Source organism: Microchirus variegatus, assembly GCF_963457635.1.
Source record: "Microchirus variegatus genome assembly, chromosome: 9".
In the NCBI taxonomy this organism is placed as follows: Eukaryota; Metazoa; Chordata; class Actinopteri; order Pleuronectiformes; family Soleidae; genus Microchirus; species Microchirus variegatus.
In genome coordinates, this window is record NC_139810.1 from 22,223,871 (window position 1) to 22,428,510 (window position 204,640).

The 204,640-nt window shown below is 40.6% G+C and overlaps 7 protein-coding genes and 1 long non-coding RNA gene across 9 annotated transcripts; 7 read left to right on the forward strand and 1 right to left on the reverse strand.

The window, feature by feature from the left end:
- Positions 1–3,878: 3,878 nt before the first annotated feature.
- On the forward strand, positions 3,879–5,582 carry arf3a (ADP-ribosylation factor 3a; the record flags this gene model as incomplete). 2 transcript variants are annotated; one of them, XM_083895057.1, is made up of 4 exons in its annotated part: positions 3,879–4,026; positions 4,122–4,232; positions 5,202–5,326; positions 5,421–5,582. In XM_083895057.1, the coding sequence occupies 4 exons, from the start codon at positions 3,879–3,881 to the stop codon at positions 5,580–5,582; spliced, it is 546 nt and encodes a 181-aa protein (XP_083751183.1). The 2 variants fall into 2 exon arrangements, with proteins under 2 accessions (XP_083751183.1, XP_083751184.1); XM_083895058.1 differs by lacking the exon at positions 4,122–4,232.
- Positions 5,583–10,742: 5,160 nt separating this feature from the next.
- On the forward strand, positions 10,743–27,558 carry LOC310931366 (receptor tyrosine-protein kinase erbB-3-like; the record flags this gene model as incomplete). Its single annotated transcript, XM_083894495.1, has 28 exons — positions 10,743–10,880; positions 14,154–14,308; positions 14,399–14,585; positions 16,247–16,372; positions 16,480–16,542; positions 17,427–17,545; positions 18,156–18,297; positions 18,427–18,540; positions 18,635–18,752; positions 18,864–18,937; positions 19,195–19,285; positions 20,203–20,405; positions 20,705–20,837; positions 20,939–21,032; positions 22,227–22,384; positions 22,524–22,580; positions 23,160–23,301; positions 23,404–23,523; positions 23,632–23,730; positions 23,864–24,049; positions 24,136–24,291; positions 24,420–24,495; positions 24,626–24,772; positions 24,853–24,950; positions 25,605–25,778; positions 25,875–25,946; positions 26,250–26,541; positions 26,681–27,558. Exons 1-28 carry the CDS (start codon positions 10,802–10,804, stop codon positions 27,556–27,558), a joined length of 4,353 nt encoding a protein of 1,450 aa, XP_083750621.1. The 5' UTR covers positions 10,743–10,801.
- Positions 27,559–29,537: 1,979 nt separating this feature from the next.
- On the forward strand, positions 29,538–34,811 carry LOC310931371 (proliferation-associated protein 2G4-like). The gene is made up of 13 exons (XM_083894500.1): positions 29,538–29,743; positions 30,952–31,080; positions 31,158–31,263; positions 31,369–31,438; positions 31,563–31,655; positions 31,746–31,809; positions 31,896–31,974; positions 32,067–32,145; positions 32,239–32,372; positions 32,753–32,847; positions 33,476–33,603; positions 33,706–33,759; positions 33,852–34,811. Exons 1-13 carry the CDS (start codon positions 29,656–29,658, stop codon positions 33,909–33,911), a joined length of 1,179 nt encoding a protein of 392 aa, XP_083750626.1. The 5' UTR covers positions 29,538–29,655; the 3' UTR covers positions 33,912–34,811.
- A 1,389-nt stretch (positions 34,812–36,200) lies between these two features.
- LOC310932000 lies at positions 36,201–37,417 on the forward strand. The gene is made up of 3 exons (XR_014592932.1): positions 36,201–36,364; positions 36,589–36,611; positions 37,095–37,417. It is a non-coding gene; the product is annotated as an uncharacterized lncRNA (long non-coding RNA).
- Positions 37,418–40,995: 3,578 nt separating this feature from the next.
- esyt1a (extended synaptotagmin-like protein 1a) lies at positions 40,996–58,056 on the forward strand. The gene is made up of 31 exons (XM_083894486.1): positions 40,996–41,487; positions 42,273–42,314; positions 44,481–44,615; positions 44,719–44,792; positions 44,892–44,964; positions 45,044–45,133; positions 45,221–45,276; positions 46,148–46,268; positions 46,380–46,556; positions 47,062–47,144; positions 47,297–47,345; positions 47,570–47,659; positions 49,321–49,416; positions 49,509–49,580; positions 49,662–49,748; positions 51,013–51,162; positions 52,035–52,217; positions 52,295–52,471; positions 52,564–52,646; positions 52,767–52,815; positions 52,908–52,997; positions 53,657–53,752; positions 53,858–53,929; positions 54,019–54,105; positions 54,755–54,901; positions 55,025–55,155; positions 56,185–56,274; positions 56,378–56,509; positions 56,609–56,714; positions 56,814–56,863; positions 56,960–58,056. Exons 1-31 carry the CDS (start codon positions 41,158–41,160, stop codon positions 56,985–56,987), a joined length of 3,246 nt encoding a protein of 1,081 aa, XP_083750612.1. The 5' UTR covers positions 40,996–41,157; the 3' UTR covers positions 56,988–58,056.
- A 1,401-nt stretch (positions 58,057–59,457) lies between these two features.
- On the forward strand, positions 59,458–108,408 carry fmnl3 (formin-like 3). Its single transcript, XM_083894791.1, has 26 exons — positions 59,458–59,899; positions 77,118–77,201; positions 77,321–77,401; positions 77,877–77,953; positions 80,128–80,211; positions 80,652–80,798; positions 81,698–81,806; positions 81,948–82,024; positions 82,367–82,460; positions 97,109–97,183; positions 97,294–97,404; positions 97,482–97,631; positions 98,232–98,333; positions 98,498–98,900; positions 99,361–99,444; positions 99,536–99,660; positions 100,425–100,627; positions 100,715–101,018; positions 101,100–101,180; positions 101,287–101,416; positions 101,503–101,663; positions 101,845–101,946; positions 102,604–102,696; positions 102,790–102,913; positions 104,302–104,413; positions 107,045–108,408. Exons 1-25 carry the CDS (start codon positions 59,786–59,788, stop codon positions 104,391–104,393), a joined length of 3,207 nt encoding a protein of 1,068 aa, XP_083750917.1. The 5' UTR covers positions 59,458–59,785; the 3' UTR covers positions 104,394–104,413; positions 107,045–108,408.
- Positions 108,409–109,747: 1,339 nt separating this feature from the next.
- LOC310931815 (low-density lipoprotein receptor-related protein 1-like) lies at positions 109,748–197,182 on the reverse strand (the record flags this gene model as incomplete). Its single annotated transcript, XM_083895044.1, has 89 exons — positions 109,748–110,594; positions 112,488–112,632; positions 113,795–113,888; positions 113,981–114,054; positions 114,150–114,251; positions 114,398–114,569; positions 115,077–115,238; positions 115,701–115,874; positions 115,996–116,136; positions 116,247–116,423; positions 116,532–116,651; positions 116,764–116,870; positions 117,091–117,269; positions 117,355–117,641; positions 117,734–117,853; positions 118,511–118,648; positions 118,744–118,881; positions 118,975–119,097; positions 119,199–119,321; positions 119,706–119,832; positions 119,950–120,056; positions 120,624–120,740; positions 120,827–120,952; positions 122,163–122,285; positions 122,389–122,508; positions 122,606–122,722; positions 122,835–122,928; positions 123,096–123,244; positions 123,354–123,542; positions 125,815–126,020; positions 126,115–126,302; positions 126,750–126,869; positions 126,980–127,065; positions 127,154–127,337; positions 128,244–128,431; positions 128,544–128,684; positions 128,836–128,964; positions 129,089–129,217; positions 129,341–129,457; positions 129,639–129,761; positions 129,850–129,999; positions 130,088–130,201; positions 130,450–130,569; positions 130,817–130,945; positions 131,050–131,175; positions 132,174–132,366; positions 132,461–132,665; positions 132,843–133,032; positions 137,755–138,129; positions 138,341–138,465; positions 138,591–138,742; positions 139,035–139,161; positions 139,274–139,403; positions 139,500–139,634; positions 139,754–139,885; positions 139,980–140,108; positions 140,666–140,806; positions 140,918–141,067; positions 141,188–141,282; positions 141,422–141,596; positions 141,716–141,943; positions 142,673–142,804; positions 144,162–144,406; positions 144,618–144,782; positions 144,907–145,111; positions 146,090–146,287; positions 146,558–146,803; positions 146,936–147,133; positions 147,521–147,703; positions 149,138–149,305; positions 149,422–149,502; positions 150,611–150,727; positions 151,510–151,635; positions 152,002–152,142; positions 152,395–152,517; positions 153,118–153,307; positions 153,410–153,632; positions 153,980–154,160; positions 154,272–154,508; positions 154,621–154,764; positions 155,370–155,559; positions 156,333–156,555; positions 156,963–157,125; positions 164,811–165,071; positions 165,365–165,493; positions 165,762–165,881; positions 172,898–173,035; positions 185,748–185,888; positions 197,107–197,182. 89 exons carry the CDS (start codon positions 197,180–197,182, stop codon positions 110,457–110,459), a joined length of 13,659 nt encoding a protein of 4,552 aa, XP_083751170.1. The 3' UTR covers positions 109,748–110,456.
- Positions 135,639–136,676, forward strand: LOC310931709 (galanin receptor type 1; the record flags this gene model as incomplete). Its single annotated transcript, XM_083894940.1, has 1 exon — positions 135,639–136,676. The coding sequence occupies one exon, from the start codon at positions 135,639–135,641 to the stop codon at positions 136,674–136,676; it is 1,038 nt and encodes a 345-aa protein (XP_083751066.1).
- Positions 197,183–204,640: the final 7,458 nt, after the last annotated feature.

The window sequence follows — 204,640 nt, forward strand, 5'->3', positions numbered from 1 at the left end:
GCCAGTGGCTGAATCAACTGTTCTGTCTGTTTGGCATTTAGTAAGGGGGAATAAAAAAGGAGACAGTGACTCGTGGGGAATGATAAAGGACTAGATTTCTGGTTTGCATTTCTTTATTCCTTTATCATTTCGCCCTGGGGCTGCTGCGAAAGAGAATTTCCTGTCACTGTGTGACATATGTGAGACAGAGGCTGGTGGACAGGCTGGGATAGCTTTCTCTGCACTCTTGTACTTTTTTTTTTTTCCTCATTCTCCCCCTCATCGCAGTGCAGACATAGACGCATGCATAGCAACACATTGACTGCCCTTCGAGTAATGGCAACCAGACTGGGCTGAAAATTAAAGAGAGGCAGGCAGAGAGAGGAAGTGAGGAGAGATAAAAGTTACCCACTGTGATTGACAGCATGATTATATGTATAAAGTAAGGCGATTTAGTGTGTTTAGTCGGATATAAAGATAGATAGATCTCTCGCTGGTACATACAGCGGGGATGCAGACGCAATGGACAACTGGTGTATGGAGGAGGGGAGGTGAATAAAGTGTACTCTGTATAAATACATGCCTCAAAAACATCTGCTTCTCAACTCCCCTTTCATTTTTGATGTGGGACAGGCAGAGAAGGAGAGCGGGAGAGAAAACACAAGGAGCCAGCTACCCAGAACATCAAAGCCCCTGCCCTCAACGCGCAGGCCCTCATTAGTTCAGCTAGCAGAACCAACGAGACTTGTGATTGTGTTTGCTGGGGTGCACGTTGGCAGACACTTCAGAGAAAAGGCTCCTTAAAGTCATAACTCCCCACCCCAGCTCTCCTGCCACCACCCGAGCCTGCTGTAACCCTCTCAAAACTCCCCGTGCACACAAGCTCGACAGGCTCCCCCACCATCCACTCCACCCCGTAATCTGGTCTGCAGCTGCAAACATCTGCTCCCTTCCTTATCCCTCTGCCTTCGCCCCTGAATTGACAAAAAAAAAATCATATATTACCAGACCACAAACTGACATGTCATGGACGAGGGAGACAAATGTTGGATTCACCTGTGTCACTTACATTTGTTCCCAGATTTTTTTCGATTTGAGATGGGTAAAAGTTCAATTGCTTCCTAATTGATTTTTTTTAAATGGCAACCTGTAAAATCAAATGAATTAAAATGTCACTTCTTGAAAAATCAGTTTAATAACATGAAACCTGCTTGAATATTGATGCAGCCTGTGTTTTTGTTGCCTCCTGTCACCTCGTTGTGACACACTGAAGGTCTGGTGCCGTGCAGGAAGTATCACTTGGCGTCTTATTACAACTAGCCTCTTACTTATTCATTTAGATAATTCCTGTATTAATTATTCAAGCAGGTTTGCCTGAAGGCTCCCGCTTACATCTCGTACTGGTTTAGCTGCTGGGCCTCTGTGTGCTGCGGTTGGCTGCATAACTGTATAACAACATCACACAAAATGCAGCTGATGTTAAATATAATATTTATTATTATTAAAGAAATTTAAATTGACAGAAACCTATCACAAATCAGATGTTTTTTGATATTCCATTACCATGGACTCACTTTCCTTTAATATTATTACAGAGGATGCATCAGGATCATCAGTATAAAGACCTCAATGTCTATAAAGGTATAGCATTACATTACGGTAATAGTATAGTAAAAGTTTGCCATAGAAAGGAAGTATCATGGTAAATTTTATTTCCAGAGTAATGTACAGGTGTAATAGCTATATAGGCTATAGTCAGTGTAAAATCATCACCCATGAAAACGTTTGTGAATTTAAATGGATAATAACCATATTGTTGAATTATCCCACTCACAATTTCCATTGTTGTTACCAATATATTATCTAGATTACTAGAAAATAAAAAATAAGATAAGATAAGATAGTCCTTTATTCGTCCCGCAGTGGGGAAAGATGTACATTACAGTAATAGTATAGTAAATGTTTATCATAGGAAGGTAATATTATGGTAAAACCAGTAATATAATAAACATAGTATAATATGATAATAATAATAATATTATTTTCCAAATTAATATAGTACAGGGAATAGTCAGTGTAAAATCTTTAATCAAGGAAAATCGCCATGCTATTATCATGTTATTATAATGAAATGTTATAAAGAATGGAAATCTTCTTTGTTTGCATGTTTAATTTAATTTGTTCCACATAATTTCCATGTTTTATGTATAATTTAAGAGACCTTCCTCCTCCTCCTGGGCAGCAGCAGCAGCAGCAGCAGCAGCAGCAGCAGCAGCAGCAGCCTGGGAACGTGTGTATGTGTGTGTGTGTGTGTGAGAGAGAGCGCTGCTCTTGTCAATCCAAATACCGCGAGAGTACGCGGACAACAGCGCAGACGCGCTCTTCATCGCGAGACCACCATCCTGTCCTTTGCCTGCTGACTCCAGCTGCTAACACCTCCCGCCGCCGACGGGTAAGTGTGAATGAGATGCAAACGGCGAAAAAATAAATGCTCGAAAGCGACGTAACCGAGGTTTAAACGGTGAATGAAGCGTCGCTGCTGTTTTTTGAAAACCTCGTGACGCTTCTCGTTAAGTTAAATGAAATTAAATGAAATTGACCGCGACTCGACGACGTCAGGCCGCTTGTCGTGACTCTTCGGCAGGATTACAGCACACAAATTGACCCCGAGATTTTTTTTTATTTCCAACGCCGAAGACATCAGTTAATGTACTCGCTGCCTAATTATGCACTCACAACCGCCTCGTTAAGCGGTAAATACGCAATTTCGCTGTTAAACTCGTCGCCTGTTTGTACTGCAGCATCAGCATCAGCAGCATCAGCAGCAGCGTTATGACAGATGTACATGGATGTTCATCCACTGCAGCTTTAACAGGCGATGTTAGCCGCTGTAGCGTCATGATCTATGAAGTGGTCGCTTATTAGCGAGACATTAGCTTCCCACAATAAAAAAAAAAAAAAAAAAAACCTTGACAATAAAATGAAATGCTCCCCAGGTGTGAAGTTGACTGCTGCTGCAGCTGTGGCCTGTTAAACCACGAACGACCACAGATAGAGCTTCAGTGGTAAAAGGCTTGTGTGCACAAGTCATCCGCAAAATGCCGGGTTGTTATGTGTCAATAAGGCTGCAACCGGTAATTAACCACAAAGATAAAGAGAAGATGTGCATCACACAGCCGCTCAAATTAGGAGAATTAGAGTGAGTTATTTTTGTACACACAACAATTAGTGATAGTGAATTTGACCTCTACATTTAACCCCTCCTTTTTCTTTTTTTTACACATCAGTAGTGATCCCAATGAGGGAGTTGGTGCCTTGCTCAGGGGCACCACTGCCCTGGGCCCTCCCCAGGATTTGAACCACCACCTTTCCAGTTACAAGCGCAGTTCCTTTCCACTTGGCCATGGACTGACATGAGAGAAACATAAGATTAATATTATTAAGCAGGATTAAGATGATAGATAATACAGTTGTGTGAGTAGAGTTTTTGTAAATAAAAACAAGGGTTAGATCCGCAAATGTGAATATGTTCTTTTAAATAAAAAAAAACTAATCGAGGAAATACGCTCTCAATTTGCCATTTATTGCATCTTTAATATCATAAGTATTTATTGTTCAGTTGTTGTTTCCTCAAACAGCGTTCGAGTTGGTTACTCTGCACCACTTGAAAGCTGATCCACATAGCAGAGATCCAGCTTGGCGTTTAGTTTCCTAGTTACCTTCGCTGGCTGCTCCTTTTGAGGTGGTTTAAAGCCACAATCAGGTGGTAATGGTGAGGACTGCAGCAGCGTCTCACTGTGTGCTTGCTGCTTTGTGTTGCTGTGTATGGGAAGTAAACCTTTTACCTTGCTTTTACCTTGACAGATCTGTTGTAGTCTGGCTGAGAGCCACCACTCATCATGGGGAATATCTTTGGGAATCTAATGAAGAGCCTGATAGGCAAGAAAGAGATGAGGATCCTCATGGTAGGACTGGACGCAGCTGGTAAAACCACCATCCTCTACAAGCTGAAGTTGGGGGAGATCGTCACCACCATCCCCACAATCGGTGCGTGAGGAGTTCACTGCTGATAGCCCGGGATCAAACGTCGGCCTCTGATTTTATCCACTTAACCAATTCTGAGATGATCTCTATTCATTCAGGTTTCAACGTAGAGACAGTGGAGTACAAGAACATCAGCTTCACCGTGTGGGACGTGGGTGGTCAGGACAAGATCCGTCCCCTGTGGAGGCACTACTTTCAGAACACCCAGGGTGAGATCCCCAGTAGCCATGAATGTGACGATGCACTGCTCGGCCATGTTAACGTGCCTCTCCAGTCCTGTGGCAGACTCTGCTGCACACGCTCGCCCCCCCAGCACCTGAGAGCACATCTGACTCATGCCTGAGATGAGGTCATATGCATACAGCCTCCAACTGAACAGTTAAAACGCTTACATGACATCAAAATATTGCGTTAGTCCGACTAAAACCATGTTAACATCCCAGGTAATGCGGTTGGGAGTCAAAATGCTTTTGCATGTACATGTACAATCGGACCCAAACTGTTGCCATTCTCTTCTCAAAGCCGTGTTTCCGTCATGGTGTAGTTCGGCCGGGCTTGTGTTTAGAGTGAGAATAATACCTTTACTTGGTAGGTGGCTGTTGGGCTGTGCCCGTCGGCTGCATCAGCGAGATACGTAGCATGGCGTTGACGATGAAACGACATAGAACGCGACACAACAATAAGGACAACAGTGGAGAACATCAAGCAGTTTTTTTCCTGTTCGGTTTTGCATGAGAATAGAGGTATAAGAAACACGGGGAGTGACAATTTTGTGTCACCCAGTCAGCTGACCTGTCGTCGGTCTAGCTCCACACGTACAGTACCGTACCACTACTCTGGTACCCTAAGAGAAGGGTACAGAAAAATAGAACGGTTGGGGCTGGTTCTTTTGGTACTTATAATAATAACAATACATACCACACTGAACCGTTCCACTCGGTGGAAAAGAAATACACAATGCTATGAGCTTTATGGAGGAAATAGTTTTCAAGTTCATGGATTCAAGGAAAGTCTCAGAGTGACACTTGTTTTGGTCTGTAAACAATAGGTCAACCAGAAAATGCCGAACAATAACAAACAAGTGCACTTCGCCACCTAGTGTTGTGGAGGTTAAAGGTGTCATGAAATTGGTTCTGACATAGTCATGTTTTAAAAAAGATTCTCTTCTTTCCCCAAAGGGTTGATCTTTGTGGTTGACAGCAACGACCGTGAGCGAGTGAATGAAGCTCGGGAGGAGCTGATGCGAATGCTGGCTGAGGACGAGCTGCGTGACGCTGTTCTCCTCGTCTTTGCTAACAAACAGGTATAGGCTTTGCATAACTGTCTCTCAGCTTATCACCGGTGTTCCTCTCTCCAATTGAAATCCAAGTGTGACTGACAGGTGTTTGTGTGTTCAGGACCTCCCCAATGCCATGAACGCGGCTGAGATCACAGACAAGCTGGGCCTGCACTCCCTGCGCCACCGTTACTGGTACATTCAGGCCACCTGTGCCACCAGCGGTGACGGCCTGTACGAGGGCCTGGACTGGCTGGCCAATCAGCTGAAGAACAAAAAGTGAGGGGGTTGCGGTCAGTAGAGCGGGGAAGAGCCTGGGTATCAACTCCAGGTAGTGGTTATAGTGGATCCATTGTGTTTACATGGAGAGACAGTGCTGAAAAGCTCACAGGGGGTGAGTCTCAATGGCTTTGTCCCCCCGACAAATATTCCTCTTTCCTGTCATTATATAATTTGTTATATAATTATTTAGAAACCAATGTTGTTGATGTAAACAACTTAAATTATATAAGCTAATGTTGGGACGTAAAAACAAACTCTCTGTGAAGGCATCATGTATTTCCCCCAAACATTTTTTTTGCCTTTGACCTCATTTGAATTTGAATTCGCTTGGAAGAATGTGATGAATCTTGACTTACAGCAGCACAGCGGCCATCCCTCTGATATTTAGGATTGTCATAATAGTATTGTTATTATTTATTATTATCAGAACACTGTCTTAAAACATCAATCTCATACAAGAGAAATACAGTATTGAATGATCATTTCCCGTCCATTCAGATGTTTTAACGACATCAAATCATGCACTTCAGAGCTTTTTAATTTATTTTATTTTTCTGCTGACACTGCAGTTTTTTTGTATTATTTGTTAACATCTATTTATTTATTTATTTATTTATTTATTCACACTTTTGCGGTGTAATTTTTCCTCTCCCTTTATTGCAACGTGCGTATACTGCTAAGGCAGCTGGTGAAAACTAAAGCCTCCTTAATTAATGTATCATACCGCTTCCCAATTTGCATGGAGAAATACCCGTCAACCCCCCACACCCCCCCCCACTACTGGCTCGTGGGCTTGCAGGCAGCTGCTGTAAATAAACATTTGTTCTAAGTAGACTCGCTGGGCTCGGTGAAGAGTTAAAAAGAGTGAGTCTGCCATCAGCTGCGTGTGATATCTGGACTGATACAATTGACAGAAGAGGCTCACTGTGCCAGCTCTGTGGCTTAGGGGAGAAAAATGCTGCTATTGGCCTGCGGGTGATTGGCAGACTGACGGAGCAGAGCATGTGATCAACAATATTTCAGCGCTTACTTGGTTTTTGAATATTAAATTTATTTTTTGCAAGCAGCTACACAATAACCGTGGAAAGAACTTCCATTCATCCCTGACATTATCTGTGTTTCTCGATGCATTATTGCTGTACAAAAATGTAATGTCTTGATTCTTTTTTTGCTCCCTGTGTTTATGGAAGGGGTGTTTATTTATTTATTTTGAAACAAAAGCCGGGTGTTTTTTTTATCTTTTTCTCAATTTGCTAAGTAGATCGGGCAGTTGTCTCTTTGAGTGTTCATAAATCACACAATTTAAAGACTATAGGCGAGAGGATGATAGTTATACTGCATCATAAGGCATGTTAATACCTGTTAATACAAGATCTGTAATAAAAGTGAATAATAATGGCCTGTTTCCTCAGACTATATTTGTTAGTCGAAAAATGAACTGCTGCTGGTTGGAACAGTGCTGTACTGATAAATGTGATGGGGTTTTCGTGTAAAGTTTACTGAACAACCTTCTAATATATGCAAAAGCATGCTTTTTCTATGTCGGCGCAAATGTATATATGTTTATGTAACAACAAAAAAGAAGTATATCATGGTATTTGCGGTCAAAAATGAAAGTACTGTTGATACACCTGTAGATATTGGGTTCAGTGTGTTGGCAGATGTGTGTAACTGACAGCAGCTTGTGTGTATGTGTGTGTGTGTGAGTTTGTGTGTGTGTGTGTGACGTGCCCTCTATTACTAGTTTGGTGTGGAACTTGTTTTTGTGGCCTTATATTGCTGGTGGTTCATTTCTCTTTGATAACAGGTTTTGTTTGTAGGAATGTCCAACATTCAAAGTATCTATTGACTATTGGCTGATTTTAACTCGGGGGGGGGTGAAGAAAAACAAGACTGCACATCATTCCAGCTGAAAATGTATTTAATATTTAATATCAAAACAACTCAAACTGGTGCAAAAGGTCTTGAATTATTTGAAGATTTTTGGCACTTCAGCGAAAAATCAATAAAAAAAACAAACAAAAAAAACCACTTGCTTTGCTTTATTGTTTTTGTTTCCCCAATATCATTGACTACTAACACACATTAGTTTATTTATGACTCACTGGAGATGGTACATCTAAAGATTGTTGCCATTTATCTGTGTTTTTATTTTATTTTCCCTCATCCCTTTGTCATAGTTCCTAAATCATGCATAAATATATATATATGCGTGATCACTTACACAGATATCATGACGTTATATGATTGTCTTGCAATATATCGATTATCACCGAATCGCAATACTATTGGTATCGTAGACCGTGTATTGTATATAATCAGAGGTGGAAAGAATGCTGAAATATTCTACACTTTTGATAAGATAATATTTTACTTAAGTTAAAGTAAAAGTACTTGTCTAAAAATGTACTCAAGTTAAAGTAAAAAAAAAGAAGCTTGTGTAAAAGTTGCTTAGTTACTATTTTAACAAGGTTTTTTTATTGTGTCGTGCATAAAAAACAAGGGGACACAAATCTCGCAGTAATTGTTTTTAATTAAAGGCAAACCTTTACAAGTGCTGTCAAAATAAAATGATGTAAACAAAACGGGTCAAAGGTCACAAATGCTTCAACTTTCTCACTCACAACTTAATTAGCACCAGTTCACCTGTCCTCATCATTCACTGCCAAAGTTTCCGGTTAATTATTTTCTATTAATTTAGGCCAACATGTTTTTTACTCGTAGAGAAGTACAGTACTTCCAAAACAAACATACTTAAGTAAAAGTAAAAATAACTAATTTTAGTAAATGTAATTCATTACTTTCCACCTCTGCGTATCATGAGGTACCCTGTGATTCCCACCCCTATTTTCCAAGACATTCACCCTCAAAAAAGGGACATGCTTTAATTTTAAGGGACTTCCTTGGTAAAATAAAGGTCTAATAAAAAATGTTTATTCTTCCTTGTGCCATAAATACTCCTCCATTCAAATACGTTGTTAAGGTTTTAAGTTATGCAGCTCTCAGACACATTTGTTGGTAGATGTAATACAATCCCGACAATCTTTTTTCAGTGGTGGCTGGTGTAAATTATTAATTTTAACTCACCAACATAGTTATACAGTATGTCTTGGTGGACATGGGCAGGGAAAAATTCAAATACAGTAGAAGGAAACAATCTAAATGGATGTCGCTTTTCTCTTTTGGCCTTTAGCTGCTGTCATCGAGAGAAGTTTGGCACAATCAGGTAGTTTCCCTCTCGAATAGCTGCACTTCACAGAGAGTCATTTTATCTGAGCCAATCACAGGTCCATAATGGGCAGAGTGCTGCTGTGTCTCCAGGGGTGTGACAGCAGTATGTGGGTCAGAGCTGCTCCCGGGGCCACCAGCCCCCAGGGCCCCCTGCAGGCCGGCCACAATAGCAGCCCCAGGAAGGATGCCATAGTTAGGATTCCCACCCGTAACCGGGACGCCTTCGCCCAGGGCACAGACACACTGGCAGCAGCCCCACAGCAACTTCATCAATCTCGGAGCGGAGTGGCAACTGCAAAAGGCCACATCAGTCACCCCCACTGCTCGTCTCAGAGGGGACAGGGCCACCAGTGCTGACAATGAGGCCAGCACCATGGTGGCGCTATCAAAGTGTCAAATGCTTTAGAGAACCACAAAACCATCAAGCCTCTGTAAAAGTCACGTTGTTGTTGTGTTTTTGACCTGGTGACAGGTCAGCAAACATTTGTTTGATATCGGGTGTAGTTTCATTTGCATGATATTTTAATTAGACATTTTTTAGTTGATTGAATTCTCCAAAGTTGTCGCTACTTGGCACCCGATTGTCTTATTTACAGACTACACACTGCACCTGAACGCACAATCACCATTCAAACGATAATAAAAAATGTTTTTATTTTTTTTATTAAAATGAACTGAAAGAAGACGTGACAGTGCAGACTGTGGCTTGGGGTCCACTTTTTTTTCTTTCTTTTTTGTACAGGCCCTGCAGCGTCTCTGTCAGCAAATCACCATCACTCAGACTCTGTCTCCTCCTGCTGGACAGAGGACTGCTGATGGAGGACAGTGGACAGTTATCAGAAGCAATAATGAACCATTCATTTGTAGGTGAATCACATTATGATTAAAATGTAAAATGTAATGTATTTTTTTTTTTGTATTTTCCACATCTATAATGTTGTTGTTAATGTTGTTAATGACTACATCAGATACATATAATAATATGTTACTTTGATTTGTGCATAAGACAAACTGTCCATGTGTCTCACTCTCATCCAAACATCATATTTACAGTAACACATGTCCATCCACCCACGAGTGAGTCGTCTGCTCTTTTGCTCACATGCAGCTTCGTGTCCAGGATGCTGCTCCACTGCTCAGAGCCCATTTTTCCCTCAAATTAAGCATTTTCTTGTGTCGGGGTTCAGAAGTCACTTGACCGCCTGACAATGCGGCCCTTGTGGCAGGCTGCTACATGCGCATCAAAGAGGTGATTAACCAGTTGACAGGGCAGCGTGGACAATACTGCTCTTTACAGGGGGAAACAGTGCGGCCACTCACATCAGTGCGAGCTGCAGTGCTGCTTCCACACACACACACACACACACTGCAGCTGACAGCATTAAACCCAAATAACTGCACATAAAAACACACACAACACACACATGCATGTTGTTCACACTGCTGCACGTGCAACAGGTTTGGAACACAAATATAACACAGGCTTCATTCATGAAAATGTTTCATCGAGTTTGTCTGTTGGTACAAATTAAAAAAACCACACCATCATTATAATTATTATTATCATTATTATTATGAATATGTCACATTATAGTTGAAGAGCATTGTCTTGTAAGGCTGAAACCCGTAAAAAGACGGACCTGCCTCTGATTGGTGAATAATTTGGGCCCCTGTCCAATCACATGCTCCTCTCTGGGAGGAGAAACCCAACATCAAAATAAACTGCCACTTGTTCGCCCTTTTCACTTTTACACTTGGGGCTTTCTCCTTCACTTTGACGTCACGTCATTTGATCATTTTTCCCTCTCTCTCTCTCTGTCTCTCATCTTTCAGAGACAGGACATTGAATCTTTTTTAGTTTTGTCTATATATATACATATATATGTCTCCTTTTTGTTTATTTTGATGCACTTCAGCTGTTCAGAGGAGGACCACTCAGTGCTGGATGATATGAGAACATCTCCGTAAACAAACAGACAGGTCGTCAACATGAAGCAGTGGAGAGTGGTTTTGCTGTGTCTGACGATGTGGTGGAGGCTGCAGACAGCATTGACCCAAACCCATGAAGGTAAGATGATTTCACAGTCTGTGCGGCACGTCATCTTCTCTCTGGTATGAATGTATACTGTAGAATAGAATAGAATAGAACAGAATAGAATAGAACAGAACCTGTTCACCCTCAGCTCTTGTTTCCTGAGTTACAGATCACACCTGTTTCTCTTTTTCTTTTAAATATAGGGCTGAAACTATTACTGAAGTCGTCGTATAACTATTTTGATGTATAAGGTATAACTATATTTATCGATGAATCGGTTTGAGATGTTTTTTTAAAAAGAATTAAATCAAGATCTCTGACTTTTCGGCTTCTTAAATGTGAATATGCTCTGGTTTCTTTGCTCTATATGACAAAGAAATGATTAAATGACGATGATGATAAACACCGATTCTGGAAAAAAGAATTGATTAAACTAAGGTCTTATATACAGCAATATATTGCATAACTACTTTATAGACTAATCAGAATGAGAATGTTTTTAAATTATTTTTATTACATAGAAGCAGCTGTATCTTATGAGTAGCTGAAATATAAGGTGTCTTGCCAGAGCTAATAAGAAGTCCCTGATTAACCTTTCAAAAAGAGAATGAAAACACATTACTGCAAATGATCGAGCATTCTAAGCATAAGAGTCTAACAATAACACAGATATTGATTACAAGGATCATCACAGTAAACATGTATTTATGAATACAAATGACAGTTATAACAGGTACAATACGCTGCTTATTAGTGTTAAAAGATGTACCTGTGCAAATGCTTTGTGCAACCATGTGTGTTTTAAATCTTTTACAGCTATTTATACATCAATAATGATGTGGTTTATGCTACTGATAAGTCTAATAAGAGCTAATCGACCCCCCCGCTGAAACATTCTGGGTTTACATGCGTCCACATATTCGGGACTGAAGACGCGTTTGTGTTTACAGCTGCAGGTTTTGTTGCACATAAAGGGACAGCACTGCTAGTATCTGTTGGTCAGTGTGAGAGTATACGCGTTCACGTCTCCTCTCCGTCCACGATGTTTCCCGTCCCTCTGCTCCAGAGTCCATCTCACACATGTCCCATTGTCTGTTGGTATGATCTCAGCAGCACAGAGCCATCAGACACACACACACACACGCACACAGAATCACTGTCTGTCACTGCAGCGCTCTTCACTCCCTGGGAGAGGACACACTGACCACATTTATAACTTAATCACAATGAGCCACTTTGTCTGTGAGAAGCCCTGTTCCCTTGACCTCTGTCCGGTTCTCCGTCAGCCCCAGGCCTTGTGCTGCTACATGTAGCCGTGTTTCGGCCTGATTATTTTACTCTGCTTCACATCAAACTTCTGCAGCCAACACAGCAGCATCAGCACACACACACACACACACACACAGCAGGAAGACTCACCAAAGACGTTAATACCAGAGAGACAATGCAACCTTATCTCACTGACATTCTTCATTTGTTCAGCACTGGGATAGTAGCAGAGTACACCAGCCATCGTTTAATGTCATCATTAAAATATACATAATACAGTTTGAATGTGTATGTGTGTGTGTGTCAGCGCTGTTAGTTCAAATTCAAGTCTGTCATTTGGACTAAAACCAAGTGGTAACTGCTCATGACGTCACCTAAAACCTAAAACTCCAGCCTCCAGATTGACCATGTTGAGGCTTTGCAAATGCATATTTGCATATTTTTTATTTTAGTTCTGTGTTTAAAGTCAATGTGTTAGACACGTAGAAAACACTTCATTCCAAAACCACCCAAAGTCATTAGCTGTAGGCAGCTTCCATATAAGAGCTTGACTTGTAGGTTACTGTTTCAAATCCTCAATCACCAATGAAAGGAAGAGTCATGTGAAGGGTTTGCACATTTACTTCCATTTACCGCACATCCAGGTTACCTTTCCATCCACATGTATCCAAGCTTCTCTCGGATCAACAACACATATGAAATATTCCCTTGATGTTCCAGGTTGTGAACGACGATCTATAGATTTAACAGTAACAAAACGGTCAAAAAACCTTTTTACACCAAACCTAGCACAGCTTCTAACGGACACGTCCACCAACGCAAAAATGAGTACATATCTACCTGTCCCTCTAGATAGCTGTCAAAGGTATCAAAGGGTCCATGGTACCCTTTATCTACTTCAACTAACTGCTAAACTAAATTGACTCAATACTGGCTCCTATAATCATAGAGAAGGTAGACGTGTTCTGACCCATCCTGATTTATCCTCCACATGAGGGTCGCTGGTGCCAATCCCAGCTGGCATAGGACTAAAGGTGGTGGACAGGTCACCAGTCCATCACAGGACCACATAGAGACAAACAACCATTTTTACACTCACACTCACACCTACGGTCAATTTAGAGCTGGGGTCTCAAACTCAAATGACCCGGGGGCCACTGAGCAATGAGTGTGGTCAGTTTCCCAAATGTACAATGTCAAACATTTTGCAATAACAATATTTTTGATTTCACATGGAACAATATATAACTGAAAATGTATTTATGATGTAAAATGAATTTTTGCCTTACAAAAACATGCAGAAATAGATACAAATGATAACATGGTATGAGGTAATCAACTGGAGGGCCACATGTGGCCCACGTGCCGCAAGTTTGAGACCCTTGATTTAAAGTGTTTAATTCAGTGTTTCCCAACCCTGGTCCTTAGGGAACACTGCCCTGCATGTTTCACATGTCGCCCCTGCTCCAACACACCTGATTCAGATGAACAGCTTGTTATCAGGCTTCTGCAGAGCTTGATGACGAGATTACCGTTTGAATCAGGTGAGTTGGAGCAGGGCGACATCTAAGGACCCTGAGGACCAGGGTTGGGAAAATCTGTATGTTTTTGGACTGTGGGAGGAAGCCGGAGAACCCAGAACATGCAAACTCCATGCAGAAAGAACCTTGTTCCAGCCGAATCGTGAACCTGGGTCTTCCTAGTGCAAAGGCAAGAGGGCTAACTTCTTAACAATCCAAATAAGGGAGGGTCTCGTTGTTAATTCAAACATTCATCATAGTTTTTCTTTCCACAGTCACAATATCAGTGAGCACATGAACGAGTTTGTTGCTGTTGTTCTAACTAACTTCATAACTTCAGGTTAAGCAAAGAAGAAAAAGTCAGCAAAGTTGCCCTGAAGCCATCATGAAGCATGAGTGGTCCAGCTGTGTTGCCATCCCTCTGATAAAAATGACATTGTGCGGTCATTTGAATGCTGTTTTTATCACAGACTTGTGTTAATATAACAGGTGTCTGTCCTCTCTGTGTGTGTGTTAGTGGTTTGTCCTGGTACACAGAACGGAATGAGCTCCACTGGCTCTCAGGAGAATCAGTATAACCTGATTAAGGAGCGCTACGACGGCTGTGAGATTATCATGGGAAACCTGGAGATCACTCAGATTGAGAGTAACTGGGATTTCTCCTTCCTCAAAGTAAACACCCTTCTTCCTTTGACTGTACAAGGTATTGAAGCTCGCTTTGGTTTGCTTTTATTTCATGATAACGATCTTCTTCCAATCCAGACTATCCGCGAGGTGACCGGCTACGTCCTCATTGTCATGAACCACTTTCAGGAGATTCCTTTGGGGCAGCTGCGGATCATCAGAGGAAACAGTCTCTATGAAAGACGCTTTGCCCTCTCTGTCTTCTTCAACTACCCCAAAGACGGCTCCAACGGCCTGAGGCAGCTCGGGCTCGGGAATCTGACAGGTGAAGATTTTAAAAAAGCGGAAACAGGATAATATTATACCACTGTAATACACATGCAAGCTCCAGAACATGAAAACTACAATGTTCAACAGGGTCTGTGGGATTAAACGTATCCCAGTGAGCTGCAGCTTCTTAGAAAAGTAAAAAAAAAAAAAGATAAATGAAATGTTATTACTGATTAGATTACAGTGTAATTGTACAGTATTATTATAATAATAATAATAATAATAGTATTAATAAAACATATTCCGGCCATTATAACTTTTATACTTTTAAATGATTGACCTAGTTTGAAATTACAGGTTACAATAAATTGTTCTCGGGCAACAAAGATGGGAAAATCTGTAGAAGGAATAAGTTTTGGACGACACATTGTACAAAAAGTTATTAAACAGAGTTATTATCTGTGGTCCCTGGGGAACAAAACATACGGTGGCCCTGCTTTTGTGATTGCGTTGTGAGTTAATGTTTTCGTGTTTTCTGCTTTTGTGTTTGCGTTGTGAGTTAATGTTTTCTTGTTTTCTGCTTTTGTGTTTGTGTTGTGTGATTTGTGTTTCCGTTTGGAGTTAATGTTTTTGTGTTTTTGATTTGCGTTTGTGTTTTTTGATTTGCGTTTGTGTTTTTGATTTGCGTTTGTGTTTTTGATTTGCGTTTGTGTTTTTGATTTGTGATGTGTTTTGCACCTCAGGGCCACCGTAAAAACATGAGGCGAAAGCCAGAGAACAAAGGTGTCGACGCTGTAACATAGACATGTTTACACGTGATATGCTGTTGGAGAATAGTGCAGTTTTGGCATCAAATGTAAAATATTCACAATTTGAAAAAGGTGATAGTGTATATAAAGGGAAACGGAATATATTATCCATGCATGTTTGTGTAAATGTATAAGTGCTTTAAAATAGAAATTATTTCCGTGGCCTTAGAATTAGCCTTTCACGTGTGCTGTATGGAAGGCCCTTGCTTCATGGAAGCAGACATGCTTGCATTTTAGGTTTTGAAGCGAAAGTTAGTGGAAAGTTACGGCACGGTTATTTTGCTTTTCCATTAGCAATAGTACCTGGTACTTTATTTTAGTATCGGCTCGGGTGAGCCAAATTGTAGATGAGTTAAAAAAGACTTGAAAAAACGTGGGTTAATCTCCAACATTTAGCAAGGAAATGTCTAAAATCTCATCACTTAACAAAGGAGTCTGGTTTATTTTAGCAATCGTGAGCAGTGACTCAGTGAGCGGCATCAGAAACACCGCCGCTGTATTTCAGTTCAGCGATTGTGTCAGACGGAGTGTCTGTGTTTTATAATTAACTGATTCTAATGATTCAGTACAACAACTGCTTTACAAGTCACTAGTTTGCTTGTGTAGAATGTGTAAAATGAAGTCACGGCAGTCTCATGCAGCCGTGCAGTGATGACTCCGCCCACGTTGAGGAGGAACTACTGTATAATCTAATGGAAAACCAACCAAACTGTGTAGAGTTGAGCCAAGGTGAGGCGAGACGGTACTATGTAGTGGAAAAACGCCAAAATAATCAATATATATATATATATATCTATGAATAACTCATTTACTTATATCTACTTATTGCAACTTTTCATACACCTGCATATCTTGCAGGCTTGTAGAAGCGTTAATGTGATGTGTGCTTTGCCTTATTTCTTCACAGAGATTCTGGAGGGAGGAGTTCAGATTATCAACAACAAGTACCTGAGCTACGGCCCCTGGATCTTCTGGCAGGACATCATCAGGGACAGCAGCGCTCACATCGACATCCGGTTCAACGGCGAGAGAGGTCCTCGTCGTACTAAAGTTATATTATTTATAACAAGTCACCTTCAAAATTGTCTCTTGTAGTTACTCTTTTTCCTTTCTGTCTATTCCTCTTTTTCTCTCTCTTAGGCCCCTGCCACAAATCCTGCGGAGATTACTGCTGGGGGCCGAATGGGGACCAGTGTCAGATCCGTGAGTGCTCGATTGTTCTGTATCATTCTACTTGGTTCGCTCAGTTCTTCACTGAGTCTTGTAATGTAACGAAGTACAAATACTTTGTTACTGTGCTTAAATAGTAATTTTATCTATCTTTTAATTTCTAGGAACTTTTACTTACATTTTACTTTACTCTTACACATTTCCTCTAACTGTCTTTGTTACTCGTTTCTACCAAATAAAATCAGAAGAAGAGTTGGTACACTCTTGGAAATAAAAGTGCTAAGTAGAACCATATAAGGTTCTTCGGCTTGTCCTCATAGGAGAACCCTTAAAAAGGTTCTGCTTGGAACCCTTTTGGAGGGTTCCACCAAGAACCCTTTTAAAACGCTTTATTCAGGAAAGGGGTTTTAAAGGGTTCTCCGGATCAAAATGGTTCTTACTGGATCCATTAGTGTTACCAAGAACCCTTGAAAAACCCTTTCTTCGGGAAATGGTTCCAGGTAGAACCTCAGCCCTTGTAGAAGGACCCTTATTTCCAAGAGTGTAATGGTAGAGCTTTTCTACTCTTGAGGAGCTGCTTTACACTACAGTTTTGCCAGTCATCCATTCACACACTTCAACATGGGGTTAAGTGTCTTGCTCAAGGATACATATAGACTAGCAGAGCCAGGAATTGAACCCACAACCTTCCAGTTGAAAGACAACTCACCTTACCACTGATCTACCATGGCTTTAATACATTTACTTTTAAAACTTAAGCACATTTTATATCAGAACATTACTTTTGATACTTAAGTACAGTACAGTACTACTACTATGATACTTGTACTTTTACTCGAGTATCCCTTTAAGGTTGTTTAAAGACTGTTGTTGACCTCTTTGATTCCTTCCCTTCGTTTGTCGTTTGTGTGTCTCAGTGACTAAGACGGTGTGCGCTCCACAGTGTAACGGCCGCTGTTTTGGGACCAGCCCCAGAGACTGCTGTCACATAGAGTGTGCAGCAGGATGTAAAGGACCTCGAGACGTGGACTGCTTTGTGAGTGCTCTTGTCTTCACCTCTTGCCTTTGCAGCCAAGTCTAATTTCAAGAAGGGTTTCATTCCAAACGGCTTTGTCACTTGCTTTTTTAATTCCAATTCTGTTTCCAATCACGTTTGACTCCTTTGTAAGGCACATATTTTTAAACTGGTGGATGGATTTTCACCCATATTTTATCAATTACAAACCACAAACTGGATTTTTTTTTTTCCCTCGTCTTCCAGGCAGCTGTTTGTATTCGTTACACTAATATTGCACATTAGTGTCATGTGGAAATCCCCTTGCAGACACTTGATGCTTGCTCACTACGATACTCAAAGTCTCACCAGCAGCATCGAAATCGAAACTATTCTCTCTGAGACATGGGGTTATTTTCGTCTTCTGGTGTTTGTTGTTTGCCAAAGCTTGTGAACGGTTGAGGGCTTCATAATCATGGGTAGCTCTAAATTGAAACCGTAAAATATCAGCCGATCACCCAAATCTCTGAGATGCATCCTCTGGAAGCCATAAGTAGTCATCCTAGCCGCCGATCATTGATAGTAGCGGTCTGGCAGACTTTAGGCACTACCCCAGTAGTTTAACAGCCTGCATCTGTGTGTGTTTGCACAGGCATGCCGTCATTTCAACGACTCTGGAGCCTGTGTGCCTCAGTGTCCCCAGACTCTCATCTACAACAAACAGACGTTTCAAATGGAGACGAATCCTAACGCAAAATATCAGTACGGCTCCATCTGCGTCTCTCAGTGTCCCAGTGAGTATAGACACCATGTGTTTGCTCGAAAAAAAAATACTTCACAAAAAGTGCAAAAGTGGAGGCTGACATGTTTCCTCTCTCCGTCTGAAGTTCATCTCCAGTGTTTGTTTTCTTTTACCCTCGCAGCCCATTTTTTGGTGGACGGTAGCTCCTGCGTGAGCGTTTGCCCTCCAGACAGGATGGAGGTGGAGAGAGAAGGCCAGAAGCAGTGCGAGCTCTGCAGTGGACTCTGCCCCAAAGGTCAAACACGTACTGAATACACAACACTCACAACTTCCTCTGAGATCATTTGTCGTCCATCAGAGACAATCGAGTTGTCGTGTCACCCCTGCAGTGTGTGAGGGAACAGGTGCTGAGAACAGAGAGACGGTGGACGCCAGCAACATTGACAGCTTCGTCAACTGCACCAAGATCCAGGGCAGTCTGCACTTCCTGGTCACAGGGATTCTTGGGTAATTGTTTGGGCTTTTATAGAATAAGTCACTTTTTTTTGTGTGTATGTTTTATCTGATTCCATCAACCTGAAACCAAGTTAAAAGGAATATTTCCATCTTTCTTCATAGAGATGACTTTAAAAACATCCCTCCTTTGGATGTCAAAAAGCTGGAAGTGTTCCGCACAGTCAGAGAAATAACAGGTTTGTTGATGTTGATTAACAATAAATCATGTTCTATGCATCACTGTAGGGTTAAGATGCAATTTATTTATATTTTAGTTCATTTCACTGTAATGTCAGACCTTAAAAGATGCAGTTACATTATTTACGCACAGATTATAAATAAGAAAAACAAGTCCTGCATGCATTAATCCATTCAGTGATCCACTGTAGACTTTGAAAAGTTTGTTTGTTACTGTGTATGCTATGTTTTCATCGTGTTACTCTTTCGTTTTCAGATATTTTAAACATCCAGTCGTGGCCCAACGAGCTGACTGACCTGTCCGTTTTTTCGAGTCTCACTACAATTAAAGGGAGGTCGCTCTACAAGTAAGTACTGCTGACACTGCACGTTTGTAAATGATTGAATATGATATTTTTGCATTTATATGGGTGTATGTATAGTAAGTTCCCACTTCAGATACTAAAATACAATCTGTTCAGGCTGTCGTAGAAATGTGGTGGCATATAAAGGCAATAAAGATGGCAGCCTCTATAAAGCAAGCCCATAATAATAATAATTACATATAAAAGGCTTATTTTAAAGCTTTGCGAAGACACGCACGTATACACACATACTGTATATATATATGTATATACACATAAGTAGTACAGCACGCGTCATAAAGCCCTGGTGAATGTCGCGTACTGCATCTTTAAAATTCATAAATTCAATGAAATACAGGAAATTTACCAGATAAAACAAACAAACAAAAATGAAATGACTGTATTACACGGCCTCCTGTCTCTTGGCACAGTTTTTCACGCTCCATGTTCACACCTCATGATGGAGCCTCGAGTCTATTTGTGTCTCGCTGTGAAGATGTAGGGATTGTGTGTGTGTGTGTGTGTTTGTATTTGTCACCTCTTCAGGTATTTTTCTGCCATAATCACTGACCTTGTCAGGACCAAATCATAGTCCTAATGATGCAGAACATCATTTCTGAGGAACTGTTTAAGATTTGAATTATGGTTTATTTAAGATTAGGTTTAGGGATTAACTGATTATTACTGCCTATGGGTCCTCAAATGGGTCGCTGTGCGAACCTGTGTGTGTTTGTGCAGCACTCCACTTGACTTTAAAATAAATACATAATCCACAGAAACAGATGAGAGTTATTATTATTTTGACATTTGTTTCACATCTTTTTTGTTCTGGCGTGAACGTTCTTTCTTTTTCTCTTTTTTTTCTGCCCTGTTTTTTTTTTTGCTGTTTTCGTCTGTGTCCTCCTTCCCTTGAACCACAGACGTTTTTCTCTGATGGTGATGCATATCCCCACTCTGACCTCACTGGGTCTGCGCTCCCTCCGGGAGATCAGTGATGGCAGCGTGTACATCAGTCAGAACGCCAACCTCTGTTACCACCACACTGTAAACTGGACACAGCTGTTCGGAGGACGCAGAGTTCGAGTCAACAACCTTAACAACAACAGGCCGCTGGCACAATGTGGTGAGGCGAACTCAGAGTCTGGCAGGAATAAAAAACTCTTCTATTTCCAAGTGAAATGTTGAATTTGTTATGATTTGGAAACCTTGAAACTGATCAAACTTTTTTTTTTTTTTGTTATCCATGTACGTCATGAAAATCAAAACTTTCTCTATATCATATAATGTTGTGGTAAAATTAACTTCCTCGTTGTCTTCTTGTGTCTCGCACTTGAATTAGTGAGTGAAATGTGAGAGCTATTGTTTGACCGCTGCTGCAGGCGGCACATTCTGTCTGTGTTCTCACACTGTGGTGTGTTGCAGTCGCAGAAGGCTATGTGTGCGACCCACTGTGCTCAGACTCAGGCTGCTGGGGCCCGGGGCCCGACCAGTGTCTCTCCTGTAGGAACTACAGCCGAAATGACACGTGTGTGGACAGCTGTCATTTTCACACCAGGTCTGTAGATGGGAGCTGACATTCTTTTGATTCTTCATATTTCTGCGCTGAATGTGTTCCTCTTGTCTAACTGTATATTGTTGAATATTGTGCCCGTATAGAGCTCCAAGGGAATTTGCAGGGCCCGATGGGGAATGTGTTGCCTGTCATCCAGAGTGTAAACCTCAGCATGGGAAAGTGAGCTGCACAGGACCGGTAATAACCTTCTTTTGTAATAAATACAGTGTTATCTAAGGCCTTCATATGAACTCTGTGGATAATTACTCACGTCATACAGTAGAGTGTGTATGTTTGATCATATAGACACTGCACAGACATGAGTTGTTTGCCCAAAATGAGTGAAAAAAATAGAGTTAGATTCTTAAAGAAAGTTCATTTGATAATCAGATCAAGTGGGCCACACGGTGGAGAACGTGGCTCGCACTGTTGCCTCACAGCAAGAAAATTGTCAGTTTTCTTCGATTTTGGCCTTTCTGTGTGGAGTTTGCATGTTCTCCCTGTGTGTTAAGTGCTAAGTAGAACCATATAAGGTTCTTCAGCTTGTCGTCATAGGAGAACCCTTTTTGGTTCCACCTGGAACCTTTCTGGAGGTTCCTACCAAGATCCCTTTTAAAACCCTTTATTCAGGAAAGGGGTTTTAAAGGGTTCTGTGGATCAAAATGGTTCTTACTGGAACCATTGGTGTTACTAAGAACCCTTGAAAAACCCTTTCTTCAGGAAAGGGTTTTGCAGAAGCAAATGGTTCCAGGTTAGAACCTCAGCCCTTGTAAAAAGACCCTTTTGGAACCCTTATTTCTGAGTGTACAGAGGAAAGTTTACAACATGACTCATATCCATTTCTCTTAGTTTCACAAATGTATTGTTTGGCCATTGAATTGTTGGAGTTTTGTTAGAATGTTTGTCCATTCTCGCGGTTTACATGACTTGAGCAGCTCAGTACTCTATGATTATCGCATTCTCCTTTATATTTTTGAGGTATCATATACACCTAATAATATATATTTTTTTTTTACTGAAATATGTTCCCCAAATTCCATTATAAGCCACAGCATCAATGTGACCTTCACATATAAGCAGATCACCAACTCCATCCCACACCATCACAGTAGAATCCAATGTCCATTTTTCCCAATAACAAGCTGAAACATGGACTCGTCTGATGATGTATGTAACTGATGTTGGCTTCCTCTTTGCATGAGAAATGTTCTTTTTAAATTCTCCCATTGGCACCAAATGTTGAACCAAGGTGCATGCACATGTATTTGTAAAGACTGAGCCTTTAGTGGTTGCTCCCGTTATACACAACCTGTTTGTAAGTAACATTTTAACTGTGTGTACAATGAGTGAACAGCACAAAGATGTTTTTTTCTTCCTCTCTTGATTTCTTAGGGTGCAGATGAGTGCGTGCAATGCGCCAACCTTCGAGATGGTCCTTACTGCATGTCCTCCTGTCCCACTGGTGTGAATGATGGACAGAAGGGACTAATCTTCAAATATCCCACCAGGGACGGTCACTGTGAATCATGTCACCACAACTGCACACAGGGGTGAGGAGGACAGATATGTGTGTGTGTGTGTGTGTGTGTGTGTGTGTGTGTGTGTGTCTGCGTGTGTGTGTGTTTCATCCATGTCATGCAGTTATGGCTCGATGGATGTTGACAACAATGAACTGTTCATCTGTTTCAGATGTTCAGGCCCAGGATTGAATGACTGTTTACGGACAAGCAGACTGTCGGTTAGCAGGTGAGTGTTGCCCCCTGCTGGTAAAAAAAATTAAAATAAAGCACTACACTACTATCCTGTTCATGTTTCTCATTTAAGTGCAACCAGTTAGTGTGCCTTTCAGGTTTTTTTGCCCCACAAAGTGTACTCCAAGACACTTTACATGGCACAGACAAAACAAACAAAAAAACAGCAAGATATAAGCATATATATAAGTGAGGGAGAGTTTCAGAGCTGTTGCTGGGTGAGTGTCTTTGTGGGAGCGGACAGTGATGTGAGGGTGAGAGGTGTTTTCTTAAAATATTATTTTAGAGTTAATTTAACAGGGAAAGATTATAATTACATTGGGAACAACACAGTAACTATGACATGTAATGTGTCACAGGATTAGCTATAGCAATAGCTATTGTTGATTCCCAGTGGCCGTCCTGAGTTGGGCCTTTTAAAATAACAAATGTAAAACATAATCACAAAACAGAAAACACAATCACCTGTAGGTTTGAACCTGTAGGTCAGCTGAATGCGCAACCCCGACAGTATAGATATCAGTTCTGTTTTGAGTCCAGTTGTTTCTGACCTTCTCCCTGCTCCTGTCTGCAGCGGTCAGATCACAGGTATAGCTCTGGGTGTTCCGGCCGGCTTGATTTTCTGCCTGGCGTTGTTCTTCCTGGGAGTGCTGTACCACCGAGGCCTGGCAATCCGCCGCAAGAGAGCCATGCGGAGATACCTGGAGAGTGGAGAGGTGAGATTCTTGACACCATGCTGCGTTTGACTTGACAGGTACACGGAGAGAAGGAATAGAGTCATGTGGAAATAACTGTTGGGATTGGGTTTTTTTTGGCAGAGCTTTGAGCCGCTGGGTCCTGGAGAGAAAGGCACCAAGGTTCACGCTCGCATTTTGAGGCCCTCAGAGCTGAAGAAACTCAAAGCTCTAGGCTCGGGAGTTTTTGGAACAGTGCACAAGGTATTATTTCAACTCTTTTTGTCATTTTTCAAACACTTATGCACAAGTTTGTGTGGTAAATGAAGAGAAGCGGTATGACCGCAGCTGCACATTTAATGTATGTTTAAGGGATTCTGGACTCCAGAGGGAGAGACTGTGAAGATCCCTGTGGCCATCAAGACCATCCAGGATAGCTCAGGTCGACAGACCTTCACTGAAATCACTGATGTGAGCATCATAAACTCTTAACTTTACACACGGTGTCAGACTATGATGAGAAACTTGTTTTTGCATATAAAAAAAATATACAATTCAAGTATCACAATCAGTCCATTGATGTTTTGCCATCTTCTCTGTGCAGCACATGCTGTCCATGGGCAGCCTGGACCATCCTTACATCGTGAGGCTGCTGGGCATCTGTCCAGGTCCCAGTCTGCAACTGGTGACACAGATCATTTTGCAGGGTTCCTTACTGGAGCACATCAGGCATCACAAGAACAGCCTGGGCCCCCAGCGCCTGCTCAACTGGTGTGTGCAGATCGCTAAAGTGAGTGTAGTTATGGACTAAAAAAAAACATCTATTATGAATAAGATGTCAGATTATATTTAAAGTACATAATGTTTCTGTCTTAGGGTATGTACTACCTGGAGGAGCACTGCGTCGTCCACAGGAACCTGGCGGCCCGTAACATCCTGCTGAAGAATGATTACCAGGTCCAGATCTCTGACTACGGCGTGGCTGACCTCCTTTATCCTGACGACAAGAAATATGTCTACACTGACACCAAGGTTGGTTAGACTCACTCATTTTGAGACGCACCTGGGAAATGTTCAGTCACAGTTAGTGGTTTTCAATGTCTCTCCCAGTAATAAAGTCAGACAGTGACGTGTGTCTGTGATTTGTCTTCTTCATACAGACTCCTATAAAATGGATGGCACTCGAAAGTATCTTGTTTCGCAGATACACTCATCAAAGTGATGTTTGGAGTTATGGTAAGTGGCTGCAGGGCCTTGTGGAGCACTATAAACTATCCACTGATGAATAAACGCTCCTCTAAATGGATGCCGTCTGTGAATTTTGGCAGGGTGGATTTAAAAATGTGTCATCTGTCTTCCCGGACAGGGGTGACGGTGTGGGAGATGATGTCGTTTGGAGCAGAGCCGTATGCGTCCGTGCATCCTCAGGAAGTGCCAAGTCTGCTGGAGAAGGGCGAGCGCCTTTCACAGCCACACATCTGCACCATAGATGTCTACATGGTCATGGTTAAATGTGAGATTGATAAAGCACCGCACAATAACGCGCACACGGAAGCGTAAATGTGATCTGGATAATTTTTTTTCTCTCTTTAGGTTGGATGATTGATGAAAACATAAGACCAACTTTCAAAGAGCTGGTCAGTGATTTTACTCGCATGGCAAGAGATCCACCAAGATACCTCGTTATCAAGGTGACGTATACCCGACGTTATTATTACGATACGAAACTTTATTGTCATGGTTTTTTACTGAAATTCATTTTCCAGTTCACGGGAGGCTTCGTTACAAAAAAAACAACAACAAACACACAATTTGAATCGTCTCAGTTAAATTTCAGGAACGATCATTTTTTGCATTTCAACACCAGTGGTAAAAGGATGTTTGTCAGCTGTCATGTGTCCAACCATTGTACAGAAATGTGCAGCTCCTTTTATTTGGATATTGCACTTGGCCATATTTTGATTTGATCATATTATATTCATATTGGAATCAAATTGTTCAGTGCCAAAATGTGAGATTATAACCAGGGAAATAAGAGCTGTCTGTGCTTCCACACTTGCACTTGCCATTATGACCAGCAGAGGCCGCCAGATGCTTGTTGCGTGGATGGGGTGAAGCCTGCCATCTCTGATTGCCTTGTTTTCTCAATTAATCAGTAAATAAATAGACAAATAGTTTAAATGTGTGTGTCTCTTTGACCAAAAGTCAAACTTTAATCAAAATACTCCTAATAATTATTATTTCTTTTTTTTTAAATTGTACTAAAGTGCATTAAATGAATAAATGTAGGGTGACGAGTTGTCTTTAAACTTCTGAGACGTTAAGTCTACCATTTTGTTCTGCAGCTGGAAGGAGAAGCAGCCTCAGAAGAAACCAATCGAAGAGGATCCGAGCGAGGACTTCTGGATGCAGATTTAGAAGACCCAGATGAAGCCGGATTGGAGGACGGTTTGACGACTCCTCCCCTTCAACACTCTCCGTCTTGGAGTCTGTCCCGTTCTCGTATTAATTCTTACCGGGTAATAAATTATTCTTTGTATGTCGTTGACTGTTTGAGGGCCATCGTCAATGAAAAAATTAGCTCATTAATCTTTTTTTTCTCCTCTGATTTGAAGAGCGGCACCTCTCAGTCTGGACCTATTGGATACCTGCCAATGACCCCAAGTCCTCTTGACAGCATCCGCCAGGTGTGGCACGTTCACATATTCATCCACATTCACACCTGCACTAATGTTTCCTGGTGCTTGTATTGCACAATTCAGCTAATGCTGATGTTCCACAGCCTAACTTTAATCACAACAGTCACGACACTTTGCCAATAAGAATATGAAAATAAGTATTAACACACAATGTTGCCAGTATTATCTCAGGAAGCGAGAGCCAATAAAATGAGTTATTCACGTCCAGCTGGTTTTTGTTATTTTGCTAATAAGAATGATTGATTTCTCTGAGCTGCTGCATCAGTCTAAGTATTTGCTTGCATGTCTCAGCTGTGGTTCCAGAGATCTCGGCTGAGCTCGGTGCGGACGCTGCCTGACAGGTCAGAGGTCAGGGGGAGTGGCAGAGAGGCGGAATGGCATGAGGAGGTTCTGCAGAGTGCGAGTCTTTACAGGGGCAGATTTGGCTCGGAGAGAGGTAACCCTCGTACGGCCATCGGCCGACACAGGAAACTTTCGACAGCGTCGACCCCGTCCTCATACAAGGCGTGGAAAGCAGAGGAAGAGGATGAGGTGGACCGTGACGGCTATGTCCTGCCCGTGTCTCCTGTCTCTCCAGAGAGAGGTAAATGATCAGTGCTACAGTGAGGTCTTTCAAGCACGTCTTGTTGTACTGCATTTTGAACAAACTGTATATTATTATTATTATTGCAACAATATGTAATCAAAGATTCTCTTCTATTAATTTTTTTCACTATTCACAGTATCTCGAGTCTCTCATTCTGGCCGAAGAAACCCAAGACTGAAGCCTAATCTGGCTCTGGTGGTGAAAAATCCTTCCCAGGAATATGAAATCATGAGCAAAGAGTCTCCTCCTGGCTCAGGCAGCAGTTTCTTATCTCACACAGTTGCCACTTCTGTGGCCCTTTTCAGTAGGACCTCACCTTTACCCTCTCCAACCTTCACCGTTTCCTTACCCGTCCAAACCACAGCAGACGTGGAGACAACATCAACCTTAACCGCCAAGAGCAAACGAGAGGATGAAGATTGTGAGGAGCAAAAAGACTCCAGGGAGAAAAATCAGCAACCTGAGCACGCTGAGGAAGACCAAGAAGAGGCGGTACACGGGATGGGCAGGTATGAATACATGGACATCAGGCGCACTGACTCCTCAGAAGGAGAGGATTCGGCGTGGGAGAGACAAATATCTGCAAAAATTGCAGCAGAGACACAGGAAACAGAGCAAACCGTGGATATGCTGGAAAAAGAGCACCAGGATGAAGAGGAGAGGTGCCACCGAAACACTAATAAGCAACCCACACATCCAGAGAATCTGAGTGGCCTGGTCATGCCCACGCCAGCTGTGCTCACATCTGGGGAAGAGATGGTGGAGGAGTATGAGGAGATGACCAGAATTGGAATGGTGCCCAGTGAGTGGAATCAGGCAGACTACCAGAATGTTCCAGTGAAGGGAAGAGCTGTTTCTGTTTCTGATGAGGTGGGCGGGGGCAAGTGTGTGGGGATCAGGGGATACATCAAGGTGTGTGCAGGCATGGGGGAACCTGGCAGCAACACATCATTTGACAACCCGGACTACTGGCACAGCAGACTGTTCCTCAAGCCAGATGCTGTACGCACCTAATAATGTGGAGTGGGACAGACATAACTTTGGCTCCGGTCATAAATCTGCATAGATTTGTAATATTTAAATGTCCTACAGGCTTTTAAAGATTAAAAAAAAAAAAATTCTAATGTGTATTAAAAACAATACACAATTGAATGTGATTTTACTGCTTTATGATGCAGTAAATAAATGTTTATGAACCGTGAATTTGCCTGTCATATCAAAGTACCGTTACAGCAGTAATTTGTAGTAGGGATGGGACAATACCACTTTTTTGTGTCCGATACCGATATCACAAACCCAAGTATTTACCGATACCAATATTTTTGCAGATTTTTATCTACATGTTTATAGTCTGTCCATAGGGAAGCATGCACAGACATCCTATATGATTATAGGATTTTTGGATTGTATCTGAATTTATATTATATTTTTATCTGTCTGATATCCGATCCAGTGATTTTGCCCAGTATCAGACCGATACTAATACTGACCGATACTGATTTCCATCCCTATATGAGATGTTTAAGTCCCATTTCTATATCACAGTCTTACAATATGCTGAATACAATTATTTTACAATTCTCCAGTTATTTGTGTTAGTGATTTGTATGGCTGTCTTTTATTTGACACTATTTTATGCAGTGTGTTTCAAAGAAATCAAACAATACATTTTGAATTGTCTTAAATGTTCTTATTGGTCTATAGCATATTTTAAGTGTTGAGTGGGCCCTCGATGTGTCTCGTATTTGCATCTGTTTTTAGATGCCAAACAATGTTTGTATACATATACTTTTGGTTTGTTATGGGTGTAATTCTGCAATGTGGCTCGAGACTTGACTAGTTCTGAATTATTGACATGCTGGTGTATTTACACCTGTGCTAGAGCATATACAATATGTATGTATATATATATATATATGTGTGTGTGTATGAATGTAAAAGAAAAAATAAAATACAATTCTTCTCTGCACCCAAAAGAGTTGTTTCTTTTATTTTTCTTTCCCCACAAATTTCTTAGATATCAGTATTATCAAGACTGGTAAGCCCTCACCATTGCAAAGAAAATCAATTCACCAATATTGCAAAGGTACTGTTTTGGAGTGATGTGTATCAGATACCATGGAAGATATTGAAAACATGCAATATTGTATAATATATTCATATAAATAAAAATACATCCTGTCTTCTGTGTTTATGGTAGTATTGTAGTGTTGTTTGGTCACATGACAAAAAAGGACTATATAGTAGTATATATATATATATATATATATATATATATATATATATATATGTATATATATATATATATATCCATATATATATAGTAATAGAAGTACAAAAATCCAAAACAAAAACATGTTTCTCATCTCTCTGTTTATTGTAGTAATGATATTTGGCATTGGTTTAGAGACATGGCATGGAACTATAAAAAAATAAATACAGATATTTGTTTAATATCTACACTCATGTAAAGAAGAATATCAAATATTCATTTCAAAAAATAAACAAATAAAAGGAACTAAAATGAAATTGAAGTGGGACTGTTTGTTTTGAATATTTTTGAATATATGTATATAACTAAAATATAATATGTACTAAAATATGAATAATATATGTTTTATAAATATAATAAGCATTAAAGTCCATTACAAAACACAATCATTTTCATTTCGGATAGTAATACATTTTGGGTTTGTTGGGTCACATGACAAAATTGGTATATTTGAATAGTTTTAATATCAATTTTAAAAAAGACAATATAAAGGCAACAAAGTAAAATATTAAATAATAGAAGTACTAAAATCCAGTATAAGGAGGTGTATCTTGTACAATCTGGCATTTGTTTTATTTCCTTACTGGTTGTTATTTATGCAAATTCCAACAAATCTCTCTCGGCTGGTGTACGACCACCACGACGAACGCGAACGAAAGCAGTAAGACTAGGCCGTGAACTATCTTGACTTGTCATCGGGTCTTTGACAGCAGGCGGGATTTGGTGATAGCAGGCTGCCGGTAGGAGTCGGGCGGGCCGGTGTGCGGAGAGCAGCGTGGTCCATCCTGTGACTGACTTGACACCCGCCGGGGAAAAAGTTTCGCGGACTCACTGCCAACATGTCTGGAGACGACGACACTCAGGAGCTGACCATCGCCGATGACTTGGTGGTCACCAAGTACAAGATGGGGGCTGAGATCGCGAATCGTAAGTGGAAAGTAGCCGTTAATCGTCCACGAAATACGAAGATCCTTCTGCGTTAGCTACTGTAGCAGCGTCAGCTAATCACACTAGGCAGCAGCAACTGTGCCATGTGCCGCAGCTGCGTTAGCGGCCACGGGTCACAGCCGAGAGCGGGTCTTTGTTCAATTCAATTCACACCGGGGTGTTTTAAATATTGTTAGGAATTGCTTTAACTTCGAGTGAGTTGTGTTGGTTTATCGTTTTGCAGCTGTCACATTAGCCTAGTGAGCTAGCCTAGTGGCTTAGCTACTGCACACTAGCAAGCGCTAGCTAGCACTAACGGCTAATGGGTAGAGATAACAATGACAAGTACAAAATGGATAGTTAACATGTGGCGGCGCAGATTCAGTTATACACCCATATCTAATTCACATGGCAGCTGTTGTAACAGACGTGAATGAAGCCGTTTGTAATTTGGGGTATTTATCAGAACGAGCACAACTCACACAGTGCAATGCTATGTTAGACTGCCGTCGAAAAAAATAACTGAATTATGCCATTTTAAATGTTTAAATAAACCCACACATGCCTTAACGTCAACAACATAACATATGCTGTTATTACTTGGAATTTAATCCAATATATCTTATAGTATATCATTTACAAGGCCACATGCCTTCAGTGTCTTTGATATATTTAATATATTGTACATTTATTTCAGTGTTGGAGCATATTTAGTCCGTACTTAATATTACAACAAAACTTAAGCAACTCCAGTTGGCTATGTCTACCCACTTGTGGGTACAATGACCTTGTTGACTCTGAACCTCTACAGACATTTCAGACCTCTAATTTATGACCAGGATTAGGCTATTTAAAGCTGATGGACAGCTGCCAGTCTGACCAATGTTTGTTTTTTAGCTAAAGTGATATCAGTTGAATTAAAATCAAATGAGTCATTTGCTGTCGGCTGTAAATAAGGATGGAGCTAGGTCTATAAACTCACGCATATGTCTATATATATATATATATATTACCTTCTGTAATACTCCATCTCCAAAGACATGGCCCCAGTCTATACTGTAGTCAAAATGTAGGAATAACAAGTAACCACATGTACTGCTGTCTAGATATGAGTTGACCTATATCAGGGTGCGAGCCATATCTACCGCACCTTTTGTAAAATTCATCATGGCTCCTTTTTTTTTTTTTTTTTAATCTCCATCCTACAGTGGCTCTGAAGACGGTGGTAACGGCAGCTATGGCTGGAGTCTCTGTGCTCAGCCTGTGTGAAAAGGGTGATGCTTATATCATGACGGAGACTGGGAAAATCTTCAGGAAGGAAAAGGACATGAAGAAAGGTAAGCCTTTTGTTGCATTGATTGGTCAAACATCTCTGACCCAGGACTCGCTCATTCACTCTCTTTCTTTTCCACAGGTATTGCTTTTCCTACATGTGTGTCAGTTAACAGCTGTGTTTGCCATTGCTCTCCTCTGAAGAGCGATCCTGATATCATATTGAAGGACGGGGACCTTGTCAAGATGTAAGTGGCTGATATCGGTCGTCCTGTAGTCCTGGGCAAATTGTACTGTAGTGTGTATTTTATTTGCATTACACACTCATGTTTTTCTGTTGTGTTGGCGTGCAGTGATCTGGGGGTACATGTCGATGGCTTCATCTCAAATGTGGCTCACAGCTTTGTTGTTGGAGTGACCAAGGTATGTCGTCACTCGCTCTTGGATTAAATCCCACACAATTTTCAGTTAAGGCAAGAATTGTGATTTAATTGGCACTCACCATTAGCCAATCATAATAATTGACCTGCTGCCTGTGTTACATCAGGACAACCCACTAACAGGGAGGAAGGCTGACGTTGTCAAAGCAGCTCACCTCTGTGCTGAGGCTGCCCTGCGTCTTGTCAAGCCAGGAAACCAGGTAAACCTCCACCGTGATCACCAATGTGATTGACAACACTGTTCTTATGTCTTTAAACAATTACGTATGTCTCTTGTTATGTTCTATTAGAACTCACAGGTCACAGACGCCTGGAACAAGATTGCAAAGTCATTCAAGTGCTCTCCTATTGAGGGTGGGTATTGTTTATGCTGTGATTATAATTACATACATTTGCTCAGTGTGTCATATTGACAAAGTTTATTTCTTCATTATTTGTAGGCATGTTGTCCCATCAGCTCAAACAGCATGTCATTGATGGGGAGAAAACGATCATCCAAAACCCAACGGACCAGCAGAAGTCAGTCACCCAGAAGTTACATATAGCAAGTCTTTATCATTACTGACCCGATGAGTGTTTACTCTAACCTGTGGGTAAACTTGTTTTTGTAGAAAGGACCATGAGAAGGCTGAGTTTGAGGTGCATGAGGTCTATGCAGTGGATGTGCTTGTCAGCACTGGAGAGGGAAAGGTAAGAGATGAATTTCATTTTTTTCCCCTACTCAACATAGAAAATTATGTGATGTCTGGGATTCAAATTTCTATGTCCTGTTTTTCAATTAAGGCCAAGGATGGAGGTCAGAGGACCACCGTTTACAAACGAGACCCCAACAAGGTTTACGGCTTGAAGATGAAGACATCTCGGATGTTCTTCAGTGATGTGGATAAACGATTTGATACAATGCCTTTCACTCTGAGGTAGTATCTTTCATCTTCGCCTTGAATATTTGTAGTGACGTACATCTTTCACCTGCATTTCTTATCCCTGTACGTGAACTAAGTAACTTTGGCTTGGTTGGTAAAGTATGTTAGGGATTGACTGTCACCTTAAATGGCAAGTATCAAGTTAAAGAACAATGCCAAACTGTAGGTCAGTTTAAAGATTAACAAGTGTTTTGAAAACACAATTTTTCTCAGATATTCAACAAGGAATCTTTTAAAATTAAAACATAATGTGATCTAATAAACAGCAAAGAGTGAAATGTTGGTGCTTTTATTTACACGTTTGTAAATACACTTTTCATAATGTCCTCTCCAGAGTTCCACACTCATTTCTCTTTTCTCATTTGTCTCCTCAGAGCATTTGAAGACGAAAGCAAGGCTAGGTTGGGCGTGGTGGAGTGTGCCAAACATGAGCTGCTGCAGCCATTCAACGTGCTGCATGAGAAAGAGGGTGAGTGGTTTCAAGCCCTTGGAGACTTTAAAATTCTTTGCGTTTTTTCTCATGAACAAAATTAAGTGAAACCTCAAAACTTGCTCACAGTTGCTGCAGAATATCATTCAAAAATGATACAGCACAGGTGTCAGTGTAAAATTCATTTTTTTCATATACTTATTACATGATATTTAATGTCCCTTGTGCACATTAATAAGAATACAATATATAAAAATATACTCCTTATAGCCACCTTGATGGAAACAATTTTTAACTTAGCAAATCAAACCAGCTAACTGACAGACAACACAAATAATATAACAAAAACAACTTGGTTAGTAAGTGTTACATTACATTATCATATTTGATGGAAATGGTAACACTGTGATATCAAATACATGCAAGGCTGCATTATTGACCGTAGACTAAACCGTAAGCCCCAAATTCTAGCACCTGACTGCTTTCTGCACTCACGCACAGTGTCTAAAGAGACACACTTTGACTGTCACTGATGTGTGTTCCTGCATTTGTTCGTTTATTGTCTCGCTCTCACCATGTGTTTTAATTATTTACTGAATGGCACCATTTGACATATAAATTGTGCACCCAAGTTGACCTGCACCTTTTCAATCTTATCTGTGTTCAGGTGAATTTGTTGCCCAGTTCAAGTTCACTGTGCTGCTTATGGCCAATGGACCACTGCGAATCACCAACAGCCTCTTTGAGCCAGAACTGTACAAGTCTGAGCACGAGGTTGAGGACCCAGAACTGAAGGTAAAGTGTTGTGATAAATGTAGCCTCTAAAGAGAACCTGAAGAGTAAAAGATTGGACTGATGAAGGACCTCATTCCGTTTTGTCTTTTTTTTTTTTTAAAGGCTCTAATTCAGAGTTCAACCAGCCGCAAGGCCCAAAAGAAGAAGAAAAAGAAGGTGCGTTGTGATGCGGTGCACTGAATTAAATGCATAAGAATTTGGGCTCCAAATGTTTCCACTAACATTACTTTTCTTTTCTTTTTTTAAAGGCCACAAAGACCGTTGAGAGTGCAACAGGACAGGCAATGGAGACTGAAGCTGCAGAATAGATTCTCTCTGCAAGAAATTCTGACAGACCTCTGATGACCCAAAGAACAGACATCATGAATCCTTCTGTCCCAGCTGTCTGAGGCACGTGCTGGTGTAGCCGGTGTGAATACCTCTGAACCTAACCGATGTCAGTCTGGGATGATGCTGCTCCTAAATTCTGTCACTCCACCTAAAACACACACACTCACATGTCCCCAGTAAATGTCATTGTCCTTGAGGTAGCCGTTCCTCTTAACAGTCGGCACAGTTCAGCTGCAAGAGTGGAAATTTGGTGCAAGGGCATTTCCTCATTGGATCATTAAACCCTTTGATCAAGAGCTGGGTTTTTTTCCATCGTAATTGTTGATAAAGTTAGAGAGCATCAAATGAGTTTGACAGAGCAACCATGGATGATGAATTCACCAGACTGTATCGGTGTAATTATGAGGCATTAAAATAACTTTCTTGAGGTCACAAGCCTGAAGCCTTTTGAAATGAGTGTTAACATGGGCAGAAAAGTAATGGCCGTCTTGAACCTTGACATTCTATGTCCTACACAGCATTTGTAATCATTATTCAACATTACCGTTAACCTCAGCAAAACTACTGCATTTGTACTGCTCTTGCTTAAGCCTACTAACCATTTTAGTCATCTGTTGTACTTCGCCCGGTTTATAATTTCTAAAAACTGACGTTTTCAAATCCTGATTTATAAAAAGATTTAGATAAAATAAGAATCTTCCATCCTCGGTTGTGGACGGTCTAACTTCTGCCAAGGGTTCAGCATTCAGTCTTCTGGTGCCACCACTGAGTCTGTTTACATAAGAATTCCATACCTGTTAGATATATGGATACTTTTGTAAAACCAATCCTGCTTTCAGAGACTATTTTTGGAAACATTAAAAAACCACCTGACATCATTTGTGTGCTTCTGTTTTGCTTCTGAACGGTTTGTATTTGTGTTATGAACCAATTGGGTTATGGACTTTTGAGGATACCAGGCACTGACCTGTGTGGAGAGCCAGCTTTACTGTGATGCAAATTTAGGTCAGTAGACTGGATTTTAGAAGTCCTGAGGTCATGTCATCGACCCTATGGTTAGTGGCCACGGCTGATTGAATAATTACTTAAAGGATGAAGTGCAGCTATAACGTATGTTTTCTTGATGAAATGGAATTGGAACTATGAAGAAGGCCAAACACCTGCTGACTACTTTATGTTCAACTGCTTGACATGAGCAGTTGTACTAATCAGCCAATCTCATGGCCCCAACTTAACCACAACGGAAATGGTCGACGTGGCCATTGGAGCATGGTGGGCTGATCCGAGTGTTTTAGATTAGAAACTGTTGATCTAAAAAAAATGACCAAGTGTGCAGCAGTTCTCTGGGCAAAGGCCGTGGTGAGGTCAGAGGATTACGATTAAACTGATTAAAAATTGCAAAAAGGCAACATTAACTCAAATGTTACCGTGGTACACAGGAAACCATGTCTGAACACATTAAACATGTCCTGTCCAGCACTTCCGTTGGCAGTCTCGTTGACTGGATGCGGGGATCGGCAAGTAAATGTGGTCGAGGGACAATTTTATTGTAAGCAATTGTATATTGGGCCAAAGCAGCATATCTTCATCAGGCAAAGTGCCTTCAAACGTCTTCAGTCACAAACAAAACCCCACGTTTGCTGCCTTAAGCTAACAAGAATGTGGATGTTGTCTTTAATCAGCAGCTTGTTATGAAGACAAATGTGTGTGAGATATGTGCTTATACTGTTTATATTTATTGTGCATCATTTCAATTGAGAATGACTTCTTTGACCCCAAATGCAAGTGTAGTAATTTTACCAAGTTTGAACTCTCCAAACTTGGCTGTCTCCATGACAGCAGCTGTGTTTTTAATTCTGTTTTTCAAACCAATCATTTAGTTTAAGTTAATTGTCAATTCTAGTTCATATTTTTTTTTCAGAATAAAAGCTCTGAACTCGATAGTATTATTTTTTTGTGAAAATAAGCAAGTTTGCTATATACAGGCGGAAGTCAAAACAACACTTTCCAAGATTAGTGACAAAAACAAACAAACAAACAAACAAACACAAAATACCCGCCGAGAGGGCAGAAAAACAAACGTAATATATTGAAGCAGGTGAACTATAGTAATAGTAGTAGTAGTAGTTTAAAATGTACATTTTGTAACTTTTATATTTTACGTTAACTTAAAAGTCAATTATGGCACAAATAACGTATTTTCAGTCAGCCGTTTATTTTCTGTAAAAATCGTGACGTAACACTGCCTATAAAAACGGCGTCGCCGAGCTATGACGTTCTTCGGGTACACGGTTCTCTAGCGGGTCGTTAAGTACTAGCTCGTTGTCCGCATCAGAATCCAAGTCAATCTTCCTGTTTTAAAACCCATCGGTCTAATATACGACATTGTCTCCTCTGTTCACAGCCTTCCCTGTCCGACATGAGAGCCAAGGTTTGTGTTTCATGTCCGTGTCATCCGCAAAGTTAATTTCGAGTAGTGCTAACGTTTGTTAGCTCGTTAGCAAGTCGACGGGCCGAAACGGCACGCCGGTTATTTCCTGTTAGACTGTGTTTTTCCCAGATGTGTAATATCATAACAAACCCTGTGTATGTTTGAATGCCATATATTCGCGTTTATAATGAAGCAATTTAACGTTGTTTTTTTGTCTTCCGCAGTGGAGGAAGAAGCGCATGCGCAGGTAAGATCGAGCATGGCCTTCAGTCAGTAACTCTAAATTTCAATAATGCACTGAACGGATTCTATAACATGCATCAGCTTTATACTAATTTATAAATGTGTAATTTAAGTCAGTTGTGATATACACGTTTCAAATTAATCTACATGGCAATAAAACAATGATTTCTATATTTTCAATATCAGTTTGTCATGTGTTCATACTTTGAGATTTGAGAGTGCATGTAGTTGCTGTTTAACCTCGGATGTGCTAAATTTAAACATGTTAATTGATTTCTTGAGCGTTAAAATCGTGTTCTGCTCATAAATCTGATTTTGATAATGCATCATGTCGCTTAGTGAAATCCTTCTGATATTATTTTATTGGTTATTTCTTTTGCATACCGCTTTGATACGTTTATAAACTTGGCGTAACGTCATTTTATTCAATCATTTCATTTCTGTAATTTAAAGTCTCACTGCCTTTTTTTTTGTTTGTCATTTTTAGGCTGAAGCGCAAAAGGCGAAAGATGAGGCAGAGGTCCAAGTAAACTGCGTCTCTGTCTCTGCTGTGACGTCATACATTGCCATCAACCTGGCTGATGAGTGAGCACAGCTGGAGAACCAGGACCCTCCCAGCGTGGAGTCTGAGGCCAGTGGCGTCCAAATCGACCTGATGCAGCTGTTTGACATCAACGAGCTGATCCAAGAACCGCAGGGTGTCAGACTTTTTCTCTGGGACATTCTGGACTCTTTGTTCCTCAACTTTTATCATTTGTCTTTTTGTTTATACTCTGATTAAAGGTTTTGGTTTAAAAAAAAAAAAAAGAACTTCGGTCTAGTTGCTTTGATTTCAGGGTCTCCGAGTGTTGGGACACTCTCCTTGTTGCTGATCTGATAGTTTCAAACCGTACAGTCAAACAGAACCTGCATGGGTTGCAGTCTAGTCCTTAGCAATCATACTTATGACAACTAACGTGTTCATACAGTATTCCCTTTATATAATCTACATTTCTTGTCAATTGCACCCCGAGGGTGAGGGGGGGGAAATGTGACTAGGTATTTAATGTTAATACCTCGGAACAGGAACAAGGAAACAAAATATATCATCATGGTTACTGTTATTTCTGTGTCCATACACAGAAGTGTCACGTGTGTGTGTGGGACAAAACTGACAAAAGGCTGGAGGTATGAGCTTGAATTTCACACAAACTAAGCAGCACTTGCATTAATTCATTTTCCGTAATGGAAGACGATGTCATTTGTGTAAACACTCCCAGTAGGTGGTGCCGTTCTCACAGTTATGAAAATATCCAAAAATGGCTGTTAAACACTTAAAATGACCTTGTTGAATCTGCAAAGGGTCTTCCTTTTCAAATCTTGTATTTGTAGAATAGTTATTCAAAAAATATATTCCTTAAGAAATTATATATAAAATATTATTTTCTTGTTGACTTAATATTTTCTTTATTGATCCTAAATCCAAGTAAATAAACATTAGTTGCAAAGTCAAACTGACATCTGACTGACATGAGGTGAAGTTTACACTTCCAGTGTTCCTGCTTCATCACTTTTCCCATGTCACAGATGAGAGTAATTTTGTGATCACTTCTGCTCTTCTCGACTAAACTTCTGTTTTCCCAAGTTAAGTTATTTTTATTTTTAATAGACCTCACAGTCTATTAAACACAGTGTGTATCTGAGGCACAGCTGCCAGCGATAGAATATGTTTTTTATAACGGTAATAATAAGACATTTGGTCATAATTATCCCATTATTAAATGTATCATATACAACATTCAACACAGTATAAATATGCTTCATAGGGCCTGTCATAGGACAGAATGGCTGTGACCGAAACGGCTCCTGGTACAAATTTTAATTACAGTTGTCCACACAATTATTTATGTAATTTAAAATAAATGTCAAACAATCATTCATTTTGCATCATAAATAGTATTATTAAGTATACGTGTGCTATCATGCAATATTGTGAATACTTTTTGTTCCCTAGGCCGGCCCCCTCTTGACCACAGTAGATGCGCATTGGCCCCCAGGTCATTTGAGTTTGAGACCCCTGGTCTATAACATGTGGGGTCTAATATAACATAGACCTCACATGTTAAAATGTAGTAGTAGAGAAAATGGTGAAAGCATGGATGAAACAACGGATGTTTCAAGTGTGGGCCAATATATGAATTTACTGCATTTGGTTTATTTGCATGTTAGTCTTCACCATAGTAGGATCTGGTTGTTGTTGCTTGACTGTGTGCATATTTTTCATCTCTCTGTTTACATAAAGGATGATTAAACTGTGTGAGCAAACAGGCCCACGGCTAACTGTCTGTAGCCTGGTAACCGTGGAACAGTTTTTACTGTCAGTGAAAAACCGCCCGAGTGACAAACTCTCCTTTGTGAGGTTGAAAGTGTTTTAGTACTTGAAGTGGAACACAAACCGTGTGGTTGTTGCAACATAATGTAGTGGTGTCACGACTCAGGTGCTCTCTGGTGAAAAGTAAACACCAGCTGGCACTCGTGCATATGGAAGCTGCTTTACCCTGGTGTGAATAAAAACATTCACTCTTAAGTCGTATGTATGACATCAAAGGTCATAACTATGAGAGGCAAAGCTGAAATGATGAAATAAATTCATAGTTGTGAGAAAAAGGTCATGTTTTATAAGACGTGCAGTGTAAAAAAGAAAACTCAAAATTTCAAGGGAACTTGCTGCAATCAATTTTTGAGTTTACAGCCAGAGTTGTGCCAACTCAAAAGTCAAAATTTTATTTTTTTTAAATATTTTTTTTACATTTTCTGAACAAGATTAATTTGTAAAGACTGTCTGAAAAGAGAATTGAATTTTGAGTTGGCACAGCTCTAACTTACAAGTTTGTCTAACAAAATAATTTTAGTTGATGGAACTTTTTAAAAACTCACAATCTTTTGTTGGACTGTAAACTTAAAAATTGGGTGCATCAAGTTGCCTTGACATTTTGAGTTTTCTCTACTTTTTTTTTTTTACAGTGTACATCCAAATTATACATTCTCACAATTACAGCATTTTACTTTTTTTCTCCGAGTTATGGCTTTGATATCATTTGTATGTATGGTCATGAACTGTCCAGGGTGTACCCCGCCTATCGCCCAATGTCTGCTGAGATTGGCACAGCACCCCCCGTGACCCTCTGGTGGAGGAAAAGCGGTAGATAATGGATGGATGGATGGATGTATGGTCATGCTTTTTGTCCCATAATTATGACTTTTTTTTTTAATGTCACAGTTACTAACGTAACTAAACCTCAGTTACGACTTTTTAAATTTCACAGTTATGGGTTTTTATCTCATAATCACAACATTTATCTCAATCTTTATTGTTCTTTATATGTCACAAATGTATGTGACTTGTTTATGCCACACTTGTGTCATAAATTAGGACTTTTATACTCACAATTATGGATTAATTTCTCATAATGGCAGCATGTTATCTTATGTATGTCTTTAGATCTCACAATCAATGACTTTTTGAAATTATTATTTTTTTTTTTTAACTTTTTTTCCTCACAGTTATGGCTTTGATATCATAATTATGACTTTGTATCTCATGGTCTTGTCTTTTTAAATCTCCCAATTATGACTTTATCTCATGTGTCATGTGACTTTTATGACACAGTTGTGCCATAATTCTGACTTTATTCTAACAATTAGGGACTTATTTCTCATAATTATGTCATCTTAGCTCATAATCATATAAATATGTACCTTTTTATCTTACAGTTATCAAAATGTATGTATGTATCTCATGGTTATGTCTCTTTATCCCATAATTATATATATATATGTATATATATATACACATATGTACATATGTACATACATATATATATATATATATATATATATGTATATATTAATGTCACAATTTTGACTATTTTGGTGTGTTTTTTAACGATCCTTTTTTTTTATCTTCTGTTATTGACATGGCCTTCCACACGTGACACCTGCCTGGTGGCGCTTTCACAGTCTCCGCAGTGGTCATTGGCGCTTGCGCACACAGAACGATTAAAGATAACGGCTTGAGCAGAGTCCGTGCCTTATTTTATTCACGGTTATTTTGGCGCATTAGAGGTTGCACAATTTTCCGTGATGGTGACATATTAGAACGTGGCCTCTGGACATACATACATTGGGCTCGGTGGAACACGCTCAGCCCGAGTCTGTGCAAGACGCCACAAGTTAGTGATGTTTCTGTTTCTGCAGGATTTCATGTGAAGGAGGGTTTTCCAGCAGAGCCCCGCCCCCCCCCCGCCCCCCCTTGCTCTCCGTCTCTGCGTGTCTCCTGCGAGAGAAGAAGCTTCTCATGAAGAACGGATTAGTCCCTTGTGGGTTGAGGAGGACGGCGAAGACAGCCCGCGAGATCATGATTTAATCGATCGAAAGTTTATCGGCGATGGTGTCCTCCGTGAATCGGTGGTGAGTCGTGAGAGGCGCTCACTCCGCCACAGAAGCAGAGAGAGGGGGAAACAGAAGAAGGAGGCCAGGTCGAACTCGGTGATATCAAGCGGATATTTGCGATGTCAACCGCGGCTGCACAGCGAGGCATGAGCGCGGGCACAGCGGTGGCACCCCCGGCCTCAGGGGACCACCAGCTCCCCGGTGAACGCGCTGTCAACGTGCTGTGGTCGTTTGGAAAATGCCTGGGCGCGCTCCTGCCCGTCTACCTGGCCGGGTACTATGGCTTCAGCATCAGCGTGGTCCTGTTGGCCCTGATGATCTACATGGGCTGGACACACAGTCGACTGGAGAAAATGGCCAGGCTCAAATCTGCCATGTATCTCCTGGAGAACGAGAAGGAGTTCACCACGGAGAAGGTTTTCAGGGCGAAGAGGGATCTGCCTCCCTGGGTAAGGACCTGCAGCATGACCACACTGACACTGAGCACTCTGCAGTATGTGGACAGTCACCATGTCACACCTGTCACATCTGTCACAGCTGTCAGGTTTTCTCTTTAAAGCTGCATCTCAAACTGCTTTTTCATGACGGCGGCGTGTTATTTACTGTTAGGGCTGTTTGCTCACATAGCGTGAATACACTGGCACACAAAGAAAAGAATACATGAAATGGATGTGTGCATGATGCATGCAGGTCTCTGTCTCTCAGTCTCAGTGACTGTGTATTCACGTGAAGGGTGAGCTCTTCACGGTGTGTGGATGAGACTGTTATACTGTACGCAGAAAAATAAATGCTGAAATGACAGTTTATCTAAGAACAGGAGCGATTCTCTGTGTTGGTTTCCCTTCTCCTTTTTCATTACACTGCCGGTTTTGGTCCTAGAACCCGATGACTCATGAACATCCTTCAGAGCAGAGGCAATGCCACCATATCTGGAGAGAGAGAGCTAAAGAGAATGTAGAAAGAATGTGTGCTTTTAGAAGATTGACCTCGTACCAAGTCTTAAGGTCTTGTGCTTGTTGGTGCCCTGAAGTTACCAAATCAATCTGACTAGAAAAGTACGTGTAGTATATTCTCCTGTTTGAAACCAAAGTATACGTCCACACTGCTGTGTATTCCACACGCCCATGAAAACACACTAAAGTATTTTACTTACTCTTGTCATGGTTGGACGCGATTTTACATGACCGTGTGTCATATTTGTGTTCATGCCTTTACCCGTGTGACTCGTCCGCAGGTCAACTTTCCTGACGTGGAAAAGGTCGAGTGGGTGAATAAGGTACGTGTGTGCACTGTCTGCAGCTGTATGTTTGTAACTTAGATTTCTGTTTGACGCGGCTTACAGTTAAAGGTCCAGTGTGCAGCTGGATCTATCTATCTATCTATCTATCTATCTATCTATCTATCTATCTATCTATCTATCTATCTATCTATCTATCTATCTATGAATGCGCCAACAGAATCTTACACGCTGGATCTTTAAAGAGTCAAGAGTGCTCTACTTTATATGGCTGAACCTTGTAAAAACAACAAAACAAGCAGTAAGATGTACAGATGATTTGAAATTAAGATGTTGGAGTTGCTCCCAACAGTCGTGTAGTGGCTCACATTTAAATACGAAGATGAAATACACTTGTGTGTGAGCTTGAAGTGACCCCACCTATACCTCTGCAGCCTCTCCATCACATCAGATAATCTACCAGTGTAATTACGACGAGAGAAAGAGAGAGAGAGAGAGAGAGAGCGGCTCATATCATACTATCATCTCTTTGGCGGAACAATAACCTCACATTCACATGAGAGACGCGTGGATGTGAATACTAATGATGCAAAATGCCCTTCTGGACAAAAAAACTGTTATGAACTCGATGACAGACGCCCATATTGTGGGATTGCAATTTGCTGGGCTTATTCCTCTGCTGTAGGTTTTTCCTGACATGTGACTCAGCTGCTCAGCCTCTTTTACTTTCAGCCTTATTATCAGTCTTAAAAAAATGTCTTCAACCACAGAAGTGAGAAGCTGCAGAGAAATAAAGCTGATAACAGCAGGAATTAATGGATGTTAGAACCTGCACTTAACTTGTGCATGTCCATAACTGTGTCATAAATAATGTGCAGGAGCCCAAATAGATGTAGATGGAGTTAATGAGCTCGCTCAGTCTCATGACTGCTGGAGGTGGAGGTGGAGGTGGAGGTGGAGGTCAGGGGACTGTCTGGATTGTTTACGAATCCAGACATTGGTAAACAATGTCTGGATTGCTTGCCTCAACTCTTAAACCTCACACTGAGATGCTGAAGCTAACACAGGTGTGACGCTGCGTGGAGAAAAATAACACTTACATACAGACTCAGTTCACCTGAACCATTGTAAAATAATGAGGCTCAGTATCACTTCTTTGTGTCTGATATCTGTACGGATATCACAGCTTTGAGTATGACAAAATATTTACTAAATTACACTTGTTTTGCTTTTCCCCCCTGATTATTTGTGCTTTGTGCTTAATTACATAGCTGTTTTTTTAAATATCTTATACAGAATGTTGTTATCTTGTACCTAAAAGGGAAAGTTGAGTAAAAGTATCCAGAAAATGACTTTAGTCGTAGTAGCAGTGGTAACTTTTTAATATTTAATATTACTTAAGTAAAGACATTTACTGTACTTAAGTATCAAGACTAATTTTCTGACATAAAATGTACTTAAGTTTTAGAAGTAAAAGTATATATATATTAAAAAAAAGGAGTTAGGATTGAGCCATGGTTGTCTTTCAGCTGGAAGGTTGTGGGTTCAATTCCCGACTCTGCTAGTCTATGTGTCCTTGAGTAAGTATGTGAATGGGCATCAAATATTGAAAGGTGTGTGAATCACTCTTCTTCTTCTGATTTTACTTGGTAGTAACGAGTAACAAAGTCAGAGGAAATGTAGTGGATTAAAAGTAAAAGTTTATATAAATAAAGTACAGATATGTTATGTTTGTACTTTGTTACATCACAACACTGCTTTTACTCACATTTGACACAGTGACTTTTTGCCATAGATGCTGAATATCATATTGGAAAGACAGTAAAAGATTTATTCACTTGATTGAGCTGTTGTTGTTCTTTCTCTTTCTTTCTTTTTTGGTTGTATACAAATACATACTCAAACAAATTCAAATCTTCTATCAGATGTTTTTCTCAAACCGTCCAGGAAACACGTGTCAGCCACAAGGCTCTCTGTGGTGAGGCTTTGATAAAGCTCATGCAATTTCCCTCTCTGTCAATTCTTATTTTGTTGTCTTGTGTTCAGTGTTCTGCTTTTTCATCTTTTTTTTTTTTTTTTTGAAGAAAAAACATTTGCGAACAGCTTCTGTACAAATGATAGTGAAGTGTTTTCTACCATTTCATGTCTATTGTTTCATGTAGCCTCAGTGTAAGGTAAACAGTGGTGATGTATCCTGTCATGTAGATCCTGCAGCAGGCTTGGCCCTTCATCGGTCAGTATCTGGAGAAGCTGCTGGTGGGAACGATAGCTCCTGCCATCCGTGCGTCCAGTATCCATTTGCAGACACTCAGCTTCACCAAGGTCAACATAGGAGACAAGGTATGATGATGGTCTGCCCTAAAAGCGGCAATCTATTCTGTAAATGTCCCACGATCGAGGCCGTGTTTGCTTTGTTTTAAAAAAGCAGCTGCTGTGTTCACAGGCTTTGAAGGTGGTTGGTGTAAAGGCTCACACTGAACACGACAACAGACAAGTGATGTTGGATTTATACCTGAGGTAAAGCATCGTGACTAAGTTATGACACAGAAATCACAAGTTTCACTGGGTTAAACGACACGTCTATCTCCTGACTTTGTCGCTGCTCTTCTCTTGCAGCTATGCCGGCGATGTCGAGATCAATGTTGAAATCAAGAAGTACTTCTGCAAAGCGGGAGTGAAAGGAATCCAAGTATAAGAAATGTGTTGTTGTTGTTGTTGTTGTTGCTGGTCTGAAATCAGAATCTTAATGTTGAACTTTGTCTTCGTAGCTCCACGGGAAGCTGCGCGTGATCCTCGAGCCTCTGATCGGAGATGTGCCTCTTGTCGGAGCCATCACTATGTTCTTCATTCGCAGGCCTGTGAGTTTTTCTCTATTATTTTTTATTCTTTAAGCTGCATTTATGTCTAAAGGAAATTATTCATTATTGTATGTTCCACACGTGTAGAAACTGGACATCAACTGGACTGGGCTGACCAACCTGCTGGATATTCCTGGGCTGAAGTGAGTTGATGTGATAGAGCACAATCACAGGTTTATCCTCCATTTCTGCTTTTTTTAATTTACCAGCCTGGAGTAGTTGATTCCTGACCACCATAGTCAAAGCCATTAAACACAGCAGAGAGTCTCACTTCTGCTGATGCACCTTCATTACCACCAACATTTAAAGTTAATCCTGCATGAACTGTCCTCATGCACTAAATACTTAACCCTTACAACACAGAGCATTTTTTCCCATTACCATGTTAAAACGTATATACAGAGGCTATACAAATGTGCAATATGGAGTGACTTATATCCTTTATTTCAGCACAACCTAGGCAATCTGATGACATTATTATATATGTTTTTCCAATTTCACCAACTATATAAACACATCTGAGCAAAAAGTACTTAAAATGTAAACTTGGAAAATTAAAAATACGTCACAGTTCAAAGATCACTTGGTTGGTTTTTTTTATTCAACAATAGAAAGGAGAAATGAATCATTACTTTGACTCAATCACACATAAGAAGACAAAAATGCAACAACATACCAAGAGAACACCTGCGGTCCAAATCCATGCCGCGTGAGCGCTAAGGGTTAATAGAAGTCCAGCATTTCTGGCTCTTTTAGAAAAGACATTTTGAAAAAAGCCTGGGGCTTTTTAATGTCCTTTCAAAAATATCACACAGAGGTGAAGTTGACACCTCACTTATCTCTGGTAACACTTTGAGCGACACTTTATTTCTCAGAGAAATGTCTTATCTTTATCCCCTATAGGTGCTTCCTGTTGTTTCTGTTCCTATGACCCTAAATATACTATTTGCACATTAGTATGTAGCAGTAGTCTTTTTTTTTTTCTGCAAACATCAATCTCACATTCATTTGCAGTGCCATGTCGGACACTATGATAATGGACGCCATAGCCTCTCACCTGGTGCTCCCCAATCGCCTCACTATTCCCCTGGTGACTGACCTACACGTGGCGCAGCTCCGCTCTCCTCTCCCAAGGGTAACAAACAGTCAAACAGCAAAATTCACACTGTGTTAAAAAAAAACAAAAAAAACAAAACACGATTTGACATTTTCAGTTTGTCTGTGTGTTTTTCTGTGCACATGCTAGGGAGTCGTGCGTATCCATCTGCTGGAGGCTGAGGACCTGACTGCTAAGGACACAGTCATCAAAGGCTTAATTGACGGGAAATCGGATCCGTACGCCGTTTTGCGCGTAGGAACCCAGATCTTCACGTCTCATCACGTAGACAGCAACCTGAACCCCCAGTGGAGGGAGATGTACGAGGTGAGAGGGGACCTGGGGTTGAGACGAGCGTGGAGCTGAAGCCGAGGTTAAAAACAGACAAACAGAGTTATCGTATTGGAGCTTTTTACTGAATTTAAAGAGCTGCACTTCCCCCACCAGTGTGTGTGCACAAAGTTATAGCTTTGGTATTGGTGTCTTTGCTTCCACGGGAAGTGCGCTGTGTCATTAGAAGTAAATATTTCACTTGGCAATTTGAGATAAACAGTTTTTGTGGGCGCAGATTTTATCTGCGTGTCTGCTGACAGGAAGCTACTGTCTCTGAGATAAGCAGTTCTTGCGAAAACTGTTTTCTCAAGGTCACATTTGTCTTCTTAGTGAATGTACTTTATAGAAAAGTTTTTTAAATTGTCTGAGCACACAAGTAAAAAGTTCTTGTCCTTGTGGTTCTGTATGCATGCCATTGTGTTCTTGTGTTGTGTGTCTGTGTGTGTGTGTATCTATATTTGTACATTTGTTGTATGTATTGTGTATTTGTGTGTGTCAGGTGATTGTCCATGAAGTACCTGGTCAGGAGTTGGAAGTGGAAGTATTTGACAAAGACCCAGACCAGGATGACTTCCTGGGGAGGTAGCTTATTCATTCTCATTTACCTGGTCTCTGTGTGCTTTTCATGTCACTTTCATTTCTGCTCTTGACGCACTGGGAGCCATGATTATTTTTTTTCTTTATTTTGATTCTCTGGTCTCTTTGATTTATGGCTCTCTCTGCCTCTCTTTCAGGGTAAAGGTGGATTTCGACATTGTGAAAAAGGCCCGGGTTGTAGATGATGTAAGTGGCACTAGTTATGCTCAATAAAAATCGTGTTAAGTGTTATTATTGTCCAGGATAATGTAAAATATTAAAGTCAGACTGCAGTTTCCCTGGTAGCATGTGACTCCACAGATCCCTAGTGCCTCCTCGTGATCCCACGTCTGTAATCCTGGCATCCTGTCCGGGCTCAGAGAAAATAAAAAAAAATGTGTGTTTGACACGCCTCCCGTTTTTCTACACAGTGGTTCACTCTGAAGGACGTCCCATCTGGCAGCGTGCACCTCCGACTGGAATGGCTCTCTCTGCTGTCCTCTGCTGACAGACTGAGTGAGGTTAGTCTGCTGCTAATACGTAGTAACTCAGGAGATCTGTGGTGCGGTGGCAGTTTTGACGAGATGACGCAACAATTTCGTCTTTGTGTAGACTTTAATTAAAGCATCTGCAGATGATTTTACAAGCACAGTCGGGCAGCAGAGAAGCGTCAGTGGGCAAATAGGCAAAGAAGAAAGAGAGAGATCTGTGATATTTTATGTGGTGCTCGGGATGGATTGATGTGGGCACTTGTGGTAAGTTATGATCTGTTGTTCTGGAAGAGGGGAGTTTGTGTTTGTCCTGAGGAGTACAAGGTGAAGAGACACAAAGAGTGGGAGAGTCCATCCCGGAGGAGACATCGTAAACTTAGGTGTGAAGAAGCAAGGAAGGGAGTAGTGATTAACTGGAGGAGGAGGGATCATAGAAGGTTACTTTGATTGTAACAGAATTACATCAGCTCTTGTTTTATCAGGGAATTAATTTATTTGTACACTGTAACGCCATGTTATCTTTTCAATAATTATTACTTATGTGGTATTTTTGTCTTTGTCATATTAAAACACCAGACAGACAGGAAACAGCAATATACGCCTTTATTTTCTGTAGGCACCATAAGCCTATTTCATATATTTGCAATGATATTGACTTCATGATTTGTTGACTGGGAAGAATTTTGATGTTTTGAGTAATTATTTGCATTATTATTAGTAGTAGTAATTTCATAATTTGTGTTAGTTACACTTCCTGATTCATGTTTACTGATAGGTGTGTGATATTCTGCAGTGACATTGCATTGTATCATTAGTATTTGCCTGCGCTTTTAAAACTCATTCACTGCCAGCCATTTTGACCAGTGGTCGAATTGACTGCAAATCAAGTCACTGGCAGCCAATGAGTTTTTAAGGCACACAGTAGTCGACGTGAGACACTAGAGGTGAGGAGACTCACGGTTTTCGGATTGTCAGGTGGAAGACAGTAATATTAGATGGAAAATACATTAGTGTCATTTCTATTTCAACGTTTCAGTTGGATTTATTTGTGTTTTGTTTCACTGTAAAAAAGAAAAAGTTGAGAAAATTTCAAGGTTTTCAGCCCAATAAAAGATCTCAAGTTTTTTAAAAGTTCCATCAAACAGTTTGGTGAACTAATCTTTTTCAGATAATTTAAAAATTAAATAAAAATAAATCTAATTTTGAATTTTGAGTTCGCACAACTCAAACTTACACGTTTGTCTAACAAAATAATATTAGTTGATGAAACTTTTTAAGAACTCGAGATCTTTTGTCCTGTGCTTTTAACTCAAAAATTGATTGCAGTAAGTTACCTTGAAATGTTGAGATTTCTCAACTTTTTCTTTTTTACAGTGTTGTTAATTTTTAAAATAAATCTTAAATTTCATTTAAATTTCACAACAGTCAAATTTTTTTTTTTTTTTTTCCGTTATTTATTGTTGTTTTATTCAATCAGAAAAACCTTACGATTGAAAATCACAAAAGTGATAATCACCAGAGAGGCACAGACTGACAACATAAAATAACACAAACGCATCATAAAATATAACACAAAATCTGTCACACAGATGGAATGAAACACATTTTGACCCAATAAACGATTACAAGTAATTGAAATAGTTAGGTTGTCAGTGGGTACTGTTTTGAGTTTTTGCCTCCATCTGTTTCAGGTGATTCAGAAGAACCAGAACCTGACCAGTAAGACAGCGGATCCTCCATCTGCTGCCATCTTAGTCATCTATCTCGACCAAGCACACAGTCTTCCTGTAAGAGAACAGCTGTTTGACCTGCTGTGATGTGGTGTAATCTTACTTTTTTTGGATTTGTTAACCACATTGATGCGTTTCATGTGCTGTAGATGAGAAAAGGTAACAAGGACCCCAGTCCAATAGTGCAAATTTCCATTCAGGATACGACTAAAGAGAGCAAGGTAAGAATTCAACCAAATTCTTTATTATTTGTGTTTCAAATCAAAGCAAACATGATCAACATGTTTCCCTTTCGTCTGCAGACTTGTTATGGGACCAACAGTCCTGTGTGGGAGGAAGCGTTTACCTTCTTCATTCAAGATCCTCGCAAACAAGACATTGAAGTTCAAGTAAGTAATGAGACAAACAAGGATATTTGTTGTATATTAAACTGTGGTGTTCCCCCAAGGTTCGATTTTAGGTCCCAGTCTTTTTAACATCTACATGTTACCTCTCGGTAAAGTCATCGGGAGGCATGGCGTACGTCTCCTGGGGACCAATTGATGTCCTTTTTTAACTGCATTTTAGACATAAAACTATAGATGGGGGAACTAGTTGTAAAGTTAAGTCACTAGCACTAAATCTAGCCAAACAAGTCATTTAAGATTCAGATTTTGAAGCACACTATATATACATATATATATATATATTATTTATAGAAACATTTTTTAACCACAGCTGCTTTTTATCATCTGAAAAACATTGCCAAAGTGAGACAGTTTCTCTCTCTCTCTCTGGCCAACACAGAGGCACTAATCCATGCTTTTAGACTGGATTACTGTAATGCTCTTAGAAGAACAAAGCTCAGCTACAGCTACTTCAAACCTCAGCTGCATGTTCGCTGACCAGGACCAGAAAGAGAATGTTACATTTTAAAGACATTAAAACTGTTTTCCTGTTTCTTTTAGAATAGATTTCAAGATTATTTTTATTTGTTTTTAAAGCTCTTCAGGTAGCCAGTCTTTTAATTACACCCAAAGTAAGAACAAAAACGTTCTGTTATCATGGTCCTTGTCTTTGGAACGGCCTCCCTGAAGACCTGAGGGCAGCGGAGAATGTAATATTTAAATAAATAAATAAATAGATAAATTAAGACCCACCTTTTTAACTATCCATCCATCCATTATCTACTGCTTTATCCTCCACCAGAGGGTCGCGGGGGTGATGTGCCTATTTCAGCTGACATAGGGCGATAGGTGGGGTCACACCCTGGACAGTTCACCTTTTTAACCTTATATTTAATTTTATGCTGCTCTGCTTATCTCATTTATTTTTAGCTACTGATTCACTTATCCAAATCGTTACATTTAATCTGTCACTACTAAAATACTACTACTTTTTAATTTCTCTTTTACCTTCTTTTATCTCCTGTGTATATCATCCATTAGTATTTAGTCTCCCATGTTTGATTTCACGGTAAAGCTTTAAAATACATTTTTTTTTCTTCTTAATGAAATAAGTCCCTGTTATTTCTCTGTAAATCACAGTTTTGTTTTGTACGTTCCTCTTTTTTTCTTTGTTTTTTTTTTAACTCAATTTGTCGTCCTTTCCATTCATGAGTTTTACCTTTTTTTCGCTGGTTTTCATTGTAACTCAATTTGAATTTTCAATCAGGTCAAAGACGATGATCGTACTCTGTCCCTGGGAAATCTGACCATCCCTCTGACCCGCATTCTGGCTACTCCCGATCTCACAATGGACCAGTGGTTCCAGCTGGAGAATGCTGGATTAGGCAGCCGCATCTACATCAAAGTTGTGCTGAGGGTCGGTATTTAACAGGTCGACCTCCGTGTCGGCCGTGTAGACAGTAATTAAGCCCAGCTGAAGTCTGTGTGTGTGTGTCATCGACGAGTCTTTCTGGTTCTTTTCAGAACATTTGGTAACACTTTAGATTAGGGAACACAGGTGCTTACTAACATATTTAAGTAGCATGCTAGCCCTTTATTAGTATCAATATTAATATGTGCTTAATCAATAAGCACATATTAACACCTTATTCTACCTCTATTATGACATTAATTAAGATTTTTCCTACATGACGTGTTTAAAGGTGCATTATGTAATAAATCTAAAGCAACTGGCCATAACATCCTCCTAATATGTCACAGAGTCTCAGGAATAATATTCATATAACAAACTGAACTCACCAACAACAACAGTACAGACAAAATATTTGCATTAAAAAAAATATTTTGCAGACTGCAAATCATGTTTATGTTTTGAAATCATGTTTTGGCATGTGGCGCCACCTACCGCCGTCTACCAGTCATTGCAGTCAGTAGAGTCTCAGCTGTGAGCAACCACGGGTTGCCAGTTACATCAGAAAACGATACCTAAAAGACATCGGTATTTTGAATTTGAATGTAGTAACCGTTTTTGGCCACATTCTTACATATGGCACCTTTAATATTTACTAATAAAGGGCTAGCATGCTACTTATATGCACGTTAGTAAGCACCTAGTTTACTACCCTAATCTTAAGTGTTACCCAAAATTCTAACAGAGAAACCTGAACTTTCTCTTCTCTGTTTATCCTGAAATAAAAATGATTCTTAGTACCAGAAACAAACTGAATGTTATCCGCTCTCTCCATGAAACTGGTCGAAATCTTAGCTCTTTTTTTTGCCTCCCACTAGGTTTTGTGGCTAAGTGACGATGCCACGCCCACAACTCCGTCTCCTCGGCCCTCTTCCTCTGGATCTGGATTGGGTCAGGGTGGAATTACATCAGAACTGAACCCCATGGGACCCGGTGGGTTAGGCAAACCTCAACCAGCACGACCACAGCACACTACGCCTGACCCAGAGTTTGCAACTGAGGTAACGAATACTTACCGTGGCGGTCAGCACTCAGCCTCTAAAAACATGCACCCGTGTAACGTTCCTCATCCTCTCAGGGAGTGCTGCGCATTCATTTGGTCGAGGCCCAAAACCTGATCGCCAAGGACAACTTCATGGGCGGCATGGTGAAGGGAAAGAGTGACCCCTATGTCAAGATCCGTGTGGCAGGGATCACGTTCCGCAGCCACACCATCAAAGAGAACCTCAATCCCATCTGGAACGAGCTCTACGAGGTAATAAGTTGTTTGTTTTTGCTGTTATCTGATGTAAATGATCAGGTCTTGGATTTGATGTAATCTGTCATTTTTCCTTTGTTATGATTTAGGTGATTTTGACACAGCTTCCTGGTCAGGAGATCCAGTTTGAGTTGTTTGACAAGGACATTGATCAAGATGACTTCCTCGGACGGTTTGTGACAGCATTAAAAACACAATTTTCACAGCTGCCATCTACATGTTTTTTTTATATATATATATTGCAAACTAAATAAGAATATGAGTTATTAGTTCATGAGTTATGTCTTTACAGGTTTAAGCTGAGCCTGCGAGATATCATCAGTGCACAATTCATCGATACGGTGTGTGTGACACATCATTGAAATAATCTCAGCATATAATTAAATGATTAAGTCTAATCATACTTAAACACATTAACATTGCTGTGTTTCAGTGGTACACATTAAATGATGTGAAGTCGGGCCGAGTTCACCTGCTGCTGGAGTGGCTGCCCAGAGTCTCTGACCTACCCAGACTGGAGCAGGTTGGATATTTTATCAGACATTTCCAGAAAATACAGATAATCTGTGATTTCTACCAGGCGCGCATTTTTGCTAAAGTCCTTCCTGAAGGGATTTTTAAAATGGCATAAACCAGAATATGAGATGGTTGGTAGGATTGAATGTGACGTGTCTTTTTAAGGGGAGAAGAATGAAGAAGTTCTCGTACTCTTGAGAGATGTGTTTTTATTGTAAGTGTAGTTATTTGGAGGTTTTGGTGGACTGAGTTCACCAAAATAACTACTTGTGCTCGGATGGACTTTCCTCCGTGAGCGTATACTTTCCCTATGGAGGTTTGTGGCGGGGACACATCAGTAGTAATAAGACACCCGCTCGGTTTGTCTAACCTCATATTAACGTCAGCAGAACTTCAGCATTTTTGCACAGAAGGAGTATTGTATATGTTATGTGATGATGGGCTGCCGCGAGGCCAGCAGAGAGGAGAGGAGAGTAGGAATGATTACAGCAGGATTAAAACCTTACAAACAGTGCTCACCCTTGTTTACTTGCAATGTTGAAAAGGAAAGAGCCACCACTTATGCAGCGAGGGTTGTGAAAGTGATTCACGCTCATAAAGCAACACGTGCAGATGCTTTTTGTCGATGTTTTCCGTCTGTGTTGCATCATTTCCTGTTTCCTACAGATCTTGCAGTACCAGTCACAGCAGTCGTACCAGAACAAGGTTGTGCCGTCAGCAGCTGTGCTGTTCGTGTATGTGGAGCGTGCCCACGGTCTGCCGGTGAGCTCACATCTATGAGTCCCTGGGCTTTTATTTCTTGTTCGCAGTGATTGTTTTTGTAGGACGTTGTCGATTTCATTGTTTTTTCATTGTGTGCTATAACAGTTGAAGAAAAGTGGGAAGGAGCCAAAAGCTGGGGCTGAGATTATCCTCAAAGGTGTTTCACATAAAACCAAGGTAGGATCATTCACAGCGTTCACACTGAGCTCGTGAATGCAGCAAAAACACGGGAACATTGTTTGTGTCGGCTCTTTTTTTTTTGTAAGGTTTGCGAGCGATCCACTTCTCCTCGATGGGATGAAGCCTTCCATTTTTTGGTTCGTGATCCCAGAGATGAAACACTGGTTGTTAAGGTGAGAGTGGGCTTTCCCGTGCCCCAAAATGTAAAATGTACATCTGAAAGTGGTTTGGGGGAATGTGCGTCGAAAATTGGAAGTGGAAGGGGCTAAAAGGTGACCCCAAAAACTTCAAAATCAGGTCATCTGGTGCCAAGTTTAACGTACATGAACGAAACTTGTGTGTGTGTGTGTGTGTAAACTTGTGTAATAGGGAAGTGATATTATGGTAATGCCATACTACTTCTGTGTGGGACATAAGGTAGGATTCATTTTAACTAATAACATGGTAATGCTCTAACATTTTGAGTAACATGGTGTTATTCTAATATCATCTCCTTATTACCACACTGTTACCACTGTGATAGACCTAAGATTTAATATATATATATATATGTATATGTATCTATATATATGTATCTATACATATATATGTATTAACAGAAAAAAAAACCATAACATTCATAAAAATGTTATCTGAAAGAAAGATAAAGTATCAAAACATACACCATAAAAGCAAGTGGATGTGTGGAAGTGAGGCAGGTAAAAAAAGATGTGAAAAATGTTTACTCGCTTATTTACTCGCTTATCATTTTAAGACAGGAGTCTTATACAGTATGTGTGTGTGTGTGTGTGTGTGTGTGTGTGTGTGTGTGTGTGTGTCTAGCTCTCCCACAGCTGGGGCCAGAGCCTCGGCTCCCTGACTCTTCCTCTCAGAGCGGTTCTGGCTGAGCCGGGCTTGGTGCTGGACCGCTGGCTCAGTTTAGATGGAGTTCTCCCCGAGAGTCAGATCCTGCTGAAGGTCACATTCAAGGTGCTGACGATGAGTTGATTTTCAAGCATGATAAAATAAACTGTCTAGATTATATTTAATGTTTAGCTGGAGTTGGAGTAAACACACCAGATTATAGCCAACGGCTTGGGCAATGATTTCCAGGTCCTGGACACTCAGCTGGCGGTGTGTCGCAGGGATCCAGGTGATGCGGGTGTTGATGGTGGCGGAGAGGAAATCATCCCCAGATGGGTTCCTTCCCATCTTGACCTCAGACACAGAAGCGGCTTCGCCATGTGAGTCACACACGCGCACACACACACGCGCACACACACACACACACACACACACACATTCTTGTACTTGCTGCATACTGAGGACCGGGTAAAAGAGCTGACAAAGTGAGGACCAGCATTTTCACTTTATAAATCAACACAATTACAAATATCTACTTATAATATAAGTAGACCCAAAATGTTTGGTCCAAAATTTGAAAAAAAATTTGACCCAAAATTTGACAAAAACGTCATACTATACTGTCATCCAAAATTTGAAAAAAAAAATTGACCCAAAATTTTTGGTCCAAAATTTGAAAAAAAAAATTATGCAAAATTTTTGGTCCAAAATTTGAAAAAAAAAAATTGGACCCAAAATGTTTGGTCGAAAATTTGAAAAAAAAATGGACCCAAAATGTTTGGTCCAAAATTTGAAAAAAAAATGTATGCAAAATTTTTGGTCCAAAATTTGAAAAAAAAAATTGTGGACCCAAAATGTTTGGTCGAAAATTTGAAAAAAAAATTGATGCAAAAATTTTGGTCCAAAATTTGAAGAAAAAAAATTGGACCCAAAATGTTTGGTCCAAAATTTGAAAAAAATATGACGCAAAATGTTTGGTCCAAAATTTGACAAAAAAAGTTATACTATATACTATGTCGTCCAAAATTAGAATTTTTTTTTTTTTTGGACAGAGTATAGCATGTTATAGCAACCTAAGGAAGTGATTTCAATGAAAACAAAGTGAGGACCGACCAAAATGTCCTCACTCCGTAAAAATGTCCTCACTTTGTTGGTTAAAAACCCTCACTGGTCCTCAGTATGGCGCAAGTACAAGAACACACACACACACACACACACAGGACCGATGACCCGTTGTGTAGTCGCTGCCTCTTCTGTAAAGAAATGATGGTTTCTTTCCTTTTTCTTTAGTATATTTCCTTCTTCAAAACAGATTTTGTAATGTTTTTTTTCCTTGGCCTGTTGTTGTTGTTGTGTTGCTTATGTATGCAAATCAAAAATAATATGCTCTTTTGTGTGTTTAGGGCCAGTGAAAATGTCAACTCTGCAGGCCAGGTGAAGCTCACCTTGGGCTACTCCACAGAGGAGAGCAGGCTTTTCATCACTGTTTACTCCTGCAGGTCTCCTCATGATATTACTGTAGTTTTAGCATCACATTTTATTTTTATTTATGTTTTTTACCTTGAGCAGCCTTCATGTGTTAATATGATTATGTGCTCACAGATCCCTGACTTCCTGCTCCAAGGATGGTGCAGACCCTTATGTTTCCTTCGTCCTGCTTCCTGACAAAAAAGGCACAACCAAGAGGAGAACTGCCACTAAGAAGAGAGACCTCAACCCAGAGTTCAACGAAAGGCAAGACAAACACACAAGACACTTGTGGTGATGGAGAGACAATGGAAGGATACTGATTAACCTTTCCCCATTTTGTTTTTATCTCCCTGTTTTCCGTAGGTTTGACTTTGATATGTCTCTTGAGGAGTCCACACAGAAAAGACTGGACCTCTCTGTGAAGAACAGTGTCTCGTTCATGAGCAGAGAGAGGGAGCTTATTGGCAAGGTTCATATCATCATCATTCACCCTTTAAAATACACAATTGCACACATTAAAGTCTTGCTTTTTAATCAGTTACTGTCTTTGTCTTCTTGTTATTCTCAGTTTCAGCTGGACTTGGACCAAATAGACCTTAAGACGGGTGTCACACAATGGTAATAGTTCAACCTGGCAACATTATATGTTCAAATACTGTTCTACACGATCATATTTATTTAATAACAACTAACTGTGTCATTTCTGTTGTTTAGGTACGACTTGGTAGCAGAGACCAACTAGAAGAATCAACGCCTGATAAGATATATATATATATAGCAATTAGTGTTGCTTCTGTGATTAGTGACTTGTGTGTTTGTATATTCAGCTTAAGTGAAAACTTCCATCATCACTGAAGAAGAAGAAGAAGAAGAAGAAGAAAAAAAGATGACTTATGTGCTTCACAGAAACACAGTCCACCACTATTTACATTTCGCGTATCACCCATGAAGTGTTAACTGTGCTACATGTATGCACTGTCTCTGACAGATTCTTCACTAGAGTATTTTGGCTGAATAGATATTTGATAATGAAGCAACTGTGTTGCACAACCTACCAAGTTTATATATGTTGACAAGCATGAACAAGTCACCTTTGAATTTTATTTATAAAAGGGCTCATGCTGTGGTTGAACACCCTGAGCTATGACAAGGTTTTAAAGATTCGCAGCGTCCGACACAACTGAAAGAAATTCTTTTAAATTTTATTTTGTAAACTCTTCAAAAGAAAAAAAAAAATGTCCCAAGATTACTTTAATAATATATGTTTTTATCATTGCCTTAAGTATTACAGAACTGTGCTGTTTGTCAGTGTTTATGAATTATGTTCGAAATGAAGTTTTGTATGTTTCAACCAGAGCTTTATGAAAGTTACTTTTATAAATCAAAGTATTATTGACAAACCTTAGACCCTCACATAACCACTGGAAACAGAGGTCTGTAAGCCGAGTCTTTATCACTGTGCTTTTATGAAGAGAAACACCTTTGTAGATTCTAAAAAACACATCGCTGGTGCTTCTTTGTGTTTGTACGTGTTTGTGGGCAGTTGTAGTTTCTATGTGCAACAGGCTGATGTTAGTATTTTACTTTTTGAGCTAAATTCTTGTGAGAAGAGAGAAAAATACTGCAGCAGCAGCAGTGAAACGGCACCCGTGTACCACCACTGTTGTGTTGCCACAAAGGTTCAGACGCTGATTTGTGGCAAACGACACGGAAAATATTGTTTTAAGATATCAGAGGGGCAGAAAACGACTGCTGTGCTTTGACATAATTTCGACGGATCTTCTTGTAGCTTCTGGAAATATAGATTAAAGTTTGCACTCTCATGGATCCAACGGATGTGTGGCTTCATTTTGTGTAAAATAACAAAAAAACAGGACCATAGTAACACATTACATATCTGTCTGGTACTGTATACAATCTTAGAAATAAGGGTTCCAAACGTGTTCTTCTCCAAGGGCTGAAGTTCTACCTGGAACCATTAACTTCTGAAATCCCTTTCCCTGAAAAAAGTGTTTTTCAAGGGTTCTTGGTAACACTAATGGTTCCAGTAAGAACCATTTTGACCCAGAGAACCCTTTAAAGCCCCTTTCCTAAATAGAGGCTTTTAAAGGGGTTCTTGGTAACCTTGGTAATAATGGTTCCAGGTGAAACCTTTTTTAAAGGTTCTACCTGCAACCATAAAGGATTCTCCTATGAGGACAAGCCGAAGAACCTTATATGGTTCTACTTAGCCCTTTTATTTCTAAGAGTGTCATGGCCAATAGGAAGACACTGCTGAATATAATAATGATGATAATAAATATTATTATTTATTAGACAGACTCTTTACATTCTATACTGTATATTAGAATACTTCATTTACTCTATAGTGGAACGAACAGTGTTGTAATGTAACAAAGTACAAATACTTTACTACTGTCGGCGACCTTGAGTGTCTTGAAAGGCGCCTTCAAATATAATGCATTATTATTATTATTATTATTATTATTATTACTGTACTTAAGTACAACATTCACATATTTGTACTTTGTTAAGTATGTTTCTAGGAACGTACTTTTAAACTATCTTTGTTACTACCAAATAGAGTCAGTAGAAGAAGAGTTGGTAATGGTCAACACTGAGCTACCATTGCTATATCCTTACTCCTCACTTTAAAAAAAAAAAAATTGTACTGTAAATACTTTTGATACTTAAGTACAGTAAATGATGACTTTCACTAAAGTATTATTATTTTTGAAAAGTGACTTCAACTTCTACCAAAGTCATTTTCTGGTAAGATGCTTGTACTTTTACGTCAGTATCCAGTATTTTAGGTACTTTCTATAAGACTGGGAAGTATCTTTTAAACTTCTTCTCATTATTATCATTATTATAAATATTTCCACCAGGTGGCGATAGAGCGCTGACAGAGCCTTACTTTCCCGTCCAGCTGGCCGGGGGTTCACTGCCTACAGATGTGAAGGGCGGGGGACGGGAGTCCTTGATTGACAGGTATCTGAGCCAACAGCGTTGACGCGTCTGGGCAGTGGGCGTGGCCAGGAGGGGGGGGGGGAGGTTCCCTCTGAGAGGAGCAACAGCGCAAAGAGCTTTAATCAGGATCACACAACAATAATGAATGGAAACACGTCGTGGCCAAGAAAGTGGAGCAGCAGCTGAGAGTCAGTGGGACTGGAAGTTATCTGAGGCAGGGACATGGACATGGATCGGCATGAAACATCTGAAAATACTCGTCGGAGGAGAAAGCAGCTGAACTTCCATCACTTTTAAAATCAAGGTTTTTGAAGGCAGGACGGGTGGAATTACACTGTAAATGGCACTTTTGGGGGGCAGTAATAGGAGACGACTGCGCTGTCAGCTTTTTATCTCTGCGAGGAGACGTGGATTACGACTCGCGTTCATCCGTTGATGACATTGTTGGAATACTTTGTTGTTGTTGTTTTTTTTTAATTTTGTTTTTATGTTGTTGCTCGTCGGGCTTATCCTTGTTATCGTTGAAGTGAGTTTGAAGTTAGAGGGAGAGTCCGTAGAGCTGGGGAGAAAATGGGGAATATGGAGAGTGTGGATGGACAGTCGGAGATGAAGCATCACATCATGCCTCTGAAGGTGCCCATGCCTGAGCCCACCGAGCTGGAGGAGAAGTTTGCCATTGTTTTGGTGAGTCTCTACTTATGTTTGTATCATCCACACTTTGTTTATTTATTTATTCAGAATTGTGCTGACACTCAAACATCCACCTTGTGTGTGTGTGCGCGCGTGTTTTCAGCTAAAAGTGCGTGTGTTGACACTTTAATGTCCATAATGAGCTGCTGCTTTAAATGAAGCTGTGCCGCCTATGTCTCTCTCTCTCTCTCTCTCTCTCTCTCTCTCTCTCTCTCTCTCTGTCTCTCTCCTGCGGTTCTTTTGTCTCCTCTTAAGTCAGAGAAGAAGTCAACACTAAGCACGACATGCTGTGTGTAGACTGTACCTGTGCGTGTGTGATGTTGTGAGGACACATTTTGGCCTCAAAAAATACAAAAAACAACCCTTCTTGTGAGGACATCATTTTAATATTTGAATGCCCCCCCCCCCCCACATACTTGGGATACTTGAGTAAAAGTACCAGAAAATGACTTTGGTAGAAGTTGAAGTCACTTTTTGTTTGTTATAATATTACTTAAGTAAAAATCTTATTCTTAATCTCAATCTTCGTATATGCCAATTTACTGCACTTAAGTATCAAAAGTCATTTTCTGATATAAAATGTACTTAAAGGTGCATCATGTAATAAATCTAAAGCAACTGGCCATAAAAATCCTCCTAATATGTCACAGAGACTCAGGAATAATGTTCATATCACAAACTGAACTCACCAACAACAACAGTACAGACAAAATATTTGCATTAAAAAAATATTTTTCTGCAAATCATGTTGATGTTTTGAAATCATGTTTTGGCATGTGGCGCCACCTACCACCGTCTACCAATCATTGCAGTCAGTAGAGTCTCAGCTGCCGAGCAACCGGGTTATCAGTTACGTCAGAAAACGAAACCTAAAAGACCTCGGTATTTTGAATTTGAATGTAGTAGCACATTCTTACATATGGCACCTTTAAGTTTTAGAAGTTAAGCAAAGTGTTGTCTTTCGGTTGCAAGGCTGTGGGTTCACTTCCTAGCTCTGCTCGTCTATATCACTGTCCTTGAGCAAGGCACTCGTTGCAGCGAGTGAATGAGTACGAAAGATGTGTGAATGTGCAAAAACTATATCATAAAGCAGCTCATCAAGACTAGAAAAGCTCTATATAAATACAGGCCATTATCAACTCTTCTTCTTCTTCTGGTTTTATTCGGCAGTAACGAGCAACAAAGATAGTTGGAGAAAATGTAGTGGAGTAAAAAGTTGTCAGAAATGCAAATAACAAAGTAGTCGAACTTTCTAGTGGGTATGGAGCATGTGTGATGCGTCATCTAAGCAGTTGATCTTGTATATTGCTAATCTTTTATTTTCCTGTTTTCATCACCATTCATTCAAATCTGGACCAAAGTAATGTACAGATATGTGAATTTTTGTACATAAACGTATCATTTGTACTTTGTCGCTTTACAACACTGGGTTAGAGCTTAAGTTAAGGGGCTTGTGAATCTATTACGTCTATAAGTATCCTTACAGTTAGTTCTACACAGACAGAAGGGAAAGGCGACACTGTCGCTCCGCCAGTTACTCACATCACTGACTCTGTCTGGCATTGTTTTGTTTTTGGTGTTTTTTCAATGTGGCTGTAGGCTGAAAACCATCTGAAAACAACATTTTCTGAATTCCCCCAAATACTCCCACACCCAAAGAAAGAGAGAGAGAGATGGAGAAAGAGAGAGAAAGAGGGAAAGAGAGTGCCCCCCCCCTCTTCTTCTTAAACACCCACCTCTTCCTGCCATCACACACACACACACACACACACACACACACACACACACACACACACACACACACACACACACACACACACACACACACACACACACACACACAGTATCAGGCTGGAGTTGAGCTGTCTGAGCACTTAGTAATAGTAAGTAGACACAGTCAACACCCACTTTCACTGTCCATCAACACAGTGAGGAGACTCTGTCATGCTACGTCAAAGGGACGCTTCATTTGTTCACCACGAGATGGGATTTTTTTTTTTTTTTTTACAAATGTTTTACAGAAAATGTGAGGCTCCACTTGAAATAAAGCTCAACTCCATTCACGGTGGCTGCTTCAGTCTGTCATCTCAAAGGAAGCAGGAATTCCAGTGAATGTGAATAATACCTGGATATAACTCACAGTTACTGAGATATTGAGGTGTGCTCAACCATAACTGCTCATTACTTCTGAACGTTCCAAACTCACTTTTCCAGGCATCATTTTCAGTCATAAATAGTATTAAATAATGTGGATTTTACCCGGTGGAGGTGTGAAATCTTGTGTCTTAAAAGGAAACTTTTTCCTTGTTTTGTGCGGATGAAGAGATCAGTAAGCCAGTTAAATGTCAGAAGCTAATTCTCACCTGCTCAAAAACTTGTTTTTCTTGTTTAGTCTAAACAAATCTAAAGTATTTAAAGCAATAGTTGTGGTTTAACAGAGTCACTGTCATCACGCGAGGTTTTGCACTGAACCCATTTAACGACATTTAAATGGCACACTTTTAATCTTCTTATAAATGTGATCATTTGGAATATTTGCGTGTGCTACACTGAATTCATTGTGGGTCCTCACCTTAACCCACAATCTACATTTAAATAGATGATTAGCTATATGTATATTTATTGAAATGGTTTTATTTATTCATTGCTTTATGTAAATGGTAAAAATATCATTGCGTGTTCAGACAGAAAGCTCAGTAACATTTGCTCTATAATATAATATAAACCAGACTTTTTATTAAAACAACAGATGACTCGTCTCTTTATTTATTTAATTTTTTTGGTTAAACAGTAGTGCGCGGGTGCCGTCTCACAGGTGCTTATTTTGTTGCTCCTGACTCCACATTTCCACATAACCACACCCGGCCTTGATCTTCAGCTGTTTAAGGCCTTAATTACAGTATCAGACATTAAAGAGATGAGATCTTTGCAGCCGTGCTCGGGTCTCATTCTTCCGTCATTTGTTGGACCTTCAGTGTTTCTGTAATAAAGCCATTATTTTGCTTGCCAGAAGTATCAGCATCATATGAAGAGACCAGCACAGCAAGAAGCCTTTCATCGCCTGCCTGCTCACTGCTGTGCTAACTCTCAGCCATTTACAACAATTACACACTGTACTTTATTATGTATATTAACAGGCGTTGTGACAGCTCAAGTCTCTTTTACTCACATGTGTCTCCCTGCTGCTGGATAAAAATAAGGAAGTTTATGTTAAATGTAAGGTTTTTTCCACGTGACGACAGCAGCCATCATGTTCTCCTCAAAGAAAGACTGAGAATAATTTTTTACGTCAACACTCGCCGCTCCTGGAGACTGCAGCAGTCTGCATTTGTTTGCCCTTCAACATAACATCAATCCCTGTTATTATGCTCGGCCATGCACAGCAGATGATTCCTATGCAAAAGGCAGCAGACTCGACATGTCAGTCGAAAGCCCGACTGGGAAAAAATTTTTCAGTCTCGCTCTAACTCTAGCTCCAGATTTCCTTTACTCTGTGGGAAAGAAAAACACACTCGTATTTTTTTTTTTTTTTATCAAGCGTTGGTCCTCATGTCTGCCCTGCTCGGCCCTTGTTGTGAGATAACGGTACATGAGAAGCCTCTGTCTTTGTGGTTGGATCTGTCCAGGAAGACACGGCTTTGGTGTCTGGCAGTGGCTATACATCTGTCCACGCTATCCTACAGGACCAAAATAGTCTGACTTTACTCTGCATCCTCTCACGCTGCTAAACGTCTGGATTCGTAAGCGGTGAATCCAGACGATCTTGTCCAATCCAGACAATCTTGTCCAATAAAACACTCTCTATAAGTGGATATTTGTTATGGGACATTTTCCACCTCTGGATCGATGTGTTTCCTACTTCATGATGAGAAACTGAATGAAAAGATGGTGATATTTCATTCACGGTGTGATAACGGTGCCAATTATTTCAAGCACGTTCAAGGTTGTATTTAAGCCTTGGACAGACGGCTCGTTGGCACCAGGCGTTCAAACATCTGAGTCTGTCCCCCTCCTTTCACTCACTCACCAGACAAAAGAAAGCTGTTTACTATGTATGAACTGAGTTTTTCTTAAAATAGACTCTTTGGTGGAGGAGCAGTCGCAGAATAGTAATATTCATCATTCTTGCCAATACACAACCCTAATCTCTGTCTGTCTGTCTCGCTCTCTTTCTCTCAGACATTGCTTACAGACGTCCCACTGGAATTACAGCAGCCCGTGATGATGTCATAGGTGCTGCAGCCTTCACCATGCAGTGTAGCCATAGCTGCGGCGTAATGACTTAAACAGGACCGCTCTACTGTAGACGGCTGAAGGCCGTCGAAGTCTTACTTCATGCGGTCTGCTAATAAAACGCTCGGGGTCATCGCGAACCGGCGGCATGTGCTTAAGTCGTTGCGTCGCTCCTTCTCGTCTTTTTTTTTTTCATCGTCCACCATTGTCAGAGGCAGCCTCAGCTCTGTCTTTTGTGGTTGGAAAACAGTTGCCTGGCAGTTTCCTCTCTTCGTTTTTTTACAGAGGAAATTACATCGAAGCCATTGGTCGCTGTGGTTGGTTTGCGCTACAAGAAGAACTGTGTTCATGCACGCTGTTATATACCGATGCACAGCAAAGAGTCACATCTACCTAGACCTCACAGGTAGACAAAAGGAAATGCACAACATAGGAGTCTATTAAACGGCGTCTTGGTTGCTGGTTGCATTCTCCTGACGTCAGCCTAATTGTTGTTCACTGGCTTTGTGATTCCCATTCAAAGTATCTCCCACCTTTCCATTTCTCGTGGGTCCGGCCTATAAAATAATCCTCTCCTTATTACTGTGTCCTGATGAAAATGATGTGAGATTTGTGTGTGTGAGAGAGGCTTTTTTTCAAAGGTGTACGTCTAGACTGGGATCTTCTTTCAAAGAAGCCATGCACCAATCCACTACTGGATTCCTGCGGTCTCGTCTAAGGCTGAGGCCACAGGAGAACACAGAGAGGGAAAATTCCCTTTCACCTGGCAGCGTGCCACTGTTCATGGTTGTAATGACTTTACCAGCGTTTTTAAGCAGCGCGCACATATTTTAAGAGCTGTTACGAGGAGTCGCATGGGCTCATTCTCACCACTTTGATTGCACCTCCTGACTTTGTCTGAGTTTGACTCACCACATCTTGTTGGGTTGCATCCTGTGTAGATGCACCAGTGCATCTTTTAAATTCAAATCGAAAAGCCTCGCCATTAAGTCGGAGCAAATGTTGGGAGAACTACAGCGTTGCAGTCGGTGTTGATGAAATCAGACGTGCTGACGACGTGACTCCAAGTGTCTGACATCACTGACGTCTGAAGGAAAGCTGCTGTGTCTGAGCGTTGCCAATCAAGTGGAACTAATGGAGTCAAGATGTGCAATGTGTTTATTAGACATGTAATCTAAATCATTTTAATTTGCTTAATGGTGGTTTATTTATGTGCGTCGTACTATGTCTCATATAACTCCCTTTCCCACATATCATTGTTGCCATTCCTCGTTTCTATAAAGAGAAGATGTGTCTGGTGCGTCACTTACTGTTGGAGGAGTCGTGCTTCTCTGGCTCAACCACCCACTACCGTGGCCCAGGAAAAGGGGGTGAGGGAGGGGCAGATTATGGGAGCTGAGTGCACACAGTTAACTTGATTTTAAAGTAGCAGAACCTGCTGGAGGGGAGGAGGGGAGGGGAGGGGGGGTTCAGCACAAGGCTGTCCACCTGGCTCCCTCCGCCCTCAGGCTACAATTCCCCCAATCTGGCCTGGGCTTTATGGAGAGTTTTACTGCTTCTTTTTTTGTAACTTAAAGAGGTCAAGTTAAGTTAAGGACCGTGACTGAGCAGATATAATTCAGTTCACATTCAACATGAATCGTGTCTGAGATGTTTTATTGTGCTTGTTGTTTTCTGTTCAAAATGATAAAGATAAATGATAGACTCATCTACTTATAAAAATGACATTTTAGCCAGCAGCTGAACAGCTTAGCGCAGCAATAATTCTGGATAGTGATGGAAACAGCTGGCTATGTACAATCCTAGTGCTAAAGGTAATGATTATCACGCATGCTTTTCTCTGCCATCTCCATCTCCAATAGCGTTATTTAGCCAAGCACATTTCTAAAAATGTCAAACCATGCCAGTAAGAAAAGTAAGATGTGTGTTTACAATGTGTGAATGCGTTCATCCTATGTTTGACATTTATATGCATATGTCAGCTGTTTTGTTTTTTCTTTGGTATGTGCATGTGTGTGTGTGTGCACTTGAGCGTGACAGTGGGACTTTTGCATGCATGCTGCTCTTACGCAGCCCCAACATGGCTGAAGGATGGAGAAGTGGTTTCCTCCTCAGTACAATGGGGACTCTGTCAGTCGGTGTTGTTTTAGAAGGGGGCCTCCTTATCCCCTGGTGCCTTTTGTGGCCTTTTCCCCTCTTTCTCTATGGATACTCAGAGGACCTGCTGTAAGCTGGTGTAAGCCAATGTGTCACACTGCCACATTTAGATGCTACTTCTGCTATTTTTTGCCCTTTATACCCTGACCTCCCACATACGGCATACAGTAGTTTTATTTTTTACCTTCTTCTGCATTTTCACTGTGACTTTTCAACTGAATTACATTATTGGGAAACTGAGGGGATTTCTTTAAGACATGGGACTGGTGTCATGATTCATGTGAGTTCTACAAGTGTTGATTTCCTTTTGGTTTTGGTTTTAGTTCCTCGTTATGTGAATATCACTCTTTTCCCACCACATCACAAGCCTCCCGCGAGGAGATAAATCCTTCCGGAAGTTCATTTAATTCTCTACTTTTATTTCAGCGCAACTCAGATTTGTTGCCCGTTTCTCTTCGGCTGACCTTCATCCTTTTAACTGTGTCGGAAAGGCCTGGTTGGCATGAGTTACTGAGGCTTTCATGCACCTGCATTCCTGACATTCCCTGTGCATATCATCAGTTGGCCGGGTCTTCGCTGGACCTTGCATGGAGGCCCCGCAGGAGAACAAACAGGATGTTTGCTATACAGGAACGAGCAAAGATCTCCACGTCATGACCAATTGTCATATTTATTAATAACTTAGTCATAACATCCCTTATATCTTTGTGTCCACGTATCCTAGAAACACAAACAAATGCATGAACTGAACAACAGTAGTTTTAATTTGCTGTTGTTTTGCAATGAGATGTGAAAGACAAGGTCCAGTAAACACATTTGCATTTTGAAATCGCTCACTTTTGATGTTTGAGGAACATCTGGCTTTGGAAAGACTTTGAGCTATAAAGACATTTTCATCTTTATCTCAGGCTGTGGTTGTTAGTTCGGCTTCAAAGAACTCTGTGATGATAATGGTCTCTAGTTTGAACCCAGCTATCACTGCTGTCAATCACGGCTCCATCACTGGGTAAATAAATATATGACCAAATTGGGTTTCTTCATTTTTCAACTGAAAATGGTATTTCCCCCCCAACTTCCTGATGCTTTGACTGGTTTTGGAAACTCTATTTAGTTGTGTGTTGTCTAAAGACGGAGCGGAGGGAAAGTTATTTCTCTCCACAGAGTGACTCAGAGGTCACAGACCAGCAGACGTGGGTTCATGGGAGAAGGTAGTGGATTAACGTGAGGGCAGGAGTCTGGAAACCACAGCTGCAAACTGTGTTTCCCTTAACTCCCGATTCAATGGGGATTTAGACCTCCATGATTTGAGTTTTAACACCGCTTAGAGAAAGCATTGGATTTTGGCCCTTATCTGTGATTTCACCTTTTTTAGGGATTCAAAATTAAATAAACAAATAGCAATTCTGACCAGTGATTGTCATTTATCAAGCAAAACCAGCTAAAATCCATTAGGCTTCAACTCCTGTGCTTGGATTTTGGAAAAATGTGATTTCCATTTCCTCAGTTTTCTGACATTTCTGTCGTATTAATGGTCCTTGTCAGATTCATCGATACATCGTTCTAATCGTTGCCCTTATGTAGTGAAATTAAACGAGATTAAGATGAGATTGTGTACAATATACACACTTCTTCATCTTTGCGTTGTGACAGTTGATAACCGTTGTTTTTCATTTAAGCATTTTGTGGTGTTTTTAGGTACAACATGGCCCAAATGTGTGGTTTACCTGTCGACACTGCATTTGCATGTAAATGAGGTGCATGGTCTTACCTGTTATGTTAAAATCCCAATAAACAAGCGATTATCTCTGCTTGTTTGCTTTGTAAACAAGGGCCTGCATTAAAGAGGAGCTGATAAAAAAAAGACGCGTCACTGAAAACATAGTCCCCTCCCATTCTTTTAGTCTCAGTCTCTGGTAGGGCGAGTTTAGGGCGAGTTTAGCGTCTACCTCCTGCTTCTCCAGCATCTTTGTGCAGGACTCATGCTTTGTTGTGATCGCCTGGTTCGTGTTACCTCACAAAAGAGCGTTCGGGTGATCAGATGTCTGCTCAGAGAAAGGGGGCAATGCTTTCTCACACTTTGCTCCGTTGCTTTCGTTTCAGGGTGGTTTACCTTGGAGCTGGGGAAAAACACACACACATAGACGCACTGTGAGAGTGGACGTGCAAAACACACATATTTGTACCGCTATCTTCGGACACATTGTTTTGGGTCCCGAACCAAATTTGGAACCGTCTGGTGTTTCCACAAGGAAAATGAACCCGAAAAGTTCAGAAAATAGCACTTTCTCCCCTCACCATCTGTTATGTCATCAGTGGGCATGGACAGACAAACATCCCAATGTTTTATGATGGTTTGGGGCGTCCCCTGAATTCCAGCTTGCACAAGGTCAATGCGATCAGCCATGTTGCTACTGTCGTGTTTACTTCCACTCATGTTCTGCCTCAGCAGCCGTCATTGATGACATATAGGGTGGTTGAACTTTGCTGCTGCATAATAGTGTGATTTACCCTTATCTGAACCATCTAAAACAACTAAATGCCTAACCTTAACCTTTAACTGCTAACCCTAAAACCAGGTCTATAAACATCCCCTTTAAGGGGTAACATGAAGAATGGCCAAAACATCGTCATTTGCCAGTCTTGTATAAAGTACCTAAAAGGAGTAAAAGTACAAGTATCTTACAAAGTCTTAAAGTATGTGACATTTACTGTACTTAATGTAATTTTCTGATATAAAATGTACTTAAGTTTTGGAAGTAAAAGTTAGGATTGAGCCATGGTAGCTCAGTGGTAGGGTGTGTTGTGTTTCAACTAGAAGTCTGTGGGTTCAATGCCTGACTCTGCCCATCTGTATGTTTTATTTGGTAGTAACGAGTGGATAGATAGATAGATAGATAGATAGATAGATAGATAGATAGATAGATAGATAGATAGATAGATAGATAGATAGATAGATAGATAGATAGATAGATAGATAGATAGATAGATAGATAGATAGATAGATAGATAGATAGATAGAGGAAATGTAGTGGAGTAAAAGTAAAAGTTGCTAGGAATCTAAATAACAAAGTAATAGTCTAGATGTGTGAATTTTGTACTTAAGTAATGAAGTATTTACACTAATGTTTTTTGGTCCTTGTAAATGTATATAAGTACAAGTACACACACAGACTCATATTACATATTTCAGCTCCAGAACAAGCCTTACATCACTCATGGCAGCGTCTGATTTCCTGAAGCGCCGGGGAAGTCTCTAAAGCTCTGTGACAACAACAATGGAGCCTCTCATCCTGTCTCCTCTCATTGTGTTTTAAATATCAAGGAAAAGGAGGAATCCTATAACTTCGCCACTGCGCACCACGTTCGTGAATTAAAAGCTAGTATGACGTGTTATTACAGATGCTGTCATTGTGAGTGTGATTCACACTGAATGATATCACCCCCATCAGGTCATCGGACGTGATGAGCCACACCTCACACCGCGTGACATGTAGAGAACGACACACAGACGCACAGAAGTCACTCACCTTTCCTGTCCTGCATTTTTTTAGACCGTAGCAGTTAATTATTATGTATTTTCTTTCTTTTTTTTCCCCCCTGAGGGAGACATTTATTTTGAACTCTATCCAGACACCTCTGGCATTGTGGGTACTTGTGCATTACTTTGACTTCTAAAATATGTTCGGTTAATTTGCTTAAAGAAAACATATAATCATGCCAGGACCCATATTCAGTGTGTTTTCTTAGTCTCCTTGTTGGCTCCACTTCCTGACAGGGATCAGTTCTCTCTGGCTTTTTTTTCTCTACCCTTTTCACAAAGTAAAACCCTCTGTCAAAGAAAGAGCCACACGCTGTTTCAGTATTTTCCTTTTGTTACCATATCAATGAAATAATCTCTTAAATGTTATTTTTCATACATAGCTGAATACGGCATGTTGTGTTGAGTCAATATTTACAAAAGGACGATCCAAAGAAATTTAGGTTTCAAATATTATGTTGCCAGTTTGGCAGATATAGGATCATTGTCCCAGATTCACATCAGTCATATAAAGTTATTGTGTATTACATCTTTGAACCTTTTATCCCTTGAGTTGGGATTTATGTTCAGACTGAGTGTGAAAAAGCTGATCACTGCTTTTAGTTATTTATTTATTTTCATGCCTTTTTTCAGTTCTCCAGATTTGGAATTAATGAATCAATCATTTTACCTGTCTACATATCTGTTTATTTATTAAACCTTTTGAATTGGCATTTATAGTTTTTAAATTATAGTTATTGAAAATATACTTATTCACCTTCTTCCAGTTACAGTACATGTGTTTTCTAGGGCTGATTTCACCACTGATTTCCAGCATAACTTCAATTCCAAATGACAAAGATTGGTATTTGCCCCAATTTCCAGTTGGACTTCATTAAAACTGTAGAGCATAATAACTTTTAAATGTAAACAAATGTTTGTTTTATTCAAAAAAAAATGAGTTCACACAATGTTTATGAAGCCTATCAGCTCCGCACAACTTTACTACTGTTTCTCAGTATAGTGGTGTTTAGATCTCGTGTCGTTACAGAGCCGCACACAGGAAGTGATTTGTTTAATGTTAAGTCAGATGGAGGCAACAGCGACATCGACTGAAAACACCAAAAAAAGTGTCGACAAAAAAGTCTGAGAAGTGAATTCTACTGCTCAAAGAAATGTGGATGCTTCTTACCCACGTCCTCCCCTGTGCTGCCACTGTATGCACACAAATACTCCCTCAGTCAGGTCTGATAGTGTTGCTTGACAGAGCCATTTTCCAAGTGCAGAGAGGGTGTTTTGGTACAAAGCCAATACATTAATCATATCTTCAGAACACCATATACGACAATTATGAATTTTAATTCTGAATCACTATGCAGCCCATATGGGACATGACCAATGAAAACACACAAGAAATCATACATGTCATTTGTCTGTGTTTGGCAAATAAATAAAATGGGAAATGACCAAGAGTATATCTGTGATGCTATTTCAGACGTCTGCACGCAGGTCTGCAATTATTAGTCATCCCAGTGAAAGATTTGTGTGGGTCTAGTGTGTCATGGAGAGCCTCAGGATACTTTTATTTGAATGTCATGCATGTAGAGTAAATCATATTTTGTGCATCCACTGAATTGCATGATAACTTCAATGATTTTTGTTTTGGATCAGACATCTCTGCAGTGAAATCCCAGTAAACGCTCCCGGAGATTCCCACAGTATTTCACCTGCATTCTGCGCTGCTTACAAATGGGCGTGTGTGTGTGTTTGTCCAACTCTTTACTTTCCTCATAGCTCTTAAATCCAGAAACAACCAGACATCTGCCTTTTGCGCTTGGCGGATGCTTCAATGGAGCAGTTCTCTGTTATGTCTCTCATCTAGTTTAAGATCTCAGTGCATGAGAAAGCCTGGCCATGCAAGACTAACTGGATTAGTGCTTCATGCATTTATGGCCTGTAAAATTGATATATTGAAAGGTGGATTTCTGGGTTTTATGAATCTTGTCTGTACATTAAATATGACCTTTGAGCACGACAGAAGACAAATACATCTCCCAACAAAAATGTCCATCTATTCCTTTGATATTCACAGTTTTGAATTTTATTGTCGACTTTTGCGATCATGTATTGGCCGGCTATGAACATAGCAAGACGCTTGACTCCAACATGAACTGACAATGCTTTTGTTTTAAAGTGTGCACTGTTGTGTTCAGCTGTGACCCTTGATTATGTTTTCCTTCTTCCTGGACTCCACCCTGATGAGCAGACGGTCAGACTTGGGGGGGGGGGGTGAAGAGAGTTGTGTTGCATGGGCCTCTGTGTCTGAACTGCCACAGGCTCTGTCCAGCTTGATTTTCTCTTTACACCCACTCCTTTCCCTCCGAGCTGATGACAACTACAGTCTGGCCTGTGAAAACCTATCCAAGTATAGACTCTGCCTTTCCAACCCACTGATACAGGACCAAATGAGGGAATCACATACTGTATAATAACTTAGCTTTTTAGGGTATTTTAGTCTCAAAAATTAGATTTAGATGAAGAGGATTATTTCATCCCATGTCAGCTGAGACTGGCACAGCGCCACACGCGACCCTCCAGTGGAGGATAAAGAAGTAGATAATGGATGGAAGGATTATGTCAGGGATACAAGAATATATAAATTTAGATTAAAATGCTATAAAATATAGATCTTATCAATAGATAAGATGTTAATGATTTTCTCTTTTTCAGTATTGCGTTCCCTAGTCACACATGTCAAATAGTTTCCTTTTCAACAACTTTTGCTACAAAGTCAGCAAACGTCACTGACATCTGAATGAACCCACTCGCTCGAATTCTTCAAGAAATTAGATTAGACGAGATTATACGTGATTGATCCCACACCCAAGAAAGTGGAACCCTCTTAAATCAGAGCAGTGCCATGCCGTTGCGGCAGAAGGCACGCAAATTGAACGTCTGCGGCTCATGGAGTAGATTTGGGAAATGCAGTGTCCTCGTAAAAAAAACACAAATTGGCTGAGTGAGTTCTGAGTGTGGAGGGTGTTTGTGTCTCATCCTGACTGTGAAGCTGTGAGAAAGATCAAGGAGGAAACGTCTTGTCACTGTGTTCCATTTGTCTGTCTGTGGACACTCAGGACACAGTCCAGTGAAGAGTAGATGCAGTTGCGCTGTTGACTCTGGAGTCACTGACCATGGGCTTTCTAGCACTTCCCCCCCTCAGTTGTAAGGGACTGTGCGTGACACAAGCGCTCTGCTGAGTCCCCTGTTACTCTTCTGGACTCTCCATGCCTCCTTAACCAGCAACCTGACCCCATCGACTGCTTTAAAACAACTCCTTGAAACCTCAGGCTTCCTTTGTCAATGGCTCAAATGTCAAAAATCTGTTTTTTGAGTTTATCCCCTCTTGTTTGGCCTGAGCTGCTCTACATCATCGCTCCCCCCGTTAATGCTTGTCCTACTTTATCGCTCTATAGTCTGTTTGTGCACAATACCTTCTCCTTTTTCAGGTTAATTACCTGATACTATTGTATGACCACAGCCAATGACAATGTTCAGTTTATCTGGTTAATCTTTTGCATCCTAAAAACAGAAATCAATAGTAAGAATTGTGTTGTTAGAGCCATAACATCTTTAAATTGTTTAAACAAACAACAACAACAACATTAAATTGACATCAATATAAAATGCTGTTTCAGTGACTTTTTTAGTATCAGAGTTAAATACTTTGGAATATTCTACCTGTCTCCTTTGGCTCAGTTTGGTAACTCACTCTCTAGTCCTGGCTTACAATGAGGGGGGGTCTACTGAGAGATATAGTGGTGATAATAGAACCAGTTCATCTGGTTGAGCAGTGCACTGGTGTTGTTTTTTTCACTGGATCTTGCTCCACACGGCACCAGGGGGCATATACTGACCCTGCCCACCAGCCATTGTGAGCAATTCTCTACGAATAATAAAAAAAAAAAAAAAGTATCTCAAATGTCAAAGGATGGGAATGGCACAGTACCAAAACAAAACAAAGCTCCACATTGAATCCTTTGTCAAACCAGTCCCAGGTCAAACAAGAAAGGCCTAGCTGGAAGAGAGCGTATGTGGGCAGCATGGCAACATAACAGGCAACAAATATATTTGGCATCTCTGTCGTATTTCATCCCCAATATGGGCCGGTGGCTGTGGAACTAAAAGCAGCCGCAGCTCCGTCCATTAAACTACTGCTTTTAGCCTCTCGTAAAAACAGGAAGTGCGAGATTGTATCACTGTGGGAGAAAGTGAAATGAAATTAGCTAAATTGGGTTACTTGGCTCAAATTACCCAAATCTAGCGAGAAAGGAAACGTTCCCCTCTGCTTTCTTCCTTTGCCGCAGAAGAAAACTCTGCTCTTTGCTCACATTCACCTGGAACAATATATTTTTGCACCTGTATTTTTTGAAAAGTTGTTGCCTCACACCCATTTGCACACAGTCCCACTTATATTTGTTTACATTACCTGAGGCTGTAACTGACACATTTAAACATTAGTGGCTTCAGTGTGTGTTCAAAGCTGCAGCTCTCATGAATATTAACTGGGTTTATTTGGGTTTTCTGTGTGAAATGTCTATGGAACATACTTCTACAGTGTATTAAGTATCTACTTAGTGCAGTTGATGCGTTTAGGTCACAACATTATGAATATAACCACTTAAACTATTCATGAATCAGTGATAAATTATAGCAAAACAATGTTGAAAATGAACGATACGTTGCATTCCAGAACTCTTGGATTCAAAAGTCTTGTTTCGCTGAAGCAGCATTCCAGAAATATTATTGCCAAGACTTTTGCTCTTTGCAGTAATGTACAGTATATATACATTTATAAATACACTATAACAACAATCAGAAATAATCAATATTTAACTCATTGTTTAGGTACTACTGGAAATCCAAATTTCTTTACTGTTTGTAGTGAAATTTTATCTGTTATTATCTATTTATTTTATGTGGTCAATAGCTGTTTTTTAAAACTTTATATGATATTTATATATATATATATATATATACAGTATATATATATATATACAGTATATATATATATATATATATAATGAAATTGCGGCAGTCCTCGAAGACAGACAGAGGAGAAGCATAAAGCAGCTCAGAGGTCAGACAAGAGAAACGTTACTACTTCTAAACTACTTCTATAAACAGGACACATTCCTCCTGTAATTCTGAACATCTGGTATGCATGTTGTGTCTCCCGCCTCTCCTGTATAGGATTTATAAAGAAAGTTGATCCAAAGCCCTTATATGCACAGTTACATCCTGTATTACAGTTATTACTGTAAATGAACTGCCTGGTATTTTATTTCTTTAAAAAAAAAAAAAAAATTAAAAATAGTTTTTTTAATGAGTTTTGGGCAGTTTTTTTTTTATTAGGTCTATGTCATGAGAAATGAGTTAGCTTCATAATCTCCAGGCGTCACGCCTTTACTGTACCTCCATCCCAACATGATTCATGGTCGTGGTGAGTGAGCAGTGTTGAGCTGATGTGGAAAAAGTAATGTAAAATACTTGCATGTGTTATTCCACCACTGCACACGTGTTAGTTATAGGAACAAGTGTGTGTGTGTGTGTGTCATTTTCCATACATCCAAATAACAGTGTGAACATCATGGCGTGGCCTGCGATGGGTTAACAGGGCTGGGTGGTGTGTGTGTGTGTGTGTGTGTGTGTGTGTGTGTGTGTGTGTGTGTGTGTGTGTGTGTGTGTGTGTGTGTGTGTGTGTGTGTGTGTGTGTGTGTGTGTGTGTGTGTGTGTGTGTTCTTGTACTTGCGGCATACTGAGGACCAGTGAGGGTTTTTAACCAACAAAGTGAGGTCATTTTTACAGAGTGAGGACATTTTGGCCGGTCCTGTTTTTGTAAAATTTTGGACCAAAAATTTTGGGTCAAATTTTGTTTTCAAATTTTGGATGACATAGTATAGTGTGACTTTTTTGTCAAATTTTAGACCAAAAATTTTTGGTCATTCTTTTTTTTTCAAATTTTCGACCAATGTAATTTTTTTTTTCAAATTTTAGACCTAATTTCTTTTTTTCTAACTTTCGACCAATTTTTTTTTTTCAAATTTTAGACCAACATTTTTTTTCAAATTTTAGACCAAATTTTTTTTTCAAATTTTAGACCAAAATTTATTTTAAAATTTTAGACCACCATGTTTTTTTCAAATTTGTATTTCAACTTTTGGATGACATAGTATAGTATGATGTTTTTCTCAAATTTTGGACCAAAAATTTTGGGTCAGTTTTTTTTTTCAAATTTTGGACCAACATTTTTTTTTTCAAATTTTGGACCAAATTTTTTTTTTCTAATTTTGGACCAACATTTTTTTTTCTAATTTTGGACCAAATCATTTTTTACAAATTTTTTTTCGACTTTTGAATGACAGTATAGTATGAAGTTTTTGTCAAATTTTGGACCAAAAAAAATCATGAAGTGTCAGTAGATATTAGTAATTGTGTTGATTTATAAAGTGGAAATGCTGGTCCTCACTTTGTCAGCAACCCAGTCCTCAGTATGCAGCAAGTACAAGAATGTGTGTGTGTATGTGTGTTAGACGGCAGCCTGAGTTATAGCAACAGGTTAAAAGTCAAGCTGACTGCTCGTTTGTGGCCCAGGCTTATGAGGTACTGTTGATACTGGGGCAAATGAGGGTTCCCAAACAATCACTCATGTCTCTTCAAAGAGAAACGCTGAGGCAATCAGTTTTCCGGGGGCTGGCAAACTCTCTCATATTGTTGTGCTTCCTCATTTTTTCAAGCTTTTTGGCTCCTTCAAGGAAGCAATTAGTCAAAAGCTTCTGTCATTTAGCTTGTGTTTTTTTTTTCGTTTTTTTTTCTAACCATGGTCTTAAGGACATAAAACACTGCAGATGATTTAAACAAAATGCAAAGCATGTGGGATTTAATTTGAGCCACACTAAACGTGCTGCCATGTTCTGAGATAAAGTATTCAACAGGCCTGTTGACAGGCCCGTGCTGTGACGGTTGTCATTAAGAGCAAAAAATACTGCCTGAACAATACTGAAACTCAGGAGGAGTGCAGAGTTGTAGGATGCTGAATGTCAACACAGGAAGTGAGGTCATGTGTAAGTCCCCAAAACTTCGTCCTGTGCTCTGCCTTTGGCGCCAGAAGTCTCTAAAATCCCAGTGACACACACCACCGTAAACACACACCACACAACTTTGAATCATCAAGCAGACACAGAAAAAAGGGGGAAATGCAAAGTTTGGTTATAAAAGAAACTAATGCTTGTGTTTCATGCTTTTCAGAGTTCTATGAACCTGCCTCCAGACAAAGCCCGGCTCCTCAGGCAGTATGACAACGAGAAGAAATGGGACCTGATCTGCGACCAGGTGCTTAAAAATACATTTTAAAAACCACACATCAAGCCTGTACTTAAAAGAAAACACACACACACACACCTTCAGCAAACACACATTATAATCTGTTTTTGTTTGTTGTGTGTCTTCAGGAGAGGTTTCAAGTGAAGAATCCTCCTCACACCTACATCCAGAAGCTGCGAGGATACCTCGACCCTCGAGCCACTCGCAAGGTGGGGTGATACAAATGACCTTTGTGTATATAGGTTCAGCCAAAGACTGTTTACATGAACCTATTCAAAGGTCCAGTGTTTATTGTCAGAAATTATGTTAAATATGTTTGTATAAGTGCTTTAAAGGAAGAAAAATAATGACGTTTTGTCACCTAAGAGTAATCCTTTGATATTTACTTCCAATTTATATGTTGGACGCCATATTTCTACATTAGCCTAAACAGATGAATCAGACACTATTGTTGCATAGAGAGACTGTGCCAGTGGAAGACTGGAGAGAGTTTCATAAGACTTTTTATGTGAAGGCCAATGTAGTTCCCTGACATACTTGGAAAATGAAGGAGTTTCTCATACACTGGTCCCGCAGTCTCGCCATTAGATGTTAGTAATTCTTTCACACTGGACCTTTAATAACCCGCGGACAATGATGAATCTGCAGCACAACTGATTCTCTGCTTTTAATTCTGTCCCACAGAAGTTTCGGAGGCGGGTGCAGGAATCCACAAAAGTCTTAAGGGAGCTCGAGATATCACTGAGGACAAATCACATTGGGTAAAAAAAACTAAATTCTACCCCGTTTTCTTTTTTCAAAATAATGAAATCCATTTATTGGTGCACAAAGCTCATGAGGAAACCACATTATTGTTTTCATTTGTAAAGAGAAGTGATCTTCCTGCTGCACAGACTCACAACAGTCTCTCTCTCTGGTGCCCTGATCTCCTCCATTGTTTCTAACTTGCCAAGCTCTGCAGCTCCACTTCATAGCGCTGGTCCTCATAATGCCCAGATGGTAGCCATTGTGCTGCCTCGTCCACTCCCCCGTGGTGTTGAGCAGGAAGCTTTGTTGTGTGTGCCAGAGGGACAGGAAGCCTGGCTGACCAATGCTGAAAAGCACAAACACACACACATGCACACACACAAAATGCTTTTAAATATATGTTTGTCATATCCTAAAGCAAACAATGCGTTGTATTACTTTGCCACACTTTCTAGCCTTTGGCCTCACTCACGGTGAGTGAGGTGAGATACCTTCTCCTCAGACTAAAACTGGGCCTTTGACTTCCCACTGCATTCACAGAGCGCCACCGATAACTCCTATTCTGTATTTGACATATTCAATCTATTTCCCTGAAAAGGCTCAAAGGCAAGTTTAAAAAGGGAGTGCTATTTTCAGAGGAAAAAAAACTTCTGTGGGTGGGATTAAGCGCAGCAGATGCTGGTTTACTGTGTGTCTGGTCCTGGGCCCTTTGTAATGTGTTATTCCTGAGATTGCCAAGAAAATCTGAAATAGCATCTAGCGGGAGAAAAGTCGGAGGAGGGAGCGGAAAGGAAGCAGGACGGGAAGGAGTGGGGGGGTCAGAGCCAAGGAGGGAGAGAGGGGAGAATGGAGAGGTGGGGTGTTAGACAGGAAACTGATGATCAATCCCACCTCCTTGAACCCCCCCCTCCCTCCCAGCACCTATGTTACTGCTTTGTTTGCTTTCTTCTGTTCCTCTACTCACCTCGGTTCCCGTTTCACCTCTCTCCTTCCCTCCACTACTTTGAGATTCCTGATTGCTTTCCTGCCATTGGCTGACCAGCAGTTTCAAGACTATTTTAAGAACCTTTCACCCTAATTCTACCCCCCCCGAACCCCTTACCCGTCCTCAGACAGGCCCACTGTATGAAGGAGGAAAAGGGGGGAACGGGGTCTGTGTGGGAGGCAGACTTATTATACTGTTGGCTGTCACAGATTCAAAGTGAGCCCAGCTCCTTGAGCCTCATGCCCTCCGCATTCCTTCTCTCATCGCAGTGGGACTTTGTTTGGAGTCGTTTCTCGCTCCAGAAAACTGGAGTTAAATGGGGTTTGTGGGGGGGGGTGTGGGTCCCCCTTTAATTTTCTTTCCATTGCACTTTTGCCATATATCTGTCAGTCATGGAAGCGACGCCCGCTTTCCTCAAAGAGGGAGAAATAGTCTAATGCAGTGTAGTAGGACTGCAATTGTCCCATCATCAAATAATCTGCCAGTTTGTTTGCTTAAAGGTGCATTATGTAATAAATCTAAAGCAACTGGCCATAAAATCCCCTAATATGTCACAGAGACTCAGGAATAATGTTCATATAACAAACTCACCAACAACAACAGTACAGACAAAATATTTGCATGAAAAAAATATTTATTTATGTTTTGAAATCATGTTTTTGCATGTGGCGCCACCTACCGCCGTCTACCAATCATTGCAGTCGGTAGAGTCTCAGCTGCCGAGCAACCACGGGTTGCCAGTTACGTCAGAAAACGAAACCTAAAAGACCTCGGTATTTTGAATTTGAATGTAGTAATCGTTTTTGGCCACATTCTTACATATGGCACTTATTAGTCGATCAATTATTTGTTCTGTAAAACATCACAAATCAAGTGTATGTAGGCTAAATTGTACAGTCATCCATTGCCTCAAAGGTTTCACTCCATATAACAGATTCTCTAATATTCTTCTTTAAAATATTCTTCAATATTCGCCCAGTATGTTAGGACATTTCTCCTAACAAAATAAACGCTACTATTGTCTTCTTTAATTAATGAAAATTAGTGGATTGACTATGACCTGAGTTTTTAATAAATAATATCATTGCCAGTGTTCATATCGCTCTCCTTTTCTCCACTAACGGGTATCACCCAGTCTGAAAGGATAAGGGTGTGTTGTGGATCTGGTGCCCTCCTGACCCTCTTGATTCTTGTGCGTCACAGGTGGGTCAGGGAGTTCCTCAATGATGAGAACAGAGGTCTTGACATCCTGGTGGAGTATCTGTCTTTCGCCCAGTGTGCCGTCATGTGAGTATTTTTTGCGCTAGTTACACTTCGTACACTCTGACACAAACACACGCCTCTTTGACCGTGGTCCAAAAACCTTTTCAAAGGAACTGGGTTGGGCAGTGAATCCAGCTGCTGGGTTAACTCACTGTGTACTGTAATGAACTGCTTGTTGCGTCTATGATGAACCCTTTGCACATTGCTTTGTTTGTATACCTTGTTGCATACTTGGCAAACTCAGTCTGTTTCTGGACAGAGGCTATGTGGTGTAGTCTTGAGCTATACTTAACCTGAATGGGTTAAAATCTGTGTGCTGGGCTTTATTGTGCAGCTTGATGACACCTCTTGTGATCACCCCTGGCTCTCTACCAGTCTGCCCCACTAACCTAAGCTCCCCCCTGCCTCTAATGTACACCCTCTGCCTCTGTGTCGGCTTGTTTGTCTGTCTGTATGTGGCCCAGGTTGGATTTTGAGGGGCTGGAGAATGGGGAGGAAGGCTTCTTGGACAAGGCTAAATCTTGGAGCAGGTCTATAGAGGATCTGCACCATACAGGCACCCAACCCTTCTGTAACACACTGGTGCGCTCTGCCCGCCAGTCTGTTCTCCGGTATGTATTTCCAAGCCAGCTTCCCCCGCTATTACCTGTCCCTGTTGCCTTGCTCTGCTAACCTTGAATGCTGTAAACATATATTGGCATGTCAACCAGTTGTCTTGGTGCTGATTTTGGCAAGATGCCTGAATGGTTGATACGTTCATGGTCGGATGACCTCCTCCCTCTTGACCTTAAGACTCTGCCCTTCAAACTCAATCTCAATCAGACGATGTGGCCATTTGGGAGATCGAAAGCGGACGTTTCTACCCTTTTGCACTGTGCCTCACTTTGTTCATATTCCTCCCACATCTGTCCACATGTGTGTCTTCAGATGAGAGCCAGCTGTGAGCAGCACCTCATACTGCTGACAGCTGTGAATCCTTTCTTTGTCACTAAGCTGTACACAAACAGCAGACAAGTGAGATGGGATTTAGAGATATCAGGGTTTATGAAAAGAAAAGGACTTAAAGAATATTTTTAGATTCACAAAAAAAGATATCCAAGATAGGTGTTCAAAATATATTTAAATGCATATTATTCAAAACTGCTGAACCATGAAATTATGTGAAAGCCAGTTTTACACTATATTACAAGTAATATAGGCACACAATGACTGTGCAATACAGTTGCATAACAGCAGTTTTGGTCTGTGTGCTGTTGACTTCAGCGACGAAACGAGGCTCCCATAATGCATCTGTGACCTCAAAAGCCATCTAAGTTTTTCCTGTCAGACCTCACTCTCTGTAATTTTCTCTCTCTGTTTCTCTCCATGCGACACACTTCAAATAAGAGTCGTAAACTTAAAACACAAACTACAGAAACCAGCCATTATTAATAACACATCTAACGTAAGCCCTTAGAGGAGTTTGATCACTGAATCGCTACCAGATATTAACTTGTGCCATCTGTTGCAGCTATGGCTCAGTCTCGAATACCAAAACCATCAAAAACTCCCGCCTTGTGAGCCAAAAGGATGATGTGCATGTGTGCATCATGTGCTTGAGAGCAATCATGAACTATCAGGTAACAAACCACAACGCTCGCAGACACACACAGACATAGATAATGTCAGATTACTGTAAATGTGAGGATTGTGCTGCATATACACCCAGATATTCATGACCCAACCTTGTTCTCCTCTTTCCTTGTGTCTTCCTCATGCAGTATGGTTTCAATATGGTCATGTCCCACGCACACGCGGTCAATGAAATTGCTCTCAGTATGAACAATAAGAACTCACGGTAAGAACTGAGGCCCCCGTCTCCATAGGGCTGGGCCAAACAAAGGGGGAAACCCTGCAGCCAGTTCATATGATATGCTTCTTATTCTCCATGGGGCTCGGCTTATCTCTGAACGCTATATACAGACTGTTTAAGGAATGTTTACTAAAGGGAGATTAGTGGTTAACCACTGGGGTTGATCAATTCATAATAAAGTTGCGAAGGATAAACTCTTAAAAAGCAATTAAGACATGAGTATGAATTATAAATGTAAGCCTATTTCTGATGTATTTGCACATGTTTTGATGATGAATTGGAATGTATCCAGGTATGTTGTCTAATAAACACTTCTTGTAATTCTAGGACAAAAGCCTTAGTTCTTGAGCTGCTTGCTGCTGTCTGTCTAGTCCGTGGAGGTCATGAGATCATCCTTTCAGCATTTGACAACTTCAAAGAGGTGCCCAAAGCGACATTTAAATGAATTCTGTTTCCATTACCATCTAAAACTGTTGACAGGTTAATGGTATTATATTGCTAATCCTGTGAGGATGAAACATTGAAAAAAAAAAATGAAAAGATGACATTCTATATATCCAATTCCATTAATTCAGTGATGTGGCACTTTACAAATGCTGCAAGTGTAAGCTTGGCCTGTGGTGGTGGGCCTGTCTGAGGTTATTAGTCACAAAACAACACCAGATTTACATCAAACCTGAACATTCATAAGGCTCAACCCCCTGATGGGAACCAGTGGACCACAAAGGTTTGCTTATCCTAAGTTTCGGTATGTCGTCCAAAATTTGACCAAAAATTCTCACTTTAGCAATGTCGTCCAAAATTTGACCTAAAAGTCTTACTATAGTTTGTCATCCAAAATTTGACGAAAAAGTCATACTATAGCAGGTCGTCCAAAATGTGACCAAAAAGTCATACTATAGCATGTTGTCCAAAATCTGAAAATTTTAAAAAAATATATATATTTTGGTCCAAAATGTAACAAAAACGTCATACTATACTATGTCTTCAAAAATCGGGAATTTTTATTGACTTTTTTTTTTTTCCCCAAAATGTGACCAACACGTCATGTCGTCGACCTCGATGTCATACCACACTATTTCGTCCAAAATCTGACCAATTTTTTGAAAAAGAATTTTGGTCCAAAATTTGACAAAAACGTCATACTATACTATGTCGTCCAAAATCTGACGAATTTTCTGAAAAAAAAATGTTGGTCCAAAATTTGACAAAAACGTCATACTATACTAGTTCGTCCAAAATCAGAATTTTTTTTAGAAATTTTATTTTTAGCCCAAAATGTGACCAAAACGTCATACTATACTATGTCGTCGACTTCAATGTCATACTACACTATTTCATCCAAAATCTGACCAATTTTTTGAAAAAGAATTTTGGTCCAAAATTTGACAAAAACGTCATACTATACTATGTCGTTCAAAATCAGGATTTTTTTTTTAAATGTAATTTTTAGCCCAAAATGTGACCAAAACGTCATACTAAACTATGTCGTCAACCTCAATCTCATACTACACTGTTATGTCCAAAATCTGACAATTTTTTGAAAAAAAAAGTTTGGGTCCAAAATTTAACAAAAACGTCATACTATACTATGTCGTCCAAAATCTGATTTTTTTTTTTTTAGCCCAAAATGTGACCAAAACATCATACTATACCATATCGTCGACCTCAATGTCATACTACACAACTTCGTCCAAAATCTGACCAGTTTTTTTGAAAAAAAAATGTTGGTCCAAAATTTGACAAAAACGTCATACTACACTATTTCGTCCAAAATCTGACAATTTTTAGAAAAAAAAATTTTGGTCCACAATTTGACAAAAATGTCATACTATACTATGTCTTTCAAAATCAGAATTTTTTTTTTTAATTTAATTTTTAGCCCAAAATGTGACCAAAACGTCACACTTAACTATATCGTCGACCTCAATCTCATACTACACTATTATGTCTAAAATCGGACCATTTTTTTGAGAAAAAATGTGGGTCCAAAATTGAACAAAAACGTCATACCTGTCGTCCAAAATCTGTTTTTTTTTTTTTTAGCCCAAAATGTGACCAAAACGTCATACTATACCATGTCGTCGACCTCAATGTCATATTACACTATTTCGTCCAAAATCTGACCATTTTATTGAAATAAAAAGTTTTCGTCCAAAATTTGACAAAAACGTCATACTATACTATGTCGTCGACTTCAATGTCATACTACACTATTTTGTCCAAAATCTGACCATTTAAAAAAAAAAAAAATTGGGTCCAAAATTTGACAAAAACGTCATACTATACTATGTCGTCCAAAATCAGAATTAATTTTTTTTTAAATTTTATTTCTAGCCCAAAATGTGACCAAAACGTCATATTAAACTATGTCGTCGACCTCAATCTCATACGACACTATTATGTCCAAAATCTGACAATTTTTTTGAAAAACAAATTTTGGTCCAAAATTAAACAAAACGTCATACTATACTATGTCGTCCAAAATTGAACAATGTTTTTTTGGGGCGTTTTTGCCTTGTTAACGGATAGTATAGTAGAGAGAGGAGGGGAATGACATGAAGGAAAAACCGCTGGGTGTAGGATTTGAACCAGGGTTGTCTATAGCAAGAACTATAGCCTCAACACATGGGGCAGGTTGGGTGCTCTACCATCTGAGCTAAACACAACGTCTTATCATACTATGTCGTCGATCTAAATCTCATACTACACTATTTCGTCCAAAATCTGACCAATTTTTTGAAAAAGAATTTTGGTCCAAAATTTGACAAAAACGTCATACTATACTATGTCGTCCAAAATCAGATTTTTTTTTTTGAAATTTTATTTTTACCCCAAAATGTGACCAAAACGTCATACTAAACTATGTCGTCGACCTCAATCTCATACTACACTATTATGTCCAAAATCTGACGATTTTTTGAAAAAAGAATTTTGGTCCAAAATTTGACAAAAACGTCATACTATATACTATGTCGTCCAAAATCAGACATTTTTTTAGAAATTTTATTTTTAGCCCAAAATGTGACCAAAAAGTCATACTAAACTATGTCGTCAACCTCAATCTCATACTACACTATTATGTCCAAAATCTGACTATTTTTTTGAAAGAAAAATGTTGGTCCAAAATTTGACAAAAACGTCATACTATACTATGTCGTCCAAAATCAGAATTTTTTTTAGAAATTTTATTTTTAGCCCAAAATGTGACCAAAACGTCATACTATACTATGTCGTCGACTTCAATGTCATACTACACTATTTCATCCAAAATCTGACAATTTTTTGAAAAAAAACATTTGGGTCCAAAATTTGACTAAAACGTCATACTATACTATGTCGTTCAAAATCAGGATTTTTTTTTGAAATGTTATTTTTAGCCCAAAATGTGACCAAAACGTCATACTAAACTATGTCGTCAACCTCAGTCTCATACTACACTGTTATGTCCAAAATCTGACCATTTTTTTGAAAAAAAGTATTTTGGTCCAAAATTTAACAAAAACGTCATACTATACTATGTCGTCCAAAATCTGAATTTTTTTTTTTTAGCCCAAAATGTGACCAAAACGTCATACTATACCATGTCGTCGACCTCAATGTCATACTACACTACTTCGTCCAAAATCTGACCAGTTTTTTTGAAAAAAAAATGTTGGTCCAAAATTTGACAAAAACGTCATACTACACTATTTCGTCCAAAATCTGACAATTTTTTGAAAAAAAAGGTTTTGGTCCACAATTTGACAAAAATGTCATACTATACTATGTCTTTCAAAATCAGATATTTTTCTTTTAAATTTAATTTTTAGCCCAAAATGTGACCAAAACGTCACACTTAACTATATCGTCGACCTCAATCTCATACTACACTATTATGTCTAAAATCGGACAATTTTTTTGAGAAAAAAATTTGGGTCCAAAATTGAACAAAAACGTCATACCTATGTCGTCCAAAATCTGATTTTTTTTTTTTAGCCCAAAATGTGACCAAAACGTCATACTATACCATGTCGTCGACCTCAATGTCATACTACACTATTTCGTCCAAAATCTGACCATTTTATTGAAAAAAAAAGTTTTCGTCCAAAATTTGACAAAAACGTCATACTATACTATGTCGTCGACTTCAATGTCATACTACACTATTTTGTCCAAAATCTGACCATTTAAAAAAAAAAAAAATTTGGGTCCAAAATTTGACAAAAACGTCATACTATACTATGTCGTCCAAAATCAGAATTAATTTTTTTTGAAATTTTATTTCTAGCCCAAAATGTGACCAAAACGTCATATTAAACTATGTCGTCGACCTCAATCTCATACGACACTATTATGTCCAAAATCTGACAATTTTTTTGAAAAACAAATTTTGGTCCAAAATTTAACAAAACGTCATACTATACTATGTCGTCCAAAATTGAACAACGTTTTTTTGGGGCGTTTTTGCCTTTTTAACGGATAGTATAGTAGAGAGAGGAGGGGAATGACATGAAGGAAAAACCGCTGGGTGTGGGATTTGAACCAGGGTTGTCTATAGCAAGAACTATAGCCTCAACACATGGGGCAGGTTGGGTGCTCTACCATCTGAGCTAAACACAACGTCTTATCATACTATGTCGTCGATCTAAATCTCATACTACACTATTTCGTCCAAAATCTGACCAATTTTTTGAAAAATAATTTTGGTCCAAAATTTGACAAAAACGTCATACTATACTATGTCGTCCAAAATCAGATTTTTTTTTTTGAAATTTTATTTTTACCCCAAAATGTGACCAAAACGTCATACTAAACTATGTCGTCGACCTCAATCTCATACTACACTATTATGTCCAAAATCTGACCATTTTTTGAAAAAAGAATTTTGGTCCAAAATTTGACAAAAACGTCATACTATATACTATGTCGTCCAAAATCAGACATTTTTTTAGAAATTTTATTTTTAGCCCAAAATGTGACCAAAACGTCATACTCAACTATGTCGTCGACCTCAATCTCATACTACACTATTATGTCCAAAATCTGACTATTTTATTGAAAGAAAAATGTTGGTCCAAAATTTGACAAAAACGTCATACTATACTATGTCGTCCAAAATCAGAATTTTTTTTAGAAATTTTATTTTTAGCCCAAAATGTGACCAAAACGTCATACTATACTATGTCGTCGACTTCAATGTCATACTACACTATTTTATCCAAAATCTGACAATTTTTTGAAAAAAAACATTTGGGTCCAAAATTTGACTAAAACGTCATACTATACTATGTCGTTCAAAATCAGGATTTTTTTTTGAAATGTTATTTTTAGCCCAAAATGTGACCAAAACGTCATACTAAACTATGTCGTCAACCTCAGTCTCATACTACACTGTTATGTCCAAAATCTGACCATTTTTTTGAAAAAAAGTATTTTGGTCCAAAATTTAACAAAAACGTCATACTATACTATGTCGTCCAAAATCTGAATTTTTTTTTTTAGCCCAAAATGTGACCAAAACGTCATACTATACCATGTCGTCGACCTCAATGTCATACTACACTACTTCGTCCAAAATCTGACCAGTTTTTTTGAAAAAAAAATGTTGGTCCAAAATTTGACAAAAACGTCATACTACACTATTTCGTCCAAAATCTGACAATTTTTTGAAAAAAAAGGTTTTGGTCCACAATTTGACAAAAATGTCATACTATACTATGTCTTTCAAAATCAGATATTTTTTTTTTAAATTTAATTTTTAGCCCAAAATGTGACCAAAACGTCACACTTAACTATATCGTCGACCTCAATCTCATACTACACTATTATGTCTAAAATCGGACCATTTTTTTGAGAAAAAAATTTGGGTTCAAAATTGAACAAAAACGTCATACCTATGTCGTCCAAAATCTGATTTTTTTTTTTTTAGCCCAAAATGTGACCAAAACGTCATACTATACCATGTCGTCGACCTCAATGTCATACTACACTATTTCGTCCAAAATCTGACCATTTTATTGAAAAAAAAAGTTTTCGTCCAAAATTTGACAAAAACGTCATACTATACTATGTCGTCGACTTCAATGTCATACTACACTATTTTGTCCAAAATCTGACCATTTAAAAAAAAAAAAAATTTGGGTCCAAAATTTGACAAAAACGTCATACTATACTATGTCGTCCAAAATCAGAATTAATTTTTTTTGAAATTTTATTTCTAGCCCAAAATGTGACCAAAACGTCATATTAAACTATGTCGTCGACCTCAATCTCATACGACACTATTATGTCCAAAATCTGACAATTTTTTTGAAAAACAAATTTTGGTCCAAAATTTAACAAAACGTAATACTATACTATGTCGTCCAAAATTGAACAACGTTTTTTTGGGGCGTTTTTGCCTTTTTAACGGATAGTATAGTAGAGAGAGGAGGGGAATGACATGAAGGAAAAACCGCTGGGTGTGGGATTTGAACCAGGGTTGTCTATAGCAAGAACTATAGCCTCAACACATGGGGCAGGTTGGGTGCTCTACCATCTGAGCTAAACACAACGTCTTATCATACTATGTCGTCGATCTAAATCTCATACTACACTATTTCGTCCAAAATCTGACCAATTTTTTGAAAAATAATTTTGGTCCAAAATTTGACAAAAACGTCATACTATACTATGTCGTCCAAAATCAGATTTTTTTTTTTGAAATTTTATTTTTACCCCAAAATGTGACCAAAACGTCATAATAAACTATGTCGTCGACCTCAATCTCATACTACACTATTATGTCCAAAATCTGACCATTTTTTGAAAAAAGAATTTTGGTCCAAAATTTGACAAAAACGTCATACTATATACTATGTCGTCCAAAATCAGACATTTTTTTAGAAATTTTATTTTTAGCCCAAAATGTGACCAAAACGTCATACTCAACTATGTCGTCGACCTCAATCTCATACTACACAATTATGTCCAAAATCTGACTATTTTATTGAAAGAAAAATGTTGGTCCAAAATTTGACAAAAACGTCATACTATACTATGTCGTCCAAAATCAGAATTTTTTTTAGAAATTTTATTTTTAGCCCAAAATGTGACCAAAACGTCATACTATACTATGTTGTCGACTTCAATGTCATACTACACTATTTCATCCAAAATCTGTCAATTTTTTGAAAAAAAAAATTGGGTCCAAAATTTGACAAAAACGTCATACTATACTATGTCGTTCAAAATCAGGTCTTTTTTTGAAATGTTATTTTTAGCCCAAAATGTGACCAAAACGTCATACTAAACGATGTCGTCAACCTCAGTCTCATACTACACTGTTATGTCCAAAATCTGACCATTTTTTTGAAAAAAAGTATTTTGGTCCAAAATGTAACAAAAACGTCATACTATACTATGTCGTCCAAAATCTGATTTTTTTTTTTTTAGCCCAAAATGTGACCAAAACGTCATACTATACCATGTCGTCGACCTCAATGTCATACTACACTACTTCGTCCAAAATCTGACCAGTTTTTTTGAAAAAGAAATGTTGGTCCAAAATTTGACAAAAACGTCATACTACACTATTTCGTCCAAAATCTGAAAATTTTTTGAAAAAAAAGGTTTTGGTCCACAATTTGACAAAAATGTCATACTATACTATGTCTTTCAAAATCAGATTTTTTTTTTTAAATTTAATTTTTAGCCCAAAATGTGACCAAAACGTCACACTTAACTATATCGTCGACCTCAATCTCATACTACACTATTATGTCTAAAATCGGACCATTTTTTTGAGAAAAAAATTTGGGTCCAAAATTGAACAAAAACGTCATACCTATGTCGTCCAAAATCTGATTTTTTTTTTTTTAGCCCAAAATGTGACCAAAACGTCATACTATACCATGTCGTCGACCTCAATGTCATACTACACTATTTCGTCCAAAATCTGACCATTTTATTGAAAAAAAAAGTTTTCGTCCAAAATTGGACAAAAACGTCATACTATACTATGTCGTCGACTTCAATGTCATACTACACTATTTTGTCCAAAATCTGACCATTTAAAAAAAAAAAAATTTGGGTCCAAAATTGGACAAAAACGTCATACTATACTATGTCGTCGACTTCAATGTCATACTACACTATTTTGTCCAAAATCTGACCATTTAAAAAAAAAAAAATTTGGGTCCAAAATTTGACAAAAACGTCATACTATACTATGTCGTCCAAAATCAGAATTAATTTTTTTTTAAATTTTATTTCTAGCCCAAAATGTGACCAAAACGTCATATTAAACTATGTCGTCGACCTCAATCTCATACGACACTATTATGTCCAAAATCTGACAATTTTTTTGAAAAACAAATTTTGTTCCAAAATTTAACAAAAACGTCATACTATACTATGTCGTCTAAATTTGAACAACGTTTTTTTGGGGCGTTTTTGCCTTTTTAACGGATAGTATAGTAGAAAGAGGAGGGAGAGAGGTGGGGAATGACATGAAGGAAAAACCGCTGGGTGTGGGATTTGAACCAGGATTGTCTATAGCAAGGACTATAGCCTCAACACATGGAGCAGGTTGGGTGCTCTACCATCTGAGCTTAACACAATGTCTTATCACACTATTGTCGTCGACCTAAATCTCATACTACACTATTTCGTCCAAAATCTGACCAATTTTTTGAAAAAGAATTTTGGTCCAAAATTTGACAAAAACGTCATACTATACTATGTCGTCCAAAATCAGATTTTTTTTTTTGAAATTTTATTTTTACCCCAAAATGTGACCAAAACGTCATACTAAACTATGTCGTCGACCTCAATCTCATACTACACTATTATGTCCAAAATCTGACCATTTTTTGAAAAAAGAATTTTGGTCCAAAATTTGACAAAAACGTCATACTATATACTATGTCGTCCAAAATCAGACATTTTTTTAGAAATTTTATTTTTAGCCCAAAATGTGACCAAAACGTCATACTAAACTATGTCATCGACCTCAATCTCATACTACACTATTATGTCCAAAATCTGACTATTTTTTTGAAAAAAAAATGTTGGTCCAAAATTTAACAAAAACGTTATACTATACTATGTTGTCCAAAATCAGAAATTTTTATTGACATTTTTTTTTTTTACATAAATGTGACCAAAACGTCATACTATACTATGTCGTCGACCTCAGTGTCATACTACATTATTTCGTCCAAAATCTGACGAATTTTTTGAAAAAAAAATGTTGGTCCAAAATTTGACAAAAACGTCATACTATACTATGTCGTCCAAAATCAGAATTTTTTTTAAGAGATTTTATTTTTAACCCAAAATGTGACCAAAACGTCATACTATACTATGTCGTCGACTTCAATGTCATACTACACTATTTCATCCAAAATCTGACGATTAAAAAAAAAAAAAAAAATTGGGTCCAAAATTTGACAAAAACGTCATACTATACTATGTCGTCCAAAATCTGAATTTTTTTTTTTAGCCCAAAATGTGACCAAAACGTCATACTATACCATGTCGTCGACCTCAATGTCATACTACACTACTTCGTCCAAAATCTGACCAGTTTTTTTGAAAAATAAGATTTTGGTCCTCAATTTGACAAAAACGTCATACTATACTATGTCTTTCAAAATCAGAATTTTTTTTTTAAATTTAATTTTTAGCCCAAAATGTGACCAAAACGTCACACTTAACTATATCGTCGACCTCAATCTTATACTACACTATTATGTCTAAAATCGGACCATTTTTTTGAGAAAAAAATTTGGGTCCAAAATTGAACAAAAACGTCATACCTATGTCGTTCAAAATCGGATTTTTTTTTTTTTGCCCAAAATGTGACCAAAACGTCATACTATACCATGTCGTCGACCTCAATGTCATACTACACTATTTTGTCCAAAATCTGACCATTTTATTGAAAAAAAAAGTTTTCGTCCAAAATTTGACAAAAACGTCATACTATACTATGTCGTCGACTTCAATGTCATACTACACTATTTTGTCCAAAATCTGACCATTTAAAAAAAAAAAAAATTTGGGTCCAAAATTTGACCAAAACGTCATACTATACTATGTCGTCCAAAATCAGAATTATTTTTTTTTGAAATTTTATTTCTACCCCAAAATGTGACCAAAACGTCATACTAAACTATGTCGTGGACCTCAATCTCATACTACACTATTATGTCCAAAATCTGACCATTTTTTGAAAAAAGAATTTTGGTCCAAAATTTGACAAAAACGTCATACTATATACTATGTCGTCCAAAATCAGACATTTTTTTTTAATTTTATTTTTAGCCCAAAATGTGACCAAAACGTCATACTATACTATGTCGTCGACCTCAGTGTCATACTACATTATTTCGTCCAAAATCTGAAGAATTTATTGAAATAAAAAGTTTTCGTCCAAAATTTGACAAAAACGTCATACTATACTATGTCGTCGACCTCAATCTCATACTACACTATTATGTCCAAAATCTGACTATTTTTTTGAAAAAAAAATGTTGGTCCAAAATTTAACAAAAACGTTATACTATACTATGTTGTCCAAAATCAGAAATTTTTATTGACATTTTTTTTTTTTACATAAATGTGACCAAAACGTCATACTATACTATGTCGTCGACCTCAGTGTCATACTACATTATTTCGTCCAAAATCTGAAGAATTTATTGAAATAAAAAGTTTTCGTCCAAAATTTGACAAAAACGTCATACTATACTATGTCGTCGACCTCAATCTCATACTACACTATTATGTCCAAAATCTGACTATTTTTTTGAAAAAAAAATGTTGGTCCAAAATTTAACAAAAACGTCATACTATACTATGTCGTCCTAAATCAGATTTTTTTTTAGAAATTTTATTTTTAGCCCAAAATGTGAACAAAACGTCATACTATACTATGTTGTCGACTTCAATGTCATACTACACTATTTCATCCAAAATCTGACAATTTTTTGAAAAAAAAATTTGGGTCCAAAATTTGACAAAAACGTCATACTATACTATGTCGTTCAAAATCAGGATTTTTTTTTTAAATGTTATTTTTAGCCCAAAATGTGACCAAAACGTCATACTAAACTATGTCGTCAACCTCAATCTCATACTACACTGTTATGTCCAAAATCTGACCATTTTTTTGAAAAAAAGAATTTTGGTCCAAAATTTAACAAAAACGTCATACCTATGTCGTTCAAAATCTGAATTTTTTTTTTTTAGCCCAAAATGTGACCAAAACGTCATCCTATACCATGTCGTCGACCTCAATGTCATACTACACTACTTCGTCCAAAATCTGACCAGTTTTTTTGAAAAAAAAATGTTGGTCCAAAATTTGACAAAAACGTCATACTACACTATTTCGTCCAAAATCTGACAATTTTTTGAAAAAAAAGATTTTGGTCCTCAATTTGACAAAAATGTCATACTATACTATGTCTTTCAAAATCAGAATTTTTTTTTTAAATTTAATTTTTAGCCCAAAATGTGACCAAAACGTCACACTTAACTATATCGTCGACCTCAATCTTATACTACACTATTATGTCTAAAATCGGACCATTTTTTTGAGAAAAAAATTTGGGTCCAAAATTGAACAAAAACGTCATACCTATGTCGTCCAAAATCTGATTTTTTTTTTTTTAGCCCAAAATGTGACCAAAACGTCATACTATACCATGTCGTCGACCTCAATGTCATACTACACTATTTCGTCCAAAATCTGACCATTTTATTGAAAAAAAAAGTTTTCGTCCAAAATTTGACAAAAACGTCATACTATACTATGTCGTCGACTTCAATGTCATACTACACTATTTTGTCCAAAATCTGACCATTTAAAAAAAAAAAAATTTGGGTCCAAAATTTGACAAAAACGTCATACTATACTATGTCGTCCAAAATCAGAATTAATTTTTTTTGAAATTTTATTTCTAGCCCAAAATGTGACCAAAACGTCATATTAAACTATGTCGTCGACCTCAATCTCATACGACACTATTATGTCCAAAATCTGACAATTTTTTTGAAAAACAAATTTTGTTCCAAAATTTAACAAAAACGTCATACTATACTATGTCTTCTAAATTTGAACAACGTTTTTTTGGGGCGTTTTTGCCTTTTTAACGGATAGTATAGTAGAAAGAGGAGGGAGAGAGGTGGGGAATGACATGAAGGAAAAACCGCTGGGTGTGGGATTTGAACCAGGATTGTCTATAGCAAGGACTATAGCCTCAACACATGGAGCAGGTTGGGTGCTCTACCATCTGAGCTTAACACAATGTCTTATCACACTATTGTCGTCGACCTAAATCTCATACTACACTATTTCGTCCAAAATCTGACCAATTTTTTGAAAAAGAATTTTGGTCCAAAATTTGACAAAAACGTCATACTATACTATGTCGTCCAAAATCAGATTTTTTTTTTTGAAATTTTATTTTTACCCCAAAATGTGACCAAAACGTCATACTAAACTATGTCGTCGACCTCAATCTCATACTACACTATTATGTCCAAAATCTGACCATTTTTTGAAAAAAGAATTTTGGTCCAAAATTTGACAAAAACGTCATACTATATACTATGTCGTCCAAAATCAGACATTTTTTTAGAAATTTTATTTTTAGCCCAAAATGTGACCAAAACGTCATACTAAACTATGTCATCGACCTCAATCTCATACTACACTATTATGTCCAAAATCTGACTATTTTTTTGAAAAAAAAATGTTGGTCCAAAATTTAACAAAAACGTTATACTATACTATGTTGTCCAAAATCAGAAATTTTTATTGACATTTTTTTTTTTTACATAAATGTGACCAAAACGTCATACTATACTATGTCGTCGACCTCAGTGTCATACTACATTATTTCGTCCAAAATCTGACGAATTTTTTGAAAAAAAAATGTTGGTCCAAAATTTGACAAAAACGTCATACTATACTATGTCGTCCAAAATCAGAATTTTTTTTAAGAGATTTTATTTTTAGCCCAAAATGTGACCAAAACGTCATACTATACTATGTCGTCGACTTCAATGTCATACTACACTATTTCATCCAAAATCTGACAATTAAAAAAAAAAAAAAAAATTGGGTCCAAAATTTGACAAAAACGTCATACTATACTATGTCGTCCAAAATCTGAATTTTTTTTTTTTAGCCCAAAATGTGACCAAAACGTCATACTATACCATGTCGTCGACCTCAATGTCATACTACACTACTTCGTCCAAAATCTGACCAGTTTTTTTGAAAAATAAGATTTTGGTCCTCAATTTGACAAAAACGTCATACTATACTATGTCTTTCAAAATCAGAATTTTTTTTTTAAATTTAATTTTTAGCCCAAAATGTGACCAAAACGTCACACTTAACTATATCGTCGACCTCAATCTTATACTACACTATTATGTCTAAAATCGGACCATTTTTTTGAGAAAAAAATTTGGGTCCAAAATTGAACAAAAACGTCATACCTATGTCGTTCAAAATCTGATTTTTTTTTTTTTGCCCAAAATGTGACCAAAACGTCATACTATACCATGTCATCGACCTCAATGTCATACTACACTATTTTGTCCAAAATCTGACCATTTTATTGAAAAAAAAAGTTTTCGTCCAAATTTGACAAAAACGTCATACTATACTATGTCGTCGACTTCAATGTCATACTACACTATTTTGTCCAAAATCTGACCATTTAAAAAAAAAAAAATTTGGGTCCAAAATTTGACCAAAACGTCATACTATACTATGTCGTCCAAAATCAGAATTATTTTTTTTTGAAATTTTATTTCTACCCCAAAATGTGACCAAAACGTCATACTAAACTATGTCGTCGACCTCAATCTCATACTACACTATTATGTCCAAAATCTGACCATTTTTTGAAAAAAGAATTTTGGTCCAAAATTTGACAAAAACGTCATACTATATACTATGTCGTCCAAAATCAGACATTTTTTTTGAAATTTTATTTTTAGCCCAAAATGTGACCAAAACGTCATACTAAACTATGTCGTCGACCTCAATCTCATACTACACTATTATGTCCAAAATCTGACTATTTTTTTGAAAAAAAAATGTTGGTCCAAAATTTAACAAAAACGTCATACTATACCATGTTGTCCAAAATCAGAAATTTTTATTGACATTTTTTTTTTTACATAAATGTGACCAAAACGTCATACTATACTATGTCGTCGACCTCAGTGTCATACTACATTATTTCGTCCAAAATCTGAAGAATTTTTTGAAAAATAAATGTTGGTCCAAAATGTGACCAAAACGTCATACTAAACTATGTCGTCGACCTCAATCTCATACTACACTATTATGTCCAAAATCTGACTATTTTTTTGAAAAAAAAATGTTGGTCCAAAATTTAACAAAAACGTCATACTATACTATGTCGTCCTAAATCATATTTTTTTTTAGAAATTTTATTTTTAGCCCAAAATGTGACCAAAACGTCATACTATACTATGTCGTCGACTTCAATGTCATACTACACTATTTCATCCAAAATCTGACAATTTTTTGAAAAAAAAATTTGGGTCCAAAATTTGACAAAAACGTCATACTACACTATTTCGTCCAAAATCTGACAATTTTTTGAAAAAAAAAATTTAGTCCAAAACTTGACAAAAACATCATACTATACTATGTCGTCCAAAATCTGAAATTTTTGTTGAAAACATGTTGTTCAAAATTTGACCAAAAAGTCATAGGTTAGTATGTCGTTTAAAATTTGACCAAAAAGTCATTGGTTAGTATGTCGTCCAAATTTTTACTAAAAAGTCATATTTTAGTTTGTCGTTCCAAAATTTGACCAAAAGTTCATAGGTTAGTATGTCGTCCCAGATTTGACAAAAAAAATCATATTTATTTAAAAATAAAGCAAAACAACAACAACAATCAAACAGAAGCTTGTGGATGGTTTGTCATCACTAGCGTCGCTTCTCATACAGAATATATAAATGAGCTTGTTGTAAAAATAGTAGACTGCGTACAACTGAAATTTTGGGATACAAAAGTAAAAACCTCTGTATTGCTGTATCTATCAGGTGTGTAAAGAGAAGCATCGCTTTGAGAGGCTGATGGATTACTTCCGCAGTGAGGAGGGAAACATCGACTTCATGGTGAGGCAAGCTTATGTCTGTTAGACATAATATATTATTTCTGTTTCGGGTTTACACATGTCTATTCATCAAAAACATTTGGATCTAAATCTGGCGCTTCATTGGTCCAGGTTGCTTGCATGCAGTTCATCAACATTGTTGTCCATTCAGTTGAGGACATGAACTTCAGAGTCCATCTGCAGTATGAATTCACCAAGCTGGGCCTGGATGAGTACCTGGAGGTAAAGAGAAAAGATGCTGCTGGTCAAACCTGACTGTTTCATATGACTGATTCTGATTCACTTTCTCCACATGTCAGAAATGTAAACACACGGAGAGTGACAAGCTGTCGGTGCAGATCCAGGCCTACCTGGATAACGTGTTTGACGTGGGTGGTCTGCTGGAAGATGCAGAGACCAAGAATGCAGCACTGGAGAAGGTGGACGAGCTGGAGGAGCACCTGTCTCATGTAAGTGCACTGCCTGGTTTGGACCACCAACACTGCTCTCTGGTCCCATTTATGGGATTGTTGTGGTTCAGCAGCTATGTAGTTAAACGTGGCTGTTTCTACGTGGTAATTAGAAATCTACTCTGTGTTTGCGTTTCGCGAGTGGTTCACTTTAATGACGGGGTGCAGCGCGTTGGAAAATGTTGTGCATAAAACAATCTCAATATTGTTCTTTCTGTTGGCTGGTTCTTTCTGTGCAGTTGCCTTTGTATCCCACGCTGCTTTGCAAGGGCCTTCTTCGCATGGAAAGGTCGTAGGCAGCCCTGACATCACTTGAGGAATTTCATAACAAACTCTGTTCTCAGTAGTCATGAATGCTGGGGGAGGATTAGGGTGAACATTACCCATGAATTCCTACAAAACACGTGTAATCTGGTCCAAATCGAAATGTTATATCATCCTCTTGCTGTGTCATGCTGCTGCATATATCTTATTTCTTATTGATGATGCCCAGTGTGTATAGAGCGCGTCAGAGGGAATGGATCTGGAAGAGGCGTCTGGGCTGTCGATCAGTTCACAAGCCTCTCATCTCTCTGTCGCTTTCATCGTTGTCTTTTCCAGGTGACGGAAAAGCTGCTGGAGGTTGAGAATGAAACAATGATGAAGGTAGCCGATCTGGAGAAAGTGCTCCTTCAGAAGGACAAGGACCTGCATGCAATACGGGTAATCTGCCGCATGCTGTTTTCATAGCAAAGATCCATTTCATGATCCATTTCATATGCCTGTAGTTGCTGTGATAGCAAATTAGGTGGGCAGGTAACAGGATGTTTCTTTGGGCCGTGCAGTCATTGTGTTGTGCTCTTTATCGCCCTCTGGTGACTCCTTAGGAGACGTACGAGTCAACCAACACGCAGGTCAACACCCTCAGGAGGGTGATCAAGGAGAAGGATGCTGCCTTCCAGAGGCACTTCAACATCGAGAGGAGGCTGCTGGAGCTTGAGCAGCAAGGCACCATTCGTTTGCACAAGAAACCTGATGGGGACATTGCAATTGAGCCTCTTGGTGTGGGTGGTGGAGGAGGAGGAGGAGGTGGAGGTGGTGGTGGTGGCGTTGGTGGTGGCAGCCTTGGGATCCCCCTGGGTGACATTGGGCAGCTGTCTCTGGGTCCAACAACAGCGTCGACAGAACTTGGAGGACCAGACACCAGTTTACCACCAGCCAGTGAAGCTCCTCCTCCCCCTCCCCCACCACCACCACCACCTCCTCCTCCTCCCCTGCCCTTTGCCACAGGTGAGAGATCATGAGTAACAATGACTATGTCTGGTGACACATACATATGAAAGTTGACTCACTTAGAGCACAGCGTCTCAGCGGAGATCTATTTTAATTTGCATGTTAATTCGTGCCAAATCAGGTGATGGGTCACAGCTGTGCTCTTCTAACCCAGACAGGAAGAGGAAACAAAGGCTTGTTTCCTGCGTGCATGTGTGCATGCAGTTCATGTCAGTCTTTTGCAGTAGCTGTCTTTATAAGAACTTTTATTAAAATAGCAAATACTTTAAAAAATTGTATATGGAAGATGATACACAAGAAAGTTTCTGAAAATAAAACATAGGGTTTACAAAGTGTATAATATTATAGATATAGAAAATAGAATGTAGGATTTAAAAAAAGTACATGTAAATGTATTTTATATAAATTAAAATGATGTAAATATTTATTTTAATATTGTCCTTTACATTAATTCCAGGCATGGGTGCACATATTCCACCACCACCGCCTCCACCTCTGCCAGATGCTTGTCCCTCTGTTATCCTTAGTTTGGGTCTATCAGGTGAGAGTCACACCTTGACACTGGAACAGTTGGACTTTCTAGCCTGCTAAAGGGAGTGCAGCAAAAATGATAACATGTATGTATTTTGCAGCTATCAGAATCAAGAGGCCCATCAAGACTAAGTTCCGCTTGCCTGTGTTTAACTGGACGGCCCTGAAGCCCAATCAGATCAACGGCACAGTCTTCAATGAGATCGATGATGAACGCGTGCTAGAGGTAAATCAGTGTTATTTATGAAGTTTAAAGCTCAGGCGTGGTGCTCCATCAGGTCTGTGTGGGCGTGGTTTGGTCATATTGGATTGACAGCGTTGGTTGGCAACATGAGCTACAAACTCACCAGCTGTCATGTCATATTGTGTCAAGATAATATTTCTGAATCCTGCTCTGCATTTGCGCTTTTCCTACTGAGCCCTTACCCACATAAGATCAATGAGAAGAGCCCAGAGAAACAAATGACATAGAAATACTTGTGAAAACTGCTCCAAAAAAATCAAGTCAGTGTGCAGTTTCCCTCTAAAAAGAATGTAGTTGTGACTGTTGCAGACCAGGTACTAAATAAGGTGAATAAAATAATAAATTTGACTTAAGTGAAGATAATGAAGATGATGATGATGATGATGATGATGATGATGATGATGATGATACATACAATAAAGAGAGTTCAGGTGACTTTTAATGATACATTCAGAATATTGCTCTCATGATCCTAAGATGGATAAGTGCTCGTCATATGTTTGTCACCAGTAATATTCCCACTTTTCATGCTGTGTTGAAGAGTTGTACATATACATGTATGAGTTGATCCAGCAAATTTAGTCATAATCACCTTAATGGAACATCGACACAGATGCCTGTATATGCTGTCATCTTTCTAGTCTTTTACTTTCACAGGAGCCATGTGTCTGAAAAAAAAAAAAAAAAGAATGAAATTACTGTCAGTAAGAAGTAGAATAATAAGTTGACTGTCCCCTTTCCTGCAGGAACTTGATGTAGAGCGGTTTGAGGAGCTCTTTAAGACCAGAGCCCAGGGTCCTATTGTGGATCTGGCCTGCACAAAGAGCAAAGTTGCCCAAAAGACAGTAAACAAAGTCACCCTCCTGGATGCCAACCGCTCCAAAAACTTAGCCATCACACTGCGAAAGGCCAACAAGTCCACAGAGGAAATCTGCAAAGCAATCGAGAAGTATATGCTTTAATCATTAACGTGTTTGTTGTGTTTTAAACACAGACAGGATAGAGCAAGCGACTGATATTCATTGTGTTTTCTCAGGTTTGACCTCAAGACTTTACCTGTTGACTTTGTGGAGTGCCTGATGCGCTTCCTGCCCACAGAGGCCGAGGTCAAGGTGCTGCGCCAGTACGAGCGCGAGCGGCGTCCACTGGACCAGCTCGCCGAGGAGGATCGCTTCATGTTGTTTTTCAGTAAGATTGAGAGACTCACGCAGAGGATGAACATCATCACCTTTGTCGGCAACTTTGCGGACAACGTCAACATGCTCACGCCGCAGCTCAACGCTATCATTGCTGCGTCAGGATCAGTTAAATCTTCTCCAAAGATGAAGAGAATGCTTGAGGTAAGAGGTGTTGATTTGTGGTACTTTTATACAAGTGAAATTTGAGTTGCACATTTATTCTTCTGTCTGGTTTACTCATAGATCATCTTAGCTCTGGGCAATTACATGAATAGCAGCAAGCGAGGCTGCGTTTATGGCTTCAAATTACAAAGTCTTGATCTGGTGAGTAAAACCTCCGAGAGAATTTGATTGCAGATCTTCATTAGCGACTCACTGTTTTATTGCAACACTTCTTTTTGATGATAATGCCATTTATTTTGCCACACAGCTGCTGGACACTAAGTCTACAGACAGAAAAATGACGTTGCTCCACTACATTGCCCTAATTGTGAAGGAGAAATACCCTGAACTGGCCAACTTCTACAATGAATTGCACTTTGTGGATAAAGCCGGTGCAGGTGAGTTCACAACAAATTATTTCAGTAACAATGTCTGGTATTTTTACTTCACAATAAACTGTTTTCTGTGTTGACTGTGTGTGAAGTATCTTTGGAAAACGTGCTGCTGGATGTTCGAGAACTGGGCAAAGGCATGGACCTGATCCGGAGAGAGTGCAGTCTCCATGACCACTCGGTGCTCAAAGGCTTTGTCCAGGCCAGCGATACACAGCTGGACAAGTTGCAGAAGGACGCGAAGACGGCAGAGGTATCATCTAAACCTCAAAGTATTCAAAGCATTCTCTGGGGAAAAACTGAAAATAGACACAAAGCAGAACGTCTAACCACCCTGCAGCTCACTCACTCACCTCTAACACACAGAATGAAATCATAAATTCTTACTCCACAGTGTTTACAAACATTACTCCCACTGTCCTTCCCAATTCTAGGAAGCCTTCAACAATGTGGTGAACTACTTTGGAGAGAGTGCCAAGACGACTCCGCCCTCAGTGTTTTTCCCTGTGTTCGTGCGCTTCATCAAAGCCTACAAGGTGAGGACACCGAGCAGAGGTAAAGTCTTGTATCTCTTCTCACTTCTTTTTTTTACTGACACGGCGCAGCTTTCTCTTGTGCTGCTCAGTTGGGAAGGTCCTCGGTTTGTCTTACAGAGGCAGCATGGCAGACCTTTGGCTGCCTATGTGCCACAGGACGTGGCGCATACTGCGAGGCCAAATAACAGGAAAGGCCAGCTGGGTCTGACTCTAGAGCTGCAGCTGTGGTGTTTAGACTGGATCTCCCCCCCCCTTCTTCCCTCCTCCCTTCTTACTCCGGGACAGCCTCGCCCTGCCCCACCACACTGCACATTTCCTGAGATTGTTCTCGGTTTGGATTTATGGGACCTGCTCAAGGAAACGTGCAGCACAAGGCTTTTTGTGTGCATCCGAGTGCTTATGTGTGCGTCTATAAAAGAAACTGTTAATAGTGAGATAAATCAACACTGATTGTGTACTTGAACATGAAGCTGAAATCAGTGGTTTTGCATATGGGAAACAACTGGTTGTAGCATTCACTGTAGCTTTAAATCTAGCGTGGGTGTGTTTGTTCGTGTTTGAAATGAGGAAGCGCTTGTTTGGAATGTTTGGCTTCATTAATCAAAGTGTGGATTTATTTCTTGTCAAAGACCGGTCGCCTTTATCTCTGCTCAACAGGACGCAGTGGGAGACAACGAACAGAGGAAGAAGCAGGAGGAAGCGATGAGAGAAAAGTTAATGGCTCAGGAGGCTAAACAGCATGACCCTAAGGTACAGTCCAAGTCCAGTCCCTATCAAATGTTTACTCGCTGCTAAATAAAGTTTTGTGCCGTGGTTACAAATATTCTTTTTCCGCTGCTTTAGGTCCAGGCCCAGAAGAAGAGACAGCAGCAGCACGAGCTGATCGCAGAGCTGCGTAAGAGGCAAGCCAAAGACCACCGGCCGGTGTACGAGGGCAAGGATGGCACTATTGAGGACATCATCACAGGTGGGACAGACAGCACCCATGTGGGTGCCAGCAGCCCCGGTCGCCCCAGGCCGAGGATGACTGTGGTCATTCACTGCTCAGCTCCTTTGAACTGCACCTTATGCTACGTTGTCCAGACACAAGCACACGCTGAGGGCAGCACGTAGCGGTTCAGCAGCCGCGAGCTATTCCACAATGCACAAATCCACAATGTCTCGTTAGTTCTGAAATACAAAACGACATAAAGCTGAGACGCACAGATAGTTCGGAGCAAATTCCAATTCCTATCTTAACCCTCAATCTCAACCCTTAATCTTAACTGGCCCTCAAAACCAAGTGTTGAGGGTTATTTTGTCACTTAGAAATGGGACACCCCTTAAATGCAGATACATCTTCAGACTGTAGGGGGCAGAATAACGCGAAAGCTGCGTCCAGTCTGTCAACTCCAAATAAGAAGAAGAAGAACACATTTACGTCATCCGTACTTGTCGCTTGTCCGCAGCGGCCGGCTATTGACAAAAGATAGGAAAATAAAAAATAAATGTTACGCAACAATGACGTAAGTAATTCATAAAATGGGCCTAAACTAAGATAATACAATGGTTTTCATAATTTTTATATTTCTATTAATAAAGAAAATACTTATTTGTAGAGTACTCGTTTTGCGGCTTTCGGCGCCATCTTTGTTCTGTCAAAACACGCAATGCATTCTGGGTAGCCCTTGCTCCCAAGGGTTTTCTTGGAAAATCTCAATATTGAGGGCGACACAGCCCTTAAACTTGCCCCTCAACTTAATTTCTCTGAGACTCGGGACAGCACTTTTGAGATTGAGGGTTAAGCAAGGAATTGGAATTCACCCCAAGATTCTAGTTGTACAAGAAATTCTCTATTGAGTTTGTTAATAGCATCTTTCTTTTGTGATTCTAGTGTTTTTTTTAATTTATAAGGAAAAATAAATGATGATGAAACTAATTGGGGACTAAATAAGTAGGAGTTGCCATTTTAAAATCCTACACACATATTCACTTTAATGAAACAGTATCTACAGCCTCAGGAAAACAACAGTGATCAATTCTTGTTTGTCAATACTATAAATGTTGAATCAATGTCATTTAAGTGATGTTAATAATGCTTCTATGACACTACTCTCACAGCTGTAACAGCTTATTATGCAGCTGATGCTTTTCCAAGCGTCAAACTCAGTGTGTCCTAATCCCATTAAACCCCCCCGAGGCTTGTGCAAAGGTCTGTGTTATGAGAAGCACAGCTCCACTCCACACTCATTGTCGTCTCCTGAATGAAATATGACGGTGGTCCAGTGTCCCTGACCCCCCCGCCCCCCCTCACCTCACCCAGGAGGCAGTGACTCAGATGTGACATGTTTTTTCTTCCTCCCCCACCTCCCCCAGTATTGAAGAGCGTGCCCTTCACAGCCCGCACTGCTAAACGCGGCTCACGGTTCTTCTGTGAAGCCAACCTTTGTGACGACGCCAACTGCTAGCCCTCCCCCCTAACGCCAAGGTTGTCCAGGTGTCTCTCGTGCGCCTCTTGACCACTGTGCATGCAGCATGCCCCCCCCCCCCCCCCCAAACCCAACCCTTACCATTACAAATATTGTGAACTAACATGGGCCATTATTGGTTTGTTTATGTGTTCTACTACTAGAAGACTCCTATCAGGCGTTTGGTGATAGGAGTCAGCCAAACCTCTTTGCCTGCCTGAAAAAGAAGTTGTTCTGAGTGTCGGCATATTTTCTGCGTGAAAAGTAATGTTGATACACAAAGTGCAATCATATGCGACTGTCATTAAATGATCAAGTCAGAGCATCATGCATGATACTTTAAAAAAAAGAAAAAGAAAAAAAAAAAGGCTGTGCATTATTATTTCTTTGAAGAAGCTGAAGTCAACGATAAAGAGGTTTGGCTCATTTACTGGTTTCATCAGCGATGCTTTGTCCCATGACACTAACATGTTTGGTGTTGGTTTCTTTCCGGCTAACATGTGACTCTTCTTTCCTCCACCACCACTCTTCATTCTACCCTTTCAGCCGAAAAGAAGATTAATGACAGTATTTCCCACTCCTAACAGAGGGTAAGGAAGGTAGACTGGCTGAACGCCGGCCCGCTTGGCCTTCCAGCTCCTGTGTGCTGCTACAGTGATGTCAGCTGCTTCAGCTATAGCGCTTTGGTTGTAAACAGAGAAGGATGCTTTTACATCAGTGAAATTTGCTTCATCTGACAAAAAAAAAAATCATGAAAATAATGAGAAGTAAATACGAAGCGAGCTGCAGTATGTTCAAACGAGATCAATTCAGCATTGAAATGCAATTAAAACACAATAATCAGTCATCTAATTTGCAACTCGGTCATGATCCCCCTGCAGTATTTTCAAGACATAATTTTTCAACTGTCATCATCATCATCATCATCATCACCATCCTCACACCCTCCTATTACATGTTGCATGTTGTCCAGTGTTGATTCACTTGTCACCTGTCAACGACGTCCGTCATGTGTTTTGTCTCTGCTAACTGTCAAACACAGTGAACAGTTGTTTGGTCAACAGGCTCTCAATCACACACACACACACACACACACACACACACACACACACACACACACACACACACACACACACACACACACACATTCTTGTACTTGCTGCATACTGAGGACTGGGTTGCTGACAAAGTGAGGACCAGCATTTTCACTTTATAAATCAACACAATTACAAATATCTACTTCATGAATGACATCTATAAAGAACTACTGGTTGCAGTACCATAAAATGTCTGCAGGTGGAGCCCCAGAGTAAAAAGGGCTGGAAAACATTTTTTTTAATTATTATTATAATTTTTTGGTCCAAAGTTTTACAAAAATATGTCAACCAAAATTAAAAAAAAAAAATTTACCGAAAGATTTTGGTCCAAAATTTGACCAAAAGATTTTGGTCCAAAATTTGACCAAAAGTTTTTGGTCCAAAATTTGACAAAAACATCTTACTTATACTATGTTGAGCAAAATTTTAACAAATCTTTGACAAAAAAATGTTGGTCCAAAATTTGACAAAAAAAACATTGGTCCAAAATTTGACAAAAAAAAATTGGTCCAAAATTTGGTCCAAAATTTGACAATAAAAAAATTGGTCCAAAATTTGACAAAAAAAATTTGGTCCAAAATTTAACAAAAAAAAAAAATTGGTCCAAAATTTGACCAAAAACATTTTGATCCAAAATTTGACCCAAAAATATTTTGGTCCAAAATTTGACAAAAACGTCATACTATTGCGTCCAAAATGTGGGAAAAAAATTTGGACAAATTGAGTATAGCATGTTATAGCAACCTAGGGAAGTGATTTCAATGAAAACAAAGTGAGGACCAGCCAAAATGTCCTCACTCCGTAAAAATGACCTCACTTTGTTGTTCACTCAAGAACGCACACACACACACACACACACACACACACACACACACACGCACACGCACACGCACACACACACACACACACACACACACACACACACACACACACATCTCCACGATTGCTTCAGACACTCGAAGAAGAGCTTGTTGACCATCGTATTGCAACTACAATAATGTTACGTCATGTTCTGTTTTGTTCTGCTGCATTATTAGCGCTAAAAGTTGCCATAAATGCATTTCCAAAGCTTTTAATTTCACTGTTTTGTGCGTCACTGCCATCAGCTGAAATACAAGGTTCTGGAAGTGCGTCATTCAATGTTTAGTCTGCATTGTTTATGCTGTTTTTTTTGTTGTTTTTTTGTCTAATACACAGTTGCCAAACCTTAACTGCAGAAGTTATTGCAGAATTGTTTACTGTAATGTAGTACAACTTACACTCATGTGGCAGTTTATTAGGTACACCTAGTTTTTAGGTGTTAGTATTTGACTTTACAGTCGTAGAATTTGGTCGTACGTACTAAATTATACAAAGACGTGTATAAACATGTAGAATCGAGGTTTAGCACGTGTACCTGGTGAACTGGCAGCCGAGTGTATGTTCACTTCATTTATAGCTGTACAACAGTTTAAGACATTTTAAACTCTGGTGACCTCTGGGTCCTCTAACATGTGTGCCCCCCCCCCCCTCCACCCCCTTGTCTCTCACCCCTTTCTCCATACCTACTCACAGATCTTCGAAACCAGCCCTTCCTGCGAGCTGATGCATTGATCCGGAGTGGTTGGAAGAGACCCTAAACCACTTATTCTTCACTTATACCCTCTCCCCATTATAACCCTCCTCCCTGTGTCCTGATGGTTCATCTCAACCCTGAGGCTGCAGGTTACAAAGACTCTAAAGGGAGGACAGGACAGAGCCCTTGTTTTAGCTGGTGTAATTTATTTATTTATGGAGGCCCTGAACCGCCACTTTAAGTGAGCAGGCACCAGTGTCGAAAAAGCACAGAGGGCCCACTCCTCTCCCGCTGCAAGTATAAGACTTTCCCCTTCTTTCTGTTGGTAGTGAAAGTGAAATCAGATGGAGCACGACTGCAAACATACAGGTGAGGCGACTTCACTGGCAAACGGCAAAGCAGGAGAAACGGTGCTTTCACACCAAAAAAAAAAAAAGAAAGAAAAAGAAAGGGTGGATGTGTGGATGTTATTCCCAAGACCATTAATTTCCTCAGCTTATGCAGTCATAGCAGGACTTAGACTGGGAGGCAGCCAAGGGAAGATGCCAACAATGCTGCTGGGATATTTTCCTCCAAACGGCGGAGAAATCTTCTTCGCACGTTCAATCAAGACTTATCACAGACGATGGTTTAATTAATATGAGTTCAATCATGTAATCTCAGAGGAAACTGGTTCCTCTGCGACAAAGCTAGCCAAACCAAACCTTATTGAATGTCTCATGTTTTGCTTCGCAAAGTGCCTTTTTCTGTGTTAACAGTGTTCTCATTGGTCAGCCATACGTTTCTTTTTTTTTTAAAGATTGTATTTTTATTGCCTCGTACGTCTTAACAGTAGCCTTATAATACTGACAATAACGTGAAATAAAAGTGACATTTTCCAGATTCAAAAGGCACACAGCAACGGAAGGTTAAGGGGAATAATGATTTTACGACTGCTCGATTATTAACTAATCTGTATCTTCCTTCATTACATCTGACATGAGTGACTGACATGTTTCGGTGCCTTGGTTCAAATACTTGCTTTGACGACACTTTGTGTCACACCTGAAGTGACATTTGCAAAGTGACAAATGTATGGAGAGGACTCCACGTGGACTGCTGTCGAAAAAGGGCTCAGATGAACATTAACCTGCTATAGATGATGTGGTGATAGATGAAGGATGTTTCTGTATTTTCTATTTCAGAGAACTGCAGCCTGTGTTTTAATGCAACAATGGCACAAAGGGAGCGATACTCTGTACACTACTTTAATTTGGCTTATGCTGTTTAAGACACTATTCTTTAAGTGGACATTTACATTTATGTATATTGAAATAAAAATAAAAAACCTTTAGAGGAAATGATCCGTGATCTATTGACTGAAAGATGACACTTTCGTCTTAATAAATAAGTTGAGTTATCTAACTATATAAAAATAAAAGACTGTTTTTACAGTACATGAGTTTTTAAAAGCAAAAGCCTGGTGGTCTTTCTTGATCAAGCAACATTCACACAACTGTTTTGCTACATGTTTTATTTTTAAAGCCTTTTTAGGATAGCCGATGTTAAAAAATCTGATTAACTCCAGCAAGAAATAATAAACAACTGCGTTTCCTTTCCATCTCTCCAAAATGACAGACCGAGCCACTGTATATTTCTACTATAAAAAATCCATTTAATTTCTTATATCAAAAAAGAAATAAAATTATAACAAAAACAATCAGAACCACAAGTATCCATGTGGGTTTAGCCACTAAAAAAAATCTCCAACTGAAAAAAAAAAGATTGTTTTAATTTACATGGAGAGGTGAAATTCTAATAGATCAGGATGTTTTAAAAAAAAAATGTCATCAATACTGTCATTAAGTGTATGTAAAAGACTTGTTTCCTTTAGGAAGGATGAGTGAGAGCACCATGCAGTGATATGGCAGGTATGGCTGAGAAGAAGCTCAGTTAAAAGCAGTTTGGTGAGCGGTGAGACACAGAGCAACACTGTGAGGACTTCAAACCAGGCTGACAGACAGACGGGTGGTTAGCGTTAGCAGCAAGGCAATGGAATTAACAAAGGAATGCTTATCAGGAAGATAATCGGTCTCCTTACTGGGAATGCACTTAACAATGAGCATTAACCTAAATTACATGTTCATGTAATTACATACAAAGCAAAACAAAAAAACAACAAAAAAGAAAAACAAACCTCCCACAGAAATACGTACCATTGAACGTGTTCCCTGGCTTTCTTGAAAGTACATTTACAATGAAAAGACAAGGACCAAAAAGCTCAATGTTACCATTCTCAGTTAATTATTCATTGCAGATTGTTGTTTTTTTTCAGTGATGACTGGAAATTCACAGAAGCTTGTCGTCACTCCCCCCAAAAAAGAGAACTTTCTACAACAGTTTCAGAGCAAAATCTGGCTTCTGTCCAGAGTGTCCTGCAGTAGAGGCTAAACCAAGGCCACAGATATCCATCCCAGACTATTTCATCCAGGAACGTGGACTTTATTACAATCATCTTCATCCAGCAGCACACTCCCACACTGCCATAATCCACTCATTCATTTCTGACACGTAGTAAGTCAATAAAAATAATAATAATTAAAAAAAAAAAAAAAAAAAAAAGAAATGTTAAAAAGTACAGACTGCTATTTGTTACTGATGTTTGTATTCCTGGGTATATTTTCAAGACACTTTGTTAATAGGTTTATATAAATGCAAATATATTTATATATATATATAACTTTAGTCTGTGCAAGGAGGTAAAAGACAATCGCTCGAATGTGTTTTTTTTTTTAAGACAACAGAGCAAACACTGTGATGCCGAGTCCTCCATGTGTACATGTGCAGTTAAACAACTTCTTATTTCTCCCTTTAAAACCTCCAGCAGCAAACTTACATATACACATAGTGTGAAAGACCGAGCCAAAAACCAGCATCCAGGAAGCATTTCATAGTGACGCCGACTCTTCTCCCTTTCGTGAACAACAAAAGACTTGGCAACAATTTTCTACGATGGAACAATATTTCTTTTTTTCCCTATACAATTCATACAAAAATAAAAAATTAAATTTGTTCCACGGCCGCCGCTCTATCTATCTTTTACATTTGCACAGAGGTAGTGGCTATATGCGTGAGATTGTGAGGAGGTGAGCAAAATTTAAAAAGAACTGAAAAAAAAAAATGTCTATAAAATGGTTCCTTTTTCATCACCAGAGGATTTTTTTTTTTGTCAAAGAACAAAATATAATACTGCAATTACTTAAAAAAGTAGTCCTTCATTTTATACATTTTATACAGTGTTCTTGCTTTTTTTGTTGTTGTTGTTGCTTTTCTTTTCAGTTTCAGTTGGTCAAGGCATAAGACGAGGGAGCTTGTCGGCTCAGCACTGGGTTGGGCAGGGCAATGTTGGCAGAATTCAATTCATGCCGAGCTCTATGCTAGTGGGTCACTCAGGTCCTCGTCGCCCTGAGAGAGAAGCTCCTTCTTTTCATCTGTGCTGGCCAGAGAGTTGCGGCTGTTGTGGGCGCCCATGTATAGGGTGGCGTACACTGGGTTGGTGAAGTTGGTTGGCTGTGGAGCACAGAAAATGACACAGTGACTCCAAGGACACAAGAGATTCAGATTCAAACTTTCAAATATTATCCAATGTGTTGGACAAAGCTTAGACATCACACTTTCATGATATGTGAACTCAAATGTCCCTCAGCATACTTGCTCCTGGTTTTGCATTGGCTGGCCACATATATTTATGGAAGTTTGTGCCAGAGTAACATTAACAATGCATCCTGCATTTGCCACTAGAATACTTGCAAATGATTTATGGTAATAAGGTTAGGAGCAGGAGAGCTAAATAAATTAAATAATAACTAATTACCTAATTAAAATCAACACATTTGAGCAATATATACTTTTATAGAGATTAGGCTTCACGGAATCCATATTTTAAAGAAGCCAATTTTTTTCTCCAATTGCCAGGTTAGGCGAAATAACCTCGCTAGCTTGCAGTTTGTATGGTAATGAAACACTAGAAAATACTGATCAAATGATCAGGACAATCTAACTCAGAGCTAGATAGTTTGCTAATGCAAGCTAGCTCGCGATTAGCAGTCATGGGCTTTGTTTATAAAGTTCATGAGTTCAAAAGCTAACTAGCTGGTGAACAGTCAGCATAGGCATTTGGTCAATATTTTGTTTTCAGATTTTATCATTGAATAATACTTCCATTATACAGCCATTTCCTCACCATCAGAATAATGTAGTTCCTCCTCTTCCCTTGTGGGTATATGAAATTCTCCAATTATACTTAATAGCACTTGTTCTGCAGTATACATTCCTCTTTGCCTCTGCTGCGCCAGTTTTCTGCATTGAAGGGTACCAGTGCAGTCCTTTTGTGCGCCAAGCTCAGTGCACTTACGCCTATTTCGCTCCAAACTCAATTGATGGTTTTCACTTTTTTGTTTTCAGCCTTTATTTTAAAAAGTAACTATAATTGGGACCATAGAGCTCATCAAGACCTTTACATTTTTTTATAAAACTTATTTTCGCCCAGGATGTCACTTTGGCTTCTTTGTCTCCAAACCCTCGGTATATTTGATGTCCTGGTTCAGAGTCCAACAATTTGTAACTGCATTTCCTTTCAGATCTCGGTGTGACCAATAAGGAGACTGTAATCTTCTTGAAATGAATATGATAAATAAAGGTGATGCATGAAAGCTCTCATTTCCACTGTCTGGGTTTTGACTCACATCATCTTTTTACACTTTTCTTCATATTCGGTGGTTTAACCCTTAGAACACAAAGCATTTATATATTTGTATATACAGAGGCAATAAAAATATGCAGTATAGTGTGTCTTATGTCCTTATTTACAGGACAGCATATAGGCAAACTAATGACATGTTTTTTTCCCCCCATTTTCACCAAAAATATAAACACACCTGAGCAAAACACAAATTTGTGAAATTTGGAAATAATTTCACAGTTCGCTTGGCTTGTTTTTATGAACAAAAATTAAATAAAAACAGTCTATTTTCTGACTTCTGCACAATTATCATTACTGTTATGTTGTTTTTTTTAAACAAATGCAATATAAAATTTATCATAACTATGACTCAACAACACATGAGATGGAAACAACACATTTTGTAAAGCCTGAAGATGTGACCTATAAACACACACCCCCAGGATGTCCATATAAGGAGTTGCATGCTATACCTGCTGCAATTTACCCAGGGTGCACCTGTGGCACGGAAAGCTTTTAACATACCTTACTTAAGGATAGCAACACAAGATATTTATCACAACAAACTAACAAAAATGGTAGTGGATGGAAATTAACATTTTGGAAATGTAGTAAAATGTGTACATGACACAGGATCTAAACTGGTATTATAACTCTCCAGCTCTCTGCATAGATGACACTAGATGACTCCTTAATCCTAATTGTGATCTAAAGTGTGATACCTTGTCCGGGTCCAAAGCAAAATCTGAATCCAGGAGCTCCCCCGCGTCGTCATCAGGGTCTCCTTCATATATCTTATATGCTGGGTTCCCAATCTCAACATTCATGGCTCCGTTTGTCATCCGGTGATGCTGGAAGCCCTTGGCACTGCAGTCAGACAAAGATCAACAAAGTCAATAACCATTAAAGTAACAAAGTTAGACCCTCATTTAAAAAAACAAAAAAAAACAAAAAAACAATGGTAACACTTTAGATTAGGCAACATAATATTCAGCAATAACAAGGTACTTACTAACATGCATACAAGTAGCATACTAGTCATTTATTAGTAAATATTAAGCACATTATAAAACATTATTAAACACCTTATGTAATTCATGTCGTAATAGAGGTAGAATAAGGTTATGTAGCATAAAGGGTTAATACGTGCTTAATATTTACTATTAAAGGGCTAGTATGCTACTCATATATGTTAGTAAGCACCTAGTTAATGGTGAATATGTGCTAATATAAAGTGTTACCAAAACGATTGCTATTTCTGGGAGAAACACAAAATAGCAATGAGAGTATCTTAACTTAGAATTAACAAGGTACTGCCTCAACACCAGCTACACACAATCCACAAAACCAAGACAACATTTATTAAAAAGGTTGTCAAATGAGCTTTTTTTGTGTGTCAAAAGACCATTTGATGAAACCAAGAAAATATACTGCAGCATGTCTATTGTGGAGAATGCTGGATTTTCACATTGTAAATAATCAGCTGTTTGCAAGCATTATTTTTTTTATAATAGTCATAGACGCACACATTTACAATGCAAGCGCACGGCGTCAGCCCAACATTTACACACGTATACAAGGGAAGGTATGGAGATGCACGTAGAACAAAACAGTTCAGTCGTTTGTGCATCACCAGCAAAATTATGTCAGATTAAAGAGTCAACAAGGTTCCTGTTTTCCTGGAGCTGGAACCCCCACAGAGGAACACAGGAGATGACAGGCAAAGACAAACAGACATATTCTCTACACTGATCAACAGAAGGGACAACATAAAACATGGCCAATCCAGCTGGATTAAGGAATGAAGGGGACAGGATTTGTGGGTCAACATCTTAATTATGTAATCCTATAAAGTTACCGCGAGCACTGAGAATGAGATTTGCCCGGCCATAGAGACCTGGGAGACAGGAAATAGATGGTTATAGATAGGGAAGGAAGAAAGAGAAAATAGACAGGCTTAGGTGTGAGGAACAGATGAAAAAGTGAGGGGAGTTTGAATTCAACAAGACTCTCAGAGCCAGGAACCTACCCTCGCATTCTCCGCTTGTACCACAAGATGGCACCAACCACCAGCAGAGCCAGTAACAGCAGCAGAAGCACTGGGATGGCGATCGAGGCAGTACCTTTAAGAGAGAGAGAGAGAGAGAGAGCAAATAATGTGAACAAACAGGACCAAAGTGCAAGGTTCTCAGCAGTCGGATGCCGTGTGACGTACTTCCACTGGAAGAGGGAGAATCTATAGGTGCAGCTGCAACTTCACATCTGTATCCTCTCCATCCAGCAGGACACCTGCACGCACAATGAGATACAAAGTGTGTTACGTGGTTTTTTAAAGGACATAGACTGTTTACACAGACTGGGGTGAGTGTCATGTCACGTCTTACTTGCACTGAGGAAGCAGCGTGCGAGTGTCGACTGAACATTGTCCATTTGCACAGTAGTTCAGACAGGAATAGCAGCTGGTGTGGGTCTGACCATTGGGACAACTACACACACACACAGATAAAAACGCAACAGATTTAAAGATTTATGCAACATGCGAGGAGAGTCTGAATTTTTTTCATGTGTCACTGAGCCATACAAAATGACATTGAACCAAATATTTACTAAACTAAGTCCACAGGGCACCCACCTGCAGGACACCTCCCCCGAGGAGGACGTCAAACATTTGCCCGCTCCACAGAATTGACATTTGTCCAGGTCGCACTGGTGTCCGATGAACTGGGTGGGGCACAGACACAGTTTGGTGCCGTTGGAGGTTTCGAGGCAGGTTCCACCGTTCAGACAGAACCCTTCACATTTACCTGCACATGCAGGAAGAAGAGGTTGTGAGAGGTTTGCACATGGCATTGTAGTAAATCAGAAGGCATTTATCCAAGATGCATAATTTAGGAGCACCTAGAGTGTGTACTTATCACAATATAAAGAGTTTTTATTGTCTGTGTGTTCTGTATTTCTTAAAAAAAAATAAGAAGGTATATATGAAGGATGGAAAGAATGACAGCGTATGTGAATCATAAGAGGGATCTGTTTATTTCGTGCTGGAAGAAATAGATGGACTATATAAAGCCATGCACGGATTTTGATTTTTTTAGCTTTGGATAGTGGCAACAACCTCGTCTCACTCCCTATGTGTTTTAATGTTATTGTTATTTTTTATTTTGTTGTTTTCCTTTGTATTTACAAAAAAAAAAAAAAGAAGACATACAGGTTGAAAAATGGTTTGTCTCAGGGGGTGTATCCTACTAATGCAAAAACTACAAACAAACAAACAAATAAAATCTACAAATTAAAACAATAATGCCACTTACTGTACTGGCACTTGTCTCCCTGATACTCTGGGGGGCAGCTACAGGTCGGCTGGTTGCCCGCGTTGACTGAGCAGTTGCCTCGGTTCAGGCAGTAGTCCTGACAAGTGTGGCGGTTGCAGGTGGGCCCCGTGAAACCCTTTGGGCATCTGCAGGTCGGGGCGCCTACAGTTCAGGTAACAGATTAATTACAAGTTTAGAGAAATCCGAGACAAAAATAGCAGTAAAACTGGTGAGTCAAAGCTTGGGGCCTAGACACTGTGTGCTTCTTCAAGTTAATGTTCCTACAACATTTCCAAGTAGTCATACAGATATTTCACCACTTAAGAGAAAAGATTGACTCGCCGGAGTCAGACATCTTGCAAATTTAACACCTGAATTTTATCTAAATGACAAGTTTCAGTAGTTGTTGTAATTTTCTGTGTAGAAAATCTAAAACTGGACACTTGAAAAATGTTTGATGGACTGCCACGAGATATTTCTGTCCAGACCAAAGTGGTAGACTGACCAACCGACAGACAGAGAAACTGACTCATGCCACGGGCCTGGAAAAAACATTAGGAACATTCTGAGCAGATGAATTATTCACATTATAACTGATTACATATGACTGTGTTATGAATATACCTGTAGGAGAAGCAGTGCAGGTGCCGCCATTCTTGCAGTAGTCCCTGCACTGGTTGATCTCACATCTCTCTCCGGTGTAGCTGGGCTGACAGCGACACTTGGCCACCTGACGAGCGTTGAGGAAGCAGCTTCCACCGTTCTGACACTGAATATCGCAGGGCACTGAGGGGGGAGCTGCACAAGGGGGAATTCCATGAGCCGCCAAAATATTGTGCGAAGACTCTGATTTTAAAAACACTCATGTGCTAAAATATGTTAAAGCAGGGATTCTGTCATTTCTCGTGTGCAGACTTACAGAGTGGCGACTGCGTAGGTGTTGGTCTCTCCACACATGTGCCATTGTTGGCCACATAGTTATTAGGACAGGTACACACAGGTCCACTGGGGCTGAGCAGACACAGCCACTCACACTTTTTCCTGTCACATGGATTAGTCACTAATACAGAAAGGGGGGAAAAATAAAGGACACATGAGCATTTCGGGAAACACTGGGCGTATGACGTGTGAATTTTAAGTATTTACATCAACATCTGTTTTTACACTCACTCTCTGGCTGCTTGTAACGGTGATACAGCACAATGTCAGTAGCGTGGTTGATGCCCGTGGTGAGATTTTCCATGCGGCCTTTGCCAAACTTGTTGACCCGGAAGACGACGTTATTGATATACGTGACCCCATATATGTAATCCTCAAAGATATCTATGCTGAACGGATGAAGCAGGTCTGGAAATGAAAAAAAACAGGACAAGGCAATAAATATTTCTGCGACATGTCATCACTGGGGTTTTTTTGTTTTATACTGTGTGTGTGAGTGTGTGCAAAGTACTCAACTGTTTTTGAGGCCAGAAACAGCAATGACCGGATCAGAGCCGTCCAGGCGAACACTACCGATAACGGAGAGTTTAGCATCGGCCCAGTAAAGACGCTCATTGAAGAAGTCCACAGCCAAACCTGTAGAGGCAGAATCAAAGAGCGTATGGACAAAAACATTAGAATGAACATCTATGGATCAGATTGTTTGAATTATGATATGCAAACCCTATAAATATAAACCATCACTGACCGGTGGGCCACTGGATGTTCTCATGGACCAGAGTCTGCCTCAGAGTGCCGTCCATGGCAGCCGTCTCAATTTTCGGGTGGTTACCCCAGTCTGCCCAGTACATGGTGCTGAGGAGAAAACACAGAAAACAGGACTGAAAAATGATACATTATATAATATATTTCACCAATGTCACTTAATCAATAGCAATTGGATTTGTAGACTTTTAACATTTTTTATGAGAAACCTTCAAGTCCAGAACTACAACATGGATGAATGAGAATCAACAGAAATATTCTAAGATTATGTGATTTTGAATGAAGACACCATCAGTCAGCTGTCTGTTACCCTCTCTGTGGATCCACAACAATGGCATAAGGCTCGTCTATCATGCCAGAGACGAGAGTTTTGCAGTGTTGGCCTGACATCTGTGCCACTTCGATGACATCCCGACCTGAGTCAGTCCAGTACAGATTACCAGCCACCCAGTCCACTGCTATACCCCGAGGCATCTTCAGCTCTTTGATCTGGAAAAAAGGCAGAATGGTGTTTACTGTACAGTCATAATATATTTCAATGTATTAAAGTTGCCTGACATTTGACCAGCGTTACCTGCAGGTTGGTGATCCTGCCCTCGCTCTGCCGCCGGTGGCGGTGAGCGTTGGCGGAGGACGGCGGCGATGTGGACTGTCCTGGGAGTTCATAGGAGGAGATGCGGCCAGTGTGCCAGTTGGTCCAGAAAATGCGATTGGTCTTGACGTGCAGGTCCATGGCATCGATACGAACGCTGGCGTCGCCCTGAAAGGTCTGCTCATAGCGCCAGTTGGGCATGCCGGGGTCAAGGCTGCGGATTTCATTGTCATCGGCTATGTACAGAATCTGTCGGCTGCTGTTCATGCCTGCGAGCAAAGTAGGGAAAAACACTTTCAAAAATGAACAAATATCATGAAAAAGATTTTAAAATAACAGCCTCCAAGAAGGAAAAACTCACTGTCAGCTTTGCAAGTGTCATTGATCCTGGTGAAATATTTGTGGCAGCTGCATTTGAAGGAGCCTTTGGTGTTGTTACAAACGTGGGAACAGATTCCAAACTGCAGACACTCATTCTTATCTGAAAAATGGAGAATAAAAAAACATTAGAAGAATAGAAGTCTATGGGAACATGACTCTACTTAACGTTAGAAAACATTTGAATGAGAAGTTTATGAACTAAAGGTCAACTTTAAAGGTACAGTGTGTGACATTTAACAACATTTATTGGCGAATTTGCATGTTGCAGCTGAATTAACTGAACCTGAGCTGAACCTATTTAGCCTCCAATTAGCACCAAAACTCAAAATATATATATATATATATATATATATATATATATGTATATATATATATGTATATATATATATGTATATATATATATGTATATATATATATATATATATATATATATATATATATATATATATATATATATATGTATATATATATGTATATATATATATATATATGTATATATATATATGTATATATATATATATATATATATATATATATGTATATATATATATATATATATATATATATATATATATATATATGTATATATATATATATGTATATATATATATATATATATATATACATATATATATACATATATGTGTATATACACATATATATATAAACTTTGTGTTCCAAAATGGTGGCCTCCATAGAGCGGACTGGCTCCACAACAACATTACAGCTCCTAGCTCCTAGTTTCCTGCATGTGTACCTCCACAGGTGCGGTGTCCTATCTTCTGGAAGCCCGGTTTGCAGGAGCAGAAGGAGTCGGTGCCATTGGTGACACAGTGGGCTTCATCTCCATCACCACACTGAGTCCTGTTACTCCTGCAGTCATTTAGCTTGGTATCTGAAAAAAACAACCCGAAAAACAAACAAACGAGTCAGAGCTGAGTCATTGAGCATTTCATTTCTCAACCTTTGAGTCATCAGGCCTGTGAGCACCTGTCTTGCAGTTGATCTCATCGGAGCCGTAGTCTTCACAGTCGTTAAAGAAGTTACAGCGCAGTGTGGAGCTGATGCATCTGCTGTTTGTGCACAAGAACTCGTCCTTCTCACATGTGGGAACAGCTGGAGGGGCCCCTGTGAACACATGACACCGCATGCACAAGTCAGCAAGAATAAAATGGGGAAAAAAAAGAAGGGTTTTTTATTTGCAATGTGTCCACAACTCACGGCAGTTGAGTTCATCAGAGTTGTCGCCACAGTTATTGACACCATCACATCTCTTGGAGACCTGCAGACATACACGGTCGTTTTGGCAGCGGAACGCCCTGGTGGGAGGACACTGGAACCTCACTGGGAGGCAGAAAAAGATGAAAATGCAGTGAGTAAAAAAAAAAAAAAAGGTAAACAACAAAATAGATCAATACGCGTGTGATTCACAAGACCGCACTCACTGCACTCCTCGGGATTCTCGTCAGAGTTGTCCCCGCAGTCGTCCTCCCCGTCACACTTCCAGCCGAGCGGTTTGCACAAAGTGTTGTTACACTGGAACTCATCCAGAGGGCAGTGGCGTCCGGCTGAGAAATTAGCATATTGTATGAAAATTCAGTTCACACTAGGGATCCACCGATTATTTGCCGGGCCGATTATCGGCATTTTGACGAATATGAGCCTTTTTTTTTTTTTTATCCAAAGGCCGATAAGAGATCAATTTATTTATTTATTTAAATGTCAGTTAACTTTACAAGAGATGCTGCTGACCCTGGGAACTCCCTGCACTTTTTGTGTTTGTTTGCTTAAAGGCATTTAACGAAGTTAAGTGTTGGTGTTTGTATTATTCAAGATTTTGACACTAATATTTTCACATTTACTGCAAATGAATATCTGCTCCCACTATCGGTCATCGGCCTCCTTGTCTACTAATCATAGGCCCTGAAAAAAACATAAACACTTACCAGCACTGCCACAATTCTCCTCATCACTTCCATCCATGCAGTCAGGATCAGCATCACACCGCCAGCGGATGGGAATACAGTGTCCATTCTTACACTGGTACTGGTCGTTGTCACACTTCAGATCACAGCCATGCTGCAAACACATCCAAGCACGCAGGTAAGTGAGAGTCAGCGTTTATACAAACTTAGATAATATTAAATATATTATACCAAGGTCACCTAAACAAACATAAGACAAACATTTCTGCACCTCATCAGACCCGTCGGCACAGTCGTGGTCACCGTCACACTTCCACCTCCCGGCAATACAGCGACCGTTTGTGCATGCGAACTCGCTTTCTGAACATTGTCGAGGCACTGGAGAAGAAAAGAGACGAGGTTAACGTTGACGACGGCGCGTACAGCAGCACAGACGAGCTGAAACAAGCACACGAAACTGAAGGGGGTTTATTTGTTACAAGCCACTGAGAATGTTGTGCAGTGGCATCTAGTAGCAAAGCAAAAACAGCACAACAATTAAAAAAAATAAAGATTATCATTCAGAGCTGAGCCTCCAGACTCACAGGTGGGTGGGGGATCACAGCGAGAACAGACATAATGAAAAGTAATAGACACGGCGAAGAAGAGGTGACACTGAATATGGAAGTAGTTCATATGAAGATGGAGTCGCTTACCTCTGGCTCACGCCAACAGGACAGTATGAAATGAAACACATATCAGATGAGGTAAGATGCACCAGAAATGACAGGGAATAGATGTTAGTGCTGAATGTGCACACAGTCAACAAGATCAATGTGCAAAGTCAGCATGTCATTAGTGGTCAAGGCAATGACGGGCGTGAGTGTAACCGACACTGGGCACAGTGAGGTAACGAGCATTTAGTATTTTAGAAGATGTCATTTCAAAGCTGACGGCGAGACGTACTGCAGTTGTCTTCGTCAGAGTTGTCCCCGCAGTCGTTGTCATAGTCGCACTGCCAGCGGCCCGGCACGCAGCGGTTGTTCTTGCACCGGAACTGGTACGGCTCACATGTCCTCTCAGCTACACAGAGCACAGGGAAATTAGTTATGATCAAAGAAACAAATGAACTAAATCTAACTAAAAGTTGAAGGAGAGGAGATTCTTACCACACTCTTCTTTTGGTTCATCTGAAGCGTCGCCGCAGTCGTCCTCGCCATCGCACTTCCAACGAGCAGGGATGCAGCGTCCAGAGTCTTTACATCTGAACTCATCCACACCACAGGTCATCTGAGCTGAAGAGGGAAATTGTAACGACAATTAACTAATGACTCCAAAACAATGTAGTAGAAAATACATACATGTTTAGGCAAATACTGCAAGTGCAGTACTCGCTTCTGACTTTCTGAAGCGGCTCTTTTGCTGTATTTCTGTCACATTTTTTACTGATAGGATATGAATCCTTGCATTTCTTATCCAAACTAAGTCAAAGTTTGAAGCCTGTCAAGCGAACCATTTGATAGATGCAAAAACATTTTATCTGGCTGGTTTGTTTGTCTGGGATGCTGTGGAGGAAAATAGCAGCCCTTGTTGTGCGAGAGCAGCTCGTTGTGTCACATTTCAACCGATATCTCTTGTCCAAACGCTACCAACTTCTGCACTGCACACACTGGTGTGCTTACTATGCCACCTTTTTTTTCTCAACTCAACTCAAACTTTATTTCTAGAGCACCTTTAAAACGACAGCAGTCGACCAAAGTGCTGTAGAGAAAGGGCGCACAGGTTACATACAAAAATACGTAAATGCGCTCCTTTATGAAATGCCAGAGAGAAGAAGTGGGTTTTAAGGGAGGATTTAAACGTCTCTATGGTCTGGGAGGTTCTAATATAGAGGGGGAGACCGTTCCAGAATGTGGGGGAAGCCACAGCAAAGGCCCTATCACATCTAGACTTAAGTCTGGTTTTAGGAACAGCAGTTGGTCAGAGGACCTTAAAGGAATACTTCACCGATTTGCATTTAATTCAGCACTTTTTAGACCCACCTGTAGGGGGACGGGACCTATTTCCCAGAATGTAAACAGTGTCCGCCATCTTTGCTAACAGTTACGTTAACAGGACCAAGTTCTCAACTCAGGGGAAACTGAGGTTGGGAAGAATAATTTTTCAAAAAAATCTACCCCTATTCTAGTGATACAAAGCTAAATGCAAATAGGTGAAGTATTCTTTTAAGGCTTTGTTTGGGGTGTGGTGACGCAGGAGCTCAGAAAGACACAGAAGGGCCATACCATTGAGGGATTTAAAACAATTAATAGAAGTGTAAAATCAATACGAAAAACAGACCAGGTGCCAGCGGAGGGAAGCTAAGACTGGCATCATGTGGTCGCGCTTTTTCTTGCTGGAGAGAAGTCGAGCGACAGCGTTTTGAATGAGCTGAAGGAGGTTCAGAGAGGATTGGACCAAACCAACATACAGGGAGTTGTAGCAAACAATAAAAAAAAGTCTTACTGCAGTTGGCGGGTTCATCAGATCCATCCACGCAGTCGTTGTCACGGTCACACACCCACACGCGAGGTATGCAGCGTTTGGTGATGGCACACTGGAACTGTGTGGGAGCACACGTCACCTCAGCTGTGATGGGGGAATAATAGAGATGGACTGAGTGAAGTCAAATAGCAAAGTGAAAGATGGTCAAAAAAAAAATTGTGGAGAAAAAAACAAGCTCTAAACTCACGGCAGTCTTTTTCATCCTCTCCTTCTCCACAGTTGTCCTGGCCGTTACACCGGAAGATGCCCGGGATGCAGCGACTTGGGTGGGAACATTTGAACTGGCTGGGCAGGCAAACATGGATATCTGTGGAGACACACAAAGAAAATAAAGGTGGTGAAGAAGCTGAATATTAAAATATTCTGGAGCATTAATAATTGTATACAAAGAAAGAAAGACATACCACAGTTGGCTTCATCTGAGTTGTCCTGGCAGTCGTTGTCTCCATCACAGATGTAGGCAGGGTTGGTGCAGATGCCTGTGCCACACTGGAACTGTCCCGGCCTGCATTTGAATTCAGCTGAAAGACAGAGTGATAGTTTAATCAAGACCACGCTGAACCTACATAAACAATACATGATGGTCACCAACACCATGTCAGGATTTCTTGTTATCGTTCTTAAAACACTTACGACAATCTGCTGGCTCGTCCGACCGGTCGCCACAATCGTCCTCGGTGTCGCATTTCCACCAAAATGGAATGCACTTGTCGTTTTTGCACACAAACTACAGCAGCAAGAGGGAAAATTATAGTTATTTTAGGGTTACAATAGTGACACAAAAGAAACTCTAGCACTGGGCTACCAGCCAGCTGTCGAGAGACAATCACTTGGTGTAAGTAATTCATCAAACAAGCCAGTGTGAGACATAAAGATTTGGAATAGTCTCTCTACCTGACTAGCTGTACAGTTAGACATGCATGTGCGCTGATCACTGGCCAGGTAGAAGTTGGTGGGACAGGCACATTTGTAACCTCCTCCAGGAGAGAGAAGACATAGGTTACTGCAACCGCCATTGTTGGTCTGACATGGATGATTGAGCACTGGGAAAGAGACAAAAACAAAAAAAAAAGATTTTAGTTTTTTAATATTTGGATTAAAGTAGAAAGACACTCACTTTCTGCATGTGGCTAACAAAGTAATGTCCTTTACCCTCAGGCTGGCGATAGGGATGGTAGATGTGGATGTCCATGGGTCGATGCAGGGTGCTGATCAAGGTGGTTTTGTTGGTTCCCAGACTCTTGTGAGCTCTGTTGATTGACTTGGTTTCCCAGTCGGTCCAGTAAATGTACTCCTCAAACAGAGTCATGGCGAAGATGTGGGGGATGTCCTGGCTGAGAACTGCAAAAACACACCGGAAATCAATCAAATCTTAAATTAGGTCATTGTAAAACATGAGGTCCTGGAATGACAAATGCAAAGTTACTTAAGTGAGATTATAACTATTTGGATTATTCATGATACTCTCATCTATAGAAAGAGTGTGTTTTATTGTATTTCACAATTAAATCATAACTTGTCCCATCCCTAATGTGTACAGCATAAAGTGTCTTGTCAAATAAAAAGAGTAATACAAGAACATATTCTAGAAATGAAATGACTACATTAAGAGATATAATCGGATTGTTGGTGCTGTGCCCAAAAGAGAAATTACTGGGAATCTCTAGCACTGTTATAATATACTGTGAGACAGAGGCAGGGTGGGGGCGCAGCTGCAGTGGCTCCACTATATCTGCGCGTTATACAATGAAGTGTACACCTCATTAGGTTTTACACTCCAACTGGAACTTTGCTGCTCCTGTAGTCCTCCTATCATCTGTTTGCTCTCCTAGTGTTTGAGGTTGAGGTGTGTGATGGACACACTCCAATATTTTCTATTGAACACAGCACAACCAATATGTGGGCACATGTGGGAGGTCACAGCACACATGGATACGTGCATGTTGTCAAGAAGTAAGTGTTTGAAAATTCTGAATTAAGTTAGTGGCAATTGGATTTGAAGGTTTCCTTGTACAAGTCGATACCGACTCGATGGGTTTTTGGATAACGATGATGTGGACGAATGAGAATCTACACAGATTCTCTGACTGCAAATTCTGAATTGATTTTAAGAGACTGTGACTGGCTGTACAAGATTGTTGGGGGAAAAAGAGATATTAGTCAGATTAGCATGAAGTGCCCTTTGGTCAATCCTTATCTGAACACAAACAGGCCAAGTCTTGCGTGTTCTGCAAACACACACAAACACACACACACACACATAAGCCCACTCTGGTGTTTGTGCATGTGTATCAAAGGAGGGGTGTATATCTGACGAGACATACCACCAGGATAACACAATACTGTGATCTGCTATTATCAATTACCTTATTTAGAGTTTAAAAATATGCATTCATCTACAGCTGAAACAATTAATCGATTACTAAATTAATCTGCAACTATTTTGATAATGTATTTATTGGTTTGAAGCTTTTTTCATTATTAAAACAAGATTGCAGATTGCAGAAATTGTCTTTGTTTCTTTACTCCACATTACAAAGAAATCGTTTTGGTTTGTGGACAAAACAAGACATTCGAGAACATCGTCATTTCCAGCGATTAATCGAGAAAATAATAGACAGATTAATCGATTACAAAAATGATAGTTAGTTAGTCAGCTCTACATTCATCAGCACTGAGATTCTCCAACTGCTCAGAATGCAACATGGAGATTGTATACAATCCCACACACACACACTACTGTACATAACGTACACTGTTCATCTACGAAATAATGGAATGCCACAGCTGTTTATGAGCAGAGCAGAGTTTTGCAACTGTGGGAAATTTCAATACAGACACTGCAGAGCTTCAGAATTCCTCTGTGCTCCCAGCTGGCTGACAATATCAACTATTGTAGTAAAAGTGTGTTAAACAACCGAATGCTATGCAGATGTCATACATGTTAGAAGCCTCACTGACCAGTACAATCTCCCCCATTCAACGTCTCTGTCCCCTGAGCTTGTGCTTGCAGGAATCTAGCACCGCAGACAACCATCTGGACCTGGCTGCTTTCACTTGGCGAGTCTCAAATGAGTAAAAGTCTGGATTTATTTGACAAGAGAAGGAGGAAAAACATCTGCACTCACATCCTACGTGTGGTTGTTGTTGTTGTTTTTATATAGTTAGCCAGCATACTCCCTGAATTTGTGATCAACCAGTCTGTCTTCCCAAAAAGGGAGTTAAGCCGAAAGGCGAAGCTCTTGGTTTACCGTTGGACATTCAGGAGGGGCTTCAAGAGGAGTACCACTGCTCCTCCATGTCTAGAGGAGAGGTGGTTCCGGCATTTCCTTCTGGGAGGAGACTCCGGGGCCGACTGAGGACACACTGGAGCGATAATATCTCTCAGCTGGCCTGGACCGCTTTGGAATCCCCCCAGAGGAGCTGGTAGAAGTGGCTAGCAAGAGGGCTTTCTGTGCTTCCTTGCTAAGGCTGCTGCCCCCGTCTTCCTTTGTTATTTGAGTTTTTCTTCATGATGCGTTTTCTCCAGATAAAAATACTACACACTGCATCCTTCAGTACATTAAGGATCTAAAGGAGTGTTTCAATATTGCCTACTTGGAAACCAGGTTACCTGTGTGTCTGCTGGTGCCATCAAGGCTGGCAAATTCAATATAGTCCTCCCTCGCGTCAGCCCAGTATATTCGGTCATTGATGAAGTCCAGGGTGAGTCCATTGGGCCAGGTGATCTTATCCTCTACGATGACACTTCTGTTGGTGCCGTCCATGCCGATCCTCCCAATGTGAGGGTTGTCACCCCAGTCAGACCAGTACAGGTAGCTTAAGATCAGGACAAAAACAGTTAAAACTATTCTTAACCGAAGTGACTTTGAAATACAAACATATCTTTGGAGTTAAAATATGAGCAAGTCACCCATAGCGAACATCCACAGCAACAGCACGAGGTTCCCTTAAGCCATTGTTGACCAAAACAGTCCGATAGGCCCCATTAAGTTTTGACACCTCAATGGTGTCCCGTCCTTTGTCACACCAGTACAGGTTTCCACCGACCCAGTCCACCGCCAAACCATCTGGGTTACTCAGGGAGGTCCGGTGTAAAACCTGTCATTACATTCAGAAACAGTTTCCAGTCAGGCATTTTCACAACTTTGAAACTGTAAGTTTAGTTTGGTTTAGTTCATTAGTTTAATTGACAGGGATCATGTACAGAACCGGGTCTATACCAGCTGAATTAGCTGGTATAGTAGCTATTTAGCTGAATTAGCTACATAGGTAATTTGCATCAGTGGTCACTTGGCAGGGAGTTAAAAGACAATGAAACAAATACTGAATATTACAAGAACAGCAACAACATTACAGAGAAAACATCATACAAAACATGTAATACATTTGGTGTTCTATATACAAGAGTCTCGTGTTCTGGACGATACAAGATCTCTTTCAGCCATGCCTTCAGAGACATTTTAAAACTGTCAAGAGTGGATAACATCAGTGGATAACATGTAGATTGTACAGTAACTCAAGGTCAAATTTGATTTCCTCACTGACCTCGATGTTGCTGCCGTTCATATGCATGCGTCGGATCATGCTGCCCTGAGTGGTCACATCTGTCCAGTAGATCATATGCTCTGCATAGTGGAAGTCCAGTGCCACAGCATTATTCAGACCCTGAAACAAGAGGTAGATACAATATTGACAGGTGTATAAAATGGTAGGAGCTTCACCTTGTCATTTTTCAGTTGGTCAAACTGAGAAACAAAACCAGAGAAGACACTCACCTGTTTTATTAAGGTGTAGTTGGAACCGTCCAGGTTGAGTTTTCTCAGGTAGTAGCGGTTAGCGAAGATCAAATACGGCTCCTCTTCTGCATGCGGATGCCAAAAGGGAAAACATATGTTTCAGGGATTACTTTGGCAACATCCAGATGCAAAATAAGCACAAACATGCCTTACCTGATGTGGACTTGCAGATGGTGGGGTCGTTGGGGCTGAGTTCAAAGCCATCCACGCACAGACAGTGGAAGCTGCCATGTGTGTTGATGCAGCGCTGCGAGCAGGGGTAGGTGGTGGTACATTCGTCGACATCCACACACGTTTTCCCGTCACGCTTCAGCTGGAAGCCAGGATGACAGCGGCACTGAAGGGTGCAAGAGCACAGAGCCAGATATGTCAAAATCTTGCAGCCTTCAGCCACGTGATGTCTAGACTAATTACAAGGGTCAAAAAACATCTTTCAGCAAACCTGACAGATGTGTTTTCTACCAAAATTCTTATTTATCCAACATCTCCGATGTTATGTGGCAAGAACTCAACACTCACACCCAAATTCTGTCACATTTCTTTTAAATGCAGCTCTGACCACACCCTCAACACCACAAACGTGAGAGTTCTCAAAGACGTCGAGGAGATCTAAGAACGGCCTCCAACTTTCAAGTTCATTTTTTGTCTTATGTAACCACATAACTAACATTAGCGCGGTCCAAACTCACCATTAATAGCATAGAGCCCATTGTTTATGAAGCAGCCATGTATGGATGGAGCATAACAGTGGCCCCTACCCTTAACGAACATTACTGATTCCACAAATTAAGTTTCTTATTTGCTTTTGTCTTTGGTATTTGAAAGTTTAACCAGCCACAAAATGAATCCCATAAAACATTTGATTTGGAAGAAAAAATATGAGTAAAAGTTAAAAGTCCAATTGTAGCTTACATGATTTTTATGGTTGTGTTAAGCATTTCTACGGAAACAGCGAGCTCCAACTCTCAGAGATGTTGCTTTTACACTTGAGGACTGTGGGCAATGCAGTACTTCTTGACATTAGGAATACAATGCAGTGAATATCATAGAGACCATAAAAGTGTGTAGTGCTCTTGTAGCTTGCGGCTGATAATCAAGATCTCTATGAGAAATTAATATGATTTTTTTGACTTGCAGAACCACAATGCCATACTGTAATGGGAGTATACTGCAGTTTCTTGGCCAATCGAAATCTGCAAGGTCATGAGGTAATGCGATTTGCCTTTTGGCATTAGGGACTTACCTTGAAGCCAATCTTGAGGTCATCACAGAGCTGCGAGCAGCCACTCAGCTTACTGTTGAGACACTCGTTGATGAAGCAGTTGAGTTCATCAGAGCCATCGCCGCAGTCATCGTTGCGGTCGCACAGCAGAGTCTCGTTCAAGCACTTGCCGTTACGGCACATGAAGTCCGTCTCATTACACGCTCTCTCTGAAATCACACACAAGTGGGTTTATTATGTTTGTGTCACTTTGATCCAGGGTGCAGGCAGCGACAGCCGTTCTGAACAAGATGTTATTTAAAAAATGGTAGAAAATGGCACCTGAATCCATGCAGTGAGGATTCTTAGGAGCTTCATCAGAACGGTCCTGACAGTCAAACTCTCCGTCACACTCCCATTTCTTCTGGTTGAGGCAGCGACCGTTGGCACAGCGAAACTCCTCTGCACCACACGTTGGATATTCTGCACCGGTACAGAATTGAATCTTTACAGAACACTGTCATTGCTTTTTAATGCGTGTGCCATTATCTGCATTTCAAACTGACAACAAAAAAACAGACAGATTTTTTTTCCTTGATTTCGCTTCAAAGGCATGAAAATCAGAGGCACTCACCACATTCGGGGGATTCATCGGAACCATCGGAGCAGTCAATGTCATGATCGCACACAAAGTGCTTCGGGATACACTGTCTGTTCTGGCACATGAACTCATTTTCAGAATCACACGTGTTGTTGGTGTACACTGGAGGAAGAAAGGAACACAGGTTAAGCAACACTGTTTCTGTATTTATCTATTTATTTTATTTGAATCATGTGATAAAGACAACATTTTTTTAATGGTGTTGTTTTGTAACAGCCCCACTCACTGCATCCGGCCTTGACACTCTCATCAGCTCCATCAGGACAGTCTTTGTCTCCATCACACTTCCAGCGTTGCGGTACACACACATGGGAACCTGGACACTGGAAAGCCTCTGGACTGCAGGTCTTGGATTCTGTGATGACAATGTTATGGATGGGAAACTTACTTCATGATATTAAACAAGGGAAATCTTACCCATAAAGCAAATGCTTTTACTAGACGTGGAGAGTGTGAGTGTGAGTAATATGAGACTTACTGCATTTCTGGTCCTCGTCAGATCCATCACCACAATCATCAGAGCCATCACACACCCAGTGACTGGAAATACAGCGATGGTTCGCACATTCAAACTGGGTGGATGTACAAAATTTGTCTGCAGAAGAAAACACAGAGAGCTCAGCATTTTTGGAGAAATTATTTACTTTTTTCCAAGCCATAAATCATCCTTTCCATGTGCTGCAGGAAGCCGAAAGGAAAACAGTCTGGTTATTCTGGTTAGTATTTGTGTTTTCAAGGAACATCTGGCTATTACAGGATGACTGCAAGAGACTGACCACAGTGGGTCTCATCAGCGCCATTTTCACAGTCGTTCTCCTTATCACACGTCCAGCTCATAGGAATGCAGCGACCACTCGGACAAGCAAAGAAGTTGACCGGACATTTAAGCTTCCTTTTGTCTGCAAGACAGCAGAAAAAAAGACTCATGTAAATATGAAAGAAATATGGGAAGTTGAAAGATTTCAGAAAAGAAACAAAGAATGCAACCTGGGCAGTTCTTCTCATCGGAAAAGTCGCCACAGTCATTGTTGCCGTCACACACCCATGAGGGCAGGTAGCACAGAGTGGTTTTCTCACAGCTCTGGAAGTTTGCTCCTTTAACTCCCAAACGGAAGAAACGGGCACAATCTGTCGGCTCTGAGGGAAAAAAAGAAAACTTAACTTAGGCCACAAAGTAACAAGTACAGGGAATAATCCTGAAAGGAAATGGTGGTCGCTAACTTACGACAGTTCATTTCATCGCTAGCATCTTCACAGTTGACCACCTGGTCGCAGCGACTGAAGTTGGAGATGCAGCTTCCATCTTTGCACTGGAACTCTCCTACTTTACACAGGGTCACTGCAGAAAAGAGTTTTTAGGAGCACGTGAACACTCAAATCCAACCTTCTGATTAAGTCAACTACATAGTTATGCATATGTCAAAGAGCATTCAATCATAACTCATCCAATTAAGGCATCAATGAATAGCAGATAAAGGGCAGAACAGTTTAAATGTGCCATGATTAATGTCTGTAATATGAAACTAACAAGCTTAACTACTGATTCTACACTCATTTGCACCGATAGAATCGACATATTGGACTTACTATTACAGGGCAGCTCATCTGAATGGTCACCACAGTCATCTGTGCCATCACACCAGAACTGGTGGCCAATACAGCGTCCGTTAATGCAGCGTCTATAGCCTTTCTTGCACATACGGTTGGCTGCAAGAGAAGAGCAGTTGAGTTCAGTGTCCTTTTATAAATAAAAGTGAGAAATCATATGGTATATATTAATATTAACTGATTTATTGACTGTTCACTAGCACACATTTCACCTCATGATCTAGTAACTAACTGTATCTGTGCACCTATCCTGTACTGCTGTGGACATGACAATCATCTGATAATGTGCTCATTAGAAAACATAAATGATGCGACAGTGCATTTGTTCTCTGTTAACAAAACTCACCACAGTAGGATTGTTTCTCGTCAGATTTGTCTTTGCAGTGGGCCATGCCGTCACAGGTCAGGCTGTAGTTGATACAGTCACCGTTCCCACACTCAAAGTCATCCACACTTCCGCACGACACGTTCAGCGCTGGTGAGGCAGAAGCATTCAATTTAAATTGATAATGAGAAACCATTGCACACAATGTATACTAAAATGATTGAAAATGCTCTCTCTCTTTCTCGCTCTCTTACAAGAGCAGGTGTTGTCTTCCAGAAGTTGCCGATCACCACGGCAACTGCAGTTAACCCGTCCATCGGATGTGGGCAGACACAGGTCTTGGCAACCTCCGTTATTTGATCGGCATGGAGAAAACTCACCTGAGGGAAGGGAGGCACATGTCATATAATGCAAGGACATAAGTCATTTTAATTTTGCTTTAAATCAGCAGCACCATGAACAAGATTGCTTGACTATACTCATAGTCTATGGTAGTGTCTCTGTTAGGATACACCATGCCATACACCAGCATTTCAAAATGCTCCAAATGATATTGCACATGATTCTAATTTTGACATGATAATGGCACTAGTAATCACCAAAGTGATTCCGATTTATCCTAAAGGGCACATAAATACATAATATTTGTCAATCAATTCAATATTTGGAGGTATTTAAAGGAGACATATTATAACCTATTTCTCCAAGTTAAACTAGTTCCCTGGTGTCCTAATGAACAAGTTTTGAGTGCCTGTCTCTTCAAACACAAATGAGACACAAGAAACTACGTCAGCGTCACTGAGGCTCCAGCAGCTAACAGCAGTTAGCATTGCTGTTATATATAACATGTATCCACTGGACAGATAAATCCTTTGAGGCTGGAAGTTTGTGTAGAACTCTGTGCTCCACTGTGCAGCCAAGAATAGAACACTTTGTGGACTTCCGCTCTTCTGGATACTATTGCCCTCGCCTGCACTCTCGCGTCTCTTAGCGAATTATAACAATTCCAGGAATATGTCATTGTGACGTAGCAATGAGAGCGGAAGTCAACACCGCATGTTTTATCTCCTGTACTTAGACTGTAGCGGAACACAAACACATGAGTGAGTCATCTTTCTTCACACTTTGCCTACTCATAGGGCCTCCAGAGTCTCAAATAAAAGTATTAAAAGTATTAAAAAGTTGATTTTGCGTAATATGTCCCCTTTAAAGTGGTGGATCCACAGACTGACAGACCACTACATGGTCAAAGCGTGACAAAAACAACTCTTACATGGTGAAACAAGCCTTTACAACACGAGTGACACCTGCAGAGATGATGTCATTCAGAGGCGTGACCCACACAAACCTTACATTGACTGCAGTAAATACTACTCACAGCTGTTGGTGTCATTCGCCACAGCAACGATGCCCATTGGCTGCTGAGGGATGTCTGCACGCAACACTTTCATGTCTCCTCCTGTGTACTTGTCGGCTCGAAGGACCGCCCTCCTCACCCAGTCAGTCCAGAAGATATAATCTCCATACACAGCCAGACCGAACGGATGGACAGGCTCATTCTTCAATAAAACCTGGAGCAGGAAATGAGAGGCATAAATTCACTAAAAGCTAATATTAAACTTGACTTTTTTACGACAAAAAGCAGGAAAGAAATTGGTGACTTACGTAACGATTGCTTCCATCATATTCACAGCGCTCAATCTTGTCCAAAGTGGCATCAGAGAAATAGAGTTTCTCAGCACGGTGATCTATGGCCAAGCCATTTGGAGTTTTAATGTCACTGCCGATGATCACCAGCATGTTGGCTCCGTTCAGTGAAGCCCTCATAATGCTGGGAGACTGCTCGTTCCAGTTCGTCCAGAACATGAGACTAAAGTGAGAACAAACACAAGACAAGCATTATGTGGGAGCTCCCAAAACGTCTGGGTCTAAAAGTTATGGGTGAGTGGACTAGAATAAATCTCCTGTTCAAAAGGAATAAAGAAAGAATTGCTATTGGAACTGGTTCCTGACTGCAGAGCACCGAGTTTCAATATTAATGACTCACTCCTGACACTCGTCCAGCACAAAGGCTCTGGGGTGGTCCTCTCCAGACATAGTGACCACAGTGTTGCGGTTGTAAGCCACAGTGCGGCTCTGATCCACAGTGTGTCGAGTGATGGTCGAGGTTGTGTAACTGGTCCAGTACAGTGTATCCCAACCACGGTGGTATGCCAGGCCCTCGACTGACCCAACATCTGTGGAACAGAGAAGGAAGAAGTTGGCCCTCAGTACATTTTTTGGATGCTTTGCAAAGGTTTTTTTTCTACCTACGGCTCTTAACTTGTTATGGAGCCAAAGCTTGAGAAGAATGAAGTCGTTTTATTTCACTATAAAGAAATATCACCTCTCGGGAGTGTGAGTAGCAGCTTTAATGAGAACCTTCAGTGAGAACTCAACAAATCATTAATCACTGCCATGGTTGTAACAGGTTGTCCCCATGGTTAACTTTGTGAGACTTCATTAAAGAGGCAGTGGCAATTGCATTTAAGGTTTCCCTTGTCAGGAAGATCCGACGAGGTTTAAAAACAAACAAAAGGGGGAAAAAGAAGAGGGGAAGAAAGAATCAGTACCAAACAGTTCCAAGTATTTACCAAGCCTGCATGGTGTTCCTGGAAAAAGTTTAAAGCCTGCAACAGCCTGTCATTTCATAGCTAACTGCCTGTGCATACAAATACAACGCCCCATGGACACTTGCAGTCATGGTGACTTCTTGTTCTGAGAAGAAAATCGCAGTCACTTCATGGACAGAGGCCAGGATGATGACGTCAAGGGTAAACAGCAAAGATGAAGCAGTTGTTCTGGATATCTATCGCTCCTCCTTTCATCCTGCGACCATGCACTAATACAACAACAATACAATAGCAGTACTATTTTTGCGTTGTCCACCCACAACCTCATGGAAAAGGACACTGTACTGAAGCTTTATGGGCTCAAAGCAAGTGAAGTCATACATAAGAATCTGAAGGTGCCATGTTGATGGACGTTCAAGATGTCGACTGCAACCAGGCGTCTATAGCGGAGTCCACTCATATGCACCATATGCACCATACTATCATCTATGTTCCTCTTCACAGGAGCTTAATTTCCAAAATCCACCCATGTTCTATTGAAGAACAGCTGAAACTATCGATTAAGACCATTAAGTCCTCAGGGGAAAATAACAATATAAATGCAGTTGAAATGGGCTACAGGGCAGCTTTGCTGGTTCTTTTTGCAACCAGCAAAGCTGCCCCGTAATGGTTATGCAACACATTCTTACTTCCTGGTTGGCTTCAGGAGTAAACTGTTGTTAAACTGTAAGACTACATCCATTTTGTATATATGGCCTATGTTGGCTCCAACTTGTGCATCCATCCGTTTCTAGTCACACTGGTGACCACGTTTATGACCACTTATTCCCAACAATAAAAACCTGAACCCTCTACACAACTGTTTGCTTTCTGCTGAAAGCCAATAATTGCTCTTTACTAGACGTTTCACATGAATGACAAAGTGCCACAATCAACCTTAATGCGGCACAATTTTAGGACTGAATATGCTGTTAAGCAACCTGACGGGGCAACTCCAACACGTTAGTTTATGAGCAAAACCTGTGTCACAAACATTAGGTCTTCATGTCCCAGAATGGATGCAGACTAGAGGACAGAAATTAAGAAAAGGTGTGCATAAGTAACTAATCTCTTAGATTAGATGAAGATCACACGAGATTGAACACAACCTGGTTCCCCCTCCCCTCGCCTCAGTCAGCTCAGCCCCTGGTCACTGTGCAAACAATGAAGCAAAGCTGTAGTGAAGACCACTGACACTCAGAAACAGAGCCTTTCTGACAATCACTGCACTTGTGCGATAGTCCAAGTGACAGCTGACCATTATTTGGCTTTTCTTACTGCTTTTTTTCTACTTTATTATTTTCCTTGAGTGACTGAAAGCCACCTTTCATATATTGCTCTTCTGCTGGTGGATTCTACAGATTAACTGTCTCCGAAGAGCTTCCAAAATGGACAACATGCCTCCTGCCACGCTCACCACTTAATGTACCATCAAGTAGCATTGACTTTTAAAGTGGAACGTCTGTTAGTATCTACTGTGATGATTTTGTCCACTGTTGCCTGGTTTCAACAAATCAATACAGCCACAGAGGAGCTCTGTGAATTTGGATTCAGACTGGATTACAAAGGATTTTCTGATGGAGCCAAGGAAAAACCAGCCTGCTCTTTGAAGTCCTGCTTTCATTGTTTTCAAAACTGAATACAGCATGACATATGAAGAGTTTTTTGTATCTTTTTTTGTTTTCAGAAAAGGAGGTTGCACAATTTTTTTTTTCACCATCGTTAAGTGCTTTACATTTCTCAAAAAGCAAGAACACAGTAACAGCTGTAAAGTTTAAGAGGGATTCAGTCAGAGAAGCAACAGGATCTTTGTGACTCAAGAGCCACTGGACTATTTTCTATTTTCAAAATGAATTTTGATCACATAATAATAGACTGTCTATTTTAAAGTTCAATATACTCTTTCTATTCTGTTTTCCACAGACGGCACACATTAAAATGTCAATGAGGTTGTCAACTGACCAGTTTGGTCTCAACTGCTTAAATAATTGTCATCGTTGAGAGAGAGAGTAGTGGCAGTCTTAATGAAGTGTGGCCACGTTGTCTGTGACTAATAGTTAAGACATGGATTGGAGTCAAAAATGCATTACAGAGACACTTTGTGAAAACGCTGCTCTGGTGCAATATTAAAGGGTCATTAAGTTAATTACTTGATAAACTATAGTTACTTTTGTTGTTAGTTTTGTGTATACATGGATGATTTAGGGCAGCAGGTAAACAACAGCAGTCTTGGAGAAACGACTCATGCAGATGAGTCCTTGATTAAATTCGTGGTGCCCATCTTGGATGGGCTAATTCTGGTGACTGGTCTCGTGGGCCAAATTCTTGTCATCATCATCCTTAATGGCAGGAGGAGGAAAGAAAGTCAACCTCCACATGGCACAGACACCCTGCTGCTGGCTCTGAGTGCTGCTGACCTGCTGCTGCTGCTCTGTTTGCCCTTCCACACATCTGCTATTACCCTTGGCTTCTGGCCTTTTGGCAGCTTCCTGTGCAAAGCCATCAGCTTCCTGGGCGTGGCCTGCTCTACGGCGTCTGTGTTCACCCTGGCAGCTTTGGCTGTGACGCGCTACCTCACAGTGGTGCACTCCACCTGGGCGTACCGTTTGAGAATGCACAGATGCATAAAGCTGACAGTCGCTCTGCTCTGGGTCCCTGCCTCCGCCTTGGCAGCGCCGCAGTTCGCCTTCCGCACAGTTACCACGTCCAGCGCTGTGTACTGCTTTGCCTTCCTGTCGGATTTCAGCCAGCTGGTTTACAGCATCTCTCTATTCATGTTTGGCTTTGCTCTACCGCTAGGCATCATCGTACTGATGTACACCAAGATCTACTGTTTTCTTCGACACGCTAGGCTGCTGGGAAATGCTCCCCAGCTGGAACGCTACCAGAGCCAGGTCACTCAAACCTCAGCGCTCCTGGTCCTGGTCTTCACTCTCCTGTGGCTACCCTCATATGCCCTGATGTTCTCCTTCATTGGTGGATCAATGAAAGACTCAACTGGCTACAATACCGTGGCCATTCTGGCCAGACTTCTGACATCGTCAGCAGCAGTGGTAAACCCCATACTGTATGGTTTTATGTCTCAGAGGTTTAGACGAGAACTGAAAGAGCTGGGGAGAGAGCGCTGGGCATGGTGCAAAAGTTGCCTGATTGGTTGTCCCCATGTTTTTAACAGGGACATGGTACAGCCCTTTGAGCTGGACACAACCTCAGAGAGAGGCCCAACCTGAGTCTCTGAGCAGAAGAAAAACAGTGCTACCTCATTATTTACTTTATCCCAGATTTATGGCTAGTTAACCCTTTAAGAACTAAACCTCGAAAATGGTTTTTGCTTATTTTAACCATAAAAATGTTAAATTGACACAAAATGTCCTGTGAGTAAGTGATTTTTGCCTATTTTTTCCCAGAATACCTTTCAATATCTGGCAGTTATTGTCAATTTACTTAAATTAACTAAAATAGTGTATTGACAATTTAAAAAAAACCAAAAAAAACCACTGTAGTTGTACATGAACACCAGATTTTGCATGTTAAATTTGAAATTTGACCAATATAAAACATATTTAAAATGCCATTATCAATGTCTAAAAATAGGCCAAATAATGGAAACTATGTGCAGGCGTTTTTCCCACTTTTTAATGCTCCACTGTTTGATTAAGTCATGCAAATAATAACTAAATCAAATGGTGTGCAAGATGTAAAATGACATACACATCTTTCTCCAACATTTTCATGTGTTGCCAAACCCCTCCAAATAATTTTGTTCGTAATTAATTGGCCTTTTTAATGCGAGTATTTGGGTGAAATAATCTGATTATAATTGTGTTATAATTACAATAAATGTTGATGTATTGTCTTTTCTGGATTTCTCTCCTGTGAAAACTGCTTGCTACAAACAGCTTTGGTCACAATTCGACAATGTACTCTTGAATCATTTAAAAAGAAGGTTTCCTTAAAAGACACTCCGGTGCTAAAACAAGTAAAAAGTAGTTTATGTGTGTGAAAGTGTGTCTCCTTCAAGTGGCAGCACTCTAGTGAAGAAGCTGCAGCTGTGCATGTGTGTGTGTGTGTGTGTGTGTGTGTGTGAATACAGTAGATCCTCCTGGGTGCTCGTGCTGCCAGAATGTGCCATAATGGCTGTTTACAGTGTGTCGAGGGGATGAGGGACAACATTTAATTATTAATGGTAATGATGAAAGACAGAACTCCTTTGAGACTGAGAGGAGGGACAGGTTTAAGTGGCACTTAAAGGTGATTTGTGGATCATTTCATGTGAATATTAGGTGCGTATGATGACTCCACACTTACTGTCCACCACGATCTTGCGATCCGTGCCGTCGTTGTTGATCAGCTGGATGTTGCCAAAGTGGATGTCGCTGAAGAAGATGCGGTTGGCCGCCTTCCCTCCGCCGCCGTGGTAGTCAAAGCTGAGGGCGATGACGTTCTTCATGTGATCGGGGTCCTCAAACGGCTTGATCGGCGCGTTGAGGTTGGTCTCGTCAGAGAGGTGGATGCTCTTCAAGATAGTCCGCTCCGAGTACAGCAGGTAGCCGTCGTAGTCGCGGCAGCTGCAGTTGTCCTCTGCCAACATGCCGTGAGCACAGGCACAGGTGTGCTGTCCGTTGCCGCGATAAAGACACAGCTGTTCACAGCCGCCATTGTTGTGTTTGCAGACGTTTGTGCCTGGAGGAGTGCGACAGGTTCACGAGGTGTGTTATTAAATAAATAACTATCCTGGTTAAACACAGGTTTGATCATTTTGTGTGTGAGGAGCTGCTTTTGTTGATAGGCAAGAAAACGGTTTGATTGTTTTGGACATTTCCGATGATTATTTATCCCGTATTTGTCCAAATGGCCGTCAAACTCTATGTATAACTTTTGTGTGTTTTCCTACCTTGCTGCCTGGCCCTATTGAAAACCTTGATGTCCTTCAGCTGAACACCGATGCCACTCCTGAGCTGCACAGCATCTGTAGCATTGTCTTTACTGCCTCTCTTGATGGATCCGTTGGCATGAGTCCTGAACGAAGACCACAAAAAAAGTTTTTTTTGAGAAAATTGTAATTGCACTTCATTGCAACGTAATTTAAAAACCTGTCATGCTCTAAATAGAGCTGGACAAACGCATTCGTCCACTTCGCTGACCTGTCACTCCAGTAAATGTACTCCTCGAAAACAGACACGGCAAACATGTCCGTGTTGTTGCTGGCCAGCACCACCTCCCTGTTCTCTCCCGTCTCCAGATTGATGCGCTCAATCTTGTCCGTCCTCGCGTCGCACCAGTACAGAAAGCCCTCCTGCACAGCCCCAGGAGAAAAGAAAGAATATGAAATAATATAATCATTAAATAATGTCACATTTACAAGTCAGTTGATTAAAAACGGATGAGCACCCTTGACCTTGATTTCTATGGCAATTTTACAACTGTAAATATGAAGATAGATACTGCTAACAAATACAGATACAAAGAAGAAACATAACTGTGTCTAAATGACTATTTCAATCACACCAATAAAACCACAGGACAAATGATGAATCATTAACATAACGTAAGTGTTTAGGAAGATTTAAGCAGCATCGAGTCCACACCTCGTAGTCGATAGAGATTCCATTTGGCCAGCTGATGCTGGAATTGACCAGGACCAACCTCTGGGAGCCATCCAACCGAGAACGCTCAATACGAGGGTACTGACCCCACTCGGTCCAGAACAGATATCTGCAAACAGGAACGTACATGAGATGAGGGGAAAAAAGAGAAACATCTGAACCACACGTAGATCAAAATGTATTAGAGAAAGCAAAGTGAAACGGCTGGCAGGAAACATTACCCTTTCACTGGGTGGACAGTGATGGCTCTGGGTTTGTCCAGGCCCTGGGAAATGACTACATAGCGGAAAGAGCCATTCAGCCTGGCAACCTCAATCACATCAAAGCCCTGGTCAGTCCAGTAAATATTTCCTATGAAAGGACAAGGTTAGAATTAGCTATGGAGCCCTTTATTTGTGCCTGTGTATATTTGGAAGAAACTAAAATAGGTTATGAAATGATCTAGACCTGCTATCCAGTCAACAGTGATCCCCTCTACCCTGCCGATGCCGTTGGTCACCACATCTTCTCTCCATGTCTGATCTCTCTTAGCCCTGCTGATCGTGCTCAGGCCCATGTCCACCCAATAGATGGTGTCATTATCTGAAAAGGACAGGTCATTATGTTTTACTATACATACTCAGATATATGAAATAGTGGGAGCTTTAAAGAGCTTTAAGTGCAGCCATCCAGTGACTGATCTGTCACACGATGTTACTCACCAGCATGGAAGTCGATGCCGACAGCCAAAGAGGTGCCAGACACTGGCACCAAGGCGTCAGATTTGTCTGCCGGGTCGAGAGGAATTCCTCTTATTCCCTCGTGAACAGAGTATAGAAGGAACGAGCCCATACCTGCTCAGAGAAAGCACAATCACTTTTTGTTCTCGGGACACACATGCTGCATTCCTGCTGTATGTGTGAATGTGGCTGTGAGGCGGTGTCTTACCTTCACAGGACTGCTGTCCTGTCTTGAGGCTGTACCCTGCGGTGCACATGCAGGCCCTGGTTGTTGGTGAGGTGGGGAGGCACAGCTGGGAACAGTCGCCGTTGTTGTTACTGCACAGGTTGACGCGAGCTACAACAGAAGGTGATGATGAGTATGACGACAAAGGAAAAAGGGAGAATCACATTTTCTGTAAAATGTTATTATACTGTTCAAAAGTTTGGGGTCACCTATACAATTGTTTTTGTGTTGTCCATTAAAAGTCACACTTGTATTCATCAAAAGAGTTGCAAAATGAATAGAAAATATAGTCAAGACATTGACAAGATTTGAAATAATGCCCTTCACACTTTGCTTTCATCAAAGAACCAGCAAAACTGTTTTCAGCTGTGCCAACATCATTGCACAAGGGATGTCAAGGGTTTTCTAATCATCCAATAGCCTTCTTATGCAATTAGCAAACACAATGTACCATTAGAACACTGGAGAGATGGTTGCTGGAAATGGGCTTCTATACACCTATGTACATATTCCATTTAAAACCAGTCGTTGACCACATTAACAATGTATAGAGTGTATTTCTGATTCATTTAATGTTATATTTGTTGAAAAAAAAAGTGCTTTTCCTTCAAAACTAAGGACATTTCTAAGTGACCCCAAACTTTTGAAGGGTAGTGTATATATCTTACCTTTCTGCACATCCTCATCGTAGATCTTCATGTGCATCATAGGCGAGGTGTTGTTTCGCAGAACCTTCCAGTTTCCTCCATTGCTCTTGTCACATGTTCCTATCTGGCCCATCCCTTGATCTGCCCACCACAGCTTGTCTCCTACAATGAGGGAAATAGGTTCACGTGTAATTCAGTAATAAGGTAATATGAATAAGCTGAATATAAATTATTCAAAGAAAGGGACTTAAAAAAAAATCTTTTTCATCTTACCCATAACAGCTAGCGCAGAAGCCTTGGTGAGTTTGCCGTTAACACCTTCCAGTATCTCCAGTTTAGATCCATCCATCTGGCAACGCTTAATGGTGCCATTTCCTAAACTAATCCAGTACAGCTGCTCCTTTTCATAATCAATAGAAAGGCCTGTGCGGAAAGAATGTGATACAAATACATCTCTAACAAGTATGCATTTAACCTGTGTCAGAAATCCAGTGTTGTGTTACAGTCAGTTCATAGAAGAAAAGGGGGGGGGGGCATACTCACCTACTGGTCCCTTCTCATCGGTGAAAAGTGTTGTGTGATTGGTACCATCCATGTTGGCCATGCTTATGTTGTCACCGTCAGTCCAGTAAAGTTTCCTTAGGGGAAATAAACAAGTCGGACATTTAAAGAAAGTCCACAATAAATAGAATGAATAATATTGTTCAATCAGTGTCAGTAGCAAAGCTAAAGTAAGAAGTTATTCATTGAATTAGATATAGCAGATACTACACTTACCCCAGTAGAGGGTGCACCACCAGACAGTGGGGCTTGTCTAATCCCTGGATAACAGCATTCTTGAAAGATCCATCCAGTCTGGCCACATTGATCTGCTTCTTATTGGCATCATAGCTGGTCCAGAAGAGATTCCTGGACACCCAGTCTACAGCCAGCCCATTAGCATTCGGAAGATCTGGATATTTACAGGATGACAAAGGAAAAGGTTAGAGATTCCAGAGTCTACAGTGTGTTATGAATATCTGCCTCTGGACTTTCAGGGTGAAAAAAAATAATATTTGGGATTGTTCTTACCAGCAGAAACAACTGTCTCCACCCCTGTGCCATTGATGAAAGCTCTCTTGATGGTCTGGGTTCGAACATCTGACCAGTAGATGCGATGCTCCACGGCATCGTAGTCCACTGCTGTCACGTTGTCAATGTCTGGCACAGTGAAGGAGATGATGTAGTTGTAGTAGGGATTGTCGATGTCGACACCTCGGATCTCAATCTGGCGAGCGTACAGAAGGAACTTGTGGGACTCTGAAAAGTTTGTAAAACAAACACTGTGTTATTATACAAAAATGAAAAAAAAAGATAAGAGATTGGTTTGAGGCTTGACTGAGTAGAACATCCCTTTTCTAAAATCCACTAGGATTTAAGGTTTAGTAAAGGTGTTCTTAACGCAATGACAACACAATGAAAGGGAACCAGGTGGATCCCAGGACATGAAGAGAGTCAGAGTCACCATGAACATGTTTCCTTTGTCAAGGCTTGATTGAGAAGATACCGGGTAACTCCCTCTCAATCAAGACAAATGAAACTCAGTTCAAGATGTAAACATGTCAGAGGAAAAAAAAATCTGCTCAATTAGCTGACAAGGCTCGTTTCCCCGAAAATTCCCTTGTGAATAGGGAACGCATCAGACGCCCTCTAACCCACTTATCTTTACATCTACACTGTTGAAGACCGCTCTGGCGAATGCTAAACATTTAGACAGACACTCGGATTGAGAGCATGTGCAGACATGCTCATAAACTCCCAGTTATCCCACAAAACAATAACGAAACCCACTGCAAATGCAAAAAAAAAGAAAGACTTCAGCACACCACTTGAGCTGGGAGAAATTATTCCTGCACACAAAAGCCTTCTCCTTGATGACAGGAATTATATGTCAGGAGTTAACATTGTATGTATGTGCTACATAGGAGTTTGTTTTTTTTTAAAGGAAAACGTCTGCATGTGCGTACACTACACAGTATGTTTTCTTACCTTTGCAGGTTCGTTTGTCGGCCTGTAATTTCATGAGGTGAGGGCAGGCACAGGAGAAGGTCTGGTTAAAGTTAATGAGACAAAGGTGGGAGCAAGGGCCTTTGCCGTCTCTGGTGGCACATGGGTTGGGAGCTAAAACAAGAAGAAAAAAAAGAGAATGAGGGAAATGATTAAAGTGAAAGTGAGACAAGTAGAGAAGCATCGCTTCGTCTTTGTCCTTGTTTTCGTAGATTGAAGTTGATATGATTGTGTAAAAAAAAAGTGACGTTGTTTATTCTAGCGTCAGACTAATCCAATAATTCTAGTGTGAGATGCATCATAGTCGAGAGTTCTTTTGTCATTTCCCAGAGTGTGATGGACTTCTACATCAATGGACCCATAAGGAGAACAAGAGTGCTGACAGACTTTGACTCGTCAACACAGCTTGTTGTCACATACCGGTCATGGCCTTTGGTTGCAGCTGTCAATTAACAATTTTCGGATGTTGTTCTTTTTGTTACTCAAATTTGCGTGTGCTTCTCTGCAAACCACACACCCCCAGGATCTATTAGCCAGTGTCTACTTAACATCAAAGTGAAAACTTAAATGTGACAAGAACACTGAAAAAACAGCAGGATTATATTTGGAGTGCTCAGACGCTGTTGGGAAGGTTTCTCTCAGATATAGGGTTTTATTATATAAGGTTCTGTGAAGCCGGTAGGAAATGCCACGATGAATGAGGAAGCAGGAGGAGTCCTGATTCCTCCCAGCGTGAAGATACAACATGTCTCACAGCTCTGAAAAGGTCAACTGTCTTTGTAAGATAGTAGCAGCGAGTCAACATGGCTGCAATGAACTGTGACCTCATCACAATTTAATGCCTAAATTGATTGGGTCATTGCCTTTTGATTGGTTGTTTAGATATTTGCCTATACCTACACTACCAGTCAAAAGTGTGGACACACCTACTCAGTTGAATTGTTTGTCTTTATAATCATGACTATTTACATTGTACATTCTCACTGAAGGCATCAAAACTATGAATGAACACATATGGAATTGTGTAGTAAACAAAAAAGTGTGAAATAACTTTTTTTTGTTGAAATAAGCCACCCTTTGCTTTGATTGCTGCTTTGCACACTCTTGGCATTCTCTTGATGACCTTCATGGGGTAGTCACCTGAAAGGTTTTCCAACACTCACTCACTCTGCAGTGTGTTCTTTGTATAGAAGCTCTTTCTCTCCTAGTTTGTACTTTTCCTTCCTGTCTTCTCTCATTCTCTCTGTCATTATCTTGCATGTGACCCCTGGGAGGATCCAGATCCAGTTGTGAGGCTATTATTAGTAGCAGTACTGGTATGGTCATCATTATTATGCTATCAATAAAAGCTATCTATGCTACTGTTTGTATTAAATGACATTGTTGTACTTAAACAGAACTGAATTTCTTCTCGATGAAAGGGAGTTTTCTTTTCTCTCCACTGATGCTCAGTGCCTTCAGTTGAACCTACCCTCAGGTTGCCTGGATGGGTGATAGACCTGCAAGTCAAATGGCTGTGTGTTGGTGCGCTGGACGACAGTCACATTGTGTCCGGTCCATTTGTTGGCTTTGGCCAAAGTGTTTGTCATCCAGTCCGTCCAGTAGACCTCGCCTCCGTACATGGTGACCGCAAAGGGATGGGACAAGTATTCATGACCACGCAGCACCTCGATCAGCCCAGAGCCGTCGTACATAGCAGAGTAGATGGCATCTGACCTGGAAGAGTATTGAAAACAGTTGTGTTTACATGACATAACGGACGTAATAAGTTCACAGGCTTAAATACCGTATGCATGCATGTTGCTCATGTTACTGGATGGATTAACAATGTTGCATAATCACAATAAATGAAAAAAAAAAAAACGTCAGTGATGCATTCAGTGAGTGGGTGGCTACAGTCCAAAGAAAACACAAAGCAAAACGGTACCTCGCGTCAATCCAGACAATGCGTCTTTCCATGTAATCCACAGTGAGTCCGTTGGGCCACCCGCCGCTGCCTGTTTCCCTGTGGATGGTGCGTCTGCCTTCACCACTCATAGATGCTGCTTCAATCCTGGGCAGACTGGCATCCCAGTCGGTCCAAAAAAGAATGCTGCCAATAGAGAGTAAATACAATCACTGGGAGAAGGTTTCCTCACAGCACATTAGATAATGACAGATGTAATACATGTAAAGGATGCTTATGACTTTAAAATCCCACTCTCTGTGGCACTTACCCATCACGAGGGTCTAGGGCAATAGCCCGGGGATGTTCCACCTCCCCAGCCAGCAGAGTTGTTCTCATGGTCCCATCCAGTTTGGCCACTTCTATTTGGTCCAGTTTACTCTCGACCCAGTAGATGTTTCCTGCTATCCAGTCCACAGCCAGGCCTTCTGGAGTAGCCAATCCATACTGGATGACCACCTCGAAACTGGTCAGGGCTGACACAGAATGATTTTTTTTTTTTACACATTTAATAGCATGTTGATGTTGCTGATCTTTTAAGAGGAAAAAGAGCAACTGTAATTCACCCTAATTTAATTTAATAGCTTGGCTCACGTAACATTTTCTGGTTTATGCCACTCACAATGGTTCATTGTCAATAAATCCCTGACAAACACTGATTTAAAGAAGATTTAATAAAATATTTATCCTTACTAAATCTGCCAAAGAACGACATGCACTACTGCTGTGACTTAGACCAGCACCCCACTGCCCTTCTTCGAAAAAACATTTCTCTTTTTACTATTTCCCAGAAACCCCTGGCTCTCATGTAAACTAAGTGCAAACCCAACATGTGCGATCATCTCTGGCCGATCAGTCCTTCCACTACTAATTAGAGGGGGAGGGATAGGTCCCCTTCAGTTTGCTTAAAGGAATGTGGGAGCTTGACAGCCTTTCTGCGTGAATGGTGTGGGTAGAAGCATCTTTATTAAACAGTTGGCACTACCAAGTGTTTGCCAGTAACTTTGGAGATTTTGCACTTGCTTCAATAACAAGCAGCATGAGCCGACGCGTGAGTTATTCACAGTGTCTCGCTCAGAAACCCCATTTTAATGGTGAAGTCGGAGACCTGAGAACTGGCACTACAGCATGTTGTGCTTCCTACGCTGCATCATTGTAATGGCTGCAGTCACGCACAGCGAGTGCTGAGATAAATGGGAAGAGACAAAGCCTTCTGTGTGCCCTCTAAGTGCTGTGCTGGGAACACAATCTTGATTGGCAAGGAGACCTTGGGTTTTAGAGCAGAAAAGGCTAACATTGACCGGGGAGATTTATTCAGGGTCACAGACCACCACTGCTGACCACAGACTCTTTTGACTCTGAGAACATACGGAGCGTACTTGCTCATTGGAAGTTCATTTCTGGGGGGAAAAAAAAACACTAAAAACCAAAACACCTAAAAATGGCTGCCTCACCTCCATTATCGGACAGTTTCCCACGGTAGATTTTGTCCTCCACGACATCGGTCCAGTACAGTGTGCTCTGGTTGAGATGGAAGTCCAAGGCGATGGTGTTCCTCAGGCCTGGTACCAACACACTGAATTCCCCCTTGTGAAGATCAATCCTTCTGATCTCGTGACGGTTGGAGAATATGATGAAAGGCTTGAAGGGATCTGACGGCAAAGAAATAAAACCCAGAGAAGTATAAGTATGTGTCTCTGTTTCACAAATACATCTGAAGGTCCAGATTCAAAAAGATCTCATGCTGGTCTTGGATCAACTGCTGTCAAAAGCTGTATTGCTGGAGGGAGAATAAAAAAAATCAAACACCATGATACATTAATTCTATATATTCATAGTACAGTTAGTGTTGTAACGTTTCTTAAACAAAGCAAAATCAGGTCAACTATTCAACTCCTCATGACAAAAAAGTATTTCCTCACCAGTGCTTTTGCAGCTCTCCATGTCGGCCTCCAGCTCCCAGCCCTCGTAGCAGGAGCACTTAACGCTGGACTTCTCTTGCTCGCACTTCTGGCTGCACTTGAGGTGTTTGGCACAGAAGCTCTGAATCTGGCAGGTCTTGTTGTCTGATCCCAGTTCCATACCCAGGGGACAGGAGCACATGAAACCCTCCCCAGGAATGATGCTGCAGTTGTGACTGCAACCACCATTGTCCAGTGCACACAAATCTGCAGGCAAGAAAATGACAGGAAAGAGTTGGAGTCCATTCAGGCCAGCGAGGAGGTGTGTGTGTATGTGTATTGTTTATGATGCTCTAAAAATCACAGGATAAATGTTATGATTTGTAAATCATATTTTACCACACAGTTTTTCGTCAGACCCATCCGGACAATCGTCGGTGCCATCACACAGCTTCTCAGCGGGCAGACAGATGGAATCGTTGGTCGCGCACATGTGGTGAGACAACTTGCACTCCAACGGCTCACAGTTGTCCTCGTCCGAGTTGTCCTCACAGTCGCTGTCACCGTCGCACACCCAGGCCTTGCTAATGCAGCGAGCTGACAAGATCACAAAAGATTAGCTTCATCATTTTGTTGTTTTAAAATGTATGGCAGTAGTGGTCGCAACGGTAAACACTTCTTTTGATTAAATTACCAATCAGTGAATTTGCTCAGCATGGAAAAATCTACTTTTTATTGTCTTCTACTTTTCCAAAATGGATGAAGGATGTACCATCCACTTTGAGTACTTTCATCTGCAAAATGAAAAGTGGCAATAGCTTTCCTGTGACTAATAAAAGCAGCCGCAGAGAGCAGCTACGACATGACGCACACGCAGATAAGTTTCCATTTGCCACTTTCTGGCATGACAGATTTATTAAATTTACTAGAAACAGTACGTTTTAACCATCGTCTGGTACGTTAAGCTGCTAAAAGAATCCTTACCAGAGTCTCTGCAGCTGAACTTGACCGCAGGGTCACACATGTGGGTGACACCCTCGCAGTTATTCTCATCACTCAGGTCCATGCAGTCTGTATCGCCATCGCACCGCCAACGCATGGGAATGCACAGGCCGTCCATCCGACACTGGAACTCATCGACATGGCAACCGCCTGGAGGACGAGTCGCTGCAGGGAAGAAAAGAAAGCGCGTTGATGGATGGACACTTTTAAAGAAGCAATAAAATATCATAATGAATCCACAGCTGCAAAATAACCACGCTGTATTCTCACTAATGCAGACCACACGCTTGGCTAAAAATGGACAGGGAAGAGAATAGGCCATTCGAGGCATTAATTAATGTGTAGGTACACAGGGAGGCTGGGTTAACAACCTGACACCGAGCCAAGTTAAACAACAATGACACACAAAGCTCGCTGACTGATGTTCGAGGCAGTTAAAAGGCACCAGCGAGGAGGTGGCACAGTGACATCCCCTCATGGCGAAGGTCAGTGCTTGGCACAGCGATAGCAGGAAATGGGCTCGAGACCTTTCAGCACAGAACACAATATACAGAAGGGGGAGGTGATGGGATTGCTTTTTATTTCAGCTAATGACTTCCAGACAGAAGGCCTGAATAACACACACACACACTTGGATGCATGTGGAGACACAAAGCACAGATTGCTTATTAGACCAACAGGTCAGACTGCGCCCTGTTCTGCATGCTGAGATGTGACAGCAGTTGGCTGCATTTCTGCAAAGACCAAACGCTACATATAACACATATAATGGCTTCTACCGTGGATAGGTGCGTACGCTTGAAAGCACAGCGGAAGCTGCAGAAAGTGAGTGTTTAACCAAATGAAAGTAAAGTTCAGAGCAGCCTAACAACGGCATGAGTTAATTTAAACTCTGAGGACGAATGATAATTAGTATGGAGGGATTTCTGACATTATTTAATCATCAGCATTATACAGTAACATGCAGCTTACTACGTGTTTATGTAAACGGACACTTTTCTGTTCTTATAAACTTGAATGCTGCTCAGTACACATCAGTTTTCAGCATTCAAAAAGATTAGTATTATATAATATTTTGTATTTTTATATTTTTATACAAAACATATATTTGCACTGCACAGCAAATACACATTGGATTGTAAAAATGTTTTTTTTTATATATATATATATTAAACAGGTATATTCTATCAGATTGAAGGTGGAAAAAACCAGCCAAACATATCGACCTACTCTGAACATGTAAATACATGCATCCTGTAGCGGAGTCAAAACATGTGTGGCTTTAAAAATAGTTTAATTGTTATCTAACCGCAGAGCATAATCACATCCTGAACAGTGAAACGGAGAGGGTTTGTTGTGAATGATAAGTGGAAGGCAGGAGCAGGCAGGGGCTTGCAGAGGAGAGAAAACAGGACTGGGAGGAGGGAGACACTGTCGTCCCAGTCACAAGCTGTTCACAACCGCCAACTGCCAAGTATAAAGTAAACAACGTCCGTGGCACAGCAGAGCCGCTTAACAGTTTTTAAGAAACACTGAAGCAGAGGGAGACGAAGCCACAACAAAATGAATTAATCGCACAGTCTGAGTATTGTTGCCTACCCTGGTTGGTACAGTTGGCATGTGTCTCGTCACTGTAGTCTCCACAGTCATTGTCGCCATCACAGGTCCAGTATTCTGGAATGCAGCGACCACTGTTACATTTGAACTGGACACTGGAGCAGGAATGGCTGCACCCCGCTTCGTCACTGTTGTCTCCGCAGTCATTGTCTGCGACACGAGGAGACACACAAAGAGTTGTTATTGTCCACTGCTGGGTTGTGGGAAAGTGCAGCCTCAGGGAAAAGCGAGGGACACAGGGTCTCAGTGGGTCGATGACCGCTCACCGTTGTCACAGCGCCAGTTGATGTTGATGCAGCGGCCGTTGGCACACGTGAACTGTGTCAGAGGGAAGCAGGTTGGGTATGCTGGAAAGAGAGGAGAGGCCGTTTGTCATCTTCAAATAAAACATGTACCACCAAGCAAAGGCAACAGTGTGACGTTAATAGTACAGTAAACATCCAAAATTGTTTTTATTTGGTATATACTGAAGGTATAATCATCAGAATTAAGTTTTGCTAACACTTTAGATTAGGGAACACATATTCACCATTAACTAGGTGCTTACTAACATGCATATAAGTAGCATACTAGCCCTTTATTATAAATATTAAGCACGTATTAACACCTTATGTAGGAAAAATCCTAATTCATGTCATAATAGAGGTAGAATAAGGTATGACGAATAAAGTGTATATATACGTGCTTAATGGTTACTAGTGTTACTAGGGCGTGTTAGCGCGTTAATGCCGGTTGTCAGCGTCAGCGTCAGCGCATGATGCGTTTCCATGCCGACTGACAGGGAAAAAAGCCGCGTGTGACGTCATGTTTACGTGACTCCGGATTGTTAAAATGAGTCTCTACGCTAAACTTTAAAAACAGAGGCACACTATACGCAGTACACAGGTTCCGCTGGTTATTTGTAGCGCTGCTCTTTTCGTTTAATAAACAGACCGCTCCAGTTCCACTGTAGGGCGCTAAACGAGCTAATGCAGCTAACGGAGCTAACTGGTAAACGGTGCCTGGACTCCGGTGTCGTAAACATGACGGCGCGCGTGTCTGGAAACGCGATGTGCGTTAACCTAGTGCCCAGCACTAATAATTACGAATAAAGGACTAGTATGCTACTTGTTAGCAAGCACCTAGTCAACGGTGAATATGTGTTCCCTAATCTAAAGTGCTAGCTAACTTTAAAGTGTACAATCCCCTGGAAGGGAAGGGTGAGGTACATGCAACGTCACCAATAAATGTTGCTAAATTTTACATGCTGTACCTTTAAACTTAATTAAAAACTTCAAGTACGTCAAGTACACAGCGACATGTTTTCTCCCTCTTTACTGCGACTGTTCCGTGTGGTCAATCGTGATATGTCTACTTGTATTGTGTAATTAAATGTATTAATTAATGTATTATTTTTTTTAAATTCCCAAAATGAAAAGTATTTATCCCATCTAGCCTGTAATAGTGAAGACTGACCACAGGAGTCTGGTTCGTCCGAGCGGTCTCCACAGTCGTCGTCCAGGTCACACGTCCAGGAGATGGGGATGCAGCGTCCGCTGGCACAGGGATACTGGTTGGGGGGACACGTACGAGCTGGCAGGGAGACAAGATTTAAAACTTAACTGCAGCCCTTTCTTCTTTTCACAATATCCCTGACTCAGCACTTAGGCATGCATTAACTGATGACTGTTTAAGAAGACATCTATATAAAAAAAAAAAAAAAACTCACAACAAAGCTGAATTTGATTTCATTTCCAATAGTCTAGTGCTACAAAAGTGATTAATAATAACCCAAACATGGTCAATTTATCTTTATATTAATCAAGTCGAAGACAAATTTGTAATTTGCTACTATTTATTTGAGACTCTGCACCACTGCTGCGTTCCAGCCCCGTTGTCACTGAAGCAGAAAATGAACACAGTCTCCTGGAGGGTTTGTAAATTCATGTTGGCATCAGCTGGACAAATAAACACATACCAATACAGACAGTCTGTTGCACCATGTTAATACTGTGTTCGCCACAGTTTTTACTGTATATTTCCCAGTTAGTATATTAGTCGTTCTAAATACAGTAAACTAACAGACAGCTAAATAAATTCCCTCCAACCATCTTTAAAAGAAACACTTAAATTGCCTGCAGTATTTTATATACTGTAATCGTCTGCAGCGTCAGAGCTCAGGAGATTTTCTTTGGACCATCACTGAGGTGTGTGTGTGTGTGTGTGTGTGTGTGTGTGTGTGTGTGTGTGTGTGTGTGTGTGTGTGTGTGTGTGTGTGTGTGTGTGTGTGTGTGTGTGTGTGTGTGTGTGTGTGTGTCTGCACCTGTGCAGTGTGTAGTTAAACAGAGGAGGATGTAAGAAAACATTACGGTTACCAGAGCAGGTGGTGTTGGATTCATCTTCATCATTGCCGCAGTCATTGTCGCCATCACAGAGCCAGCGCAGAGGGATGCAGCGGTTGTTCTGGCACTTGAATCGGTCAGCTGGGCACGTGTGCTGGTCTGGAAAACACACCGACACACTGAATAGAAAACACTTAAACATCTGGCGCAGTGGCTTACACTAATGTTTTTTTGTGTGTCTGATAAATAACACACTGTTACTCTCTTTAGCGTGTCACTTTAAATTAGGTTTATAAAAAGTAGAGTAGAGCATCCAAGACAAATATGACTCTCCACTTCTCACAATCGCCTTACGAAGAGAAAGCTGGCCAACGAAATTACAGACACATTAGAGAGCACGGAAAGAAACATTCTTGGACACTAACATTTCCCGTCAGTTCTCATTTACTAAAACCCTTGCACAGAAACGTTGTTGACGTCTGTGTTGCTGTGTAACCAATGACAACGATGACGTGGCACACTTACGACAGAGCTCAGGGGCCTCGTCGCTGTTGTCCAGACAATCATTGTCCCCGTCACACTTCCAGCGCTCCTGGATGCAGCGGTTGTTCTTGCAGGCAAACTCCCCGGGCTGGCACTGGGGCGGAGGCACGTAGGAGGGGTTGGCTGATGATTCGGATGATGATGCGATCAGGGGTAGAAGCAGAAACAGATGGCTTAGTGAGACGAGAGCGAAACCCTTTTTTGGTGCTTAGATCAGATTTAGCCTCTCTCAAAGTTATTTCTTCCAAAACATTTCCCCAGATTTAGAAAACAGCACATAGGATGTCTTGCAAAGATAAAGAAACGTTTAACAGCCTCTACTCCTGCTGAGTAATGAATTTACCACAACTATGAAACCGCTCTACTGGTAAGTACCTTTACAGGTGACATTATCGCCGTCCAAGATTTGATCGTCAGCACAGCCGCATGACCTGCTGTCAGGGATAGCAAGGCACAGGCTGCTGCAGCCGCCATTGTTAACTCGACATGCATTGGAACCTAGGCACAAAAAGAAGACAGTGTACACATTAGCGTTAATGAATACTATTACATTTGTTATTACGCTACTGTTCAAATGTTTGGGGTCACTTAGAAATGTCCTTATTTTTTAAGGAAAATCTCTTTTTTTTCAATGAATATAACATTAAATGAATCAGAAATACACTCTATACATTGTTAATGTTAATGACTATTCTAGGTGCAAATGTCTAGTTTTTAATGGAATATGTACATAGGTGTATAGAGGCCCATTTCCAGCAACCATCTCTCCAGTGTTCTAATGGTACATTGTGCTTTCTAATGGCGTTAGAAGGCTATTGGATGATTAGAAAACCCTTGAAAACCCTTGTGGAATGATGTTAGCACAGCTGAAAACAGTTTTGCTGGTTCATTGACGAAAGGGCAAAATTATTATTTTGAAAAAAAATCATTATTTCTAATCTTGTCAATGTCTTGACTATATTTTCTATTCATTTTGCAACTCTTTTGATGAATAAAAGTGTGAGTTTTAATGGAAAACAAAAAAATTGTAAAGGTGGCCCCAAACTTTTGAACGGTATAGGTGTAGGTCATTGTAAACTACAATGGGGGATGTAATACCTTGCTGCTGGTGTGCATCATACACTCTTATCTCAAATATGGGTGGCCTCTCGTTGCGGAGCAGTGTGACTGTCTTTGTGACCTGGTCCAGTTTATAGATGCTGCCTCCACGATACTCATTCCAAAACAGGAATTGTTTGTAATGACATAAACCAAAGGCGTGGTTCAGCTCTTGCCCCTCATACACCACCTGTTCATTCAGGAGACAGTAGAGAGTTTAGATCTGAAAATAACACCAACAACAATAATAATAATTTGGACTACATTTTTGGATTGCAGCATCATCGCCAACCTTTCGCTCAGTGGTGTTAAGGTAAACCAACTCGATTCGGTCATAGTAGGCGTCGACCCAGTACAGTATGCCCTGGGGAATATCCAGACTCAAGCCGTTTGGCCACAGCACCGTTTTGCTGGTCAGGAAAACTTGGTGATGTGAACCGTCCATCCAAGCTTTCTTGATCTTCCCTCTGTTGCTCTCCGTGGGGTCCTCCTCCCAATCGGTCCAGTACATCCATCTGGGAGACAAGAAGACACCGCATTCAGAGGGCATGTGTGATCAGGCATTTTCTGTTAGAGCTCGAGACATCAAACAAAACTCAGGGTTTTAAAGCTCTTTGATGGTGCATCCTACAATATAAAGCAAAGAGAGTTTATCAAAAAGTACTTTGAAAACTTTGCAGCTCCCACACACACCAATGTAACCAATGAGTTCAACAAAACATGCACAGTGCAGGCAGCCCACGTAGCTGCAAGTAACAAAAAACTCATCCCACTGATGGATGATGCTGCAGCCAAAAAAATTTAGTGGCGTAAAGCCTTAAAGCCTTCAAAATAGCAATCTCGTCCCCCTTCAGCGTCTCACCCATGCTGTGGGTCGACCACAATGGCACGAGGATGACTCATCTTCCCCTCAATGAGAGTCTTGCGGGTCTGTGAGGCTTTCTCCAGTCTGGCAACACTGATAGTCTTCTTAGGTCCATCATCTGTCCAGTAGAGATTACCTCCCATCCAGTCTACTGCTATCCCCTCCACTGTGTGGATACCTGAGATAAAAAAAAAGAGAGAGAATGAAGTTGGATATTAGCAGGCCAATTCAGGATGATGGAGAAGAAAATAAACCATCTCAGTTATCAAAGCCATCGTTTCATTCTTACCTTCCTTTAGAATGGTGTCTCTCTCAGTGCCGTCGATCTTCTGTCGCCCAATGATGTAGCTGGTGGCATCCGCAAAGTAGATGAATTCACTGGCAGCGTGGAAATCCAGAGCTCTGGGGTTCATCAAGTTCTCGATGGGGATCATGTACTCATCAGGTACCTTAGCATTCATGTCCATGCCCCTGATGATTCCAGGACGACCCTTACCGTACACCAAGAACAACTCATGGTCTGGTTCTGAAAAAGGAAAAGACATTCTTAGTGATGCAATTACTTCTGTCAGCAGTTTTGCAACTTCATTTCTCAACTGTTCGTCAATCACAGCTCCATCCTCAGTCTTTATACTCACTCTTGCAGGACTTTCCGTCGCTGCCGAGGCTGAATCCAGAGCGACAGCGGCAGGTGCGAGTCTTGTGGCTGTTGCTTAGCAGACAGATGTCAGAACAACCTCCGGCTTTCCCAAACTGATCCAAGGCACATGCGTGGCTGCGCACTAGGACACAACAAACCAAACACAACATATCACACTACGGTTAAAGTAGGCATATTATTACCTATTTCTACAAGTTAACCGAGTTCCCTGGTGTCCTAATGAACATGTCTGTGACACCCTGCCAAAACAGCCCTGTTCAGAACACTCGCTTTTGAGAACCTGTCTCTTTAAATGCAAATGAGACACAGGACACTACGTCAGCGTCACTGAGGCTCTGGCGGCTAACAGCAGTTAACATTTGGAAAGCCATCATTTGCCGACTCCAGCCGGCACATAAATGTATCCAGTGGACACGTAAATCCTCTGAGGCTGGAAGTTTGTGTAGAACTCTGTGCTGCACTGTGCAGCCAAGAACAGAACACTTTGTGGACTTCTGCTCTTCCGGATACTTTTGCCCTCGCCTGCACTCTCCACGAGATAACAATTCCAGGAATATGTCATTGTGACGTGGCAATGAGTGTGGAAGTCAACATCGCGTGTGTTATCTCCTGTACTTAGACTGAGTCAGACCACAAAAATCATCTTTTTTCACACTTTGCCTACTCATAGGCCCTGCAGAGTCCCAAATGTAAGTATTAAAATGTTTAAAAAGTTGATTTTGCAACCTTGAGGTTGGCGCCTCTGGTGGTACACGTGCAGTGCGGGCCCCCGGTCTACACGGGTCACCACCTGGAAGTCGGAGCTGTTGAAGCGGTTCACTCGGATCACGCTCGTCTTTGGGTTGAGGTTGCCTTCATCCGAGTTTGTGGCGTACAGATAGTTCTCAAAGACGGTCAGTCCGTACAGGTGCTTAATCTGAAATATAATGAGTGGCAAAAAATTCATATACACTCTTGAAGATGCTGATATTTTTGGTAAAAAGCAAAATCATTTGTGTACACAATTTTATCTTAAACACTGCCTAGGAAATTTTTAATAATGGATCTTTACAAATAAACTATTTATCGGTTAAAAAAAAAAAGAGACAGGCAATGATAACAAGCCAGTGTTTATATAAAGTCCGAACAGAGCAGCACGATGGCTCCACTTCCCATAGAGCCTATTCTGTGCAACCTCTCCTCTACTGTCAGAAAGATGCATGGGTTAGGATCAAGTTACCCCCCCCCCCCCAACCCTCAAAGACACACCATCATCACCTCCTCCTCCTCCTCCTCCTCTCCACAGTCCTGATTTCATTAAGATCATTACTCCACTATAAGTGTGAGCCAAGCTTCACGAAAAACGGGGCTAATATGTTTAGAGGCATTAGCCAGGAAAATCGCACGCTCCTCGAGTAATATCAATCAGGATAATAAAAAGGGACTTGTGCCCAGGAGAGGAGGACTCTCTTTGTCTGGATACATGAAAGTCAACTGGGAAACGAGTGCAGCTTCCAAAGACGATGATTAAATCAATGACGATGCTGATTTGGGAAACAGATGTCCTGAGAGGGAAGACTCTTGAAAAGACACTCGGGAATTAAATTAAACCTTTTAAACGAAACCTGGATAATCAGGTCAAATCAAATAATATGATTTTTTTTGAGTGTACACAGTACATCGATCCACATCCAATCCTTCAAACCTCACCAGTAGGCCCTGGATGATGGTGTGTCGGTTTTTGCCCTCATAGTCGACCACTTCAATGTAGTCCAGGTAGGCATCGGCCCAGTACACCAGCCGGTTGACCAGGTCCAGGGTGATACCATGAGGGAAAACAATCTTGCTCTCCACCAGCTTAGTGCGATTCTGGCCGTCCATGTCGCAGCGCTCCACCCTCGGTGTCGACCCATAATCTGTGAAGAACACTTTACTGCGGCACAAGAAAGAGGGAAAGGAAGGAAGGGAAGGTCAAAGCGGAGGCAGACATTAAAAATACATTTCATTTATAAAGAGCAAATGTACTAAAAAAGTGACCACTGTGTATTAGTCACTACAAAATAGTTTAAATGACTTCCAAGACAATAAAAATACTGAAGTGATACTTTCAAAAAAAGGAAGTTCATCTGAACACAGACCGCCAGTTTCAGGAACCTGAAACAGTCGAGTGTTAACATGGCACAGCAAGTATCTGTTCGTCTTTCAGTCTGGAGGAAGTGCTTCCATTTGCAGCTGCCTGCTAAGTCAGCACGTTGTCGGATCATAAGACAGCACTTTTCTTCCAGCTAAGACAGCATTGAGGGTAGCGTCCGGTCAAAAAGTCTGAGGGGAAGTGCATACCCCATAGCCGGGTCCAATGCGATGCCTTTAGGGTTGTACAGCTCTTGGTCCAGCAGGGTCACACATGTCTGGCCGTTCTTGTTGCAGACGAACACCCGGTCGTCCACATCGTCCACAAAGTAGAAGTTTCCGGTCAACCAGTCGATAGCCATCTGCTCAACATCTGAGAGATGCAGAGGAGAGGAGAGCAGCAGAATTATTAAAAAAATAATACAGAGCCTCATGAAAGTAGAGTCAAATAAGCATTGATAAAATGATGCCATGACCCTCCTGACCCTCATCAAGAGTACCCACTCTCTTCAAACACAAAACTGAATTAATGAGCTTCAGCCCTTCACCACACTTGTCTTTGATTAAGGTGAGCAGTGTTCGGGGGGGAGGGAAACAGAAACAGTCACCGATAAACAGTTTTCAGGCATCAACTCTGGATAATGTCCAGATATGGAGTCAGACATTCTCCAGAGTTCATATATGATGGATGCAGAGAGGGAAGATTGTCTGGTTGAGACAAGTTCATGCAGGGGTCAGGAAATCACTCGCTGCAGATCATCCACAGATTATCTTGCTACATTCTCACATAAATCTCACTTGGATGTAATCTGGAAATTTAACTAGAGACTGCGTAGGAGAAAATTCAGAGAATGCTCGGATGGGACTTCTGCATTCATATATAGAGCCGCTCCAGACGTCATTGCACGTCTGAAAGCAGCTATAAAGAGTCAGAGGTTCGAAAATGAACTCCCGTCACTTGACTTGAGTGGTAACTCGATAATCCCTGGATTTACAAAGGTTTATAAGTTGTAAGTTGTTAAGTATGTTGAGGAAGGTTATTATGCGTATTAAAGGACTCATATTATACCCCATTTCTCCAAGTTGACCTAGTTCCCTGGTGTCCTAATGAATATGTCTGTGACATGCTTTGGTCAAAATACCATAAGGATGAAGCACCACAGCAGTTCAATCACCCTGCCAAAACAGCCCTGTTGAGAACGCTCTGTTTAGTAGTATCTCTTTAGGTCCACCTTAAAAAAAAAAAAAAAAAAAGTAAAATGAAACTTAAGGGACAGGAAATGACATCAGCCACAGAGGCTAATGGGAGCGAACAGCAGTTAGCATTTGGAAAAGTGATCATTTGCAGGCTCTAGCAGGCACATTGCCGCCATATATAACATGTATCCACTGGACAGATAAATCCTCTGAGGCTGGAAGTTTGTGTAGAACTCTGTGCTGCACTGTGGAGCCTAGAATAGAACGCTTTGCAGACTTCGCAGACTTCCGGTTTTCAATTACCGTTACAAGTGGAGCTCAGCGAGACAACAATTCCAGGAATTTAGCGCATTGTGACGTCCCAATGAGCGCGGAAGTCAACGCCGCATGTTTTATATCCTGTACTTAAAGTGCAGAGGACCACAAAAATACAAGTGAGTCATTTTCCCAAAATTGATTTATCAACTTTTAATACTTTTTAAGACCCCACGGGCACGGACACCCTGTATCTATCTATATCTATGTATCTATAAACTCATTCCTATTCATTATTAGACTGGAAACACATTGATGTTGTCAGCCATCAAAAATAAAAATGAGTTCAATAGAGATCAATAGGTAAAAGAATATATTAAAAGGGTGTTGGGCCCAGCAAACATTCTTAAATAACTGTGGGGATCATCACATATTATTCTCACGACACTTCAGCGACCTCTTGTTCCCAGCGTTCACCGTTTCCTCACTTATTCTGCTTCTTATTTTAATCCGATAAAACTGCTGCGGCAGCACAGTCACTCGACAAGTGCTGTAAATATCGCCCGCAATGATGCAAAAACATTGCTGCAATCAAGTGACTCGATATTCAGTAACACTGCTGCTTACTAAGGCGACCTGTGAAAGAAGAAGCTCAGCAGAGGAAGACCTTTGATTCAGATAAGTGCTTAGTTTGCAGGGGAAAAGTTTCTCTCTCTCTCTCTCTCTCTCCGTGAGAACCATGTCCTGTGCGAGACTCGACGCAGAAGACCCAGACCACAGGGAGACCTCGCTTGAAGGGGGGGCTTGAAGATACATATACAGCCTTGTGTTTTAACAGCTGCGGCCATGCTGCTTTTCAAAGCAGAGCACTGTATACACACATGCATATCACACAAGCTCACTACTCATGCACACACTATCAAAGTGACCACAGGTGTTTCTCCAGTTATTCCAGGGGACATCTTTGATGTAGAGGCACACAAGTGGGGTATAACATGTCAGCCTAACCCCGCCTAAGCTTCGACTGATCATGAAAAATCCATACATTTTCTCCCACTTGTCCTCTTCAGGGTCACAAAGGGTTAGCTGAGAAGTAGAATTCACCCTGAAGAGGTCAGTGTCCTATCACAGAGCTACAAACCAATACCATAGCCATGCCGTGCAAAAACGGATCCAGGGCAAATGGTACGAGAGAGAGCATACAAACATCTGGGCCCAATGTAGAAAACGCTCTACCCCACATACCAAATGCAAACAGTGCTTCAAAAGGCCTGCCCCACATGGGATTTACATTATGCTTAGTGTTGCTGTAAAAGCAGAGCAGAGGAGAGAAAAATGTGAAACTCTGGAGGATGGGATTATGGAAGGGCCCTGAAAAAAAATGTAATACTGATGGGGAAATACATTTACATCCAAATTCATTTAGTGTTTTTGGTGCAACTCCCATCTGGAAATGATTTATTGACATCTCAAATCTAAAAAAAAAAAAAAAGGAGATGAAGCCATAAATTCACGAGCTTATAAATGAAATGTGGTCAAAACAACAGAGGAGGGGGAACAAAAACCAGTGCAGTTTTTTTTTTGTTCATAAACATCAGTACCCAGATACTGACAAAAGGGGGAAGTTTGTCATGCAGCTAGGAGGGATAGTGATACTCCCACTGGTATCAGCCATTAACCTCGACCCCTCTAAAGCAATCCAGCTGGAGTCCAGGCTGCACAGACTCACACTGAGCGAGCACAAAGTCGCTTGTGCAATGCACTTCACTTGTGGGCCCTGTTATCCAGAGAGCCAGTCAGTCTGTTGACAGCCTCGCTCATTCAGGTTCTGGAAACTGGAAAAGTTTGCTGGGAAACCGAATGAACCCGCCGCTCTTTTTTTTTTTTTTTTTTTTAACGCCACTACTTTGCCCCCCTCACAACCACTTTTCACATCCTGCCTTCACACCTTCCAGCTCACACTACTCCGAGGAAACGCTTCACAAACAGAGTGGAAAACAGCAAACACACATCAACACAGAAACGGTGTTATTCTGCATACAAAATACATCATTCACTCAGAATCTAGGACTAAACACCACGTGTTGATACTGATGCGTCTTTACCCAGTGACCAAACGGGAACAGGGGACATGAAAGTTGTCTGGTGCCACTTTAATAGATTGTTTTAAAAATCCAGTCTTACTGTTTGCAATTACTGTTTTTTAGTAATAATTCTGCTCAGAGGATGGAAAGGATGAGCAGACTCTGCTGTCTTTTGGGAATCACACAAGCAACCAGACTAGGCCAAATCCTTCAACCTCATCTACGTCTTATTTATTCTCTCTTGGTCTCCGAGAAAATACATGCTAATAATTTGTTTGTGTGAACCCTGAAACAAAACATTAACCTCCATCCAAGTCCATCTGTCCATCATTGTTCAATCAGAACGAACTCAGACTGTCCACATTGATATCTATCAGATCAGATTTACTTTCCTGAAAGACCAAGTTCCCCCATCAAGAGAAGGAAAAGCAAATATAGAATTCACATGTGTGAAGCATTTTAAACTAAACTAAAAAAAAAAAAAACCCCAAAGGAGACCATACATGAAATAAACATTCTTGACTCAGCAGAGACACATAAATAAAGAGGAGGAGATTCTGGTCTCTTATCAGAGCTGAAAGCCCTCACTGACGTAACACCGAAAAATGTGGAGTCACTGCCAAAGTGCAATGTGATCCTCTTGCCTGTTTGTCCACTTGCTCCCCGAGTGACTAGGCAGAGCCAAGAACCCACCGACAGACCTGACTGCACAGTCCAGGTTCCCACAGTGGTTTGAAGCGACTGTGGGGCCACCTCGCTTGAAATGAAAACCCCCTCCACCTCCATCTGCCCTAAATATAACTCGGTCTTAATCTAAAACTTCATTTTGGTTGTCCTGGAATTCAATCCTTGGAAAATCAACAAAAGACAGAAAGAAGAGAAATCACACTTTGTGTGTGTGTTTGTTCTTGTACTTGCGCCATACTGAGGACAAGTGAGGGATTTTTTGGAGTGAGGACATTTTGGTCATTCCTCACGTTGTTTTCCTTGAAATCACTTCCTTAGGTTGCTACAACATGCTTTACTCTGTTTGTCAAAAAAAAAAAAATAATTAAAATTTTGGACGACATAGTATATAGTATGACTTTTTTAGTCAAATTTTGGATCAAAAATTGTGCGTCAAATTTTTTGTCAAATTTTTGACCAAACATTTTGGGTCCAATTTTTTTTTTCAAATGGTGGACCAAAAATTTTGCGTCAAATTTTTGACCAAGCATTTTGGGTCCAATTTTTTTTTTCACATTTTGGACCAAAAATTTTGCATCAATTTTTTGTCAAATTTTTTTCAAATTTTGGACCAAACATTTTGGGTCCAATTTTTTTCTTCAAAATTTTTTTTTGGATGACAGTATAGTATGACGTTTTTGTCACATTTTGGGTCAAATTTTATATACAAGTAGATATTTGTAATTGTGTTGATTTATAAAGTGGAAATGCTGGTCCTCACTTTGTCAGCTCTTTTACCCGGTCCTCAGTATGCAGCAAGTACAAGAACGTGTGTGTGTGTGTGTGTGTGCGTGCGTGCGTGTGTGTAAAGTGACCTGACTGGACAGGACCTGAGACGGCCAGAGGAATGTAGAGTCTCTTCAGGCTGACATAACCTAGCAGAGGAATGTAAATACCATCTGCATGACCACTCGCGCGCAAGTACAAGCGCGTGCACACACACACAGACGCACAGACACACACACACTAACACCTCCAAGGTACAGCAAATCACTACCTTCTCTCTTGCCCTCTCATTTATCAGTCCTCTGTCTCTTTTACTTAAGTCTGCCCTCATAAGGATCCCTCTCTCTCTCTCTCTCTCGTTCCAGCCCTCGCCCTCATTCTCCCCCTTCATAACCCTTGACTGAGAGTGGAGAATTAAACGCATTTTTTTTAAAAACACACAGAAGCAAGCAACACAATCAGGGTGAGGTGGCTTTGTGGCACACTCATTCGAATGGAGTGAGTCAGTCAACTGGAAAAAAAACAAAAAAAACATTTAAGGACGTCTGAGATCAGCGAGCCTCCTAACCTCAGCTCAACCCCCGGCTGTCAGCAGTGACAGCAGATACACAACAAGCTTCATTTTAAGCGGATATGAGCTTCTGAACGACTTCTTATCACGTCCTTTGCGAGACACAAAAGTCCACACAGACACACACACACACACCCTGCACATCTTCAGTTGTTTTCTTCGTCTGCTGTTCAAGGGCCTGGGGCTAATTCTCAAGGGAACGTTTCCCCACATGCACCCTGTGACGAGCACACGCACAAACCCACAACCTGCAGTTTATATTTTGTCTAGATTTCTCCCTCCTGTTATAGAGAGTAACGACTGCAGCAGCCAGGCAAATAAAAACAAACCTTGTCAGGTTTCTAATCAGAGATGACAGTGTTCTACGAGCCAGACTTTGTGTGTGAGTGTTTACATGTTTTGTATGTGAAGCTTTGTGTGTTTGCATGTTTGTGCAAGTGTGTGTGTGTGTGTGTGTCTGGCAGCTGCTCAAGAGATGAGAAATTATTGACGGGATGTGGGACATTTCCGATAATCAGGGTTGGGTCAGAGTCGTCCGTAGTTACTGCAAACAAAATACATAGACAGCAATTCGTGTAATTCGGACATTTATCTGCATCTGTTTCATTGGATTTAAAGTTTCTGCAGAAGACGGCAGCTTTATTATTTATTTTTACTGCACTGGAAAATGTTCGTTATTGTGTTGCACAGTTCTGAAATCATGGCGCTGCTGCCCGAAATGGATGGAAGGCTGTTTTTAATGAATGTATCATCTCGAATAATAAAAGAGAATATGTGTCCAGAAATCACTCATCAACTGTATTCAAATATCTCTTGTCAAAAGAATTTACACATGTAGTCTTTGACAATTACATTTTTTTTTTTTCCTTAAGTGATCAGCGGATCTCAAAGCTGCTCATCTACCACCCAGTCGTGTTGATTACATTTAAAAGGCATCACTCAAGAGGACAAGAGAATGAACATAAAATCAAGCTGCACAGTAGTTCTACAGTTTACCCACGAAGGAAAAATGCAAAGCAACACTTCAAAGTCACGGCGACAGCTTTCTTTGTGTCACACGCTACACGCTTTGCCTCGATGGAATGATTTAGTGGCGTGTCAGGGTGTCAGGTGCTGTAAAAAAAAAAAAAAAAAAACTCTTGAAATATAAAGCAGGACTCAGCGTTTTTTACTTGGCACTTCATATGCTGGTGTGAGCCGCCTAAGCTCTAATGCTTCACATCGAACATTCGTCTGAGCTAGTAAATGCAAAGTTGACCGTTTGATTCCCGAGGCGAGGTGTGCAGAAATTTCACACGGGGCGAGCCGACCGCGCGACGATATTACACGAGCGCTGCTTATAAAAAAAAGAAAAAGGGACATTCGTTTCTCATTCACCGGCTGGCCGACAGCTAAACGGCCAAGGCCTCAGCGGACCTGACAACACTGTTATACGAGTGCTGTGCTACGTGAAACAACACATTTACTCACTTCTGCTGCAGAGAAAAACAATTTCTCCTCATTGTTACTTTAGGTACGTCTGAGTGATCGAGTCAGTGAGTGACACATTTGTACTAATGGTCAGTTGGCCAACTGCTGGGCCGGTAATATTGGCAGTTGCTCTTTTAAAATGTTTTTGTGGCTCCCAATTGCATTATCAGGTGTTTGCTGAGCTCTGCCTGCACAAGTTGTTGACTTTCATGAGCTTTTATCAAGACACAAACATACAAGTCTAGAACTTAATGGAACAAATTGAATAAACTACCCATTAATATGAGTTCTTAGCCTTTTGTATTTAGCAAAAGGTTTCATGTTTTGAAGTGGAAACTTTCAAACAAAAGAGGAAAAACATCTTTTCTTGTATGCAAACGGCACTGTAGTTTCCAGACGCACTTGGAAAAGGGAAGGATGTTGTCACAGTCTCACCATTATGGCGCTTGCCCACTACATAGTCCCGGCACGACACAGCACGGTTCAGTTCGTTTTCCATTACTATAATAGCTTCTCAACGTCATCATAGCACGGCTGCATGAAACTGCTGTGACTTTGTTTTCCACGCGACACACAAACTAGTGACTTGTAAAGCTGTTCTTTTGATGTACAAAATTAGAAGATGTAGTTTAGACATGTATGTCCTAAATTTCAGGATTTTTAAGTCTTTTTAATTGATCTACAGTTCGCCATTGTTCGGTTTGATTCCCGCTCACAACTCTTCCTGTGATGGCACTCTCTGACCAATCAGAGGCCTGAAGTTTGACAACGTCACGTTTAGCATCGGCTCAGCTCGCTTAGAACCTCAACAGAGTCGAGAGTACTGTCGCTAATGGAAAAACTAAAAAAAATAATGTGCCGAGTTGCGCTGTGCCAGTGGAAAAGCGACATTCGATGTCACCACTGCTTTCACACTGGACCTCAACATCTACATGGAAAATAATTTATAAATCACTAACTCACTAACACAAGGTCATAGAGGGTCCAACAATATACCAGGGTTTAACCTTCTCTGAAACTACTACTCACGGTGCAGGCTGAGGGTGATGTTAATGGTCCGAATGTTGCCGACGGTCTTGAGGTCGGGGATGTTGGCACACTTCAGCTGGGTGGCAGCAGGCGTGTCGCCTACGTCTATCCAGCAGACGGTCTCCTCGGCATAAACGAAGTCCATAGCCATGGCCTGCTTCGTGGCGATGGAGGGCAGCCAGGACGTGGAGCCGCTCAGCGAGGTGCAGCGGATGTCGTGGAGGTTAGCAATCAGCAGCACGGGCAGGCGATCCACTGGCTCTGAGGACGGTAAGAAATCAGGGAAGAAAAGAAAAGAAAAAAAAAATCATGGCAGGAATGAGAGGGAAAAGTTTAGAGCAGCGGTGATACATGAATTACTCTGCACACTTGTTGTAACCCATCTCGCTGCAGTCAACAAGCTTGTGTCACACTACGCAGGTGTGATTATACAGCAGGGAGCCATTTCCAACAAATCAGCTCTAATCCTTTCTGGGTTTAGAAGTGTTCTCCGTTTTTCACCGTGTGTGTGTGTGTGTGTGTGTGTGTTTGCGTGCATGTGTGAATGTACTCACCGTTTTTGGCTTTACAAGAGCGGTTGTCTGGCTGCAGCAGGTAGCCTTCTACACAGCTGCAGGTGTAGGAGCCCTCGGTGTTCGTACAGGTCTGACTACACGTGCCGTACACGTTGCACTCGTTGTAATCTATGGAAAAAAGTGTTTCGAAAGAAACAGTCGGGGACAAATTATATGGGATATTGTACCATAGCTGCTACAGGACTGTCTGATATAGCGATCAAATGTTACTGCCAAAAGTGTGCAACATGCACTGGAACATGTTCTACCTTGAGTGGTTTGAAAGAGAGAGTTTTCATCTCTCCGCATGCTGACTCAGACAATTAGTGCAGCACAAGTCGGAACGATCAGAAAATTACTTTAATGCTACGTTGGCCAAATATGTCAAATCACTCACCTTTACATGTCTTCCCATCTGCAGCAACCTCAAAGCCGCTACTACAGTAGCACTGAGGGCCGTCGTGAGTCAGAGCGCAGTAGAACTGGCACCCTTTGGAGAGACATTCTGGTTCTCGTTCTGTACCGGAGACAAACAAAGGCACAGAAAACATGAGATTTGATTTCAGAGGGTAGGAAAAAACATGGCAGCTAAAGTGTAAAGAATGAGTTTGAGTATTTGTTTCTGTTTCATCGGGTTGTGCACAGATAAGCCTTCAAATGTTTATGTTAATTTTCAAGTGTTTTGTGTGTGTAAGAAAGAGAGAGGGGTGGGTGCACATGCACGGAACAGACGGCTGATTTGAATGAACACGCGTTACGGGGCCTCTTGTTTCCCGCCCTCTGGGGGAACTCAAGGACACGTCTTTATGGCAGGAAATGAAAGAAGGGCATCAGGGTTTCTATAGGGTGCGAGTGTGTGTGTTGGTAGCATCTTGATCATCATTCTGTGTCTTCCTACCATCCTTTGACTTCAGAATGTTAGATTTTATAAGCTGGCGGATCATAAAGTTGGTCTCCTTCATAGTTCTGGATTTCGCTGTGCACTGGGGGTTCTTCTATTATTTACGGGTCAATGCCTGGGGGTGGGAACTGTGGAGCATGTGCAGAGCGCCCAGGCCGGCTAGAGACCAACTAAAATGTAAGCATGCAGTTGAAATTCGACTTCCTATCGCATATTCTGGCTTTTAAGTCTGCCGTTGAAAACATTGGATTTGGTACAATTTCAGTTGAAATGTTTACACGTATGTTATAAGTGCAGTTTTGATCAGACTAAGACAAAAATGTTTTAATTTTATGAGTGCAGGTTGATAAAAGATTCACTAAGGTCATGGGTGCATCTACCAAAAACTGTGACCCACACCGAGTGAATGCTGCCCAACAGCTCAAAGAGGAAATGACAGTGTTCTCCTGATCAGCACTCATTTTCTCAATAACATCCCCTTTGTCTCTTTATGTCACTGTCACTCACTGTCACTATGTCACACACTTCCTCTTTCTGCCCTGAAAGCTTTCATCTCTGCATCAAGATGCTGGCATGACATATGACAAGCTTGTAGCTCCATGCTGCATAAAAAAAAAAAAAAACCCACAAGCTACTTTGAACCTTCTCAACAGCTGCAAAAGCAGTGTGCCAAAACTGTCTCACACAAAACATCTCAGCCCTCACACTTGTGCTGATCTATAGATGCTCAATTGACTGAACTTGGTGAGAAATAGCCCTCTATAATAACATGACAAAACATGTAAAAAAAAAAAAAAGTGGCTCGCAGAAACACAATGAAATTTACATTGATGGCAAATGAAAAAAGAAAGAGGAATGGTCGTTGACACACGAAGCATACAGTGAACAATAGATAGAACGGCTGTGAGAAGCAGAGACAGAACCAGTGAAGGGCTTATTATATAAACCCTTTGGCACTCTAGGCCACAATGACCCTTTTGTTGTGGCCCCACTAAAAGGAAGAGTCCCCCAGCAAACACTGTGGCCCATATCGAATCCATTCACCAAGCCTCAAACTGTGAGAGACCACAGGCAGCAACAGAGCTAAAATACCCACAAAATGCACCTCTGTTTAAGGTCATTTTGTTCCATTTAGTGCCCAGGGTTCTGTCTACAGGTGGTCGAAATGGACACAAGTTTTATATTTTAATCAGTGAATCAAGATTTTGTAGTTCTGGTCGAGGTATGGTATTATTATAATAAAGAAAGATAATAAAATAAGTTAAAGGTGCATTATGTAATAAATCTAAAGCAACTGGCCATAAAATCTTCCTAATATGTCACAGAGACTCAGGAATAATGTTCATATAACAAACTGAACTCACGCAAAATATTTGCATTAAAAAAAATATTTTGCAGACTAGCATGTGGCGCCACCTACCGCCGTCTACCAATCATTGCAGTCAGTAGAGTCTCAGCTGCCGAGCAACCCCGGGTTGCCAGTTCAGTTAGAAAACGAAACCTAAAAGACCTCGGTGTTTTGAATTTGAATGTAGTAACCGTGTTTGGCCACATTCTTACATATGGCACCTTTAATGTATCACTTGTATTGCTGAATCACTTTTCTCCTCCCCCAAGGTAAAATTCAGATGATGTTCTTTTGAATGTTAAACTTTTGCTTGCTCTCACCTTCAAGAGAGAGGTAACAGAGGTAACACATGCAGAGTAAACAGAGGAAGAAAAGCCAGCATTTGAGGATATGGAGTGGTTAAGAGAGTCCCAGCTCAAAGCAAGTGAGAAAACAGCAGTGTGTCTCAGACGTTTGACTAAGGGGTTAATGAACGAAGCAAACAAATCACATGGTGACACAATGAAGGCCTTCAAGTCTTTAAAGCGACTACGTTAAAGCCATTGATCCCAGCTCCTTCTGCACAGGGTGAGGATATTGCACCTTGATTCTGCCAAGCACTCTCATCACAACAGGTAAGAACCACGACAGTAACCGAGTCCAGTCAAAATCTTTGATATTCATACGAGTAGGTTCAACTGATGCACATGAACCTGAAATAAGTGAGAGAGAAGTGGTTTTGGATCTTTTCAAGAGAAGAGTCTCAAAATGTTGATTCAATGCATTACATATAGACAAAAGTGGCAAAGGATTTTATTACCAAACGACAGAATAAAATAAATGTGGGAGACAACACGGACGGGACAGAAAAACAAAGTAGTTCTGGTGTCCAACCACAATTGGTACGGAAACCGGGTGACGCTGACATGATTTCATAAACTCTCTCTCTCCTTAAAGCGAAACCAAACCTCTTCTGCAGCCAACTCAACAACCACAAGAAGTGGTGTCTGACCAGAGATTATGTAATTTCAAAACTTGATACTAAACTGTGAAGGTTTGCAGCTGCACCGGCAAAGAACATTACGAGACATCCATATACACTGATGTTCACCTGAAAGAAAGTGATTAAGGGGTTTAGTTACACTTTAATCCGATCCTTCAACTACCTTGAGGACACATCCCTTTTTCTGCAGTATAGTAAAGCCTGTCCTCAATGTTGACATTTAGCAAAGGTAACTGAACTCAGAATTAACTTAAACAATCACTGTAAACAGACTATTGCAGTGTGTGACTTTCTTTGAAAAATAGAGGTAATTCCCAGGACATTCCTGCCTTTGTGCTCACACCGTTCAGGAACAAGTCCACACATGTACTTATCCCCTACCTGTAGCAGATAAGAGACGGTTTCTCCACATGGTTCCCACGGAACACGATTTCTGCCTCTTGAAATTAACGGTTCAAACATCCTGGACACTTTTCATTCAGGATTTTGTGTTTGCTTTCATAAACTGCCATTGCAAGACTTAAAGGCACGTTTGTTTATTTATTAAGACATTGGTCAAAATGATTATTGTACAAAAAATGAATGAAAAAAAAGCAAATTTTCTGGCAGTTGTTTGCAGGCTTGCATGGCCAAAGGGGGCAAAGTAACCATTTGCAAACACAAACGGGGCAGCAGCTTGAGTAATGAGCAAATAGAAGCCACCATAGTCCCAAACAGTGGCAGCATGTTCTGCCAGACATCTAAATGAACAAATACACAAAAGAAGTGCCCACAGTGTGGCAACAACAAACACTCCCAAACACGTGTGATTGTGTAACTCATCGCAGTAAGTCAATACTTAAATATTCTTCACTGTGTAGCCCTAACCTAAACCAACAGAGCCAACCCTATATCAGGAGCTTTGTTTAAGCTGAAGACTTCCTCACGATTAAAGATGAAATTGTGGTCTTTCTACCAGGGAACTTCAAGAAACTTATGACTGATATTCAGTGTTTAGTGGGACATGAAGGACAATGAAAGATCACTGCATGCATAAACAATAGCTTCAGGCCACAACAATAAAATAATCAGGGTTCCCTTTGGGGCAGCAAGATTACTGCTGCCATGACCCTATTTTTTTGCTTCCCTATCACTCAGTCACTTCTCAGGGAGGCAGGTCTAAGGCCTTGCCCCCCATGAGAGGCCCCATCACCCACAAAATGACAGAGAAAGGACATATGGAGGCCGTCAGATCAATGAATAGACTCAACTTTCACCCATATGACAGGAAAACAACATAACTGTCAATTGTCTGTAAAAAAAGGCTGCATTTAGTTACACAGACCTTTTCAAATATAGACATGGAACATTGCATGTGGAACGGTTTTGTGTTTTAACCAAAAGATGCCAAAGATCTGAAGTTAGACAAGCAAACTTGAGACTCGAGTATCGCTGGTCTGGATACTCAGTAAACCGCAAAAGAAAACAGTCCAATTATATGGTTTTTAAATGCTCTTTGGCAAGAAGGCAAGGCCTGGACTCTTGTAGTATGATATTACAAGATTTTATATTTTATTAAACGTTGTCAAGTATCTAAAAAAATCAAGTTGCAAATTTACATAATATCTGTTACGTATTAAAACAAATAATATTCTACGGAACGCCATTTTAAAGAGACAAAAAAGTACGTTGTACGTTTAAAAGTAAAGTTAGCGCAAGAGTATTTTTCAAACAAGTAATCCCAGGCATAGCAATTTAATGGTAATCATAGATAAAATGTTACAACGCCACTAAGGTTAAATTTCTTTAGTTACTCTGTACCCCATTTTAAATGTCTCTATTTTAACTTGCCGTGTAATTTACAGATGGCATGTGTGTTGCCTACAGGGACAAAGTAAGGCAAAGTGAGCTCCACCAGACAGCTGCAAAACCAACTATTTGGTAAGAATAGTGTTTCTTCATTTGTGTGAGTGACTGTATTTCACATTTTTTTATTTATCTTGGTCGTGTTTTATACGGAACGTACGTGTATGGGACTCAGACTGCGCCGTTTTTTGCAAATGCTAGCTAGCGAAAAACTGGTTAAGCTAGTTAAGCTAACGCTAGCTACGTACATTAGCCCCATCCACCTGCATAGTTCCATGCTAGTTTGATATCAATGAGCTGTGCGACTCCGTGTCTTGCGCTGAAAAGTTAGTTAGCCAGTAACTAAGCTAAATGCTGGACCTTTGAACCCCAATACTAAAATCCACTGCACAACCTATTACCGTTATCCTCCTGAAACAGTGATCCAGCCCATGCCACACACTATGAAACAGCAGAGGAAATTTATTTAAGGCCGATAAAATTCCTGCGTAACCTACCCTGCTACACTCCCTTTTTCGAAAACCACTCTTGTCAACAACTTTGGCAGAATTATTTGGTCACGCTGACTGACAAAGTCTGCTTTCAGACATCGGCACCCAGGTACACTTGCACAACCTGGCAGATTGTATAAGCAAACACTGGGAAGCCTGTGAAAGGCCAGACCTTTCCCCGAAAAAGGGGAGCTCACAAAAAAGCAAAAAGTGCCAAAACTCCTGGACACACTGCCAGTGTGTGTTTGTGTGCGGGGCAATGGGTGTGTTTGGGAGAGTATTTGCAAAGTGACTGTGTGAGCATATGTTTGTGTGTGTGTGTGTGTGTGTGTGTGTGTGTGTGTGTGTGTGTGTGTGTGTGTGTGTGTGTGTGTGTGTGTGTATGTACATGCATGCACTACAGGGCACATGAAAATGGAGGTGTGTGTGTATATTTAGGTGTGTCTTGACCACTTAAGACAGCTGGACTTGTGTCCTCGGGAGCAGCCAGTGCATGTTGTGACTGGATGACATCATTGGTTGCGTTGTGTAAAAGGCTTGTCTAACAGCGATGACCAGTGTGGGACACCAATACTCTGCAATCTCTGTGCAACTGTCCACTTCATCTCTGTGGTGTAACTGCGCTTAAACGTCGTAGCTTATAACTTAACCCCGGTGTTAAATTATAATCTGGGGATGTACCATTGAAACTATAACGTTATGGCTGACGTTCATACATGTCATGACTGATTAGATGGGAAAATGCTTCAAATACACACAAATGTACACTACCGTTCAAAAGTTTGGGGTCACTTAGAAATGTCCTTATTTTTGAAGGAAAAGCACTTTTTTTTTTTCAATGAATATAACTCAGAAATACACTCTATACATTGTTAATGTGGTAAACGACTATTCTAGCTGCAAACGTCTGGTTTTTAATAGAATATGTACATAGGTGTATAGAGGCCCATTTCCAGCTACCATCTCTCCAGTGTTCTAACGGTACATTGTGTTTGCTAATCGCGTTAGAAGGCTATTGGATGATTAGAAAACCCTTGAAAAACCTTGTGCAATGATGTTAGCACAGCTGAAAACAGTGTTGCTGGTTCTTTGAGCAAAGGTAAAAATCATTATTTCTAATCTTGTCAATGTCTTGACTATATTTTCGATTCATTTTGCAACCCTTTTGATGAATAAAAGTTTGACTTTTAATGGAAAACACAAAAAAATTGTATAGGTGAACCCAAACTTTTCAACGGTAGCGTATTTATGTTAATAAAACAAAGGAAGGCAAATCCATTTGAGATAACTGAAGCACCAACTGTTACTTTAAAGCCCTTTTTAAATATTTGATCACGTGATTTCCTATACTGATAAAAAAGAATAGTGATTGGTGTGTACACAACAAAAATGGATTGCAATATGAGAGTTCTAGCCGCTGTAAACAACAGGCAGAGCATCAAACGGCTTTATCTGAAGACTACCTCGTGCGGTTGCTGAATACTGACGCAATCCTCTGAAGGCAGTCAGTGTTAGCTCCTTTGTCTGCGGCAACAAAGAACAACACTATGGCCCAAATGTATCCCATCTCTCATTCTTCTGCAGTCCCTAATTAATAGTTTGATGGGATTCTTCCTAAGCTGCATCTGGGCTGAATGCTCATTGTTCCAGCAGGGATTTGGGAAAACATTCTCACAGCTGAGCTGACTGATAAATTAATTACTTTCTCTTCCAGAAAGAGAATTTCCATTGTGATGCACAGAGCCAGAGCAGAGCACATCATTTAACAGCCTAACAGAGGAGAGGTTTGGATGAATAGATAGTTTTTGGATACGAAGACAAGGAAACGGCAGTCTCGTCGAGCATTTTGACCCTCAGCAAAAAGGCAGCGCTCTTGTCTGCGTTGAGGTTACCATCGGTTCTACGCGTGTTTTTGGGAAAAGTGAAACTATGAGAAGTGTGCACAAAGCTTCTGTCGGTTCATTACTTCTGCAGTGAGGACCCTCGTCCCAGCCATCGGTGCAGTCAGGGATTCCGTCGCACAATTTGCTCATAGGGATACACAAATCCACGTCCAGGCACCCGTGTTCGTTGACAGCACACTGGCTGACTCTGTTGTGCGTGCCTGCAACACAGATAAAAACACAACATGTAAGCGAACGTAACAGTACAAGACAACGTATAATCAAAAGGTCCAACAAATGGTTGTTGTAATGTTACTTTAAACACCCAGGGTTTTAAACATGGCAACAACAAGAGGAGACTGCAAAAATAAAAGGTTAGACATTGGCTGTGAATGAGTCTGAATTCCTTTAAGTGGAATGTTTGGCCACAGTGGGGTCAACACTTTTAGAAACGGAGACGTTTGCAAATAGTTCATGAATGCACGAGAAGTGAAAAGTGCATTTTTAACTGCTAATGTTGTGGCCAAAGATCTGTATCAAGAGTATTTATGGTGGAACTCATTCGCTGAAGTACACACTTTTGGGCGACCTACAGTACCTGCCTGACAGAAACTATGTTTCCTAAATGATAACTGGATTGGAGAGGTTTACTTTCTCCTCCGTGGGTTTAAATGAGGTCAGGGCTAAGCGTCATCACGCGAGATAAGACAAGGTTCTACGTTTACCTGTCACTTTGTCTGACTACAAATCAATCAGCTGGTAATTTTAGTCAGGACCTAAAGCTCCTTTGAACTTCTATGCAACTCACAACAAGAGGCTTTAGGTTTTTCAATTAATGAATTCTGTGTTGTAAAGAGAACATGAAAAAAATACAAAGAAAAGTCAACAACTTCCATCTATCCTGGTAACAATGATGAGCATCAAATATGTCCTGTTGTACCACCAATAATTTAGCATCAGATCCATAAAAACATATCAGCTGTGAGGGTTTCTTTTCTTCTCAGGATTTAATGTGATGTCTTTTTCATGTTTCTCAAACGGTTCCTATTACATGTGGCAGCCGAGTGGTGTTGCACCACCCTTGGCTGACTTCAGTGGCTGAAACCACTACCATGACTCCCATTAAGGAGTGATCTGCAAAAACACACTGCACTTCTTTCTCAGAGTGAATCCAAGTTGCCGTCTCTTTCCAGGTACAGTGACTAAACCGTCCGCATGACTAAAGAAAAGATGATTCACCAGCATTGGGCCGCATTCTTCATCTAGTTCTGATGTTCACATGCCCACATGAAGGAGCTTTTGGCAGTGGATGCACTGTGTGTCATGTCAGCTTCCTATCAAAGCTACCTCCACTTTTCCAGCTATTTGCGCTACAGTAGCCTCTCTGTACCACACACGCCAACCTTATCTTAACACTGTGCGTCTTTTGGTGCTTCCCTTGACCACATTTGGTTGTGGTGCTAACCACTGCATACCTGAATACTCTCAATCTCTAGAACACACTGTTCCTGAGATGCTTTATTAGGCCAATTTAGGCCCATGTCAATCCTCACGCTTGTCCGACCTGTTCCTACTAACAGAAAAGGACTTAAAAGGTGACATTGCCCCCCAAAATAATGAATATCATTCACTTCACCTGTCAGTTTGTTTAAAGCGATGGCTGCCCGGTGTATAATGTGCCATTTCATGCATTCTATGCACACATTCAGTTACCGTATGTACCGTACAGCATAGCAAGAAACAGTGTTTGTAATTTGATCTTCTGCCATATGTTGAAGGCAAACGAGGATACATGGAATCTAAAAGAGCATAAAAGCCAGTGAACAGATTGTGATCTGAGATCGTGCCGTCTCTTCCACGCATTCTCTCTCTCCCACTCTTCTCTCTTTCTCCTCTCAACCCACTCTAAAGACCAAAGTTTGCTTTGGCTGTTTTTTCTTCCTCCTCCTCCTCCTCCTCCTCTACCACCTCACTTTCCCTTTCTCTCTCTCCCTCTCTTTCTCTCCGACATCTGCTGACCCATTTAGAAAAACACTATAAGCAGAGAAAATAAAGTTCACCCTCCTTCACAGTAAACGAGCTGTGGAGTTCTGAGTGCTGTGTGCAGTGCTTGGAAAGGATTCCGGTGCATGATATCTGCATATGCACAGCCTGAGGTGCAAACCTGTTACAGATGCCTCTTTCAGAATCTCACATTCACAAAGTCCTTTGGAGTTTGAATATTAAATTATTATATTCTGACGCAGCCAGAATGCAGTTCCTTTGACCCTTATATCTGCTTTTATCCATCTGGAATTTCCACTGTGCTGTAACCAAGAGTCTGAAGTATTTTTTTTTTATTTGTCTGACATAATCTTAAAGGATGTTGAAACTAATCTTAGAGGATACGAATACAAATCTCTCACCATCTAAAGCCTCCTTCACACTCAAATTAGTGGGTATACCCTTTAGGATGATTATCACCATTATCATTGCCGGTGGTTATTCTACCCTGTGGTGTTTCCTTCACCTGTGTCAGCCACACACAACAAATTGGGGTAACAAAATAGATACTGGTGGTTAGTTTCTTACTTGATGATTTTATTGATGAAATAAATGATTCCGAGTGCTGTCCAAAGTATTAAAAAGTCAGGATTGCAACAAACATTAAGGCTAACGGCTTTGCTGGAATGTGCGTTACAGCTTTACATAACAACACAAGGCGCATTAGGTGGCGAAAATAGAACAGACGAAGAAGAAACAAGCCTGTTTACCTGGGTCTTAGGTTCCCAATGGTGCCGACTGGAGCCAAAGCCAATTAAAAAACCCACATGAATTGCAGAGTGAATGCAGCCAATTACATTCTGGTGAAAAGCCCAGAATTTAACAGTTTTCTGATCAGTTTTGATTAGACTAGACTTTTTTTTTCTTTCAGTTTCTTTCTCTCTAGGGGTCGCCACACAGACCATATTGGATTTGGCTATTTTTTTTTTTACACTGGGCACTGATGCTTGGGTCAGTTTAGAGTGTCCAAATGGCTACCCAGCCCTTGACCTGTCAGGATTCGAACCAGCAGTCATTCGGTTACAAGCAAAGTTCTCTCTCCACTAGGCTATGGGCTGACCCATTAGACTCTACACAGCAGGGTACATAGCAGGGCTGGGCGAGATATCGAGTTTTGAACAAATATCACTATATTTTCATAAAATCCCACTCTTAGAGCCAGTTCTCCTCTCCCATGTGGGTCTCACTCAACTTCACCCTGCCCAACAGCTTTCCTGCTTTCTCCCCGAGCTCTGAGCAATGAGAACAACCTGTCCCTCCCCCGCTCACTCCTCCTGCATGTAGCGACCACATGGCGACACAGACACAGACTGGGGTTGTTGCATTTAAAAACATCAAACTGGCTGCGTTAAGTTTTTACTCGTTCTGAAAATATATTGTTTTCTATGAAGTCACGAGCTGGATTTTTGCAGAGGTGGAAAATCCCCAGTCGTGGGGAGAGAGAGAGTCCTGTAGCATGCTGTGTCCGAGAAGCACCTCAACATTATGTTATGTTATATACAGTGTCTACAGTATATGTTGTTTTACAGGACAATAACATGCTTTTTAATTTTCATTTCAAAAGAGCACATTTGCAGCTGTGCAGCAAAAATGTATCCAGATAGGAATTGTATATCGTCATTCAGCAAAAGAAATATTGAGATATGTGGATGATCATTAATTATATGAGGGGGAAACCATTAGCCCGCATGTCGACATTCCCTTTGGGAAACCACGAGTATTCCCTCAGAGACCTCTCTATCCATGAGATGGATATAAATACCCACACACATAACGTGGTTACTAAACTCAAACAAGTGCCTCAAGATGCTTCCACAATGATCCCACCACAGCACTCTGTGTGGAAAATGTTTGTGCACATTCACATTCAAACTGAGAATTAGCTTCTAATACATCTGGCGTAAGAAGAAGAGCAGCTGTTCCATCTGGGGGATACCAGCATATTATGGTGCTTTTCCATTATACAGTTCTAGCACTACTCGGCTCAATTTTTTTTTTATATATATTTTTTTTTTTTTGCTTTTCCATTAGGGAGAGAACCTGGTACCAAGTGCTATTTTTAGTACCTGCTCTGGTAAGGTTCCAAGTGCGTGGAGTAGACCCAAGTGGTGCTAGAACAGAACAGCATAATGGAAAAGCCCTTCCACCCTGATTAACATTAAATAAACATTGTGGTGACTTTTACATAAATTGCAGTACCAGTATTTAGCATTTATTGAGCGTTTTTCATGGTGTGAATGACAAGCAGCAGAGACTGTAATCTTAAAGCTCCCATAGACTGGTAGTTCCAATTAACTGTGTTTTTTGGTGTGAATCTGCGCCATTACCTCGATTATGAAGCCCTAAAGTTTCGAAACAAACAGTTCAGCCACTGATGAGAACACTGGGTTTTATTGTATTCTTGGGCTCTGCAAGCGCTCTGAAAAAGCCTCGAATTGTGACGTAAGGATCCAGTCTCCTGAACAGCAGATGCTCCTGCTCCGGGCACTAGTCCGGGCACACCCGGTTGCGTACATTGAACCGCAGAAGAAGAATAACGTCCGAGGTGTTTCACGAGCGACAGTGTCTTCTGACTCTGGGTCTGACCGGGTCAAAGTCGTAAAAGGGACTGCGGGCGGAGAGTCGTGACAAAGCTATTTTTAAACATTGTTAAAACAATGTTTTGATAATGAGTAGCAGTGCATCCATCGTTCCAGAGGGGGGAGCTGCGCTTCCGAGAGCTGTTGTGCGGATTACGTTACTTCCAGGTACCTAGCCAATCAGAAGACAGTGGAATAGCTCACGTTGGCTGGCCAATCACAACACAGTCCGTCTTCTGGGGGTGAGATTTTGGTCTGAAACAGCGCGGCTGACGAGTGCTTCAGTTAGGAGAGATTTAGATTGGCTCGTTTGGAGCAACTAGGAGGTTTTTGACCATAAATGTAGGCAATTAGCAGTTTAGCAGTTTGTTTCCATGGGAAAAGATGCCTTGTTGATGCCAGAGGTGAGAAGAAAATGACCAGACTGGTTTGAAATGATAGAAAGGTAACTCTAACTCAAGGGATGCAGAAGACCATGTCTGACCAAACACCATGTCAAACTACAATAATTCTCTGTTTCTCTCTCTCTCGCCGTTTCTTATATGAATGACATATTACATAAATAAGTGGAGTGATTCATCATGATTGAAACGATGAGTCATAATAACAACAAACTTATGTTCAGCTTTACTGGAACTTTTATTGCTAGATAATATTGGACAATGTGACTCATTTCCACTGTGCACAACAGGTAATCCTACAAATGATTCCCCAAAGACTGCAGTAGTTATGCTTCATGTGTGGCTTTGGGTTGCATGAAACATATTTGACCCGTTCAAAGAATCATAGCAGGGACATGAGGATAGTCTCTAGAAAAGTGTGTTTCCCTCCAACACCTCCAGACCCCACCATCCCCCAGTCCTCAGTTATGCAATGACCTTAAATTTGGATCCCCCGTCGATCTTTTGTGCCGAGTATAAAAGCTTCCTTTTCTTCCTGCTCTTTGGGTTCCATGGCAGCCCCTGACTGACTTCCATAAAGTTTGCTGTCAGCTCAAATGAACATGTTGTGCAGGGTGACAGGCCGGCCTCCCCACTGACTCACTCTCCCCAACTCACACTTAATGGCTGCATGTACTACAGCAAGCACATGTAGTACCGAGGCAGACACACCATAATAAGTCCCCACTCAAAAACAGATAGTGAACTGTTTAAACCTGGGATCAAAATGCATCTTGGACGCATCGCCTGTGACCACTGTGACATCTGATTGGGCCTGGGCTTCCCCTGCACAGCTGTCATATGTGTAATAACAACATCTCAGTCTGATTGTACAGATGTGTCTGCTGTCAACGTGTGTGTGTGAGTGTGCGTGCGTGCGTGCGTGTGTGTGTGTGTGTGTGTTCTTGTACTTGCGGCATACTGAGGACCAATGAGGGTTTTTAACCAACAAATTGAGGTCATTTTTACGAAGTGGGGACATTTTGGCCTGTCCTCACTTTGTTTTCATTGAAATCACTTCCTTAGGTTGCTATAACATGCTATACTCTGTTTGTCAAAAAAAAATAATAATAATAATTTTGGACGACATAGTATAGTATGAGTTTTTTGTCAAATTTTGGACCAAAAATTTTTTGTCAGTTTTTTTCAAATTTTGGACGACATAGTATAGTATGATGGTTTTGTCAAATTTTGGACCAAAAATTTTGGGTTAATTTTTTTTTTTTTAATTTTGGCCGACATAGTATAGTATGACGTTTTTGTCAAATTTTGGACGACAAATTTTGGACCAAAATTTTTGGGTCAAAAATTTTGGGTCAAATGTTTTTAAAAAATTTGGTCGACATAGTATAGTATGACGTTTTTGTCAAATTTTGGACCAAAAAAAAAAAAAAAATCTAAAAGAATGTCCAGCCCTTTCTGCTCTGGGGCTCCACCTGCAGACATTTTATGGTACTGCAACCAGTAGTTTTTTGTAGATGTCGTTCATGAAGTAGATATTTGTAATTGTGTTGTTTTATAAAGTGTAAATGCTGGTCCTCAGTATGCAGCAAGTACAAGAATGTGTGTGTGTGTGTGTGAGGAGCTGAGTAAATCAAAGCAAATAAATGCTAATCTGCAAAATAAATTAACATATAATATGCAGATTAGTGTAATAATGCTGTGGTCAGACAACTGGTCAGATAAGAGGGCGGTCTCTAATGTGTCCTGAGGACAGATTGTGTTGTAGCACGCTCAGGAATTTGGACAAATGAGTCCTCAAACCACAATCAAATGTGGTTTCTGTGATCGACGCACTGGGACCATTAAGACCTGTACTGTTAGGACCACTGAAGATGGATGTTATTACCAGGTGTGAACAGGACCTAACCATGACCCACATTATGTGTGTGTATGAAAAGCATTACATTTTATTCATACTGAAACAGACAGATTATCAGAACCAAATTATACTGTAATTTCAGGACTTTAACTGTATGTTCAGTCTCAACTATAGAAAAGAGCAGATCCTGTTCAGGGCTATGCCAAAGTGAAACATCTAAAACACGTCCTTTATTACTTAAGCTTTGACACGTGGTTGCAAATAGGAGGAAGTATGAGGACATATTTAATTAATGATTAATGTCTTTGACTTTTGCCTTCCAATACATGTTTTCTTAAAAGTTGCACCTTTTCCCGTTGGTTGACATAAGAGCTTTTCCCATATTTGTTATTTAAAAAAAAATCTTTATTAAAAATCTCTACCATAACAGGTTAAATTGCATCAATAAAACAATCTGTGAGTAGATTTATTCAATTCTTAACACACGTATTTCTGAGAGTTTACTACAAATCAAAGGAGAGCCCTCATTATAAACGTATCTGGCTAGATTGGAACAAAGCAAGAATGTTTAATAGCAAACTGTCATGCCCACAAGGATCAACACAAAAAGACTTAACGGCAGAACTCTTTCTGTAAAACAGCAATAAAAATCTATTAAATCTAGATACCTTCTCACTGAAACTTCTCAGTCTGTCAGTTGTGTTGCAAGGCCTGATGTCTTACATACAACACAGCACAACTGTTGCAGGATAAAACCCACCACAGACCGTTTCCTCGCATAAAGGAGACATCTTACCAAAACCAAGCAACAAAGGGAAAACCTGAGGTGATTACACCAGAGGAAAGACTGGAGATGAGATATGAGGAACACAGAGGAGAGTTAATGTCTCCAGCTGCACTGACAGACAGAGAGGGAGACAGGAGGACACGGGACAGAATTAAAAAAAGGGAGACAGGGCGTGGAGGAGACAGCAGAAAAGGGGGAAGTGGTTCCTGTGTGGCGTGAGAAAGCCCCCGTGTTCTCTGTCTGTTGATAGGCCGGTGAGTAGGGCTCAGGGCCACAGACCAGAGGGATTTACAGGGCTTTGCTCCTTCCTCTGTGGAAGCAGTGTGTCAACCGCTGCATCTGCAGACCCTCCTACCCCTGCCTGGTGCCCCCCTGCAAGTGCATCTAGACGTATATTACTGATTATAGGCTATGAAAGAATCTCCTGTGAAGAGCTTTTCAATAGAAAAAGGTTATGAGCCATACAAAACTATTTTTTTCTTCTGCTCATGAGTTTAAACGCTAATCTGCTTCATTTTCGACAACGAAAAGGCTTTTTTCCGGTAACATCCTCAAGTTATTTGCAAGCGCAGATAACCTTGTTGGCTCAGAACCACCTCAGGCAGCTGCCTCGAGATGATAACTCAATCTTTAACTTCAGAGCTTCCTTACAGCTTGCCCTCAGAACATTTTTTCAACCGGCAGAAGCCACAATGTGCGTGTGGGACATATATATTTTGCTCTTGATACAACTGACATCCAATATTCTTAGAGAAGTTTCAAAACATTGCAGCGTTAGCTTTCATTTGAAAACTCAGGGGCCGTTTCTTTTAGTCAGGACAGGCAGAAATGGTGATATTTGAAAGCAAAACAAATTCAAAGTTTCACCTCATTTGTCTCATAACAGAAGTCCCAGTGTTCACCACTGTTGTTTCTCATTAGCGGAACTTTCTAACAAAGCAAACAACTGAAGCGCACACACACACATGCCCAGTGTACCAGAAGGGGTCACGTGGTGATATTACTGTACATTTTCAGGTGCAGAACAGAACTTAAACGCTCGTCTGGAGGCAGATTGTGACAACTGGAAAGTGTTGGCACAGGGGAGCGGTTTATTTGCAAGTGTTAACAAAAGGAGTTACCAGCTGAATGAAAGTGGTTAACGCTGCATGGGGAAAAGAAAGGCAGAGCATTTGCATGCCTGAGTCGCATTTCACCCCCTGCTTGGAAGTCCTCCTGTGGACATTTTCATGCTAAAACCAGGGGCTGAAGATTTTAACAGAGAATTAGGAGCAGATAGAGGTTCTATAAGTCTTTTTTTTTTTTTTTTTTGAAGTTGAAGGAGATTCTGTCATGGACTTCTCATGATGGAGAAGGGGCTTACATGCTAGGGTTTACACAAACATCTGCTCCCATTCGCTGGCTCAACCACAATAATGAATCATAATTGCACACAGACTTTGGTTATAGACTGGGAGTGTTGTGTTGTTTTTTTTACAGCAGTGTTCAAACAGAACAGTGAAATGGCATGCAAGTTGTGACACAGCACTTTTATTTTACACAAGAGCGCCATGAAAGTTCTGTTTCCACAATCGCTTTGGTAATTCAAGCTATGGCAGTAAAAAAAGTAAAAGCTTTGATTCGGAACTATAGTCAAAGCTAAAATGTCCTGACCCCAGTACCTCTGCCCACCCATCTTTGCTTAACTAAGACGCTGAAAAGCAGTTTATTGGGCCACAGAGAAGCTTCCATGTGTCAAATGTCTTCTGTGGATTTGCTTTTGTTTTTGACTCAAACCTCCAAAATTCCAAAAACTTCAACAACATTTTCAAAACACATCTTTTCAGTTGGATGAGAACTATACTTTTCTGATAAGGTGGTGCAGTAAATGAATCATTCCTGCAACTACTACCACAGTTACCTCTCTAGCGTGTTGCAACAGGGAATATGGTCCTCTATCGAGCAGTGCTTTGCTGCGTGCAATGTTTTCGTTTTCACGTTCTTGCAGTATATGAAAAATGTGTTTCATAAAATAATGAATAAATACCAGTTTCCACCCAGCACTACTTGTTAGTATAAGATGGTTTCCAGTCTTCTCGTTAGCATGTCGACCATCATGCCAAACTTTAAAACTTAAATTCTTGATGACGGAGCATAAACTTGAGCCAACAAATTTAATGTACCAGCCTGGATTACGCAATGTTTTTCTTGCCATTCTTTTTTATTTTATTGGCTTCCTCTATTCATGCTGATTCATGCAGCAGCACACATTTCTCAGCAGGCACCCCAAAAAAAATCTGCTCCAAAAGTATGTAATCTGGAGATAACCTCCTAGTTTAATATTTTCATTACATATGGTCAACATCAGTCTATGCATTGTGGAGTTATTTCTGCTCTCGTGCATTGTACACACACACACACACAGAGAGATGAAAACTATATCTTGGCTCCTGGGTCGTGTTGGCACACAGACTATAGGGTCTTTAAAGAATAGCAGTCGCACACCGAGCACCGTCGTTGAGACACAGAGCATAAACTCTTGCCCTGAAGCCACATGTCAACCACTTCCCGAGCCCTAAGCCTGTCTGTAATTGAGGTGAAATGGCTTGTCTGAAATCAATTGAAGCCATGCAGTGAGTGAGTGGGGGGGGGGGGGGTCAGGGCTGTCCCTGGGAGAAGATGACACGGTCACACCTGCAGACAGGGGCCTGTACAGGCAGTCTGCTGATGGCTATCTGAGTGTCTACTCAGGGCAACATGAGGGCGGTGCACAGGTGGGGGTCTGAGGGCTATGACGTCCGTGCAGCTGGCAACCTGCCCACACCTCCACTCATCCATTTATTAAAACAATTCATGCAGATCCATGTGCAGACACACACTCTCCCATTACTCTGCTTCACTACCCCACGAATAAAACTTTTTTTTTTTTTAACCCAAAGTCTAAGGATGCTAACACAACAACAATGACCCCCACTAGCTTCAACTACCATCTCAACCCCGGGACATTAACACTTGACGTGATGCAACGTTACAACGCCACTTCTGTGGATGCAGATGCCTGTCTTTAGCTGCTCCGCTTAATTACAGCACAGAGGAACGGTTTGGAAATGACAGGCAATTAGACCTCCAGGCAGCATGATACTGAAGAGTATACTTTCTTCCAGCATGGGCAGTAGAGGTGTAGATCAAAGATCCTCACCAGACAAAAGCACCCCATTACAACGCCCACCATTTTGAAAGCAAGTGAATTCATAATCACTGTAAACAAACCAGGGGGTGTTTACTAAAAACAGAACTGATTGCGGCGTATATAAGACGGGCAGAGTGTGATTTTTAATTTTTCACATGATGCGCTATGATAAAGAATCTAAGGCTGGGGCCACACTGTAGAACGGCTGATTCATTGTTCTGCTGCATCTTGCGCCCATCTTTTGATGACACAGGGAGCGTGTGTGCTATGTTTTATATAGGGTTTAACTTTGAAAACGCCATAATATACTTGGCACACAAATGTGCCCCTTTACTCAGCTCATCACCAGGACTCGTGAAGCTGCGCATCTGCCAATTATGCAAATACTTTGTAACTGGCACACTGAAACTGCGATGACAGACGATTTTAACGGTTTACTGTGCGACTGGCATCGAAAATAGGTGATCCCACAAATGAGCCACGCGGTAGTGTGGCTGCTCCAATCAGTTAACATGCGTGTGTGCCTAAATGAAAAGAAATATGTTCTGCGTCGTCAAGGCGCTGCTCACGCATCCAGTGTGGGTCCCGATTTAAGAGCTATTGGCTGCATCCAGTGTCTGTGACAGTTTCATTTACAGGATGGCCAGACTGTGGAGGTAATCCCACACAGCGACGGATTCTCAGGTTCTCAGGCAAGCATCCACAGGAGGGAAAGACAAAGGATAGATAGAAAATTGGGATGTCATTGGGGTGACATACTGAAAGTAGTGCGACGAAAGTATCACTCTGGATTAACTGTACGTCTCTGTGTGTTGGCCCCGTGATGGACTGGCGACCTGTCCACGGTGTGCCCCAGCCTTTCGCCCCCCCCTATGTCAGCTGGGATCGGCTCCAAGCTCCAGGTAGACAATGAATTGAATGAAAACCATCACTAATTTCAAATGTTAGGAAATGGCAGAAATCAAATGGCTGCAGGTTTGTGCTGTAAAATATGCGTTATTTGCAATATTCAAATGCTTATTGCTAATTTTCTTCCCTTCTGAAAAATACTTATAACAAGATGTATTATATCGTACATGAAAATATGTGTGAATCAATGAACATAGTGGAGTGACAGATAATAGAGGAGACTTTTTGCATGCAGGATTCTTGCTGTGATTTTACTCACGTCTTAGACTCACTCAGATATTTTCTAGAAATTTGGGTTTGGCCGTTTTGGAAAATGTCCATAGCAACTTCAGCGGACATTCATGTTTTTGCACTTCAGTCTGCGTCTAAAAGCAGCTTATTTTAGACCTGACCCAGAAAACATTTCTCAAAGCCAAATAAGACTGGATACATGTCACACAGGAAAACCTGGGAATTCGAGCTCCGGCAATTTCACCAGCTATAAATAAGACCTAGTTTTCAATCATAATTAATACTCAATTATATTTGCACCCACAATAACAAGACTACGAATGCCTGCTGGTGTCAGCTGCTCGTTTGTGCGCGCCAGACTATTGTAGGAATATTTGCAGCATGACTGATGTAAGGTGTGGCACATGCAGACCATAAAATCACTATTAGTGCCTGCATATAAACAGAGGGGAGGCTTTTACCAGGGAGAGTTTATGGATGGAATATCGGGATGGGGAGGCAGACAGAAGTGAGTGGCTGGGACAAGACTCTGAGGGACTGCGCAGATCCTGCCAACGTCCAGACAAGAGCAGACACATCCCTGAACGTTCAGACTAAACATGGCCACATAATTAGAGCTATAACTCAGCAGAGCAGCCAGAGCACACACTGTGAGTCTGTGTCCTTCTTAAATGAGGACATAACCCATCCTCTTATTCAGACAAAAACAAAACCGTCTGAACGAGTACGTGTCGTCGTCTTGAATGTGACGTCTTCTCACATCCAGTGCAATAACAAGATGATTTGATGACACAATAACAAATCGGTTGATCGAAAAACTCAAGGGAAACAAAACTAAGGAGTGAATTGAGCAACAACCCTCGTGGCACTCAACCAAAAGTGTGGAGAGAACATGAGGACACAAACCTGCTGAGAGACACTTTTAGTATGTACTTTTCTGCAAGCGCACTCACAGATATCTGGTGATTCGTCGGAGCCATCTGGACAGTCCTTCTCTCCATCACAGCGCCAGCCTTTGGAGATACAGGTCACCTGGTCCTTGCATACAAACTGCTTAGTGCTGCAGGTTTTCGGATGGTTGTCCACTTTGGGAGCTGGGAAAAAAAAACAACAACAACAGGAGAGTTGATGTGTCATCATGACAAGCAAAGGCATTTTGGAAACATGTTTAAATCACAAATGTATTGTCAAAGAAATCCAATGCACAAGCACCAAATCTCGGAAAATACCATCATGAAAATGGTTCATCTGTCACATTCTCTCCAGTGCAGAATCCACATAGGAAATTTCCAGTTAGAGGTAGCATAGATCTTAACTGAAAAGGGTAAAGCAACACGCAAGGGTCAACCCAAGTTTACAATGATGTTTTTGTAGCAAAAGACCCACAGGCACACTCTCTATTCAGGAAAAAACTCCTCTGCAAGTTTACAACCGACAGTGGTGCCTTTTAGTCCTGGTTTGTTTGTCGTTTCCCCCTCTTCTTACGAAACATCTAATTTCTTTTCGCTCTTTTTTTTTTTTATTACGTCGAAGGTGTTTTTCAACTCTCACCACAGAGGCTCTTTCATGTGACATGGCACAGACATAACTGGGCATTCAATCTCCGTCAGACCCATGGGAAAGTGCAGAGCACAGTCGTTTTTTGGGCAGTAAGTCAGCACAGATTGTTGAGGTGTAACCACAGGCGAGCAGCACCACAGCGATGCTCGACGATCAGCTGTGTGATCCTGCTGACATGCTTTAACTCGGGCCACACCGAGCCCAGTTCAAACAGAGCTCCGCCCACACAGCTTTACATCAATCTGTCCACACTGAACATGTCGCTCATGTATCTTCAACAGTCCAAAATAAAAAAAAAGTGTTCTCACTTAGCTCTTGTGGTATATGGTAAATGTGTGTTGCCACCACTGTATCATTTAAGGGAATGTAATTGTACTGCTCACAACATTCAATTGTCCATTTTCATGGGACTTTTTTTCCCAAGTCGCACAATGGGGGTAGTGGTTATCGCTGTTGCTTTGCAGCAACCAGGTCAGAACAAGGGCCTTTCTCCATGGAATTTGCATGCTCTTCCCGTCTGTGGGGGTTTTCGGCCAAAAAACATGCAGCTCTTAACTGGACACTGTAGATTTGACCATAGAAATAGATATAGATATACTACCTGTCAAAAGTTTGGACACATCTGAATGTTTTTTCTTTATTTTCATGACTATTGTAGATTATCACTGAAGGCATCACAACTAAAAATAAACACATATGGAATTGTAAACAAAAAAAGTGTGAAATAACTCCTAGATTCCTCAAAATAGCCACCCTTTGCTTTGATTCCCGCTTTGCACACTCTTGGCATTCTATCTTTGAGCTTCCTGAGGTACTGTAGTCACCTGAAAGGTTTTCCCAACAGTCTTGAAGGAGTTCCCAGAGATTCTGAGCAATTGTTGGCCCTTTTGCCTTCACTCTGCAGTGTGTCCAAACCTTTGACTGGTGGTGTAATTGTGTAAAAGTGAATGGTTGTTTGTCTCCATGTGTCCAGGGTGTACCCGGCCTTTCACCCTATGTCAGCTGGGATTGGCTCCAGCAGCCCTGGAGGTTTAAGTGGTAGACAATGAATGGAAAACTAGTTCCAATCAGAAGTAATCACAATTGGGTCCTTTGATTATTCTGATTTATGGGAACACTATATTTCTAGAAATATCCATAGGACCATTATTGACATTCTATGCAACTGGAGGCAGAAACCTAAGATGGGAGCAGCCAAACTATAACCATCTGGCTACACATCACTGGAGGTGAATTTGTTTGAACTGGCCCTTTACATAAAAAAATGTTGAAACACTACACTATGTGTGCAATAAGAGTCAGAGTACAGTTTCAAGCTCATTCATGAAAATAATCCGTCACCAAGCGTTGCCTTGTCAAAACGAGTGAAAGATGAAATTCTCAGGTTTTTTCCCTCAACAAGGAATTTTTTTTTTTTTTAAATAGGTTAGAAGAACATAAAAGAAAAATGTGTCTTCTCTATGACCACAATGGCCACACCAAGCAGGAGGGCTGTTGTTACTGCGTTGCTCTGGGAAGGACAGCGCTGAAGGTCTCATTGTGATTCTCTGCAGGGACTGAGCCCTCTCTCTCTCTCTCTCTCGTCCTGGATGACTCCTCTCCTTACGTACTTGGCAGGCAGAGAGGGGTTTGGGGAGGGCAGTCAGGCCGTGTGGGGGTGCACCGCGAGGGGGCTCGTATGTGACTGAAATCTCAAGAGAGCATGAGGCTGGAGGATCATTGCAATCACGTTCCTGTTGACTGTCAGGACTAAAGATTTAAGACCTCGGTGACGTCTGAGTCGAACAATAAGACGTCTAACTATGAGGGGGTTTTTAAAAACAACAATTAGAAGTATGAGAGTTTTAGGGATTTGATCACAGCTCTGCCATTATTTGAACAAGACCTTGATATATGAGGAGATTAAGAGAGAGAGTGCTGGGTTTTGAAATGCAGAGCTGTGCTGACCCACACTTCTCTACACACAGACTTACAAAATAGAATTCAAATGATGCAAGACAAAAGGATACCACGAGACAGAGGTCATATTAAATATCATATCGCTGAGGCGAGAGCAAGATAGAGCTGTAGAAGGCAGTTTAGATGACAGGCACACAGATAACCACTTGGTGAATATATGGCTAGAGGCCAATATAGGTTTTTTTTTCAGCTTACTAATGCCCTGGTACATTTAGTAAATACATTTATGTTGAATTTAATCTGCCTACACAACCAAACAAACAGTCACACTGACTGGACCGTGAGATGAAGTGCAGACATGCACAGAAACCTCTGCTAAGTGAAGGCATTCCCTCAGCCTCTCAGGTCCCTGAGTGAGGCAGCTGGGCTGAGCCAGTTGTTCCTGTGAGTAGGCATAAAACTGGAAATAAAACACTGTGGTTTCTAATTTTATCATTGCATTACACACCAGCATGAAATGACCACAGAGGGGAGAACCTCTGAGCCTAATTGGAGGTTGTGGCTGAGGAGGGGTTAGAGACTGGGGGGGAATACTGGCATCCTTCCCTCTCAGTAGTCCTCTTTCAAAGCCCACTTAAAATATCTCAGACAGAGATGTGAATTGTTAATTCAGCCTGCAAAGTCGCCTTTTCCCCCAAAGTTTCTGCCAAAACGCTGACAATTTTTGGAGGGTCCAAATCAGGCTGGGATGTTAAACCAGTTGAGTACTCTTTGCCTACAAAAGAGGATGAAGAGGGCCTTTATTTCATGTATTCTTGGGTTTGGCCCAACAGCAAACACCAAACCCATTTAATCTAGGTACATACTCAACTTACAAAAACTCCTACGAGCCACGTGTGTTTGCTTTCCACAGAGTTCTCCGCTGATAATAATGCCATTCTAACTAAAGCGTTTCCTGCCACAGATGACTTACAGTGACTTCACTGCAGGAAATCCCATTAACAGATCAGAACGGTCAGTATATGATCATCTCGGCATCAAGATAACCTGATAAAAATAGCCGTTCTGAGGGCATCTACTGGAGCACGGATGTGTGTAATTAGAGTGGAAAATGAGGAAAGTAGCTTTCACAGTCTTTGTTGAAACCCTCAAGAGTTTTGTATTTCACACCAACACTTAGTAAAAACAACCTTGCAAGGCCGTAATAATGATGTTTTAAAACAGCTGTCCTTGACATACAAAAATGCCCTGACACTTCATGTAGTTATACCAGGTTTTATTGAGTGGCATCTTTATACTGAGAATTTTTTGATCCTCTACTTTTTTTCTACGATTTTTTGATCCTCTACTAATCCTCTACAAAGATCCTCTACAAATTCAGTTTTTTAATGCAATTATTCAAGTTTAGCTATTCAAATTCAAATTATGTGATTCAAATTCAGTTTTTTAATGCAATTATTCAAGTTTAGCTGTTCAAAGTCAAATATAAATGATTCAAATTCAAATATAAACGATTCAAATTCAGTTCCTGGTGGCACATATTTCAGCCCATACTCTACACTCAACCAGTAAACAAATTAAGGTTTGGTAATGGATTTCAAGCACTTACTTTCAGGAAACTGTGCATTGAGATGCTGGTGGTCAAAATTAGAAATACCCAAATGTATGAGGTTTACTTTTAATCTAATCATTATCTCATTATTTTTGTGAAATCTCAAGCAGAAAACACCCAGGAATGATTTTCATCTCGTTATTAAGAGCTGGAAAGTAATGCACTATGTGTAGTCTAAATTACAGAAAGGTTGCACATAAGTTAGGCCTTGGTTCAAAATTCAAGGTTCAGACCTTGATTTTGAGGGATCATTAAACCCGTACTGAACAAATATTTGCATCCTGAATTTGAGACGCACACAATGTTATAAATCACAGAGTTGCCCGAGTGTATGAAAGTTAAACGTCCAATAGGTTGACTTGGAGCATTCTACCACTTGAACAGAGCACACGTTGTAAATCTACATTCTACCCCTGAGCCTTGCATTTACCATGAGCAAATGCACAAGCGTAGAAAGAGAGAGACTAAAAAAGCTCCTCTCAAATGTCGAATAAAATCAAAACAATAGCAAAGGGCCAAAAGGAACTCTATGGGAGGGCTCAGGATGGAATGGTGAATAAATAGTGCTGTTGCACTAATTCAGCAGACAAGTGACGGAGGCCTCCAGACAGTATCACCAGCTGGGACTCAACACTGACTGACCCCGCTCCCCCCTGCGATCTGTCTCCCTCAATATGGCCATCCGTGCTCTACAAATCAACTCCATATACATGCTGCACATTCCAGCGCCTTCTAATTGATTTCATGTGTATAGCTGTGCCTCAAAAAAGACAAACTGTTGCAAACCAGCGGCGAGATTCGAGACAAGCCAAGAGCTTTGATTTTGGATTCAAGGGAAGGATCGTAGTCGTTGCTAGAGTGTCTTTGCTGCAGGGCTGCCAGAGAATGCATATTCAAAGTGTAAAGCTACAAACACCACACGCCACAATGACCATGACTGTCATCCAAATGGACAAAACTCACCAAATAAGGTACATATGATGTTTACTTCGTAGTAATCAACCAACCCAATTGTCTGCTGGGTAATTTCTTGGCTGGGCTTTAGAGCATGGTTGGTATTAAATGCCGTTTAAAGATAACAGGACAAATGGGAAATGGGAAGTGACACAAACGGATAGATCTCAACAGTCTTTGCTGCGTACAAAGGCTGTGGCAGTAGAAAGTGGGAATGAACCTATGGCTGTTTCTCATCACCCACCACTTCTTCCCTTTCTGGCGAATTCAAAGCAAGAATCCATGTATTATGAGCTAAAAAAGTCATAAAGTTGAAACAACAACTTTAAGCCACAGTCAAGCACTGGAACACTTCATCCTAAGAACAATGCACATCAAATACAATGTACATAAAGGCACTGAAGCTCAAAACTCACAAACTATTTCCAAATGGGTTGAAAAGCCGTAAAAAACATCAGAGGACTGAGTTTTTACCTATGGTCGCTACTCCTTAGCAAGAAAACCTTGTTTTTGTGTCATCACACAACAAAAGGTTGCAGCTTTGACCTCAGAGGTAACCTGATGAGGCTCTGCAGGACGTCATAGCACAGAGCAGTAAAATGCAACACACACTGGGTGAGTGTGATGGATGGACACTGAGACAAATAGGGAGATGGTTCCTTTGGCTGGATCTAAGAAGAGACGGCATTTGCACCCAAAGAAGAAACGTGAGTGCAACTTCTGGCTGGCTTTTGTCCTTCAGTTACATGAAGGATTAAATGTTTCTGTGATTTAACGTGAGTGGATCTCTATAAATACCTCATTAGATTCACTCTGCGAGGGGCAGAGAAGAAGAAGCATTCCTGGCTCAATAACTGCAAGAAATGACTCATAACCAATGCACAAATGTGCAGTCATCCACTTCATAGATTTAACAGATTACCTCTCTGTTCAGAGAAAACTTTAGCGTGTGATAAATAAAATAAAAAAGGATTTAATACTGTTTTTCATTAGCATTCGTCATATGTTTTGAAAATGAGGGCAGAGACTACAATGGATGATGTAACTCTTCTTAAGGCCATGTGGGGTTGTTGTTTTTTTGCTCACATTAGTTTTTATAAAAGTGAAAGTCCAACAAATGAACAATAGGGCACAGCTTGGCAGGCACATTCATTCACTGATTCATTTTCTACCCCTTTATCCTCTTGAGGCTCGTGGGGGAAGAGCTGGAGCAAGTCCCAACTGACGAAAGGCCTGGTACGCCCTGGACAGGTCACCAGTACACCACAGGACAAACAACTAGTCACGTTCATATCTATGGTCAAATTAGACTGTCCAATTAATCTCATCCCTTCATCTACATGTCTTTGTACCGTGGGAGGAAGCTGGAGTTCCCATGCACACACAGCAAAGGCCATGTCAGTCAAAACACAGACAAATGGCACAGGTGATCTATTCAGTTTTGGTTTGTTGGTCTAACCAGGATTCAAACTGCCGTCCTTGCAACAATGACAGCCATCGCATCACCGTTAGGACCTGAGAGTTCATCCAACTGGATGCAATTCACATCTTGCAGTATTGTTAAATCAAGAGAAAGTAGTAGAGGCCTGTCCAAAAGGTTGCTTGGTTTTTCAGTAGCTGTTGTTGTTTTTGTGGCTAAAGTGGTCCAATTGTTATTATTTTTGAAAAGGCAGCAGTCAACTCAGCCAGCTGACCAATACTACAACTACATCATGGCCCTGGACGATGAGTCCAACCAAAAATATTTATTTCACCACATTTTCTACACAGTAAGCAAACAGATAGTAAATGCTTGTTACGTGTTCAACTACCATCCAGAGTCTTGGATGGAGACTAAATAGTTTTGATGCTGTGCATCGATCCATAAAATTGAAATCTTATATCCATATATTACTCGACCCTGGGGTGGTTGGTTGCACAGTTGGTGCGAAATCAACCAGTCGTCCCTACGATCACATTCAGTGTGTTCACCTGCATGTGAAAAGTCCGGATTTTAGTCGGACTAAGACAACAATAATTAGCTTTTCTTAATGTCACGTGAACACATTAGTCCGGCTAAAATCGAGCTAGTCGGACTAACATACCTGGATAATGTGATTCATAGTCTAATTACTCCTGCATGTATCTCTTAGTCAGACTAAAAGTTGGACTCTCTTCAGACAACACGGTCACGAGAGTAGCATGTACAGCAGGTAAGAAACATAATAGAACCACAGCACCATCCATCTCACCTCACCTCACCGCTCGCTGTTTGTTTTTCTGTGACATAAAGGTCAAGAGGAAACTAATTCAATACACACTAGCTGTAGCTAAATGCAGCGCCACCTATGGATGCGGAGTCAGACATACACTGCCAATAAATCGATTTTCTCCTCCGTCAGTACACTTGGACTTGGCAAGTTGTCCAATTGCCAATCTTATTCGGACTATAGCCTTAGCTCAATTAGAGTGTGCATGCAAACATACAGACTGACTCTCCAGTCAAGAACTGAGTCAGCAACACGGGACAAATCTGAGAGTTTCATGAGCGTGAGTTGGTAAAGCCAGTATTCTCACAGGTTTGAACAACTCTGTGTACGCCCTTTCATGAAGAGCACAGAAAGACACATCGGTCTCTCAATTCTATAACTTAAATGGGGCTTTGTTCATATGTTGCATGTTGAAAACACATAATTATCTTAATGACAGGAAGGAAAGCAGAAATGCATTAGGCATAGCCCAATTTAATCTCCTACAAAAACCCAATGAATTGAATGAATTCTGGAAAGCCGCATTAAAACACACGCCCACCCACTCTCTGTCTTTTTAAAGAAGTTCTGTTGCCTTTTTTCAGGGTCTTAGACGACGCTACACAGGGAAAACGGTGATGAAGCTAAAAGAAAACACCACTTACAGTAAACCCACTGCTATTCACAATTAACAGACACTCTTTCATCAGCGCTCTCACGCCTCACATATGCAGGGGAATAACAGAGAAGACGGCTACGTTTGTGCTTTCACCTTCTAGTCACAGTGGAAATTAAATGGAGTGCAGGAGTGAAAGGGATAAAAGAACCGTCTGCCATTATCATTTCACAAATATTTTCACTAGATTGGGCCTTAAATGCAAAACATCTGCACATGAGCTTTACATCAAATTTCACAAGTCGAAGCCAAAGAATGCATTAGAGCTGGACACTCGGCTGCATTTCATGCCAAATACTTGCTGTTTTATTATGCTATGTTTCTTTGTGAGAAGAAGTGTCTGAGTGGCAGGAAAATATTCCAGGGATTATCCGTATTATCTGACAAAGAGCACAGACGACAGATAACCTCAGGTGCACAGTGTTACAATAACTCCCCAGTGGCCTCCACTTGGAGGAGCTGCATGTTTTCTGTCCATATTCCATTGTCTGTTGAATTTGTATGAAGGATGCTGAATTTTTTTCCCCCCAGCAGATGTTTCCAGTGATAGTTCTGAGGAGAACGTATAGTCAGGTCCTAATAAAAAGGTCACGCAAGCAGCGTGTAGGCTCCTAAGGAATTCAACCTCTTTAGCCTCTGACCCACATTTATACTTTTCGCAAACAGGATTCTACGGCCTCCAAAGGTTGTTTAGAACAGATCTTATAAGTAAGCTGAGCAGCCACAAAGTTATCATGCAGCACAGACGTTTAAACAAACATGAAAGTTTGGGGTCACCTATACAATTTTTTGTGTTTTCCATTAAAAGTCACACTTTTATTCATCAAAAGAGTTGCAAATTAATAGAAAATATAGTCAAGACATTGACAAGATTAGAAATAATGATTTTTACCTTTGCTCAAAGAACCAGCAACACTGTTTTCAGCTGTGCTAACATCATTGCACAAGGGTTTTCAAGGGTTTTCTAATCATCCAATAGCCTTCTAACGTGATTAACAAACACAATGCACCATTAGAACACTGGAGAGATGGGCCTCTATACACCTATGTACATATTCCATTAAAAACCAGACGTTTGCAGCAAGAATAGTCGTTTACCACATTAACAATGTATAGAGTGTATTTCTGATTCATTTAATGTTATATTCATTGAGTGCTTTTCCTTCAAAAATAAGGACATTTCTAGGTGACCCCAAACTTTTGAACGGTAGTGTATGACTCTACCATGAATCTTAAAATGATTGCGGTAATTGAATTTTGCCAATAAAATCAATGCAAAACACATGTTTTGTCACCACCATGGATTAACAAGGACTAATATACTAGTTGATGTGCCATAATGGACTCATTTGTTTTCCCCGACATATACGGTCATTTGCTGTGCTTCAGCTGAATATTCACCATGTATTAGATGTAAAACTTTAAGCATTACCAAATGACACCATCAACCCATCAACTCTAAATGCAAGGGTTTATAAAAAGGTAAACAATATGAATTGTTTCCTAAATGTAAGTGTAGAACTTTCTTTAAATTGCCACAAAACAATGAACGATCGTAAATCAAACAATTAATCCTGAAGCCTTTGTGATTGTTTAACTGCATCTTTGAAAAAAATCCCAATTGTTCTGCCTTCTTCTGGGACTGTGTGTGTGTGTGTGTGTGTCAGTCTAATGGACGACACCTTTAACTGCTATAATAATAAACTAAGGGCGGCATCAAAGATCAATAACAAACAATGAGCTCTGTCCAATGTTTAACTGTTAACTCTGGCCTTATGACCCTTGTGTCACTAATCCTTTCCCCGTTCATTAATTCATGCTGTGGTGATCCAGACAAATCCGTTCCAAATGACTGACCTCAGGATTTGCACCCACTCACTTTTCTACCCTTTTGGAACCAACGCTGATCCAAACAGAGAAGTCACTAAATAAATGTGACGTTAGTAATGACATCACACACACACACACACACACACACACATCATTTCCATCCCTGACTCTCTCTAAGTGTAACTTCTCAGAAAACATCCCCCCCAAAAAATGTTTTTTATTCTTATTTTGCGTCTCCACCTCACTCCAGTCCAACCACCTACCCCACCCCATGCAGTCACATCTAAGTTGGATTAATGGTCTGCCTGTGTCCAGATGTTACACACTGATGGAGGTGGGCGGAGCTTGCAGGCTCCTGTAAACCTATTGCATTCACTCTGAGCAACCTCTATAAAACTCTAATGTATCTTATGTAAGAGCTTGGAAGGACATGGCGTCTGACTTTAGTGGCAAAAGTGTGGCTTTGATGTTAGAATATCAACGTAAACATGGACTAGAACACTGACAGAGTCTACTCCATTGAAAGTAAATGTATTTTTCATCTATATATAAGGTTATGTGTGACCTGATCAGTCACTTACACGAGCCATAGTATATACAGACCTTCAATTCGGTGCTTTCTGGTTTTTAAAACCTTGAAGCTCAACAGGTCTAAAAAACACACTGCTGTCACAGGAGCATCAGCCAGGACAAAAGAGGAGAAACGCACAATTCTCTCAGTGACACAGACTCAAGAACACTGTCTGTCACTGAAAACACTGGGATTCTCAGGCAACAAGCCCGCGCCATTAGGAGGATTATACCTTCATGGGCAACTGTTGTTTTTCCCTATGTGTCAAGCAAGTGAAAACAAACATGAAAGCTGATCTGACTGAAGACTCCCGCGGGTTTAATGTGAAACTCCAGCGTGCAGCTCTGACTCTGGGGGATAAAGAGCAGCAGCAGCAGCAGCAGCAGCATGTTTTTTTTTTGGGGGGGGGGGGGGGGTTTGGATGGTAGAAAAATCAGCTGTCGCCATACACACACATGAGAACATGCGTCAGGGATTGTAGGCTTTTTTTTCCCCCCTTATTCATCTTCATAAAAGCCATTTTGTCGCAGCAGAAACGATCGCTGCAGCTCAGTCTGAGTGAAAGCGTTGCGATAGCCCCTTTTTTTTTTTTTTTTTTTACCTGCTGCTGCTGCTGGATATTGCAACTGTGAGTGTGACTAAGCTCAGTGTGTCTGGCATCCTCACAGGCCCATTCTGTCTGCTCACACACAGACAGGAGATCTCACTCTCTCTCACACACACACACACACAAAAAGAAACGCAGTCAGATTCTTAGGCCACTGCTCATTTGTGCGCGACTTTCTCTGATTAAAGGCTTTCTTATAATTATGGAGACGCAGCTTTGTGGCACACACACACACTGTTATCATGAAGACAGACAACTCTGGTGAGCACAGGCCTGCACACACAAAAACACAAACACACACACACACAAAAGTGCTTCTCCTTTCCTCGAGTATCAACCATCAACAACAGGCTTTCTTCTTCTTCTTCTTCTTACCTATGGTGGCACCGTTAGGAGAGACGATCCCCAAGTGGAGTATAATAAATCCCAAGTAGAAGCACCTCATCGCCATCTCCAGAGCGATGCCCGATGCTGCCACTGCCGTTAGAAAGGAATCGGGGGGAAGTTGGCTGGATTTTCAGACGCAAACAACCCGATCCACCACCTCATCCGAACCGCCTCGGTCGGTTCGGGTGTGATTGTCCGCTCGGCTGCGCCCTCAGCTCGGCTCAGCTCAGCTCAGCACGGCTTTTCCACAATCAATGGAGAGTAGATACAGTAGGTCCTCGGTGAGGCGTTCAGCGATGCAGCAGCAGCAGCAGCACAGTCATGTATATTTCTGATTGATCATTCAAACATGATGCACAGACAGTGTAACCTTTGTGTTGCTCTCCCTCTGCTTCACCACACCATGCCGCTACAATTGTCCTCTCGCAGGGACGCGCTGCAGCCGCCGGCTCCGCTCAGCACAGCACAGCTCGGCTCAGCCTCAGCTCATTCCGCGCCGAGCTCAACAAATTACCAAAAAAAAAAAAAAAAAAGTACACGCGTTGTTTGTTTGTTTGTTTTTTCTCGCTCGCTCGCGGTGGCGCTGATGCTTCTTTCCCCGTGAGCTTGTGGCTGCATGAGTGGATGGTGGACCTCTCCAGCTCCAGCAATGTGTGTGTGTGTGTGTGTGTGTGTGTGAGTGAGTGAGTGAGTGTGGATGTGTGGACGAGTCTGTGACGTAACGCTCGGCTCCTCAAAAAGTGGGATAACCAAAGCGGCGAGCGCGCTGTGCGCATGCTCCAACACACCTCCTTTTCTCCTATTTCATGCTCTTTTTCAACAAGCGTGGGGGCGGGAGAGAGGGAGAGAGAGAGGGAGGGCTGCAACTGGTGCCCCAGGATCAAACACATTGGCTCAACAGCGCTCTTCTGACCCCTAGTGGCCTTCACTATTCATGTCAGTTTCATTATGTCCTCAGGAACAGGGGCGATTCTAGAGTCTGTAGGGGCTCTAAGCAAAAATTCCCAGGGGGCCCTTCCAACCAGTGTTCATCACATCATTATGTTATAAATAATCTGACACCAATGAAAAATGTATGAGTTCAAAATATTGTTTTTTCTCGAAATGAATGAAATAACATGGAAAAACCTTGTAATTAAAAAGTATGTGAAAATATAAACGTAAAGAACAATAAAATACTGTAGATAGCTTTTAAAAAATATATATATAAACTTAGTAAAAAATATATGCATTACACTGTAAATAATCCTTTTCATTTTCCAACTTGCAGAACGATAACTTCACACAGGTTAACGTGAGGTGGGGCCCCTTTAGGGAGGTTACCCACTGAGATGTCATTGAAAATCGCCCATTGTTTTTTTAAGGGGGACTGGGATGCGGCTGGTCACTGCACATTTCAGTAAAAACAGTCCTCAGGCTCCGAGTGTCGGGGGCCCCTTATCAGCTCGGGGCCCCAAGCCCCTGCCTTGCCTGTTCACAAGCTGCGCCTCTGCTCAGGAACTCATCACTACTACTACACAGCTGAATGATGAGTTGATTAATTAAAGGTACATTATGTAATAAATCTAAAGCAACTGGCCATAAGATCCTCCTAATATGTCACAGAGACTCAGGAATAATGTTCATATAACAAACTGAACTCACCAACAACAACAGTACAGCCAAAATATTCGCATTAAAAACTATATTTTGCAGACTGCAAATCATGTTTATGTTTTGAAATCATGTTTTGGCATGTGGCGCCACCTACCGCCATCTACCAATCATTGCAGTCAGTAGAGTCTCAGCTGCCGAGCCACCACGGGTTGCCAGTTACGTCTGAGCTACAATGGCGGAGAAAACTAAACCTAAAAGACCTCAGTATTTTGAATTTGAGTGTAGTAACTGCTTTTGGCCACATTCTTACATATGGCGCCTTTAACTAGTTAAACAACATATAAAGCCTACAATAATGAGCCATAAAATATGTTGTGTTTGAGTGATGTTAAGGTAACACAGGACATAATGGCAATAAGACAAAAGTAACAAGGCCTGTTTGTGTGGTCTTTAGTGCGTTAATGGACACAAAGGTAAAGTTAAAGTGTTGTGTCTGCTTAGGGACACTCTGTCCTGTCTGTCTGTAGCTAGAAGACTCTATAATTGAATTGAATGTATGTATTTTATTAATCCTAAACTAGGAAATTAGAATGTAGCAGCAGCAGCAAGATACGCAATATATATAGAATAAAAATATACACTCCACACTGTACTTATGTATTTATATATACATGTATATATATATATATGTATATGTATATATACATATACATAGCAATTGTGTTATAACCTATATTAAATGCCTACAGGCTGTTTAAAATGTGCTATGCTTGCAGTTTCAAATGGTTGAATTTTCATTTACAAACTGATGTCAATAAAAACGTATTGCCTGTTAACTGTAAACTGCATGTATGATTTATTTTCTTGTGTCTTTTTGTCATGTGTAGCCCACTCAGCATCTGCAGTTTATAAATCAATCTGCATAAGAATGCTAGGTAGGCTGTTCAAACTGCATTCTCCCCTAAAACGCGCCCCCTAGTGGTGAAGAGCTTCTCGGCTTCAAGGGAAAATAATAGTGAAACAACTCTATTTTATGTCTCTACATCATCCATGTCTTGAGACACGGACCCCATCTTCAGTATATCTCCCCAGGTTTATCACACACATAATTATTTTAGAAGGCAATTTTCCAAAAGACTAATTTCTAAAGCTTCATTATGTTATTTATTTGCTGTCATTTTACACAAATGACAGCAAATAAATAAAACAATAAAATGTAAACTTGATGATAAATAATTTATTGATTTGAACAAAACAAAATTAAACTGGTGATGAATTTCTGACTGAGTATTATCATGACCCATGTAAACCTGCAGGGGGCACTGAATACTTATATTATGGAGAGATTTTTTTTCTTCCCCTCATTTAACAATAGATTCAAGTAACACGACTCAGTGTCACAGGAAGTTCTGTTCAAAGTTCCATTTAGTTAAAATTGGATCATAAGAGGAACATTTCCACAACTGGAATGCTTTTTATTCAGATCCATGCCAATTTAAAACGGTGTTTTACAGCTGTCGTTTAATCTTTAATCTAATATTTTACACTACATACATTGACAGTGACCTTACTGCCACTGGTGTTGAGAATAAATGTGACTTTCATGTATATATACACACACATATATATACACATATATATATATATATATATATATATATATATGTGTTTACTTAGAGCCAGAATGTGAAATATGTAAAAAATCTGTGAAAAACATGCATGAAGTTCCAAAAACCAAACCCTCGGGATAAAAACAAAATGAAAAAAAACAGCCAGAGCTGTGGAAACATAATTAGAATAGCTGCATTTTAAATGTGCTTCTTTTTTTGGCATGTATTAAAATAATACCTCTCATATCCATTGGGAAAGACAATGTGTTTTGCTTTTTTATTTGCTTTGCAGCGTCTCCTGTTTGTCAACACAAGTGAATCGACGTGATTGCTCGTGTTGCCTTTAACCTGAGAATGCCCCCTTTTGTGGGAGGAGGGTCGAGCACTGTCATCCAGGAGAGACAGACGCCAGCATGCTGTGTGGGAGACAGCTTGAAAGAGTGCCAGCGTAAACACTCCCAGACCACATGTTCTCCCAGGGCAGAATGGCTGGACTCTCTCCAGGCACATCTGCACACAATCCCTCAGCTTTGAGCAAGCATGCCAAGGAGACGCAGAGAGAGAGAGAGGCGAAGGCAAAGAGAGCAAAGTGTGGGGGGAGACGGGGAGAACCTGCTTCATCTTCAACCGTATTGGAAGTGATGACATATCGGAAAGAAACCATGAAAAGCAGAATGGGAGGATCGTGACCATCTACCACCTGTCTGCAAACCTCTAAGAAATATCTTGTGTGTCTGCTTGGCTACAGCTTCTGCACCCAACCTGTGAATATCCTTGAGAGAAGACGGATCCCTGCATAAATCAAGCTGCTGACTGCTGCTGCTGCTGCAGCTGCACTACATGCACACCTGCAGGTTTGTACTCTGGTGCACACTCACTCATTCCAAACAAATAAACAAATACATGTAAATGTGAACGTAGCCCCCTGCCCTATCTGCCTCTGACATCTCCCCCTAACAGCCTCTCCTGGGTGCTGCCCTTTTGCTTTTGCCTATTAAAGTGTGTCTTTGTGCATGTGTTTTTCACAGAGAGGTAATTACGGAGCGAGCTATGCTGACAACACCTGAGGAATGTGGAGTATGCATCAGCGCCCTGTGTTCTCTTAACCCCGCCATCACTCACTCCACCATCCACTCCCCCCCCCCCCCATCTGCAACACTCCCCATACAACCCCAGAGAGAGCAACTCAAAGTTCACCCTGACATTTTCTAAAGGGGCCTTATATTTGTAAATATGCATATTCAGTGTTTGATTCTCGACTAATCTGTAGTTTACAGTCACAATAACATCTTCTTTTTTTTTTCTTTTTTTTTTAAATCTGAAACCCTATTCCTAAACACCCCCCTCCCCCCACTATTCTCGTTACTGCATGGTGAATTCACAGTATGCGTTGGCTGGCTCAGGTCCTCAGGTCCTCAGCTCACTGAGTCACTCCCAAAACTGCACTGTCCTTGAGCACACAGCCCATCTGGCTCAACACACACACACACACACACACACACACACACACACACACACACACACACACACACACACACACACACACACACACACACACACACACACACACACACACACACACACACACACACACACACACACACACACACACACACACACACACATTCTTGTACTTGCTGCATACTGAGGACTGGGTTGCTGACAAAGTGAGGACCAGCATTTCCACTTTATAAATCAACACAATTACAAATATCTACTTCATGAATGACATCTACAAAGAACTACTGGTTGCAGTACAACATGTCTGCAGGTGGAGCCCCAGAGCAAAACTTTTAGTTTTTTTTTTTTTTTTTGTACCAAAATTTGACAAAAACGTCATGTGTCGTCCAAAATGTGAAAAAATCTTTGACCAAAAAATTTGGGTTCAAAATTTGACAAAAACGTCATACTATACTGTATTCCAAAATTTGAAAAAAAAAATTGACAAAAAATTTTGCTCCAAATTTTGACAAAAACGTCATACTATACTATGTCTTCCAAAATTTGAAAAAAATCTTTGACCAAAAAAATTTGACCCAAAATTTTTGGTTCAAAAGTTGCCAAAAACGTCATGATATACTGTATTCCAAAATTTGAAAAAAAAAATTGACAAAAAATTTTGCTCCAAATTTTGACAAAAACGTCATACTATACTATGTCGTCCAAAATGTGAAAAAAAAATTTACAAAAATTTTTGCTCCAAAATTTGAAAAAAACATCATACTATAATATGTCGTCCAAAATTAGAAAAAAATAATTTGACCCAAAATTTTTGGTTCAAAATTTGACAAAAACATCATACTACACTATGTCGTCAAAAATTTGAAAAAAATCGTTGACAAAAAAAAAATTGACCCAAAATTTTTGGTTCAAAATTTGACAAAAACGTCATACTACACTATGTCGTCAAAAATTTGAAAAAAATCGTTGACAAAAAAAATTTGACCCAAAATTTTTGGTTCAAAATTTGACAAAAACATCATACTATACTATGTCGTCCAAAATGTGAATTACTTTTTTTTGACAAATTGAGTATAGCATGTTATAGCAACCAAAGGAAGTGATTTCAATGAAAACAAAGTGAGGACCGGCCAAAATGTCCTCACTCCGTAAAAATGGCCTCACTTTGTTGGTTAAAAACCCTCACTGGTCCTCAGTATGCCGTAAGTACAAGAACACAGACACACACACACACACACACACACACACACACACACACACACACACACACACACACACACTGTATGGATCGAGAGAGGGGAGTGAACAACTCTCTGTGACCTAATTGTTGTCTGAAAATGATATTGAAGGAAAGATGTCAATATCTGGCCAGAGAGAATAATACAAATAATTTTAATTTAATGTGCAACCAATGCATCAACGTCTGATTTTGTGTTCATGTGGACAGAGAGCAAGAGAGAGCAAGAGAGAGAGAGAGAAGGAGAGAGAGATTATGAATTCAGCTGAGCCTCTTCCATCTGTCTGACTGGCCCATTATGATGAAATCAGGATGAAATCCCTTGTGCATGTATAAGAGCACACATGCATGCGTGCATGCAGTCATACAGACAGTAAAACCTCGCAGCTGCAGATGTGTTACAGTGTGTGTGTAAAGTTTGTCGCTGTACGGCTGACTGAACAAATGTGTTTTCTATGCATTCGAGGGCTAATCAGTCAGGATATGCAAGACAAGGCAAACGGGTCAGGGGAGTTTGTTGCCAAGCAACTTCTGTTGGTAGAAACACTTTTTTTTATAATCAACATAAACTTGAGAGCACAAGAGAAGCATGTGAGGAAACAATAGCTGTGTGTATTTTTTTATTAATTTTTAATTTTGCACATATTTATAATGTGTCTCCATTTTGCACGTTGTTGTATTTAAGTTTGTTGTATGTTTAAGAAAGATGTGAAGTCGACAGCATAATGACTATAAAGAATTATTGATTCCTGAGCTTGAAATGTTGACTGTTATTTAGGGATGTGGGTCAAAAAGAACTATTGTCCCACTTAAAACACTCACAAATATCAGGGACACCTTTGAAGTTTCCATTAACAATCACAAATATGATGTCAACTGTTACTTTCTTAAAGGTGCATTATGTAATAAATCTAAAGCAACTGGCCATAAAATCCTCCTAATATGTCACAGAGACTCAGGAATAATGTTCATATAACAAACTGAACTCACCAACAACAACAGTACAGACAAAATATTCGCATTAAAAAAATAATTTGCAGACTGCAAATCGTGTTTATGTTTTGAAATCATGTTTTGGCATGTGGCGCCACCTACCGCCGTCTACCAATCATTGCAGTCAGTAGAGTCTCAGCTGCCAAGCAACCACGGGTTGCCAGTTATGTCAGAAAACAAAACCTAAAAGACCTCTGTATTTTTGAATTTTCTTACATATGAAATATATATTAAAGTTAGAGTTGTGTTTTTTTTTTTAAAGAATAACATATATATCATCCAAACTGATGTACACACAGCTCTTTAATGTTTATCTCTTTAAATACAAATATATAATAATTAGCGTTATTAACTACCATATTCATTTGCTCTGTCTCACTTTGAGCGAATGAACATAAATGAAATGTGCTGCGTCTGAACACGACGTCAAACTAAACTTACAGTAGAACAGCTTGAGGGCACTTGTCAGGGTTCTGTTTCAGGACAAACTGCGTTTTTATAACTGCTTAAAAACCAGTGTTTATAAAAGTTGGAGTTTCCCACGCTGTACTGTTAAGTCAGTCTTATTCAGGAAATAGCAGTGGGCTACTGGTTCAGCTCTGGTTCAGCATTTTTCTCTCTTTAA

Bases quoted from the DNA above. Each gene is read 5' to 3' on its own strand.
- LOC310931371 (XM_083894500.1), top strand. From the start codon at position 29,656: ATGTCTGGAGACGACGACACTCAGGAGCTGACCATCGCCGATGACTTG. The intron at 29,744-30,951 runs GTAAGTGGAAAG...TCCATCCTACAG, and splicing joins GGGGGCTGAGATCGCGAATC to TGGCTCTGAAGACGGTGGTA. The intron at 32,373-32,752 runs GTAGTATCTTTC...TTGTCTCCTCAG, and splicing joins ACAATGCCTTTCACTCTGAG to AGCATTTGAAGACGAAAGCA.
- esyt1a (XM_083894486.1), top strand. From the start codon at position 41,158: ATGTCAACCGCGGCTGCACAGCGAGGCATGAGCGCGGGCACAGCGGTG. The intron at 41,488-42,272 runs GTAAGGACCTGC...ACTCGTCCGCAG, and splicing joins AGAGGGATCTGCCTCCCTGG to GTCAACTTTCCTGACGTGGA. The intron at 46,269-46,379 runs GTAACAAACAGT...TGCACATGCTAG, and splicing joins TCCGCTCTCCTCTCCCAAGG to GGAGTCGTGCGTATCCATCT.
- fmnl3 (XM_083894791.1), top strand. From the start codon at position 59,786: ATGGGGAATATGGAGAGTGTGGATGGACAGTCGGAGATGAAGCATCAC. The intron at 80,799-81,697 runs GTATGTATTTCC...CATCTGTTGCAG, and splicing joins GCCCGCCAGTCTGTTCTCCG to CTATGGCTCAGTCTCGAATA. The intron at 101,947-102,603 runs GTGAGGACACCG...TCTGCTCAACAG, and splicing joins GCTTCATCAAAGCCTACAAG to GACGCAGTGGGAGACAACGA.